Genomic DNA, 274,475 nt, shown 5'->3' with positions numbered 1-274,475 from the left:
GGGATCTGGAAAGTGAAGAGATTGTAGTAATTCTCAGAAGATGAAGCTTCATTCTGTAGAATTTATTGCTCTTCTCCATGATGGGTCCAGGTCCTCTTTATCTCGTAAGACAGCCAGTTTGGTACAATGAGTAGCATGACAGGCTAGGACTGGGGAGTCATGTTCAAATCCCCATTCAGCCATAAAGCTCATTATATGGCCTTGATTCAGGCACCGGCTGTCAGTTTAACCTACCTCAAAGGGTTGTTGTGAGGATACAATGGGCAGGAGGTCCGGTCTAGAGGGTAGAGCCTCCGTTTGCCTGAAGATAACATCCGCAGGTCGCCAGTTCGAGGCCACCGGCATTGTGCGACCTTGAAGCAGCTGGCAAGCTGAGCAGAGTTATTCCATCTGCTCTGAGCGTGGCAGGATGGAGGCCAGAATGTGCGGCCAGATCAGAAAGAAACATCTGAATGTTGTGGTTTCTTGAAAGATAAAACCTTATTTCAAATTGTAAAAATCCCTACGGGGATTTAAATTGCCTGCCTATGTAAACTGCCTTGAATAAAGTCTGAGGAGAAATCTGAGGACCAAGAAAGGCGGTATAGAAATACCTGTATGATGATGATGATGATGATGATGATGAATAATTTACATTGGCCTCAGCTTGTTGGCAGAGGGATGGAATTATAAATGCAATAAAGTAGGCCTTGGGAAAGTCTAATTATTAGAAGGAATAAAATCTATGCTCTGCAGGTCAGAACATATCAGGACCTTTCTGTTGTTGTTGTGTAATAAATATACAGTTGACTGTTTGGTGCAAACACTCAAATATTTTCCTGGTGGATTATAAATGTTGACCATTTCATCTGGTCCATTGTCACATTGGTGGGTAAAAATCTATGCATTCTGAAGGTAGTGACAGTGGTATTTTTGATGACAGGGGTGGCCAAATCATGGACATATAATGTGTGGCTCTCAGTAATATGTTGACTAATCTCCTTTTTGCATCACAATTAATATAAAAGGTAAATAATTTTTCAAGTTTTATAATTATTTACCAGTTAGAGGACTCAGAGTCCCCTGGATTAAAATGTTAATTTAATGTTCATGGTGAGTAAATAGATTTAGGAACTTAAATGTTTCTTAAATATTGCAGCTCTCAAACACCTGGTATGTGGCTGTTACATTAAGCAAGTTTGGCCACCCCTGTTTTGTGACCAATTTCTAAGTCAATACAAAACATCCAATCCAGTATGTAACATGCCACAATGCATTCAGCCCATTATCATCTGGGATAGATTCATGTTTGTAACTGAGGCCAACAAGTCAGCTTTGGAAAAATAGGGTGGTATGGAAGTAGAGAGGTAGTGTTTTGGGGCTGGGAGGAGGTGGTTCAGGCTCAGAAGGGGGTGGAAATTTGTCTAAATCCCACCCCAGGGCTGAATGTCCTACACAGGGCTGCTCAGATTTTCCCCAGTGATATAGCTGGTGCAGATTAAGAACATAACAACAGCCCCACTGGATCAGGTGATATGCCCATCTAGTCCAGCTTCCTGTATCTCACAGCAGCCCACCAAATGCCCCAGGGAGCACACCAGACAACAAGAGACCTGCATCCTGGTGCCCTCCCTTGCATCTGGCATTCTGACATAGCCCATTTCTAAAATCAGCAGGTTGCACATACACATCATGGCTTGTAACCCTTAATGGATTTTTCCTCCAGAAACTTGTCCAATCCCCTTTTAAAGGCATCCAGGCCAGATGGCAAGGAGTTCCACAGACCAACCACAAGCTGAGTAAATAAATATTTTCTTTTGTCTGTCCTAACTCTCCCAACACTCAATTTTGGTGGATGTCCCCTGGTTCTGGTGTTATGTGAGAGGGTAAAGAGCATCTCTCTATCCACTTTATCCTTCCCCTGCATAATTTTGTATGTCTCAATAATGTCCCCCCTCAGGCGTCTCTTTTCTAGGCTGAGGCCCAAACGCCATAGCCTTTCCTCATAAGGAAGGTGCCCCAGCCCAGATTCAAATGGTTGCATTGCACAGGCTAGAGCATTACATGGGGTAAGGGAGAAAATATTCCCTTACCCCAAATAGACCTCCAGCCTCCCCCTAACTCAGGGGTGCCCAATATGTCGATCGCGAGCTGCCAGTCGATCTCGAGGCAAAATGAGTCAATCACAGGCTTCTCTCCTGTCCACGCATCCCTAGGAGTGAGCCCCTGGCAGGCTTGTGAGCCCAGGGAGCGAGTCCAGGGAGCCTAGGGAGTGAGCCTAGGGAGTGAGCACCTGGCAGGATCCTCCCTGGGAGAGGAGCCGCTGGCAGGCTTCTCTCCCGTCCACGCATCCCTGGGAGTGAGCCCCATTGACTCTACTGGGGCTGACTTACTTTCCCCTGTTTTTGCACTGGTATGTATGGAGATCTGCCCCCCCCCCCACTTCCATCTGTTGGTTCTGTGTGCAAGGGGTTTTGCACTGGTCTTGCTGTGATGTCTATACAGAGATCTTCTCTCCCCCACACCTTTCCCCTGCTTTTGCACTGGTATGTATGGAGATCTGCCCCCCCCCCAACTTCCATCTGTTGGTTCTATGTGCAAAGGGTTTTGCACTGGTCTTGCTGTGATGTCTATATAGAGATCTTCCCTCCCCCACACCTTTCCCCTGTTTTTGCACTGGTCTGTATAGAGATCTGCTCCCCCCCCCCCACTTGTATTGGAATCGAGTAAGATCTGGTGAGGAGGTAGATGTGGTGTCAGCAGTGGCCCCTTTAAGGGTAAGGCCTGGGCATCCAGCAGAGTGTGCTGCACAGCTGCAGCCACTTGAAGGCAATAGGGCCCTCAGGGATATAAGAGCACCTGAGGCAGGTGGGCTCCACTTATTTATGTGAGTCAGCCTTTTCCTACATGAAGATAATTAAGTCCAAGTCCACCATGACTGATGAACATTTGGAAGTGTGCTTGAGGCTGGCTGTCAGCAGCTACTGTCCGGACTATGCATCCTTGGCTGATTCACTTCAGTGCAAGTCATCAAAGTAAACTCAAGTAATTACAAAAAATGTTTATAGTTAATTGTGTTGTGCAATATTGGCTCATGCGGTTATGCAAGGTACACCAACATACATTGTACACATAAATGTTATATGTTATGATGGTGCAAACATTGTAAAAAAACTCTGGTAGATCTCCAGGCCTTGCTGGGTTTCAAAGTAGCTCTTGAGCCAAAAAAGTGTGAGCACCCCTGCCCTAACTGGTTCTGGATACAATGTAGGCCACCCGACCCTGCTATGCCAGTGCAGGCTAGGATTAAGCTGTCAGAGAGTGCCTTTTTAATGGTGATGTTTCATATGGGGAATGTCATCCCTCAGGATGCTCATCTGGCACCAACTTTGATGTCTTTCCAGCACAAGGTGAAGTCTTTTTGGATTTGTCTAGGCATGTAAGTTTCTTATATAACTTTTTAAAATTGTTACTTTATAATTATGATCTTTTTTTGATTGCTATTTTTGCCTTTCTGTGCTTTTGTTTGGTTTTTTCACTTTACTGTATTGCTTTATTATTTTATTTGTACCCAGCCCTGGAAGGTTATGCCAAAGGGCATCTAATAAGTGCAGTAAATCAGTGCACTCACTTTTTAGAATGAGAATCTGTCAGGACCCACCAGAAATGATGTCATGACCAGAAATAATACATCAAGCAGAAGGATTTTTAATAATCCTAGGCTGCAATCCTAACCAGGAATAAGTCCCATTTACTATCAATATTAAAAGAATATACATAGTCGCTTGTTACAAGTACAGGTCTGTAACATGTCCTCAAATGCAGTCACATATCATGTGACTAATCAAGTCTAATATATTAAAAATAAAATATCAAAATGACTAGGGACCCACCTGAAATTGGCTCACGATCCACCTAGTGGGTCATGACCCACAGTTTGAGAAACACAGCAGTAAACAGACTTCAGAAACAAATGCAGCATGTGAGAGGAGTAATCATGGAAAAACAGTGGCCTCACCCTGCTATTTCTCTGTTGAAAATTACTCTTCCTAAAGCTGTTTATTTCCTAGAAAAAGCAGCTTTCATGGTTTTGTTACAAATACACTTATGCATGACCCAACATGATCTCTGGTACTCATACTGTATTTCTACCTAGTTTACACAATTCACTACTGCAGTGGTTCTCACACATTTAGCACAGGGACCCACTTTTTATCTGTCAGAATCTGTCAGGACCCACCCGAAGTGATGTCATGACCAGAAGTGACATCATCAAGCAGGAAAATTTTTAACAATCCTAGGCTGCAATCCTTCTCACACTTACCCAGGAGTAAGTCCCATTTACTGTCATTGTTAAAATAATATATATAGTAGCTTGTTAAAAGTACAAGACTGTAACATTTCCCCAAATGCACTCACATACCATGGTAGCATCAAGTCTAACATATTAAAAATAAAATATTGAAATGACTGGGGACCCACTTGAAATTGGCTGGCAACCCACCTAGTGGGTCCCAACTCACACTGCACAGTGAGAAACACTGCACTATTGTATACAAAAAAATGTTATCTGTGAACTTTATGTAATTAGCTGGACACCAGGGGGCACTAGTAGATCACTGTCAATATTTATACCAGCCTTCCTTGCTAGTTCAGCTGTATGTATATAATTACACCCACTCTAATACTGGAGAGTATTAGATCCCATTTAGCCCAAATATACAGATATTAAGGCCCGGTTCTAAATAACTTAAGGACAATTTCTTTATATATACATATCTTTATATCGTGGCCAAAGTGCAGTTCACAATATACACTGGGTCCCTATTTATGCTCATCCAAATTCTGGACAGTCATGTTGGTACTTTTGTATAGGCGTAGTCGATCTCTTCTGGTGTTTTTGTGCAGGCACGAAAGAATTGAGCCAGCAAGAGCCTGGCTGTTCCAACTTGCATCCATTCTGACTTTCAAACAAACCTTCTGAATGGAACCAGGATGTAACTTGGGAAGTAAGCGAAAATATAGTTTTTATTATTATAATTATAAAAATATAATAATTGGGGTGTAAATATATTATAATTATTATAATATAACTCCTCACAAAAGTAATACTTATAAATCAACAAACACAACTTGTAGCAAAGACAGTCAAGCAAGTAGCATCAAGAGCAGTCACCTGTGCTCTGGGCACAGGCACTTTTTGTAGCAAATTGGGCACTGGATCTTACTGTGGCAGTGCCTGTGGGCATCTCATTATAAATAATGTTTGGGCACATCACAGGGTACAAGCCCTATATGTATGCCTGGCTGGCCAAGGACAGAAGATGAACTGAGATAAAGGAGAATATTGAGCCCAATGGGGAATCTACTTCTATAGATCTCTACACTCTGGAGGGAATAGATAATACCGCTGAACCAGGAAGTCAGCTCCGTCCAGAAGCCACACCACCACTGCATTTTGTTGAACTTTCCCTCCTAGTTTTCATTTTAAAGAACTGCTTCCTCCTGTGTGTTTTCCCTTTCACAGATATATCACCTCCCTCTTTTTTATGGAAAAATATGGCAACTTGACAATCCGTTGACAACATATATTTATCCCTACAGCAAGGTCACTTCAATTGTCAGGATACAAAATTACACTGCCAGCTTAAATCGAGTTGGCTTGTGATGATTTAGCAATATTTATCTCTGACCCTGCATGTGTGTATCTGTATGGGGACTAGGGGTCAATAAAAAAAAAATTTACAACTCACTTGTATATAGTTCTGAGGGATCAAGAATGATTTGAAAACCTGTGTGAGACTGGAAAGAGTCTCATATTTCAACAAAGTCATGGACTTCTTAGATTTAATTGGTCAAGCCAATATCACCCTACCTCACCTCCTGCATCTGCAACAGGTTGAGGTGGGCAAGTTCATTGGAATCATAGGTGTGAGTTTAAAAAGGTAAAATGGGACGGGGGGGGGGGAGAAGCGTATGTTCTCAAGCCAGCAATTCAGGTAATAGACAACTGAATATTTTCTATACATATAAGCCAGTGTTTCTCATACTGTGGGTCAGGACCCACTAGGTGGGTTGTGAGCCAATTTCAGGTGGGTCTCCATTCATTTCAATATTTTATTTTTAATTAGACTTGATGCTACCATGGTATGTGACTGCATTTGGGGAAATGTTACAGACCTGTACTTTTAACAAGCTATTATGTATATTCTTTTAACAATGGTCGTTAAATGGGACTTAAGCCTGGGTTGGATTGCAGCCTAGGACTGTTAAAAATTTTCCTGCTTGATTTTGTCACTTCCAGTCATGACATCAATTCCTGTGGGTCCTGACAGATTCTCATTCTAAAAAGTGGGTCCTGGTGATAAATGTGTGAGAACCACTGATATAAGCACTTTGTAGTTAAGCTATGTGCAATGTTTGTGCAGATCATCACATGACTATATATAAGGCTGCTTCTCAGCTTGCACACACAATGCACATGGGAGGCCATGGGAATGTGGAAGCATTATCCATGCATTATTATTAAATATAGCACAAACCTATGTGCATGAGCCCAATCAGGCAGCAAAGGTTTATCAGGTGGATATGTGTGCCCATTCAAAAGGTGCCATTTGCAATGGATGATACTAGTCTGCATAGAAAATAGTAGGGATGCCATCCTTCGTTGATTATACGGCTAGGAACATCCATTTAAAACTTTAAAACAGCATTGCTGATTAATCAGGCAATGCAGTTCTTTAAACAAAATGTTAATTATTTGTAAGATGAATTCTTAAAAAATTGCAGATGGCAGGCACCACCTTAGAGGGTTGGCATTTCTTTTTCACACAGGAAGGAATGTTTTTTCTAAGATTGTGCATAAGGATTAATGCATATGCTATTGTAATGAATGCCCTGTTCCCCATTTTTTGCCTTTCCCCCTTATTTCCAGAATCTTCTAATCCCCCCCCTCCCCTAAGCTTCTGTTCCAGCTCAGTAGCCTAAAAAGCTGTTGGGACTTGTTCCGCAATGGTCTTTTTCCTTTTTTGGAACACCATTATTCACAGCTCACATTCTGTTGTGAATTCAGGGTCCTTCTCCCTATCTTCAGCAATGTTCCCTGGAAGGGATACATGCTGCTGTACAGGCCCCTTCTGCTGCTTCCCAGTGTCGCCATGACTGTCATGATGCCATCTCTGGACTCTTGGCAATGACATCACAAGTCATAGCTGAATTTCCAGGTTGCCATGCTCCAAGCTGCATGGAGTTAGTGGCAACAGTGGTCTGGAGTAAGCAAGCCTCCAACTAATTATCATGTGCCTACCATCTGGGCAGCCAAATCTGTCTATGAGGTGGACTAGAGAGATGAGGTGGGATCCACTCCTTCAATCAGATAATTGTATGACATTGTCAAATGCCAGACTGCCATAAGATCTAGTATTCTAGTTTCCTTGAGTATACATTCAGTAAATAATAAAAATAAAGATATTGTGTCACAAAAGATATGCCCACTTATTCTCCAATAAGTGTAGAGATGAGATTCCTGGGGAAAATGTAAGTAGCTAGTAATATGGATATATTTCCAGCTAGGATACCTTCAGGGACCTAGTTATGTTTGCTTTTTACTCCAGCCTAGTCTGCAAACTTTACTGGTTTAGGGCGCAATCCTAACCCCTTATGTCAGTGCTTTCCAGCACTGGCATAGCGGTGCCAATGGTACGTGTGCTGCATCCCGTAGTTGGGTGGCACTCACAGAGGCCTCCTGAAAGTAAGGGAATGTTTGTTCCCTTACCTCAGATCTGCGCTGCCCTTATGTCAGTGCTGGAAAGGGGTTAGGATTGCTCCCTCAGAGCCCGATCCTGTGGTCTGCACCATGGCTCCATGGCACGGACCACAGTCGCAAACACGCCATAAGGCACGTTTGCAGGGCTTACCGCCAGGCTCCAACCGGAGCCAGCCCAGCTCTCCCGGACCACCGGGCTGCAGAACGGGAGATGGGGACATGGCCAGGGGCATGGGGGAGGCGTTACAGGGAGGGGGAGGCGTGGCCAGGGGCGTGGGGGAGGCATGTCAGGGGAGGGGGAGAGGTGGGTTCCCGGAGCTGAGCTCTGCAGGATCCAAGGCGCTCGGGCAGGGCTGCTCGCCCTACACAAATGCCTTTACTTTAGTGGTGACCAAAAGGTCACTGCTAAAGTAAGTAGCCTCATTGCGGGGCTGCTTCCCTTACTCGGGGGAAGGGGACCCTCCCGCGATAGCGCGGGAGGCGCAGGATCCAGCGGGAGCCCTCCGTGGAGCCGCCGGGTCCCAGAGCTCCGGGCAGCTCAGGATTGGACTGTTAGTCTTGCAATGCATTGCATGACAGGGGGGTTGTGTGCTTTGCTCTCAGCTCCATCTGCTAGGCATTACTGGGAATTGTATCAATTTGATCAAGCTTTACATTGTATCCGTCCAGCTGAGTTCAGGCATTTTCCATCCAACTACTTTTACTATTCCTACCCCTCTGGTTTTCACAAATTAAATTTGGTTAAATTCCTTTTCTTCTGGATTTTAAATCAACCAGTTGTTTTTTTACTCTTGCCTGCCTAGTCTACATTCACATGTAATGCAATGGTTAACATGTCTGATTGCTCTCAGACTCTATTGTCTCTTGATTTAAATATGAACACCTGCAGTTCTGTGCTGCCCTAGGAGGTGGTTTTTCCCAGGCTGCTGCCCCCACCTGGTATCTGTAGCCTGTGATAGTGGCAGTGGATACAAACTAATTGTTTTCTCTCTTTTCAGCTACTAGCCCAGTAAAAGGAGAAAGGGGAGAGCAGGAAGTGGTGTGTGACTGCTAACTATTAGCCACTACTCTCATTGGTCAGACTGCCTTCTCCCTGTATGAACCCTGACAACCATCTAATAACAACTACAGTATGTTCTTTTCTTCAAAAGCATTGTGTTAACAATATGCAATAACATATGGAGATTTGATGAATTAAACATATTTGATTGACAAAGATGTTTTTAATTGGTCAAGAGCCATAATTGCACTATGCATATTTTGACGGAGCCTTCCAAGCTAGCTCTGTTGGCATCTTATACATTTATAAAGTTCAGAATCCAGTCATGCAGCATCTTATGGTTTGGTGACTATATTCTATAGCCCAAATCTACATCACAGTGACTGCCCTGTTCTTTGCACACACCCTGAGACCTTCAGAATTCCTCCTCCCCACAGTTGCCCTTACCTCCCCACAGATGTTTATGAAGGCTGTTGTGTCTTCCTGTACAACATCAAACATGCAGCACACAGTCAGAAGCAAACACTGGCAAAATGCTGTATATGTAGGGCTTTTGGTATACATGCCTGGGATTCTTAAAATCCTGGCCTATGTTTCAAATACCCTTGATTGGCTTATTATAAAACATTACTAAAGCTCTGTTGGTGTCAGCTTGACCCCACTGAAAGCCTTGAATAGGTAGCTTGATCCAAACACATCCATGCTCCTCATCATTATGCACAAGCCATTTTCCCCATTACAATTAAAGATACAGGTAAAATTATTCCTCCAAATAAACATCAGTAGAGATTTAGTGCTCCTCCCTTATCTATTTCAACTGCTTCTTCCAAAACACAGATTAAAGGCTTGTAATCTGCAATTTGATTGTGTGCAAGTCAAGACAATGACAAATGGTGAGTTGCATAACAAGATGCATCATAGTGGGGAAGAGGCACTTAAAGAACATGGTGCTTGCATCTCAGCTCATGTAGGGATGGAGCCAAGATTGCCATCCCTTCAGCCCCAACCAAATTCAAAATTTGGTTACAAATTAATTGCTGACTCGGGGTCCAATCCTATCCTACTTTCCAGCACTGATGTAGCTACAATGCAGTGCTGAACACTGCCTTAGCTTGAGAAGGCCTCCATGACTGTCCCCCATCACAGGATGCAGTACACACCCCATTGCAATGGCTGCATCAGTGCTGGAAAGTTGGATAGGATTGGGCCCTAGGTTCCAATGCTTACCCAGACAATCCAGTTGTGTATCATTAGGAGATGACAAAAAAAAAAAAAAAAAAATAGAACTATGGTTCAGAAAGCAGCAGGGGGAGCCTATGTCACATAAGGTATCCTTGCAACACTGGTAGGAAGGTAAGGAGGATGCAACTCTTTAGCTACTCAGAAGTTAGGGGATCCCAAGTTCCTACTCCTCTTAAAGTTTGAAAATATAACAAATACTAGAAGAGCAAGCAGAAACCTGCTCAAGTTAATTGATCTTCAACTCTTAGGTATTTCATGGTACTTCATGATTCTAGGGCTGGCCCACATTTGTCCCCTAAGGAGACTGGAGAATGACGCCTGATTGTAAACACCACTTGCAGCAGCATTCCATGAAGTGGACATAACTGTATTATTTATTCAGAGCCCTCTATATAACAGTACCTTGCAGAGTAACAGGCACATCCTGCTGAATTTACAATTTAAAATTTGGCATAAGAGCAACAAGCAGGTGGAAGATTAGGACAAGAGTAGCAGTAAAAGTGTGTTGATAATTTCCAGAGTGGATGAAGGTTAGGAGGACTGCCAAAAAAAAGTGTTTTGTTTTTGGAAGGATTTAAAGCAGCGTTTTTCAAACTGTGAGTTGGGACTCACTAGGTGGGTCATGAACCAATTTCAGGTGGGTCCCCATTTATTTCAATGTGTATTTTATTTTTAATATAGGCTAATGGGTTTTGGTAAGGGATGCGGTGGCTCAGTGGGTTAAACCGCTGAGTTGACAAGCTGTTGACCACAAGATTGGTAGTTCGAATTTGCGCACCTGGGTATGTTCCTGTTGCTTGTCCCAGCTCCTGCCAACCTAGCAGTTCGAAAGTATGTAAAAATGCAAGTAGATAAATAGGTACCACCTTGGTGGGAAGGTAATGGCGTTCCATGCATTTAGTCATGCTGGCCACATGATCATGGAAACTATGTCTATGTCTATGGACAATGCTGGCTCTTTGGCTTAGAAATGGAGATGAGCACCACCCATAGAGTTGGAAATGACTAGGCTTAATGCCAGGGGGGACCTTTACCTTACCTTTAATGGGTTTTGAGCTGTCTGTGACAGAAGAGAGATCTTGCGGTGCTGGTGGACCGATCGATAAAAGTGTTGACCCAATATGTGGTGGCGATAAAGAAGGCTAATTCCATGCTTGGGTTAATTAGAAAAGGTATTGAGAATAAAATGGCTAATATTATAATACCATTGTACAAATTGATGGTGAGGCCACACCTAGAGTATTACATCCAGTACTGGTCACCACATCTCAGAAAGGATATAGTGGAAATGGAAAAGGTACAGAAGAGAGTGACCAAAATGATTACTGGGATAGGGCACCTCCCTTATTTATTTATTTTATTTATACAGGTATTTATATACCGCCTTTCTTTGGTTGTCAGATTTCTCCTCAGACTTTAATCCAAGGCGGTTTACATAGGCAGGCTGTTCTAAACCCCCATAGGGATTTTTACAATTGAATAGTTCTAGTCTTTCGTAGAACTCCTTGTTCCAGCTGGATTCCTTCCCGGTCTGGTCTCTCTCTGGCCCTTCGCCTCCCACACTCCACTTGACGGCAACTCCTCTCTGCCACCGAGGGTCAGCTCATCAGTATATCAGCGTGTCATCAGTTCTCGGGTACTTCCGGTTGTTTTGAACTGGCAGCCTCAAATCTTCAGGCATACAAGGTGGCAGCTCTACCAACTGAGCCAGACCTGCTGCCAGACCTCCTTTCCTTATGAGGAAAAGCTATGGCAAAGGCACCTGAGACAATCACTAAAACTGAGAGTTGGGAGAGTTAGAACAGACAAAAGAAAATATTTCTTTACTCATTGTGTAATTAGTCTGCGGGACCCGTTGCCACAGGATGTGGTGATGGCATCTGGCCTGGATGACTTTAAAAGGGAATTGGACAAATTTCTGGAGGAAAAGTTCATTACAGATTACAAACTGTGATGGCTATAGGTTGAGTTTCATTATTCAAAAGGGTTTCATTCCCAGAACTCACTTGGATGGCAAAAATCACAGTAAAGCAAATCCATTTAAAAAACAATGTCCCTTTGCTAGGTGAATTTAAAAACAGTCTTGCTGATATTTGTGATGTAAGACAGAGTCATTAGACAGAAAATCCATCAAACAGTCTCTCTCCAGGAGTTTAGAAAGACCTCACTCTGAGTCAGACCCCTCCCTTCACACAGAGCAAAGTCATGTGTGCAGGAGGAAGGAAGGGGTCACTTGCCTTGGAGTGAAGCTGTTCTAAGTGCCTGGAGAGAGAATGATTGATGGATTTTCAGCCAGCTGCCCTCTCTCACATTAACGAGGCTATTGTTAAATGACTTTTTTCCTTTAATTGAAAGGGCCCTTCTCATGGAGATAAAACTGCAGGTAAAAAAATCTGTGGATAATTAGGTTATGTCTGTATGTGCAACCTCCTGATTGTAGAAGTAGGTTACCTCAGATGCAAGGGCGGGCACCAGGATGCGGGTCTCTTGTTGACTTGTGTGCTTGCTCCCTGAGGCATCTGGTGGGCCACTGTGAGATACAGGAAACTGGACTAGATGGGCCTTTGGCCTGATCCAGCGGGGCTCTTCTTATGTTCTTAATATACTGTATTAGACTTGATGCTACCATGGTATGTGACTGCATTTGAGGAAATATGAAAGAACATTCCTTTTAACAGGCTACTATACATACATTGCTGGTCCATCCTCATTGGCAATCTTTCCAATGTGGCCCACTTTTTTTGGTCTAGTAAAATTTTTAAATTTATACTTCTTGAACACTTTTACTTACTTAATTTGATTTTGTGATATGGGGCTGTTAAATTTTCTTGCTTGATGACGTGACTTCCGGCCACATCACTTCCAGTTGTTCCTGACAGAACTGTCATTCTAAAAAGTGGGTCCTGGTGCTAAAAACTTTGAGAACCACTGATTTAAAGAGAAGCCACAGTTCTAGAAGAGAATTCCAGGCCCAATGGACAACACAAGTGGAATTACTTAAAAAAAACCTTTAGCCATTTGAAAGTGGTGGAACTAGAAGATCACAAGTAGGATATATCAGGAAGAGAACTGAGAGGGGGCAAGGCTGTAGAAAGTTCTGAAAGCGATGAGTTTGTGCTGGATCCAAGAGAAAGCAGGAAGTTATGTAGAAATTTAAAGGTCTGAGATAGTATGGCCTGAACTTTTCTCTAAGAACATGAGCTGAGATGACATGTCAGGTTTAGGAGGTGACCATGGAGAAAGTCTGCATTGCCCCCATGCATAGATATATTATGGATAAAGAAAGGGGTACCAAGGGATAGACCAGGTAATTCTGAATCATGCCCTTCCAGGGAAGGGACATTGGGCTTATTTTATGTCATTAGGGTCCCAAGATGCAGATGGTAAAAGTGGAACTTCTAGATCAGGGGTGTCCAAACTCCAGCTTGGGGGCCATTTGCAGTCCTCAGGGACTCCTAATCTGGCCCACAGGGAGCACCCAGTCTCCAAACAGCCTCTGGAGACCTGCTAGAGCCCATGCTGGCCCAACATGATTGTTCTCAGCAAGAGGGTGACTGTTCGACCTCTTGCATTAGCTGCAGGACAAGGGCTCACTCCACTGCTTACTATTTCACATCAGCGAAGCAGCAGCAGCAGCGAAGGAAAGGCCAGCCTTGAGCTATTGTGAGACCTTCATTCATTCATATGTTCCACCTTTAATATATGTAAATTTATTCAAGTTTTAAATGTAAATTTCCCCCAGCCCTTGACACACTGTCATAGAGATGATGTGGCCCTCCTCCCAGAAAGTTTGGACACTCCTGCTTTAGATAAACATGAACAGGATTGTAGTTATTTATTGGAGATACTTTCATCCTGCCTTTTAATTTTTATACATTTGTTTTAAACTATTACAACCCACTCCAAGAGTTTAGGATAAATTAGCTACACCTTTAAAGGAAGCATAACTTTCACAGTACAAGCAAATGGCTGGAGAACATCATACAAAAGAAGGCATTTGATTTTTTAAATTGTATAATGAGGTGTGACTATGGGGGGCATCATGACAAGTTCCTGCACTTCAAAATTCACTGCTTCACCATAGGGAGCAAAAAAACCCCAGAAATCTGGCCAATAGGATTCATGATGACACCAGCAATAAAGTATAAAGAAAATTCTTGGGCATATAGCCTCTGAGATGGTGATAAAGCATCCAAGCAATGTCAGATGGGCAGTTGGAGATGTACAGTTGGATAGGAGAAAGTTCTGGGATAGAAATAAAGAGATAATTGGCATATAACTAATACATATAAGACCATAGGATACATCACCACTCAGGTCTGAACTGTAGCGGGAATAGCAGAATCTATACAGATCTCTGAATGACTCTAATGTGGGGGGGGGGGAGTGAGGAACACCCTCCTATAGAACATAATGATGAGCAAAAGAGGAATTGCACAAAATAAGAATGTATAATTTGAATGTTACTTAAGTATTTGAATGCCTGAGAATTCAAGCAGCCTGTCATGGGATGCGAGTTACCTTGCAGCAAAATTTGGATTTTCTGCTAGTCCCTCAGAAATGAAATGGTATATTAAAATTGCTGACGACAAAGGACAACGGTCTGGGATTGAGAAATTAAGACTAAAATGACATACAGCAAGACCACTACATGAATGGCTGGAGCAGGACAAGCCTTGAACATTTACAGATCGCTTTAGTATCACTGGGGGAAAAATTCAAACCCCCACTTTTAGTCCATATGTCTGTAATATTCAATTTATTTTCACCAAAATCTATATGAGGTATTTACCTGCAAAATACATTTTAGATTTACCACCCCAAACTGCAAATATTTTTTATATGAGGATGTCTTTCTTGGTCCCAGGACGTTTTCCATCTCCAAGGCAAAAAGCCTTCTAAGGGTAATCCAGTACAGCTGTGGAAAATGCTTTTCAAGAAGTGTCCACAAGGAGCTGCTATGCTTTAGTACCTCCTACCCCAAGGCTCTGCCCCTGCTTTCATTTCATAACTTAATGGCACATTACAGATTCCAGCCCACTACTTAAAATGGATATTAATGCATCTAATAGTGGCATATAAAGCCATACTTCCATTTTGAAAACATGGACTTTGTACATAATAGGTAAAATCATATAGAAAAAAATTGGGAAGTCATCTGCAAAAGGAAGTGTGCTCTGGAGCAGAGGAGAAAAAGATCTCATTGTTGGGCTGCTCTGAGAGGCAGAGAGTAGTTAAATGCTTAAAGCAGGAGTCAAATACAAAAATCAAGATGTTTAGTAAATTTTATTCCTAACTCAGTACTCCTCCAAGGTGACAGAATAGAACTAGCTCAGATGTAATGATCTGCAACCACATGATAGGTTTCAAACAATTCATGTGCACTCAACACGTGTTATCTGTACAGTTTGTTCAAAACTTTCTTGTGGACAAGCTTTATGTCCACACAAAGCCTCATTTGAGCCCAGCCTCATTGCACTGGCCTGTATAACATATTTTGATACAACAGTGGTAGAAACTAAGGTTTCTTCATCCTGCTTCATGGAAGACAGATTACTTACAAGGATAGTGTGAAAGAATGCTGGCCAAAAATAATAAACATTCTTTGGGGGGATTGTTTTTAATTCCAAAAAGGGGAATTTTTGGCAAGACAATGAGGTGATATTTAAAATCATGTTTAATACGTACATCATTACTTTTTTCCTGTTACAGAATGTCTATACAACCATGATCAAACACTTTAAAGCCAAGAAAATAAATTTGACCTTTTAAAGTGAACCTGTGGGAACATCAAGGGCCAGAGATCATCCTCAAGGTTAGATGCCAGGATTTGTGATCACTTAAGATATAAAAATCAACTGTGAACAGATTTAGGTTGCTTCAAAGAATTCATTTCCAGAAGTAATGTTTACAGGATCTGGATCATGAATTGTCCATTCTATTCTTAACTGGTTCCACTAGTATTTTAAATATTACCAGATAATAAGAGGTCAGTGAGATAAGAATACTGAGTGGAGCAGACCCATTATGCCAAGATGAGATATAAAATGTTACCTGTCTTTCATGATTAGTTTTACATGCCTACATGGGCAGTGTTGCAATAGCAGTTTGCAAAAAGAATGTTTAAGTTAGTACACATTGTTACTGTTTAACTTAACACACATTTTGGGATATCACATGTATTGTATATCTGAAATGAGGAACTCCTATATTATGTAAACACAAGCCACCCTGCTTACATAAAATGCTAGTTATGGCACAGCTTGGCATTGTCTCCATAAGAACAGCCCCACTGGATCAGGCCATAGGCCCATCTAGTCCAGCTTCCTGTATCTCACAGCGGCCCACCAAATGCCCCAGGGAGCACACCAGATAACAAGAGACCTGCATCCTGGTGCCCTCCCTTGCATCTGGCATTCTGACATAACCCATTTCTAAAATCAGGAGGTTGCGCATACACATCATGGCTTGTACCCCGTAATGGATTTTTCCTCCAGAAACTTGTTCAATCCCTTTTTAAAGGTGTCCAGGCCAGATGCCGGCACCACATCCTGTGGCAAGGAGTTCCACAGACCAACCACACGCTGTGTAAAGAAATATTTTCTCTTGTCTGTTCTAACTCTCCCAACACTCAATTTTAGTGGATGTCCCCTGGTTCTGGTGTTATGTGAGAGTGTAAAGAGCATCTCTCTATCCACTCTGTCCATCCCCTGCATAATTTTGTATGTCTCAATCCTGTCCCCCCTCAGGTGCCTCTTTTCTAGGCTGAAGAGGCCCAAACGCCGTAGCCTTTCCTCATAAGGAAGGTGCCCCAGCCCCGTAATCATCTTAGTCGCTCGCTTTTGCACCTTTTCCATTTCCACTATGTCTTTTTTGAGATGCGGCGACCAGAACGGGACACAATACTCCAGGTGTGGCCTTACCATAGATTTGTACAACGGCATTATAATATTAGCCGCTTTGTTCTCAATACCTTTCCTAATGATCCCAAGCATAGAATTGGCCTTCTTCACTGCCGCCGCACATTGGGTCGACACTTTCATCGACCTGTCCACCACCACCCCAAGATCTCTCTCCTGATCTGTCACAGACAGCTCAGAACCCATCAGCTTATATCTAAAGTTTTGATTTTTTGCCCCAATGTGCATGACCTTACACTTACTGACATTGAAGCGCACCTGCCATTTTGTTGCCCATTCTGCCAGTCTGGAGAGATCCTTCTGGAGCTCCTCACAATCACTTCTGGTCTTCACCACTCGGAAAAGTTTGGTGTCGTCTGCAAACTTTGCAACCTCACTGCTCACCCCTGTTGTTACATTCCTAGTGAAGTCATCTCCATTCTTGCTTGTGTAAATGTCCCATATAAGTAATAACTCATGAAGTTCACTCATTTGTAATCAGATAACACAACTGTTTAGACATCATTGCACTGGGGTAGCTATTTTCAACCAGTGTGCTGCAAATGGTCTGCAGGTGTGCCACAAGAACTTGCGGGAATGGCAATGTATTAGTAGGGCAATTGGGGGATGTGAGCCTCCAACAAGCACCATGGTGTGCCTTGTCAATTGCCAAAAAAATGAATGGTGTACCTTGACAATTTCAGTGTCTTGTCCGGTTCATAAATGCAGATCATAGGCCTGTGGTAATTTTACATTACTGAACGTTATTAGTACTACGGGTAAGCTTTCATCCACTTGGCATCTAATGTATGCTATAAAGGGCAAATGATTTCATGAACAAAGACAGACTGAAATAACCAGTCAGACTTCAAATCAATTAACAACTTTACTAAATGAAAAAAACCTACATTTAATATGTGTTTAAAACAAAATGGAATTAGAAAAGAGACTTATATCCATTTTAGAGAACTTTGCCAGAAATTACTTGCATGATACGTGCCAGTTCATAAATGCAAGTTACCAGAATCCTCAATTTAACATTTGCAAAGACAATATTAAAGAGTTTTACATTTATTGTTGCACATTTAGAATGGTAAAAATCAGAAGCTTCCCTCCAAAAGAATCTTATAAATTTGACAACATTCAATAAAAGTATATGTTTAGCCAATCAAATCTGTGCCTTTCCATTTTCAGCTTCCTAAAACTTTGCACATTTCTTTACACTTTGCCATTAATATGAACTCTCTGAGAAAGAAAACAGGAAAAGAAATACTGCATCAACTCTTGATCATGTACAGAAATTATTGCTACTATAGTACACTACAAAGCAGAAGTCTATACAATAGTATATGAACTTTGATCATGAAAATCCAAAGGATATAATCTTTAATGACATAAGCCTTACAATCATGTAGAACATTCACATGGCAATATTAGACAGTCCAACCACCACTAGCCATAGTTAACCTACTGCTCAACATCCATTTAAATACACCCTCCTGGAGGGTGAGGCAGGGTGTAGGGGGGAGGGGGGCTAGCTTTTCAAGGCTTGTCAAGAAGGATCTTCATGTTCGGTGAGCTATGCAGGATGCATTTTAATGCAAGTATGGCATTACCAGGAAGCTAAGCATGCCAAAAGGTGTTTCATGCTAATAAAATCTAATGCACGGTACCACATAATCAAGTTACCAACTAAATAAGTAATACCATTCTTACCCTATTTTAGTTAAATGAAGTGCCACTGTGAGTGTAATGCTAATTTAAAATGGTGCAGTGCACAAAGTCATTCTGTGGCAGTCTAAGACAAAAAGCAAGACGTTTCTCATCTCATTAGGAATATTGAGTTCTGGGCTGCCTGGATAGGGAGCTTTATTGAAGTCACTAAGTTGGACCTGGTTTTTCTTTAGTCACTATACTCCTATTAGAGGGGCACATGTTTAGTTAGCAAGATTACTGGGAAGAGAACAGCAGCAGCTGCCTGAAAAATATCCCTTCCACAATTTATTTTCAGCCAGGGAACATGACTAGATACTTTGCCATCATTCTAACTACAAAATAATAGAAATCAAAGCAATCAAGCAACAGTAAGACCACATTACACAAATGAAACATCATGCTCTCCTCTGGTTTCACTATTACATCAAGCTTAAAATTGGGATGTTGGTCAACTTTAAAACTGATGTGAATACTCAACCAAAATAATTTGTTTAAATCTGATTTTACTCTATGTTGGTTATTAGAACTTGGAGTATACTTGTTACAATACAGTGTTGCACATCTGTCAACTAGAAAATATTAAAGATCCTTTACCCGTCTCTTTAAGTTAAAGATGCGACATCATAAAGGGTATCAAATGGCTGGATGGTTTTACAGTGCACACTTATTATATACTGTATATATGGAGTTTTGTCCTTTATAGATCTGATGGTTTTTCTACTGTGTTCCTTTCTTCACCTCTTCTTCGGTGGATTAGCTGTGCGAGGTGGAGTGACTGGACGGCCAGAATTCAGTCCACCATACTGGTACTTTGCTTTCTTCTCAGAAGGTTTCAGAATCTTGAGAAACGAGAAGAATTCTTCTGTAAGAAATCTGCAAAACCATCTAAACTACTCCATTAAGTTGTGAACCACTGTGAGGATTCAATGTTTTGCCCTAGCATTATATAAACAATTTCTCAGAAGCTGCTACAATAGTCATATTTAACAGTTTTGTGCCCTATTTACATGCTATCCTATTCAACAAGTTGCAGAACTACAAATGAGATTATTTCTAATTTCCAGCAGTTTGCAATGACACATTGAAAAAGAAGATTATGTGGCACACTAGCAACTCATTCTGCTAATCTAATCTATAGCAGGGGGTCATCACTCAGTGGAAGACTACATGCTTTATATGTAGAAGCTCTTAGGTCTAGAATATATTTCTGCCCAAGAACCCTGGAGCCATTGCCATTGACAGCTGATGGTACTGGTCTAGACCCAAGCTTTGAGTCTGCATAAGGTAGTTTCACTTAGAGATCATGCTTGTTCATCGCAAAAGCAAACTAAGAGCTGCCATCAGAATGGTCACATTGAGTTATTTTTTATCAGTTCAGAGCAAATCTTACACGTTATTGATAACAATTCTCAAAACAGAGATGCTAGAGTTCTACTTTTCTTGGATCCTTGTCCTTAAGGCAAACCTTAGCTCCCAAACAGCTCTGTCCCGAAGGACAAGGATTAAAATTAACATTTACCCAGAATGCTAGGCTTGAAGGAGAGTTGCACAAAGGTGCATTTCATAGTTCTTACATGCCTTTTTCCTACTCTGTCAATGCAACACAATGCTAGCAGTGACACTATCCTCTAGATCAGGGGTCTCCAAACTTTTTGGCCAGCGGGCCGCATCAAATATCTGGCGTGGTGTGGAGGGCTGGGAAAAAATTTAAATATAAAATTTAAATAAATAAATTAGAGATGGAACTTAGATGAGTGAATAAATGAATGAATGGGCTCATTCATTCCACCTCTCTGGCCTTCAGAACACCCTCCAGACACAATCAGAGCACAGTTCTGGTCATGTTCAGTTGAGTGGGCCAGAGGCCTTCAGGGGACAAGAGGCTGGCCGCAGGCCAGAAAGAGGCTTGTTGCAGGCCACATCTGGCCCCTGGGCCAGGGTTTGGAGACCCCTGCTCTAGATAAAAAAAAATCAGAAGAAAACTGTAATACAAGTCCATCATACCTGAAAAGAGCACATCAAAGTTTCATCCACACTCATCATGCCACCAGCATTGTCAAACTCTCCACAGTAATTAGGAGCAGAAAATAAGGTTACCAGCTGTCGTTTAGCAAAGAATTCATAACCATCTTCAACCACCTGTGGGAAGGAAATACATATAGCTAAGATTACAGAAACATTTTAAACTATTTTAATCTTAGCCAAACATTTTTGTTCCATAACCTGAATAATTTTGGAAAGTAACTGAATGTCCTACAGCAGTGGTTCTCAAACTTTTAGCACAGGGACCCACTTTTTAGAATGAGAATCTATAAGGACCCATTGGAATCAATATAAGTGGAAGTGACAACAAGCAGGAAAATTTTTAAAAATCCTAGGCTGCAATCATACCCAGGGGTAAGTTCCATTTACTACCATTGTTAAAAGCATATAAATAGTAGCCTGTTGAAAGTACAGATGTGAAATTTCCCCAAATGCAGTCACAAACCACAGTAACATTCAAGTCTATTAAAAATAAAATATTGAAATAAATGGGGACCCACCTGAAATTGGTTCGTAACCCATCCAGTGGGTCCTAACCCACAGTTTGAGAAACACTGTCCTACAGCAATAAAATTCTGCTGTGAACCTTAGTGAACCTTAGTGGGTTCACTTTACGATCAAATCACCTGACAATGGACTCTGTAGTAAAACAAGGTTCACTCTTATTCACTTTATGAATAACATAAATGCCAACAGGACCTTATGGGTGACAGATAAGCCAACGAGCAGTATTAATGCAAGTGTCTGATAGCATCTCAGCCAACGACAGTGTTTTTAACATTATAGTTGTGTGGAAGGAGATAGTTGATGAAAATGCAAATGCAAGCCTTTGTGATAGCATCTAAGCCAGTAGCAGCATTTATAACATTGTGGATGTCTATATTGAGGGAAGGGTACAGCCTTGTAATTTGTGTTTTATAATTATAACACTGTGTAAATCGATAATCATGGTTTCTGAAGAGTGGCGTAGGCATCTTTAGAAAGAAATAGTTTAGTTCTGTGACAAATGACAACTTCCGTGGAATTAATTACCAAGAACTGGGTTACTGGGTTCACATTACCACATTAACACAATACAATGGTGTCTCCCGAATAAATCATCATAACATGGGAGTACACTGTATATAAAAAATGAGTACTACACTACTTAAGTTCTCCTAACTTCTTTGTAAACTTGCACAATAATTGTAGATATGCATTCAACACTTGATTATGGAACCAGCAGTAACAGAAGAGGTGGATAGTTTAGCTATTTGCAATCCGATTGCTCTAGTTCATTTGTCTCCATCTTCTACTAGTTTGTGTATGCAAAAGGCGTATCACTGGAAGTTAGGATCAAAAATTAAGCAGCAAGGGAATAATACCTGATGAGCTCGACAAATCAAATCCAAATCATGACGGTTTAAGAATTTGCTGACCACATCAGCTCCAAAAGTGAAGGAGACTCCACGGTCATTTTCACCCCACCCTTGCACATCCTTATCTGGATCAGACCACAGCAAGTCACACAGCAAGCCTTCAAAAGAGAAAAGACAACCTTAATAATGGAACTCTTAATGTGTATTTTTACTACAATATATTAATATAGCATAATTAAAGTTCTGGTAAGCCTGTCTTCTACACTAGATACATATGCATAAAGTTTAAGATCTTTAGCGCATTCCTATTTGTCCTGGAGACAACAGCAATGCTTCCTTGATTTTATTAAGACTGCAGTCCCTGTTAATTTCCAACATCTCTTATCTATTTGAATAACCAGTTTGACCACACAGCATGTTTTCCTACAGCCATTTGCTCTTATTTATCACTAACAGGAAAAATCAGATATAGCTGAAAATGCATACAAATGCTGTGAATTTCCACCGATTAAAGAATAATGCGTCCTAGTCAGAGTATCTCACGTAGATGAATCTGACATTAGCTGAATTAATTGTAAAAAAAACTTTACAACAGAGATTATGTATCCAGGAGTAGAAATACATCTGCAGCAAAAGGCAAGTTTTTTCATGACATTTATACAAAGTTTGAAATTCTGCTCAACTTTTCATTGCCTAGTGTAGCAATTCTGTCCAAGTTTCAAATCAGAAAGGATATCAACAGAGGGTGATTCTGACTTTAAATAACTACAAGTCATTATTTCTAGCCTCAGTTCCATGGTATAAGGCTTGAATGTGTATAATATTGTATACCATTATTCATGGTATAATAGCATGAATGTGCTTTGAACACTCCAGAACAGTGGTTCTCAAACTTTTTGGAGGCCCTAGAGGCTGCTAGGTGATTGGGCAGCAGTGCCCCCACCAGCAAGTAACAGCTTGTTTAACCTTTAATGCACATAGCCTAATCTGCTCTGTCAGTTTCGTGAACTACCAAAAATTGGGCCACAGCCCACAGGTGGGTCCTGGACCCACAGAGAACCACTGCTCTCTAGATCACTATATAAATTACTGTATCTTATTTCTTGGCTTATCAATGTAATCTAAGAATGCTCATGCAAGCTACATTTCCCACCCCATCCCTGCTATATGGCAGATCCTTAAGCACCCTGGAAAAATGTCAAGGAATCTCAGGAAAGGTGTACAATGCAAAACCACAGGTGTGCCGCTGTGGAAGGGGAAAAATGGTCAAAAATCAGTCCGAAGCCACACTGTATTCCACACAAATTCCACATGACATTTAGCCGTTTTTTCCTTCCATAGCAGTCTCCTGTCCCATGAGTTCCCTAACCTCAGGAGATCTGAATGCTAAAAAAAGGGGAAAGGGAGTAGGGAAGTTGGTGTGCATAAATTCTGCTTTGAATATAATCTAATATTTTCTTACAGTCCATTCTTGTTTCAAGAATGTTCTAAAAATAATTTAGAAGTATGCTGTACATCTAAGTTACTGGTTGTCGAGCTGGTTCCTTAGGGGAAAAAATCTTAACGCTACAGTCTAGTAATACCTTTTTAGAATCTACAAGAATGACAGATTGTGCGTAGCAAGCATTATGTTCTTTAGAACTTCAGAGAAGAAGCTGGAAACATACACATGCTTAACCACAACTACCTTACAAGCACAAGCCCAAAATAATAAGCTACACTGCTTACCTAGATTAATGCCCCTCCCAAATACTACTTTGCTTGCATCTGCAAAGTGATTTAACATGCAATATTCAGAAACAGAAAAGCTTACATACCTTAAAATTACTCAGAGCCTGGGGGCAAAGTCACTTTGAAATTTTGTGAAATCCCAATTACAAGACAGTTACACACCAGCTGGTACAATCATGGATCTTGGTTACTAAGCAGCATAAAGACCTTTAGGACTACCCAAAAAGTCACAGAATGTGAAGATTAATAATGCCTTAAGAATTTGAATGCACTGGGTAGATAGCAATTACAGAGATGGGTTCTATACTCTTAATGCTATGCACCACAAGACTATTTCAGTTTATAAAAAACAAAAATTTGTATAGGTTTCACCTGTGTCAGGAACATCTGTGGGTCTCATAATTCTTCGAATCTGTTCCATTGACTGTAGATCAGGCGACAGGCCTAACAACAAGAGAGACACTTGTTTTCTTTGTTTGCAGAAAACAGTAAACAGAATAGTCAACTGAACAGTTCAGAGAGTAAATAATAATGAAACAGATTAGATAGTTTTAATTTCCATTTTCTTTGCAATACAGTAAGATTAATCAGGTATATTTTTGTAATTATAATCTACCATGCCCAACGGCTATCACAACTGTACAAAAGTCCACTTTCATGCATTTCAGAAAGTTTAAGATGTCCTATTTCCTATCGCTTGTTAGCATTAAACACTTCTCTAGTCACCATGGGTGACCTGAAACTGAGGTTCTGGTGAGTGACACTGGAGTTATTGAACTCATAATTTTTTTTCTGTCTCTTATGGGCAGTGACAACTTCAGCAGTGCCTGAAGCACTGATAATGTTCCTAGTGATCAGCTCCTCTACTAGCCACCTTTTTTTTGCTCTAGAATGCACCAGGAAAAGCCACTGTTGTCCACAGAGGTATATAAATAAGTTAAGAAAAAGCCCTGTCAGAAATATTATTGGCACTTCAAGAGCTACTGAAGCTGTCACTGCCGATGAGGGGGAAAAAGAAACACACAGCCATAACACCATCCTTGAAAAAGGGAAGACAATTTTTTTTATTACTTTGGCAACAAAGATGCTATCAATTCCTTGGAGGCAAAGAAGTCTTCAACAAATGGACATAGAACTTAGCCTGATGACAAAACCTTGTTGATAGAAGACATGCCACAGACAGAAGTTATTTAGCCACAGACTGCATGGAAACATCCATGTGTTGTTAAAAACACAAGAGCAATAGTTTTGACCCACTAATGAAGCAGTTTAACATAAAGGTTTCAAAGGTTTAGTACTGTTTCATAAAAATCCAAGACTTTAAACTGTTAATTGCCAACATAAAAAGCTCTGGAAGCAATAAGCCTGCCTATCAATTTTTGATTTTGGGAACATCTTCTGGTCAAATAAATGCTGTTCCAGGGGCTTTCCATCTAAATCAGGGTGTCCAAAGTTTTTAGCAGGAGGGCCACATCATCTCTCTGTGTCGGGGGCCAGAGAAAAAAAGAATTAATTTACATTTAAAATTTGAATAAATTTACATTGGTTTACATAAAGGAATATATTAAAGATGAACTTATATGAATGAATGAAGGTCTTGCAATAGCTCAAGGCCTATAAAAGGCCTTGCACAAAGTAAGGCTGGCCTTTCCTTTGCTGCCGCTACTGCATCACAGATGTGAAACAACAAGCAGTGGAGGGAGCCCTCATCCCACAGCTCATCCAAAAGGTCAAACAGTCGCCCTCACGCTGAGAGTAGTTGCGTTGGGCCAGTGTGGGCTCCAACAAATCTCCGGAAGGCCAGAGAATCATTGGAGAATGGGGACTCCCTGAGGGCCGCATTGAGTGGCCTCAAGGGCCACTAGTGGCCCCAGGGCCGGGGTTTGGGCACCCCTGATCTACATTCACATAGTAGTGCACATAGCAATACAGGTGATCCACAAATGAACTGGGAAGCAACTAAAGAAACATTCTGATTTGACTTCTCAGAGCAAATACTTGTGTAGTACAGGTTGAGTCTCATTATTCCTGAGGGTTCCATTCCCAGAACTCAAATGAATGGTAAAAATTGCATTAAAGCAAATCCATTTAAAAAAACATAAGTCCCTTTGCTAGGCGATTGAAAAACATCCTTGCTGACCTTTGTGATGCAAAATAGTCATAAAGATGACAATCCATCAATCAGTTTCTCTCCAGGCGCTTAGAAAGGTTTCACTTTGAGCCAGCAACCCCACCAAAGCAAAGTGATTATTTTTCTTTCATGTGTTCAGGGGAAAGGGAGGGGAAACAAGCCTTGGAGTGAAGCTGAAGCTGCCTGGAGAGAGAATGATTGATAGATTGTCAATCAGCTGCCCTCTCTAGCATTAACAAGGCTATTGGTGAATGACTGTTTTCCTTTAATTTAAAGGGCCCTTCTCAGTGCCTTGAGATAGAAAGATCTGTGGATTTTTCCACGGGTAAAAATTCTGTGAATAATTAGGTTATAACGTGAATCACTTGCATGACTGTCTCTACAACAGTAAGAGAAGCAGTATTTTAAACTGATTTTAAAGGGATGCATTTTCTCCTTTCTCCAGGGATCAGTACATTCCTTCTCATTTGCAGTGGCCATTCGTGTTGAGTCAAATCGTGTATAACAAGGTTGGACCTGTATTTCATTACAGATGATTATTAGGATAAATGTGCATACTAGTAGCCTTGAGAATTTCTTCTGAAGCTAGTTCCTGAAATAATTGTAGCAATTTATTCCAAGATATTACTCAGGACTGTCAAAGTACAGTCCTTGCAATGGTTCCTTGGGAAAGTCTGTAGCACTTCAGCAGTACAAATGCTATCCAGCACAATCAACTAGACCAGGGGTGTCCAAACTTTTTGGCAGGAGGGTCACATTATCTCTCTGACACTGTCGAGGGCCAGAGGAAAAAAAGGATAAATTTACATTTCAGATTTGAATAAATTTACATATATGACTACATTACATATATGAATACAATATATGAATGGATTTTACTGAACATTAATAATACACATGAGATCCAGAAAAGGGGGAGGCTTTTAAAATAACTCCTGACCACACACCTCTTGCCCAGGAAAAGTACAATACAAACATACCAGCATGGACTCTCTCCCCTTCCATGGAGGAGCATGATTTTATTCTCTCTCTCCCCTCCAGTGCAAAAGCAGCATGTTTCTTCCCATTAAAACATGGCAGTGATCCTTCCCCCCCTCTGCCAGGCTGCCCACCCCACAAAGTGAAAGCAACCCACCCTAGTGATCTTCCCCCATCTGCCAGGCTCCCCCCCATTCCCATTCAAATGGACCTGCAAGGAGGCCAGAGAGGCAAGACGCGGAGGCGAGGAGGCTGTAGTGGTGGTTGAGGAGGAGGCAGCCATGCTGGAGAGCTCACCCCCATCTTCTCGGGACGTGAGGCAGCAACGGGCGCTCTCCAAGGCTTTCCTCAGCTGCTGTGAGCACGAGCTTCAAGCTCCACATGCAGGCAGTAAGGAAAAGCCGCCCTTGCACTTGTGCAAGACCTTTAAGAAACCCGAACGAACGCAACATTTGCAAGTGTCACGTTAGTTCAAGGCTATAAAAGGGCTTGTGCAGGGGCAAGGCTGGTCTTTTCTCTGCTGCCTGTGGAACTTCACAGAAGTGAAGCTCAAGGCAGTGGAGAGAGAGCTGTGCTGGGAGCTTGTGCGTCAGGCCAGCGCGGGCACGGGCAAGTCTCCAGTGGGCCCAGTGCCCACTGGAGGGGGGGTGCTCTCTGGGGGCTGGATTGGGGGTCCCAGCGGGCCACAAATGGCCCGCAGGTCGGAGTTTGGGCAACCCTGAACTAGACCAAGGATGCAATCCTACCCTGCTCAGGAACAGGCAAGCTAAGAGGATTGCACTGTATCCAGCGCAGGATAGGGGCCCAAGGCGGCCCAGCCAGAGGCAAGGGGAAACTTTTCCCCTTACGTCCAGGTAAGTCGCCTTTGGTCCTAAAGGTCTCCTCAGACTTGCGCCACCATCAAGCCACTGCGAACACCCTGGGAACGAGGGTTGGGATCCAGCATAACTGTTAGATCCCAGCCCCGCCTTCTGCTCCCCGACCACCCCTGGGGCCACCCACCGCCGGCCCCCCCCACCAGGAACACTTCTCTCCTGCCTCCTCCCTGCCCACTCCAGAGGCTTGCATTGGCCCAGGTGAGCCAACACAAGCCTCACTGAGGAAGCTGACACAGAAGCTTGTGTTAGCATCTGCAGGCCTGCGCACCTCTGAGCGCCGGCCCAGCTTCCTCCCTAGGTGGTGCAGATGTGCCTTACGGCAAGTTTGTGACCCTCCTGGGCCAGCGCAAGGGACTTGTGCCGGCCCATGGGCGTCTCTGGACTGTGCTCCAAGGCTACAATCCCATTCACAACTATCTGAGATAAGTCCCACTAACTATGAAGGGATTTACTTCTGAGAAGACATGCATAGGACTGGGCTCTAAGTTATTCTCAAAACATTTTCCATCTTCATCAGCACACTCAAGACAAATCTATTCCACAACTACACAAAATAGTACTAATGCAGAATATAGGAACTGTTCAAATAAGGTTTATGTGCAGAGTGAGAGAGACCTAGCTTCAAATCCTCCTTCAGCCTTCAGTTAGCATCATGACTACCTGTATCTCAGTCTAATCTAGGTGAGGGTAAGATTCTGAGGAGGATCTATCCCACTCTGAACTTCTTAGAGGAAGAAACCATTTGATTTTTCTCTGTAAACCACTTTGTGAACTTTTTTGTTGAAAGGCAGTACAACAACAACAACAAAATGGTGCATCACTGCTTAAACACTTATGCAGGCCTCCAGAGAACCATGTGGGAAAGACCCTGAAGACAAAAGGCTTTAAATACACACCAACCAAACATTCCTTATACCACTTTGAAACGTTCCTTGGAAATCAACAGCATTTCAAATTTCAGAAGCGGTTTCCAATGCAGCATGAGGTAGTCACAGTTCAAAGCCGTATAGAGTCCTTCTGCATATTCTGCAAGTTTGGACTGTGCACAGACTTGCAATCAAGTTAGTAAAGCACAAGCATATAAGATATATTTACAGTAACATGAAGTATCTAAAAATAGCCAATGAACCTCAGTACCCACTGTGTCATGATTCTGACAGAACATGCAATGGAACAATACATTTAGAAACAAAAATGGACTCTACTACAAGGGCACAAGGTTTGAATAACAGTTTAAGTGCCCATATCCGAGTGAGTTCTTCAAGCTGAAATATACAGACTTTACTTTGCAATAACCTGTACTTGGGTTTGGCAGAAGAAATATTGTTCTGTATTTTATTTAGTACTGTATCAGCAAAAAGCCAACATGAAGGCCAGCAATAGGACATTTTCTTCTATAAATAATACCACTTTGGACATGATGAAATTCACAACTGATGAAATTCATGAGTTAACTTTATGCTACATAGGCAACTACTGCAAGTTCTAACTCAAGCACAACAAGATATTAGCAAGCTATCATAAACATAAATTTGTACAGGTTGGGCATCCCTTATCCAAAGTGCTTGGGACCAGAAGTATTTTGGATATCAAATTTGTTTGTATTTTGGAATACCTGCGTATACATAATGAGAGACCTTGGGGATGGGGCCAAGTCTAAACACAAACTTCATTTATGTTTCATATACCCCTTATGCACATAGTATGAAGGTAATTTTATGCAATTTGTAAAATAAATTTGTGCATGAAACACAATTTGTGATTTTACTTCTTTAGGCAAAAATCAAGGTGGTGCTTAAAAAAGTTCTGTATTTCAGGATGTTCCATATTTTGGAATTCTGAATAAAGGATGCCCCATCCGTACTTGGTAATGCACAAAGGCAAAATTCCACACAACAGAAAGCTGAAGATAAAGTGTTACAGTGGTATAGATCCAAAATCTCTTATCTTACAACGGGACATATCTTGTGAGTATTTTAAAGATCAAAGACAAGACAAATCAGGTTCTCTCATTCAGAAAGTTTAAGTGACACAACAAAACCAAATTTTGAGCCATTTCCAAACCCGACTTATACTAAGCAGAGAGTATAAGTGATATGAAGTGAGTTAAAGAAAGGGTAGGGTAATGTGAAATGCAAGCAGAAAAAGTCAACAGAAATACTGGAAAGCAAGATAATCAACATTTGGTGAATGACATTGCCATACGTGCAGCCATGTGAATAGTTGCAAACTACAAACTATCAACTCTAGCCTGCAGGACAAACAAGGTGATGAACACATTGTAGCCAACTTAACAGAGATAGATAAGGTGGCTTTTTTTTTTTTTACTATGTTGTGTGGTTTTGCAGTGTTTTTACTGGATATTCCAGGGAAATTTTTTTTAAACTATGCAAAAAATGCACAACATAGTTTACAAAAATAAAACCACCTACCTTATTTCTATAGTAAGGCTCAATGTTGCGCTTATCTGAACTTTGTGCCTTCAACAGCGTAATGTACTATAAGGCACTACCATGGCTACATGTTGATAATCCATGAATTTTAAGGACCCTGAAAACAGTTTGGGGGAATCTGAGAGGGGGAGAGAGGTCAAGATTCATCATTTTGATGCATTCCATGTTTCCAATTCCTATGCCGAGATATTCATTTTGTAAATTTAACTGAAATATCTATTCCACAATTAAGACATTTGCCCAACAGTGTTGGCACCATATGGTCACATGAAAGAAGAGAGTAATAAGGTTGTCCTTATTAACTGCATTAATATACAAATGCTCACTGTAATAGATATTGTAGAGACAGAGTGCAAAATAGATTGACTTATAAAGGGTGAAGTAGCAGACAGATCAATTACATAGTGAACTTGAAAAAAGTGCAATTCAACTTAGTCCTGGAGGCAACCTAAACAATGACTGCAGAAAAACTTACTCTAGAATTAGTGGTTTCTTCAAGGTTCATACTCTATTCTTGCTCCAGTTCACTGGATTTCAAGCTAATACTGAGGCGATTCTATGCTCTATGTTCATTCCAAGTTGTAAAACAAAACTCTACAGAAGGCTGGTTCAGTCAAAACAGTTCCAAAGAAACCTAATCTTAATCATCAGCCTTTTAACTCAGGACTAACTAACAGTAGAACCTCTCAAGTAATGTTAGTGAAAAAACATTCTCTCACTGAAAGTATTTCTGGAAGTATATCAGAACTGTATGAAGCAAGCAAAATAGGTACAGTGTCTGCACGTCAGCATTGCATATCCTAGGTAGAGACCACTGAGGTACGCAGATGCCTAGTTTTCCATAGGACATAATACATGGCCAAACGTTTCCACTACATTATTTTCCAGCCTCTATAAAGCCTCTTCTACAAAAAGGTGATAACTTAGAACTTTTGGTACTTCTGCAGATTCACTTATCTGCTGAACAGGTCCACGGGGCCCACCTCGTGTCTCCTCCAGAGGTGAGGGGAGCTCCATTCCTCTCACCTCCAGAGGGACCTCTGAGCCCAGCACAGGTCACAGATGTCCATTGCCTCAGACAGAGCCCAGCAGTTAAAAAACGCAACTTCTGATTTCACGGAGAATCCAGTGGTGACATTTTTATAAGGCATTATGCTTAGCCGGGCCACCTAATACCTTAAAAGGCATTAAAAACATCACTTCCGGTTTTACAGACAATCCGGATGTTGAGTTTTAACTGCCAGGTTCCGTCTGAGGCAATGGACATCTGTGGCCTCTGCTAGGTTCATCTTAGGCCTCCAGCTCTCCTAGGCCTCCAGCTCTGCTAGGTTCATCTTAGGCCTCCAGCTCTCTTCACCTCTGGAGGGTGGGGAGACACATTCACATTTCACATAACTGTAGGGGATTCCACAATGGAACTCCCACAGTACTGTGGAACGCCTGTACTACATATTGCATAGCAAGCTCTTTTTGCATTCCCCAAGTATTTCTAGAGTGTATTCCTGCCCCACAGATTTTAGCAGATGCCTAGGAGAGCTGGGGAGCAGTCCAGGAGAAAAGGAATATTTGACAAAATTTGGCAATCTAAGATAACTAGATGCTGTAGTATCTAGAGATGTCTTTGGGCAGCTTAGATTCCAACTCTACAGGAAGTGCTGTCACTTTGGAACTCCTAGCATTCTCCAGGTGAGTCACAGGTTGCTCTCCTATCATGAACCTTTTATCACCCTCTTATCAAAGAAGGGCTACCAAGGCCATGAGAAAAGCTGGCCCAAAGAACTAAGACCACCAAATGGTTAAAGAATCAGTATTAAAAGTACTGCTCATTGGAGAAAAAAAAACAAAAACCAAGATTATAAATATAGGGTGGCCTCACAGAGACATACCACTTTTTCAGGTAATGGAATCTCACCTGGCACAGTGTAGCTACTGGAAAAGCCCATCATTTCATCAAAAGTCCAAGTTCAACGAACTAGTCTCTTCAAATCTATAATCCTACAGTGTTTTTCAGGACTAGGAAAATGATGTAAGCTCCTTTATATCCCATTGAGCTTTATGGCTCATGCCTGAAGAAGCTGAGCTGCTTCAAGGATTGCTTGGATAGCAATGATATGTGGTTTATAAAGGATTTCAAATGTGAGGTTAGCTGAGGATAGAAAATTCCTTAGGTAAAATTTTTGCCAGACTTAGTAAGTGGTAAAGACTTAAGACTTTTACCAGACTTAAAAGCACCTTTGTGAAAGAAGAGTTTGCTTACCTCCATGACAGCAGAAAATCTTCTCATCTACAATGGCTGCAATAGGCAGACAATTAAAGCAGTCTGTAAACGTCTTCCAAAGCTTGATATTAAATCGTCGTTTACCTGAGAATTGGAAGAGCAGCATATAAGGAATACATGTTCATCCCAAAATTATACACTGTAGCTTCACTATTCAAAAAGGGTGCTAGCAGGTCCTAGCTTAGATAATCTAAATTCAGCAGTATTTAAGTGAAAAGTAGGTTTATAAGGAGTTTCATAAATTTAAGTGTCTCAAACTATTCTGTCAAATGTTTCTACCAAGTTCCAAGAACATATAATTGTTAAATACAAAAACATTTATAAAAGGTTTTGCTTACATTCATCATAGAATCCATAGATGCGATTAATACTAGCACACTCATGGTTTCCTCTCAAGAGAAAAAAATTCTCTGGATATTTGATTTTATATGCAAGTAATAAACAGATTGTTTCCAAGGACTGTTTGCCTCTGTCCACATAATCCCCCAGAAATAGATAATTGGCTTCAGGTGGAAATCCTCCATACTCAAACAATCGAAGTAGATCTGTGTACTGGCCGTGAATATCACCTAAAGAAAAAATGAGATTGCAGATATTATTAGAAAACAAGAACACCATACTCATTCTAAAAATGTTAGTAAAAAGGTTACATTATCAATTTCAGGTGCTTTGGCAATGAAGTATTAGCTTCTAGGAAAAGACAGCATCCCTGCTGAAGTCTTAAAGTGCTGCAAAGAGATCATCGTCACTGAGCTGCATGAAATCCTCTGTCTCTGCTGGAGAGAAGGTGGGGTACCTCAAGACATGAGGGATGCAAACATCATCACGCTGTACAAGAACAAAGGTGACAGGGGTGACTGCAACAACTACCGTGGCATCTCTCTCCTTAGCGTTGTAGGAAAGTTGTTTGCCCGAGTTGCACTAAAGAGGCTCCAGGTACTTGCAGAGAGCGTCTATCCAGAATCGCAGTGCGGATTCCGAGCCAACGGGTCCACCACTGATATGGTATTCTCCCTTAGATAACTGCAGGAGAAATGCAGGGAACAATGACAGCCACTCTTTATAACCTTCATAGATCTCACGAAGGCTTTCGACCTGGTCAGCAGGGACGGCCTCTTCAAGATTCTCCCCAAGATCGGATGTCCACCCAGGCTCCTCAGCATCATCAGATCCTTCCACAAGGACATGAAGGGCACTGTTGTCTTCGATGGCTCCACATCAGACCCCTTTGACATCCGAAGTGGCGTGAAGCAGGGCTGTGTTCTTGCACCAACCTTGTTTGGGATTTTCTTCGCTGTCATGCTGAAGCAAGCCTTTGGAACTGCAACAGAAGGCATCTATCTCCGGACCAGATCAGATGGAAAGCTCTTCAACCTCTCCAGACTGAGAGCAAAGTCCAAAGTCCAGCTGAAATGTCTGCGTGACTTCCTCTTTGCCGACAATGCAGCTGTCACTGCCCACTCTGCCAAAGATCTCCAGCAGCTCATGGATCGTTTTAGCAAGGCCTGCCAAGATTTTGGACTGACGATCAGCTTAAAGAAAACACAGGTCATGGTTCAGGATGTGGACTCACCTCCCAGCATTACAATCTCTGCACATGAACTGGAGGTTGTCCATGACTTTGTGTACCTTGGCTCAACAATCTCCGACACTCTTTCTTTCGATACCGAGCTAAACAAACGCGTCGGTAAAGCAGCTACCACGTTTTCCAGACTCACAAAGAGAGTCTGGTCCAACAAGAAGCTGACAGAACATACCAAGATCCAGGTCTACAGAGCTTGCGTCCTGAGTACACTTCTGTACTGCAGCGAATCATGGACTCTCTGCTCACAACAGGAGAGGAAACTGAACGCTTTCCACATGCGCTGCCTCCAACGCATTCTCGGCATCACCTGGCAGGACAAAGTTCCTAACAACACAGTCCTGGAACGTGCTGGAATCCCTAGCATGTATGCACTGCTGAAACAGAGACGCCTGTGTTGGCTTGGTCATGTCGTAAGAATGGATGATGGCCGGATCCCAAAGGATCTCCTCTATGGAGAACTCGTGCAAGGAAAGCGCCCTACAGGGAGACCACAGCTGCGATACAAGGACATCTGCAAGAGGGATCTGAAGGCCTTAGGAATGGACCTCAACAAGTGGGAAACCCTGGCCTCTGAGCGGCCTGCTTGGAGGCAGGCTGTGCAGCATGGCCTTTCCCAGTTTGAAGAGACACTTGGCCAACAGTCTGAGGCAAAGAGGCAAAGAAGGAAGGCCCATAGCCAGGGAGACAGACCAGGGACAGACTGCACTTGCTCCTGGTGTGGAAGGGATTGTCACTCCCGGATTGGCCTTTTCAGCCACACTAGACGCTGTTCCAGAACCACCATTCAGAGCGCGATACCATAGTCTTTCGAGACTGAAGGTTGCCAATATAGATTAGCTTCTAAGGCTGAGCAGGTTCACTTTTCATCTTGGGTGAAAAAAATTCCCAGTTTTAGGCAAAGCCTTCCCAACTCGCTACTTATGATTTTCTTCAATGTTGTTTATAGCCACTGATCTCCCTACCTCCTTGCTGTTTATTTCGCCCTCCCACATTTAATTCCTCCAAGTGATTCTAGCCATCAGGGATTACTATCGCATGCAATGATTTCACAATGCTATTTATTTGATCCTAACGGACATATAAGCCTATTCAGAGTGAGGACAAAACTTTCCAAACTGGTCATCATAACCAAATATTTCTGCAATGATCCCTGAAAAGTTGACAGAAGGGATGCCCTTGCTTCAGCACTGATGATCTTTTTAATGAAACCCTTACTCCTTAACATTGCTAAGCTCAAGTATCTTTACATTTAAATTTTAAAATACTGAACAGAAACATGTAGAATTCTCTTTTTTAAAAACTAAAAAATTCAGTTAGGAGTTAAGAAATAGTTTTCAGATTCCAGGTATGATAAAGCTTACCAAAGTGACACTTACTTTGGTCCAAAACTGCAGAATGCCAACTGCTTCCAGAAGTGCTGTAGTTAATAGCTACATTCTCACAGCTAGCATGAAATGCCACTTGCAATCATTGGTAAAAATCACTTAGCTTTATCTATGGCAACAGAGTACCGTTACCAACTGTGGAAAGAGTTAGAAACTATTGCAGGTGCTGGAGATTTCCGGCCATCTATTCAACCAAGGCAAATCAAAATTTATGCAGGAAGCCGTTTGTTCCAACTGTTCCTGTGGTGTATTAAGGACAGTAACAGAACCTACTCCAAGGCATTTAGAGTCACTCACAGAAAATAAAGCTATGACAAACTGTGTAACGTTTTTAGTGATGCCAGTCTTGCTTTCACTACTGAGAACTTAGAGGATTTTGTCACTCCTGGACTGAAAACTGCTTTTTACTGGAGAGATCAGCTAAATAAGTGTATGTTCTCCCAGTTCACTGTTTCACTTCTATTCACACCTAGAGAGGAAACTTGCAAACAAATACAATCTTCTCCACTGCACTCCACAAAATATTGTCCAAACAGACCTCCGAGAGCAGAGAATAAATGTCTTCCTCAAGCTCACTGCTTTCCAGACCCCCACACAGAGCAAGACTTGGAAGCTTGGTAATTTTCTTGCTCTTGCTAGCAAGATAATCCTATGCTCCACATGCCGCTTGCATGTAAAAATGCAGAAAGTATTTCTTACAGTTTGTGACAGAATAATTCAAGGATCATTTCCTTCCATAAGATCCTGCCCAACCTTTAGTTTAGGGGTTTAGGGGTCTCTAAACTTTTCGGCCAAAGGGCCGCATCAAATATCTGGCTCAGTGTTGAGGGCCAGAAAAAAAAATTAAATATAAAATTATAATAAATACATTAGAGATAGAACTTAGATGAATGAATAAATGAAAGGGCTCAAAAGTCCAGAACTTCTCCAAGCATGAACACAGACCATGAACACACACAAGCATGAACTTCTCCAAGCATGAACACACCAAAAAAATAAAGCACACACTTAAATAGACCCCCATTCCCCCACCCCACAAACACAACGCTGGTTGTGTTTGGTCAACTGGGCCACAGGCTTTCAGGGGATCAGAGGCTGGCCGCAGGCTAGATATAGGCTCGCTGTGGGCCGCATCTGGCCCCTGGGCCGGGGTTTGGAGACCCCTACTTTAAAAGAAACCAGGGAAGCTCTCTTGCATGGGCCACCTTCACCCAATTCTCATTTGGCAGGCTTGTCTGCTGCCTCTTAGGTTGTAAAACTCCTTTTTACAACCTGTTAGGTTGTAAAACTCCAGTGAACCCATCTGACACCCTTATCATTTTTCCACTATCAGGAACTTTATTTTGAGGGAAGCATCTAATCTCCATTAATTAGTTCTCTTTATGGAACTGTTTTTATTCACTGTCTCACATTTTTCTAATTGATTTTAAGCTGTTTGTCTGTTCATAAATTTTATTGTAATTATTTCAGTGGGTAAGCCTTGGGTGCTTACATGAATTAAAAGGCAGGATAAGCGCTATCCCATAAATAAATATTTGAGGGCTGGGGCAAACTAAGTTTGTACCTAGCTTTCTCAGATCCAAAGTAAAATCATACATCTTTATTATTCTTTATTTATTTATACAGGTATTTATATACCGCCTTTCTTTGGTCGTCAGATTTCTCCTCAGACTTTAATCCAAGGCAGTTTACATAGGCAGGCTGTTCTAAACCCCCATAGGGATTTTTACAATTGAATAGTTCTAGTCTTTCATGGAACTCCTCCTTCCAGCTGGATTCCTTCCCGGTCTGGCCTCTCTCTGGCCCTTCGCCTCCCATGCTCCACTTGACGACAACTCTTCTCTGCCACCGAGGGTCAGCTCATCAGTATATCAGCGTTTCGTCAGTTCTCGGGTACTTCCGGTTGTTTCAAACTGGCAGCCTCAGATCTTCAGGCATACAAGGTGGCAGCTCTACCAACTGAGCCAGACCTCCTGCCCTATTCTTTGTATGGGATACGGGATTCTTTGTATGTCTACTACAGACAAAACTGTGCAATGAAGTGTCCAGGTTTCATTTGGCATCACACCAAGTTCCGATTGGAGCACCAGTACCATTATCAGTACCGCACTCTAAATCATGACAAGTGTGAGGGAACTGTATTATTTTTCTGGTGTCTTGCAAATCTGGGTATAGAACTGTTAAGCAGTACTAAACTCTCGCAGACAAAATGGTTAGTATTTTGTGCACAAAACAGTACTTGCTTGAATGCCAGCTTTAATATTAAGCAAAGGAGGGCAGTGAAAATCCTGATGCCCTTAAGAGTACTAGTGTTGTCTTCCTAAAATTGTTTAAAAATTGAGGGCCTCCACCTATAACAAGTAATTATTTTAGTCCAAGTAACAGATGTGCAGTACCCATAAGGTGGACTGGGAATACCCCAAAAATGGGATTTTTTTTTAAAGCACCAAACTCAACTTCTGTTGAAACTTGTAAATTTAAAGCTAAAGAAAGCCTAGATGTACTTATTTAAATTTCTCCTATATGTACTGTGTTGTCTTCTACTCCCTCCCCCTAGCCACTGAAAGAGCTGAAGCTCAGTTAGGAGTAACAGAACTCCCTATGCAAATTTTGGAGGCTAGGAAGGATACAGACAGTGATTACAGTGGCATGCTGCTGTACCTCCAAAGCTGCCTAGCAAGCAACTCTAAGACTTCAGATCAAAAGCATGAAGTGATCCATTTTGGATCTTACCAAACATGCATGCACAAGCAGTTTTAATGTAACTGCAGAAAACACAAACTGCAGAAAATGTAAAGCATTTTAGCACTTAAATTTGAAATTGCTTTAATGGAATGAATTTTAAACTTGAGATTAATTTATAATACATACTAGATGCAATCAACTTTCTTTGGGCAATACGCTCTGAATTTACATAACACTATTGGCAAGAATGTCTGGAATATAAACCAGTCAATGTAGTAAAGGAGTACAAAATTACAGCAGCTTAATAGTTTTCTGGGATGAGTAAACAGGACATATTTTTAAATTAAGAGATTAAGCTGGGTAAATTTGTTACATAAGTTATAAGGTCTTCTTCACTGGTAGATACTGTTGGGACAATAGTTACATACCACAGATCTTCAGTGGTGCCTCTAGTTCCAGGAGAATGGGCTGGCTAAGAAAGATTTCTCGTGATTTTATGCACAAGCCCCGAACTTCTGCTTCTGTCATCTGTACGATCTTCCCAGGGCGACATCCTCGTACTGAAAGATAATTAGCACTTATAAATTCTATGAAAAAATGTTATGGAAAATACAAGGTAACTATGTTTCGTATAGTAGTCTTAAAGGTAAAGGTCCGTCCCCTGCCGTCCCCCCAGGGTTAAGCCTAGTTGTGTCTGACTCTAGGGACGGTTCTCCATTTCTAAGCAGAAGAGCCACCATTTGTCCATAGACAGTTTCCATGGTCATGTGGCAGAAGATGAGACAAGCAAAGGGAGCTCATCCCCATTGCATGGATTCGAGTTGCCAACCATGCAGTCAAGAGACTCGTCAGCTCAGTGGTTTAACCTGCCATGCCACTGCGTCCCACGTAGTCTTACTTAAGCATTTATAAAGCATCTAATAAAATGTAAGTATAAGGTTAGATATAAATTAATTACCCAAACACAATTTTTGTTATGCGTTTATGCAATAAATTGAACAAAAAAAAATGCAGGCATGCCCCCGTATTTGCTGGGGTTCCGTTTTGGAACCCCCTGCAGATAGATGAATCCGTAGATACAGGGAATGTCCCCCACACACACTGGAGGGTCTTCTGAACTCAGCAGAGGCCACATGTTTTCACCCATGGCCTCTGCCAGGCTCCCAATGATGGAAAATAGCAGAAACACACTACTTCCAGTTTCTCTGTGAAAACTGGAAGTGACTTTTTAATGACTTATAAGCCCTCTGGGGCTTCTCCAGGCTTCCCTATGCCTTATAAGGTATTAAAAATGTCACTTCTAGTTTTCAGAGAAACCAGAAGTAGTTTTCGTTTTCTGCCATTCTGAGCTCGGCAGAGGCCACGGGTGGAAGTGCGTGTTATCTGCTGGGATCAGAAGACCCTCGGGGGGGGGGTGTCTTTTGAGCCTCACAGATAACACAGCTCCCCTCACTTCTGGAGGGTGAGGGTGAAGTACGGGGGGATCCTCCTGCATCTGTGGGTAAGTGAATCCACAGATATGGGATCTGCAGATATGGGGCCCCCTGTGCCACTAGTATCACCAAGGTGAATAGGCAAACAAGTTCTGGGTCTGGCTTCCTCCCTCCTTTATTTCTTATATTCATTCTGTTGCTACCTATACAATATTTCTCCAACTATAATCTCTGCTCCCTAGGCAAGAGCTCTAGTTCATACCCCAGTCAGTTCTCATCTTGACTACTGCAACCTCCTCACTGGTCTTTCGCTGTCTCACTCAGGACCCCATCTCTGTCCAGCATATAAAAAAAGAAACTGGTCTATGATTGGAAATGTATATTTGGCCCTTAATATCATGATTTGCTGAGTCTAATACCGCTCTGTAAAAACTGAAGGCAGATTTCAGTTTCCTTCCAGAGCACCGAGTGCATTTTGATAGAGGAATATCTATCTTTCCTCTAATAAACAAGTGATACAGATTTCTGCATTGTTTCTTCTAGATAATGCTGACATTGGACAGTTTGAACAGAAAACTGTTTTGAAGCACTGATAAAAACTTCGTTTATAATAGTTTTGATGGTCTCCACTTCTAGTTTCCCCCCCCTCCCGTTTTTACAACTGGCAAAAACTGCATTTAGGTATCTTTGGCTTCAGCAACTTGCAACTCCATTCCAATACAGATGTGCCCCTTATCGGTGGATTCAATATCCATGGTTCACAAATCCATCCCCCATCACAAATTTCTTAGCTTTGTCTCACTTCAGTCTTCCAGTGTCTGTCTCACTGTGTACAAACATTTGACAGGAAGCACTTACAGCAGTGGTTCCCAAACTTTTTTGATTGGCGGCTCCCTTGACCTACTAGGCCATTGACCACAGCTCCCCATTAGGATGACATTCAAAACATTGGGTTGTTTGCGAGGATTTAGCAGCTCCCCTGGCTGGTTTCCACAGCTCCCCAAGGAGCCACAGTTCGGTTTGGGAATCACTGGCTTATAGGAAGGGTTAGAAGACTGAAACTAACACAACCCTGTGTCATGCTTGTATTTAAGGGTTGTGTTAGAGATGTGAAGGCCCGGAAAAAAAATCAGAAAAATTTGGGAAAAAACAGATTTTTTCTGTTTTTTTCCTGAAGGCCTCTTTGTTTTTCCCCCCAAAAAATTGGGAAAAGAAAAAAAAATTGATGATGGAATGTTTTATTTTAACATGATGAACAAAATATTTTAAGACAAGCTGTTCAAATATTTTCCAAATCATTTCTAAAAAATATGTATGTTATCAGATTATTCTAATTTCTGTTTACTGAGGACAGGCAAGTCCTAGGTTAAAAACTGAACTCTCCAATGCAAGAACAAGATGCATTTCTTCCTTTAGGAGGTGCTGCTATTGTCACAAGAAAAGAAAAAGGTTTCAGTTTTGTTTTTGTATGTGGGTGGGTATGTTTGGTTCTGTTCTGTCTTCAACAACAGTATTTATATACTGCTTTTCAACAAAAGTTCACAAAGCAGTTTACAGAAAAAATCAAATAACTAATGGCTCTTCACTAGGCCTCAAAGCACTGAAAATACAGAGCAACAAAGAGAACCTGAAAGTATATACTTAATTTAAAAAGGTAAGAATTTACATTTATCTGATTCCAGAAAACTGAATCATTTAGCTACATTAGTTTATCTTTATAACCTTTGTATAAATAATTTAATTACTACTAATCTGGTTCTTTAGTTCCCCCACCTACAACCATAGATTAGTGTCTTCTTGCAAACTAGCCATTAAATTATTTGTCTTTCCAACTCCCCTCAGGAAAATGGTGAGACAAACTTCTTGCCTATGGAGGCATTTTTCACATTTTTCACAAGTTCTTCTGAGAAGAAAAATGTGATTTGCAAATATGCATTTCCAAATGCCACCAGGATGACAAAACACATTCTTGTTACAAATGTCCTGTAGATAGTAAAAAATCCTTCATGGATCTAAGTGAAGAGGACCACAATGATGAAAATGCACATAGTTTTTCTCATAGTTCATAGTTCAAGAAGTCTTCTTTCTACTCCATCTGTAACATCGGCAGCAACACAAAGTGTTGTCCCATCAGCAGCATCTTCAAGCAAACAGATACTGAAGACAGCTGCATCCAAAATTTATTCAATAACTTCATTTGTAGACAAGATGATACCTGAAGACCAGGAGAAAATTGATCAAGCTCTTGCAAGAGCAAAACATTCTTCTGGAACACCATTTTCAATTACTGAAAATACACACTGGCAGGAAACTTTGAAATTACTAAGACCATCATACTATTTGCCCAGCAGACATTCTTTGAGCAAGCCTATTTTGGAGTTGGAATATAAACGTGTAATGGAATCTGTGCAGGGGAAAATTAATGAAGCACTGTGTCTTGCACTACTTACAGATGGATGGGCAAACGTGAGAGAAGGAATTATAAATTTTGTTATAACACCCCAACCAGTTTTTTTTACAAAAGCATTGAAACAGGAGAGAACAGACATACTGCAGAGTATATCAGCTGTAAAATATGTGAAGACCTACAGACAATTGAGAGTGGTAAAGTATTTGCTTTGCCAGCAATATGACAGCAGCATGGGAGATCATATTGGCTAAGTATCCACATATTACTGCAATAGGATGTGCATCTCATGGGCTCAACTTGCTTCTTAATGATATTATGAAACTGGACACCCTTCAAATGATCTATAGATGAGCAAAAGAAGTTATAAAACATGTAAAAGATATGCATATTGTAGCTGCAGTTTTCAAGAAGAAGCAAGTAGAAAAAATGAAAAGAATAAAATAGTGACACTGAAGCTCTGTAGTAAAACTTGATGGGCTGGAGTGGTGATCTCCTTTGAAAGTTTGCTTAAAAACAAAGAAGCTCTTCAAGAAACAGTAATAGTTGAACATCTTAAAGTACCCAGGAGTGTAAGAAACACTGTTCTTGATCAGCTGTCTTCTGGGTTCAACTGCAAAATTCCCTGAAGATTCTAAAGCCAATTGCTGCATCTGAATCAGATAGTGCACTTTGTCAGAAGTTCCTTATCTAATGACCAAGATAAAAACAACTGTTTTTGAAAACCTCAGTATATCTCCACTTACACCTATAGAAGAAAGTAAAGTGAAATATTTTATTTTAAAAAGGGAAGAATTTTGTTGCCATCCAATTCATGCTGCTGCAAATCTGCTGGATCCAAGATTCAAAGGTATATGATAGCACTGTTACTGCATTTGACTGGATTACAAAACAAGCATCACATTTAGGACTTGATGTTGAGAAGGGACTTTCAACATATGAACATCTTCAGGGATTTGGTCCAGGAATGCAATCTGGGATTCTGTCAAACATATTGCTCCTGCAACATGGTGGCAAGGTCTTTGCACAACACAGCCTCTGACTCCTCTTGCTTCTCACCTTCTTCAGATTCCTCCATCTTGTGCAGCATGAAAGAATCTGGTCTATGCTTGGAAACACACTAAATCAAGAAATAAACGGACATGTGAAAGGGTAGAGAAGCTTGTTTCAATCCAGGCAAACCTTCAGTTTTTAGAAGTCCATAATAACTGTGATAATGACAGACTAGCTGCAGAAGCAGAGACTGAAACTGATACTGATAATTACAACTCAGAAAATGATTCTGATTAAATTTCATGTCCATTCAATTGAAACTTAGTCCCTTCTATACACATCCTCTATATCTTCAATTCTTTTTATGAGAATGGGTTTTTCAATTTTTATTTAATACCGTGGCAAGGAAATATGAATAATTGTTACTTCTGGATTTTTAAAAATTGTTTTGTGGAGGTTTTTTGTCTGTTCCACATAAACTAGTAAACAGTTCAGGAGATTGTTGCTCCATTTGTTACAATTACAAATAATTATTATTTTAAAAGTAAATTCTGTTTGTAATAATTGTTTGGATAAACTATATTTTTAATATGCTAGTTGTGATAATTTTATGTCAAGTCAAATTGTCCGTAGTCATATTTTATGTTCCTAAAGTAACAGAATGACTTTCAATCTGAAAAAGAAAAAAAGTGCTAATGTAGCACTGTTTTTAATTTTTCCAAAAATTTCCATTTTTATTCAAAAAACCCAGAAAAAAACTGGGGTTTTTTCCTAGCTTCAAAATTTCCAAAAATCATTTTGAATATTCCACTTCAGGAAGCTGTTCTGTAATCAGAGGCTCAATAAACCTCACATTTCTGTCGCCTGCTTAGGACTATGGAAATGGAACACATACGCAAGTACTCTCTGAAAGGCTGAAAATATGAGTTTCTACAGAAGCGGTGTCCTACTGATACTTTTAGAGATCTTAGCTGTATTGCTAAAACCCATTTGTTTGCTGGGATACAGTTCCACAATACTACAGCCAAGTGCTTGCCTTAAGACATAAAATTACACTTTTAAGTGACTTCTGGATTTAACATCACAGCATGTTAAACGTGGGCTATTAAGATCCGCTACATTACAAAAATCCTTTATCAGTGGCTCATTGATTTAATATAATTCCTAGCTACTGTGAACTATTTGCTTACCTTATTACATAATTATAATCATATTCTCCAGATGTTAATTATCAAAAGTTAAACATATAACCAAAGTTAGAACATTGCAGATGCTTTAAATACACAACAAGGCTGAGATAACAGCCTATGTTGAATTTTTACTAATGTCAACAACTTTTAAAAGTCACCAGTGCAATTACTTTTCCATGATATGGGAATTTTATCCCCCATTTAGCTACAAACAACCCAAACTTGCTCTTTAAAGGTATGCTTCCTAAATCAGTATTTTGGAGAATGGATGAAGAAAACCAGGCACTGTGATTGAAGAAAAACTGTATAATAGCATGACAATAACTAGCAGGAAAGCAAGCTCAGCAAATTCATAACTAGCTATAAAGTACATGTCCTTAAGGCTTGACAGTTCCATGACTCAGGAATTTCTAAAATTCTGGCACACAACATGCTCCTTCCAAAAAGCAAGTCAGTCCCTTAAGACTTTGTTAGGTATTTCCCATGGAAAGGCAAATAGAGAATGCAAAATTAGATCCCCAAACCACCACCACCCCACAATGTAAAATATTTTCCATAGCCAACAATGGCTATGCTTCATACAACATGTCCTATTACATACATCCATTAGGCCCTGATGCAACTGCTTGGACACCAGACCACAGGTTTTGGTGTTGTGAAGGCACGTTTGAAAAAAGGCAGGAAGGGCAGTTTGGTTTTGAATTTACTTCCCTAAGGGCTATCTAAAAGGGGAGAAGTTAAGCAGTTCTGAAGACTACATAAGAGCCAATACTTAGCCAATCTGTTCAGAAACTGGAGTCAGCAGAGAGCTAAATCATTGAGCTGTATCACTGCTTGACTGCAGTACTGAACAAACTGAGAGAAATAATGCTACCAAAGTTGAACTTGTAGGTAAGCTCCATTTCTTTTGAGAAACTGCATTATTCCATTCATTCCTGCCTAAAGTTCTAGCACTGCCAGGTTACTAGAGAATGTGCTATACTGAGGGACTTCCCAGAAGGGAAGAGCCCCTATTTCCTCAATGCCTCAAAGAGAGTCTCTGGTAAGCTAGAAACTGGTGGCAGCAGCAGAACAATCAGACAGGTCAGCATCCCAGTCAAGAACTTTGAGTCCACCTCCATGGGGTTGGGCTACTACACCTTTTCTGACACTGTGCAACAGTCGGTGCTTTCTAGGCAGATATCTCAGCTAGACAAATCCTGTCCTTAAGGCCACCTGCAGTGTGAAGGTAGCACATGTTACTAGGATATTTCTGTTATATTGGAATTGTTCCTCAACCAAAAAGCCTGGGTCTCAAAAGATCTGCAACTTAACAGGCTAGTAATTTTGAATATCAAAACCAAAACTGAACCCTATACTGAACAGAGGGTGACTGAACCTTGCCACCAGGGAGAAAGTCTTGTTTCACAAATAAGTCTCTGACAATAGATTCCACAATTTATGGGATGAATTCCTTGACTGCTAACTGTAAGTGAACTGCCAGTTAACAGATCAGTGAAAGTGTGGGGTGGTGGCGGGGTACTTCTCCTCCCTCTTATCTTTTAATAGGTCAAAGGCAAGTTGTTGGCTATTTAGTTCTTTTTATCTGAGAATTTGAAATCTACGAATTGCTTATCCAGGAGAGGCAGAACTGTGACCTAAGTCTTGTTATCTGCACCTCTGTTATTGTTATCCACCATGCAGAGATCTTCCAGAAGAGCAGGGATCTTTGGAATGGCACCTGTGACCAGTGTGGATCCCTTTAAAATGGCCAGATCATTTTAAAGGGTCTCCACTGGTTGTAGGTGCCATTCTGAAGGTCCCTCCAGCCTCTGGAAGGTCTCTGCAGCATTCAGAGATATTTTAGCACTTCCTGTTGCACTCTGCTGGATTATTCTGATAGCAGAGAAGGTAACCCTTCCTAGGGTACCCATTGATCCCATAGGGTCCATGGTTTGTTATCTGCAAATTCACTATCTGTTAATTTCCAGGAATCTAACCCTAACAGACAATGAGAAGTGACTGTATATGCTATAATCTCCAGTATTAGGGATCAGTTGGAGAGGAGCTACGGTTCCTACAGCTAAGAGTAGCAGGAAAAGATGTGAATGATTGTACTCAAGTTTTTCAATGTATTAACAGAACATTTTGAAAATGAATATATCCTGAAAGATATAAGGCAGGGGGAGGAAAGCTAATGTCCAATGGCGTGACGTCAAAAAAGCTCAAAAATTCTTATTATGATCAATCAGACGAAATGTTTTTTAAAGTCATTTTTAAAACCAACATTGTTATACAGCCAATTGACACAGCTGCTAATCTCTTAGATCCAAAGTAGCAACATTAGTGATTGTACTATTACAACAGCTGAATGAATTACTGAACAAGCAACATTTAGGACTTGACAATGAAAGTCCATCCAAGGACCACAGAATACAGAATACCAATTCACCAAACCTGGGAGCCTGCCAAGCATATTACTCTCAATAAGGTGGCAAGGCTTTTGTACAATACAATCAGATCCATCTGTTTTTCACCTGATACAGTTAGTTCCTGCTAACTGGGCAGAGGCACTTTTTCAAGTGGTATGCCTCTTATATTTAAGAGGAGAGAGAGAGTAACTATCCCTTTTCACCCCAGTACAATGTCTAATTCTAATGGCTGTTTGCTGGCATTCTACTGCCTTCTTTCTATATTGTGAGCCCTTTTGGGACAGGGAACCACTTCGCTCAGTGGTTCCAAAACCTTTTAACACCAGGATCCACTTTTTAAAAACCCTCTTATCAGAACCCACCTAGCTTTACAAGACTTAAAAATTTTTTTGCTTTACCAGCTGCTCAATCCCCTGTTTTTAATCCTTTTTACTATGTGGGGGTCCACCTTATGGTTGAGCTCCATGTTCTTCAGACTGGGACCATGCTGGTGGCCTTGCGTTCCCCTTCACCCACCCTTTGATAAGAGCTGAGGCATGTTCACTTACACACAAAAAATGTGCATGTGTGGTTCAGTTTCACTTTCCATAGGGCTCAATAAATTTTCCTCCTCAGTTATCGGTTTCATGAACCACCAACAATCAGGTCACTGGTGGGTGGCAACTCAGTTTGGGAAACACTGGTTTAGCTCTTTGATTTTCTCTGCAAACCCTGATTTTTTTTTTTTTTGGTTGAGAAATGGTTTATACTCTAATGCAGAAGGTAGAAAATTGTTTGAAATACATGCACAAATTAAAAACAAATGTAGATGTGCACCCCTTAGCGACCTACTGGTTTACGCTGGGATCGCATAAACAATGACAACATGTAGTCACATGGTCATCGGGAGCACACACCCCAACCTTCCGAACGTGAGGGGAGGCAAGATGCGATATCCCTCAGTCTGAGCCTCGCAGAGACAGAGCTCAGATGTGCGCTGCCTCTGGGAGGCTCAGACAGAACCATCTGGAGGGGAGCTGAATATCCCCTTCCCTGTGGAGGATTCAGATTGCGTCGAGCGCTGCTTGCTGTGAAGGGGTGCAGGGGCTTGGCTGGACTTACCAGAGCCTCTTGCAGCCTCCCAGCCTCTGCAGGGCCTCCCAAAGCGCACTGTCTTTGAAAATACTGATCGCGACCCACTTCTCGTTTCGTGATCACAAACTGTGGGTTGCAATTGATATTTTCAAAGTCTGTGCGCTTCAGAGGGATCTGTAGAGGCTGCCAACAGGCTCCCTGCACCCTGGGAGGCTGCAAGAGGCTCTGGTAAGTCCAACCAAGCACCAGAGCCCTTCACAGTGACGCGATCCTGGCAATAGTGTTGCTGCCTCCCCCTCCCCCGCAAGGATTTACTGCAGGGCTCAAACTCCCTTGGAGTTTGAGAACCGCTGACATAAGTGATTGATACATGAACCAATTACTGCCAACCTTGGCAAACATCACCAGTACCAGGGTATCAAATACTTGATTGAAACTTTACTCAAACAACTACTTCATTGGACAAACCATGGAAAAAATGGTTAATAACTGAACTGGAACACAATATACAAAACTAATGCTGGATTAACATGTAAAGGAAATGCTAACAATTACTGAAATGCTATATGAACAAAGTTGAAGAAATCCTGCAGTACTTAAAGGTTTTTATTAAAGACAGTCCAAGGATAAAGGCACAAGACTGCATGAAGGGCTAAGACACCCTGCAAGGTAAGCAAATTGTACAAGATGAAGAGCTTCCCAAAGCAGTAGCAGAATTGTAGTAGCATTGAGAGGAAGAGTACTTTAAGAACTTGTCCAACAGAGGTGTGTCTCCTATGTTTTTCAAGTTGAAACTGACAAAGAGATGTTTCAGAGTCAAAAAGCCATAAGAACAAAATAATGTTTTGAGAAGAGAGCTGCACCCATTTATAAAATTATAGCTATGTTAATTTTACTGAACGAAAATCAAAATAATCACTCCCCTAGTATCCAATTCTTCATTTTATAAACTGCATGAGTAAAAACTTTAAATATTCAGGGATAGAACAATTAGGTAAGCTTACTCTAAGTTAGTGATTTAAGGACCAGGACCCACTTTGTAGAATGAGAATGTCAGAACCCACCAGAAGCTATGTCATGTCCAGAAGTGATATCATCGAGCAGGAAAATTTTAACAATTCTAGATTGCAATCCTACCCACACTTACCCAGGAGTAAGTTCCATTTGCTATCATTGTTAAAAGCATAGACACAGTAGCCTGTTAGAAGTACAGATCTGTAACATTGCCCCAAATGCAGTCACATACCATGGTAGGATAAAGTCTGATATATTAAAAATAAAATATTGAAATGAATGGGGACACACCTGCAACTGGCTCACAACCCACCTAGTGGTTACCAACTCAGTTTGAGAAACACTGTTTTAAGTAGTTTAGATGCAGTTCTTCCCATAACAAAGTGTCCAGAAGAAAGCTTATGAAGCAAGCAAAAATCACTGTTACTTCAGAAATGAACTGATTTGTGGAAGTTCAGTTTCTCTGATACAATACAGGATACTGCTTTGTTTAGCCTGAAGAGGCACTGACTCAAAATAAACTGAATCCAGATAATTCACAATCTCCCACAGTAATTTATTCCACTGCCAAGCCACCTTTATTATCAAGAATTTCTTTCTGATGCCCAACCAGATTTCTTGTTTTGCCATTTGTACCCATTTGATCTAGTTCTACTCTCAGAAATCACTGAGAATAAATTTGTCCCTTCTTTTGTATAAGAGCTCTTCAGGCATTTCAAAAACACTATCATATCCCCTCTCAGTCTTATAAGCTAAAGGTTATAAGCTACATACATATCAAGTTCCCTCAGCTCCATCACGCTTTTGTGAACCCACTCGTTTGGCTGCATCTTTCCTAAAGTGAGGTGCCCTGAATTGGGCACAGTGCGAGGCCTGATCAATATGGTGTGAAAAGGAACCATTACTTCTCATGACTTGAAAGTTTCAGTTCTAATGCAGGCTAAAACTGTGTTTGCACTAAATCACACTGCTGACTCATGTGCATCTTGTGGTCCACTGCAACTCTAAAATTGCTCTCACATGTTGTGTTGCCAAAGCCAGGTATTTCCCTCCGATATCTTGATCTTTGGCTACTTTTGCCTAAGTGCAGGATCTTGCATTTGTCCCTATTGAATTTCATCTTGTTTGTTTCAGCACAGTATTCCATTCTGTCAAGGTTTTACAGAATGCTTCTACTGTATTTGCCAATGCTCCCAGCTTCGTGTCATCCACAAATTTGTATTGTATTGCTGCATCCAAGCTATTGATGAAGATGTTAAAGAGAACCTAGCCCAAGAAAGAGCTGTGGGGAATGCCACTCAAAACCATCCTCTAGGTCAGCGCTTCTCAAACTTCCTGGGAGTTTTACTCCTGGGGTTAGTCTTTGCAGGAAGGGAAAGATGGGTGTGGAAGGAGCATGGAGGGGGGGTTGCTTTTAATTACAGGTGGCTGCAGGAGGTGCAGGGAGCCTCGCACAGCTCGAACACTGAAAAAACAGGGTGCAAAGCACTTCCTCATCGAAGCGCTTTGCGCCCGCTTTTTTCAATGTTCTAAGCATCAGGGAGCCCTGCAGAAGGCTGTGCAGGGCTCCCCACACTTCCTGCAACTTCCTGCAGCCACCTGTAAGTAAAAGCACTCCTTCCACCCCCATTAGTAACACAACTGCCCTTGCCCCTCCCCCACTCCTTAAAGGGACAGGGGACCCTTTACATCTAGGGTTCCCAACCTATGGTTTGCAGCGCCCTCCCAGGTGGTCCTCGACCTCTCTGGTGAAAAAAAGAAAAAAATGCCCTTCCAGCAAGAAAAAAAGCCTCTACAGTGCCAGCAGCCAATCAGAGCAGCTCAGAGCCAATCAGAGCATAGCCTTTCTCCATCTCCTGTCTCCCCCCTCCAACTCCCTTCCCTCCTTGTCTGTGAGTTCCCAGACAAGCGAAAAAGTGAAGCGCAGGAACCTTGTAAGGTGCACACGTTTCTGCAGCCTCCTGGCTCAGCTGCATGCAGAGGAGAGGTGCCCTGCCCTGACTCCAGCCTGCTGCCTCCATTCCTTGACCCTGTGCCTTGAGGTAAGCCCTCGCAGCCTGGTTTTTCAGGAGTCAAAACAGGACTGCAGCCAGCCTGGGAAGTCTCTTGGGTGGGACCGACGCCAGGGGAGGAGGAGGTAGGGGGGCCTGAGGAGGAGAGGAATGGGAGTAATAAGGAGGAGGAAGAACAGGCTCCCAAAGACATCACTGGCTGGCTGGCTGGAGGGGGGTTTCCCTGGGAGTGGGTTACGCTGGATGTGATTTCCCTGGGAGTCCGGACTGCAGCTGGCCAGGGAACACAGAGGAAGGGAGTTGGGGGCAGTGTGGCAACAGGAGAGGGGAGAAACAGTATGCTCAAACCCCAGCCCTGGTACCCCCTCCCCAGTTGGCAGGATTGGGCCCCCTGGATGTGCTCTTCTAATGCCCATGGGTGGAGCAAGTGATCCAGGCAACCAGGTTTTGGCACCCCTTTTGGAGAGGGAAACAGGTAGCACCTTTGCTGTCTTACTGCAAGCTGCCTACCTGGGGAGAAGCAATCCCAGAAGTTGCAGAACAGGCACCACTGTAGCCAAGTACAGCAGGTGCCACCCCTGACTCTTCCTCCTCAGAGAGCAGCAGCTTTGTCCATGGGGAGCCCTCCCCCACCCCACACTTGGTCAGTTCCCTATCTCCTCAGATTGCAATCCTATGCATGCTTACCCTGGAGTAAGCACCATTGACTATAATGGAACTTACTTCTGAGTAGACATGCCTAGACTGGGGTTGTTAGTCACACTATGGCTGTAATGAACTTCTCCAGAAATTTCTCCAATCCCCTTTTAAAGGCATCTAGTCTAGACACCATCATCACATCCTGGGGCAAGGAGTTCCACAGACTAATGGCAGAGTAGGCAGCTGTTGTTTTGTGGCTGCAGCCTACCTACAGACTTGCTCACACTCTCTTGGCTCCAACCAAAGTAGTCCACAACTAAAGCATGACAGCAATTAGAACAGGAAGTGAAGAGAGGCTTCTTTCCCCCTAAAGACCTTGCAGTGCACACCAAAAGGACTTTTCTTCCTGAGACATGAAGCAGTCATTCCGAGATGTCTCTCTGAGCTGGTGCTTCTCCTTCAGGACCCACCTGCCTAAATTGTGTTGAACACTTTCTTAAGGACTCTGGACTCACAAGTGGAGGGAAGCAGGGCCAGGGCTGTGTAACAAAAGGAACTGTGGAGGGATGTATGTGCTTTTTGTTGGTTCATTTAAATACCTTGCATGACTCGTCTATAATCCCACTGTCCTTTCCTCTCCCTTTTTGAGGTTTTTTCCACACTTAAAAGAGGCAAGGGCTGTGCGTAATGTGGTCTGGTGTGGGGGAAAGGAGACTGGATTACATTGGGTGGGTGTGAAAACCTCTGAGTTGGGGGGGGGATTATTATGTGTTCCATGTATTCCATGAAAACCCAAGACTTTCACAGCTAGTGAAGCAAATGCAAGCACAACCATCACATTATTAAATAATCTTCTTATGTATTACAAATTTAATTGTATTTTTTGTGTGCAAGGGTGGGGGGTTGCATGTGGTCTCCACTGTCTCAAAATTTTGCCTTAATGGTCCCTGAGCTCCTAAAGGTTGGGAACCACTGCTTTACATGAACTAGTGGGTTTCAACCCACCAGTCTAAAAACCACTGCTCTGGGTTGAAGCAATTTAAACAATTGACAAGCACCTTTTGTGTATGGTTATCTACCATACAAGTTGCAGCCCTCTTGTTTTTGTATTGATGCCCTTCCCCCTCTGCTAAAGCCCAAGTCACAAACAGGACAAGAATACATTTTGTGAATACTACCTATCCAAAGATATAACCAGAAGGTGAATTCATTGGCATATTCAGATGAAGGATTAAATGAAAGCAATACAGTGCAGATGAATATAAACTACATCCTCCCTCTGCCTCAAATTAGCCAGGAATAAATGTGTACAGGTATTGGTGATGGGGTGAAAGAAGTCTTTCCAAGAAGCACTGCCAGGTAAATGAAACTGCCAGGGTAATAAATCAAATTAAAGCACACTCTTCTCCCTCCCTACCTTCCAGCAACTGTAGATGAGAGACCTACAGTGAACAGACATGAAAGTGCCCAAAGGAACAGAAAGAAAGTTTTTATGCACATACTTCTCAAAACAGCGATTTATAGTAACACCTGAACCTCAAAAAGATATGCAAGAGCACTACTACAGAGTAACTGTGATAGTTGTCCAAGACAGCCACCTATGTTTTGAGGTAAAAGGTTATAAGCTACATGCAACTACTTAATGTTCAAATGTCTGTAGCTATTTGAACAGTAAACTTTCATATTGTCACTGTGTATTTTAACTTATATTTAGAAAACAAAACTTCTTAAAAGATTAGGCATTTTTAAAATGGTGTAAAATTAAAATGGCAATCTAACTAATAATTCTAAAATGTACTAATTTTATGAATCAATGCATGTCAAGAAACAGCGAGTTTTCCATGGAAGAAGCAGCAGCAGAAAACATTACTGGTAACCACATGTGTGAACTCCTATAATGCAACATGCATCAACAGCTATTCAATAATTGAGGGCATAGACAGTATACCATATCAAGTGCAATGTAACTGGAAAATAAGTGATCCCTTTAAAAAAAAATCTTAAAATACCCTTTAAAATACCTTAGGCCTGTGTGTCAAACATAAAGGCCCACAGGTCAGATATAGCCAATGGAAGCTCCTTATCTAGCCCACATAATACTTGGGCTCTACCAGTACCACCAACAGCTGCCCTCAGTAGCTGAGCTGTGCTGAGAGGCCTGAAAGGGTAGCCAGTTTGATAACTGGGCTCCCGCATATCTTGAAAATATGATCAAGATTTGTTATTTTCTCTTCTATCATTTACAGCCAATGAGTTCCTATGCAATAAAAAGGGCTTACTGACATCACTTCCTGCTTTTAAGACATCACTTCTGGACCTCAGCAGGCATTCATTACACTACTAAAACAGGTTTTACACTCCTGCCTTGAGCAGTCCTATTCACACTCAGCATTACAGGTGGGGCCTGCATATCTATGGATTACTCATCTGTGAATCTGGCTCAGCGCGGTTCACCCCCGGACTAACATGGAGCCAGACTTGGCCCTACCTGAGCACTCTAGGGACTCTCCTGGCCCTTAGAATGCCTTATTTGACATAAAAATGACACTTTTTTTTGCCCAAAAGGTCATTCTGAAGCCCACAGAAGCAGCGGATGCACGCTGCCTCTGCAGGCTTCAGAAAGCCCTCAAGAGGTGATAGGAACACAGCTTTGGTCACCTGCAGAGGGCTCGGGTGGGGCGATCACAGATTTAATTATCTGTAAAATTTGGCATCCAAGAATGGATCCCCCACAGCCCCACTTGTATTTTATGTAAAGAAACTTAAAACCAGCGCAACCATTTCCTGGGTAAGATAAAAGATTGCAGCTTTATACTATGGAAAACCTTGGGATGTGGAATAGCCCAACTGCTTGAAAAAACAACTCCCTGCTCTGAATTCTAGCTAACGATGCATAAAAACCAATGTCTCTTTTTTAATGAAATACAATCTCAATTTCACTAAGGGTGCAATCCTAAGTGCTGGAATCCACTTTCCAGCACCAACATAAGGACAATGAAGCTCTGAGGTAAGGGAACAAACATTCCCTTACTTTGAGGAGGCCTCCATGAGTGCCACCCCACTGCAGGATGCAGCACATGCCTCATTGGCACAGTCATGCCAGATCTGGAAAGTTGGTTAGGATTTGGGCCTAAGTCAATTGAAGCGTTATACCTACATCACTTACCATATTTATTATGGGTTCCTATTTAACCCAGGGACTAACAAGTCAAAGAGACTAGACCTAGATAGAATAGTGATCCTCACACATTTAGCACCAGCACCCACTTTTTAGAATGAGAATCTGTCAGGACCCACCAGAAGTGATGTCATGACCAGGGGTGACATCATCAAGCAGGAAAAACTTAATAATCCTAGGCTGCAATCCTACCCAGAATTAAGTCCCATTTACTATCATTGTTAAAAGTACAGGTCTGTAACATTTCCCCAAACACAGTCACATACCATGGTAGCATCAAGTCTAATATATTAAAAATAAAATATTGAAATGAATGGAGACCTACCTGAAATTGGGTCGTGGTCCACCTAGTGGGTTCTGACCCACAATTTGAGAAACACTGAGTTAGAAGACGCTATCCTGTATTTGTTGTTCAACTGTGTCCCAACGGACCACAGCACACCAGACCCTCTTGTCTACCACTAACTTCTGGAGTTTATCCTGCATAATACCACGATAATCTATGGAGCCTCTAGTCTATCCAATTACCTGAGCTCTAGATTTGTCTGGCTATCAAACTATGAGTATTTCCAGTGACTAAACAGGAGAATGGTGATACTTTCAATCCCTTATCCTATGCACAATCACTTAGCAACCATTTACTTTATTTCCTTCTTCATACTGAGGCCTTTTATATCGTTTACATAAAATTAAGCAGAAAGTAATCAAGTTCTCTTTTCCTCCCAACTGATCTAAAAGGCAGAGGGAATGAGATGGTAACAATCCTTTTCTAGTGCCAACTGGTTTAAGTGTGTGCAGGAGTGCAACTCCAGCCTTTAAAGGAATTTTGTTTAATATCCCTGTGCTTGTACAAAGCCAGCCAAACACAAGTGTCCCTGGTATTTGAGCAAATATAAATCTATAGTTCATTAGGATTGCCCGATCAAATACTTTAAGTCAGTGGTTCTCAAACATTTTACACTGGGACCCAATTTTTAAGACAATCACCAGAAGAGATGTCATGGCCAGAAGTAACATCATCAAGCAGGAAAATTTTTAATACCCCCTATGACAAAATCAGATCTAAGTAAACAAATTTTTAAAAGTTTAAAAATTAAATTAAAGAACCCTCCTAACCCTAAAGCAGTGGCTGATCTCTTTAAAACAAATTCACCAAACATTCCAAAGGCTGAAATCCTATCCATACTTACCTGGCAGTAACCCCCAGTGATTATCATTGCTTGAAGCATATACTTTGTAAATGTACAGATGTGCCCCCTTATCCGCAGGGGCTCCATACTGGAACACCCCACGGATAGCTGAAACTGTGGATATAGGCAAATGCTTCTCCCTGTGATCCCAGGGAGCCCAACCCACCCAGAGGCATGGGGAGCTCTGTTCCCCTCGCCTCTTGAGGGGCATCTGAGCTCAGCAGAAGCTGAGGACATCTGCCCCCAGCCCCTGCAGAGCTCAAACCGAGCTCTGTAAGTAAAAAATACTACTTCCAGTTTCACAGAGAAACCGGAAGTGACATTTTTAATGCCTTATAATGCGGAACTCCCCTTGCATTCAGAGGGCGTGCATGCCTGGGGGGGCCAGACCCAATCCACAGATAAGTGAATCCGCGGATGTGGGGTCCCGCTGTACAGATTTGTAATATTTTCCCAAATGCAGTCACACTGGTAGCATCAAGTTTAATATATTGAAAATAAAATACACCTCAAAATGAATTGGGACTCACCCAAAATTGGTTCATAGCCCACCTAGCGGGTCCCAACCCAGTTTGAGAAACACTGCTTTTAGTATGCCCCAACGTTTTATAAAAGCTGTGTTCAGGAAATATGCATTTCAAGATAGGAAACCTGATTTAAACTGGCCTTCAAGCCATCCAACCCGATTAAGTTTTGTTAATTTGTTCCAACCTGCCAGAGTTTTGTTCTATGGTTCCGGGTCTTCTTCTTACATATATGCGCATCCCTAGGCCACACTTCACTCCCACTTAGCACACTGCTTTTTAAAAAAAAATTGTTGTGATAAATGGTTGGATATAGCCAGTTTACTATATTAAGCCACACTTAACCTTATAATACTTCTAAGTTACCACATTTTGGCAAATTCAGAATGGAAAAATATCTGCAATTGTGAAATGAAAAATACTGAATCTCTGCCTGTCCCCATAACTTGAGCTCAGCACACAGAAGTCCTACTCGAACGTAGGGACTGCTGTGAGTTGTTGAAGGAGCAGGGGTGGCCCCAACAATACCACAGCAATCACAGTGCAGCTGAGACCCAGGGACATCCCCATGTATCTGGGGGTGTTGTGCAGCCTCCTGGAGGCTTGCAGTCACCTCCACAACCTTCCATGCGACTGCAATGAGCTCTGTTCTGCTCTTGGAGTTCACTTCCGGTTTGCGCGATCACAAACCACAGGAGGTTGCATAATACCCCCAGGTGTGTGGGGATGTCCCTGAGTCCTCACAGCACTGCAATTGCTGCAGCGCAGTTTGGAACCCATTCCAGGGCCACTCCCTTTAAGGGGAAATGGCCCAGTTTTTGTTTCCAATGGTGGGTCATGGCCCACACTTTGGGAACCACTGACCTAAAGCAATGGTTCCCAAACTGTGGGTCAGGACACCTGGTTGCAACTTGGTTTTTGGTTTGTCGCAAAACTGACAAGCTGATAGCTGACAATGTGTTGAGCCCTATACAAACTGAAACAAGCAGCATGTGCGTATTTACTCATCAGTAGGCAAATGTACCTGTGTCCACTTCAAAGGGTAGACTGAGGGGAACATAACGTCACTAGAATGGTTCCAATTCGATGAATGCAGGGCCCAACAAACTCCTGAGAAGTTTCCCCTCCAAGATAAGGAAAATGTATTACGCCCTATGGAAAGCGGAACTGAGCCACATGTGTGCATTTACTTATGCGCAGGCAAACTTGCCTTGGCGTTTATCAAAGGCCAGGCTAAAGCGAACACAAGGCCACCAGAATGGACACAATCCAAACAGAGGCCTGTAAAGTGAAACTTTTTTAGTCTTGTAAAACTAGATGAGATCCAATAGTACGTCATTTTAAAAGGTGAGTCCTAGTGCTAAAATGTTGGGTAACTGCTGACCTAAAGATAGGGTGGGGGGGCATGGTGGCTCAGAAAGCTGCATTGTAGAGCAGGGGAAGAATCCCTTGTGCAGTATAAAGTTGTTTACAACCAAATACTTTCTATGTACCACAAAGTATACAAAGAAATTTCTGTATGGTTACAAAAATAAAGACAACTAAGGACTGCAGAATCTGAAATATTACACAGCACCACAATTAATTCCTCCAGACAGCATATTAACAGAATAATTACATTCTTGTTTTTAGTACAGTGAACCTTCAATGTATTGGATCTTAATTTTAGAGATTTCAGAAACGGACTTTTCTGTTTTATTAAAATTGCATCACGCCAATAGAACTCCTTGTAATCTTTAAGACTTTTATATAGGCTGAAATCCAGCATTTTTGTTTTTGCCTTTATATTTCTGCCAATCACATTCTTCAAACATAAAATGCAGGTATTTCTGTACCTTTTTATTAAGAACAAACATTACAGTTCTGCTTGCAGAGAACACAGTCTATGAAGTGCATTCTGGTAAGGAGATACTGGACCAATACAATATAACATTTTAAAGCTTTCACAAAGCTTATTATTGCAGGATAGCAAATAAAAGTTGTTTAAGAGCAGAGTTTGGTTTGATCAAGAGCAATGCATATTTTTAGTCACTTCAGGCAACAACAAATTGTTGTCAACAATAACGCTTGAGTAAGAGAAGTCAATGGCTTCAATAGCAGGTAAAGTTACAAAACATGAAAGGAAGTCTAATTCACCTCAAGAAATAATCACATGGATGACTAGGCTAGCATCTAAACAAGTATACAGTAGCTGTTTCAATTCAAAATGGTTACTTCCCAAAAAAACTCACACACAGAAGATGTGGTGTAGAGCGGGTACTGAAGAGCCAATGTTACCCAGTGCTCAACATTACATTATTTTATTGTAAAACAACAGACTGAGTGATCCAGAACTGTAGTCATGCAACTGAAATTATAAGCATAGGTTTTCATTACTAAACTAAAAGTCATTCTTCTGGACTTTTTACTGGAAAGCTGGAAGACAATCATAAGAACAGTCCTGCTGGATCAGATTAAAGTCCATCGGATCCCTCCTGGGAAATGCAGGATATCCATCCGATCCCTCCTGGGAAAGAGGAGGCAACTGCTATTAATCCCCAAACAACTGCTACTGAGTAGCATAGGGCTTCTGAACCCTATAGGGCTATGCTATAGTAGCATAGGGCTTCTGAGGATCCATATAGTTATGGCTAACAGCCAGGAACAGAACTAGCCTCTGTGAATGTGTCTAATTCCCTTTTAAGAGTAATTTAAGCCAGTGGCCATTACCACATCTTTTGTGAGTAAGTTCTATAAATTAATTATGTGTTATGTAAAAATGCTTTGTCCTGAATACCAGTCAATTTACTGGGTAACCCTAGTTCTAGCTTTATGAAAGAACCTCCACTTTACCAACAACATTCAAAAGGCCACAAATCCTTCTAATGAGTCTACTAGTTTTTTCTTTTTTCCTAATCTAAAAAGCAACAAACATTTAAGCTTTTCATCATAGGGAAGGTGCTCCAATTCCTAATCTTATGTGTCACTCTTTTCTACATTTTTTCTGTTGTTCAAAATCCTTTTGGAGAGGGGGTGCTCCAGAACAGTGCACTCATAACACAGGCTTTGCAAAAACTGAAAAGCCAACTTCCTGCTGAAAAACAGAGAACATTCTTACTTGAAGTCCACCTAACTGCTTTCTTAAACAGCAACATGAATTCAGCTGCTGTCATCTGCCTTGATTATATAAAGAGAATCCTTAAAGCTAAAAAACTTTCAGTATGCAAGTTGCTCCCCAATATATAGTTTATCAGCAGGAAATTTATTTATTTATTAGATTTGTTAGTTGCCTTTCTCCCTGAAGGACACCCAAGGCAGCTAACAATCAAGTTAAAATACAAGGCAACAGATAAACATTAAAAATACAAAACACTTAAAAACAATTAAAACAAGAAATGTGAAAAGTAAACAATATAGATCAAGGAAAGTAATCTGTTTTGAGAAGAAATAATTACTAATGAAAACAAACTTGGAATAGCAGTATCTGTTACAGACAATATGTCTTTGCTTCAGTAATCTCCAGTTATGAGTTGACAACTCACAAATAAACTCAAATGTTGCAGTTTCAGTACAGCCACACCTCAATTCTTTTGAAGTGTAAGAGTGAAAAATATGTTGGAATCAATCCAGAAAAATTGAAGTGTTACAAATTGTGGCCTGCCTGCTGCTAAATTCACAAGGGTAAATCTTAGTGTTGAGCAGATGTTTCACTCAACAGACAGAGAGGTACTGGCTTGCCTGTTAGCAACCCACTAAATAGCTGTGATGGGTTTCTGACCAGAGCCTCTTATAATGCCAATAAATACAACATGGCTGATGCCAAGGAAGGTCAGTCTCAGAATATAGAGATTCTGCCTCCACACAGCAGGCTATTACACTTCCATTGGAGTCAATCCATATGTGGAAATCTCTGCATATGCAGATCACTAGCAGTGCATCAGAGACAAGCATAAGTGACCAGAAATAAGTGCCATTAGTTTCAACTACATTCTCAAATGCACAATTCAGGAAGTTCTGAAGTTTTAATATATTACTGCCTTCCATGCAGGACAAGTGGCCTACAACGATTCTATTAATGCACTCTAATAGTTCCAAACTAGATTAACATCCTACATCAATGCTGAATTTTCTGGGTCCTCAACTCTGCTATACTAGCAATGTAAGCACTTAACATAGCCCAACCTACCTTTACTAAAATATATATAAACATATTGTACTATACAAATGCCTTTATTAGTCATTGGTCGCAATAGAATTGTGCTTAATAAACTGTTTTTGTATAGACAAAAAATCACTACAGCTGGAAACCTATGCACTTTCTAGGGAGTAAGCCCCACTGAACACAATGGAACTTACTTCTGAGTAGGAATACTTAGCACTGACTTGTTAAAGTATTTTACCAATCGAAAAAACAACTAAGTCTTATAAAGAGACTTTTTGGAAGCAACAGAAATCATTAATAAGTACAATTCTGAGGCAGGGAAGGGGGAATGGGTAAGACACAGAAGGATAGAGGGTTTGTAAGTAAATGGCAAGTGGAAAAGATATCTGGATTTCTTTAATACAGTATGTTTCAGTGGAGGCAAAAAACCAAAAAATTAGTTGGAAAAGCCATCATTGTGTAAATGCAGTAAAGCACCAAATATGAGTTAACTGACTAAGTGATCACACTATGGTTAACCACCAAGTAAAAAGGTAGGATAAAAGACAAAAAGTCCAATAAACCAATAAATTCCAAATGTTACCAATCATAAGCCAAACATTATACTGTAGAGTCCAGGGCCCCCTTCAGAAAGGGGTGTGGGGGGGAGGGACTACAGATTTTGATGGGAGGGCCATGCGTGCCTGTGTGTGGAGAGATGGGGAAAAAGGAATCTCCTAATTCTACATACGTTTTTCTACCTCACTAATCCTTGTAGTAGAGAGTAAGAAGTGGTGGTGAAGAGCAAAGAAGGCTACAGGAAATCTAGTGGGAGGAGGGTTCTTTCTGCATATATTGAAACATTACACGCATACACGTTTCCTTAAGCAAGGGGGAGAGGAAGAGCCACAACTTAGCCAAAAAGTACCCCCAAGATTTCCATCGCATCTTTCACAACATCAGGGAAAAGGAAAACACACACTCACAAGTAACGCATAGGCGAGTTTCCTTCCGAGGACATTACACAGTCATGTGGGTCCTGCTGAAAAGGGGTGGGTGGGTGTGAAAAGGGGTGAGTCCCCTGATGCCATAAGGACTCGCACACTAAAACCCACACCCAGACACCCGAAGTCACAGCAGATTTGGAGCCCAATCCTCTGCATGTCTACTCTGAAGTAAATCCCATTATGCTCAATGGGGCTTACTTCCAGGTAAGTGTGGATAGGATTGCAGCCTGAGAGCCCCATCCTCTGCATGTCTACTCAGAAGTAAATCCCATAATGCTCAATGGGGTTTACTTCCAGGTAAGTGTGGATAAGATTGCAGCCTAAGAGCCCCATACTCTGCATACTCATTTACTCAGAAGTAAATCCCATTCCGGCCAACGGGGCTTATTCCCAGGTAAGTGTGGCAGGACTGCAGCCCTGTTCAGGCGCTGGCAAGGACGCGGCGCCCGTGCCCTTCTCCCCCTCGCAGTACTCCAGTTCCCTTCGCTGGAGCCACAGGCACCGCCTCGCCTCCAGGGCCGGCAGCGGGAGCACGACGCCTCCCGCCCCGCTTCAGAGAAGCCCCGAGCTCTCAGGCACACGCTCCCCCCCGCCCAGCCCAGCCCGCGCGCGGCCACGGACTGACCCTCCAGCAGCCGAGTGATGAGACTGTCCACATTCAGCTCCCCGTCCGCCATTTTGTGTCGGTCCCGGGTGGGGACGGAGACGGCGCTTCACCGAGGGCGAGGCGGCGGCGGCGCTCCGAAGCGACAGCTCCCCCCGTGAGGATCCTCCCGCCGGCGGCTGCGGCTCGCCCGGCCCCCGCAAGCGCCCGGCCCAGTCGAGGAGCCTTTCTGTCCTCCCGCCCTCCCTTTCCGGCTCCGCCGAGTGAGAGGGAAGACCCGAAGCCTTCTCCCGCCGCCGCCGCCTCAGGCCTCGCCGCGCATGCGCCGTGCGAGTCTTTCCACAACTCTTCCTCCCGCCGCTGCTGCTCTACTTTCGACGCCCGCGCGGGAGGCTCGGGGATGGGCGCGCGCTCAGAAGCGGCTTCCCCACTGCGCATGTGCGCGGCGCTCCAGCCTCAAACGCTCGCGCGCGGCGCGCACGCGCTTCGATCGCTTTGCTTCCCCTCCCCCTCCCCCTCCAGCCGTTGCGTATACTGGAAACGTAGACGAGGCCCAGGGCCTGAGCTCAGACCTCAGCAGGCGCTTTCAGGGGGGCTCCTCTAGGCAGAGAACGGCTGTTCCAGGCTCCCTTTCCCCTCGCATGAGAGGCAGGGCCTGAGGCTGCAACCCTGTCCTCGCTGACCTGGGAATAAGCCCCATTGACTATAATGGGACCTACTTCTGAGTAGACACGCATAGTATTGGGCTTTAGGGCTACAATCCTATCCACACTTTCCTGGGAGTAAGCCCCATTGACTATAATAAGACTTACTTCTGAGTAGACATGCACAGGCTTGGGCTCAGATGCCCAGAGACAGATGCCCCCTTGTTTAATCATACATGGACCTTCACCCACAGTATGGCTGCCTCCTGAGAGGAATTTGAAGCTGCAACTCTCTCCACGCTTTCCTGGGAGTAAGCCCCATTGTACACAATAGGACATACTTCTGAGTAGACATGCTTAGGATTGTGCCCTTATTCGCCTGACCAGTTGTCAGAAAGGGGAAAGAGGCAGGGGAGTGAATGTATGTGCTGAGTTTAAACTACCTTCATGCTCATGAGATAAAAAGGATAGCACCAATCAGCAGGAATGCACTTTGAATAGTCTTAGAGCACAATCCTAGTCTTGTCTACTCAGAAGTCAGTCTGAAGCTTACTTCCAGAAAAGTGTGCATAGGATTGCAGCCTAAGGGCCCAATCCTATCCAACTTTCCAGCCCCAGTGCAGCTGCAATGCAGCCCCTAGCAGAGGGAACAAATGTTCCCTTACCTTGTGGAGGCCTCCACAACTACCCTCCCCGCCCCCCACAGGATGCAACGCAAACCCCATTGGCAGGGCTACACCAGGGCTGGAAAGTTGAATAGCATTTGGCCCTAAGGCCACAAACCTATTCCTACTTTCCTGGGAGTAAGCCCCACTGACTATAATAGGACTTACTCAGGGTGACCAGACATCCTTTTTTTCCAGGACACGTCCTCTTTTTTAGCCTCAAGTCCTGGAAAAGAACTTAAATGTCATCATTTTAAAAATGCCTTATGGGACCCATGGGGTCACAGGAAGCAACAGCAGGGCACCTCAGCACTGGCAGCCTGGCCCACATGGCCTCAGTAGGGTTGTGGGGGAAGGGTGTTGCATCACCTGGATCTTTCTCCCCATCAGCTGGGACTCTTACAGCCCCAGGGCTCATCCTATCCAATTTTCCAGTACCCATGCAACCAGGCCAGTCAGGCATGTGCTGCACCCTGTGGTGAGGAGGCTATCACAGAGGGCTCCTCAAGATAAGGGAACATTTGTTCCCTTACTCCCAGCTGCATTGCAACTGCACCAGTGCTGGAAAGTTGGATAAGATTGGGCCCCCAGTCAGCTTTGACTCATAGACTAGCCAGTATCTGTCCCAGCCAGTTCTCCCTCCATCCCTTTATGCCCCCTTAGCCTCCACCCTGCCTCCCTGGGAGGGTTATAACATTGGACACCTAAGCCCTCCCTCTTCTCTGCCTTTCTCTCCTACTTTGTCTGCCAACTGGGTTGCAGGGGCTGCTGTTGGCACTATCACCCCTGGAGTGGGCTGAGCTTGTGGGCAGTGCTCCCCCTGCAGACTGGCAGGCAAGGAGGCAATAGTGAGCCCCAAATCTTCAGGTAGTCTGCTGGAAGCCTGCCCAACTGGTCAGGGCCTTGCTTGGCTCCCCATGGCTCTGGCACCTGGCTTGGGACTGGGCTGGATCTGCTGCTGTGCAACCTAGCTGGCTGTAAAGTGGCCTCCCCCAAGCCACTGTAAAGGCTGCCTGAGTCAGCCCAGGCCTGCACACCTGCTGCTCTACCCCCTCCAAAGCTCAGAGGGGTAGGGTCACAGTCAGCACCCAGCTGCAGCCTATGTCTGGCAGGCTGTGCTGACTCAGCTGTGACTCACCAGAGCTTGCTCCCAGGAGTCCATAGGCTGGTCCCCTTTGACCTAGCTGCTGCTCTCCCAGCAGCTGTGAGAGTCTGCCTGTGGCAGCACCATGGCTCCATTTCCCCTGCAGGCTACAAGGGCTAAGGCAGGCTCTTTACCCCTTGTTGCTGCTGCTATCCTGCCTGGGGGCTGGCTCCCAGGTGGCCCCATGCTCAGGTAAATCAGGGGAGCCCTGACACCATACTTTAATGTCTTCAAATAAATGAACAATCTACAGTACTTAATTATTAGAGCAGTGGTTTCACAAATTTAGTACTGGGACCCACTTTTAAGATTGCAAATCTTAAAATCACCAGAATCACCAGAAATGATATCATGACCAGAAGTGACATCATCAAGCAGGATAATTTTTTTAGGCTGCAATCCTATCCACATTTACTAAGGAGTAAGTCCCATTGACTATCATTGTCAAAAGAATATACATGATAGCTTGTTAAAAGTAAAGGTCTGTAACATTTCTCCAAATGCAATCACATACCATGGTATTATCAAGTCTAATATATTAAAAATAAAATATTGTAATGACTGGGACCTAACTGAAATTAGTTCGTGAGCCACCTAGTGGGTCCTGACCCACAGTTTGAGAAACGTTTTGCTAGAGCATATAAGCTCAGAACCTCTGGGTTCTGAGAAAAGATTTACTATGTATTGTATGTGATTAGTGACATCGAATAGCTAATTTTTTCCAGCATAATCCTTTGAATGTTTACTGAGAAGCAACTCCCACTATGTTTAATAGAGTGAACTCTCAGGGAAATGTGCATAGAAGTGCAGACTTAAGATGTCTTAAAATGATCCTACTTTTATACCTGCTGGCAAGATTGAATTGATCATAAATGCAGTAGCTCAGTACTTTTATGCTAACGATCTAATACTCTTTTGCAGACTGGACACTTGGGTAAAAAAGTGAAAGGGACAAGGGCATGACTGGGGAGGAGCAGAGCTTGGGAGGATTCCTAGCTTCACTCAGAGTATTTTCCCACCCACTGTGATGGTGTAGCATAGCATAAACTCTCCCACTGAAATGAATACATAATTCTAGTTACCTTCCTTCCTCCTTTCAGGAATTCCAAGTCATTTGCTGCATCTAGAGCCAGAGGTAAACTACAACCCTTTACCGCAGTGTTTCTCAAACTGTGCGTTTGGACCCACTACATGGGTTACAAGCCAATTTCAGGTGGGTTGCATAGCACCTAGCTTAACCACTGCTGAAAATACAGGATACAGAGCTGCTGGGCAGAGCAGGCTCCCTGTGGGAGAGAGGCATAGTGCCCTGAATAGTTGGGAAGATGTGACACTGGAAATCGGGGAGGGCTGTGTGGATGGAGAAGGATCCAAGTCTACTTTCTACTTTGACTTCTGAGCTGGAATATTTGAATTCTGAGCTATGCAGATTAACAGCACAAACACACTGTTTAATAGGGCCTTTGGTTGGTCGCATTTTAAGTTTGAAGCCTAAATTGATGATATCACTTCTGGCCATGACATCACTTCCAGGTTAATGACATTTCTGGTGGGTCCCAACAGAATGTCATTCTAAAAAAAGGGTCCAGGGGCTAAATAATTTGAGAACCATGCTGTACAGTAAATTGAGAAGGAACCCAAACCTCAAAGGTATTGGCTTAACAATTTTCCCGTATCGCAGCAGTATTTCCCACACTGGAGACATAGAATAAGTAGGCAGAGTGCATAAAGGGTGCCCACAGTTGTCTACAACTTCCTGCTTCAGTTAAGCTCCCACAATATATGAGTAAAAGCAGTAGAGCAATCTTTATTGCTGAATACCAAATATTCCACTCCACTCATTGCCACTACTGGACAAACATTCCTAACTCATTGTTCCTTGCAGGATCAAAGGCTGGGCACATGGAGAAAAATAGAGACTCCAACTGGCTACATGGAATGGGTTGCTGGGAGACCACAATTGCCCTGTCATGAGTCTGCTGACTTGCTCCTATATCTGTGTGATTAGAGAGGTCTATGGAATGGACTTTGCATTTAAATTCAAAAAGAAAGCCAGAATGTAAGCTTTGCCTTGCAGTGGCTACTCCAGGATCTCCCCATGGTGAGACTCAAGCAGATGTCCTCTGTTTTCCATCACAAAGTTTTTTTCTATGGATCTACCAGGCAGTTTTTTATGTGAGCTTTTATGTGTTGTAGTTTCCACTCTTCCCTGTTAATTTGACCCTTTCCCTTATAAACAAAGCTCATTCTAATAGTAAGGGTGCCAATACGACTAGTAGTGTATTCCATATTCTTGATGCATGTATAGGGGAATTGCTGGCACAGTGGGGCATACCCTCATCCTGAACAGTGCATGAGATCCATGCACACAACTTACCCATTGGGCCAAGGCATGAATGGAATGGCATTCTTTCCTTCTTTGTCTAGTCCTGACTTTCTTGAAAAAGGGTGACTTTTTGTAGCTGTGTTTGTTCTACTAGGAGTGAGAACACCTCTCTACAAGAAACTTTGGAATTAATGGCTATACATCAGTTGTTGCCCTCCTGTCTGCTGTGCCATGGTAGTCTGCATTGGGGAGAATGCTGGGTCTCTTTCTGGCTGCCTGCTTGTGCGTTGTGTACAGATGCATACATATGTAGTTGGATGATGGCATGAAGTTATTCATTCCATACTATATGATGATTGGTGCCTTGTCTGTATGGATAATTGGGGGTGAGTCATCAGTGAGCAATCTTGTAATTAATGGCAAGATTACCAGGGCTGTTGTGGGCATCTCTTGGTTTCTAATGGTATTGTGGTGTTACTTCTGCTGCTGGTTAAGAATTAGAATTTCAGTTAGTTTTGTAGTTAACAGGACTGTATGATCATCCTGGCAGTGTGCTGCTTTTCTATACTTCTCAGTAAAGGGGATGATAATTTACTGTCTTAATGTGATACATTGGTTTCTTATTACCCTGTAATATTTTCAAAGCACAATGAGATCTACATGCTTTCTACTTAGTGAGCCATATCAGTGGTTTCACTAGGTGAATGCAAGGGGTACAGACTGCATCGGGTATACTAGCAGGGGGAGGTGACACCAAAATGACTGTTCAACCAAGTTGTTGAGTCTCTGGTATGTCACATCTGGGGGAAATCTGGACTCACCAAGGGATCAGTAAGCTCTTCCACAAAATCCATCTATAGGTACAGGTTGATTACCCTTTATCCCATCACCCTGTCACCCCTGCAAGGCCCCTTGAGCCTGCCCTCGACTCCGTGCCATCGTCTATGCTGTTGTTCTCAAGGGTCACATCATTAGTGGCAACCTCACTGAAAAGTGTCCTAGCATGTCTTGCACTATGCTAATTGGGGTGCTAACCAGCCAAGGAAGTCAGCTGGTATAGCACAAGACATAAGGGGCACAACCCAGCATGATAGCCAGCTGTTGTGCAACCCCTGATGATTATTCGGCAGAGCTGAGTGGCCAGCTTGGGGGGGGGGGCTTTGTGAGAAGATGGGCTAGAAGTGACACACCAGCAAGACCAGAAAGGGCAGGACTGACCACTGCGCACACTGTGTGAACACCAAACCTAAGGATACCAGGTCACAGATTGAGTCTTATTTTGTATGCTTCCTGAAGCACTTGGTGGGTCACTGTGAGATATAGGAAGCCGGACTAGATGGCCTGATCCAGTGGAACTTTTCTTATGTTCTTTTGAAGAGAGATAAGTGGTGGACTAGAACAGTAGTCGTCAACCTTTTTCATGCCATGAACCCACCAAAAAACAAATAAAGTATGAGAGTGGCCTTAGGAGCTGTGGGGCAAGATAGCAAGAAGAGGCTGTGCAGGATTATATCAAAAACTCAGTTATGATAAGGCAGTACCATTGTTAGATTGGTTCCAAATCCTCTCCTGCACAGGCTTTGAAAGGTTGCTGCAACCCCCCCCCCCAAAATGAGGCTTTGTGACCACACTGGAGTCACAGCCCACAGGTTGAAGAACACTAGGCTAGAACATCAAAGATGCTCTAACCAACCACTCTCTCCTCCTCCACATTTCTTCTTTTGCTCTGCCTCCCCCCCCCCCCGCTTCCTTTTCCAATCCAAGGAGAGGGAGGCGTTGAGACTGGCACATCACCTGATAAAGAACAGCAGCATTTAACCCAAGATTGAGGTACTATTTGGAGGATCGATCCCAGATGGTGGTGCTGGGGGATGCCTGTTTGACACCCTGGCCCTTGAGGTGCGGGGTGCCACAGGGCTCAATTCTGTCCCCCATGCTATTTAACATCTACATGAAACTGCTGGGAGAGGTCATCCAGGGGTTTGGAGTGGGGTGCCATCAATATGCCAATGACACCCAGCTCTCTCTCCTTTCCTCCAGACTCCAGGGTGGCGGTTGAGGGCCTGGAGCGTTGTCTGGAGGCAGTGAGGATCTGGATGGGGGCTAACAAGCTGAAATTAAATCCGGATAAGACAGAGGCTCTCCTGTTTCGGAAATCCTCGATGCAGGTGCTGGACTATCGGCTTGTGCTAAATGGGGTTGCACTCCCCCTGAAGGAGCAGGTCTGCAGCTTGGGGGTCCACCTGGACTCGCAGCTGCTCCTGGATTCCCAGGTGGCGGCTGTGGCTAGGGAGGCCTTCACTCAGCTTCGACTGGTGCGCCAGCTGTGGCCGTACTTGGATCGTGCAGACCTGGCCACGGTGATCCATGCCTCGGTGACATTGAGGTTAGATTACTGTAACACGCTCTATTTGGGGCTGCCCTTGAAGACGGTTTGGAAACTGCAACTAGTGCAGCATGCGGCGGCCCATGTGGTTACTGGAGGTAGGTGGTTCGACTCTGTCAGTCCGCTTCTCCAGCGGCTGCATTGGCTGCCCATTCGTTTCCAGGCCCAATTCAAGGTGCTGGTTTTGACCTGTAAAGCCCTATACTGCTCTGGGCCAGGGTATCTTAGAGATCGCCTACTCCTGTACAATCCGGCTCGTCCTCTTAGATAATCAGAGAAGGCCTTTTTGCAAGTGCGCCGCCTAGGGTGGTACGTGGGGTCGCGGCAAGAAATAGGGCCTTCCCAGTAGTGGCACCAACACTATGGAACTCCCTTCCCCTTGACTTAAGAATGGCTCCCTCTCTTGAGACCTTTCGGCAAGGCCTGAAGACCTTTCTGTTTAAACAAGCTTTCTGAGTTCTCGGCCTTTTTAACATCTTCTTAACATCTTTTAATATTTTTTACAGGCCTGATTCTGTAGCACTGCAGTGCTACTTGGGAAGCAGCTCAAGATGCTGCTTTGGTGTGGCAGAGAAGCCATGGCACGAATTAGACAACAGAGACAGGTTTCAAAGGTATAGAACGGCTGGAAGCAGGAGAAGGAATGAAATCAAGGGAGAAGTGTGGTCTCTCCCGGCTCCTGACCCAGCTTTTTATTAAGTCTCAAAACACATGATATAAGGCTACATAATAGGGAAAATTACAAGAGGATGCTGAGATTCATACTGTTGTTTTTATGATATGTGTTAATATGTTTTTATTTGTTTTAAATTATGTTTTTAATGTGTTTTAACCTGTTGTAAGCCGCCTTGAGTCCCTTCGGGGAGAAAGGCAGGGTAAAAATGTTGGCATCCTTCAGTCTTGGAAGACTATGGTGTCACGCTCTGAATGGTGGTTCTCGAACAGAGTGTCCTCTCCAGTGCGCGAAGCCTGGATATAGTAGGTATGGAGGATAGGCTGTTACCCATGCAGCAAATCCCCCCTCTCCACGTCACTGAAATGGTCCAATGGAAAGGCAGAGACCAATATGGTTGGTTCCAGCGGCGTCGCAGGAGTTGCCAGAACGTGACTGTGTTCAGCCATGAACTGTCTCAGGGACTCCGGCTCCAGATTTTGCCTCGAGGTTGACTCCTGAAGCCTTTTCCATAACTGGATGTAGCCACAAGGCAGTGGAGGTTTGGGATCAGAGTTTTCCTTCTCTCAGATGAGCTGCCTTCCCAGGCTGACGAGTCCCATCTACCCGGTGGCTGGGTAAAAATAAAGTTGTTATTATTATTACTCTTAGACTGGTCTTGCTTATTTCAAATACCATTGCTTATTATTTCAAATACCATTGGAAAAAGTGTCACTTTTTCTTTTTTCAAATTTTGGGGTGTCTTACTGCCCAGCTGCTCTCTCTTAAATACTCATGGGTACAATAGCTATTAATGTCACTGGGAGGGAAAAAAACTTCCCAGCGGGCATTCACAAAAATAATGAAAAGCTCTTAAGTAAAATGTGCACACGTACATAGATCATAGACTGCTCCATTTGACAATAAGCTATTTAAAATTCTGACTAGAGTTTTTTAGTCTGATCCAATTTCAGTTCTGCCAATTCATATCCAAAAATATCCTGAATAAGGTACACCTGTTGTTTAGTTATTCCCCCAATGAGGAAGGCGATATGCTTCTGAAGCCAAAGCAGCTCAGAGTTTGTCTTGGTTAGTTACAATGCAATCCTCAATTTTTTATTTCTGGGTGAGAATAGCATTCCTTCTAAAGCCTAGTGAGGCCAGTCAATCAATCCAATTTATTGCTTAAAACAATAGGTCATCATAATACATCAGAATAAAAAACAATAACAAATATAACCAGTAATAACATTTTTCTTCCTTAAGATTTCTGGAGTTTTGCAGGAATCTTCTTTGCAGCTATAGCAAACTTTGCTACTTGGTAGGTGATGGTAATATCTGTACCCACAAGCAAATTACATAGCTGAACTAGCAAGGGTCTATCATACAATAATGTAAGAGTACCAGCAAGAAATTGATTTCTAGGATGTTCATATAAAGAGCAACTAAATAGTGAAACGTATCATCAACTTCCCCTAATCCACATAAACAAACTCTTTGATGGAAGGGGGTATTACTGTATCTTCCCTCTAACCAGGCCGATGGCATACATTGAAAGTGGAGGGCCATAAATGCTTTTCATAACAGAGCAGCAGTTAAATTTATAAAATAATTTTCCACACCAAAAGCTGTTTTATAAACATGAAACCAAAGGGCAGATGACATTTGGGAAATACATAAATCTATCCTCTTAGAGCAAGGGTGTCCAAACTTTGTGGCAGGAGGGCCACATCATCTCTCTGACGCTGTGTCGGGGGGCCTGGAAAAGAAAGAACTAATGTACATTTCAAATTTGAATAAATTTGCATAAATGAATATATTAGAGATGGAACTTATATGAATGAATGAAGGTCTTGCAATAGCTCGAGGCCTATATAAGCCCTTTCCTTTGCTACCCCTGCAGAATTACAGCAAGTGGTGGAGGGAGCCCTCATCCCACAGCTCATGTGAGAGGTCAAGCAGTTGGCCATCTTGCTGAGAGCAGTTGCATCAGATCAGCGCAGGCCCCCGCAAGAGGCTCATTGGAGACTGGGGCCTCGCTGAGGGCCGGATTGGGAATTCTTGAGGGCTGCAAGTGGCCTCAGGGCTGGGGTTTGGGCACCCCTGTCTTAGAGTAAAGGATAATCTTTTCTTTAAAAGCCTAGTGAGATTGTAATGCAATTATCAGTTTGGTAGTATAAGTGTTGTGCAAGCAGATGACATAATTATGCAGCCTTTTTAAACCACTTTGCCATGGCACACTAGTGCCACAAATGGTCTGCAAGTGTGCCGTGGGAGTTTAAGGGAAGAGTCATTTATTAGTAGGGCTGCTGGGGGATGTGAGCTCCCCCCCCCCCAACAGCATGGTATGCCTTGTCAATTGTCAAAAAACCGATGGTGTGCCTTGACAATTTGAGTACCTTGTCAGTGTGCCATAGGTGAAAAAGGTTGAAAATCACTGTAAAAAAAGAAAGAAAAGGGACCAAGTAGATAGTAACAAGCAAGCACTAGAGGGATGTTATTTTGTGAGCTCCTTTTTTCCTGTCTGCAACTCTTGTTTGCTTTTTTACTACTGAAGGAGCGTAAGAACCCAACTAGTTATGCTGGTGTAAGCTTTGGCATAGAAGAAAGCCTTTTTAGCAGAACTATGGAATTGGAATGCCCATATCTGACATGGAATTCAAACCTGCTGTTTCTTAACGAAAAATTCCCCCAAGTCTCTCTTTTCCACACATTTTTTCCAACTGTGAGAAGTAGGAATTTTTGTGTTCATTTTACTGTGTAAACAGAAAAACATTCCAATCCATGGAAAACAGATGCCTTGTGATTTTGTGGGCATTTAACAAATGCGTTTAGTCTCAGTAGTATTACAAAAACCCACATACACTGAATTTTAGAGTGAAATTTAGCATTTGAAATACTGTACTAACAATTCCCTCCATTCCAGTGATGTTAAAGGAAATACTGTAGTAAAAATTTTAGTCATGTGTATTTCAAAATATTTTACACATTAAAAAGTAACCTTTGTGTGAAGTTAACTATAGCTGAAACCCTGGAGTTAATTCCTCCATTTCCAGGCTCATCTTTCAGGATAAAAAACAGCACTTTATAAATACAAAAGATTTTTTTAAAGCCTCACGTAAACTCCCATCATTAAATGCTGTTGTTTCAAGGTGGCCAAGGAAGAACCTAAATTATTCCAATTCACTCTTGTTCTAGATAGCCATGCTTTCTAGTAAAGTTGGCATCACCTAGCAATAAAGAATTCACAGATAGCAAGCACATGTACTCTGGATAGTGTGTTGCCCTTGGGAAACAAACAACCCTTCTAAATAAAAGATTTAGAGGCAAACTGCTAGTGGTCATTTGCAGAATTCAGATTACTGAGGTAGGAATCACAATACAGTAGTTATTTGATTTACATAGTGAAACTCTTTGTCTGGAGCTGAAATGGTGAGCAAACCATTTACCACATAGATACTTCAATGACTGAAGCTGGCCCATGGGCTAACAGTTAGTCCACTCTTTTTGTTGAAAAGTGCTATTTAATAATAATAATAATGAGACCCAAATCCAATACAGGCAAGCTGGAAAGATTTAGGCAGGCATTAAAGAATGTGAATATCTGATGAGTCATGTTATTCATAGTGTAATTGCTCCACAGGCCAAACTCATTTAAGATTTCATGGTAGTTCAGAGCCACAATTAGTTAATTAAAAGTTACAATCAAAAGCGGCAAGTTATTTTAATGCATATTTCACTCAACAACAGATGCTAAAACAGCTTGCCTGTTGCTCAGGGATATAAAATGCTTAACATCAGCAATGTTAGGAAAGGAGTGTAAGAATCCCAAACATTGATGCTCTTCAAGGGTTCCGCTGAACTCCTAATAAACATAGAGTTATGAATTTTTTAACTTCTGTGGAAACTTTTAAATGATACCAAGTTTATATAGCATCCTCATGTTCAAAATTAGTTTGAGTGGAATTTGTTAATGACCCCAAGACTGGTTTTCTTTCAAGGGTACTTGAGCAAGAATGAAACAAGTCAGTGTCTAAGGCAGAAAAGGCAAATACTATCCTCTCCACCATAAAGGAAAAAAATACATCAAGTAATTGACAGTTTGTTGCTTTTTAATGGCATCCAAAACCTGCTGCTTGTGACAGCTACTCCACTCTGCCAGGTAGGAGTAGCCTTGCTTTTTCAGCCCAAGCCCCAATCCAGATACACCAAATACAGATACACCATTTTCTATCACTTTTTTTGGTGTATGCTTCCACCAGTTAACTGTTTTAATGCTTCTACATAAATTCCAATGGATCATTTAAGCCACTGTATTGGATTCAAGTTGAGCTGCTGACAAAGTGACTCTCAAAAGATCAATTCTAGTTACACCAGGAAGTCAGAGCTTGCGACAGTGCTCCTTCCTAATAACAGGAAAGCCATAACTGAATTATGCATGCAGTGATTTGGTCAATCAGTAGAGCTTGTCTTATTTGCCTATAAAATATTATTTATCAGAGTTTGTCTTATTTGCCTATAAATTATTATTATTATTTCTTACGAGACAGTTGCTGGTTCTTTCCCTGGACTTGGCGTTAATTACTAGTTGGGCCCCACCCAGGGGCCTAGGATTTTGTAATATATTTGCAAATTAATGTGTGTTGAACCAAGCAGGGTAGTTTTTTGAATCTGGCCAATAGCAATTTTGTCACTGTTCAGATGCTTTAAATATGATTCAAGTGTTTTTGGGACTGCACCTAATGTGCCAATCACCACTGGGATGACTACTGCTGGTTTTCGCCAAAATCTTTGGATTTCAATTTTTAGATCCTAATATTTACTGATTTTTCCATATTCTTTTTCATCAATCCTACTATCGGCAGGTATTGCTATGTCAATGATGGTCGTTTCATTTTTTCTATTACTGTAATGTCTAGTGTGTTGTGTGCGAAAACCTTATTAGTTTGTATTTGAAAATCCCATAAGATCTTCACATTCTCATTTTCTATCACTTTTTCTGGTTTATGCTCCCACCAATTATTAACTGTTTCAATGTTGCAGTTTCTACATAAATTCCAATGGATCATTTGAGCCACTGTATCATGTCTAAATTTATAATCAAGCTGTGCGACCTTCTTGCAGAAACAATGTATATGATCAATTGTTTCCTTGTCTTCTTTGCGCAATCTGCATTTTGCATCATTTGATTTTTCAATTCTGGCCTTTATTGCATTTGTTTGAATAGCCTGCTTTCTTTCTTTAAAGTTCCAGATGTTAACCATAGCCAGGTTTTTTTCATTATTTATTTTGTCTTTGATCTTTTCCACATATTGGTCATTCAGTGGTTTATTATGCCAGCTTTCAGTTCTTATTTTTATAACATTTTTCTTGTACTCTTGTTCTGTTTGCTTAGTTTTAGTAAGTTCCTAGTAAGTTCCTTCAACAACTGCTTGTTCCTGACTCTTTTACATAATTAGTCAATGCATGTTTCTCTTATTTCAGTCAATGCATGTTTCTCTCCACTGTTTTGCAAAATCTCCACTGTTTTGCAAAATCTCTGCTACCAGATTTTTTGAGGCAAGTACAGTCTGTCCATATCACTCTGTGGGTGTAAGTTTTTATGTTTTTGGATCCAAGGTATCCAAATTGGCTTGAGTCCAATTATTCCAGCAGTATGTCATAACTGGTATGGCCCAGCTGTCAATGGCCTTACCTGTGTTCCCACCATTTAACTTAGATTTCAAAATATTTTTTCTTCAGAATCTTTGTATACTACTTTTCAACAAAATAAAGTTCACAAAGTGATTTAGATAGCAAAATAAGTGAACTCGCTCTCTGTCCAAAGGGTCTTGCACTATTAAAAAAAAAAAAAAAGCCGTAAGAGAGACATCAGGAAACAGCCACTGGAAAAGATGGTGTGCATTGCTTTCTCCTTTCTGCTTGGTAACTATAAGAGAACCACCAGTTAAAAGATGTCTCTACTCAGTCAGCTCAAGAGCATCAGGAATTACATAATTATTTAGGTTGTGATCCTAAATAATTAGGATCCTAAGCACATTGCAGTGGGAATCAATGGGTCATGTGACATGTCTAGAATAAGTACTCAAGTTTCAAAAGAACAAAATGCACGTGTATCCATATAATATATTTTGGCTGGAAAACAACTGGGGACATCAATTAGTATGCTGGTGACAGTGCCTCAAGCATTGAAATGGGAAGATCAGAGTGTTTTTATCCTTTTATAGTCCAAATTAAACAGTTCATTAAGATTCAACAATTGAAACACAGAAAAAGAGGGGTAAAGGGTGATAAAGCAGATGAATCATTATAATGAATAGTGTGACACTTTTTCTAATTTACATGAAAGATAGTATGCTTGGTTTTTTAATTCTGATAACAGTGTTATGCTTCCACAAACTTTAAAATTTAAGGTATATTTTGGGGAAAAAATCAAACAATTTTTAAAACCAAATACGAAAGCAATAAATTAATCAAACAACTTCACTCCTGCAAAGATGTAAGTGAGTGCTAACATACTCTGGTAATCACTTTGGTATTCTTTTAACCCAGAGGACTGGATTATGCATTACTATAATTTATTTTATATAATTTATTTTATAGTAATTTATTTTATAGTAACGGAGGATCCGGGGTGGGAGGGGGGGAAGGCAGCTCAGAAGGAAAACTCTGATCCCAAACTTCCACTGCCTTGTGGCTATATCCAGTTGTGGAAAAGGCTTCAGGAGCCAACCTTGAGGCAAAATCCGGAGCCGGAGTCCCTGAGGCAGTTTGTGGCTGAACACAGTCACGTTCTGGCAACTCCTGCGACGCCGCTGGAACCAACCATATTGGCTTCTGCCTTTCCATTGGACCATTCCAGCGACGTGGAGAGGGGGGATTTGCTGCATGGGTAACAGCCTATCCTCCATACCTTCTTTACCCAGGCTTCGCGCACTGGAGAGGACACTCCAACTTTGCCATACTGCGTTGGCACAACACGGGAAGCAGCAGTTTACCGGTTATAAGTCTTCGCTCGACTGGCGTAGAGCGTGACGCCAGGGGCTGCTTCCGATGGTGGGAAAGATCATTGCATCTCATTGGGCAGCTACCGCCCGCCTTAAGCTGGGCAGTCCCCAGTCAGTAAGGTGCTGCCTCGCCACGGTCCGTTAACCTCACGGGGTGCGTGGGGTTTAGGGTGAAAACCGACAAGCGGATTGACAACTCTGCACCATGCAACAGAAAACAGAAAACTCATAAGAACATAAGAACATAAGAACAGCCCCACTGGATCAGGCCATAGGCCCATCTAGTCCAGCTTCCTGTATCTCACAGCGGCCCACCAAATGCCCCAGGGAGCACGCCAGATAACAAGAGACCTCGTCCTGGTGCTCTCCCCTACATCTGGCATTCTGACTTAACCCATTCCTAAAATCAGGAGGTTGCGCATACACATCATGGCTTGTACCCCATAATGGATTTTTCCTCCAGAAACTCGTCCAATCCCCTTTTAAAGGCGTCTAGGCTAGACGCCAGCACCACATCCTGTGGCAAGGAGTTCCACAGACTGACCACGCGCTGAGTAAAGAAATATTTTCTTTTGTCTGTCCTAACCCGCCCAACACTCAATTTTAGTGGATGTCCCCTGGTTCTGGTATTATGTGAGAGTATAAAGAGCATCTCCCTATCCACTCTGTCCATCCCCTGCATAATTTTGTATGTCTCAATCATGTCCCCCCTCAAGCGTCTCTTTTCTAGGCTGAAGAGGCCCAAACGCCGTAGCCTTTCCTCATAAGGAAGGTGCCCCAGCCCCGTAATCAGCTTAGTCGCTCTCTTTTGCACCTTTTCCATTTCCACTATGTCTTTTTTGAGATGCGGCGACCAGAACTGGACACAATACTCCAGGTGTGGCCTTACCATCGATTTGTACAACGGCATTATAATACTAGCCGTTTTGTTCTCAATACCCTTCCTAATGATCCCAAGCATAGAATTGGCCTTCTTCACTGCCGCCGCACATTGGGTCGACACTTTCATCGACCTGTCCACCACCACCCCAAGATCTCTCTCCTGATCTGTCACAGACAGCTCAGAACCCATCAGCCTATATCTAAAGTTTTGATTTTTTGCCCCAATGTGCATGACTTTACACTTACTGACATTGAAGCGCATCTGCCATTTTGCTGCCCATTCTGCCAGTCTGGAGAGATCCTTCTGGAGCTCCTCACAATCACTTCTGGTCTTTACCACTCGGAAAAGTTTGGTGTCGTCTGCAAACTTAGCCACTTCACTGCTCAACCCTGTCTCCAGGTCATTTATGAAGAGGTTGAAAAGCACCGGTCCCAGGACAGATCCTTGGGGCACACCGCTTTTCACCTCTCTCCATTGTGAAAATTGCCCATTGACACCCACTCTCTGCTTCCTGGCCTCCAACCAGTTCTCAATCCACGAGAGGACCTGTCCTCTAATTCCCTGACTGTGGAGTTTTTTCAGTAGCCTTTGGTGAGGGACCATGTCAAACGCCTTCTGAAAGTCCAGATATATAATGTCCACGGGTTCTCCCGCATCCACATGCCTGTTGACCTTTTCAAAGAATTCTATAAGGTTCGTGAGGCAAGACTTACCCTTACAGAAGCCATGCTGACTCTCCCTCAGCAAGGCCTGTTCGTCTATGTGTTTTGAGATCCTATCTTTGATGAGGCATTCCACCATCTTACCCGGTATGGATGTTAGGCTGACCGGCCTATAGTTTCCCGGGTCTCCCCTCTTTCCCTTTTTAAAAATAGGCGTGACATTTGCTATCCTCCAATCTTCTGGTACCGTGGCTGTTTTGAGGGACAAGTCGCATACCTTAGTCAAGAGATCTGCAACTTCATTCTTCAATTCCTTAATAACCCTTGGGTGTATGCCATCAGGGCCCGGTGACTTATTGATCTTTAATTTATCAATGAGGTCTGAAACATCTTCTCTTTTAACCTCTATCTGACTTAACTCCTCGGTTAGGAGGGGCCGTTCGGGCAGCGGTATCTGCCCGAGGTCTTCTGCCGTGAAGACAGATGCAAAGAACTCATTTAATTTCTCTGCCATCTCTAAGTCTCCTTTTATCTCCCCTTTCCCTCCCTCACCATCCAGAGGGCCAACCGCTTCTCTGGCGGGTTTCCTGCTTCTAACATATTTGAAGAAGCTTTTATTATTCCCCTTAATGTTGCTGGCCATGCGTTCCTCATAGTCTCGCTTGGCCTCCCCTATCACCTTCTTACATTTCTTTTGCCACAGTTTATGTTCCTTTTTATTCTCTTCATTAGGGCAAGACTTCCATTTACGGAAGGAAGCTTCCTTGCCCTTCACAGCCTCTCTAACTTGGCTGGTTAGCCATGCGGGCACTCTCCTGGATTTAGTGGAACCCTTCTTTCTTTGCGGTATACACCTCTGCTGGGCCTCTATTACTGTTGTTTTAAGCAGCCTCCATGCACTCTGGAGAGACTGGACTCTTTTTACCCTCCCTTTCAACCTCCTTCTAACCAGCCTCCTCATTTGAGGGAAGTCCGCCCGTCGGAAGTCAAGGGTTTTTGTTAGAGATTTGCTTGGTATTCTTCCCCCAACGTGCACGTCAAAACGGATCGCAGCATGATCACTGTTCCCCAATGGCTCAGTAACGTTTACATCTCTAACCAGGTCCTGCGTACCGCACAAAATTAAATCCAGAGTCACCTGTCCTCTGGTGGGCTCCTTGACTAGCTGATCTAAGCCACAGTCTTTCAGCACGTCAAGAAATCCGGTTTCCTTATCGTGACCAGAACACAAATTGACCCAGTCAATATGAGGATAATTGAAGTCCCCCATGATTACAACCCTGTCCTTCCTTGTCACCTCCCTGATCTGTTTCCTCATTTCAAGGTCCCCATCAGATTTCTGGTCTGGAGGACGATAGCACGCCCCCAGTATTACATTGCTGCACAAGCCTGGTAATTTAACCCACAGAGATTCTACGGTGGAGTCGGACCCACCTTCAATCTCTACTTTGCTGGATTCTATCCCTTCCTTAACATAAAGGGCCACCCCACCTCCAACACGCCCCTGCCTGTCCCTCCTGTAGAGTTTATAGCCCGGGATTGCGGTATCCCACTGATTCTCCGCATTCCACCAGGTTTCCGTTATGCCCACTATGTCAATATTTTCCCTTGTCACCAGACATTCCAGTTCTCCCACCTTTGCTCGTAGACTTCGGGCATTCGCATAAAAGCATTTATACACGGAATGCCCCAGGATGGGCTGCTTATTCGCTCCTTTGTCCCCGCATCCTCTCATTGTGCCAAACCGTCTATCACATCCCATCACCCTACCTTTCCCAATTTCTTCTCCTACCCTGCCTTTGTCTTGTTGTTCTCTAACCTCCCCATCCTCATCCCATAGGGATGAGGAGTCCCGAACCGGATGCCCCTCGGCTCCTGTCGGCCTTCCCCCAGGGATCAGTTTAAAAGCTGCTCTGCCACCTTTTTAATGTTATGCGCCAGCAGTCTGGTTCCATTCTGGTTCAAATGGAGCCCGTCCCTCTTGTACAGGCCCCGCTTGTCCCAAAACGTTCCCCAGTGCCTAACGAATCTAAACCCCTCCTCCCTACACCACCGTCTCATCCACGCATTGAGACCCCTGATCTCCGCCTGCCTAGCTGGCCCTGCGCGTGGAACAGGTAGCACTTCAGAGAACGCTACCTTTGAGGTCCTGGCTTTCAGCTTCCTGCCTAAAAGCCTAAATTTGGCCTCCAGGACCTCCCAGCTACACTTGCCCACGTCGTTGGTGCCGACATGCACCACAGCCGCTACCTCTACCCCAGCACTGTCTACCAGCCTGTCTAGACGAGAAGTGATGTCCGCAACCTTCGCACCAGGCAGGCAAGTCACCATGCGGTCCTCACATCCGTCGCAAACCCCCCTCTCTATGTTTCTAATAATCGAATCCCCCACTACAAGAAGCCCCCGACCCCCCTCCCGCCTGCCCTAAAACTGGGCACCTGGAACATAAGGACAATGACACCTGGCTTCTCTGATGACCTGCAAGAAATAGACGACGCACGCAAAACAGCTGTCATCGACATGGAGCTGAGCAGACTGCAGATAGACATCGTCGCCCTTCAAGAGACGAGGCTTCCAGATTCTGGATCTGTCAAGGAGAGAAATTTCTCATTTTTCTGGCAGGGAAAACCACCAAACGAAACCAGGGAACATGGTGTTGGCTTTGCAGTCAGAAATTCCCTGCTGAAGTCACTCATCCCACCTACTGTGGGAAGTGAAAGAATTTTGTCCTGCTGATGACCAACTTTGATGACCAAAGTCGGTCACAAAGTCTGCTGATGGGACAAAGTGAAAGGACTTTGTCATCTCCAGCAGAAGCCAAAGACAAATTCTATGATGACCTGGCCACCACTATCAAGAAGATCCCCGTAAAAGAGCCATTGTTCATCCTCGGCGATTTCAATGCTAGAGTTGGTGCTGATAACAGTTCGTGGCCCACTTGCTTAGGTCAGTTCGGCATTGGGAAGATGAACGAGAATGGCCAACGCCTGCTAGAGTTTTGCTGTCATCATGGTCTCTGTGTCAGCAATACGTTCTTCAACACGAAGCCCCAACATAGAGTCTCTTGGAGACACCCAAGATCAAAGCACTGGCACCAGCTCGACCTGATTCTCACCAGACGCTCCATCCTTCCCAGCACCAAGATCACACGCAGCTATCAGAGTGCTGCCTGTGACACTGACCAGTCCCTGGTGTGCAGCAGAGTGAAACTGCAAACAAAGCGACTGTATCACATGAAAAAGGAAGGAAGACCTCGCATTGATACCAGCAAGACCCGGGATCAGAGAAAAGTGGAGGAATTTGCACGAGCGCTTGAGGAATCTCTTCCAGGCCTGGTCGATGCAAACGCATCCAACAGATGGGAACATTTCAAGAATGCCGTTTACAACACCGCCTTGTCCATATTTGGCAAGAAGACCAACAAGACGGCAGACTGGTTTGAAGCCCACTCTGAGGAGTTGACACCAGTCATTGAGGAAAAGAGGAGAGCTCAAGCAGCACACAAGGCCTGTCCCAGTGAGCGCAACCTGCAGGTCCTCCGAGCTGCTCACAGCAAAGTCCAGCAGACTGCCAGGAGATGTGCTAACAACTACTGGCTTCAGCTCTGCTCCCATATACAGGTAGCAGCTGACACAGGCAACATCAAGGGGATGTATGACAGTATCAAGCAGGCCCTAGGTCCAACACAGAAGAAACTTGCCCCTCTGAAGTCTGCCACAGGCGAGGTCATCCAGGATCGGGCGCAGCAGATGGAACGCTGGGTGCAGCAACAACAACAACAACAACAATATTTATATACCGCTTTTCAACAAAAAGTTCACAAAGCGGTTTACAGAGAAAATCAAATATCTAATGGCTCCCTGTCCCAAAAGCACTACTCTGAGCTATATTCCAGAGAAAATGTAGTCACCGAAGAAGCGCTGAACAACATTGAGTGCCTGCCTTTGCTGGAGGAGCTTGACAGTGAACCAACCCTAGAAGAACTTCACGTGGCCCTGGACTCCCTTGCCTTTGGCAAGGCACCTGGAAAAGACAGCATCCCTGCTGAAGTCCTAAAGTGCTGCAAAGAGATCATCGCTACTGAGCTGCATGAAATCCTCTGTCTCTGCTGGAGAGAAGGTGAAGTACCTCAAGACATGAGGGATGCAAACATCATCACGCTGTACAAGAACAAAGGTGACAGGGGTGACTGCAACAACTACCGTGGCATCTCTCTCCTTAGCGTTGTAGGAAAGTTGTTTGCCCGAGTTGCACTAAAGAGGCTCCAGGTACTTGCAGAGAGCGTTTATCCAGAATCACAGTGCGGATTCCGAGCCAGCAGGTCCACCACTGATATGGTATTCTCCCTTAGACAACTGCAGGAGAAATGCAGGGAACAACGACAGCCACTCTTTATAGCCTTCATAGATCTCACGAAGGCTTTCGACCTGGTCAGCAGGAACAGCCTCTTCAAGATTCTCCCCAAGATTGGATGTCCACCCAGGCTCCTCAGCATCATCAGATCCTTCCACAAGGACATGAAGGGCACTGTTGTCTTCGATGGCTCCACATCAGACCCCTTTGACATCTGAAGCGGCATGAAGCAGGGCTATGTTCTTGCACCAACCTTGTTTGGGATTTTCTTCGCTGTCCTGCTGAAGCAGGCCTTTGGAACTGCAACAGAAGGCATCTATCTCCGGACCAGATCAGATGGAAAGCTCTTCAACCTCTCCAGACTGAGAGCAAAGTCCAAAGTCCAGCTGAAATGTCTTCATGACTTCCTCTTTGCCGACGATGCAGCTGTCACTACCCACTCTGCCAAAGATCTCCAGCAGCTCATGGATCGTTTTAGCAAGGCCTGCCAAGATTTTGGACTGACGATCAGCCTAAAGAAAACACAGGTCATGGTTCAGGATGTGGACTCACCTCCCTGCATTACAATCTCTGCGCATGAACTGGAGGTTGTCCATGACTTTGTGTACCTTGGCTCAACGATCTCTGACACTCTTTCTCTCGATACTGAGCTAAACAAACGCATCGGTAAAGCAGCTACCACATTTTCCTGACTCACAAAGAGAGTCTGGTCCAACAAGAAGCTGACAGAACATACCAAGATCCAGGTCTACAGAGCTTGCGTCCTGAGTACACTTCTGTACTGCAGCGAGTCATGGACTCTCCGCTCACAACAGGAGAGGAAACTGAACGCTTTCCACATGCGCTGCCTCTGGTGCATTCTCGGCATCACCTGGCAGGACAATGTTCCTAACAACACAGTCCTGGAACGTGCTGGAATCCCTAGCATGTATGCACTGCTGAAACAGAGACGCCTTTGTTGGCTCGGTCATGTTGTGAGAATGGATGATGGCCGGATCCCAAAGGATCTCCTCTATGGAGAACTCGTGCAAGGAAAGCGCCCTACAGGTAGACCACAGCTGTGATACAAGGACATCTGCAAGAGGGGTCTGAAGGCCTTAGGGATGGACCTCAACAAGTGGGAAACCCTGGTCTCTGAGCGGTCCGCTTGGAGGCAGGCTGTGCAGCATGGCCTTTCCCAGTTTGAAGAGACACTTGGCCAGCAGTCTGAGGCAAAGAGGCAAAGAAGGAAGGCCCATAGCCAGGGAGACAGACCAGGGACAGATTGCACTTGCTCCCGGTGTGGAAGGGATTGTCACTCCCGGATTGGCCTTTTCAGCCACACTAGACGCTGTGACAGAACCACCTTTCAGAGCGCGATACCATAGTCTTTCGAGACTGAAGGTTGCCAATACAAAAAAAAATTTATTTTAATTCTACATGGAAGAGGCCATTATGGTAGTGTTTTCCAAACTGTGAGTCACAAGCCAATTTTTGGTGGGTCACAAAAATTTTTGAAATATTTAAAAAATAAATTTTGCACAGGACTCCTGCCCAGTTCTTCTTGCAGAAGAAAAATTGTTGACTGGAATGCTAACCTGTGGTATGAGGTAATCTTTATACCCTCCAAATTAAAATGTTACATTTTTCAATTTTCTCTAATAATTGGTGTGCCATAGATCATATGTGAAATGGTTTCAGCCTTTTGTCTGACCTGGAAGTTTGTAACTGCATACAGTAGCATTGCTAGTGGGGCGGGGGCCACACTGGGTGATACACATAGGGGTGGTGACATGCACTAGTGATCAAAATTGCAGTTCATAGGAATAATACCATCATTATATACCATTCAATGTGTAATTTGCAGTAGAATGCAATGACAAAAAAACCCAGAGTGAAATCTCCATTCTGTCAGAAGTTATGGTCAAAAAAACCTGAATACAAAACTACATTTCCTTAATTCAAAACGGACCAATGAGACTGATAGTTCGAAGAACCAATGAGATGTTATTATGACACAGCATGGAACCAAAATAGCTAATTAGCCATTTGTAGGAATAATACCATCATGTTATGAACCATTTGATGTGTAATTTACAGCAGAATCCAATGAAAAAACCATGTTGAAATATCAAAAGGTATAGCCTAGATATGCCCTTTTGATATCCGAAGCGGAGTGAAGCAGGGCTGTGTTCTTGCACCAACCTTGTTTGGAATTTTCTTCGCTGTCCTGCTGAAGCAGGCCTTTGGAACTGCAACAGAAGGCATCTATCTCCGGACCAGATCAGACGGAAAGCTCTTCAACCTCTCCAGACTGAGAGCAAAATCCAAAGTCCAGCTGAAATGTCTGCGCGACTTCCTCTTTGCCGACGATGCAGCTGTCACTACCCACTCTGCCAAAGATCTCCAGCAGCTCATGGATCGTTTTAGCAAGGCCTGCCAAGATTTTGGACTGACAATCAGCCTGAAGAAAACACAGGTCATGGTTCAGGATGTGGACTCACCTCCCTGCATTACAATCTCTGAGCATGAACTGGAGGTTGTCCATGACTTTGTGTACCTTGGCTCAACGATCTCCGACACACATTCTCTCGATACCGAGCTAAACAAGCGCATCGGTAAAGCAGCTACCACGTTTTCCAGACTCACAAAGAGAGTCTGGTCCAACAAGAAGCTGACGGAACATACCAAGATCCAGGTCTACAGAGCTTGCGTCCTGAGTACACTTCTGTACTGCAGCGAGTCATGGACTCTTCGCTCACAACAGGAGAGGAAACTGAGCGCTTTCCACATGCGCTGCCTCCGACGCATCCTCGGCATCACCTGGCAGGACAAAGTTCCAAACAACACAGTCCTGGAACGTGCTGGAATCCCTAGCATGTATTCACTGCTGAAACAGAGACGCCTGCGTTGGCTTGGTCATGTCGTGAGAATGGATGATGGCCGGATCCCAAAGGATCTCCTCTATGGAGAACTCGTGCAAGGAAAGCGCCCTACAGGTAGACCACAGCTGCGATACAAGGACATCTGCAAGAGGGATCTGAAGGCCTTAGGGATGGACCTCAACAAGTGGGAAACCCTGGCCTCTGAGCGGCCCGCTTGGAGGCAGGCTGTGCAGCATGGCCTTTCCCAGTTTGAAGAGACACTTTGCCAACAGTCTGAGGCTAAGAGGCAAAGAAGGAAGGCCCATAGCCAGGGAGACAGACCAGGGACAGACTGCACTTGCTCCCGGTGTGGAAGGGATTGTCACTCCCGGATTGGCCTTTTTCAGCCACACTAGACGCTGTGACAGAACCACCTTTCAGAGCGCGATACCATAGTCTTTCGAGACTGAAGGTTGCCAATACAATAGCCTAGAATATCTGTTCTATCAAAAGGTATAGCCAAATCACCATACCCACCCCCTGGGTCATTACCCCGCCCACTGCATGGGAGGAGGTCCATCACAGGGGTGACCTGCTGGCCTCCTGCACCGGGTGATGCAAACCCTAGTGAAGGCACTGACTGCATACCTTGCTCTCTGGTTCAGTCTTCTGGGTACCCTGGAATGACTGTAAAGTTTGGGGGCAACAGTCCTTGAATTCCATTTCTAGGGAGAGTCCAGCAAATGTCTACACAGACATACTATACGTAAGGTCTCTAGCAGCCTCAGGAGCACCGGACCCTGCTTATTATTAATAGTTTTATTATTAAAAATAAATAAAAATATTTCTTTCTACATCTTTTTTATGTCTAGTGGGTCGTGATAGAGTGTTTTAAAAGTGGGTCCTGATGCTAAAAAGTTTGGGAAGCACTGCATTACAACATTCAAACTTGCAAAGTTCAAGGTCCCTTGATTGAAAAACCAGAATGCTTCTGAAAATAGGTAACTAGAGATAATGAGCTACACCTGGTAGAATACAGATTGTTCCCACATCCACTGTTTGTGAAGCCAGTCTACCCACTGGCAAACACAAGGCAGATATGTTTAGAATTATGGCAGCTCTTTGGAATAAAAGTGCCAGATTCCTAGGGGACCTTGTATCTGAAATTGCTGAAGTAAACAGTTACAAAATGTCAGATATGCCTCCGAACCATCTGTATTCCACCAGGTGTGGCCCAACATCTGCCTCTATAGTCCATTGTTGTTTGGCATTGAGAAATATACTATTTCTTTTAATGCCAGTTGTGTTCCTAAAAGGACCTGCTTCCATTAGGCTGCATTGCTCTCTCTCCCTCCCTTTGCAAAATGTGTAGCCTCCATGATTCTGAATAATTCAAAGGTGTTTCACAATAGCCAGGATTTAGGGTTCCATCCCTGCATCAATATAAATATCCATGCGTAGGGTAAAGGACTGAAATAGTAGATGTAAGATTGTGACATATTTTCTGGTTATTCTCCCTTACCCCACTCAAAATAAGTATAGGTAGAATGGTCATATATACTACAACAGAGGATAAGCCCCTTGTATTCTATTTGTAGAGAAAAACAGAGCTGGAGAATCAGACCTACTCTCATCTTACACTGATTAATATAACAAAACCTGTACTAATATGTTTAGAAAATAATACTAATACTAGTGTAAACAACCACCAGAATCGCCTTGTTAGCCCTGGGATGATAGGCCAGCAGGGGTGAAGAGCAGCTACCTGCAGAGAACCTCTTCAGATGCTTGCCCCACAAGCAGCCATGCTTCAATCTTAGACTGGCCTGTTTGGAAGGTTTGTGAGAAAATAAAGTGATATAATAGCAGTTTCCTCTTCTGGTACAGACAAAACCAAGACTGTATTTAAACACCAGCCTCCCCTTCCCCAGCCTTCATTCACTTATTCACATTTAATCCTTCTTCTTAGCCAAAGCTGTTAAAATGACTCACAATAAAACTTAATAAGCGGTATACAGAACAATATACAATAACATCTACAATGCAGCCATAAAAACAGTTATTGTAGAACAGTAACCTAAATCTTAAAAGCAGTAAAAAGTAAGAGCACAAAATCATATGACTTGATTCCAGTGATCAAGAGATAGCACTCTTTCTAACTATAGATCAGTTCTGGAACAGCAAACCACTCAGGAAGAGCTGGAGAGTTAAAATGGAAATTGGGAAATTAATAAAACTGGGAGCAATTATCATAAGTGTTCTTGTCCCTGTTTACGACTGAATCACACATTTGGAGCCTGCTGTCCCCCTCCCATGCAGTAGTGGGGATTGATATAGGGAATAACAATATTGCTATTTCTCTTGGTGTGATCGTGCATCATTGGAGTATGAATGCAAATGAAGCAATCAGGTAGGCACAGTAAATTGTGTGGTGTTTTCCTGCTGAACATTGGCCTCCCTCCTGGCTGAAGATTGGATGTCAGAGTCTGACTATTTAGTTCTGCCCACAGGGTTGGTATAATCAGGAACTTAACTGAGGGAGTTTGACCACCCTGCTTGCACAAGGTGTTTTGAGATCTGATTGAGGTCTCTTGATTTTATCAGAGTTATGTCATTGCATCAGATTCCTTTGATTCTGTTCACAATTCCGTAACACAATCCCTTTGTGTTAACTCTTGAAAGTTAGCTAGGAGGGTGTGCCCTGGGTGTAGCTATAAGACCCCCAATATCACTGGGTACAGGATACTCAGAGCCTCACCAAATATCATTTCTCTTTATTGGTTTGAAGTTCTTCAAATGTCTAGGTGCAAAGGAATCATAGAACACTGGAGATGGAAGGGATTTTAAAAGTCATCTAGTCCTGCTCAGCACAGGCCTGACAGATGGCCTCTGCCTGAAAACCCCCAATAAGGGAGAGCCCACAATTGCACAAGGCATGCCTCAATGGGGGATTCACCCCCTCCCCCAGATGGGACCCTTCTGCTGGGAGAAAGGGAGATGCCACACAGGGAGATCCAAAGGCACCCAGCTATAGCAGGGAGCTAGTGTCAGACCCTAGTTCCTCTTAGGGGAGCTACTGGGGAATCTACTGGTGGATCGGTAGCCAGCTGGGAAGAAGCCTATTGACCTCTGTGCAGCCCTTCTACAAGTAAGGTTCCTTGACTGAGGCAGGGCAAATGAGTTTGAGCATGTGTGTCTGCGCATCTTAGTCAGGCACCACTTATGTTTCATAATGATCTATACAGCCTGGTTGAATTGACATTTGTCTCTTACCAACTTGTCTCCAACACTTGACCTTGTATTAGGTTTTATATTTTGTTCTCCCATCCCCTTTATATGTATTTTAATGACCTCCTGATGAGATTTTCCAACCACATTCTTCCCCATCTTCATGAGGTGCAACCCATCTTTTGCCAGAAGTCCTTCATAGTATAGGCTGTGGCCCAAGAAGCCAAAGTTATCCTGGCAACACTGTCTCTGTAGCAAGCTATTCACTGCCATGATTCTGTTTTTTCTTGCTATGCTTTGACCTTTGACAGGAAGGATAAATGGAAGCACCACTTGTGACCCCAAATTCTTCCCTTCCCAGTGCCTCATAGTGTGCCAAGATCATTCTAAGGCTACTTTGGACAGCATTATTTGTTCCTATATGGAACAGCAGGAAGAGATTTGATGAGTATTGGCAATCTCTCCATCGCATCTCAGATATGCACACCAGGAACACAAAATACTTCCTAAATTGACTCATCTGGCCTGCACATTGCTACCTCAAGCCCTAAATAGGAAGTCCCCTATGACCACTACATGTAGTCTCTCCTTGAACTGGAGTGAGGTTTCCCCCCATCTGTGGGTAACAGAGAGTTCTCCCTGGTCTATGGGTGGCAATTCTTGTCTGAACTGGCATATCTTGTCCTCCACAGTGAGAGCTTAGTACTGGTTGCTCAGTGCCTCCTGGTTCTCTTGTTCCTTAGTGGTATGTGCTTCCATGTGTCCACACCTTCCATTGGAATTTCCTCTTCCTCGTTTGTCTCCACTTCTGTCTCCCTTTCTCAAGCATTCCTTCCATCTTGTCCAGGAACTCACTTACCCTAATAAGTCTCAGTGTAAGGAGGTGTGCTTCAAGTGTATCACCATCTCCTCCAGCAGAAATATTAGTTTGCATTTGAAATAGCTATAGTTGAATCCTCTGCTGCAAAGAAAACAAACATGGCACACACCTTGCAGGTCATTACCATGGTTCTCTTATCTTCTCTGTTGGCTGGAGCTACAGAAACACCAGCAGCCATCTCTGGACTCCTCCACTAATTTCCCACGTCAGACTTCCTTTTTTCCAGTTCATTTGCCCTATGTGCAAATTCTATTTATAAGGTCACAACTGTGGATATGAACTGGCCCAGAGGGAAGTACAGCAAATGCCTCTCACCTGAGAAATCTTCTCTCCTAAACTGATGGCAAATAATCAAGGACTCAGGACTCAATAATTAGTAAATAATCGAGCAGTAAGCTCCACCCTCTCTGCACCATGTGACCATTGCAAGGATGCAGATTAAAAAGGGAAGAAGAAAAACAAGGGAGAAGGGGGGGGAGAAGCCAGAAATAGCCCAATTTCACCCCACCAGTCCCACAAGCAAACAGCCAATGGGTCCCAAACAGTCCATTAGCCCATCCAGTCTGTCCCCCACAAACAAGTAACAGCCCCATATGCTCCCACAAATGAGCAGCAGACAGTCATCCACAGAAGAAATTAGCCTCTCACTCACCTCTTCTCTTATCAAGTCCCATGTCAAACTCCTTTGTTTTCTGTTAGCACTAATAGAAGCACCTCTGGACGTGCAGAATTACACAGGTTTAGCACAATTAAAACAACCCATGTATTTTTTATGCTAAACACAGATCTAAATCACAGAAATAAAACAGATATAAAACACAGATATAAATCAGCAATACAATACTTCTCTTTCAGAAGAGAAACCAAATAAGACAAAGAATTCTAATTTTGTCTTTGCAATGCTGATAGGCTGCTGGGGCTCTCCTAGAATTTTAAAATATTAGAGAGATAATGGTATACTGTCTCTTTAAGATTTGAGGCATATTTGTTGTTGACCTTAATAAGAATGGTTGAGACCTGTTAAAAGTAGCAGCCAGAGGGCAAATTGGGCACTCTTCTTATAATATCTAATAAATACTAATGAATTGTTTGAAATCAGAAGTATTGATTCCTATCAAAAGGAAAGAGCACAATTACTTGGCCAAAAACAGTATACTCCCATCTTGATATACAGTACTACAGTATTTATTACAGACAGCAGTTCCCTTGGTAAGCAACTTCCGACGGCCCAAAAATTATTTTTCGAAAGGTCATTTTTAGAAGTGGAATTGTGCTTTAGGTGTCTTCGCCAACCAGGCCTTGGGGATCAATGTCACTTGCAAATTTGGGTCAGTCAATAGGGAAGTTAGTTTTGAAGTTAGTCCTTCAAAATGTCTTCTTAATTACTTATGACAAATGGGGCAGGAAAATTAACAGTTGTCTCAAGAAAGGAATGTTATTTTCCAATCTCCAATCATATCAGTCTGATCTGATGTGTTGTGTTGTGTTTGAAGAGACAATAGATTTAAAAGTTCCCTGAAGCCACTGGTGTTTCCCAGATGATGATTCATCAACCTGCTTTCCTAGAAATTTGGTACTCATCCTAATTTCTGGATATCACGTACCAAAATGTATTTAAACTTGGGGCGTCTCTATCACAAGCATAGTCTCATATACATTCCCCCTTGGTGGGATCTCACCAGCTACTACTTAAGCATGTGAAAACATCACAAAAGCCTGTACCTGTCTTGATGTGGTAACAGCAGTAGCAGTGGGTGAAATGAGATAAGAAATAAAGGCAAAAGGAAAGGTCATCATCCAAATTGATCATGCCACCAATTAGTGGCCCCTTAAGAGAAGGATGGAGCAGTGAGTTTTTGTGTGGAGAGTTTCTAATTTACTTGTTCTGGTGATGTGAACCAAACCTGAAATCTCTGGTGTTGTAATCTCTCTCAATCTGCATCGATCATATGAATACAGTTTTCTTTCTATGTCCTGTATAGATGATTCTGGTGAGTTGAGCAGGCACATATTCATTTGTTACAATATTTCCGTTCTACCCTTGTTTGTGTCCTTAAGGGAAAGTGTGTCTCTTGAGTCCTATTCAGTCATTTGTCTCCTGGGATCCATAAACTCTATGTTGGAATGATGGAGACACAAGAGCCTTAGAGCCCAATCCTATCCAATTTTTCAGCACTTGTGCAGCCGCAATACAGCCCCAAGGTAAGGGAACAAATGTTCCCATACCTTGAGGATGCCTTTGTGACTGCCTCCCCACCACAGGATGCAGGGCATGCTCCATTGGCACTGCTGCACTGGCACTGGAAAATTGGATAGGATTGGGCCCTTAGTCAGCTGTTCATCTCCATGGCAAGACAAACATGAGAGCCTTTCTAGAGTGCATCAGTAATGTGTACACTTGGCTCTGCTCCTGCCTTTCCTTTGACACTGCAGTGACCGCAGTTGCTGATCAATTTCTCCTTTTGAGGACCATCCTGGAACTTTTAACTTACCTCATGTTTAGTTTTTGTTGCTACAGACAAATGATGATCAGTTGGCAGGGAGCTCAGCACATCTGTCCTTGACACACTGTAGCAAATCGTTGATGCGTTTATCTCTATGCAGAAATGAACTGAACAGGTGTCTTGTTTCTCCATCATTCCAACAGAGTTGGACTGTTCATGGACTGGGGGGTGGTTGGATTACAAAGCAGTGGCGAACGTAGAGGGGCCAATGGGGGCAAATGCCCAAAGCACTGCGCCTGTCAGGCGGTGCTGCCAGCCTTGCCCCCCTGCTGCCCATTTATGTTTTTTTTAAAAGAGAAAGAAACCAGCAGCTCTGCCAGCTTCTTTCACTTAAAAAAAAATCTCTCCTCTTGATGGAGAGGAAGTGTGGAATTGCGGCCAGAGTAACTGTGAGTTGCTTGCACAAGGGGCTGCTTACCTTACCTGGTAAGTACCTCCAAGTAGCTGCAGGTAGCTGCCCTGTTGCGTGCAGAATGCCACGCCAGCCGTTTTGGTGCCGTGGCAGTTCCAGTGTAACAGGCAGGTCAGGATTGGACCGCCCATTTGTTGTATGGATGTATTTAATAGATACACTATAAGGAAATATAGGACAATGTTAGATTATAATGATTTTGTAAATACTGGAAATCTAAATGTGCATATACAGTATTTTTGAATTGCCTTCGAGTCTATTTTAATGTTGATTTTTCAAGTATGGAACCTTGAAGAAGCAAAAAGACATAAAGGAAACATGAAGAAGCAAAAAGACCTTGAAGAAGTAAGAAGTGGCAGTACTGAAGGATGACATGGAGCCAGGGGAAGCGCAGATCAATTACAGTGTTGCCTAATTTTGTGATGGGCACTTGCCCTTTCGTTTACAAACGGGCAACTAATAGTGTGGCCTTCTGAAAAATGTGGAGGAGTTGCCCAAGACTAATGAGATCAATAGATTAGATTATGTTTATTTCCCAGAGAGAGAGAGAGAGAGAGAGAGAGAGAGAGAGAGAGAGAGAGAGAGAGAGGAGTTTTCAGGCTTATCAGTGTCAATCAACCTACTGATTTGTGTGGAGTATTCGTCTTCTCTGGCTTTGCTTGGCCAGTAAGAAATCTAAATTTTGTGTTTTGAAATCTGCCTGTTAACTTCATGGACTTATTTTCTGCTGCAGTGCTAGGGAGCCAACGAAACCTAGCAACAGTAATGTAAATTGGTAATAGCTACAGCCCCCTAGATTACCAAAATCTCTTAAGACTTAAATTATTCACTATTAGCAGAACTTGCATAATTATAGGTTATGGTATCACTTAGGAGCTCCAGTATTCATCTTCTCTAGTGCCACGTTTATCTCATCAACTGTATTAGTAGCTTCAGTCTGCTAAATTAGAGGATAGCTCCTCCAATTAGCCTAAATTTAACATTTCAGGGAATGTCTTTAGCAGGAACTCCTGTGGGTCTACAAGCTGGCAGCAAATTTCAATTGCGCATTTGAAGCTGTGCACAGAAAGTGTGAAATCTGTTTATTAAAACAATAATAAATATAACTGAGGATGAAACAGAAAGGCACTACTGTTGTGAGGTGGGAGTATTACAGGGGTGAGATATTAATAATTATGCAAGTAAACCTACTGCATTAAAATTTTAAAATTATTTTAATTCAATATTAAAATTATTTTAATTTAAAGTACATTGCACAAGGTATGTGTTGCTAGTTTGTCATCTCTTCCAACTGTACCATTTATCAAGAAAAGTCCCTGTTTTCTGGCACCTGTTCCTAGTGAATTACCATCCCTACTTTTTTGGACATATTTTGAAGATATTTTGATTTTAAAATCAAATCCCATTGTGTGGTGGTGTGGAGAAGTAGGACTGTTGGAAGTCTTCCTTTTCCTGTTGCCTTTCTTCTCTAACATTTTTGTTACTGGCAAGAAACATAAAGGATCAGCTGCGCTGTGTGGTTTCCATCTCCTCAGCATGGACTCTCAAGCCTGTAACAACTCTCATGTCTCATCGCCTTGCTCATTTTCTCTGATCAGCTAGCCAGGTCACAAATCATGGTCCCTCTCATGTGGCTGTTGCTGATTTGTGCATTCTTCCCTGTCCATGTGCCTTGCTTGGGGGAAAAAAAAAAGTTTAATCTTCTTACACAGGTGCGAATGTTGTGTATACTGTTTCCAACTGTGTTTGTGCAAGCATTAGTCCCATAGCAGGACCTGAGGTCTTCTCCTGAGATCCCTATGATGTATGGGCAGCCAACCAACCCAGGATGATTTTCAACCTTTTTCATCTTGGCACGCTTACAAGGCACTAAAACTGTCAAGGCACACCATCAAGTTTTTGACAATGGATGATGTCATGGCATTCATGACGGAATTGTGTGTTGATTGATGCTTTCCATGTATGGCTAATGTGGGGGTGCTACTGGTGTACACTGTGGATGACAGACAGAACTGGTGCCAGTGTTGCTGTGGAAGGATTAGTTATCCTACATTATCTTTTCTTTCTACAGCTATTATTTTGCTTCCCGCTTTGCTGTTGAGAGTTAATAGGATCATGACTGTGACGCTGGCATTGTTGGCTGCCTACAATAGTGGAAACATAAAATTGATCCAAAGGGGCATAATGCACCCAAATTCCAGCACTTATGCAACTCAGTTTTAGTGAGATAAACTTAAGGTAAACCTTAAAGTAAGGTTTTAAAGTAAAACAGTGGTCTTCAAGCTTTTCTGTGCCATAACCGAAACAAACAAACAAACAAACAAATAAATGAATAAAGGGACTGGAGACCTCACTATCAATCCCATACCCCTGCAGTTTTCAAACTCTCAGGGAGTTTGAGGACCGCAATAAGTCCTTGCAGGGGAGGGGAGGGAGGCAGTGACGCGATCCCCAGGATTGCATCACTAAGTGGGGCTGCAGGGACTGGGAGGTACTCACCAGTCCCTGCAGCAGCCTGTTGGGAGTGCGGGGAGCCCTGCGTGAGCATCTGCAGGGCTCCCCAGCCTTCTAAAAGTGAAAGTGGAGCGATCGCGCTCCACTTCCGGTTTTGCTTTCACTTTTGGAATGTCGGTTTTTGCTCGGACGTGTGAACGGTTTTTGCTCGAACATTGGACTTGGTTTTTGCTTAAAAGCATAATTCAGAATTTTGCCCTTGCTCTACTTATCCCTGTGTTCCAGTGAGAGGAGAGTTAGGGAGGGGTACTAGCTCAAGAGTTGTTTGGTGCAGCCTACCTTCCCTCACAGGAGGTCTCAATGCGTCCCGGGGCTGTTTCTGAAGGTGGCAGGGATTGACTTGAGGGAGGATTGTTTCTCACATGGGCAGTTCTACGTGGCCTGCTCCAGAGTGAGCTCACCCAGCAGCCTGGTGATGCTAGCACCTGATGGGAGAACCACCAATATGGTCTACAAAGAGGTCCTTAAGTAGAGAACCAAAGGTCGTAGGTATTTTTCACTACAATCTTCTCTTTTTTATTTTTTCATTAAATGTATCTTGAATTTCACTTCATAATTTTTCTATATCAACACGCTTTGCTTTATTCAAACTTTTTCTTAATTTGTTTTCCTTTACTTTTGCGAATACCTTTGCGAAGCACAGGAACTATGCTATTATCACAAAATACAAAAATAACAATTTATTAAACAAAAAAATTTGATTGAACCATGACTTTCAATAATTACAGGGTGTTGCCTGACGTGGGGTAGTTGTGCTAAATTGCAGTTGTTTATTGCAATCAAAGGAAAGATTATCTGAGTCAAAATGGATTTAAAGTAATTAAATATTGTAGTGAAGCATTGGTTTCACACTAGTTAAGAATACTTACATACTGCATTTCAACAAAAAAGTTCACAAAGCAGTTTACAGAGAAAATCATATAACTAAATGGTTCTGTCCCTCCGAAAAGCTCACATTCTAAAAAGGTGCAGAAAAATACCATCAAAGAGCCATTAGAAAAGACACTATGATGGGGTGAAGAGGGACAGTTACTCTATCCATGTTGAATAAAGCAGACCACCGCTTGAAAAAAGTGTCTCTTTGCCGTTTGCACCTAACCTATTTATGTAGGTAGCATGTAGTCTTCTGATATTGATCACCATTCACAGATATGTGATATGCATCCTAAGGTATTATTCTGATATTAGCCATCAGCTCCATGTTGCAGTGGAAGAGATTGTTCATTTCATTTGAGTTAAACTCATTTGTGATGTGTCACTGGGGATAGAGTTAAGAACTGCAGTTAAGCAAAAGATACATATAGCAGAAATGGGAAGGGCCAGCATGACTTGACTCAAGTCGAGTCTAGAGTCTCCACCCCCTGTGACTTGACTCGAAAAGGAGTCATAATGGGGGGGGGCACTTTTCGACTTACCATTTCGGACCTCTAAAGGACTCGAGTCAAGTCATCCCCTTTAAAAAGCCCTCTGTGGAAAAAATCAGGGCTGTTGGTGAGGTGTGCATGTGTATTGGAGTTCTACTCCCCTGCTGTACCTGCTAATTTGTAAATAGGGTGGGAGGGACTGTGTGAGAGCAGGGACAGAAGCGGCAAGAGGGAGGAGGGTCACACGCAACAGCTACAAGGCTTAGCAGGATGAACCGATTCTCGGCAGCTCTCCTCAGAAGTACTCCCACTGCAGCAGGTCATTCAGTGGGGCTTCCCCCTCCCCACCAGCCATGCAGTGGAAAGTGTCATCACTATGATCTGTCTCCCCCCCTTCCCTGCCTCCTCCTCCTCCCTGGGCTTCTGCAGCTAATTGTAAGGCAAGGACCCCTTAGGCTCCTCCTCCTGTCCTATCTCAGTCAAAGAAAATACCAAACCTCCCATCCTGTGCCCAATGATTATAGGTTCCTTCCTTTCTATTACAGATGGAGAAAAGAGCAGTCTCCCACCTCCCTTCTCCTCCCTGGGCTTGTGCAGCCAACTGTAAGGCAAGAACTCCCTTGGGTTCCTCCTCCTGCCCTCTCTCCTGCCCTCTCTCAACCAAAAAAAACACCAAACCTCCCACCCTGTTTCTTCCTTCCTATCAGAGATAAGCAAAAGAGCTTTCTCCCATTGGCCCCCTCCTACTCAGAGGCATTAACTCTTCCTTGTCTCATGACTGGAACTTCCCTGCTGCTCGCCTGGTCTGAATGATGGCCCCACAACGATTTTCATGCAGCAAAAACAGTAAGCAAGCACATCCAGACACAGGCAGACTCATCTCCACACATGCAGACTCGACTCATTATTAGCAAAAATCTTGCTGCACCATGGACTAAATTGTTTGGGCACAATCCAGTTGAAGTGAAGCACTTTAAGTCCCATTGATTCTAATGAGAAATATTCAAACCTGGGCTTCATTTTCTAATTTAACTCAATGGGATTTACAGTGTGATCCTAAGCATGTTTATTCATTGATAAACTCTAGTGATTTCACCAGGACCCAAATGCTTAATTTGGATTGGTTTGTATTCTTTGTGCAGCTTTTATTACCTTTTTTCTACTATAGTATGTTATTAAGAGTGCACTAAAATCCACTAAAAATCAAAAAAGCTTCATCACTTTATTTTAAAAAAGAGACACACACCATCCTCTTGCTAGAATTATAGTTTTATAAATCACCCAATTAAGAGTGATACAATAGTTTTATAAATCTTCCAGATAAGAGTGCTATAATAATCCAGTTAAGATTGTCCTGTGAATCTTATAGAAAAGCCTTAGGTATTATCCAAACGGATGGATTTTGTTATGTTATTTAGAATGGCATCACATCACACAGAGATGGGGGGAGGCAAGCAATAAATAGAAAGGGCTATTTGGAAAGCTAACAATGAAACACAAATTATTCCATGTTCAGTTATGACTTTCCTAAGGCAGAGCTTTATACAAAGCCTGAATTTTATGAAAACAAAGAGAAGCAAGGGATTAAACTACTAATACCTTCTTTGTTCCTATTCACAAAATTGAACAAATTACAGATGTCAAAGAACCAAAACACCTCTGACGTAATCCACATTTTCTGGTGTGTGCCAGAGTTTTAATGCTGTGTATGGCCACCCTGGGGTTTTTGGCAGGCTGACTTGCAGTGTTCTTTGCGTGGGGCTGTATGGGCGCAATGTATAGGGTTGCAGCATGTGTCATAGCTGCTCTGGCTGCTCAGCTGTGGGCATGGTAGCCATTGGCTGTAGCAACAATACATTGCTGCTGGTATTCTCAGTCATGTATTCTGGTGTCAGCTGGATCTTTTGTGAATCTTCTCACTTTCAGGCTGCATTGCATCCCAAGGGGCTTGTTCCTGTGCAGGTGTGCCTCAGTTCTAGGTCCATGAGGCCTCCTTGGGTTGGTGTGGGTTGGCTGCTTTGCGAGGCTGCACCTGTGTGCTTGTTTCCATGGGGGTGGGGCTGGTGCCTGAGCTTGACAGGCAGCTTGTGATCCTGTTGGTTGATCTGGGGGGTACATCTGTGAAGTGTCTTTGGGTCACCAGTGTGACCCCTCCACATGCACAACTCAGCCACAGCAGTGTCTGTGTGGTGTTGCTTGGTTGCTAGTTGTCCACCGTTCATTGTTGACTTTGTTGTTGATGGGGCACCAGCATTTTTGCTGGGCTGGCTGCGTTGGGGGAATGTAGCACTGTCTTCCCTCCTCTCATTTTTTTCTGGCTTTGCTTACGATATGACCAATGTTGCACTAGCACCTGTGCAACATTGGCTCAGTATCCAAATAGGATTGGTCCTTTAGTAAAAGAATCCTGCAATGTTTGTTTATAAACATTTCATGTCACTTAAAAACATGAATGTGAAATTGGACGATTTTGCAAAAACCCACCTAAAACTTTTCTAGACCACTACTTGAAACCAAAAGCACATATTCTACATAATAATGCCCTCTCCATACCCTCACCCCTGCTGTGGGAGGGAGTATGTAGTAGCACCTTGTTTCTTCTCATCTCTACACCTGCCAGCTCTGCTGACACCTCTTCAAGCTTATGAAGTATCTGTACCCAGTGGTGTACCTGGCGGGGTGTCCAGGGGATCACGTAATCCTAGGTGGCAGATGGGTAGGGATGAATGCCCCTCCCTACCTTCAGCATCTAAATAACAAGCAGAAATTAAGTAATTGCAGCTTTTCTAATATGAAGAAAAAGCATTACCTATTGAAATTCTTCTCATCATAGAATTGTTAAAGCTGCAGGACTCCTGCCAGGAATTAAGGTGTTAGCATGACCGTAATATCACTCTCTGAAAATAAGCATCAGTATAGCTCCTTTAACACAACTAGCGAGGCAACTATCTACCTAATTTAGCCTGCTGCCTTTCAGAAAAAAAATGTCATAAATAGTGTTATTTGTTTTCTTGCCTGCAAGGCTATGATGGGGCAGAGCCACTACTCGGCATCAGTCTGTATCGCTGTTGCACAGCCTGTCTTGTTTTGCTGCACATTTTTTTGTGGGCTTCAACTGTAGCATAAATTATTGTATAAATAAAGTTACTACACTCACAAATATATACTGTTGTAACTAGACATGTAGAACCAGGAGAAGGCATAGGGATAATTTTGTGATGTCTAAACACTAGCGGTTATAGTGTTGGATTAGTAATGTGGAGGAGACCTGGGCTCAAGTCCTTACTCAACATGAAACTCACTGGATCACCCTAGGCCAATTACCATCTCTCAGTCTAGCCTAATAGAAAACCAGGGGAAGAATTTTGTGTGCTGCCCTGAGCTGCTAGGAGAGAGGGCAGGATAGAAATGCAATAAATAAATACTGTAATATTGTATTATAGGCAAGCCCCTGTACCCACAGTGGATCTGTTCCAGCCCCCGTCGCCCCGCTGATACAGAAACCATGGATGTGGGGGAACCCTGTCTCCATAGCTCCCACACACTTATTAGTGTAGTTTAGATCTTTATCAGGAAAAAATGTTCTTTCTTATGCAGGTCACTGGAAGCATTCTAGCTTATAACAACATGCAAGCAGGCGGCCAGCAGCCTGAATGCTTGAAAAGACTTGATCAATGCTAACAGGAAGCAGTTAACTTTCTGCTTCCTGTTAATGCCAGACCAGTCTTTTCAAGCATTCAGGCTGCTGACACCCTGCCTGCACATCGCTATAAACTTGAATGCTTATAGCAAAGTGTATACCAAAGAACATTTTTGCTTTTTTGATAAGAATAAGATAAGAATTATCTAATAATTGATAAGAATTTAAACAATGTTAATGGGCATGCAGGGAGTGGGCGGGGGGAGGGCTCCATGGATACAAAGATAATTGAACACGCAGGTACCAGATCTGCAGATATGGGGGCCCTCCTGTACTTGAAATTTTACCTCAGTTGAACTTTAAAACAAAACAACAGTAGCCCTTATCAAGTTAGGCCAACTGTTCATCTGATAAAATATCTAACAATATCCCATGCTGAATATTATGATGGTAGTAATATAATGGCATAGGGCACTAATGGAGTACATCAGCCTCCATCAATCATTTCCAGCAGTCTAATATTTGTGCACTCATCCAGCAAAAGAAAGCACACCCAACCCTTGTAGAATACTGTATAGTCATTTTATAGTGCTTTGTCTCATGATTCTTGCCTTGGTTCTCTTTGGAATTTAACTACATGTTTGACCATTAACACATCATTGGCAATTAGTTGTCAAAATGAGTGGCGTGCTGTGTAATTAAAAAAAAAAAAAGAAATACTTCTGTTAATTTACATTTTGTTTGTGTTTAATTGCATTTGAAGCCCTCTAATTTTACTCTTAGGTAAAACTGGAAAAATTACTCTCTTCGTTCTTTTTTGTCATTTCATAATTTGGGATTGTATGCCCGAAGGAAGGGCCTGTCTCACACATCTACAGTGCATAGTTATTTGACGTACCATAATAATAATCATTAGAATAGAAAACTTATGGTGTATGGTAGATTTAATAATGCTTAATATTATTATTCTGTCATGCACGTTTGGTTCTATCACATCTAAAGTCCTAATATTTTTTGAAGCTATTTTATATATGAAAGGCACATTTTCTATATACATTATTTTTAATAATGCATATCTTTTGATCTCTGTGTAGACGTGCCTGTTTTTCTACATGTAGCCAGTTGTTGTACTTTTTACTTTTTCACAGATCCAAACATAATTAATCATAATATGATGTCCAACAAATTTAATTTACTTCCCACCTCCACCCCCACCCCCCATTAATTGGAAAAGTTCTAATATAGTGGAGTGGAAATTTCTGTACATGTTTGACATTGTTTGTAACCTAATAGAAGATATGTTGGTTTAAAGAAATGGTAAGCCCCCGCTTCCCATCAACCTCATCAAGATACCATGAATACCATTACAGTATGGCTGAAGAAGGACATTTTCCAAATCTCTCCTATAAAGGAATAATACTGCATTGTTCTGGAAAAGTAATATTTTGTTCTTTTGTTCGTCAGTATACACACAACTAGGATAACAACCACCTTATTGATGAATGAAGCAAGCGCATCGAGCTTTCTCGAGCCTAGTTTTGACATGCAGTTAATCACAGCAGTATTTTTCCTTTTCATTCTGCAAAGCAGTAGAAATTACTGTAATTTTTTTTTGGCAACCTTCAGTCTCGAAAGACTATGGTATCGCGCTCTGAAAAGTGGTTCTGGAACAGCGTCTAGTGTGGCTGAAAAGGCCGATTCGGGAGTGACAGTCCCTTCCACACCGGGAGCAAGTGCAGTCTGTCCCTGGTCTGTCTCCCTGGCTATGGGCCTTCCTTCTTTGCCTCTTTGCCTCAGACTGTTGGCCAAGTGTCTCTTCAAAGTGGGAAAGGCCATGCTGCACAGCCTGCCTCCAAGCGGGCCGCTCAGAGGCCAGGGTTTCCCACTTGTTGAGGTCCACTCCTAAGGCCTTCAGATCCCTCTTGCAGATGTACTGTAATTAATTAATTGCAATTAAGAGTAAAGATACATAGGTAATTTCATAAAGGAAAGATTGGATAGAGTGGGGATCATTTAACTCATTCAAGGTATGATGACAAAGACAGAAAATGGATTTTTTTTCGGAGAATGGAGTCTACAGAGGGCAGGATCCTCCAAATGCTAACACTAACATCACAATCCTATACATATTTACTCAGAGGTAAGTCCCACTATGTTAAGTGAAGCTTACGGCCCAATCCTACCTAGCTGTTCTGCCAGCATAATTTTATTGCAGTTACAAACATGACTATGCCAGCACGTGCAGTAAGGCAGTGCAGGAGTTAGAATGGGGCAGGGGAGGGTGGGGGGTGGAAGGAACAGGGGGAGATGGGGTGGGGAGGAGGGTGGACTGGGCCTGGGAGTGACAGCAGTATCCACTGAATCCTTAACCCTCTTCCTGAACCTGATCCACCTGCATGGATCAACTTGGACAGTAGCTATAGAGCTGGTGCAGGTCTGAGGAGACCTACCAGGGCCCCAAGGGCTTATCCCAGGGCAAGGGAACAAAACTCCCTCACAGGATACAGCAGTAGCTATGGTGGTAGTGCTGCATAGCCGTGTGGGGAGTTAGTTAGGATTGGACTGTCCATCCTAGTAGGTGTGTTTAGGATTGCACCCTAAGGTACATAAGAACATAAGAACATAAGAACAGCCCCACTGGATCAGGCCATAGGCCCATCTAGTCCAGCTTCCTGTATCTCACAGCGGCCCACCAAATGCCCCAGGGAGCACACCAGATAACAAGAGACCTCATCCTGGTGCTCTCCCCTACATCTGGCATTCTGAATTAACCCATTCCTAAAATCAGGAGGTTGCGCATACACATCATGGCTTGTACCCCATAATGGATTTTTCCTCCAGAAACTCGTCCAATCCCCTTTTAAAGGCGTCTAGGCTAGACGCCAGCACCACATCCTGTGGCAAGGAGTTCCACAGACCGACCACACGCTGAGTAAAGAAATATTTTCTTTTGTCTGTCCTAACCCGCCCAACACTCAATTTTAGTGGATGTCCCCTGGTTCTGGTATTATGTGAGAGTGTAAAGAGCATCTCCCTATCCACTCTGTCCATCCCCTGCATAATTTTGTATGTCTCAATCATGTCCCCCCTCAAGCGTCTCTTTTCTAGGCTGAAGAGGCCCAAACGCCGTAGCCTTTCCTCATAAGGAAGGTGCCCCAGCCCCGTAATCATCTTAGTTGCTCGCTTTTGCACCTTTTCCATTTCCACTATGTCTTTTTTGAGATGCGGCGACCAGAACTGGACACAATACTCCAGGTGTGGCCTTACCATAGATTTGTACAACGGCATTATAATACTAACCGTTTTGTTCTCAATACCCTTCCTAATGATCCCAAGCATAGAATTGGCCTTCTTCACTGCTGCCGCACATTGGGTCGACACTTTCATCGACCTGTCCACCACCACCCCAAGATCTCTCTCCTGATCTGTCACAGACAGCTCAGAACCCATCAGCCTATATCTAAAGTTTTGATTTTTTGCCCCAATGTGCATGACTTTACACTTACCAACATTGAAGCGCATCTGCCATTTTGCTGCCCATTCTGCCAGTCTGGAGAGATCCTTCTGGAGCTCCTCACAATCACTTCTGGTCTTTACCACTCGGAAAAGTTTGGTGTCATCTGCAAACTTAGCCACTTCACTGCTCAACCCTGTCTCCAGGTCATTTATGAAGAGGTTGAAAAGCACCGGTCCCAGGACAGATCCTTGGGGCACACCGCTTTTCACCTCTCTCCATTGTGAAAATTGCCCATTGACACCCACTCTCTGCTTCCTGGCCTCCAACCAGTTCTCAATCCACGAGAGGACCTGTCCTCTAATTCCCTGACTGTGGAGTTTTTTCAGTAGCCTTTGGTGAGGGACCGTGTCAAACGCCTTCTGAAAGTCCAGATATATAATGTCCACGGGTTCTCCCGCATCCACATGCCTGTTGACCTTTTCAAAGAATTCTATAAGGTTTGTGAGGCAAGACTTACCCTTACAGAAGCCATGCTGACTCTCCCTCAGCAAGGCCTGTTCGTCTATGTGTTTTGAGATCCTATCTTTGATGAGGCATTCCACCATCTTACCCGGTATAGATGTTAGGCTGACCGGCCTATAGTTTCCCGGGTCCCCCCTCTTTCCCTTTTTAAAAATAGGCGTGACATTTGCTATCCTCCAATCTTCTGGTACCGTGGCTGTTTTGAGGGACAAGTTGCATACCTTAGTCAAGAGATCAGCAACTTCATTCTTCAATTCCTTAATAACCCTTGGGTGTATGCCATCAGGGCCCGGTGACTTATTGATCTTTAATTTATCAATGAGGTCTGAAACATCTTCTCTTTTAACCTCTATCTGACTTAACTCCTCGGTTAGGAGGGGCCGTTCGGGCAGCGGTATCTGCCCGAGGTCTTCTGCCGTGAAGACAGATGCAAAGAACTCATTTAATTTCTCTGCCATCTCTAAGTCTCCTTTTATCTCCCCTTTCCCTCCCTCACCATCCAGAGGGCCAACCGCTTCTCTGGCGGGTTTCCTGCTTCTAACATATTTGAAGAAGCTTTTATTATTCCCCTTAATGTTGCTGGCCATGCGTTCCTCATAGTCTCGCTTGGCCTCCCCTATCACCTTCTTACATTTCTTTTGCCACAGTTTGTGTTCCTTTTTATTCTCTTCATTAGGGCAAGACTTCCATTTACGGAAGGAAGCTTCCTTGCCCTTCACAGCCTCTCTAACTTGGCTGGTTAGCCATGCGGGCACTCTCCTGGATTTAGTGGAACCCTTCTTTCTTTGCGGTATACACCTCTGCTGGGCCTCTATTACTGTTGTGTTAAGCAGCCTCCATGCACTCTGGAGAGATTGGACTCTTTTTACCCTCCCTTTCAACCTCCTCCTAACCAGCCTCCTCATTTGAGGGAAGTCCGCCCGTCGGAAGTCAAGGGTTTTTGTTAGAGATTTGCCCGGTATTCTTCCCCCAACGTGCACGTCAAAATGGATCGCAGCATGATCACTGTTCCCCAATGGCTCAGTAACGTTTACATCTCTAACCAGGTCCTGCATACCGCACAAAATTAAATCCAGAGTCACCTGTCCTCTGGTGGGCTCCATGACTAGCTGATCTAAGCCACAGTCATTTAGCACGTCAAGAAATCCGGTTTCCTTATCGTGACCAGAACACAAATTGACCCAGTCAATATGAGGATAATTGAAGTCCCCCATGATTACAACCCTGTCCTTCCTTGTCACCTCCCTGATCTGTTTCCTCATTTCAAGGTCCCCATCAGATTTCTGGTCTGGAGGACGATAGCACACCCCCAGTATTACATCGCTGCTCAAGCCTGGTAATTTAACCCACAGAGATTCTACGGTGGAGTCGGACCCACCTTCAATCTCTACTTTGCTGGATTCTATCCCTTCCTTAACATAAAGGGCCACCCCACCTCCAACACGCCCCTGCCTGTCCCTCCTGTAGAGTTTATAGCCCGGGATTGCGGTATCCCACTGATTCTCCGCATTCCACCAGGTTTCCGTTATGCCCACTATGTCAATGTTTTCCCTTGTCACCAGACATTCCAGTTCTCCCACCTTTGCTCGTAGACTTCGGGCATTCGCATAAAAGCATTTATACACGGAATGCCCCAGGATGGGCTGCTTATTCGCTCCTTTGTCCCCGCATCCTCTCATTGTGCCAAACCGTCTATCACATCCCATCTCCCTACCTTTCCCAATTTCTTCTCCTACCCTGCCTTTGTCTTGTTGTTCTCTAACCTCCCCATCCTCATCCCATAGGGATGAGGAGTCCCGAACCGGATGCCCCTTGGCTCCTGTCGGCCTTCCCCCAGGGATCAGTTTAAAAGCTGCTCTGCCACCTTTTTAATGTTATGCGCCAGCAGTCTGGTTCCATTCTGGTTCAAATGGAGCCCGTCCCTCTTGTACAGGCCCCGCTTGTCCCAAAACGTTCCCCAGTGCCTAACGAATCTAAACCCCTCCTCCCTACACCACCGTCTCATCCACGCATTGAGACCCCTGATCTCCGCCTGCCTAGCTGGCCCTGCGCGTGGAACAGGTAGCACTTCAGAGAACGCTACCTTTGAGGTCCTGGCTTGAGGTATTGAACTTCAAGGGTACTGGCCAGGCAGCGACTCTTCAGAACCTCCTTCCCAGTCCTTAGTCAGTAGTAACAACCCCGTCACACGCATTTTGTCTGAAACAGTGGTTTATGGGCAGCTTTGAGACCTGTTGCTTTAGGGTGCAATCCTAACCCCTTATGACAGTACTTTCCAGCACTGGCATAGCGATGCCAATGGGACGTGTGCTGCATCCTGTAGATGGGTGTCACTCACAGAGGCCTCCTCAAAGTAAGGGAATGTTTGTTCCCTTTCCTCAAGCTGCATTGCCCTTATGTCAGTGCTGGAAAGCACTGACATAAGGGGTTAGGATTGCGCCTTTAGTTTCCCTTTAAAAATTAAAAACTGGACTGTGCTGTTTGGGCAGATGATGAGGCATGGTTCACCTACTGTGCTGGGGAGACATATAGTCCTGTTCTTCCCACTCCACCTGCCTTTCAGTGGTGGCGGTAGTTATCAGAAAGGCTGCAGAGGCCAAGGAAACAGAGTGTGCAGGAAAGGCCTTGTGGCATAGGCCAAATCTTGGGGTATGTTTGTGTGTGTTGGGGGGAAGAGGGAATTCTTTGTTTGTGGCAGCCCAGTTTTCCTGATGCATCCCATCAAATGGAAAGATACTTCACCAGTATTGAATAAACACAGTTTGCCCAGTCTAAAGAGGTGATGGCTGCAGATTGACGTGAAAGAGAGTGTAACTGCACACAAATACCAGTCCTGCAACACTGTAGGCCAGTGGTTCCCAAACTGTGACTTGTGGCTCCCTAGGAAGCTAGCTAGGGAAGCCGCAGAATCCCTGCAAAAAACCTGCTGCCCTATGCAATGTACAGGTGTGCCCCAGTATCTCCATAGATACCTGAATCCATGCATACTGGGGATACCCCCTGCCCTTTGGAAGCTCTTTGAGCTCTGCAGAGGCTGTGCGCATCTATCTGCAGCCTCTGTGGGGCTCAGAATAGCCTTTTAGGCCAAAAAGTCACTTTTGGTTTTGCAAAAAAACCCAGAATTGATGTTTTTATGCCTTTAAAAGGCGTTGGAAGGGCCAGTGAAGACCCAGGGCTTTCACGGCCCTCGTAATGCCTTTTAAAGGGATAAAACGTCACTTCTGGTTTTACGGGAAAAAACAAACATGACTTTTTTTTTTGCCTAATCGGCCATTCTGAGCCCCACAGAGAACACAGGCGGACACGTACAGCCTACGTGTGGCTCAGAAGAGCCTCCGGAGTATGTGGGGGGGGGGGAGAAGGGGGACTCTCCTGCATCCATGGTTAAGTGAAACCGTGAATACAGGATCCGGATACAGCCCCCCATATAGCATTGTAGCCCTAATGGGAGCCATGGCCAATGGCCCAATAGGTCAAGGGAGATGCCAGTCAAAAACGTTTGAGAGCCAAGGCCGTACACATTATTGCTTGTACGAGGATCACACTCATCTGCAACAACTGGTGTAGAGTTAGATTGGTAACTAATGTGGTGATGCAGTGACTAAACTGTTGGATTTGGACATAGGAGAGCAAAGTGTAAAACTAAATCCTTGTTCAACACTGTATTTACCTGCTATTTATCCTGTGTTTTAATATGCAAAATCATTTTATAACTGAGGCTGCAAAACTGTGAGTTGTCCAAGCTCTCACACTGAATCCATGCTACTGGTAGGCTTTGAAGGCAAGGTTTCTAGATTAAACTTCCTATCTAACAGGCCATGCTGATTCCCAAGACTACTTTACTGCATAACTTTGGGTAACCCACTACCTTTCAACCAAACCTACTTCATAAGCTTGTTGGATAAGGATTTATTATTGTAAGCAATACTGAATCTTTGGGATAACTAGAATAGGAAAGTAATCCAAAATAAACACTTTTGAGGCAGTGCAGGTTGAATGTAGATTAGACCTGTGGGTTTGTATTATTGCGGATATTGCTACAGCATATGAATCGCTGCAGTAACAAATTGAGAGCTGTTCTGAGTGGCCGTGTGTACCTCTTTTATTCCCTGATGAGGAATCTGTTCTAAATTTGTATTTCTATTAGTGGTTCATTTTAACAACACAAGATTGGGTACGTTTTCATCTGTGCAGACACACATGGCATGCATAAAAATGCTCAGATTATTGAATTTTGTTCTTAGCTTGAAGTTGTCTGCTTTTATTTTGCAGGTTTCTTTTTTTGCCATAAATGCTGTTCTCCAAGAACCTCAATCTGCTGAACATTAACAGCAAGAAATCTGCACAATCACTCTATTTTGCTGCTGTGCATCCTAATTCTCTTATGCTGTAGCACAGTGATTTTCAGTCTTTTTCATCTCATGGCACACTGACAAAGTACTAAAATAGTAAAGGCACACCATCAGTTTTTTTTTACAATTGACACCATGCTTTTGGTGAGGGGCTCCCATCTCCCAGTGGCCCTTCTAATAAATGACCCTCTGCTAAACTCCTGCGGCACACCTGCAGATCATTCATGGCACACCAGTGTGCCATGGTTGCTGTTGAAAATGGCTACTGTAGCACCCTGTGCTCTTGGGACTTCAGTTTTCCAAGAAATATATGATGTTGAAGTAACTTTTCTCTCTCTCTCTCTCTCTCTCTCTCTCTCTCTCTCTCTGTGTGTGTGTGTGTGTGTGTGTGAGAGAGAGAGAGAGAGAGAGAGAGAGAGCTTGATTTCTTTAAGTTGTGGCCAGGACTGAAGTGACCTGAAACTACACTGCCCCACACTGACACTGTAGCTGCTGCCTCAATCATGGTCCTGGGGGGAGGACTCCTTACCATGGTTCTTCTGTGGTTTCAAGAAGCCTAAAACCATGGGACTTCTGATTGTATTTAAAGGAATGGCGCATACTGTGCCTGTAAATTAAGTTGGAAATCCCTTCCAGCTTTAAGGAAACTGTATGGGGAGCAAGTTAAGAAGGGAAAGCAGCAGTTGTTATGCTGCAGATGTCTAATCTTTTCTGATCTTGGAAGCTAAGCAAGGTCAGGCCTGGTTAATACTTGGATGGGAGACTTGTCTGGGAATACTGGGTGCTGTAGGCTTATACCATAGTCTCTCAAGATTGAAGGTTGCCAGCCATTTTTTTAAGGAGGGGATGACTCACTTCTCACCTGGGTGAGCAGGAAGCAGATCATTGCAGCTTGTGCCAGTGGTGGGTTCAAGGCAGGCAGACTTGAGGTCAAGCACACCTCAAATCCACTGCCCCCTTGAACGTCTCACAATCTGCCGCTGATGCAATCCGCTTTACCTTTCCTCAATGCTGTGGCTTCACAAGCAACCCTGTCTGCAAATATGCAGTCCTCTGCTATATCTTAATCATGGTCATTTTTTGAACAGTGTTCTAGAGAATTCCAGGCCTCCTCAGAAGTTTAAGTGGGGCTCTTCAGTGTGAAGGTGGGTAGTGACCAAAGACATGGTCTTCTTGGTAGTTGTAGTGGTCCAGTTGTGGAATGTTCTCAAGGATATTCAACTGATGCACATAGCTCTTAGTTGCCAAATGGAGACTAATTCTCACTACCTTAGGGAAGTTAGTAGTTTTATACTGTTTTTATTGACTTGTTGCTGGTTTGCAGTTGATGGGAGCTTTTTTGGTCTTGCCTAACTGCTGTTTTAAGTCTTTTTCATTGTTTGTAAAAGCAACAAAGGGTCTTATAGCACCCTCAATACCAATCCATTAATTTTAGCATAAAATAAGTGCAGTCTACTTCATCAGTTGTTTCTGATAAAATGGACAGAGCCCATTTCAGCCTATTGCTGAAATAAATTGCTTGATCTTAAAGGCATTGCAACACTGTTGCTGCCACAGTCTAATGTGGCTACATGTCTGGAATGTATTGACTGTATTTATTTTTAAATGAAGTTGAGTTGTGTCTGTTTTAGTGGCTGTCTGCTGGTATTCTTTTTCCATCTTTTTAGATTGTGAGCCCTTTTGGGACAGGGAGCCATTTAGTTATTTGATTATTCTCTGTAAACCGCTTTGTGAACATTTAGTTGAAAAGCGGTATATAAATACTGTTATTATTATTATTATTATTCTCAAAATGCAGGGTAGCAATATTATAACAGTGATGCCCTACAGATATCCTAAGTGAACTAATAATGCTTTCCAGAATATTCTTCAGGATTCTATTCAGAACACATGACCTTCTTAGTAGTCCTGTTAATGGGGAAAGGATCCCTCAGGTGGAAACTTTGAAAGTCATCATCCAGTGAAAAATCTTAGAGAAAACTGATGAACCCTGTGTCTTTGGCTGTACAGAGTATATTGCAAATGGTCAAGGCATGCTAACTGAATTTTCAAAGACTGGAGGATGAACGCTTTCCACATGCGCTGCCTCCGACGCATCCTCGGTATCACCTGGCAAGACAAAGTTCCAAACAACACAGTCCTGGAATGGGCTGGAATCCCCAGCGTGTATACACTGCTGAAACAGAGAGGCCTGCATTGGCTTGGTCATGTCGTGAGAATGGGCGACGGTCGGATCCCAAAGGATCTTCTCTATGGAGAACTTGTGCAGGGAAAGCGCCCTACGGGTAGACCACAGCTGCGCTACAAAGATATCTGCAAGAGGGATCTGAAAGCCTTAGGAATGAACCTCAACAGATGGGAAACCCTGGCCTCTGAGCGTTCTGCTTGGAGGCAGGCTGTGCGGCATGGCCTTTCCCAGTTTGAAGAGACACTTTGCCAACAGACTGAGGCAAAGAAAGAAGGCCCATAGCCAGGGAGACAGACCAGGGACACACTATACTTGCTCCCAGTGTGGAATAATAATAATAATAATAATAATAATAATAATAATAATAATAATAATAATAATAAAAATAAAAATAAAAATAAAAATAAAAATAAAAATAAAAATAAAAATAGGTATTTATATACCACCTTTCTTGGTCTTTATTCAATACTTTATTCAAGGCAGTTTACATAGGCAGGCTTTTATTTAAATCCCTTATTAAATAGGGATTTTTACAATTTGAAAGAAGGTTCTTTCTTTCAAGAACCACTACATTCAAGGTGTTTCGTTCTGATCTGGCTTCACATTCTGGCCTCCATCCTCCCACGCTCAGAGCAGATGGAATGGCTCAGCTTCAGCTTGTCAGCTGCTTCAAGGTCGCACGGTGCCGGTGGCCTTGAACTGGCGACCTTGTGGATGTTATCTTCAGGCAGACGGAGGCTCTACCCTCTAGACCAGACCTCCTGCCCTGGAAGGGCATTGTCACTCCCGAATCGGCCTTTTCAGCCATACTAAACGCTGTGCCAGAACCACCATCCAGAGCACGATACCATAGTCTTTCGAGACTGAAGGTTGCCAACAACAGGAGGACGAAGGGTCAACTGTATAGGTATTCAGGATATATTATACTTGGTGCAAATGTCAGTAAAGAGGAAGAAAAATACGGTGTCGAATCTTAATTTCATCAGTACCAAAGAAAGCTGCTTTAGAAGATGTGCATGCCAGAATAAGGAAATAAGAGTTGTGTATCTAGGTCCCAGCAAAAGAAATGTATTTTATTTCATCAGATTATGTCCCTATTTAACTCCAAATTATTAGGGAAAAGCTCAGCTGTTAGGCAGATACATCTCTGCCTTAATGGAAAGTAACCCCTCCCCCCAGGCTTCTGCAAGAATATTGTAACTTTTGTGGGTGCTCACTGTACACAATTTGCCTTCATCATAAAATTACTGGCTATCTGAAGTTATCTCAATTCACTAAAAGACTGGTGTAGTAGTAACCTGGGTCTGTTCCCCATTTCCAAGCAGGCCTCTTTCCTAGCCTTGTTAGTTACTTCTCTTGTTCTCAGCAAATGTTCCAGGCAACATTTTCTGAAATGGTCTTGAGGGTTGCATTTCTCCTTTTCTGGAATGTTTATCTTGGGCAATGGGGTGAGGGAAGGAAGGGGACCGATTCTCATAGATGCCAAGTATTCTTCACTCCACTGAATGAGACAAATGCATTTATTAAACTCTGAGGCAAAATGCCAAACAAAAAGAGACTGGGAAAGATGCTAAGGCAAAGCAGCTCTGCAGTGAAGCAGAAAGAAATAACAAGCTGGAAGATCAATGGAGGCCATATTCAGAACCATGTTTGGGAGGCATCTTAACTTGATATTTGTTGCTCCTTTTCATGTAATGCTGACATGAGTATTCAGTGGTCATCATTATCATTTGTTACTCATTGGCTGTATATCTCAGGTTCCATTTCACATTGCATTATAAATGTGATGCTGTCAACAGACCGAATGCTGTTATTGAGATTGAAGGCCTTCTTTGCTCACTGTCCAGGAACTCTTTTTCTCTGTACGTGCATGTGCACGTGTGTGTGTGTGTGTGTGTGTGTGTGTGTATTCATGCCACTGCCAACTTCATGCATCTGATGAAGTATACTTTAAACCATTTGTGTATACACTACCATATGCCTTGAAATACTTCTGGAAATTTCAGCTTGTACAAAATGGCACTGTGTGATTGTTAGCCGGGTTTGGCTGACTTGGAATGTATATCTCCAGCATTGTTTGATCTGTGTTGGTTGCCTGTTCATTTCCAAAATTGGTTCAAGGTGCTGGTTCTTTCAAAGCCATAAATATCTGGGGACCTTAAAGGCCACCTCCTTCTGAATGTGTTCCCTAATGGGCTGTGTTCAGCGTCTAAGTCCTGCTTTGGATGTCCATACTGATTGCAGTTCAGTGGGTGCCTGGTAGAAGCAGGGCCTTTTCATCAGTAGCCCCAAACTTGGGGAATGCTTTTCCTAGTGAGACCTACATGGCCTCAACTCTGGCTACCTTTGGATGTCAGAATGTGCTTTTCCTGGATGTATTTATTGCATAAGTGTGATGATCATTGTAATTATTCTGTTGGTGAGCTACTTGGGATTAGTGAGATGATAATGATAATTAATGTGTTACTGTTTGAGGTGCCAAAAGATTCTACTGTTATTTCCTTACAGTGAAGATGTTGAAATGTGGAACTGTCTATGTAGGATGTCTCACTGCTCAAGTTACAGCAACTGCAGAATTTATGAGAGAGCAAAGAACTATAAATTGCAATTGAAGAGATTAATTACTGTGAGTCTAATTTTACTTGTGTGAATATACTTCTGCCGGATGACTGACTACCTTTGGTGTTGGTGTCAATGGGGTTCTCATCACCAGGGTTTAGTTACTATTCCATGGAGTTGTATGAGATTGCACATGTAGATATTACTGTATTATTATTTGTTATATCGCGGGTTCAACATCAAATAAACACCAACCAGATGGAGTCCATAAAATCCATTTATTGCATTAGTAAAAAGGCAAAGATACATAGACAACAGCCTCACTTAAATACCCCAATACTCCACCCCCAATTTCCCTATAATCATTCCCACCTGTCCTAGACTACTGAGTACTGGGATCATTCTAAATTCCTTCAGCTGTTCTATGAACCCTCCCTTTGACAGTTAACCCTTTCATACACAATTTATATAGAAAAGTAGGTTGCCAGCTACTGCCAAATGTGTGTGCCTGTGCACACAGAAATTAACAGAAGCTTTTCCTGACATGAAGAAAAAAAATTGATGGGGCTAACATCTAATGCTTAACTTCTGCTTGCTGAGTTGCTGATAAAAGGCACTGGGGCAGGATCAGTCAAAACGCTGGCAGCCATACAGGAAAGAATAGGAAGGTGATATATGGAGTATGCTGGAAAGACTAGGAGAAATAGAATTGAAAACAGAGGATTGTGAAAGCTGGAAAATCATTCTTCTTGTAGTTGCTTTATTTTTATTATAACCTGATCATAAGCTCAACTTTACAAACAAAAAATGGCAGCATGAACTACGTTTTGGTTTTAATTTGACTGGATAAGACCTAAACCTAGGTTTTCCTCAGAGATGCTGCAAACTAACAATAAAAACAAAATACAGTCTACTCTTACAGATAATTGAGCATCTTCTGGACACAGATGTTTCTACGGTGAGTTTATGTGCACAACTGGTACAATGTTATGTAGTACATAGAAGCTTTAGAATTATCTAATCCATTAAGCAGCTTTCCAGTGGCCCACATTTAGAGGCCCATCATCCATGAATTTTAGACATGCATTTTAGAAGCAGCTTTAAGAAGCTTGGTTTTACTGCCCCTGTGCATATCCTAGTGTGTTGTTGTTTTGTCTTTTGTGTTCATAAATGCAGATTTAAAATTGAACTTTCACGTGCATTGAAGTTGAGTTTAGGAAATTACAGGTACAATGACACAACTGCCAAGCCATGTAAAAAAACCAACTAAGTGGCAACACTACAGCTTTCTGATATTTTTTGTAATTTAGTGCATCATTTTATCTCAATGATTATATATTCATAGTCTGCTGAAATATCAGTCTGTTATATCACTTTGATCTTAGTTGGAATTAGAAATCTCCCCTCTTCTGGCCTCCTGCAGTGGATGCACACACTCAAGCAGAATCCCTTTGGCTAATGGGCCAAGAAACACCTTCTCTGTCACCCTACACACCTCTAACACTGATTCCTCCCCCCCCCCCCAATTTATGGGCAGTGATATAATCCCAATAAAAAGAACAAGGATGCACAGGAATTTCCTAATGCAGTCCATACAGTACTATCAGGTCATGTGGGAATCTCAAAAAAAGAATGACACTATCACTGAGACCTCTTATTAGGCAAGAGGGAGGGCATGGCATCGGGAGGAAATATGTTTACTGGGCTATTGCACCTTGCAAAGAGGATGATTTTCCAAAGTTCTGGAACTTGATCAAGGAAGTGCATATTGCTGAACACTCTCCACTTTCCCAGAGTAGTGAAAATTTTCAAGGGTGGCACTATGGAGCTACCAGGTGTAGTTTCCTTTATATGAGACAATATTGGAGACATTGTAATATTTGTTTTATTTAGAAATTTACAGACTGAACATATGTAGAGACAAATAGACCCAGAGAAGAATATTGGCAGCCTGCCCCTCTCCCTTCTGCACTCCCAGTTTCAGCTAAGTTCAGCTAGAAATTCCCATCACCCTCTCTTCCAAAACTGCTAACTCTTGTTTCTCTCCCACACTCACCTGCTTTCTTTCCTCAGCTCCTTCTCCAATCTCTGATGGATATCTCATTAAAAAATATGGAGAGATTCTTCACTGACCTTCTTCTGTTTATCACCTCTGGTTGATAAACATCAGTTGACCATTCTGAATTATTAATGAACAATCTGCCTAATAAAGGATTGGTCAGCCAGTTGCCATAACCATATTTATCTTTTTCATTGTTGAGCAAAGCGAACCATTCATTTTAATCCTGCAAAAAAAAAAAAAAAATACTGTTTCACAAAAATATTGCTTTACTTGGAGATCAGCACCTGAGGGAGATCTGCCTAATGAAGATTTCCCCTTTGTAAGGAATTCAATTTAATTCTGCTTCATGAAGTAGAAAAGTTTTTATTCAACTCTGTCCCCAAAGCTATGAAAATCTAAAATGCAAGAGCTAATTTTAATATCAGGAATAGATAAATCTTTTTCACACAAGATTTACATTTACATTTATTAGTATTATCTTGATCTCAATGCATTTAGTTGAAATTTCAGTGGAACTTCTTTCTATGTAAGTGTGCCTTCAGTCTGTTGGCAACCTCTGTAAAGTACCATCTTCCCAGTACATCATGTTTGCTGATTACTTCTAGAGATTTACCTTATGCCTGTAATATACAGTGACATCCTTTCAGGAAATAAGTATCATTACTTAAATGACCTGGTGCTTATTCTTTATTGTTCTAATAAAATCAGTCACCCAAGATCGTGACAGATTTTATCTTCTTGGGCTCCAAGATCACTGCAGACGGAGATTGCAGCCATGAAATTAAAAGACGCTTGCTTCTTAGGAGGAATGCTATGGTATCCTAGACAACTTAATTAAAAGCCAAGATATCACCTTGTCGACAAAGGTCTGTATAGTCAAAGCTATGGTTTTCCCAGTAGTAATGTATGGCTGGGAGAGCTGGACCATAAGGAGGGCTGAGCGCCGAAGAATAGATGCTTTTGAATTATGATGCTGGAGAAGACTTTTGAGAGTCCCGTGGACTGTCAGGTGATAAAATCAGTCAGTCCTACAAGAAATCAACCCTGACTGTTCATTGGAAGGACAGATACTGAAGCTGAAGCTTAAATACTTTGGTCATCTCATGAAAAGGCTCTTTAGAAAAGACCTTGATGCTGGGAAAATGCTGGGCAGGAAGTTTGGTCTGGGCAGGAGGTCTGGTCTAGAGGGTAGAGCCTCCATTAGCCTGAAGATAACATCAGAAGGTCACCAGTTCGAGGACACCGGCAGCTCCCTGAACGGCTGAGAATGGCGAGACCTTGAAGCAGCTGACAAGCTCAGCTGAGTGATTCCACCTGCTCTTGGTGTGAGCAAGAAGCATCTTGGCTGCCCTCCATGTGAGAGATGGAGCTGCTTGTCAGCCTGTGTGGGAGAACTGGAGGCCAGAAGTGAGACCAAACCAGGAAGATCCATTCTGAAATGTTGTTGGTTCTTGAAAGAGAGAACCTTTATGTTTGTAAAAATCCTCTTGAGGGATTTAGAAATGCCTGCCTATGTAAACCGCCTTGAATAAAGTCAGAGGAGTAATCCGATGACCAGAAAGGTGGTATATAAATACCGAGTTATTATTGTTATTATAAAAGTTGAAGGCAAAAAGGAGAAGAAGACGGCAGAGGATGAGATGGTTAGATAGCGTCACAGAGGCAATGAACATGAATTTGGACAAACAGCGAAAGTTAGTGGTAGACCTGGCATGCTTGGTCCATGAGGTCAAGAAGAGTCGGACACGAATTTACGACTGAACAACAACAAAGATCCAGCTCCTAAAAAGCTCCACATTGTAACTTAAAATTCCTAAGGACAAGATTTTTCTCATAAGTTCTAAATGGGGCAGGAGTGAATGATCAAACAAAGGTTAGCTGCAAAACACATATAACTTTGAAATTGCCATTAACTTTGAAAAATCAGTTTCTCACTGGAACCATACAGATCAGCAATGAGGCAGGGCCTAGGAGAGGGGGGTAAAGGGGGTAATTTGTACCTGGCTGAGGGTCAGGAAGGGGACCCAGGAGCCAAAGGAGGGGCCCAGAAATTTCCTGGGATCTTACGCTCTCCAATCTCACTACCCACACAGGATGCTGGGGGCAATACTGTTGGCACATGGTCACAACTATTGCCTTACACACCAGGCCCAGGATTGCATACATTCCTTAACAATGTCACATCTGGGAGGAAACTGACCTGCTACAGTAGCTCTTTGGTTTGTGAACCTGAAATACGAAGACTATTCCAGCTGGTGCCACTTTCCCCCTGCCTGTTTTGCCCCCATTGCCACCCCCCCCATTCTGTTTCACCCCTCCCTCTTTGGAAAGAGGCCCAAAAGAAATTCTGTGCCCCCTGATAAAATTCATCTCCGAGGCCCTGACTGGAGGTGATTGATGCATGTATCTGTTAAGCTGTATGCAGATGTGTACAGATTTACTGCTTAAATGGAATAGGCCTGTACTGTAGCAGAAAAACAATCATGTATCCCTTGGCTATACTGTATTAATGATGTCCTGTTTTAAGTTGTTACCCATAAGACAGAATAAAAAGTGATCCAGTAGTACCTTGCAAACACCAGGCTTCCCTGTCTAAAAACCTAGAGTGTTTTCAAACAGCTACATCCTTGGCATAACTGTCCCATTTTACAACTATATTATATGCTTGCTGGGAAACCATACAGTAAAGCAGCTTCCAAGGGTTTCCTGCATGCCCAGTTGGTTACTGTAATGGAAGCATGGAAACTTTTCCCATGAAAAGGGAACCCATTTCCCAGGAAAATGGGAAAAGGCCCTGTTTCACTGGGCCCACCCAGTGAGAAAACCAGTTGGACCAGTTTTGTAAATGCATGATTCCCCTGTGAACCAGCGAAGGCCAGCACTTCTGATTTAGTTATGAATTGTGGATAAAGATACGGGTGAACCTCAAAAACAACATTGTCTGGTTGTAGTGTCACGGCCATGGCTCACCCAGATTTATTCCTAGTCAGGCAGGGTGATCAAAGTCTGCTAATAAATAATGCTTGAATGTTTGGGGTGCACAAAATCTATTCATGTTTTGCCACACATATATTTGGATTTCACCACATTCCCACAGTTCCCTAAATAAGTTTGTCATGAAGCGGTACATGCCACAATTTTGTTTTGCAATGTGGTAACAATAAATGAAAGGCCTGAGTGCCAATGGTCAGCTTCTGCTGCCATTAATTTCATATGCCTTTCTATGCCTATTGATTTCAGCTGTGCTATTTATGAAGTGAGTTATTAGTCTATGTGAGAAATGGTAGCACAATGTAGCTCCAAGGCATATGAAAGAGCAGCAAATGCAATGAAAAAAAACATACAGGTTGGCTAACAGACCTGTTTGGTTTTTTGGTCTGACGGCGCAATGGAGATTGATGGTCATACCACATGCCCCTGTCTCCAGTGAAAAGAGGACCTCTGCATTGTAGCACTAGCTGATTCATGGATTAAAAACACTGGAGGCCCCTATCCCCTGCGGTTAACCAGGATACTTTGGGACCTTGGCTGTATGAATTATGCACATTCAATAGTTGGCTGCACAAGTGTACCACATAACTTGTTTTTTTCCTTCTCACCCTTGGATTTGAGGTTAAAGTTCAGTGAATTTCTTCACTGTTGCTACATGTCCAGGGCCAAAGGTTGTGTATCTCAGGGCCCAATCCTATCTAACTTTCCAGAGCCAGTGCAACCACAATGCAGGCCCAAGGGAAGGGAACAAACATTCCTTTACCTTGAGGAGGCCTCCATGACTGTTCCCCCACTACAGGATGCAGCACACACCCTGTTGGCACAGCTGCATCAGTACTGGAAAGTTGGATAGGATTGAGCCCTCAGACCCCCTGTCAGGGACCAGATCAGGGAAGGGACCCACTCAGTCCATCCCAAAAGCTGGAGTTTGGGATTTTAGGAAGTGTCCCATCAGTGATCTTGACCCTGGCGTTTCCTTTGGATGAAGATTTGCACACTCCCCATATGACTTTCAGGTGTCAAACACTGAATCACTGGTGCAACTGGAAACACCCTCAAGGACTGCAAGCTGATCTTATGGGGGTGGGGAAGGAAGTATTGCAATGGCAACAAAGAGTAGTGAAGCAGCTGCTCATTTTGCTGTTGTCCAAATTAGGTAATGCCTATAGAGCTATTTGAAAGTTTAAAGCATGTCACAACACTAAATATTGTTGGTTATTAACAGGTGCCACTTACTACTTTGTAAGTCAGAGCTGAAACAAAGAGAGCTTTCTTTAATTGCTTGACAAATATTTGGATTCACACTTGTCTCTGTTGAGAGAGCTTCTTGATTTGTTTCAACTGAAGTGTTTTCTGGAGGGCTTTGGCATGGCATTCAATGAGCTGACATCATAATAGCAACCAATATAATTGCCACCTTTGTTCCTGATAGAGGCTCTGTGCCTTGAACGTTTTGCCTGACAGGCAGAAGTTCAGCAAGGTTAACCATTTCCCAGTATGAAGATCCAGCTTCTGGTGAGCTGTTCTTCTTGGATTTCTGCCTCTTGGGTAACCTTACAAGGCACAAGAACCTGTGTGAGACTTTCTGCCCTCCTCTTTTTTGTTAAAAAAAATCTGCAAAAAATAAATAATTCTTTATCCTAACCCCTTATGTCAGTGCTTTCCAGCACTGACATAAGGGCAATGCAGCTTTGAGGTCAGGGAACAAACATTCCCTTACTTTGAGGAGGCCTCCATGAGTGACACCCAACTGCAGGATGCTGCGCATGCCCCATTGGCACCGCTATGCTAGAAAGCACTGACATAAGGGGTTAGGATTGCGCTCTAAACCTCTACATATTTTCTAATACTTTTATATGCATTTGGCTGTATCTGCTGACACTATATCACCTACCTAGAACACTTTAAAAATTATTATAATCTATGATTTTATAATTTTTTATAATTTTTAATTATAGTTTATAAAAATAAAACATGTGTGGAATAAAAACATGTAACACCACTGTCTGCATTTCTAACTTTGGAAAACACTGAAATCTGTGAAAAAATAAAACCGTTTTTACCCACCTCTAAAATTGCTTGTAGATTTTCTAGGAATGTTCTGTCTTTTGACATGAACTTTAAGCTTTTTATAGGGAAGTTTTGTTTGGGCCTCTCATGCTTCCAGCTCCTAGTCCATCTAGCAGCTTCACACCTGGTTTGCCCTTCTGAACTGTTTGACTTGTTTCACTGGGAAAAGCCAGTGTTTCTCAAACTGTGGGTCGGGACCCACTAGGTGGGTTGCAAGCCAATTTTAGGTGGGTCCCCATTCATTTCAATATTTTATTTTTAATATATTAGACTGGTATGTGACTGCACTTGAGGAAATGTTACAGATCTGTACTTTTAACAGGCTACTATGTATATGCTTTTAACAATGATAGTTCCTCCTGGGTAAGTATGGGCAGGATTCCAGCCTAGGATTCTTAAAAATTTTCCTGTTTGAAGATGTCACTTCTGATAGGTCCTGACAGATTTTCATTCTAAAAAGTGGGTCCTGATGCTAAACGTTTGAGAGCCACTGGCTTAAGCTATTATGAGCCAGTGAGAATAAACTGTTTACGCTTGTGTTGTTTTTGCCAATGGCTATCTGTTTGTTTTGAGGGCACTAGTAGCAGATCTTTTGGTCTCATGCTGATCCTGCCTGTGCCTCGGTCCTCATTAGAAAGCCTTTTGCATGGGGAACAGAACAATCAGGAATCTCATTCCCCTCACTAGATTCCATCAATTTCTGGTACCTGGTGCCACCCAGGAAACCATATTTGTTTTGGAAATTTAAAGTTGGCAAGCCAATTTGAGACCTTCCTTTGCCACAGCTCAGCAGTAAGGAATAAACTGTCCTGTAGTTCAGGGGTGCTCAAACTTTCAATTTTAGGGATGCTGGACTTTTAACAAGTGTATAGAAGAGAGAATTTCAGCAGGTGCAACTTTTCATCCCACAGATGACAAGCTGCACCTGCTGAAATTATCTCTCCTACACAATTTTAAAGGTCCAGGATCCCTAAAGTTGAAAGTTTGAGCACCCCTGCTGTAGTTTAACAATCAGGAATCATGTTAAACTGCAGACAGTTTCTCTCTTACCGCTAAACTATGGCAAAGGAAGGTCTCAAATTAACTTGCAAACTTTAAATTTTCAAAACAAATACGGGTTCCTGGGTGGCACCAGGTACCAGAGCTTGATGGAATCTAGAGTGGGAAGAGCTAACCACAATTTGGTTGTGCCTGCAGGTATAATGGGCTGAGCCTGTGTTTAGAGCATAATGTGGGGTGAAAAAGTTACACACAGAAGTGGGTGTATTGGCAACCCAGTATGTTTCCACATTGCTCTGCCTCTTCCCACTCTAATTTCCGTAGGTTCAACAGAGCCTCTGGAACAAGGCTATGAAGGAAGTGCACGCATACATTTATTTATTAAAAATGTATCTCCCTTTCCCACAAACTGGCACAAAGCAGCTTACCGCAGTAGAAGAAAACAATATGTCACGCAAATTAAAACAAGAAAATCAATAATTATTTGGCAGTGTTTCATGTAGCAGTATTTTAAATGGTGTGCTGAAGCCGAGTTGCACCTGGCTGCTAAGATTTCGTGCACAGTTAAGTGAAAATACTGGTGAGTTGTACTCAGAACATTCCAGCTTTAATTACAAAAGTCTGTTAGCCGAACCCTGGCTTTTGCAAACAAAAACTCAGCAGCCCCTCAAACTGCTGGTCACTTGGTAATCCTGGTGTCAAGAATGATCATCTTGTTGTGGATTTGTTTGTTACATTTTCATCCCACTCTTCCTCCATGGGCTGCCAGGCAGTATACCTGATGCTCTCCTGTCATGTTTTTTTCCTCATAAAAAACTCTGTGAGATAGGTTAGTAATAGCAACTGAGCCCAGGAACACCAACTGAGCTCTGTGACCACATGAGCATTTGAACCTGGTTCTCCCCCATCCTAGCCCAACATTCTAACCACTATGCCACACTGGTTTTCTCCACAAATCTCACATTGGGCTTAAAATGGCTGTGATGCTGCAAGTGCTATGTTCACATGTGCTTTCGAGTGCCTTGTGGTTCTTAACAAGCTGCTATGACATTTGACATTTATTGTCTTCTGCTACTATTATTAACAGTATTTATATACCGCTTTTCAACTAAAAGTTCACAAAGCGGTTTACAGAGAAAAATCCAATAACTAAATGGCTCCCTGTCCCAAGGGCTCACAATCTAAAAAAATGCAAATGAATACCAGCAGACAGCCACTAGAACAGACAGTGCTGGGGTGAGGTGGGCCAGTTACTCTCCCCCTGCTAAAAAAGGAGCACCCACTTGAAAAAGTGCCTCTTACCCAATTAGCAGGGGTAAATTACTAGTAATTAATTATTAAGCATTTCTGTACCACTGTCTCTCTAGTGTAAAGACAATAAGTAAGGTAATCTTGGTTGTTTATCTTTGTAACACAGTGCTGCTCCTCCCAGCACAATAGCTGGACTACTGGAGCATGACATTTCTCTGTAACAATACGCTGGCCATACTGTTGCAGCTCTGGACTGGGGGGTTAGATATCATATGTCAACATCCACTATGTTTATGCTATTTTCCACCATGAGAGATGATCTTAACATATTTAGTAGTCCATGGTGACTTGAAATCAGAACTTCACCTACATGCAAACCCAGTAGCAGTGACACTTTCTCCATTAACCTTCATGTTTGCAAAAAAAAAAAAGCTTTAAAATAGTATAGCAATGATGTCATTTGATTGAAAGGAAGAAAAAAGACACATAACAGAGGATATGATTTCTGAAAAATATACAAAATAAACACATTTCCTCCAAGTATAATGTAATATCAGCTCTATTCATCAGTGGCATAACTGGAAGGTGTGCCTCCCCAGGGCACATCTTCTAGGGCACACCTTCCAGGGCTGCGCCCTGACCTGGGCTGCCCCCTGTGCCCCCACCAAATGCAATTGGAGCTGTCCTCCAGATGTGTCTTGAGGGTGTTCTGAGGCCCAGGCCTTTACTTAACTGTGAATAAAGTTTTGTGTAGAGATGAGGGTTGCCATTTCTTTTTTTGACCCTGCCCCTGTGCTTATAATAGCAGATGGACACAGAGCAAGCGAGTGATGCTTTCCTGGAATGGAAAAAAGTGGTAGAAAAATTCACCTGCTTAATTTTGGTGTGTTGGGCTGGTATTAAAATCACAGGAACAGGACTCAAAGATAGCAGCCCTCCAAAACTCAGATGGTGGGAGGAATTTGTTGGTATTACATGATAATACACTGGGGGCTGGGGATAAGAATAGGCCAGTGGTACTCAAACCTTTCTGGCCAGTGGCTCCTTTGACCCCCGTGGCTGTTGGCCATGACTCCCCATCATGTTCCTGAGGGCTGGAAGTGACATCATTAAACAGGAAGTGGCCAGAAATATTAACTATATTAAATATAATATAATATTATATTTATTATAATATAATATTAAATATATATAAACTATATTAATATTAATTATATTAATCATATCATTAATTAAATATAGATCTTAAAAATATATTATTAATACACAGCAATATACATGCTTTATAAATGATCAGCTGCTGATCACTGTTGGAGACAGGATGCTGGAGTAGGTAGATTTTGTCTGGTCCAGGAGGACTCATTTTTTAAAACTTTGTAAGCATAACAGTAGAATTGTTTTATCAAAGGAACTTTGTGAACAACCAGTCTGACCAACATTACACTCACACACCCCTGTGGACCCCAATCCCACTAGTCATTTCTCCCATTCTCCTTGGATAGGATTGAACCCTTTATTAATTTAACGAAATTAAATTTTTCCAGCAGCTGGTGGGGAAAACCAAAATAGACCATGAAAATATATCACAGCTGATAAGGGTTTGCTTAGGAAGCTGATTTGTCTCCTATACTAGGAGATGCACAGCTCAAGCCTATGCATGTCTACTCAGAAGTAAGTCCCATTAGAGTCAATGGGGCTTACTCCCAGGAAAGTGTGGATAGGATTGGGCTGGCAATCACTTCATCAATGGCTGATAAGTATTCCCTTCAAATAGCAAGATTCATCACTTTAAAAATACAGCCTTTCCTCTTCAGTCAAACAACAAGATTAATAAATCACTTTAAAAACATTACCCTTTTTCTGCTCCTGGCCAAGTAGTGTGTGCATCTCTCTCCCCTCCCCCTTTGCCAACTGCATGGAAACAACTTTAAGGGGAGGGGGAGGAAAGTGGGAAGGTTAGGAGATCGAAAGGGGGGAGTGGAAGAGGGAGGGGGTTGAAAAGAGAGATTTCCTTTGATGAGAATCGATCCCAGGCTGGGAAGTAGGAACCAACCAGACAAGGATCAGCTAGGGTTAAGGACTGCAAGCTGAGCATGCTCAGAAGAGGGCGGGGCAGCAGCAGCCACTCTTGCAGCTGAGCAACTCCCCTTTCTTCTGCTTTAAAAAAAAGCGAAGAGGATGGGTAGAAGATGGGCTCATATTCTGCCCAGGGGTGTGACTATCACTGTGAGAGGACATCCCGCACCTCCCCTTTGAGTTCCTGAAGCTGTGCTTCACACTTTGAATAACACTGGAATAGGCCCTCAGTTTGACTGTACTCCTTGTAAGAGGAGACTAAACAGCCACTGGGTAGATGGGTTAGCCTGGGAAGGCAGCTTATCTGAGAGAAGGAAAACTCTGATCCCAAACCTCCACTGCCTTGTGGCTACATCCAGTTATGGAAAAGGCTTCAGGAGTCAACCTCGAGGCAAAATCCAGAGCTGGAGTCCCTGAGGCAGTTCATGGCTGAACACAGTCATGTTCTGGCAACTCCTGCAACGCTGCTGGAACCAACCGTATTGGCCTCTGCCTTTCCATTGGACCATTTCAGCGATGTGGAGAGGGGCGATTTGCTGCATGGGTAACAGTCTATCTACCATATCTACCCAGGCTTCGTGCACTGGAGAGGACACTATGTTCCAGAACCACCATTCAGAGTGCGATACCATAGTCTTCTGAGACTGAAGGATGCCAACACGCACACATAATAATACTGATTTAAGATTAACTCCCAGAAAGGCTCTTGCAGTAAAAAGCTCAGTTCACATAACTGGGAACAGGGTAGGAAGTTGGTGCACCCTTAGCTGGGGCAAAGTATGTTGTGCTAATTAGAGACATATTGATTTAAATATAAACAGCAGTTTTTTCTTCTATGGACTGAGCCCAACTAATTCCTACCTTTTATGCCAATAAAGGTTAAATGAGTGAATGTATAATTCCTACCTTTGCTATGTTAAAGACATACATACTTGACAGAGAATCTAATGCAGACTGAGTGGTTGATCTTGCCTTTCCCCAGCTGTTTTTACAATCTAAAAAGAAAGAAGTTTAAAGCACTACATCCCCTTTTATTTGATTTAAGACTCATTTGTCACTTATAAAAAAAAAAGTATGCACAATCAATTATTTGAAGATTGTTAAATTGTTTTGTAGATTTAGGGAGATGAGATATTGACATCACAGCTGGCAGCCAATCAGTGCTGCTGTTATGGCCAGCCAGCTTTTTACAACCCTGTTGACCCAGTTTTCCCTGAGCCTGCCCTCCTTGGGCAGGAGGTCTGGTCTAGAGGGTAGAGCCTCCACTGAAGATTAACATCCACAAGGTCACCAGTTCGAGGCCACCGGCACCCTGCGACCTTGAAGCAGCTGGCAAGCTGCAGCTGAGCTGTTCCATCTGCTCGGAGCATGGGAGGATGGAGGCCAGAATGTTAAACCAGATCGGAGTGTAACACCTTGAATGTAGTGGTTCTTGAAAGAAAGAAAGAACCTTCTTTCAATTTGTAAAAATCCCTGCGTGGATTTAATAAGCCTGCCTATGTAAACCGCCTTGAATAAAGTCTTGAATAAAGACCAAGAAAGGCGGTATATAAATACTGTATATTATTATTATATATATTATTATTGTTCCTAAAGAAGCATAGAGAAGTTAAGAGACTCTTCTGTTAATAGACAAGTGCATGTAATGGACCCTTAGATGTGCTCAGTAGAAAAAATGCAATTGTTTTATTGTCCACCTGTCTCCACTGCTGACTCCTAACCTACAAGGAAATATTATAGCATTAATATTATCTTCCGCTAAGGAAATTGGTCTTATGCTATAATTTCTTCAGTTATTTATCTTCTTTCCTCTTTGTCTCCTTGTGTCTTTTTTTTGCTTTGTTTCTGTTTTAGATTACAAGGCTTGGCAGCCTGCTTGATAGTGTGCACTATACTTTTTCCAGTGCTTAGTCCTTGAGATAGGGCAGGCTTCAAATCTAAATGAATAGCAATTTATATGCAAATTAATAGCAGTTCTCTCATCAGAGCGCGATACCATAGTCTTTCGAGACTGAAGGTTGCCAATACAAGTCTCTCATCTTGTGCAGTATTTCTAGTGCAAATATATGCAGTCATGAACAAATTTGCCATGCTGTATGGTTGTGGAATTGAAAGAAATTATAATGTCCATCATGTTAAAGCACATTGGTTGAACCAAGAGATTCTGTTCCCATATTTGAGTTTGGCTTCTAAAATGTAATGGGATGGAACAGAACAGCCATGAGATAACAGTGAGAATCATCCTCAACAAAATGTACCTCTGCAGCAAACTGTCATTTCACACAACAAATGACATAAACTTATAATTACAGTACTACAACTCGAATGAGTCAGGTTTTTAAAGTGTATGGTGCAATGCCAGGCACAGCTGGACTCCATTATATACAGACTCTAGCCTGCCTGTTTCAGAAGCAAATATATAGCAAGTCCTCACTTAAAGGTGCTTCATTCAACATTGTTTCATTTTAAAGTTGGTCAGCTGTTGTCAGTCTTCTGACCTCCACATCCTCTGAATATATTGGAATGTATAAGCAGAAATTTGCATGGCTGAGATCTCTCTTTGATCTCACTATGGAATCTGAAAGCTAGCTTGTATTTCCACTACCACCACCCCCTCCCCCAAACAACCTTAAAGTTGTAGGCTCTTAAAATACAAAGATAGTAACCGGTTAAAACTTTGAAAAACCGGTTAAAACTTTGAAAATAAAAGAAAAGATTTCTTTAATAAAAGAGTTGAAGCTTCTTGTGGCCAGAGCATGCTGTGCCTCATCTCAGTCTCTGACAATACGCCTGTATCCAGCAATTGTCTGCTAATATTCCAGAGTGACTGAATGAAAAAGAAACACACATTTACAACTTTGTAATAATATGTTTATAAATTGGAATTAAGTTTACAAATTTCCTGTTTTAAACTTTTATTTTTTGCATAATTTTCACCACCCACGGAACATATATTTCCTGGTTGCAGAATCTGGAATTAAGTGCAGACCTTTTAATCCATGGAATCAAGATTACTGTGTAATACATAGAGCAGTATCATATATCTGATATCTGATATGATATATGATATATATATTTGATATATATTATATTATCATATTTTTTGGTGAGATTTTTAATTATTGTAAATTGTTTTAATGATTGTTTTTAATGTTGTATTTTAAATTGTTTGTAAGCCGCCTTGTGTGCCCTTTGGGCAAAAAGGCGGGGTATAAATTAATAATAATAATAATAATAATAATAATAATAATAATAATAATAATAATATATACTTAGCCCATATTCCCCTACCACATATATAAATCAGCTCTCTTCATGTGGAAAGATAACTTCCCAGGATATGGAGATCATCTGTTTATTCCAAGACTTTTCAGTTGAGAATAAAGACAGGAATACAGTTGCATATACAGGTTATCCCTTGTTATCCACTGGCGTTCTGTTCCAGGACCTCTAGTGGATTAAAAAAAAATGTGGATAAGAAACAGTGGAAAAATAGATTTAAAGACCCACTTCCAGGTTTCTTGCCCCTCCATTGCTCTTAATAAGGTCGTGCCTCGACATCTGCAGGGGTTTGATTCTGGGACTCCCTGCTGATACCATAAAACATAAGAACATAAGAACAGCCCCACGGGATCAGGCCATAGGCCCATCTAGTCCAGCTTCCTGTATCTCACAGCGGCCCACCAAATGCCCCAGGGAGCACACCAGATAACAAGAGACCTCATCCTGGTGCCCTCCCTTGCATCTGGCATTCTGACATAACCCATTTCTAAAATCAGGAGGTTGCACATACACATCATGGCTTGTACCCCATAATGGATTTTTCCTCCAGAAACATGTCCAATCCCCTTTTAAAGGTGTCTAGGCTAGACGCCAGCACCACATCCTGTGGCAAGGAGTTCCACAGACCGACCACATGCTGAGTAAAGAAATATTTTCTTTTGTCTGTCTTAACCCGCCCAACACTCAATTTTAGTGGATGTCCCCTGGTTCTGGTGTTATGTGAGAGTGTAAAGAGCATCTCCTTATCCACTCTGTCCATCCCCTGTCCATGTTAAATAAAACATGTTAAATAAAAGCAGTTTAAAAAAATTAAAAAGTGCCTCCCTGTAATTGTAGTTTAAAAACAGCTTTTCTTACTGTTGTAGAGAAGCAGTCAGCAATTAGAAATGCAAAGGACCTCCTGCCTTTGCCTGGCTCAGCTGAAGAATGGAATGATCGCTTGCATTACTATCTCTCTACAACAGTAAGAAAAGCAGTTTTTTAAAACTCTGATTTTAAAGGGATGAATTTTTCTCTTCTCCAGGGATCAGTACATTCCTTCTCATTTGTAGTGGCCATTCATGTTGAGTCAAATCAGTGTATAAAAAATTCCTGTATAACCAGGTTGGACCTGTCAGGCCCTGTCCTGTAAAAACTACTAGACTTTTATCTGCTCTCCATTTCAGTCCTCACTTTAGAAACAAATTGGTTCTGACAAAGTTGGGAACCACTGAACAAACCCCAAGGACTTCCTAGCTGGTTTTCTTCCCTATGCAACAACCTTGAGCAAGGACAGGACATTTTGTTCTTCCTGTTAGTGTTGGAAATAGAAAGTTAACAAGCTGGATTTAAGCTGCCATGGTTGAGCACCTGATTCCTAATTTTTTCTGTGTCCGCTCTTGAAGGAACATTTCCATAATACTCCCCTGTATAGATACATCAATCTGATGAACAATTTAATGTTTACTGTCTATTTTGAGCCACCAGATCTCTCCAAAATGCTACAGGCACTGAAGGTTTAAGATTCTGGGGGCTGTATATTCCTCCTAATCACTATGTCGCATGTCAACTTTGGTAGTGCTGTGAGAAAGGTAATGCTGGCAAACCTTAAGCCTGTTGCTGGCAGATATGGTCAGGATGCTGGATAATCAAGGTCACTCTGCAAATTGCTCAGACTGGATGTGCCTTAATACAGAAGTTTTCATCTAGTGCAGGGGTGGCCAACCCGCAGCACAGCGCATGCCATGTACAGAATGTTCCACCTTTTTTTGTCACTTTCTGGAACTGCTTGGGTGGTTTCGCTGACCCATGTGATCTATAGAGCCTCTGCTTGGCTATCTTCACCCATGCTGGGCCTTGTTGCTCCCTTTCTGGGTTTTGAACCAGGAAAAGCATTGTGCACTTGCGGCCATGGAGCCCTCCACAATCCAGCACAGCCATGACAGGTGACTTTGTGCATGCCACTTAGGAAGTGTCCACATGCCACTAGTGGCACATGTGCCATGGGTTAACCACCCCTGATCTAGTGAATCATGAGCCAACCTGACATGGACCATGGTGGTACAACTGCTGCTATTTTCTTTTGAGGCTTGGGCCTGCACAATTTGAGCAGTAGCCAGGACTAGAGGGTCTAGATGAGGTAAACCTTAATGGAGACTTTAACTTTGGAGGAGTTGCTTTAGTCAAAGTGGATCCATCTAATCTTCAGTGGACCCTCTTCCACTCATCCATCTGGCACTCCATGCCTCACCTTGCTTCCCCCCTTATTTCCTTTCAAAATTGACTGCATGCTGTTGCCATGTCACTCTCTCCCTTTAAACTTATTTGGAGAGAAAGAAGGGGCAGAATGACACAATAGCACTGAGCTATTGATTGGTTGTAAGGGAAAGGAAGACAAACAAAGGCAGCTCACTTGCTCATCTCTCTTGCCTGCAGAGCCTTTGTGGGTGGGTTCCATGTTGCAGTTTGGGATTGGAGGTGGCACAGCCCAGTTCTTGGCTAGTGAGGAATGTGTCACCACTGAACCAGCATAGGCTTATTTGCAGTGATAGATGGAAGGCGCCTGTAGGGAAGGCAGACACGATTGAGACATACAAAATTATGCAGGGAATGGATAGCGTGGGTAGAGGGATGCTCTTTTCCCTCTCACACAACACCAGAACCAGGGGACATCAACTAAAATTGAGTGTCGGGAGAGTTAGAACAGACAAAAGAAAATATTTCTTTACCCAGCATGTAATTAGTCTGTGGAACTCCTTGCCGCAGGATGTGGTGATGGCGTCTGGCTTAGATGCCTTTAAAAGGAGATTGGGCAGGTTTTTAGATGGCAGTTTTTTTGTCTACCCCAGACTGGTGAGGGAGGGAAAGTGTGTTCAGTACATTTCATGCTTTAAAAATTGGTCACTTGTGTTTAGTAAAGTGGCCCAAGTGAACCCATTTTCCTCTGCTCACAGGTGTACACATCTGGTCCCTTTTGTGTATATGCAACGTTGGGTGTCTTCGTTGAGGGGTGTGAGTGTAAACAGAATGCCAGATGCAGGGCAGTGGCAGCAAGATACAAGTATCTTGTGGTCTTGTGTGCTCCCTGAGGCATCTAGTGGGCGGGTGAGATACAGGAAGCTGGACTAGATGGGCCCTTGGCCTGATCCAGCAGGACTTTTCTTATGTTCTTATGAATGAAAGTGTTTTCTTGTGCTTGTTTGTTCACACAGACTCCACTGCATGTATGTTCGATTGCATATGGGATACCGGCAATGAAGTTTCCTTCAGTAAGCCATAAACAAAAGATGAAAGATACAGAGAAATGCATTTGCATTCCTGAGAAACTATGAAAATCAGAAGCTGTGGCTTATCTCCCCATCATTCAGCTAACTGATAAATGCATAGTATCAAAAGTGATCAGTAATTTTCATACATCTGTTTCTCTGAATTTGCATTGCCATGGGTGATGTGTGCTTTGTCTGTTCCCAAATTATTTTCTTCAGAGTTGTGCTGCAACAACTTCTGCTATTCTGGGGGTGGATGAGCAAGATTTGTCAGTCACTGTCTCTGGATCTTATAGTCTATTAAAAATGTGTCCATTCCCACTACATTGAAGCAGTACAATTGAGAAAAATTCCAGTTGCAAATTAGAGCTTGATTAATGTGAATTCCAACAGCAACAACTCTCTCTCTCTCTCTCTCTCTCTCTCTCACACACACACACACACACACACACACACACACACACAGAGCTGTAGTTTTTCAGAACTGCATGAGAAAGTAACCCTTCTCCCTTCAAATTATGTAGCAAATGGGTTCATCTCTTAGGATCCAGACTCTGAAAGAGTTCCTGTGCCCTTAACAATTGTGCAGAATTGACACATGTATCTTTTTCCCTGGCAGCATTGCAGTACCAGGAGAAGCTGCAAGTGGCACAAAATTCTCCTTCTGTACTACTCTTAAGGGTACTAGAACAAGGTGTTCTGAGGGCCGGGGAGGCTGCGCGTGGCTTCCCTGGCTATCAGAACACCTTTTGGGGGCCAAAAATCACCACTTCCTTTGAAGGGCAGAGGAGACCTTGCACAGCCTCCCCAATCCTCAGAACGCCTGGAGGGGGATGGCAGGCACCTCCAGGTGGCTTGGGGGGCTGGCACTTCCAGGTGGGGGGCAGATCAACTGTGTCTTTAAAAAATCTGCTTTGGCTCAGCACCATTGACCCTTTTGTAAGCTGATCCTGCAGGCAAGCACAAAACCAAAAGTACCATAACTTCGGTTTTTCAAATATGGAAAACCAGCATAAGGTAAAAGAAGGAAGAAATTCCCTTCTTGGGACAAATGACTGTAAAGCGACACTTTCCAGTATCTGACTTAAATGCATCCCTATCCATAATTGGTAATAGCTGGGCTCCTTTTGTTGGGGGGGGGGGGACTCAGCTAGCAGAAAGCTTACAGAATGTAAGAGAAAACATATGTGAACTACAGACCTTGTTAAATGAGCCATGAGCAGCCCTTTACATTTCTGAGTGTGGTAGCATTTTGTACAGCATTTAGTATTTACATAAGCTCTGCTTCCTAGGCAAGCACTTTTCACATGGACACTCAATAGAAGAATGAGTGCCTAGCAGTCAATAAATCAATGGCTGGTAACCATGGCGGTGCTTGCTCATATGGCAATGGGGCAGCAGCCCTTAACACAGAGTCCTACCATGTGGTCAGAAGGGTTGCCAGCTTCTGAAGTGGCCCTTGTCGCCTGGTCTTTAATAGCCATTTGATTTACAGCACTTAGCAAGGAGGGCATTTTAAAGGAGGAGGGCATCTGATTCATCACCTCCCCTTTTCAGACAAGTTGACCTCGCTGTTGAGAAGGTGTGAGTTGATGATTAAAGTTTGTATTTATATTTGATTTAGTATTGGGCGCATGATCAATTTAAATCTCATCAAACTTTGAGAAACATGCACCTCTCTGTGCTTCCATGTGTTCAGGCTCAAGGTAAAGCATGACAATAAATTTATACCAAGAACTCTGTAGATAACTATTTTATTTTCCTTAGATATTAAAAAAGATGTGTTATGTAGAAAGAGAATCTCACAACACAGCACACCAGATACAGGAATTTTGAGTTGAGTTGCACAGCATATTCAAGGAGCATTGTTAAAGCACAAGGGCAGGAGGTCTGGTCTAGAAGGTAGAGCCTCCATTTGCCTGAAGATTAACATCCACAAGGTCGCCAGTTCGAGGCCACCGGCACTGTGCAACCTTGAAGCAGCTGACAAGCTGCAGCTGAGCTGTTCCATCTGCTCGGAGCGTGGGAGGATGGAGGCCAGAATGTTAAACCAGATCGGAGTGTAACACCTTGAATGTAGTGGTTCTTGAAAGAAAGAACCTTCTTTCAATTTGTAAAAATCCCTGCATGGATTTAATAAGCCTGCCTATGTAAACCGCCTTGAATAAAGTCTTGAATAAAGACCAAGAAAGGCGGTATATAAATACTGTATATTATTATTATTATTATTATTATTATTGTCTCAATCCAACCACAGTGGTTGGAAAGCTGCCCAAGTCAGGGGATGGGTGAGGTATTCCCACAAGAGCAAGAATGAGCAATGAGAGGGGGGTCTGATTACAATATATTCAATAGGGCTTAAGGTCTAAATTTATTCCTTTTTTCACTAAAAGTAGACAAAATTAGAGATATTTCTCAGAAAATTTTCAAAACAAATTTCTTTGCTTTCAGGACCAAATATTTGGTTTTATTATTGACCTCTTTGATCCCCATGTATTCATGAAAATTCAAGAATATCTTAAATAGCTTCCTGACTCCAAAACAGTATTTAATCCTATTCAATCCCAGTGAGATGCAGGGGAACAAACAAGTTTGTTTTGCTTGTAAGGCATTTAAGATTTGTTTTTCTTGCAGAGGGAAAACCTTAAGATGAACAAAATGAATCAAAGCCAACGGGAACAATTAAAAGTCATAGTTAAAACAAGCTAATATTTTTATAGTCAAAGCAATTTTTCCTCAATAATCCATTACAAAATGCTATCACATGATAGATGATAGATGAATTAGTATCCCAATTGTTTGATTTAGTATTGAAATTTTTTTAAGGTATTGCATAATCTCTGGACAGCTTGTGCACTTCAGCCCACACATTTTAGTAAATGTATTGTAAATGCCCCTGTCTTCCCTATGAATGTGGAGATATGAAATGCCACCATGCCTGTTACTTGCACTTTTGCCCCAGGCTTCTTTTACACTATCTTCATTCTGGGGGCATAGAGCTTAGTTTCTCTCAGTTGCAGTTAATCTCTGGGTTGAACCAACCATATAGATAGTCAAGGTGACTGCCTGGGGCACTACAGTTTCATGGGTGCCCCCTTCCGTGCAAATTTCTCAGCAGACAAGGCTTTTTTTCAACAAATCTAGTAGCCCTTCTGTTTCTCTTGTCAGCCTTGTGCATCTACAATGATATAGTCTAGATCACAGTTAACATGAAGTAGTTGCCGTTTCAGAGCATGTAAAGGGCACGTGCTTCAAATTTTAATTCATCCAGGACCTATAGAAAACCTTGACCCACCCCTGATTAAACTTAATCTTTCCCTTTTTCTTCTCATTGGATCACTCACAAAGTATCTGGCCCCAGTCAGCTCAGCTGCCTTTTAAACTTGATCCAATTAGAAGAAATTGACAGGGAGGAATTAACATTTTTAAGCTTTGCAGAGAAGCTGAGCTAGTAATTAGTTTCCATTCTTCTTGTTTTACTTTAGTAGTGAAAGATATGGAGGCTGACAGTTCCAGAGAATGAATGAATTTCCTTTACTGCAGAACAGGTGAAGCCCTGTGTGATCTCTTGCAGTCCATATTGGTAGGTTTTGTGCTCATTAAATCCTATGCGCAAAGCAGGGTATTCCGGGCTGTCTGGAAAATATGGAACCTGGAAATTGTGCTGAAGATTGCCCACAGTGTCCTAGGCACTTCAAATGAAATTGCAGGGGAGGAGCCCCAAAGGTTTACAAAAAGAGGATGGTATAAATGGGGCATAGCTATACTAAAATGTATCATGTTATAAATGATAAAATGTATCATAAAATGTAAAATGTAGCCGCCTTGGGTCCCTGCGGGGAGAAAGGCGGGATGATAATAATAATATCAGTTATACCTTGCTAACTATTGTGACTTTCCTCAAATAATCCTGGGAATTGTAGTTTGATAAGGAGTTTGAGACTTTGTTGTTAAGAGAACCCTAGCACCCCTCCCAGAACTATAGTTCCCTGGGGAAAGGGAATAACTTTTAAGCTGATTCACCTATGACAACAGAAGCACAACCTTGAGGAAAATTGAACTGTGTACATGTTTTTAATGGGGAATGGTCTCACATCACAGGTCCAGTGAGCAGTAGCAGTTGTACTATGAGAAGGGAAGAAGGTAACTGTTGAACCCACTGCTAATCCTTCTTTCTTTGCACCGTCAGCCGCAACAAGGCATGAATGCTGACGTAGTTCTTTGTAGCAGTCATCTTCAACCTCTGTTAGAGAAGCAGCAGCCACAGATGATACAGGACTGCACAGTGGTTCAGGGACACAATCTGTTGAGAAAGCAGTAAGGAAAACCCTCCATTGTGCACCAGGCTTTCTGACTGGAGCAGCTGTCAGACTCAACTGTGTTTACATCAGTTGCAGTTCGCTTGTAATTACTATCATTTTTATTATTGATTTGCCTGTCTTTTCTCTCTGATGTGTTTCAGAACGTGTGCGGTGAGGCAATCTCCAGGCACTGTGAAGAATTAAATTCATCTTTCAGTTGCTCCATTGCGTCCTGATCTCAGAGCTTGCCCACTGCCTTCAGCTCAAAATTGCATTTTGTTTTTTTACCCAAGGGCACATTTGTGGCACATGGCCAAGGAGAGTTCTTGGTACACTTCATTTTCAGAGGAAAATGGAAAAACAAACAATGTGATGAAAGATTGAATCTGAAAGAGAACCATCCCACAAAGAATCATTCCTGGTTATTTCCATAGAATCTTTTAAACCCATAGAATAAAAATAGACATTAATTCATAGCTTTTCCAACCCCCAAGGATATAATCTAGGTTTGTAAAAAAAAAATCTTATTAGGGCAAACTCAGATTTTAAAAAGTGTTTCAGTGATTTGCCGAAAGTCAGTCAATGACATACTGGTCTGATAGTCAAGGGGAAGTCCGTTTGCCAGATTGGCAACCTGGAGCATATTTTTGCTTTTAGATTGGCTTGTGCAGGTGCTGAGAGGAGGGATTTGGTTGCTGCTGCTGCTGGATGGGGAGAAGCAGGAGGAGGTTGGGCCAGTACCATATCAATGGCAGCGACTAATTGGCTGTCAGTAATCTGCATTGTCATAAGAGCCTTGCTGGATCAAGGGGGCCACTCACTCAGCACCTTGATTCTAAATGTGGCCAACCAGATGTGTCCACAAGCAGGGTATGAAAACAACAACCTTGATGGTTTGCCCCTTAACATCTGATGTTCAAAGGCATCTCCTTTTTCTCCAGCCTAGGTCAACAGTGGAACTATCCACTGGGGTTGGCAGACTGAGGTTTTTGTTATAATGAACAGCTGTAACTTTTTTTTCTTTTGTGGCTCCTTCCTTCCAGGTCATTGAAGGCTCACAGCCCAGTTCTATCCAGGCTTGGGTTGCTGACCAGAGTGCATTGTGACAGTGGAAAGCACTTCCACTGTTGCAAAATGGCTGCCAACAGCACATGGAGTGCTCCATTGGCAGCCATTTTGCATATTTTGTAAGGCAGCAGTAGGGGTGGGAAGGGGGGATGGGAAGGGGTGGATTCTATGGCAATGGTGTGCACCAGAACCTATCCCCTATTTTCTAAGCAGTCTTGTCCCTTTCTTCTCCTTGGACATGTTCCAGTTACAGAGCTGGTGCAAGCCCGAGACCTTTTGCAGAACAGGAGGGTTATGGAGGGGTAAAGGGAAATAATTCCTCTTTCCCCTCTGAAGCCTCCTGATCCATCCCTCACTGGATACAGTGCACAACTTCTCGGCATGGCTGCATTGATGGGGAAGGATTGGGATGTCAGTGTACCTGCTGTGGGAGTGGTTTCATTACTGATTCCTCCTGGCTGGACCCTGCACATGGAACAGTTGGACAGTGAATTCTATGCACACACCCATTTCCCACTGGTGCCTGACACTGGGGTAGGTGGTGCCCACAGGATCCTCGTGATTCCATTCCTCAACTGGGGCAGCATGAGATCAGCCTCGGGAAGCCACATGGCAACCATGCCACTCCAGTAATGTACTAATCAGAGTGTGCTGAATGAATGTTTGAAAGGAGTCAGGGCTGTTGTCCTTTTAACCAGCAACTTGATCTGCTAATTTCTGCATCAAGCTGCTGCTCAGGGCATGAGTTTTGCTGGACAGCCAGTAGCCCTTACTATGTGAAAGAAATAAAACATAATTAATCCTTCAGTTTTCTTTCCCCCAGAAAGATGCCTAAGTAAGGGTAGAGGGCTGAACAATCTCTGTACGTTGATTAAAGTGCTGGTTCATAGAAGCTGATGTCAGCACAGGCTGCTAGGATGGCAGGAGGCTTCACGTTTATCCTCTCCTTCTTTGTGCTCCATCTGGACCTGTTCCAGGAGGGAGGGAGTATGACGAGGGCAGGGAGAGAGAGAGAGAAGGAGGACAGAAGCAAATCCATTTTCAGTGGCTTTTGGACACCTCTGGCCTTATGCAAGCAAACAGTTCAGAGTGACCTAACTTTCAATTACCCAGTCAATTTTAAAAAGGCAGCCTCCTTTTGCAGTGAAGCTAAACTGTAATTAGAATCTAATAACAAACGGAAACATGGTACAGCTCCAGAAATGACTGCATGGACTCAAGGACTCAGGCATATAAAAGAAACTTGGGGATTTAATAATTTACACAAGTAGCAACAGGTCCAGCAATCATACACGATCGATGAACCACAGCAGATTCCACCCCCTCCCCCAATCAGTATTTTTGGTTTCTGTAAAGCATATGGCTGCAGGGCTCCTGGCTAAATCTCCTTTCTCCAGTGGCCAAAGGATACCCCAGGTCAGCTTCTTTTCCCCAATGTGGCAAGCAGTTCACGTTTCTGGCACCCTCGATACAGGATTACCTCCTGATGGCACGGCTAAGTAGGTCAAGTCAAGCAGCTTGTCAGCATAGCTCAGGATGCCAGGAACTCCCTAATGAGATATGGAATGGCAGGATTTTTGACCTTATGTGGTAATGTGTCTCAATATTCTTTGGTGTTTGTTGAATGGCTTAGGTATAGGGCTGGCCCAACTATGAGGCCAACTGAGGCAGTCACCTCAGGAAGCAATCTCTGCAGCTCAGAGTCTCTTCCAGGCTTTCTCTTTTTCTTTGACCCCTGTCCCCATTCCAATCCAGGGAGTGGAAGATCAGAGGCTGGTGTATCACCAGGTAAGAGAAGCGTAGCAATTGGCACACTCAGGCACCTGGAGGTCTTAGTGTTTTTTATCAGGCTTTACACAATACTGGTTAGGAATATCTGCTCCATGATGCATTTTCACAGTAGATTAAATACTATATGATGTTTGAGATCATAAAAATAATATATCATATTTGATGAGTCCACATGCATCAGTTTCATGGTGCGTGAATATGACAGGGAGTGCTGATTGGCTGCTGCTTTTTGGCACATATAAGCCTGTAAAATAGAAGTAAAACAGGCATGTGGATGTGGGAGAACCCGTGGACATTATATATCTGGACTTTCAGAAGGCGTTTGACACAGTCCCTCACCAAAGGCTACTGAAAAAACTCCACAGTCAGGGAATTAGAGGACAGGTCCTCTCATGGATTGAGAACTGGTTGGAGGCCAGGAAGCAGAGAGTGGGTGTCAATGGGCAATTTTCACAATGGAGAGAGGTGAAAAGTGGTGTGCCCCAAGGATCTGTCCTGGGACCGGTGCTTTTCAAACTCTTCATAAATGACCTGGAGACAGGGTTGAGCAGTGAAGTGGCTAAGTTTGCAGACGACACCAAACTTTTCCGAGTGGTAAAGACCAGAAGTGATTGTGAGGAGCTCCAGAAGAATCTCTCCAGACTGGCAGAATGGGCAGCAAAATGGCAGATGCGCTTAATGTCAGTAAGTGTAGTCATGCAAATTGGGGCAAAAAATCAAAACTTTAGATATAGGCTGATGGGTTCTGAGCTGTCTGTGACAGATCAGGAGAGAGATCTTGGGGTGGTGGTGGACAGGTCGATGAAAGTGTCGACCCAATGTGCGGCGGCAGTGAAGAAGGCCAATTCTATGCTTGGGATCATTAGGAAGGGTATTGAGAACAAAACGGCTAGTATTATAATGCCATTGTACAAATCTATGGTAAGGCCATACCTGGAGTATTGTGTCCAGTTCTGGTCGCCGCATCTCAAAAAAGACATAGTGGAAATGGAAAAGGTGCAAAAGAGAGCGACTAAGATGATTATGGGGCTGGGGCATCTTCCTTATGAGGAAAGGCTACGGCGTTTGGGCCTCTTCAGCCTAGAAAAGAGACGCTTGAGGGGGGACATGATTGAGACATACAAAATTATGCAGGGGATGGACAGAGTGGATAGGGAGATGCTCTTTACACTCTCACATAACACCAGAACCAGGGGACATCCACTAAAATTGAGTGTTGGGAGGATTAGGACAGACAAAAGAAAATATTTATTTACTCAGCGTGTGGTTGGTCGGTGGAACTCCTTGCCACAGGATGTGGTGCTGGCGTCTAGCCTAGATGCCTTTAAAAGGGGATTGGACAAGTTTCTGGAGGAAAAATCCATTATGGGGTACAAGCCATGATGTGTATGCACAACCTCCTGATTTTAGAAATGGGTTATGTCAGAATGCCAGATGCAAGGGAGGGCACCAGGATGAGGTTTCTTGTTATCTGGTGTGCTCCCTGGGGCATTTGGTGGGCCGCTGTGAGATACAGGAAGCTGGACTAGATGGGCCTATGGCCTGATCCAGTGGGGCTGTTCTTATGTTCTTAAGTGTTAAGCTTTTTCAACTGTATCATCATATATGGTGCATACACATGACTCAGAGGTGTTTGACTAAGGGCACAATCCCTTACTTTGAGGAGGCCTCAGTGAGTGCCACCCAACTGTAGGATGTAGCATACGTCCCATTGGCACAGCTATGCCAGTGCTGGAAAGTTGGTTAGGATTTGGGCCTAAATCTCCTGAATCCTGCTGTTTTTCTGCACAATGCAAGCATTGTGAGACTGCTGACTGCAGCCTTGCTGCCTTGGCACAAGAAATGGTGCTGGTAAAGTCACTCCTGGGGTGTGTGTGTTGCACTCCAATGGGAGTGCTACAGGTGGCTGTTAAGTTTCTCTCCTCCTTCTCTCTCACCCTCCTTGGTGATCTTCGTAATGGACCTGGATGCCAACGAGATCACAAAGACTGATACTAAATCCTTGGCAGCTCTGCCCTTGATCCTCAATAAAATGCAGGCTTGTTTGTGGCAGAACTGCCGATACTTGCGTGAATCAGTGGCAGCCAGTGGGAGTGAGAGTTATAGTCATGATGATTAAAGCAAGTCAAGCCCAGAGGTTGTGCCGTTATTGATTTCTGGCCTATGTCCACACAACTAGTTTCTTCAGTTCAAAGCAGTTACCAGATCCAAGTGGAAGCAGAGAGAATGGAATACTCTTTAGAAATAAGTATGAAGTCTACCGTTGAATGGCAGGGGTGCCACTTTAAATTCCAGGGGGTGCAAAGGGATTTGGAGGAGGGCCAGAGTCTCAGGAAGATTTCAGGGCTCGCCTTTGATGTAGTCAGGATGAAAGTGCACAAAAACCAAGTAATTTAAGAGCATTGCTTTAGGTAACTTTTTTATACCCCGTAAGTACTATGGGAATATGATTAACAAAATCAGGCACTGACCATTTCTAAAAGAAGAGTTCATATTACAATAATCACTCAGGGTCAAATAGCGCATTAAACCCATGTTTACATTTCTGTCTTTAAATAGTCATGAGGGAGGGGAGCCTAAGTTGTATCAAGACCTTGGTAAGAGGAGGTTCTGAGTTAAATTGGCTTGGGTGTGGGTGTGGGTGTGGATGTGTTCATCCTTTGGGTTAAACATAAATGCAAAAAGCAGGATATATAAGCACACCTTCAAAGCTGTGTAATTTGAACCCCAATGTACAGAACCAGTGAGTTGACCAGAAATATAACTTCTAAATAAATAATGACTTATATCATGCATCTGAGTGTTCAAAGTGCTTTATATATATTCTCTTTTTGTAGTCATGCAACAACCCAGCAAGGCAAATATATTATGCTCATATTGCAGATGGAGAGGGAGAGGCTGAGTGGGAGTGACTTGCCTAGTAGGTTCATAGCAGGGATGAGATTCAAATCAAGGACGTCCTGATTTGTAGTTCAGAGTGCAATCCTAGGACTGTGCCATAAAGCACATTTGCGATGACTTGTAAGTTGGCTGGGCCTGCACATGTCCGTGTGCTGGCCTGCGGAGACCAGATTCAGCCTCTGCACCTATCCGGAGAGGTAGGTTTGTGCTAGCCTTCGGACGGCATGGGGGTTTGGGAATGGCAGGGGGAGGATGGAACTAGGGTGTTCTGGGGTGGGGGTAGGGCAGGCAGCAGGCGGGTCAGGTCTGGGAGGTGGGAGGTGCCAGGATTCCGCACTTAGGCTGGATCCCAACCTTCTCCTGGCCAGCTCGACCTAGCACTAGGCTGCTCGAAGCTGCACCACCTCTTTAGAGTAGCTCCATTCAGGCCACTGCCCTGGGTTGCACTGCAGCCAGCCTCAATCCTGCTCTGGATGCAGTGCAGGCCAGGTGTCCTGCCTGTTCCTGCACAGGTTAGGATTGGGTTGCCTGTCTCTTAGCTATTGTGCTAGTTCAGCAATTAATAGTCCCATGATATCAGAGATCAGGGTCGGGCAGCAGTCTTCTTCATGCCCTCTTAAATTGATACTCTTGCTGAGTAGTTTATACATAAACCATCTGCCTCACGGCTTGTCTGGAACTTATCTCACATAGCCTGGAGATCATCTGAACAACCAAACTATATGGGCAGAGCCAAACACATGAGAAAAGTCTATATTGGAGGTGGGCAAACACTGGCCTGGGGGCCATTTGTGGCCCTCGGGGTCCCCCAACCTGGCCCACAGGGAGCCTCTAGTTTCCAATGGGCCTCTGGCCCATCGGAGACCGATGGAGTCCACATTGGCCATGACTGCTGGTTGTGACCGCCAGATGCAAGCTGCAGGCCAAGTCAGGTTCTCTTGTGTATTATAAACAAGCTTAGTAAATTCATTCATTCGTATAAGTTCTATCTCTAAACTATTCATTTATGTCAATTTGAAAATTTATTCAAATTTGAAATGTAAATTAATTTTTTTTTCCAGGCCCCCGACACATGCCAGAGAGATGATGTGGCCCTCCTGCTAAAATGTTTGCCCACCTCTGGCCTATATGATTACCCCTGTGCACACAGTTCAGTCATTTAGATTTTCTTCCAGTCGTATGGGATTCATTTAGACAAACAGCACCTCTATGGCTTGGAGGACTGTTAAAGAACACCTCAATCACAGTTTGAACTTCTGGTATGAACCTGAAAGCTGTCATTGACTATTAACACTCTCGATATGAGCAACTGCAGTCCACGGGCAGGTTGTGCCTGAGGTGTGGAAACTTCATTGCCCCTTGCAGCAGTCAAGGTTAAAGGATCCTAAATCTCTTTGTCACTCAGCACAAGCTGCATCAATGGGTTGCATTTGCCCCTCAGTGGGCTGGCATCACTTGAATGCAAAGTAAAAGCCAAGTACATCTCATATTAGCAGTTAGAGCGGCAACCATTTCAGTGTAATACCAGAAGTTCCCATTTGAACTGGGACTGTAGCCCTTTGGCTATTCAGTGCAGAAAGTGCTAGTTCTCTAGGAAGTGGAGAAGAACTCTAATATCATAATGTCATTGAGAGCCCATTCCTATGCATGTCTATTCAGAAGTAAGTCCCATTCCCGTCAGTGGGGCTTACTGCATAAGAACAGCCTCACTGGATCAGGCCAAGTGCCCATCTAGTTCAGCTTCCTGTAGCTCACAGTGGCCCATCAAGTGCCTCAGGGAGCACACAAAACAACAAGAGACCTGCATCCTGGTGCCATCCTTTGCATCTGACATGCTGCCAGGTAAATGCGGATAGGATTGTAGTCTTAATGGGGTAAAAGTAGGGCATACACTTGTACATCAACGGTCTTTGAGTGAGGCATGCCCTCACAAATAATTCCTTTCCTGCAGCAGAACTTCATGCCATTTTCTTTTGCATAGGGGAGCACAGTCTCAGTAAGACAGTATTGAGTCCACAACAGGTAGAAAGGTTCATTGTGAACCTTAACCTGCCACTGAGTCATACTACAGTCTTTGGCATGGTCCCTTGCTTGGCATGCAAGCCATGTTACCCCATGGGTGCAATAAAGAATAAGAATTAATTCTGTGGGAGATTGAGAAATGTAATGGAAATGTCAACAACATTTGCAAAGTGTTGTTGAGCTCCTCTAACAAAGGCTGGATAGAAGGGCAAAGTGTTATTATATTGTTAATTGTTGAATGTAAACAAGAGGCAGCCTAAGGAATGTGGCTCAGCTACACAGCCTAATTGCCAGGCTGACTCATTTCATTATTTTGTAAGAATGATTACTGCCAGTGACACAGAGGGATGGCTTTGAACTCTTGGGGAAAGCAGCTGCCTTGCCATAGCAGGAAGAGCAGCAGTAATTCAGCTTGTGGCATGGGAAGACTGACCATTAACTAGATCTTACAAGAGCCTTGAAGGACCACTGGAGGACAGCCTTCTGGTGCTACCTGACTGGAAAGCTGATTTTGTTCCCTGAGGAAAGTGGTATTAGCAACCCTTATGATCCACAGATGCTGAAATGCTATGTGCACTTGCCTAGGAGTAAGACATACTGAAGTCAGTGGGCTGTGCATCTCAGTAACCATGCATAGGATTGCACTGTACATTGCCTGGTCTGCTGGCCCACACTGAACCAGAAAATGAATATAGTAAGCGAGCTGTTTTTAAGGCATGCCATTTGAGGGCAGCTTGGAAATTAAAGGCCTGTGCTTTTGTGCTAAGTCTACCAGTGAGAAAGAATTTAATAAGCCTACCAGAATGACACTCTCTTGATCACTTGTCAGGACTGGAGGTTCAAAGCCAGAAAATTTGGTCTTTGTTGTTAGTGCTCATGCATATACTATCCTAGTTTGCACATGTACATGGAAGGCATCACATGAGTTGGCTGACTGCATTTGTAGCTTAGTGTGGATATCTATGCTGTGATTGAAAACCAGGTGCGCAGGCATCTGGAGGTGACTGGTGCCCTTTGGTAAGACGTGTATGAGGGCCAAAGTACATATTAGATCTGTTGTTAGCATTGAAGGCTTTTAACTTTTCTTTTAAAAACAGTGTCAAGAACTGCCCCTCTGTGGATTGGGACCACAAGGAAGGCATTTTAATCCTGCTGTTGCCACGGTCCCAATGTAGATCAGCTTCCTCCCTTCTATGAAAAAAACCTTGGCAAATGGCAGCCAGAGAGTGAGGGAAGGTGGAAGACCCTGGTCTGGACCAGGACCATAGCAGGTTGGGGAGAGGGCTGAAGTTCCCTCCCCACCTAGTCCCTATTGTAGGAGGACCAATCCTGTTGCTGTTTTTAAGATTTAAAAAACCCATCAGCACAAATGAGGCTTATCATAACATTTACTTTGGCCCAAAAATATCCCAGCTAGCCTCAAAACTGAATTCTAATCGCTTTCCTTCATTGGAGGAAATATATTTTACCTTATCACAGGCTGCTTCTTGGCCAGCACAGGATTTAGATAGAATTCCACAAGCAGGATTGGATCAAGGCACAAGATACCAGATTTCACAGTCTGCAGACAAGGCTCTGCATTCCATTCACCAAGGAGGCGCATACTTTCAGCGGCTTTTCTGAAGTCCTTTGCTTATAAAGTATTCCCTTGGAGGGAATGAACTCTGCACATGCTTATAGTCAACTAGCAGCCCTAAAAGACACAAAGGAACTGTTTCTGAAAAGGAGTCACTAAATGTTTTTGCTTTTAATGGAGGCCTTTTTAAAAAGACTGTAAACCTAGTTCCTTTTGAGAGTGCCATTGATTTGCTTATTTTGTTACTTCAGGTGAACTTTAGGTTCACCAGTTCAAGTGATGCATGAAGGGGGACACAGCAGAGCCATCATAGGTATGTTGAATGCTCATATGCAGGAAAAGCCATTGGTTACTGTTGTTCTGCAACTGCCTGTCACATAGCCATGGTGTATTCTAGCCTTGCTCCTGCCTAGAGGCTGCTACTCTTTGAAGTTCCTAGCAGGAGCTTCCTAAGTCAGTTCTCTGTATTAGGAAGAGGGAGGCTGCAATCCTATGCATGCTGAACTGAGAGTAAGCTTCTGTGAACACAGTGGAGTTTCTTCTGAGTATCCAGAATTGTGCTGCATAAATGGATTTTGAGAGATCATTTGGAAAAAGACATTTTCCCTCCTGTTCTTGTAAATGATTTGGATGAGTCCACTTGCATAATTAGAGCCCTTTTTCCATACAGAAAGGTAGAACAGACAATCTTAAGAACTGTGTTTTTAAACTGGGAGCAGGCTTTACCACACTGAATAGCAGTTCTTATCTTTGCTTTCAGCTTGTCAGACCAGCTATGCCACAAGACACTCCTAAACACACACACCCTCCAAATCCAAGCCCAAAGATTACATTGATTTGTTATGTTTGTATTCTGTCCTTTCTCCAAAGAGCTGATCACATTTAGGCCTGTAGGATAGAGTGTGCTGGAGATATTGAGTTGCCAAAGACTACAAAGTGAGCTCTGCACACCCAAACCCAACACTCAGCACTCTAGCTTCCTGTATACGTGGCAATGCTCTGCTCCATAAGGAAGATGGTCCTTAGACAAATACTAGTATCAGAAGTATCATGATGCATTTGCATCCACAGCTTATATGTTCCTTTTGCTGGATTCTGATGTGCTTACACAGTTTACAGCACACGTTCCCCTTCTCATTTACCCTTCCCTAGGTTCCACATCCAGTGTCTGTTTCCTTCTGTTTCACTGTCTGTCTGGTTAATGTTGCTTCAGGGTCAGTGAGGTTTATTCAACTCCTAGCACTGCCCTCCTACATAATTGTTAATATACAGCTTGGAAGAAATCAACCAATCCAGGTTTAGCAGCTTTGTAATGACAAGTCAAATATTAAAGCCACAACTTGGGCATGTGCTGATGTTTTCTGATTGCTTTAACATGTGCTGAACTCCGCACATATCCACTGTAAGCATTCTCAACATGCTGAATGGGCACATGAATTGCTTATCCTTCTAAATGAGTGCAAACTCTCATCTTCCCGGAAGAAAGTTCTCCTCAAAGTTCCCTGTGAGAATCTTAACCTCAGAGATACTATCTATGTTTATACAAATAAGCGGACAGAAGTTGGCTTTTTGAAGAGTGTTTATTTAGCTCAGCCTCCAGCCAGATTGGCAACCCTGAACAGAATGTTTAATTCCTTATTCTTAACACTGCAGTGATTGTGTTTATTAAGGTCTCCCCCTTAATTCCAGGGACTGAAGTTACCTTTCCTCCTTTGTCATGTCTAACTGCTGCTGAGGAAAAGGTCAGCATTCATAAAGGGGGTTTTCAGGTTTAGAAAACAGATAGGGGTGCCCTCAACTAGGCCAGAAACATGAATATTGGCTCAGTCCAAAACATGCTATCATGGGGGTTCCATATAGCTGGGGCACAACCACACAATCCATTTTGCAACAAATTAGATGTGATAACTAGGCAACCACTTGTATCCCAATGTTAGTATAGTGTTGATCTTCAGGCACACTGATAGATTTGTTACTACTTATTTAGACCAGGATTAAGAAAACCTAACTTTGTAAATGAATCTTACCTGGGGGTGCAATGCGCTTGATCATTTAATCACTATATGGAATCATTTTGAGTCTAGGCATTTCTATTACATTAACAAATAAAGTTACAATCAGGGACTCCTGATACATTTGGAATATCCTTGAATTTGCCACATAGGGCCCCTTTATATTGCATATTTGAACCAAGGACCTGTTATCAGTTATCAGGATGCCTGGGCTGATGTCTCTTGTTCCACATTCAGATGGAAAAATTTGGTTTAAAAATAGTCTGTAGAAAGCTGCAGCTAAGCTCCCAAACCGCTCTCCTCATGTCACTGGAGGACCTTGCTGTGTTTAGGACTGCTTGGTACAGCTGCACATTTAAAATGCTGTTGATTTCTCTTCAGTACGCATGTCTCCTGCCCATGGGTGTTTGCGCACTTTTTGAATCTTCCAAATCCAAACAATCAGGGATCCCGCCAAGATTCCAACTGCTGCTGCCACAATCACTACCCAGTAAGGCACCACATCTCTACTGCTCTCTGCCCCCATTCCTGAACTCTGTCCTTCATTGTTTCTTGCTGTGAAAAAATAGGGATGTTCCTGGAGAAGAAAGAGAATGTTTATCTAAAACTTACAGCTAGAAGTATTTAACTTGTATACCAGCCACTCACTCTTAATGATGTGGAAGTCCCATCTACCCTCTATTACAGAAACAATAAAATGTTTTCCATATGGTAAAATAGAAAGTTTCACTGGCAGCAACTTTCATAAAACTTGATGAAATAAAATCGTTTTTTTTTCCAAGCAGAAAAAGAGTTTGGTGACTAAATCCACGTTAAGATACCTGGATTTTCCTACCAAACCTACTTTTATTGATTATTATTTTATTTATAACAGGATAGCTTAGCGGTAGGGCATATGTTCTGCTTTCAGAACATACCAACCTCATCTCTGGTTGCTCCTTTAGCAGGTGAGGAGGTAGGCTTCAGCAGGGCCATAAAGTACTACCCTGCTCCCAGGGCAGTGATATCACATCATGTGACATTTTGGGGGGGAAAAAAGGCTACAAAGAGCCAGTTGGGTTGATAGCTGACAACAATGTTCCTAATTTAATGGGCAGTTAGTCACAATCTGTAAGAACAGGTGAGCACTAAGTTCTAGTACCTGAGGAAAACTATAGCTTCTGAGGAAGCTCATCAAAGCTGTGGGTGAAATGTAAGCCATTCAGTTTTAGTTTTCTAGTTTCTTTAGACTCCAGTTTTAATCATTGCTTTTAGTATTTTATTTTAGTTGTAGCCTTAATCCTAATTTAGTTCTAAACACTGATTTTAGTTCTTAGATTCTTAGCTTTAGTTTTTATGGTTTAGTTTTAGATTAAATTTTAGCCTTTGGTTTTAGGCTAGTTTTGGTTTTAGGGTTAGTTTTTAGTTCTTCAGTTTTAGGTTGAGTTTTAGCTTTTAGTTCTCAGCCTTCAGTTTTTAACTTAGGTTAAAAAAAGCCATTAGCTTCTTTTCCTCCTCCATTGCATCACTCCTCTTCTTAAAACATATTCCTGCAATGGTTTTCCTTCCTCCTACATCCTGCCTAGGATCTATCATTTTTAGCTCAGTCAGTGGTGTCACTAGGGGGGTACAGGGGGTGCAGACTGCACTGGGTGACATGCAAAGGGGGTGACATGCAAAGGGGGGTGATATTACTACTGACCAAAATAGTTGAAATTGTGTTTTCTAGGAATAATACCATCTGTACCAATTTATGTGTAATTTACAGCTGAATGTTCATTTATATCATCACATCCATCACCCAGGTCATTGCTCTGCCCACTGCATAGGAGGAGGTCCATCAGGGGGTTTACATGCTGGCCTCTTGCACCAGGTGACACAAACCCTAGTGATGCCACTGAACTCAGTTAAATATTCATGTAGTTGCATTTGTTTTCCCACATGCTTGGAACTCTCATTTCCTCCTGTCCAGATGCAAAAGAGAGACATGCTGCTGGGGAAAAAAGGGATAGGTGCTGAGATGAGGTGAACTGAGCCCCATGGAGTTCATGTGTGTCATTTGGAATGTACTGATCACCTACATGCAACTAACAGTAGAGCAACAGACAAGGAGTGGGGCTGTATGCCAAGAAACTAAAGCGAGTGGGATGGGGAGTCAACTTTCACATATTGTTTTGAATAACTAGCTGGATCTCTGGTTGAAGGTCTCCTTTAAAATCAAAATCTCTTTCCTGGTGTAAAATCCTGACTGCACTGAACTTAGGAGCAGAATTCCATAGATAACAGTGACACTGCTAAATTTCTGCAGGCCTTTTTTACTTACTGAGGTTGGGCACTTGAGTTTTGATCTGTTATATGTGAAGTTATGGTAGGTCTGCTTGTGTCCAACTGGCTCCAGCTGAAAGAAAAAGGGAAAAAGAGCTGACGACTGAAACTTAATTCTGTAACTTCCATATAACTTGATATGTTATAATACACTATCAGATTGCTTTTAGAAAATACATAGCACTACACTGCAGCACTTTAGAATGATACCTACTGTATTATTATAGTACTCTGCATACTACTGTGTGCCCTTTTACAGGCACAGAAGAAATTAAGTAACCTTTCAAAGTTCACAAAAGCAGTCTGAAAAAGCAAGAACTGGCATTCACATTTTACAAGGTGGCACTTCCATAAAAACTACCTATTACAGCATTTATGGAACTTGTGTAAAGTGGCAAATGAACAGAGCAGAGTATGTTGGAGAGACAGACTACATGTACATTAACACAGTCCACCTTTACTTGGAAGTAAATCCCACTCATTTCAATGGGATCTATTTCCAAGTAAGCGTGCATGGGACTGCAGTGTTAGTCCTAAGTTTCCAGAGCTACCCAGAAAAACAGGAAAGAGCTGGCTGCTGTCCAGAAGGTGATTCAGCATCATGCTTCTTTGGAGCACAAGCTATGCAGAATGGGCTGTCCCTCCTCCAGAACAGGGTTGCAGTGTAAATGAGGAATGAGATTAACTTTGCCAGCTGGCTATGTTGCCAGTTTTATTAGCCCTTATTAGGATGCAATTCTAGCTGCCTGAGTGGAACCCCTGACAGAGAAGCAGCAGTCAGGCATGTGGGGAATGTATGTACCAAGAACTGTCATCAGAGTGCCTCCACCCCACTCACAATGTAGGTTTATGTTATTTTTTCTCTCCTATACATTTGGAGGCTATTTGCTTAATTGGTTCAGCGTCTTGGGAAAGAACAATTCTGGCACACTTCCATCAGGGTATGATGACCTAGATTTCAGCTTGGGTGGGGCTGTGGTACCATGAGAAGTTTTATTCTTTCTACCCCATGTGCAGTGGGGTGGCCATATTCTAGCAGGAGAAAAAGAGGACAGCACCAGTTTCATGTCAAAATGTCCAAAGACGGTAACTTCAGAAAGTGTTGAAGAAAATGGGTGGGTTTTTTTGTTTGATTATTTTTTTCAGCATCTTGTGAGGTTCACCTCTTTGATGCTTCCCTTGGAGCCCTTTCTTGCAATTTCTTCAGGTCTCCAAATGTGCCCTGGCCTGACCAAACAAGCAGCCTCAGGCTGCAGGCAATAGACTGCAAAAGTCATCCTTGCATGCAGTATGAATGCAAATAGTGGGTTGTTTTTTTTTTATTTAAACACAGCCCAGTTTCAAATGTTTCTAATCTTTCATCCATGTCTTGCTTTTGAGAAAGCAATAGTGCTGTTGACTCCATTTTACAGATAAAGAGCTGAAGCAGAAAATACTTGAGACTTGTCTTCCTCACTTTCATCGTATCCTGCATTCCCATTTTATAGATGATGGCAGATGAAGGCTGAAGAGCAGTCACTTGCCCAAGGCAATGCAATTAGAACTTACCCGAGGAGGAACCTGAACCCAGGTTTCTGCTGAACACTTGGTTTCTGTCATGATCTGCTGCTTTATTGTTGGATCATACCAGTTCTTATCTTTCTTTGGACCACTAAGAAACAAGGTAGGCCAGCATTCAGCCTGCATATTTGGCTCAGAGGAGCTCTGCACAGACAGACTCTTCCCAAGGGGGACGACGCGGTACACTGACAGAACAGCTTAAAAATCCTGGGAAGGCCAGAAAAGTGGCTGGCTAGAGCAGCTGAGAATGCACAGCTTTGGCATCCTCCCTCTGCAGGGCTCTGGCAAGAATTCCCTTGAGAGAGTCTATCATTGCCTGGCCCAGAAAAACCTCAGGAGAGAAGGCAGAAGAAGAAAAACTCCCTCTGCTCTCCTTCCTTTACTCCAGCAGTGAAGGTACCCTCACAGTCCAGGGAAGGACTGTTTAAATTCCTCCAGTAAATCAGGAAAGATAACAACACAACTGTGAACTCTGAAACATACAGGGATCAGCACAGTTTTTCTGACCCAGGCACAGAACCATATAACGTGCAGCTCTGCCGACTACAAAACAGCTCTAGGCCCAGGGACTGTGGATACGGTATTTTTGTTTTTGGATTTAATAAAAAGAAACCCTTTCTGGCAACAAGACTCCGAAAGCAAACAACACAGCTTCCAATTATACACTTGTTTACAGTGACATCAGCACTGGTTTCTTTTATGAAAAGATACACTGCCTTTCAGGTGTTAATGAAGGTAGTTTGCAAAGGTAAAAATAAAACTTTACAAAATCAAAAATAAGACTGACCATGATTACATTAGAAAGTATGCAAAAATCTTTGCCAACCACAGTTATCTGGGAGACAATTTAGGGTTAGTCATCCCCCCCCTCCATGTGGCAGAGAAACAGCCACTGTTGCAAAAGTACCCCAAGTACAGCAGTGGAAGTCAGTGGAACTGCAGTGGGAGGGTAGGAAGTTCTCTTTTAAGGGTAGGATGGCCTTAAAAGAGAAGGGGGCATCCCTGAAGCAGGAAAGGGAGGTTATGCTTCCTTATGTTGGGTGTGTCCCTGGGCTGAGAACTGTGTTCCTTGTTTGTCACTAGGGAACAGAATCCCTCAAAGAAGGAAGCAAGACAAAGTTGGGCTGAAGATGCAGTTGCTGCCACCTGTTAAGGAGCTGAGGAGGGTATAGGCTGTTGCTGCCATCTACTGTGGAGGCCATCATCTGCTGCACTCATCTGTATGGAGGAATTTCTGTTTGGCAGTGCTCTGAAATAATATTGCCCAGTTGAATACTGGCTGCTTCAGTGCTGCCTTGATGGCTGGACTCTCTTGGATCCCTTGCCAGAAGGATTGCCTTTCATGATAACATCACTGAGTATATCTGTGATGTATAAGTGGCAGCATGTGTTAAATGCTATAGGACCCAACCCCTACGGCTGCTGTATGCATAACAAGTTCCTTACGGGCTTTATGTGAGCCAAATTTCTGACCTCAAACCTTATTTTGCATAGCAGGGCTCAGCCCTGGACCTGTGAAATAACATAATTATAATAAGCAAGCAGTTCTGAGCATGTGCAGAGTGATTTCCATTATCACTAAGTAACCATACCCAGTCCCCACATACAAAGTTACAGTGCAGTACTTCTAATCAAAATGTCTATCGGGTAAACTGCAGCTCCGATAACCATTCTTACCATATTATTCCAGAGTGCCATGGCCATCTCCGCATAGCCTTTCTCAGAGAAATGAAAGCAATCCACAGCAAAGTAACTCAGGTCTGGTTTCCCATCCTGTGATTTAACATAAAATGTAATTATTTATCCTTAAAAGATCTTTTATTCCTTATTAGCAAGGCTCTGGTATTTCTCATCCATTTTTCTCTGGTCCCAAGCCAGTCAATCCTGTCTCCCAAGAGCAACTGCATGATTATCCTGTATGAAATCAGCTCCTACAGCAACCCTTGGTTAGGTTAAGCTGTTTTGCTTACTGTGTAAACATCCACTTAGTCAAAGATCACCAGAGATGATGTTGCAGCCTTTTTAAAACTTTAAATGCTTGTTAGAATGAGAAGACAGTGTAAGCTACAGTCTTTTCCGACCGTTATTTATGACAAATTTACTTTTCATAAAAGCAGCAATAAGAAATATCAATGGAATTTCTTGTCTCCAGGTCCTTTCAATGCATTGACGTCCCATTCTAGCAACCTAATGAGGACACAGTGACTTTGATTCACAACGATTCACAAGCCCACAGAGGCTTCATTCATTTCAGGTGATGATTTCTTAGCTGCATGGCCTCTATCTGTAGTAGTTCTGCATGGGCACTGTGGTTTACAGAGTTCCAGCAGGAAAGCAGGGAGTCTTTCACTAAGAATCTGAATCACTATGAATCATAGTAAAACTTTGTTGGGGAGAAAAGTCAGAGAGGTTCAAGGGTGAATTCAAACACATACGTTCATTGTTTGTTGATTAAAGAACAAAGGGAAGGAAGGCACCACTGAAGACAATGAAAATACTTCAAAAGTTGATGGGCCAATTTATAAAGCCCAGTGCATTTCAAGTAACACCCTCAGGAACAGCTGAACCAGTTTCTTCAGTGGAACCACTTAAACAGGTAATAATTTGAGGCAGGGTCTTTTTGGTGGTGATGCCATATCTTTGCCACTCTCTCTCATGGGAGATATACCAGGTTCCCTGTGTTGTTCCTAAAGGCTTCTTGTTTTGTCAAGGCATTTGGAGAACAAGTGATATTTTGCTCTATGAAGCCTGAATATGCTTCTATGTATTTTTAAATGCTTACATTTTATTTTACAAATTTACATCCTGCTTTATCTCCCTCATGGGCATTCAAAGCGGCAACGTTTTTATAATCATAAGCAACCTTAGGCTTATTTTATGGGGAATGGCATGGTAGACATTTTTTCAAATAAAAACTGAAAACAAGAAACAATCAGCCTTGCATATTAATAAACAGTATTGTATAAAGTAATCTTTGATCCCTACCTAATAAAACTGGTTCTTTTAACTGAAAAGCATCTGTAAACATTTAAGCATAATGAGATAAATTAAGCATTAAATAAATATTTTATTTAAAAACAGAGATATATGACCAAAAAAGATGCATGTTCTGGAGCACATTTGAGTAGGAGTGGGGCTAAACCTGCCCCCGTTTCTCAGAGCAGGTTTTCCTCTGCTCTAACCATGTTACCGATTGTAATCCATTTCCTCGAACAAAATGGGAGCCACTAACAACTGAATCCATTTGTATCTACCTAACTCTTTTCCTTCACCTATATCAGGAGTGTCAAACTCGTTTCATACTGAAGGCCGAATGGCATTCATGATGCCTGCTAAGGGCCGGAAGTGATGTCATTAGGCAGGAAGTGATGTTATTAAACAGGTCAAAACCAAAAATAAGCACTTTTTCTCACTTAGGAACTCATTAGCTGCAAATGACAGAAGAGAAAATACACAAATCTTGATCATATTTCAAGATATTGGAGAGCCCTATTTTCAAGTGGGCTGCCCTTTCAGCAGTAACACCTCAGCACTGTTCAGCAGCTGAGAGCCTGAGGGCTGGATAAAAAGTTTCTGTGGGCCACATCCGGCCTCCGGGCCTTATGTTTGACACCCTGACCTACATAATCCTGCACTCCTATTTTTATTTCTGCTACAGTGTGCAAGGAAACGGTAGTCTGGAAACTGACTATTCTATCTGTTTTGCAGTATCCCTTGCACACTAGACAGCACGCATTATGTTAATGTTGAAATAATCCTCACCCTGGACATTTTACTAACTAAAATTTTTGCACACTACTTTGAAGAATGTAGTCAACGAACAGTGACTTACACTGTCCAGCGGCATGAAGGTATTCCGGAAAAATGGCTGCACAACAATGGCAAAATCTTTCCGATCGGCATAACGGCCACTGTTGATCATCATTGTGCTTCTATCCTGTTTGGGATTGGGAAGTGTTTATTTTATTTATTTATAGTGTTTTTATCCTGCCTTTCTCCCACACCAAGGGAACTCAAGGCAGCTAACAATATGAAATAAAAACAATACAATATATATTAGAAATAATTAAAACAAACTCCCAGGATTAGAACAATTAAAATATAAATCATATAAAAATATAAATAATGAAAAGCACCAACTCCCAGTATCATTTAAAAGCCTTCATGAATAAGAAGGTCTTGAAGCCCCGCTGAAAGGTCTCCAGAGACGGAGCTGTTCTTAATTCCAGGAGAAGGGAATACAGACAAAGTCAACTTCAATGTTTAGAAATGAAAAGCAAACCAAGGGTGTGCCAGCAAAGGCCCCCGTCTCTACTTTTCTCTCCTGTTAGCAAGTACTAATTCATACCAGATGGACCCTAGTGACATGGGCAAGGGAGAAGGAGAAGTAAAAATGGCAAGTCCTGCTCAACCACATTCATAGGTATCATGGGAGGACTACCTTAGTTTAAGACCTTTATGTGTAATAAAAATAATACCTGTGTTACCAACTTTCATTTGGCCAATGCAAGGATAAAGGAGATGTTGCCTCACTAGAGCCATGCAGCTCGTACAGCAAAGTGACACATTTCACTTATTGTGATTTCCCAAATATAATGTAAATACATACATGATGAAGAGCAAATAATGATAACAAGAGCACAAAAATGGGTCAAAATACCTCAACTGAAATGTGAAATGTAACAGTTGATTTTTGTGACAGATGAGGCAATGTAACCAACATCAGCCAAAACCAGAAATTAAGTACTTTCATTATGATGACCAGCACAAATTAAAACATATTGACATCTATGCAAGAGATGCAGAGGTCTAGGAATCAATAAGGAGGGAAGTTTTATGTTACCTGCTTCTTATTCCAACACCACCACCACCCTTCAATAGGCCTCAAGGATATCTATTTTCTCAGGCATTTTCTAACTGCTTAGATTTTAAAGACTGGGTTCAAGTATAATGCAAGAACCAAGCTGAAGAATGGGTTGTGTTACGTCTGAATCTTAGTCTGCTCACAAATCACAGTTGGTTTGGGAACAATAAACCAGAGCCAGAAACCATGGTTTGAAGCAGTTTGCAAATGACATTTAATGCTAACTGCTGTTTTCAACTTTTCCAGATCATTGACAAGTTACTGTTAGAGTCATTACTTTTCCTCAGATGCTGCTGTGCCAAGGAAAAAGAGCTGAACTTATAAGTTTAGTCCTGAGCAATGGGAAACAAAAGATGGGGGAGCACTAAACCATGCTTTGCCTGTTGAAGTTCAAATTATGGTGTGGATTTGAACACAAGTCATTGTTTTATTTTCTGTCTGATTCAAGCCTATGTCTCTCTTCCTCCACTGTCTTTCCTCAACCCTTCTTCCTTCTCTTTTCTCATGTGCCTGTAGACTATGCCAGAAGTTGGCATTTTGACACAGTTCATTTTAGGTCATATATTGTACAGCACCTTATTTTGTGGCTCTTACGAAAAAAAAGGATCAGTAGTGCTTCAAGGGTGGAGTAGATATTGGTTCGCTCTGGGTTCCAGCAATAAAGGGGTGCCCACATCACGTGTTTATCTCTCTGGGTGCTGGCTGGAGAATTCCTTCCTGTTGGGAGCTCTGGAGCTCAAAGGTGAGTCCAGGCTACCCATCAAATATTGGGTAGACCTGGCCTTACCCAGGGTATCTCAGATTGGAGGCCAAGTCTATCCTTCACTTTGAATGACTAGTAGCTCTGGCCTCTACTATGAGATTTGGATGCAGAAGCCAGGTCTAACTGTGGCTTTCAGAAGGCTGAGGGTGGAACAATGGGAGCAGTGTCAAATACACTAGGTATGCCACTAACAAGGATGATGGTGGTCACCTGAAAATCTCTGTTAATCCTTTTCATTTCTTGAAGTTCAGGAGAGTTTTCTTGTGGATTCAGAAAGCAGGGGCAAAGGTTCCTGAAAGATAGCAATGATTCAATATCTGTCCAAGATAGAAGGTACTGCTCTGGTAACATAGGTTTCAAATACATCATTATGCAGTACTTTACTTTTATTCTAAGCTGTGCCCCAATATCAGTGTTGCTGCTTGGGCACCAATGGTGGAATCACCATTGGATTGGTGGAGTTCCACCATTGGGTGGAATTACCCATAGCTCCATCCATGCCTTGGGTGTGGTGGTAGTCTTGTTTTCTTTTTAAAGTAGTATTGTATTGGCAACCTTCAGTCTCGAAAGACATAGTCTTTTTAAAGTAGATCTGTGCTTTTTTCATTGTCTAATACTGGGTGCAGAGAAATGTGTTTGGGCCTAAGGCCCCATAGACTTTTCAGCATCTATCTTCCATATAACTGCATTAGACTGGGACTTTATTAGGCGCCTACCGCTGTGGTTGTGTGGACAGGAGTCTCACTCAGGCATGTTCTAGGTCCATTGCTGTCCAACAGGATTTTTGTCAGGCTTGCTGGTCTAAAAATATAATTCTGATTTTGGATATGTGAAGTCCTAAGTTCAAAGTTCAGGTAAACCCTGCCAAAGTGGGTGAACTGGCTGAACCTTACATTTTTTATTTCTATATAATTTTACCTATGTCTAACCCCTGAAAGTGACAACATGGAGAAGGCCCCTGCACTTTAATGTAGTGGAAGGAGATAAGCTTATGACAATCCAGTTTTACATATAGGTGATATCCCAGTCAGACTCCGGGTTTCTGTGTTTCTCAGATCTGTTATTATGCAGAGACCCTGCATCACTCAGTCTTCGGATATAACATTCTAGTCTTATTAATATTGGAACAGAAAACAGGGAGCCCAGAGCTACTCTAGCTTAAATGGCTGAAACTGTAATGTAAATCAGTGAAGGCTGCTCCCATGAGTAGAAGAAAAACTGAACCCAATACCCTTGTTATAATTAACGCATCTGCTGCCTAACTGCTTCCAGGTTCAATAACATCTGATGTGGCACAGGTTTTTAAGCCCTTTGCAGTTGCTTTATGAATAATGAAGATCTACACTAGATCTAAAAATAGCATTCAATAAAGATCATTATGCGATCCACTCACATCCCAGAAAGAACACATCCGGATGCTTCCCTTTCTATCCGACGCAGTTCAATGAGTTCCATTATCTCCACCACATTGATAAAGGCCCGAGGGAGCTGTCAGGATTATAACCAGGTATATTCATGCACAGACCACAAGTCAGTTGAATAACAATACAGAGAGGTTATGCACAGATCTACACTGAGAGTACTGGTCTTCATGCAATAGGCAGGGAAATGTGGAGAGAGTAGTGCAACAAACCAGTGTATTTTCCTGGTGCTATATATATTCATATATATATATATATATATATATATATATATATATATATATATATATATATATATATATATATATATATATATTCATACATAACTGTATATATATTCATACATAACACTACACATAGCCCCAAACTACAGGCTGATGCTATGAGTTGGCTAGGATGCATATCTAGCTAGATGTAATGGTCTGTGATTGTTAATAGTCAGTGAATAAATACTTATCACACGCCCCAACCACGAAGTTTAACCACAGATTTTCATAACCAGGCCAATAGCCACAAACAGAGCTATCCAGCCACCTCACTACATTTAATATTTGACCTCTATAAGTGTGTTGGTATTCATTGTCGTAGCCATTCATAACTGAAGCACCTATTGCCCAGGGAAGTGAGAGGGAGCAACTACTGTACTTCGGCTACTTCTACCACCACTCAATCCCTTGCCTTCTCCACATTTGAAATGCAGATTACACGAAGTGGTGCCAGGTTGTCCACACTTTGCTGAGAACCATCCAAACCATACTGGGTCACTGATTGATATATACTCGGGAAGAAGAGGAAGAATCAGTGCCTGGTGCAAAGGCAGGAAATTAAGGTCCTTTTCTCTGTTTCAGCTATTGGCATAACTTTGGAGAAATTGACTAATCAGCCTCCCTCCCTCCTGCTAGATCAATTCCACACACTAAGGCAGTGATTTTCAACCTTTTTCATCTCACGGCACACTGACAAGGCACTAAAACTGTCAAGGCACACCATCAGTTTTTTGACAACTGACAAGGTACACCACACTGACACACCACACCCCCCACCCAGTGGCCCTATTAACAAATGATCCTCCCCCAAACTTCCGTGGCACACCTGCAGACCATCCATGGCACACCAGTGTGCCATGGCACAGTGGTTGAAAATGGCTTCACTAAGGGTAGAGCTCTCCCTCAGAAATTGACCTGTTATCCCAGATACCAATCAATAGAAGGGATTGTGTTGATCAAAGCTGTATTTGTCTGTTTGCTTGCTTGCTTCTCTGGAGTTGTGCACTTCTGTGCATGTTAGCTGTGAAAGGTCTGAAGCTGCAGAGACTGCACCCTTTTTCCTTGCAACCACTTTGCTATAGACTGGCCACTCCTCCCCTTTCCTTAACAGAAATATTCACAAGGCAGCATAAAGGAGAAACTAATGAGGAAGGACTCCTTTGTAGAGCCACGAATAGTAGACGGAGCAGCCATCCATAGTTTAGGACAGAAGCCTTTTTCCCCTGCTGCAGATATCTTTACAGTACTAGCTTAATATTGTCCAAGATTAAGAAAACCCTGTAGTGCTGTTGCTTTTCCCATATTAGAAGAACCTTACCACTTGCCTGGTCATTAGCTGTCAAGGTCAATGAATTACTTTTCCAGTGTGACTGCACCAATGCCAGCTATCTGAAAGCAGGACTTGAATGAAACATGATCGTGGAAACTCCATGAGGGGCGACAAATATATAAGTGTGGTTGCCAAGAACTCAGCCTTCTAGAGTGTCTTAAAAATGTTACCTCTTTGTAAAGGATATCAAGCGTGTCCTGGATGTGTTTAACATATTTTTCCACTGAATAGAGCTCCTGCAAAAAAAAGAGGCATAGTGTTAGCCATTTTTAGCACTACATGAAAGGCTGGAGGTGACAACACTAAACCCTCCATCCCCAAATCCATTGAATAGTCTTTGACTTGCAGGAGATCTATGTTCCTTATACTATCAAACCTTGATATTTGGAGAAGAAATTGCATTTGACTGACTTTGCTAGCACACATGATGTCTGCATGCAATCTTACACATTCAGCTGTATTTAAAAATAGACACAGATGGCCTAATACCTGAAAATTAGCAGATGTACTTGGATCGAAGCGGATTTGGAACCTTTACTAGAGAAGACTCAGTAAAGAAGCTTTACTAGAGAAGACTTTTCTTTACTAGATAAGACTTTACTAGACTTTACTAGAGAAGACTTGGGCAAGGATGTAGCAGAAATTTGCCACTGTTTTTCATGTTAAAGAGCTGGATGAATGTGATTGCAGGAGTGGCACAATATGATTACCTGGACTCTAAGAGAAAACATGTTTAGAAGGGTCACAAGGTTATCCAGGCCTAATACGGGAGGGGGGGGAGTGCTACTGATCCCGGAAGTATAAATAGGTAAACTGCCACCATCTCAATTTGGAATGAGTGTCTGGTTTTTTCAAGCCTTTTCAGAAAACCTTTCCTTAAAGTTCTCTGATAGCTCGAAAAAACCAAGCCCATTCAGGAGGTCTATATTGGTTCAGGATATCCCAGGTTGCTGCAACAAACCTATTATGTCATATTAGTTGCATGAGAGACACAGCTAATTGAATAGTTTAATGTAATATATTCATCTTTGATTAAATGCCAATACTTTTGCCTTGGTTCATGCCACTGCATGGTCACTACCCCTGTGGTCACTGCAAGTATTGTTGCCATACAGGCAGATATATTTTGTCAACCCTAAACAATCCTGGATTCTGATTACATTCTTGGATTTCACAACCTGAAATTCTGATAATGTCATTTACGTTATGAGATGACCTTGTGGTTTCTTGCATGTGGGCAAAAACAAAATCAGATTAATCAAGACAAGGACTAGAGAACATCCTAGGCTGCAATCTTATGCACACCTTCCTGAGAGTAAGCCCCACTGAAGAAAATCGGACCTACTTCTGAGTAGATAATCATAGGATTGTGCCCTTAGCCACTAAGTAGACACCAGTGCAGAGGCCCCTTTAGTCAAACATTTGTTAGGACATAAACATATTACTGAGGATTTCTCCTTATGGACTCTAACTAGTCAAGGCCCACAGGGACAAGATTTCACTTACTGATGTAAGCCCTAGTGGATTTTGAGGGTATGCTTCATAGCAATTCAGATGCTAGATATTGAAGAAGGATTTAGACTTACAATCTTCAGCATAACAACAAAATTCCTTTCAATTAACCCAGAAGTAGGGCCTTTGGTTAATCTTTCCCTTCATGTAGAGCATCCTCCAGGCACAGTCTGAGAGAAAATTTTAACAGGAAGGTACCTCATTCGCTTTTGGGTGTAAGATAATTCATTTGCAAGTATTGCTATATGTTTTACTTGCTGGACACTGAGTTTTATAATATCAGATTTGTTTAAACCATTAACTTTTGTGAGTACTTTTATTTGCAAATTAAGCATGGCCTTTCCCAGTTTGAAGAGACACGGCCAACAGTCTGAGGCAAAGAGGCAAAGAAGGAAGGCCCATAGCCAGGGAGACAGACCAGGGACAGACTGCACTTGCTCCCGGTGTGGAAGGGATTGTCACTCCCGGATTGGCCTTTTCAGCCACACTAGACGCTGTTCCAGAACCACCATTCAGAACGCGATACCATAGTCTTTCGAGACTGAAGGTTGCCAACAACACAAAATACTTACTTCATACATGTTCTATGTAAGTTTTTTACTTTAATTTTTTTTAATGTTGATTAGGTTTGGTTCTTTATGAGCATTTTATAGAACTCTTATTTTGTGTATGATAGATATGGCTTCTAACGAGCCATAAAACTTGAACTGATTAGGACCTTCCAGTAAATGACTCCTGCACCTTCAGAGTTTTGCTCTGGTTTGTTTTTTTAGAGTACTACTGCCCCTTTATTTTCTACCCAGTCTTTTCTACCATTGGTTTTCCCCATCTTTCCTAAACTTACCTTGCTGCATGGGGGAGTGGTATGGAAGGCTGGGGAGAGGGCCCATCTTTAAAGTTCCTACTATGTTCCAGCAATAAAATGGATACTTCAAGCACACCTGGAAGCTTTCATGGAATGGAATGGAATGGAATGGAATGGTGAGATCAGTGGTTTTACTTCTACTAATTCCAGATTTAAGGGACTGAACTGTAGTTGAATAACAGCTCAAGAATACTCATTTCAAATTGACTAAATACAACATCAAAATAAACTTTACTGTTTCTAAACGAAAACAGCTGTAATTCCTACATTTAGGTATATACCTTGTTTAAGCAATATTGACACAGGTCATTGCCTCCAATGAAAATGGTGATCAATTTCCAGTCTTCTTTGTAGTTGATGTCCTAGTGAAATACAAAGAAATGGACCACAATATTATAGCAATTCAGAGATGCTTGAAGGAGGCAAGAGAGTAATGAGTAATATAGCCAAGTGGGCTTCAGTCAGGGTTATAGTAATTTCTGCTCTCTGGAGCACAGGCATTGTTTATACTTTGAACTGTTATAGGTCCGGGAAAGGGGGGAGGAGTGATCAGTTACAGTCTTCTGGTAGATCTCTGCATTGCAACAGATCAGCAAGAGTTTTTAATTGTGCAGTAATTTAATGCTATTAAGAAAAACAGAAAGTTTTCTGCTATGGCTGGTCTTGTGCAAATCGTTCATCTGTCAGCATTGGTGTTCTTCGGGTTTAAATATGATATTGATGACCTTTGGACAGATCCTTGTGCAACTCTGTTGGTCAGTTTGAAAATTTTGTGTTAGAAACTGCACAGAAAGTAGATCCCCAAGCCTGGATTCTGCCTGCTCCTGTTATAGGCAGCACCTGGGCTTGTAGCATGTCAGGCAGAAGAACCTGCATACTCAAGTCATCTCCACAGAAAAAAATCTCTTTGAGAGGAAACTCATAAGCCCGTGTCTCCCACGTCACACATAACAACTGCAATTACACGCTGGCCTAAAATGCTATCCTGCTTTTGCCGTCTTGGTGACAGCTTTTTCAAGGGCATGAATGCAATAAAGTATTATTAATATTTTTATTCTGTTGGTAACAAACAAGTTCACGAAGCAGTTTAAGTAGCAAAAATAAGTAAATAAGTGGTTTCCTGACCCCAAAAAGGCTCAGAAACAGAATTAATACCCTGCCAAGAGGCATTTTTCAAGTGGTGATCCTCATATTTAGCTGGGGGAGGATAACTATTCCTATTCCCATCAGCACAGAGTCTTTTCTAGTGGCTGCTTCATGGTGTTCTTCTGCATCTGTTTAGACCAGGGGTGTCCAAAGTTTGTGGCAGGAGGGTCACATCATCTCTCTGATACTGTGTCGGGGGCCGAGGGGGAAAAAAGAATTAATTTACATTTAAAATTTGAATAAATTTACATAAGTTTACATAAATGACTATATTAAAGATGAACTTATATGAATGAATGAAGGTCTTGCAATAGCTCAAGGCCTATAAAAGGCCTTGCACAAAGCAAGGCTGGCTTTTCCTTTGCTGCTGCTACTGCAACACAGACGTGAAACAACAAGCAGTGGAGGGAGCCCTCATCCCACAGCTAACGAGAGAGGTCAAACAGTCACCCTCATGCTGAGAGCAGTTGCGTCGGGCCAGTGTGGGCTCCATCAAATCTCTGGAGGGCCAGAGGTTCATTGGAGATTGGGGGCTCCCTGAGGGCCACATTAAGAGGCTTCGAGGGCAGCAAGTGGCCCCAGGGCCGGGGTTTGGGTACCCCTGGTTTAGACTGTGAGCCTTTTTGGGACAGAGAGTCATTTGTTTATTTACGGCCAAATCCTATGGGAACCTAATGCCACTAGAACAAAAGGCAGCTGCTTGCCCCAGTAAATGTGAACCGGAGTGGGAGGGAGGTGGGAGAGGGCCAAATGGGGTGTTGGTGAGGGTGGGGTAGAGGGCAGATCAGGACCAGGAAGGAGGTGGCATCTGTGGCAGTGGTGCATGCTGATTCCCTAACCCTCTTCCTGACCTTGATCCCCTGACCCGGGTCCACACAGACTTGCTCCAGCTATAAAGAAGGCACAGGTTTGAGTAGACCTGATGGCCTGACATGGGCTTACCCTGTGGCAAGGGAAGAAAATGTTCCCTTACCCTGAGAAGGCCTCCAGATGCCGCAATTTCCCCATGGGATATAGCGGGTGCCACACTGCTGCTGCTGCTCCATCACCACATGGGGAGTTGCATTGAATTGGGCTGTTATTTTGCTGTATGCACTCTGTTGAAAAGCAGTTTAACTTCATCATCAGTAATAATAATGATAATAACAATGATATACTGGAACATCTGTAAAAGTACAAGCTACATGAAGCCAAAAACTGGTGGGACCACAAAACTGAAAAAGTCATTGAAAATGAAGATGCCAAAATATTATGGAATTTCCACCTACAGACAGAAACATCTATCACACAATACACCAGACCTAACTGTAGTCTAGAACAGGGGTGTCCAAAGTGTTTGGCAGGAGGACCACATCATCTCTCTGACACTGTGTTGAGGGCCAGGTAAAAAAAATAATTAATTTACATTTAAAATTTGAATAAATTTACATAAGTTTACATAAATGAATATATTAAAGATGAACTTATATGAATGAATGAAGGTCTTGCAATAGCTCAAGGCCTATAAAAGGCCTGGCACAAAGCAAGACCAACCTTTCCTTCACTGCCACTGCTGCATCACAGATGTGAAACAGCAAGCAGTGGAGGGAGCCCTCATCCCACAGCTCATGCGAGAGGTCAAGCAGTCACCCTCACGCTGAGAGCAGTTGCGTCTGGCCAGTGCGGACTCCAACAAATCTCCGGAGGGCCAGAGGCTCATTGGAGACTGGGGGCTCTCCAAGGGCCGCATTGGGAGTCCTCGAGGGCCACAAGTGGCCCCAGGGCCGGGGTTTGGGCATCCCTGGTCTAGAAGAAAGAGAATCAAGTCAAAACCATCGATATAGTAGTACCAGGTGACAGCAGAATAGAAGAAAAAGAACTGGAAAACAACAACAAAATACAAAGATCTACAAATAGAAACTGAAAGACTGTGGCAGAAGACCAAAGTGCTTCCAGTTGTGATTGGTGCCCTCAGTGATATTCCAAAACACCTTGAAGAGCACCTGAACAGCATGGAGGCTACACAAATTACAATCCAACAACTACAAAAGCTTTACTGGGAACAGCTTTACTGGGAACAGCTTACATCTTGCGATGATATTTATAATAGCAAAACAGGATAAAAGTCAGGCATCCCACGTCCTTGGGAAGGACTCGATGTCTAGGTACAACAAACCATTTAATAACAGCTACCTGACTGCATGAAAATAGTAATAATAATAATAATAATAATAATAATAATAATAATAATAATAATAATAATAATAATAATAATAATAATAAATTTTTTCCAGCTAACAACCACGAGATAAAGTACTCAGCAGGGGTGAATAGGGATAGTTGCTCTCCTTCTGCTAATCACAAGAGGAATACCACTTTTAAAGGTGCCTCTTTGCTCAGTAAATATAAATGAAGTAACCTTGAATCATACAAGAAATGGTGTATTTTGGAATGTCTGCACTGAAAATAAATGAGGTGAGATCCAAATTCTTCAGCCTGTGAATCAGTCTGACTCCTGGAGGCAGTGCATACAGAATGAGACATAACAAAAGCCGGGGTTTATTTTTCTTTGGCAATGCAAAGGGCTCTCATTTGAAGACAGAAACTGACAGCTGCACTGTAGCAGGTCCTGTTACATGGTAGGCTTCAGTTCCAAATGGATTTTGAAGGTGAGGTTAAAAAGCAAGAAGCATCACTCCCTTTGAACTTGTACAGAAGTAAAGCAGAGGAGGCAGACAGAATTCCTGGAACATGCCCTAGTCCATAAACAACTGGAGAATTCCTACCAGATGTATATTTCCAAGAATGTTGAAAAGAAAGTGGATGCCCAGGCGGGTGGACATTTGGATAAGAGAAGTTGTCCTAAGATAGGTGACTTAGCTGTGCTTAGCTGAGTCTAGCAGCTGCTAAACCTACGTCATTGCCAGCCAACAATAGGGGCTGCAACTCAGTGGAAAACATTCTGTAACTTGCAGTACAAAGAAAGGAATGGATGGTGGCTATTTTTAGAATCCTGAGTTTACATAACAAGCTGTGGGTGAATCTGTCCTAAAGAAACCAAAGGCCTGGGAATCACTCAGGGGGCTGGATTCTTGTCTCATTAACAGGATTTGTTTGCCTGGCCCTTGACTTCAGTTCAGGTTTACTTCAAAGGGGTGCCTGGGGTGTCTGACATCATTCCTCTCCGTTTCATAAGGTCAGGATAACAGGCTCCTAAACCCAAGAGCTATTCTGACTTTTGCTCAAATGTCAGTGTTTCCACTCAGCTGCTCTCTGAGAGACGAAAATGGATTATCCTTTTCTGCTTCTCCTCACTCTATCAAAGATGACTAATACAAAAAGAGGTGCAAAAGAGAGTGACTAAGATGATTACTGAGCTGGGGCACCTTCCTTATGAGGAAAGGCTACAGCGTTTGGGCCTCTTCAACCTAGAAAAGAGGCGCATGAGGGGGGGCATGATTGAGACATACAAAATTATGCAGGGGATGGACAGAGTGGATAGGGAGATGCTCTTTACACTCTCACAAAACACCAGAACCAGGGGACATCCACTAAAATTGAGTGTTGGGAGAGTTAGAACAGACAAAAGAAAATATTTCTTTACTCAGCGCATGGTTGGTCTGTGGAACTCCTTGCCACAGGATGTGGTGATGGCGTCTGGCCTGGAAGCGTTTAAAAGGGGATTGGACAAGTTTCTGGAGGAAAAATCCATTATGCACATGGTGCATATGTGCAACCTCCTGATTTCAGAAATGGGCTATGTCAGATGCAAGGGAGGGTACCAGGATGCAGGTCTCTTGTTATCTGGTGTGCTCCCTGGGGCATTTGGTGGGCCTCTGTGAGATACAGGAAGCTGGATTAGATGGGCCTATGGCCAGATCCAGTGGGGCTGTTCTTATGTAAAAAAGGGACAGCAAGGTCGGCTCTCGGAACCTGTTACAAGATCCTTGGCTTTGGAAAGTTGTACAGTGATCTGTCAAGTGCTTGATGGTCCCACTCTCAAACTCTCGATTCTCTATTGTGCAGTAAGTTCCAGTGCAATCAATACACCCCTCCTACATCTTCCTCTTCGTCTGAACTCAGTCACCCAAGGCAATCAAAAGGGCTTGCAAGTCTTCTGCAATATGCTCAGGCGGATCTCTAGGGAAAACAAATTCCACAAATGTGGGGTAGCCACTGAGAACATCTATGTTTACATGTGCTTCATGTCCTTTCTTGGTGCCTCGACATCATTGTCTGTCGGTTTGAGAAACTGTGAAAGTGCAATAAGGGCAGAGTCTATTTCTTAGGTATGCCCGACTGATAGCCATTAAGGGCCTTACAAATGTCAGCCAATTATCTTGAATTGCACCAGGTGGACAATGGAGAGCAAATAGAAAAGCTGAAGCACTGGCATAATTCTGCTCTCAGTGGCTCAGGGATGGACCCATCTCATGCTGCCTGTGCTGCTGAATGCTTATTAAGGGCAGATTTGTGTATGCAGCAATGACATATTCTAGTCCCAAAGACCAAGGATAAGAGGTACATTTCTTCCTCATAGGTTCCAGCACCACACGGGATGTCTTGAAGGGATGGTGACCTTTTGTGTGCTTCTTTTTTTCTATATATAGATGGGACCTAGGTATCCACTGATTTGGTATCCACTGATTTGACTCACCACTGATATTGAGGTCCACCTTTAAATGTCTTATAACAAGGGGAAAAAGCCAAAATTCGTTTTCCTCACTTCGCCCTGTTAAAATTATAATTATTTATTCCATTAGATTCCATTATGCACCCCATCTAGTGGCTGAATATAGTGTCTATACCAATGCATTCTGGGGCGACAAAAGAGGAGTGAGAAACCTGGAAGTGGGTCTTTAAAGCTATTTTCCCACTGACTTGGTATCCACAGATTTTTTTTTTATCCACAAGGGGGTTCCAGAACAGAACCCTCTGTGGACAACAAGGCACAACCTGTACATTCCTTTCAGATGGGATTGTAATCTGTATTGCCAAGATGGGGTGTAATCCAAAACCTGTGCAGACAAGGAGAAAAGTGGTTATAACTCCCTCATAGCCCAATCCTGAGCTTCCCAGCATGCGGGGCTGTAGCAGTGCTGAAAATGGCTACCGCTGCATCCAGCATTCCCCAGACAGCTTCCGCCACCTGCTGGGGAGAAAGGGACTTTCATCCCCTTCCCCTGGGTAGAGCAAGTAGCCCCACTATGGGGTTACTCAATTCTACAATGACTCAAGGGTCGGTGTAGAAGTTAGATCCTCCATGTTGGACAGATGGCCTGACATGGAGGCTCAGGACCTCCCCCCCGCCCCGCTCCATCCCCTGGCATGCCTCCTCCCTGCCCTCCCTCCACCTCCCCCCACCCCAGAATGCCTCCTCCCCACCTCCCCCCATGCCCCCCATGCCCCCACCTACTTCTCTGCTGCCTGGCGGTCTGCATGACCACCAAGCGGCGGTGCTCCGGTACTCCGGTGCGCTAGCCCAATGCCAGCCAGTGCTGGGCTAACACTGGCACTCTACTGGTGCTAGGGCCTGCAAACGTGCCTTACGGCACTTTTGCGACAGTGCGCACCAGCAGTGAACCAGCGTGTGTTGAATAGGATTGGGCCCTCAGTGTCTAGACTTCCAGCTAAATTCACTGGTTCCTCTCTTCCCCAACTGCAACATGTCTTGAAGTGGGTAGATAGTACTATACAAGATGACATCAACCAGAAAGGTACAGGAAGCCATGGCCATGCAAAATCTGGAGAATTGGCCAAGACACAGGGAGCCTGTTCAAGGAGAATACAGTACAGTACTCTTGAGAGGTTTGGTATGCAAGCAGCAGTGAGAGAGCTATTTAAGAGACCAATATCTCAAAACAGTGCAGACTGAAAGCAACAAACAATGAAAAGTGACCTGTGGAGCTGCTTCTGCTGAGGCCTTGTTTCCATAATTGGGGAACTCACTTTTATTGGCCCAAATGAACAGCCTCCCCTCTATTTACATAAACCAAGGTTGTAACATCTTTACAAGAGAACATGAGAACATCCTTACAAGGGGGCATATATCCAGATTCCAGCTGTGGCAAAAGGCCTGTAGCAGGCAAGGAGCAAGACCCTTGGCAGACCATGAAATCACTTTACTCTCTTACAGTGGGAGGATCCCCACTGTTTAATCACTCTTAACCATTGCCCTGCACCCCTGAAGAAACAAGAGAGCACGTAAGAGATGTGCAGCCCCCCTACTCCCAGTGGATCAGTTAAGAAAACTGCTTGTTGGATGCCCATGGCTAATCTCAGGCTTCCCCCTACATAAACTATATAAACCAGTGTTTCTCAAACTGTGGATTGGGACCCACTAGGTGGGTCATGGGCCAATTTCAGGTGGGTCTCCATTCTTTTCAATATTTTATTTTTAATAGATTAGACTTGATGCCTCCATAGGATGTGACTGCATTTGGGGAAATGTTACAGACCTCTATTTTGAACAGGCTGCTATGTATATTCTTTTAACAATGATAGTCAATGGGACTTACTCCTGGGTATGTGTGGGTAGGATTGCAGCCTAGGATGGTTAAAAATGTTCCTGCTTGATGATGTTGCTTCCGGTCATGGCCACTTCTGGTGGGTCCTGAGAGATTCTCATTCTAAAAAGTGGGTCCCGGTGCTAAATGTGTGAGAACCACTGATATAAAATATTTAAAAACAAACCAATAACCCAATCCTATAAGGTACCCTGCTGGCAGAAGGAGCATTCCACCAGTGCTAATTGCCTTAAGGTAGTAATGCAACACACTCCAACAGTGCACAAGATGCATGGTGCTGCAGCGCTGGTGGGAAGACCAGAGCTTTCCCCCACATGCTAGTGGATCCCTATCTAACGAAAAGATGACTGTTCAGTTGGCAACCACCTCCTCTGGAGGCCACTGCTTCAATTAACACACAACTGGATTAGATTTAGCCATAGAGTTGGTGAAGGAACTAAAATCAAAGGCCCGTCTTTTATGTCACGAACAACTATGTTTACTCCCAGTCATTATGCTCCCAGGATGCAGCTTTTGTACAGGTTCAAATCTGCTAAGCAAGTAAGGTGCAGCCATCCATGGAATTTTCCAAAGAAAAGACAAGACTTCCCTCCCTCCCACCAGCTAGATATGGAGTGGGCATGACTGCACTCAGGGACCAAAATGGTGGCCTCCCTAAGGCCTGTGGGATCTGAGGCCTCTTCCACCACCTCAATTCAAATGTCTAGAGACTGGCTTGGGTCATTCTCTCCTGGCGTGCGTCCAGTGTCATGTACATGTGTAAGCAAGGTGTCAGCACAAAATACTAAGAAAAAGTGTGAGGTTTTCCAAACCTCCTAGAGGTCTAGAAAGGAGTTCTTCCTTGGGTTAGTCTGTTTTTGTAGCATGTAACATGACTCGTTTGCTTGAGGCATTCACTGGTATTTGCTCTGCATCACTTTTTTCCGTAGTGTATCTGCCTCTGCTTCTGGCACCACTAACGTTTGAGCTGTACAGCCCCTTGGTCAGGGTGGGGACAGTTCATTGGAAAGGGAAAGTTTTTGGTTTAAAATTACTCCACAATTTTAAAATTATATGATTCACAATAGATTTGCATTGACAAAAGGACCCATATTAGTTGGTAATGCAAGCACTTTGTCATCTTTAGGTAGGGAGCTAATTAATCTTGCTCTCCCCCCCCCCCCACCCATATCACTCCCTTGCACAAACACATATAATGCAATACCAACAGAAGATTACCATTTTGTTATAATCACTGAGGATCTTAACCACAACTCTTACTCAGCAGTGCCATGGATGTCTACTTCACACAGAGGGTTCTATGGACTGCTGATTTCTCATTTGTCTTTTGCAATACATAACTTACCAAACTGCTTTTCATCAGGTCTACCAATTCATATGCTTGGGCTGGGAGACTCCTGTGGAGACAGGAAAGGAGATTGTGCAGACATGTATCCTGAAATGGTAAGCCCAATGAAACCGACAAGGGAAGGATTGTCAGAGAATAGAACTAGGATCTGAATATCCCGATGATGCAGATAGTGTTTTCTGATTATTCCCCAGTAGTCAATTTGTGAAAACATTTCTCAAACGAAATTGATTTCCCCCAGTGTTTCTTATTGCTGTTTTTTGTGACTTTGTTGTGTTTTATGAATTCTGATTTCTTTTGAGTGCAATTATTGTAAGAAGGTAGAATACAAATTACTGCAATACAAAACAAACAAACCCTTCTCATGTAACCAAAAACTTATGGGAGCAATATAACTGGAGAGTCTGTTCACTCATGCAAATTGCAGTTCGTCTTCTATGAACTGAAAAACTGCTACTTTTCTTTTACCCAAAGGTGAGTAGTGAAGTGCACAAGTTCATGGCTCTAACACCACACTTTTAGTTATCTTGGCACCCACGGTTGCAGGGTAAAGGCAGGGCAAAAAAATATTAAATAGATAAATATTTGTGCTGGTTAGTCACAGCATATCATTGGTATGGATAATGAGTCCTTGTATGATTCTGGCTAAAAATTCAGGGCATCCCTGAATCTATTTTCCTACAGTTAAATGTATTTTATCTATAGTATCTTTATCCTGCTATTCCTCCAAGTTGCTTAGAGTGGGATACAAAGTTCTTCTACCCATTAGTCTCACAACAATCCTGTTTTTGGCTGACAGGGAGCAACTGCCACATCATCCAATGAATTTCATGGCAGAGTGGCAATTTGTAACTGGGTCTCACTGTTCCTAGTTCAACACTCTAACTACTATACCATACTATCCATTTCAAAAGGACTACTAGCATCAGAAAACAGTGGTAATCCTAATAATACCACCATATTCTTCTAGGCAATGCTATCATTTTAATGCAGAATCCAGATCAGGTGTTTATAATTTAAAGTCAGTGGTTTTTCTGTTTTCTCTTAATTTTATAGAAGAGGTCACCCCTAGGGCCAATCTGAATTACATATGGAAAAGCCTTCTTCATAAGACAGAGCAAGCATGAAAAGCAGTGGCTGCACAGGTGGCTGGTGGAAGTTCCAGAACACTACCAGCCTGTCTGCCAAGCAGCCAGTGGCCCTGCCAAAGAGAAGGGAAGTTCAGATCAATTATTTTTGTTGAAGGATTGGCTCTGACAGCGCATATTTGAAGCGAAAGCACTAAATTCTCAAGGCTGCACTTGGAAGCTCTGTGCTATTTCACAGCCATGTCACCTAACCTCTAACTCCCGCTGCAGTCAATTTAGTGCTTGGCGAAAAGTGATCGATGGAGGCCCACAGCCACGAGGGCTGCCAAATTCATTCAGACAGGTAGAATGCTGGAAAAGGGCTTTCTAGTAAGAGTTTGTCCTTCGACTTTTAGGCCATGCTTATATCTCAGAAGGAGGTGAGGTGAAACATGGAGGAACTGAACTAGAAAATTATCTATGAAAACCTGAGGCGAAAATGTATTTCACGGGGCATGAGTCGTTTCTTAAATTGTGTGCCACTGGAATTAATGAGCTAGGGGTACATGAGGTCTGCTCAAAATGAATTGCACTTCCATGACCAGCAGCAAACAGCCTTGTCCATTATCGGTGCACATTAGGAAAGATCCCAGGTGCTATCCTGCCACTGTATTGTTTTGCTTGATGGTCAGCCATTTCTTCTGCCAAGCAGAAGAAGAAGAATGCCTAGATAATGTTCCTCAGCGGCCAGCTGAAATTTCTTAATGGGGCTACAGACATCTCCCTGGAATATCTGGAATATTGAAAGCTACCAGAACTAGAGGTGATACCACCACCCCCAATTAAGAGGAGGGGCTGATGATGTGGCGGGGGTGGGTGGGCAGTAGCTATTCCAGATCTTATCACAACAGATGGAGATTCTAAGGAGGAAATCTGAGGACTCATCAGGGGCAGTTGGAATATAACTGAGGGGAGGGCAGAGATCGGTAAATGGGAGCAGTCACAAAGTTGGTAGTAGGAAGATTTGGGGGGGACGGATGGACAGGACCCACAAGGCCACAGCATGGAACTTCTCTCCCCAGACTCCAAGAGCTTTCAGAAGATCACCCAGGATATTCTACAGTCCGATTAAATATTTTCCAAGTGTGCAGCATAAGGAAGACAACATTGGTGCTGTGTACAGGGCACCCTGGTCAGAAAAGGCTCTGGAAAAGTCATTAATCCAACAAATGTGGAGTGTAATAATCTGTGCTAACAAGGGCCTTCAGTCTGGGAGCGCAGTTTACGTTCAACATGACTGTTCCCCGACCCTTCGTTCCATGTCCAAATGAAAGGTCACTGCTTACTGTGCTGTGGCTCCTTCCACTGCTCTGTTGAATCCGGCAGTCTCCTTCTGGGTGCCAGTGGAGGAACCAACGAGGTTTGAATTAAACTTTTTCAGAATATCTGCCAAAGAAGGAGAAACTCATGATAAGTTTTCGCAGGATGAATAAGAGCGCCTGTTAACTCTCACAGATCATTTTGTAGTTAAAGCACGAGGGTCTGGAATTCTGTTGCCAGGACACTAATGGCTGACACACACTTTATAAATGTGCCCAACATTGCAGCTGGGCAAGAGGGGGAAGAAATACTGCAGAAAAGAACAGAATCGTCCCCAAATCATCTCTATTACCCTCAGCAGAGCTATTGTGACAAGTCTAAAATGTCAATGCAGAAGGACTGGCTCACATTTTTTTGCTCTGAGAAGTTCTTCTCATCATTTAACTGATCTGAGTGAATTCTCATTAGGGCAAAGCCAAAATGTCACCCTGCCTATTTCACCTCCCCAGATGGTGAAACCGAAGGTGCATTTGATGATTTGGAGGGTAAAATGGGAACCTGCCTTCAGGACATTAAATGATGACGAGCTAATCAGAATACTTTTTCTAATTTTAATTTCAGTAACATATATATTGCACTATAATGCTTCACATGAGAAAATCAGAACCAGAATACCAGCATTTGCTTCGATTAGAATCCTGCTTTCATCTACACTGGAAAAACGGATAAATCCTGAAGTGCAAGCAAAGGGTGTTTTCACAGCAGAGTCCTTTAGTCCTGCTGAAGTATTGCTTTTCTGCAATTAGCTGCAACTGAAATTGAAATAGAGGTTCCATACAGCATTTATTATATGCTTCTATATTGTTGACTTACAATTAAGTTCCATTCAGCAAAGGACTTTGACAACCTGGAATACACCTAGACCTCTATGCACATACACATTAGGATCCAGGGTGTACATTAAGTTGAAACTTAAGTTGCACCTACACAAAACCACCACTAAAAGGACATATTGTGCCTGTGCGAACACGCCAATGCAGTGATCTGTAACTCAGGTAGCCAGTATAAGGGTATACTGCCTGCAGGTTCAGCCTGTTTTTTTGGTTGGAACTGCACAGAGGAAGTGTTTCATTTAAAGGCACAAGTGCTCTGCAAAAGCCTCAATAGAGCTTTGCTTATCCACATCGGACAGACTGGAGCTGCAATTGCGTTTTATTACCAAAATATTGCCATAAATTAGTTCTGAAAAACATGGAAGGAAAACCCAGAAAGCACTGGAAGGCAGAGGTCAGTCACAGGGGTGGGTGGGGAGCAGGAGATGGGGCTGGGAACCGACTGTTATGCTTAATCCCAAGCCTTTTCCCCGAGCAGTGTGGAGCCAGTGGTGTCACTAGGATTTGCGTCACCTGGTGCAGGAAGCCTGCGCGTCACCCTGTGCAGTGGGCAGGGCAACGCCCCAGGTGGTGGGCGTGGTGATGTACCATTGCCCCGCCTCCACTGGTTTTTTGGCTGTACCTTTCGTTAGAACACAGATATTTCAATGTGGTTTGTTTCATTGCATTCTGCATGAAATTACGCATTGCTTGATATATAACATGATGGTCTTGTTCCTCCAAACTCTGATTTTAGTGATTTTGAAAACTTGTAGAGTCTCACACACAAACTTGTAGAGTTGACACATACATGTCAACTTACTGACACGCTTACTGACACAACTTACTGACACACACGTGTCAACTTACTGACAACTTATTGCAGCAGTTCTCAAACTTTTAGCACTGGGACCCACTTTTTAGAATGACCATCTGTCCAGGACCCATTGGAAGTGATGTCATGGCCAGAAATGACATCATCAAGCAAATTAAAATAAATAATTATAAATAATTAAATTAAAATAAAAGAAATAATTAAATAAGGGGCAGCCAGTCCTGTTCCACCAAGTGAATCTACTCTGAAGTAAGTCCCATAGTGGTCAATGGGGCTTACTCTCAGGAAAGTGTGGGTAGAATTGCAGCCTGTGAGCTCAAGCCTATGCATGTCTACTCAGAAGTAAGTCCCATAGTGGTCAATGGAGCTTACTCTGTAGTCTGCCTGCAATAACAACCCCCCAAAAGAATCAGTGAGCTTTTCAGCCCTCCCAGTGCCCAGTTTAAAGTTCTTCTATTTCAGGCACATCAAGATAAAGACCCTTCTGGCTTTGCATGTGCAAAATAGAAAACTTTTCCCTTACCAGCTCAAGCCTCTTTTTTGTCCTTTTTAGTGGGGGGGGGGGGGGAGGCTGCCTTCTGGAGCATCTCCAACTCCATTGGATCGGGACCCTTCTGGGGTCCTCACATTCCCCTTTGCCTGGCCTGACCAGCAGCCAAGGTACATCTGCCTACTCAGGAGGAAATGCAACGTGAGGTTGCTTTGCTTTCCATAGGGCTCAATAGACTGCAGCTGGGAGGGAGGGAGGGATGGACCTCCTTCTCCCTTTTGTGTTTTTGGGGACTGCATTCATTGGATCAGGACCATTCTGACCTCCTTGGAGTCCTCTCAGCTGCCCTTTCCGATGGACTACTTGCGAGTAAACGCGGCCACATGGCTTCGTTTGGGCTCAGGCTCGCAGCTGGGTGGGATGGGACCTTCTCGGGTGTTCTTTGGTGGCTGCATTCATTGGATCGGGACCATTGTGGTGTCATTGGATTCCTCTCAGCCTGCCTTTTCTTAAGGACTATGGCCAGTACGCCTATTCACGAGTAAACGCGCGATACGGCTCACTTTCACTTTCCATAGGGCTCAATGCATTTTTTCTTTCTGGTTTTTTGGCCATAATTTTTGAACAAAAGGAGCGATTTCAATTCTGGTTTTTGCACTGCACTCTGCTGGCCATTCTGCACCCAACGGTGTATGGTGTGACATGGTAGCTCCTAACCCCGCAAAGTTAGCATGCACTCCCCAGGGCATATCACCCCCCTGGTGCGTCACCCAGTGTTGCTCGCACCCCCTACAAACGCCAGTTTGTGGAGCGGCTTGAAACCACTCTATTCTCCTTGGACTTGTGCCACCTCCTGAGGAAGAGACCCATTGGGACCACGGTGGCTTACCCGGGGTAAGGGGAAGAGTTTCCCCTTACCTCCAGCTGAGCCACTTCTAGCCCCAGTCTTGTGCTGGATACAGCACAGCCTTCCTGGCCTCTCTGTTCTAGCGCAAGATAGAATTGCGCTGCACAACATTTACACAGTTGAGGCACACACATCAGGACTTTTGCCACCTCAAGCAGATGCCTAGTTGCCTCTCGAATTAGGTATTTCTTAACATTTGCTCCAAGGCAGAAAAAGGCAAATATTAACTTTCTTTCTTCATACACAGATGTTTCTCTGGATACTTACTAGGTAATGTGGTATGGGTCTCCAAGCTTCCATCACTTCCAGCACTAAGGAAAAGAGAAAACAAAATCAGTCAATGGAATTGCACTTTATCAAGGACACTCCACCTGCCCCAGACACACAAAATTATGCTATCTTATTAGCAGATGGAGATAGATAAACAAAAGAAGAAAAGAAGAGCCTTCCTAAATAACTGAAGCTGACAGGAATTAATTGAAAATACTGAAAATTTTCAGATGAAATCAAAATAGCAGATAGAATACAGGCCCTTACAACACTACCCCCTTTAGGAACTCAGAAACGCTATCCTCCACAATGAGGCATGTAGCACATACTCTCATCTGACCTTCTGAAGCTGACCTTGCTGATACGCTGGTGAACAGTTATTCAGTGAGGTCAGACTCCACTGATGTCTGCCAGTGCATATCTAAAGCTCTCAGACTTTAGGTGAGTCAATACCTGTCATTCAGGCCACACTTGTGCAAGAAATTGCCATGTACCCTCCACACTAATTTTCCAATGCATTCCTCTGCATTACATGGGCAGGCAGGTATTCAGCCATCCCAGGAATCCTTTCTACACATTCCCAACTTCCCTCTCCCACTCACTTCCCTCTCCAAGTTTGGTCTGAGATCTGAATACCTGTTAAACCATTTCCAGTTCAGATAGTGGCTAGAAAAAAAATCCTTTCCACATAGTGGGGGAAAAAATGGTGTGGTCTGGTCACATGAATCTACTGTAAAGTAGGGTAACAGACACGAAAAAGCAAGACAATTTCTGACGCACTTTGACTAGCCCTCAGGTTTGCTCGTTTATGTGTATTTGTGACACATATGGCAAAACAACATCAAAGATCATATTTGCTCTAGACTTTTCTAATACATAATGGCCCCCATCTTATTGCAATACGTTGGGGGGAAAACTACCACAAATGTCTGAACTAAAGAGATCCAGTGCAGCTTATGAGACACATCAAAGACAAACAATGTTACATTATTACACATCAGAATTATGCAAGCTGGCTGTTACTGCTTCATAATCTCCATCCTACGCTGCCACTCCCAGTGGAGGTCTGATGGCTCGGGTGTAATCTTCCACCTTGATCAATTCAGAAATTATTTGCTGAGATGCAACTTGTGATAGACTTGTAGCACTGCAATTCCCAGCAAAGGTTGCTTGATGGCAATGCATTGCTGAAAAGGGACTAATAAGGTCTTTGAACTTGGAAAATAAGTTGCATGTTTGGGCATGAGGATGTGTTCAGAAAGACAACCTTCCTGCATGGGTGCAGCTTTCATTTTCATCTCTGTAATGGCAACCTAAACAAGGTGACTCATGGCCCAATCCTATTCAACTTTCCAGCTCTGGTGCAGCTGCAATACAGCCTGTAGGCAAGGGAACAAATGTTCCCTTACCTTGTGGAAGCCTCCATAACTACCCCCCCCAACATAGGATGGAGCACAAATGCCTTAGGGCCCAATACTATCCAAATTGGATAGGGCCCAATTCTATCCAATTTTCCAGCACCGATGCAGCCATAAGGTAAGGGCACAAACACTCCCTTATTTTGAGATTTCCATGCAGCCTCCCCCCACCGCACATGCCCCATTGGCACAGCTGCATCGGTACTGGAAAGTTGGATGGGATTGGGCCCTTAAAATTCTTTGCTTCTGTAAAACTAGGCAGAAATTTTAGCAAAAGTTCTACCTCCAGGAAAGTCCTCTCCAAGCTGTTCCTAGATCACTCAAACCAGTTGCTTGGGCTCCTATAGCAGTCTGTAAAGGAGAACAAATCATAACAATGACAAATGATAAAGTGGAAGGAAAATTGGGGGGGGGGCTGTCCCCATTGCCAAGGCAATCTGACCAAGACTTTCTTAAACCAGTTGCCTTGACAACAGGAATGTTCCTTTTTTCTCCCAAACCCATCCCCCAGCAAGCAGTTTTATACCCTTTCACAAATGGCTGACAAAAATTTCCAAGGGGGAGTTGTTTTGCAGGGGCAAGAACATTAACAAAACGTGTTTCCTGTTGCTTCGCTTCAGCCCTACTAGATAGGCCTTCTGAAATTAAAACTGTTAGAGGATGGTTTGTTGGAGAGTGCTTGTTTATGTAAGAAGGAAGTGAGAACAGCAGCATTTTTAGAGCTGGAAAAGACCCCTGTGCGCATATACACACTCCATAAATCCTCTGCTCTGCACAGCCTTTACGTAAAGTGTTCCTGACAGATGTTAGTTTAGCCTTTTCTTCCAAATATCCAAGGAAACGTACAAACTGCCTAGACATTCACCTACTGTCTTGCAGCTTGGAAATTCTCTCATGTTTGAATGTGACTAATGGTTTTATTTCTTAACCATGTTTAAGCTAACATAATTAGTAAATCAATTTTATTCCCAACTAATACTATATTTTTTTGCTACTAATAATGTCCATGGTTTGAAGTAAGGTGGTCTGGCTATCACTGCTTTGGTTTAAGTAGCATGAACGTAAACCAACTGACATAATGCATTTGCCTTTGGATGTCTGCACTGTATCTGCTCCTGGATCTGAATTGTACCTACATTTCCTTGGTAACTGGTATCTTCCTAGATTTCTTTAAAAAAAGAATGTCTGTGGAAGGTTACACAATTATGCATTGCCTCCCTGGTGGGAAAAGTGTGGCACATTTGTGCTGCATGCAAACAATTGGAAATGCAAAGCAAAATGCACAAAAGAGGTAGCAAATGGGCTGACAACATTTTGAGTGGTGGGGCATGGACAAAGGTTGCAGGAAGAAAGTAAAAGAAAGCCAAAGGAAGGGCTGCTTTGGCCATCTCATTACAATCATGGTAGCTGTTTTGGGAATTTATAGTAGCAGAGGTTTGGAAGGGAGCCAAGAGATTAGTAGTCCAGACTTCAGTTGAGGACAGTATGTCCTCAAGTATCTGTCACCGACTATCAGCCAGCCTTCTTTTGAAGCTCACAAAGAAAGAGATGTCATGATCTGACTAGGTATCTTATTCCACTGTGCGACATAATAAGGGATATCTGTACATGCATATATTTGTATCTTTTTTAAGCAGCAAAAGACATACACATCCCTCTTCAAAAAAAAGATCATTTGAATATGCTGTACAGGACTGACTCCAACTGTACACATCTGCAACTATTCCCAGATCTGATATGGCAAATGCTCAGATCAGCACTGAACTCCTATCCACCTGGAACTGATTTGCTTTCAATAAAGATAACAAGCTCTTAGGGGTGCAGTTTTCCTCCTCCATCTGGTTCTAGTCTCTGGTTGGTCCAGGAGCTGTTCCATCCAGTGAATAAAGAGAATGCTGAGATCTCAAAGCCAAACAGCTTCAGCAGCTCCTGGGTTCTAACACTTTCCCACTGTTCCCTAATTTATTTTTTTAAAGTCCTACACATTTCTGTACGTAGCTATTCATGAGACTATGGATCTGATCTTATAAGATGCATCGTCACTTTCTGAACAGAGCTTTATCTAGTGGTTTTTAAGATGATGCTTTGTTCAAGGTTTTACTAGTGGCTAAATTCACACTTGAAAATCTTCATAGGCATCTTGCAGAGAATCAATACAAGACATGCAGCTTCCCAGATCATTCAGATGATACATTTCACTGAACCAACTGTGATGGCTGTGAATTCTCCTTTGCTGAGCTACAGGCATTAACTTTCATTTGGATGTCAACTGATACTGGAGCATTCTTTGGAGAACAGAATTTCCCAATCTAGTGCATGCGGTGAACTTACCGTCAAAGAATCACCCAACGCTGCTACCACTTGGATGTCAGCTGGCCGCAGCTCATGTACTAGACCATGGGGAAAAGGACATGGAGGAAGGCTATCATTGGCATGACATGCAGAATGGGCTAAACTTTGAAAATATATAGTTGGAGCCAAGAATAGAAAACCTGAACACATGTAGAGCCTCAATCCTATGCACCAGCAAGCAAGTTCTATGAAACACAGTGTTGCTCATTTTCAAGTAAACATGCTAAGATTGGGCTTTTTCTATGAAAAAGAAAATGTGAATAGGCAGATCAATGATGATGAACATTAAAAATACTTGCTATGCAATAAACATTCCTCATGAGACATATTTGGCAATCCCTTTATTATCTTTTTTGCTATACTCAGTGTAAATCCCACTTTGGGGGCAATCCTTCATACTGCTGAAATTCCATTTAAGTCTATGGGATTTAAACCACCTGTGTTTTGTACTGTACTAGCAGCAGCCCTGAAGGCACTTTTGCTTTGATAACAGGCTCATATCAGAGCTCTCAGAGTCCCAGTTTTAATTTTAAAAGACGTTTTATAGCCCTTGTGGATGCAGAAAAATATTTGAAAATGCAATGGCCAAAAAAGCTAAAAGATTAGAAATCAAGAACAAACTAAAATGAAGACCGCATTAATTTTATCAAGGGCCTTTTCCCTGTAATTTTGCAGAAGTATAGCTTTGTAACTTTTTTTAAGAACAAAAATGAAAATCAGCATGGTTGGAATGCCTTAAATTGGGAGTGTGTGTCTACCACTATCCATGCAGAGGTTCCCCTACCAGAGCTAGTTCAGATTCTTTGGCCTCTATAACACTCATGGGTCTATCCCAAGTAGTTTCTGGTCCCATACATTCAGGAGGACTCACCTGGATTTGGGAGGCCGGATTGGATGACTGTGACTTGGGGATGGGGAAACTCCTTAAAGGTTAGTCCTGTGAGACATTTTGGCCTTTTGCCTATAGGGTCCCACTGTATTCTGTCTTGTTTCCCATGCTACTTAACATCTACATGAAACTATGAGGGGGAACTATAAGGACAAATGATTAATACACAAATGACACACAGTTCCCTCTCTCCTTTTCATTATTAGCTAGGGAGGCTATGTTAAAGTTCTGGACCAAGGTCTGAAGTCAGTAATAGAGTGGATGGGGCAACCAAAGTTTAATCCAAATAAGAATGAGGTGCTCCTGGAATTGGAATGGCAGTTCAACCATTCTTGGATGAGGTAGTACTTTCTTCAAAAGTTCACAGTTTGAACAAGGCCTTGAACCTGGATGTCTGGGCAGCAGCTGTGGTGTTGCCCAATTTAACTTTGTGCCCCACTTGTGTCCATTCCTGGGGAATGCAAACCTGCCCATGGGAACACATGTCATAGTTTATAACATGCCTGGATTACTACAATGTGGCCCTCATGGACCTGCCTTTGAAAAATTTCAGCTGGTCCAGAGTGCTGCAACCAGACTATTGATTGGTACCAGTTGCTGGAAATATTTCACACCCTTGTTACAACAGTTTCACTAGATTCTAATGTGTTCCCAGGTCCAATTCAAAGTACTGGTTATGACCACTAAAGGCCTTATGTAGCTTGGGATCAGAACATCTAAATGACCGCTTTATCCTACATGAGACTGCCCACATATTAAAAGATTCCTACACATCCCACCAACATCTGAGTTTCTTTTAGCTGGAATGTGACAGAGGCCAAGCCTAGGCTTTGGAATTCCCTACCAAGAGGAGTTCACCTTGCCCCCTCTTTTTTGCCCTGTCCTGTCACTGAGTGAAGGCCTTTTTTAAAAAACAGACACCTTGTCTGTTGATGTTTTGGTCTCCCTGGCACTGACTAAACACTTTTAGTTTCCTATAATAATATTTTATCAGTTGTCTCTGCCTTTGGTATCAATGACGATATTGCTTTAGGGCTTAGGTTTTTTCTTAATGCACTGATCTGTGTTGAACATCTTATTGAGAAGTGGGAGAAAAATACCTTTAATAAATTAAAAAATCTAGTTATGCTACTTTTTCTTTTTACTTGTCTTGTTTCTCACCTGATGTTGGGACTCCTTGGGATACAGTCTGTCCCGGGCATGACAGGTCACTACCCCAGTTCTTAAAGACAAATGTAATCAGCATATAATTAAAATATGTTAATATGTCACATACACTGGCATGAACTAAACAAATAAGAAATCCAGTACTGACAAGTGGTCAGTGCCAGAACTGTAATTTCTTTTATATTGAGTCTATATATATTTGTGGGTATTTGGAAGCCTTTCCTGGATATACGCGTACATATAGCATGTGAAATTTACAATAGTATAGATTGCTTAAATATAATATATCCCTCCTTTTTTTCTTTTTTCAAACAGATATATCTTAGTTTCTCTTTGTAACAGTCTTGAAAACAGATACTGTATATCTTAATTTCAGTTTGCAATTGTTTATGTTCTTAAATGTATTTTTTTCTTTCACAAAAATTTTTAAGAAATTTTGAGTCTGTAGTTTTGATAACTATAGTATAGTTTTCAAAACTATACCATAGTTAGTATAGTTTTGTATAGTATAGATATATACTATAGTTTTGTATAGTATAGATAAGTATAGTATAGTTGAGTATAGTTTTGATAACTATACTAGAGAGAAGGGAGTCAATTGGACACTATATCACAGATCAAGTCAAGATCTGGACACTATATCACAGATCAAGTCAAGTCAGTATCTGGTACCAGTCATGTCTGGAATAAATCCTGAAATTAATAGTGCACACATCTGTGTGTGTCCATCCATCCATCCATCCATCCATCCATCCATCCATCCATCCATCCATCCATCCATCCATCCAGAATCACTTTCTTTGACAAGAGAGATGAGACTTTAAAAATCATTCAAACAATGTCACCTTATTTGTGACCTGTTGTAACCTAAACTATACTGCTTATGACCATGAGTATACATGTGCTGGAGAGGACTGACTGAAGAACATATAAGTATGAAAGTATGAAAGGGCTAATGGTTCCATGCCACAAAAATATATCCCTCGTCTTTTCAATCAAAAGATGGGTCCAACATTCTGGAAAATAAAAACGGGCATTCCAAACCCACTGCCCAAATGGTTTGAGCATCCAGTATTCTGCATTCACACGCAACTGTAGGACCTACAGGGTCCAAGATGGCCTATGCAACAAACAGATAGAAGTGCTGGTGTGCAATTCTCTCAGGCTACACTAAATATTCTTTTATGGGGATGGCATCTCAACTTTGGCTTGAACGGAAGCACAACTGTATTTCTGTGCGCTTGCACACATATGAAGTCGATCCAACCCAAAACCATAAACGGTCCATCATGTTCTGTTGGCTGCTGGTCTCTGATGTGAAATGTGATTACATTCTGTAGATGGAAGCAATTTCAGACAGTACAAAGGAATCACCTGGTTTGGCTTCCCATGTGTGCCATTGCTATTCTTGTAAGTTCCCAGGAAGGGGTGGTGCTAATAGAGAAAGAAAACGTACATCAAATATCAAATGTGGCAGAAAATATTTGAGCATCTTGTGAAGTGATACAATTGGTTGCGTAGCTTTCTGGGGAGGGATGATTGCTCCCCAGGACATAGAGAACTGATGTGTAGATGAGCCAAGTATTGCAGAATGAGATGGAGGGCCTCTGACATAGGAAGCGTACCTGGATTCTCTGTGGGGCAGGCTGCCCAATTCTGAGCTGCCCAGTGTGCTAGGCTGCTGTGGCATCTTGAGCCCATGTGACAGCTGCCAGCAGTTCCACGGGGGAAGGGGCTATTCATGTGCAAGCAAAGTACTTTTGAGTACTTGATGCTGCACTGGCTATTTAGCCAGTGCAGAGTATCAAAGTTCAGTGTCAGGCTGAGAGGTTCAACACAGGACTCTGGATCTGGTGGAGCTCAGCTCTGCCAGTCCTGCCCCTTCCCGCTTCGCCCACATTCCCCCTGACCTGGAACACCTCCCCTTGCCTTCCCCCCATGGCCCCATTTGCCTTTCCACAGCCTGGCGCTCCCATCGAGTACCGGGCAGTGGTTGTCTGTCTTTCTCCCGGCACTAGTTTAGCACAGGCTTGCACTGAGCCAGTGACCACATTTGCGACACTGTGTGTTGGCACTGAGCCAGCACGCAAAGGTCAGGATTGGGCCCTTAGTCCTCCAAAAAGGGGGTTAGGGGAAAAATTGTTGAGACCGCATAAGATATAAGGAGTCATAAACATTATAAATATGAGCTGTACATATTTTCTAAGCAACTGCTGCAAGAATCTTAACAGGAATTTGCATAAATCTGACACTTCAGTGACATACCCCAACAATTCATTCCCACAGAATTCTCTTGTTGGAAGATGGTGTAATATTTACCAAAGTTGGGCAGCTCAGGCTAACATTTTCCATGAAGTTGAAAGATATTGTCTTCTCTCCTACAGGCTGAAGCTGAAAAACAACAAACAATAGATTATATAATTTTTTTTTACCCTTCTCATTCATACTAATTATTAACAGACAGTATGGTGTATTATTCATCTAGTGATTTGAACCCCAAGGTACCTTGCAAACATGCTGCTTTTCTGTATACAAAAGGACTCAACTTCACTGTATTTGAAATAGAACTAAATTTTGAATGAGTGAAGCAGTTGGGCTAGAACTGCTAGTTGATGCTGCACTGGCTGAAATGGTGAAATTGTATCTAGAAATCTCTCTCTCACACACACACACACGCACGCACACACACACACACGCACACACACACACACGCACACACACACACACAAAATCTCTTGTGCATTCCATCAAGTTGCTACTAAAAATGTAAGGGAAAATGAGGTCTTTGACATGTGTAATGCACACATTGCCCAAAAAAGAGAGTGTGGGTGCACATGTGAACAACATTTATGCCTCAGAGATTGATGTCCTACCATATTGTTCCAGAGGGCCCTGGAGAACTCAGAATGTGATTTTTGACTCAGATGAAAACAGTCTGGTGCAAAGAAGGAGATATCTGGACGTCCATCCTGAAAAGGAAGAAAGTATTTGTGAAAACAATGTCTTAAGAACCCTCAAGATATAACTCATTTTTCATAGAGCAGCCATTTTAACCTGAAGTGACTTTTCCTAACATCCTGTACAAATCCCATAGATTTGCTGGCTTTTGGTAATTTAAAAACACTCATTGATTGTAAATGAGGAAAGATTTTGAGTCACACAGCATAAAATCTCCTTACACTCATTTGACAAAAATGAATGTTCTACCAGATTCAGCCCAGTGCCAGACGCACACCACCTAGAGCAAAGCAAGAGCTCGGGGGAGGGGGGGTGAGGTTATTTGGGGTGGGGGTGGTGTTCCAAGGGAAGGCAGGGGGAGGGTGAGGAGGAGCCAGGGCTGGAGTGGTAGATCCAGAACTCTGTGTTGGGCTTTCTAGCCCAACGTGGAGTTTCTCAATTCTGCACCAGCAAAATAACTGGCGCAGATTTAAGAAGCCCCATTGTGGGGCATGGGGTTTTCCTTGGTGAAGGGGACAAAAGTCCCCTCCCCCAAGGAGACCTCTAGCTGTGGGCACTGGGAAGCTTAGATTGGGCTGACACCTCTCAGTGAGTTAACAGTGTCGCAGTGTTTCTCAAATTATCTGCTATCATGGACTGATATATGAGAAACATAACACATGAACTCTCACTTTGTCTTTCTCTGCCATGACTGCATCCCAACCCACCTCCTATAGAGAGCGGATCAATCTCATAAAGGCTTGGAAAGGACAGGTTTGCCCCCAAATCACCAGAGACAATATAATCCTGCAGGTGAATCCTCAGTAGGAATTAGTTCCAGTCCAGTTCCATGTGCTCCAAATTCTTCAAGCTGCCTCTGCCCTTCCCTAAGCTCCCTCTTTCTCTATGCACAGCAGTAGAATTGCTAAAGAGGTGTCCTCCATTTTACTCTAGCACCTGGGACAGCTCTGAAGGGGCGGGGCCGCTTGCAAGCTGTGGTGAGCCGCCATACAAAATGTAGCGCTTTGCACCCCATCTATCTATGCTACTGATTCACAGGGATTCCCTTCTTCTTGTTGACCACCCCCTGTTGCTCCTGGGTATTAAGGCTGTAGCAGTTTGGATCAAGCTTGTGATCTAGAGGCTGAGGCTTGATCGGACTTGCATCATAATAGTTTTACATGCAGAGACTGAAGATCACAAGAACATCCAAACTTACTTAGAATATGAGCAATGTTCAACACCCACATTAAACTCAGAACACACCTGTAAGAGAGGTAATCTGATGGAACGGAGGAAAGGCTGTAGTACTACTGTGAAGTCTTCCTTGGTGTCGTATCTGCCAGTCTCTACTAATTTTTGCATGCTATTCTGTGCAAGAAAAATAAGAGACCATTCTTCATTCCCTCAGTCAACTTTAGAGCCAGACAAAAGCACATGTGCTTCTTATATTAACTGCCAGCCATTAAAGTATGCATTTTAACCCTTTATCCAAAGTACCCAGTGATTCTTTCTTTGAAACTTCACAGCTCCTCATTTTGCCCAAGTAGCCAGACTCTAAAATCAGATTAGGCTTATTGTTTCTGATGGATGATATAGGCAATTGTTGGGAAATTTCTATTATCAGCAATGATCAAGGCTGTAGTCAAAGACTCTTCCCAAATTCTGCATGGAAGAGACACAAATATTATGCTCAGTTTATGCAGATGATGGAAGAATCTAGATGCAGACATACAGAGAAACACAGAAAGCTACCTCCTATTGAATCAAAGTATTGGTCCATCCATCTCAGTATTATCTACATTGATAAGCAGCAACTTCCCAGAGTTTCAGAACTTACAGTTCTAAAACCATAAAACCAAACAAAAGTTTTAGAACACTGGTTTCCAACCTGTGGTCCAGCAATTTATTTGAGATTAATAATTTGGGGACCACAGGTGGTCCGAGAGACCCTGAGAAGCGGTCTGTGAGGTCTCAGGAAAGAAATATTTTGATCACTTTCAGCATTTTGCTGAACAAGCAGTCCCTCATGGACCACCAGAGAGGGTGGAGAACAGACTGCCTGTAGCTGCAGCTGGCAGCAACAGCAGCAAACCACAAATCTTCTCTATAAATAGTAAATCTCTAACAAATCTTTTCTAATTACAGGCAGCCTGCATTATCCACGGGTTCAGTACCTGTGGATTTCTTCATCCATGGGTCTCCGAACCTGTTGGCCGACCTGGAGCCTAAAGAGGCAGGGGAACTGTGCTCCTCTCACCTCTGGAGGCTCTTCTGAAACCCGCATCTGCCCACAGCCTTCATTCTGAAGTCTGCAGAGGCCGCAGGTGGATGCATGTGGCCTCTTCGGGCTTCAGAAAAGCCTCTGAAGGTGAGAAGAGAAGAGCTCTGGTCGGATTTGGGGGCAGGGGGCGGGCGGAAACTGGGTTTTGAATACTTGCAGTTTTCCTTATCCACGGGGGCTCTGGGAATGGAACCCCAGTGGATAATGAGGGCTGCATGTATTACAAAATTAAATGTATTTTTTGTGTGCAGGGGTGGGGTGGGGGTTGTATGTGGTCCATGACAATTCCAATTTTTGCCTCAGTGGTCTGCGGTGTCCTAAAGGTTGGGAACCACTGTTTTAGGACCTTCCCCAGTACTGCCTGTAGATGTCAGTGACTGAACTTGAGATTTTGCAAAATTAGGTATAAGACTGGGCCCAAAATGTTGTTAGAGTCTTTTGAGGAACATATACAATTTTTCTTTATACTTCACAGTAATTTTAACCAATGTTCAAAGGATGGCCATGAGCAATATAAGGTGTTATTTAGATATTACTACATATTGCAACAACATTCAGGAAAGTATATGGATATAGTTTAGGGGAAACGCACAAAATGGCAGTATTGATCCTCGTAGAATATACCTGGTACTCTCTGACAGCTTCTTGCATCATTTGCTCGGATGAGCTGCCTTCCATGGAGAGTACACAGCTACAGTGGCCTCTGAAGATGAAATTAAGGGGGGAGAAGCACATACAGAACTGGTGAGAAACAGGTGAAACTTTGAGGTACTTCCCGTAATGTTCCCGTAACTACGAACACAGCTTAATACCTACTTGGAGACTGTCAGTTCCTATAAACTTAGTGATGAAAGTGAATGGAATGTTCTACTGCAATTGCATCATGATCCATTTCTATCCATTTATTTTTGCCACTGCTTGGTATATTTACTAACTAAGAGTTGCAATAAAATGAATGCCACCTTAAACAACATTCTAATGGCTTTACTTTTGCTTTTCTGTCAATATTATGTAATGAAGATTGAGATGTGGAAAGCATTCCTACTCAGCTGGATCAAGTGAAGGGCTTATATACCATTTAAGTCATCTTTTCAATAGTGTCTTCATTGTAGGGAATCCAAGGAGGAGCACTCATGCACAATGTTATTGTTTTACTTTAGCTATCCCAGAGCCCAGTCCTATCCAACTTTCCAGCACTGATGCAGTCGCAATGCAGCCCCAGATAAGGAAAGAAATGTTCCCTTACTTTGACTGCCCTCACCACAGTATGCGGCACACACCCCACTGGCACAGTTGCATCATCACCAGAAAGTTGGATAGGATTGGGCCCCCAGCAACCAAAGGCAGTTAAACATGACCTATTTCCCTTATATCTGTGGTTTCAATTCATAGGAAATCTGCTAATTTAGGTATGTTGGAGAAATTGCAACCTTAGCATGATTTAATGAGGTTACCACATATGGACTTTTCTGACAGTTCCTGCTAGCTCATAATTAGTGTGTTTCAAAATGTCTAACACAAAATATTTTGGAAGATGTTCTTGTGGTTTTTGCTATCATGGGCTTTTGCCTCATTGGTCATCTTTGAGTGTTTTCTTTTGTGCTTTCAGCTATTTGACTTGAGGTCCGCTCTTTGTGCTGGAGTAGAGCTGATGTCATGGCTGCCAACCCTCAGCAATGCTAGGACTCAAGACTCTGAAGGAGAATAAGCCAGTCAGATCTGGGTCACTAGTACCAGTTACAGAGGTTGGAACCCAGGCTTCAACACTGATCCCAAATGGGGAGGCCAGGACTTTTCAACCCCTCAAGACCCTCAAGGACCTCTAGAGATAACCCCTTCTGAGCCATATGTACTGGAAGGGCCAAGCCCTGCCATGTAAGAAGCCTTTTGCTCTCCAGTGCCTGTTCAGTCACTCAGCAAGTGCATCAGGCAGGAAGTAATGGAGAAGCTCCAGAGTGCTCAGCTCCCTGAGGTCTGCCTCTTTTGGAATCTTCACTTTCCACACAAGTGGGAGGATCCTGGGAGGTATTACAAGGACCAGGAGTAATACAAGGGTTCAAGTAAAGCTGATATTTCACTGGAGCAATAAGTTAGCTTGCTGTGATTTCTCTTAGGTCCTGTATCCATGTGTTCCTCAGATCCTGAATCTGGGTCTTTCTTTATTCTGCCTCTCTGAAAGAATCCTTTGATTTCTAGTACTCTTGCTCATTGAGGGATGAAGTGGATTAATTTTCTTGCTGCCTGGATTTCGCCCTTGACTCTAGATGTTGATTGGACTTCTCACTTCCTTGGCTCAGCCATGGCATTTGCCTTCCCCGAAAGACAGAACAATCATCATCATTTAGGTAACAGCCTGAATCCCATCATTCACTATTTATTTCTAAAGAACTTTCAATGAGCAGGTCCCTGGAACCCAAAACATCCTTCATATACTTGAAAGGTTGGATGAAAGATTGGGCTGACGTTGCCTTACTCTACTAGGTGTGCAGGACATGGTAGTCTGCTGTCCAAAAACAGCTGCCTCAAGGGAAGAAGGTCCATTACCTCAACCAGGTTAACAAAAGCATTAGGCACCTGATGGGGAAAATGTTGTCAGTAGAATTCAGGCAAGAGTACATTAACAGTCCAATCCTATTCCCAATAGGCAAGCATGATGTAGGGCCATTGGTGCAGTTGCAGGACACCAATTAGGAACTAGGCTATCTTGGAGATGTAAGAAATAAAAGGTTTACTTATCCTCCCAGCCACTGCATGGTCTCTGATGGAATTCCTCAGATCTAAGCCAACTCTTGCTGGCATAGTTCTGAGGAGACTGCCAGAGGGTGAATCAGGGGCAGGGGTTCCAGGTATGGAGGATGCCAGAGACGCCAAGATCCACCCATCCCACCCCCCCAATTCCCACCAGCAGAACCCCACTGGTAGCTGATCTGTGCTGTGCTGCTGGAAGCAAGCAGCCTTCTGGCCTTTGCACTGGTGGTAGCGCTGCACGGACTGGTGGAGAGGCTACTGCCTCAGCCCTGATTAGAGGGTGATAAAGACTTTTCCTAAGGCAAAACAGGAAAAAATTCTAGGACCAAGATCTTTGAATTGCCAGTTGCTATGGTCAGCTTAAGCTTGTGGCAGAAGGGGGACTTAAAAAAAGAAAAAGTTCATGGGGCAAGGTAGATTTTTGTCACATCATGCATAATATCTGATTTGACTTTGTGACACCTGTGTCATCACAGTCCACACAGTGATTGTAACAGAAGTATATGAGCTGCCTTTGTCGAAGAACTGCATTTTCCCGGCAGCAAAAAATATAGTTTTAGCACAGAAAAATGCAACACCCTCATAGATGTGACTGAATGTTTGCATCAGTGTAAATTGTGTGAAAGGTGCACAATGTGGTTCCACTATCAAAGGATAGCTCGGAAACATCCTAAAATATGGGGCTTTGAATAATTATGCAGCAAGACCCTGAGAGGAAAGAAAGATGCTCTCCAAGGAACCATCACTTACCTCTGCATGGAGAATATCAAGTGCTTCTCGAACATAGTTGGAAAAATTGGCAGCGGAATATTGATTCTAATACAAACAGAAGATTGAAAAAGGTTACTGATCTTAGCAAACTGATCAGAGCCTATAGACCACGGGCAGCCCAATCCTGAGCTGCCCAGAGCATGGGACTGCCGTGGCGCCAAAAATGGCTGCCGCAGAATCCAACATAAACCAGACAGCTGCTGCCAGCTACTTGGGAGAAGGGGACGTTTGTTCCTTTCCCCTCGGTAAAGAAAGTAGCCCTGCAATGAGGCTACTCAATACTGCAGCAACGCTTGGGCAGGTGCAGAATCAAAAAGCCCTGTGTCGGGCCATGTAGCCTGCCCTCCACCCACTCCACTCCCTTCCCCGCTACACCTTCTCCCTGCCCACCCTCCACCTGCCTCCACTCCTCTGCTCCCCTGTAATGCCTCCTCCCTGCCTCCCCCTACACCCACATCTACCTATCCGCCACCCATCAGTTCGGGTGATGGCTGAGTGGTGGAACACCAGCTATCCCCTGGCATTAGGCCAGCGCCTGCTGGCGCTGGGCCAGCTCTGGTGCTCTGCTGGCACTAAGTCCCATAAATGTGCCTTACAGCATGTTTATGACAGTGCACGCTAGCGGTGAGCTGGCGTGCACTGCATAGGATTGGGCCCTCAGCCCTTTCCCCTGTTCCTTGACGTGTGTTAGTCTTTTCCACTGCAAAACCTTATCCTATTATGATCAGGGCTGCTACACATATTATGGTTTATATAATGACACAGATTCTGAGATCCACTCTTGTCTCCAAAAGAAAACATAACATGCAACATGCATTGTAGATCAGAAGAGGACACAGGTACTGGTGAGCTGCCTTTGCATTTACCTTTTGAGATGTACAACAGAAGTAGAATACTTGGTGTTGTGAATCTGACCATCTTGATTATCCCTAGATCTAGCTAGGGATCGACCTAGATAGATTCAGGGATAGGTCTAAAACCTATCTCTACAGTTTTGCATAATCTGGCTGGTGACCTAATGATCCTTGAGAGTTGAAAATTTCTCAAGTTGTTTGTATGCTATAGCTATCTGCTACTGAGGAGGCCCTACCTACTTTAGGTTGGTATTTCTTAATTGAGCCTAAGACACAGAAAGAGTGGGGTCTTTTTTCACTGGGGTTGGCTAAACAAGCATGTACCCATTGCATTCTTGGAATATGATGCAGGGTTAGTGGCTGTGCTACCTGTTCTAATAATCTGTAATATCAATATGTGCTTATTTTCAATGTGCTCTGTTTGTATCTTTGTAAGCAAGCAAATGCACTACATGTCTCCAAAGTTCTCATGATAAGGAAACTGATCCTATAAAGAGGTCACTCCTGAACTTGTACTCCTCACTTTCTGAAACAATCAATACCAGTCTCCCAGGAGTTGCTTAGATACTTGAATCTATATCTTCAAAGTTCAAGCATTGTGAAGTCTTCTCAACCTGACCTTTTCTGGTCCAGTGTTTCTGTCGCTCAGTTTGGTGTGGGGATGGGGATCACTGAACTGCTGAAAGCTATCCAGTAATTTTTCCTTAATGACTGTGGGACTTTTGTAATTCAACTGGCTGAAAATTACTATGGCTTGGATACAAAGGTGTGCTTAGGCATGCCCAGTGAGATATTTATCTTTTTCCCTTGATATGACACAAGGAAGATGTCAGAGGTTTCGGGGACATGAATCCAGACCCCAAGGTCTGAATCTAACCCTAAGATGTGAGAAATTTCTCACTGCCTCTCTCACACTTCATGCATTTTTGGAAACTACCATCAAAACATTGTCAGCAAATGTGGAAGGGGCAGTTGATCGCTCATCAGCTTGCACCTAAGGCATTGTTTTTACACAGGAGTGACACTTCAAGACAGCACAACTACCTTTGCTCAGTTACTAATAGTCTTATATAAGAATGGGCAGAATCTCCAGCCAACTCAGTAGGCTCTTCAATCTTGGACTGCTGTCTTTTGCAATCACACAAGAGAATCTTTAATAGTTCCCTGGAAACTATCCCTGGAAACCCTGGAAATAGTTCCCTTGATCTTGAGTTTCATTCTGTACCACATTGCTTTTAGACATTCCCATAAGTTATAACTCACAACATCTTTACAATAGTTGCACAGATCATAAGTTCCAATGAAGACAGTTATGATCTTCCAGTCAGAGTCAAATTTGATTCTCTAAATAAAGAAAAGAAGACATGTAATTTCTGGTATATTTACACAGGTATATAATAGATGGTTGCCTAACTCAGGAGTAGGCAGACTTCAGAGTTGCATGATTTGCATTGTTCTTCACTTGAACCCCAAGATCCAACAACTATTTTGCCAGTTGCAAAATAGTGGCTCAGGGGACAGACTAGCACAAAAACTGGAGCGTGATCACTCCACTTTCACTTCTAATGAACTGGGGAGCCCTGCAGACCCTCACGCAGGGCTCCCCGTACCCCAGGAAGGCTGCTGCAGGGACTGATGCGTGTATCACCAGTCCCTGCAGCCCTGTAAGCTGCCTCCTCACTGCCTCCTCGCTGCCCCTGCCCCTTAAGGGGAAAGAGGCCAGGGCCTTCAGGCTGGGGAAATACACCAGTTTGAAAACCACTGGGATAGACATACTCTCGGAATTAAGAAACAGGGTGCTCTTACATGATTATTCCAGGAGTTTGTTTCGGCACCAAAACTGAGTTCATAAACCTTTCACACACAACTTCACTCCTGGTTTCCTCCTAAGCTTTCTTCTTTCTAGTAGTCCATTTTTGTGGGTGGGGGAGCCTTTTTGTTCCTGCTGGAACAAAACAACTGGGCAGTAGAAACCCTGGTGAACCTACCGCAAATTACCCAGAAATCTAACAGTAGCTCCCATTCTAATTTCTCACCATCCTTATAGCTCACAAATGGCCCCTGTTGTATCCTGTAGGGCCAAACCAGCTACTAAAGCCTCCTCAGGAACATTTGTTCCCTTACCCTGTGTTGAGGTCTGCTAGTAGCAATGAGTGTCCTTGGATCTGCGCCTGCTATTTAGCAGGCACAGAACGGAGGAGGCCTGTGTCAAGTGGAGCGGTTCGGGGAGGGGCATAGGATTTGGTGACAGACTTCTGTCCTTCTCCTGGGTCCAATTCTCCCTCCCTCACCACCTTCACCTCTCCCCACCCTGAAAAGCCTCCCTGTCACCTGGTAGAAAATTTACCAGCCAACACTCACGTGGCGCATCCCCCCTGGAACTGGGGCCTAGCACCAACTAGCACTGAACTCTCGGCCGGCACTGCATGTCAGCTGCAGTAGGAAAGTGCCTTATGGCACTTTTGCGACACCCAGCACCAGCAGTGCAAGCCTACCGCCAGCACTGGGGAGCTTAGGGTTGGGCCCTTAGTCTAGCTATATCTGTAGAGGTGTTTGAAAATAGTGTTATTTACCTCAATCAGAAGTATGCCTACTGTGTTCAGCAAGACTTAAGCTGTAATCCTATTTTACCAGAAACAAACACCTCTATAAATCTGTGACCGCCCTGAAGCACACTGACAAGTAAGCAAATTCCTTAAATGTTGCCAACTTACTGAGTCATTTTTCATTAATTTCACAAGCTGCTTTACTTGTTCTGGTAGATCCCTAGGGAAAAAAAGGACAAACTTTGAATTAAGATCACATGACCACATGCTTGAGATTTGAGTAAATTATAGATTCATCTTAAAAACACATCTGTGAAGGAAAAAAATGACATTTAAGCAATGGCAATCTGTGGTCTCAAACTAGGTACACTGCTGGCCCAGTCTAACATAGGCTGCAGTCCTAACCACACTTTCCTGAGATTAAGCCCAACTGAACAAAATAGGACTTACTTCTGAGTAGACCTGGTTAGGATTGTGCCCTTAGTAAATCATTGTGCCCTGGCAATGATGGAAGTTAAATCTAAATTTCTTTAGACTCAGAGGTGTACTTTAACTATGAAACTATCTCAGCTACATTGTCTTTGCTTATCGCTGGATCAGGAAAATAGGAAAGACAATTTAAGGTAGTGATTTGTCAGTGAAAGTGGGCTATGACTCATTTCTAAAAGCAAGGGAGCCTGAAACCATCAAACATGATCAGGCCCTGAGGACACATGCACTGTGAATATTGGGGGGGGGGGGGGGGAGAGAGAGAGAGAGAGAGAGAAAGAGAAAAAGAAAAACACTGTCCTTTCCAAGGTAAAGTGCAGTCAGTATCTCTCTCCTGTTTTGTGCATATGTATTTCTGAAAGATGCAGAAGAGGTAAGAGAGAGGACAGCTTCTGTTCTGATGCCTTAGCAGAAACGCAACAAAGAAAAAAAGCCCAAAGCCCACATCTGCATCTCTCTTTCAAAAGGCTTATTAAATCCAGAAAACCAGCAATGGCACCACCAAGCCTTCTTCTTTGAGATAGCTTTCTTTTGGATTGAGACTAACATTACTGAGGGAAGCAGCCAGATTGAAGTGTTTTAATACCAGTGAGAAACAGAAATTCATGGCATTTCAGAAAGTTCCAGTGTGTGGAATGAACTGTAATTTTGATCTTTGACTAGGCGCTAGGTACATTTCACTACTTCCCCAACAGAAAGGATGGCATAAAATTCTGAATGCTCACTTTCAATTCTTCTTGATTCACATCATTAGAACAATGACTTCATATCAGTAGAGATTAATAACTAAACTACTTCTTTCCTTCCCAGGGCTGTTCTATGGAACTCCAGCAACCTTATCAAATTGACTTTTATCTCAAACAGATAAGGCTGTAAATAAACTGTGGTTGAAATGACTTCTAATAAACCTGACTTTGAGAGTTCAGGGACATCACCATAGTATCTGTGTAGATAATGACAACAAATGGCAAGAAAAGAAGGTGGACACCCACTTTATGTGGATCATCCTCATGTGGACAAGAACTAAACATTAGGAAAGGTAAGAGACATCTAAGAAAGCAACTTTTGTGAGCTTTATACAGAGTAACTATAAGGCAGAAGTACTATTCACACATTATATTGTGCATAGGTACAGGTACCTTTACACACACATATTTTTGTGTGAATGATAGTACATGCATTCATAGTAAAAGTCAACATAGGGACTGAACCCTTTGTGTGCTTCTGTAAATGCACTGAATGTAATACATGAATGATGATGTGCATGTACCAATCAACAATCATGTGTATGTCGGTCACAGATTGCACATGCATCGAGCATAAATACAGAATGGCTAAAAATATTAGCCCTCTTTATTCACACATGCATTCCTGTACACGAAGGGAGTGGGTGATTTGGGGCTGGATGAACATGCTGGCAAGCCCTGCCCCTGCTAGTGAGCTATTGAAGACTCCCCCCCTTCCATGACTTGCATTTCTCTGCAGTGACAAATGCTGATCAAGGGGAGAGTTCAATTCTCACCCCTGGAACATTCCAGGATAGCAATCATGGGGAAGATTACGCAGCATTTGTTGCTGCTGGAGGAAGAAGGGGGGGAACCCTTGCTCTGCCCAACTCCACCTCTCCTTCTCTGCATTCACTGAAGAAAGCAGCCAAGTAGGTCAGGAAATGAAGAGGTTCCTCCACCCCTGAATCCTGTTGAAAATTGGACCCATGCTTTCACCTATGAGCAGAGCAAGGAGGCCAAGTCCAGAGCAGCCAAAGCTGAAGTTAAGGAAAAGGGAAGGAGGAGCTTTCTTGGTTCACTTGGCCCTTCTCTTTCCTTAGCTGCCCAGGGGAGGGGGGCTGGGCAGGTGGGCCTGCGCTAGCATGCTCTTGAGATTTTTTTAAATTTTATTTGGGGAATGTGGAGAAGAAAGGTAGCAATTTGGGACTGGCCCAAGCACCAGCCAAGCCTGGGAAAACTCCTTTTTGGCCCACGCAACAACTGGTAAATTATGAAACTAGTAAGTCCTGTTGAGGTGAAGTGTGTGTATATATGGAGAGGAAAACATACTTAGCCTTGGCTCCTTGGACGGCCTGATTGAAGAACGCATTTGGCTCACTTGGGCCACCTGAGCCAGTTGAGTAACCTGTGAGCTTAGCGTTGAATTCACGAAAGATGTCTGAAAGAAAAAGAAAACCATGTGAGAAACCAAAAGATGTTGTTGATGTGCTGATGCGTCCTCCATGCATCTTGTTGCATCTGTTAATAGCAGTGGTAACACCACTGCACATGTCTCACAGAGGTCAGGTGTTGGTCAGATGTTGTTCAAGAGGCCAAGCAGCTCACAAGGAAACATACTGAGCCAAACTATGGTCTGGCACATGCCCTGTGCAAGCACCGTCGCCTGTCAAGGGGTGCAATATTAACCATTACCATGTCATATTCTGTCCAGTTTCTTGAATTAAGAAAGTAATTCCCAATTCATCCACAAAAGCTAGATTTCCTTCTGTGGAGCACGTGGCCACTGAGAAGCAGAGCTTGGAATGAGTAATAGACAGAACATAAAGAGTAGAAAGAGGTTGGAAAATGTTGCCATTAACTTACAGCCCAATCCTGAGCTTCCTAGTGCCCAGGGCTACAGCAGTGCTGAAATGGCTACCACTGCATCCCATGGGGCTGGGAAGCAGTGCTGGGGCTACTCAGGGTAAGGGAGCTTATGTTCCCTTACCCCATGCAGTGACCAGGCAGCCCTGATGGGTCTCTTCGGATCTGTGCCTGACATTGAGCAGGTGCAAATTCGAGGAAATCCATGTTGGGTCTCCTGGGCTAAGAGGAGTGATAGGATATAGCAGCAGGGCCTGCTGCCATCTCTGCCCCCTTTCTGCCCCCACCCTCCCCCACCCCAGAACCTACCTCCCTGCCCCACTTACTATTCTGCCACCCGGCACTCTCACAGAGCACTGGGCAGCATCCAGTCAACCTCCAATTGGTGCTGGCCCAGCGTGGGCTCGCACTGAGCCAGCTCAGGCACTGTTGCAGTGCTGACTGTTGCAGGTATGCCTCACAGCATGTTTGCGACAGTGCGTGCCAGTGGTGGGCTGGCATGAACCCTTCAGGATCGGGCTCTTAGGCTCCTGCTGCACCACAAGCCAATATACTGAAAGCACATGGGTGGGAAAGGAAGTGAGAAGTGGGGGAACCAGAGAAGATCTTTGCTCAGTGGTGAAGAATACTGCTGGATGCTGAGAGCAGTGCACAGGAAGTCAGTACTAAACAAGATTTATTAAGTTCATGGCCGCCTCCTTTTACAGACGGATTCTTGGGGTCCCTAATTATATTAAACTTTCTACCTTGTCTTTTGAGTTGGGTGTATACCGCTTTTCAACTAAAAGTCTGTTTCTCTAGACTTGCTTCTCAACAGTGATTTTAATCAGGCGTTATCTCTTATTTATGAAAGACTTGGTGAGTCTGAATTTTTATGGTTATCATCTGATCTGAATCAGGTTTGTTCCCCTATGTATTATGGTATTTTTCCTTCCTTTGCCAGTCGGTATTCTTATTTTTATTCTCTTACCGATCCCCTCGAGAGGAGGGCTTTTATGTTAGCCCGGCTGAATATCTTCCCTTCTGCAGTGTTGAGTGGTCGCTACTCGCGGATAGCCTTTGATCAATGGTGTTGTAACCGTTGCGGCATTGAGCCTGATTCAGTTATTCATTATCTCTGCGTCTGTCCCGCGTTTCGTAAGCTTCGCCGCTCTATTCCAGACCCTGTTTTTCCAAGCTACTCTGGCCCCTCCCATTTTCTAGCAGCATTTCTTCTACACGATTTTTCGCAAGAAACGACATCGCTTGTTGCCAAGTTTCTTGCAAAAGTTTTTATCTTTAATAGTTTAAGGTAGCCCTGATTGGTATGTTGAGTGTGCACTTTATTTGTGGTCTGTTTCTTGTGTCTTGTCAGTGGGCTTATTGAGACCGTGTATTTATTTATTTATTTATTACGTATGCCAATAAAGGTTTTTGGAATTCGGATATTAAGTTCACACCCTGCCTTATCATTCATACCTCCAGGAAACCTGACAATACTGTCTATACCACAACTATCTTACAGTAGGCTACTGAAAAGTGGATAGATAGGTTTAACCCAAAAGCTTCATAGCACATAAATATAGAAGATGATGGACTCTTCATTCATAATTATCTGGCAGAAACTGCACAATAGAACTTCTGTGGACTTATAAATATGCAACAGCATGTGCTAACTAATGCCAGCCCCTCTTGATGCCACCCTTTATGCAAATACACAGATGGAGAAATTGTTCATAACACAATTCCAAGGCTGCAAGAAATTTTTTTGTTGTTGCTTACTTGACAAAGTTGTTACATTCGTTAATGAAGCATCTCCTCCAATGCTGCGACAGGAAAAAAAAAGAAACAAACCTCAATTGCCTCTTTGCTGTGCTTAACCAATAAGAGAACAGGTGACATACAGCCCAACCCTATACAGGTCTAACTCAGAAGTAAGCCCCATTACGATCAATGGGACTTACTCTCAGGGAAGTGTGCATAGGATTGCAGCCATAAACATCAAAGACAGACCTCCTGCTTTTGCAAAGAAAATACTGTACTGTATATGATGAATGTAGGATACTTGGAATGTAGAGGTGTTGGATAGTGCTTATGTATGTGAGTAAATGCCTACATAAACTGAGTGAGCAGAGACATTCAGTGACAGGTAAAGGTTACACTGAGGAAAAGGATCTTCTCTTTGGTAGCACCTTTGTTACAAAATTCTCTCCCATTGGGATTCAGATCCTCCCCTTCCCAGTTGACCTTCCAATGAAGGCTGAAGACGTTCCTTTTCTGCCTGGTCTTCCCTTGTTACAGCACAATCCTAGGCATGTCTACTCAAAAGTAAATCCCACTATTTCAATGGATCTCACTTCCTGGTAAGTGTGTCTAATATTGCAACTTAAATTTGTTGCTTTAGGGTTTTGTGATTGTACTTTAATTTTTTTTATTGTACCTTTTCTTATCATTTTTATGGTAACTGCACCTTATATTTCATTCCTATTTTGGTATTTTACTGGGTTTTTTCTCTATGTTGTACACCATCCTGAGTGCTTTGTTTATTCAGAGAGAAAGACAGGCTTTAAATAATGGGCAACCCCATCCTAACTTGCGCTGTAGCAGGCAGGCCAGCGGGCCTGCGCTGCATCCTGCGCAAGATTGGGGACCCAAAACGCCTCCCTCCCGCCTCTTCCTCACCCTCCCCACACCCCCCAGACCCCTGCATTGGCTGAGCTCAGCCAATGCAAACTTAACCCGCTGGGCTGAATCCAGCGTGGGGAGGCTGACACAACTCCTTGCGCCAGCCTCCCCGACTCCCAGGTTGACGTTTACGACACCCCACCTCAGGACTGTGCCCTTAAATATATAAATAAATCTTCAACACTCTGTAGAATAATCCTATCGTTTGATAATCCTGAGTAAAACTGAGATTAATGCTTCATGTTGTTTCTGCTGGGGTGGCAGTATTTGTGTACACACACAGATCTGTGTACACACAGATGTGTGTGTGTAATTCTTTAAGATGCCAAATGGTTTATATATATAAAATACTCAAAATCAGAGATGAATTTGTATGAAACAAGAGGAGCATATTTTGACATTTCTCTAAGAGCAGAACCAGATTACAGATTTTAGTTTAAACTGGTTTAAGTGTAAATACTCCCCCCTTTCTTTTGGGAATGATGGCTTTGAAGGGAGAGAAACACATATCTAGAACAAAGAATTTTCAGGACGTGACCAATGACATTGTCAAGAGTCTTTGGAGAATGCCATGACAAACTGGATAAAAACATGCCGTTTGAGTATAGACAGAACCCTGGTCTATACGATCATGTGATGGAAGTGCAACACCCATGAGCAGGCCTTCCCATTGAGAAGAAATTGTGAAGTTTGCTAAATCCTCTGCTGGCTTTTATTGGATTGGGACAAATATCTCGTTGCATGGGCATAGGTGAAAACCAGCTCTTATATGCAGCTCAAAGGCACGAGGTCAGCCACCTACCTCCAAGCCAGTCCCCGATATTGCGTCATCATATTCCATATGTCGTTTGGATTTGAACCAATGCCATTACCAGCCTGCCTCAGAAAGAAGAGAAACACACAAGAAGCTATTCGTGTATTTTCTTTGAAACGACCCTTTTAAGGCTTTGGGTTCTGGCACACAGGCACCTGACCTTTCAGTAGGAGGATTATATTATAAGAACAGCTCCCTTCCATGACATTTTGAAAACTTTAAAATAGTTACGATGTACACTATGTTCCATCAACAAGGTTTATGAGCGCAGGAAGAAGCGTAGCCTTGATAATGGGATCAAATTGACCCAGAGAAATGGGAGAAAATAACAAAACTTTTATTTCAGTCTTTTACAGATCCACACTGCTGGTATTATTCAACCTAATGGAAGTGAAGATGCACTTGCCTGAGGTATTTCAACTCCCCACCCCCCTTTTTTAAAAAAATTGCAGTGTACACTCTGTTGTTATTGGAGTTATTTTTACCCACTGAATGAAAAACAGAAACTGACCAGCACTTGTGTGTGTGCAAAAATATCAATATTATGATACTTTTCTCTTAGCTACTCTTCTGTCTTGCTAAGGAGAAATATTTACTAAATTATTGATTATTCTTTCTTAGCAGCTGAAATCACGATCAAGGCAACCCTGCAAGGTTTGTTCCTTGCACAACTTCTTCTGGGGGCTATTCAACCCCCACACTGGACCAGTAGAATACTTTTTTGAGTGATGGGTTTAAAAAATGTTATTGCCATGACTCTACACAGCCTGAGAGATACACTGGAAATTCTACTGAGAAGTGTCAGATAATTAAGCCAAAGAATCCTTAGAGCCCATTCCTGGGCTCAATGCGCCGGCTTACCACTGGCGCGCACTGTCACAAATATGCTGTAAGGCACGTTTGCGAGGCCTAATGCCGGGCAAGTGTCCATGCTAGCCCAGCGTGGCCGGCGCTGGGCTAGCACCGAGTGGGCACCTGGCCTCCACCGCTTGACGGTTGCATGGACTGCTGAGCCACGGAGAGGAAAGCAGGGGCAGGGGAAGGTGGGGAGGAGGTGTCCTGGAGAAGGAGGCGGCAGGCAGAGGATGGGGAGGAGGCGTAATGGGGAGGCGGGAAGAGGGTGGGTGGGAGGCATGTCGGGGAAGGGAGTGGGAAGGGAGGGAGGCAGGACCTGTGTGTTCGTGTGGGGCTCGGGCCTGACATTTTTACTTCTCACCCATTGTGGGTAACGCTTTTACCCATCGTGGGGCTACTCCCCTTACGAAAGCCCCCTTCTCCCGAGGTGCTGCCCGTGGCTGCTGTTGGCGCACAAGATGCGGCGGTAGCAGTTTTCGGTGCTGCCGCAGCCGCACACCATGGGAGCTCAGGATTGGGCTGTTAGACTACACTACACCATCATGTATTTGCTCTGAACAAGGAAATATTATTATTATTTATTCCATTTAGTTTTAGTTTGTGTTTATGATCAAAGCAGCATACTGCATTAAAAAAGTACCTGAAAACAATGAAATTGCTCATACAAATAGAACAATCAATATCACTAAGAATAGCATAAAATAATTTTAAGTCAACAAGATCAAGCAGACAAGGGAGCTTGTCAGATCTATCCAGAGAAATATCCTACTAAGGGCCCAATCCTATCCAACTTTTCAGCACTGATGCAACAGCGGTGCAGCCCCAAAGGAAGGGAATGTACCCTGTGCCTTTCTCTTGGACTAGCACGTAAATCCAATAACCTCTATTTCATCAAACAAAATGTGATTCAGCTCTTTGAGGAGGGGAAAAAAAAAAAAAAGAACAATCCATCTTACAGTAAAGGAGTCCCCCAAGGCAGCTATTACTTGCATGTCAGCTGGTTTCAAGATATGCACTGTAAGGCAAAAAAGATGTAGTGAAACTAATAATAGGGAAGAGGATTATGCTTCTTCCTTTGCTATGGGATGCAAATTAAAACACAGCGAATTTCTATGTCCAAGTAATGAGAGATAAGCTTGCTTCAAATCACCTCCCTGAATTTAGCAATTTCCTACAGAATTAAACAAGGGGTATATGGGTGAGATGCTGATACAAACAATGAATGAAGTTAAATGTCTAAACTCCAGAATCTTGATTGCTAGAACTCAGATCTAAAGGGCAGGATCAAGTCATTTTCATTTTGCAGCAATACTGATGTTTTGGACAGTTTAGGTAGCTGACTTAGCATATTTGTCATCTATACTATTATATTTTATATTTTGTTTAAACTATATTATGTTTTATATTTTAATTAAACTTTACTATAATAAAAGAAAGAAAGAGAGAAGAAATCACACAATAAAGTGAAAAGAAAAACAAACATTAAAAAAATATAAAGATATAGAAAACCTCTAGTACTGTAGCATGAGCAAAGTCGAATATTCAAATTACTTACATCTTAATCTTAATAATCTAAATTCACACCCATATATACGTTATATCTCCAACAGCCCTTTAAAATCTAATCTTCAAATCCGTAACTCATTAATTCGTTATTCTCTCTATACTATTATATTTTACAACTTTAAAAGCATTTATCATTTCTAGGTACTATACATGAATTTAGACATGACACAGACCCTGCCACACAGGCTTGCAAAGGCAAAAGGGACAAGGAATGAGGCAGAAAACATATATAGAGGTATAACCTAATTACCTAATTACCATATATAGAGGTATAACCTAATTACCTAATTACCATACAGTCCAACACACATTTTGCTTCCTTAAACGTTACACCAATTCTTGGGTATATTTGGGGTGCTGATTCCAAAAATGGCATCCATTTTGCCCTATCACGTCTAGTTTTGGAGACACGGCACAGCCTCTTTAGTGAATGGTTCAAGCAGCTTCCTCATAGCCTACACCATGGCTTCCTCATGAGGAAGCTGCTTGAATCATTCGCTAATGAGGCTATACTATATAATTCATATCAAACCATCATAAAGTTTGGGAAAAACTTTTCTGACCCTCAATTTTGTAGGCCTGTGTTATCCACAGATTTTTTCACCGGAAGTTTTATCTCAACACAATGAGAAGGGCCCTTTAAATTAAAGGAAAAAAGTCATTTAACAATAGCCTTGTTAATGTGAGAGAGAGCAGCCAGCTGACAATCCATTAAACATTCTCTCTCCAACCACTCAGAACAGCTTCACTCCAAGGAAAGTGACCCCTCCCTTCCTCCTGAGCACATGAAAGAAAGATAATCACTTTGCTCTGAGTGAAGGGAGGGGTCACTGGCTCAGAGTGAAGCCTTTCTAAACTGGAGAGAGACTGATTGATAGATTGTCTGCTTAATGCCTCTGTCTTACATCACAAAGGTCAGCAAGGCTGTTTTAAAATTGCCTAGCATTTGCTTTAATGCAATTTTTGCCATCCACGTGAATTCTGGGAACAGAACCCTTGACAATACTGAGATGCAACCTGTATTTTCAAATACTAGCACTAGAAATGGATAAGAACATAGGATCCTACTGAATCAGACCCAAGGTTCATCTAGCCCAGCATCCTGCTTCTCAGAGTGCCATAGAAAGCATAGTTTTCTTCCATCTTTGCTCCTCTGCAATTGGTATTCAGAGGTATACTGGCATTGAACTGGTGGTAGCGCACTGTAATCAAGACTAGCAGTCATCGATAGACCTGTCCTCCAAGCATTTGGGCAAGCCCCTTTTAAGGCCATCTAAGCAAGTGGCTGTCTGCACATTAGTCTGTGGTGATGTATTCCACAGACTAATTATGTATTGTGTGAAGAAGTGAACAATCCTGCCCTTGACTTGGGCCAGCGCAAGTCCCTTGCGCCGGCCCAGGAGGGTCACAAACATGCCATAAGGCACGTTTGCGCCTCCTCAGTTCCCCACTGCCTCTCCACAAATTCAGTTAGGCTATGATCTGGAGTGGGGGTGGTGGTTTACAAGTAGCATTTCAGAGCAAGAACAGCTAATTATTTTCAGCAACCTGGTACCTGAAAGGATGGTTCCTTTTAAGCAGCTGAGCAAGCATTGCATCATCATACTTTGCAAACTAATTCCAGGAAGCAGCTGTTCTAACATCGTTGCAGAAAAAAGAACAAAGAAGCCTATGGCACCTTGAAAGCTAATTTATTGTAGCAAAAGCTTTTGTATGTAAGAGCCCACTTCATCAGATGTGTGAATACATGAAGGAGCCTCTCACCTACAAAAGTCCTCCAAAAATAAATTAACCAGTAAGGTGCTTGTGTAAACCAAACACTTCTTAAACTGAGGGCCAAACCAAATGTTACACTTAAATGACTAATTTGTCATTTTGCTTCTCCTTGTAAATACTGTTTTGCTTCTCCTTGTAAATGCTAGCTGGATTGGGGATGCAACATGAAGCAGGATGAGTGGGTTAACTCTTTCCCCCTGCACAACAATCCAACAGAAAGTTATTTCCCTAAGGGTGCAATCCTATCCTGAGCTGGAACATGGGATAGGGGCCCAACGTGGGATAGGGGCCCAAAGTGACTCAGCCATAGGTAAGGGGAAACTTTTCTCCTTACCTCTGGGTAAGGCGCCCTTGCCCCTATGAGTATCCTCGGACTTGCGCCACCTCCTAAGGTGGCGCAAGTCCAAGGAGAATGGAGTGACTTGAAGCCTCTGTGCACCGGCGTGGCTTACCCCCTTATGGCACATTTGCAACCCTCCTGAGCCAGCACAAAGGACTTGTGCCGGCCCAAGTACAGCTCTGGATTGTGATGCACAGCTGCCACTACAGCTTAACACTTTCCTCCCAGGGTATATAGCAGCCGTCCTGGTGGGTGGGAGGGGCGGGGAGATTTTAATCAGGACCACAGTTCTGGAAGAAAGGGTTAAAGCTTTGTCCTGCCTGCCATGTTTCCGATCCTGATTCCCCCACCTGTAGCTGCTATTTACAGGGAAAAAACTCCCAGAAGGGCAAACTTATGTTTAATGTCGTTTATCCCTGAAAACTGCATTAAACTATCTCACTCCATCTAGTCTAGTGCTTTCTGCCTTGATGAGCAGTTCACAAGGGTCTGAAGTTACCATTTACTTAAAACAAACAAGTTGCATAAATGCCACAAACAGAACCTGAAATTCTGTACAGAAGTATCTGGTCTAGTCCTGAGACCCAATTCAAACTTTTTTTTAAACTGAACAGAGATTATTTCCATATAGTCAAATGCAGCCTCATTTAAAGTGCAATGTGTCTGGGTTGTGAGCAACTCAAATTCCCCATCCCTACCAGCATAATGTAAAGCTTATGTCACAACAAGCTGAGAGAAGCTGATGAGCACAGTATCTCCTGCTGGGGTGGAATATTTGCATTGATCCTGAACCATGGCCCTTCCCTTTGCTGATTTTGATGTCAAGCAGCTCAGATTACCTGAAGTAGGAGAGGTGATGGATGGAACTCTATCCTCACACAGCATCTGGCTTCCATAAGTTAAGGGGGCCTTGCTGAAGTAAGTGTAGTTGCTGTTTCTGTGTGTCATTAAATACGGCTGCTCCTAAGGCACAGGGATATATAGGAGTCAAAACAAAGAGATGGTGCCAAGTTGCCATCAGAGGCAACCCTGTCTTGCAGATAACAAACAGAATCATCAATATATTTATCTGTTGACTAAAGGTACCAAACTAGGTGATCTAAAAGTTAAAAGAAGCTATGGAGTGGGGGGATTGGCTCAGGGTTATAGTTTTAGTGGAGATCGTTATTCCCCTCTGTTTTCTTAATCTAAATTGCCCCTCAAAGATTTGCCCCATGATGGAAAACATACAGGTATCCCTACTGTCTAGTATCTCTCTGCTTTCCTCCACAGGGGAAACTGCAGCTTTAGGAAAGAGGGACTGAAATTCTCCAGTGCTATAACCCTAATCTTACTCAGTCATACCATGGCCATTTTTAATTTTAAAACACCAAAAACAAAAGACATCCGATCACAGATCTCCCTCTAGTAACCCTAAAACTGCAGTCTCTTGGCCAAGGTGACTTCTGGTGGCACCACGGAATGTGAGAACCCCAATGCTTCTCCCAATGATTCACTAAGTCAGTCTCTGCTTAGAGGTGAAGGAAGCCACAAGAGAGCTTTCTGTGCTCCAGAAAGCCCCTATGCAGGCAATGTAGATGTGGCTTGGTTATGCCTTACTTTGGGGTATGTCATCATATTTCCTCTAACCTCACTACCCAAGTTTAAGCCTCTTCCATATTCCCTTTTCTGTTGGGAGTTAAGTACTGACAATGCAGGCGATGTCAAAGCTCACCCTGAGGGAGCGAGAGATAATACCACTCCCTTGTGAACTCTGCATCAACAAGCCACCTTTCCCTCTCCAATTCCCAAGAGATGGCACAGATAAACTCCCTAGTGGGGAGTAGAAGTCTCTCTCTCTCTCCTCCCCCAGTGCAATCCTTTATCAAACCACCTTTACAGCCAGCAGTAACTTGGGTTTCTTGACTTCATTGAAAAAGAGAAAAATCTTTGCAAGCCCTAGGCTGAGTGGTACAGCATGCTCAACCCGAGTCAGTTTTCAGCAGCATTTGGCTGCCTTTAAGGACTGCTATATGTGCCCCCTAAAAACTTGCCAGGTTCCAGAGGGACATTCCTTTTTCACCTTGCATAATGTCAGCCAATCATAGGCCCCACAGTAAAATCAGGCTGGTGGCAACATCAGTTTGTCTCTGCAACAGGCACAGGGAGGATGGAACTGAACTAATTTGTGCCTGACAAACCTTGATGGGCATCCACTAGTTAATAACTGTAACAGTGTGTTATACAGTCCTGGAACGTGCTGGAATCCCTAGCACGTATGCACTGCTGAAACAGACGCCTGCGTTGGCTCGGTCATGTCGTGAGAATGGATGATGGCCGGATCCCAAAGGATCTCCTCTATGGAGAACTCGTGCAAGGAAAGCGCCCTACAGGTAGACCACAGCTGCGATACAAGGACATCTGCAAGAGGGATCTGAAGGCCTTAGGAGTGGACCTCAACAAGTGGGAAACCCTGGCCTCTGAGCGGCCCGCTTGGAGGCAGGCTGTGCAGCATGGCCTATCCCAGTTTGAAGAGACACTTGGCCAACAGACTGAGGCAAAGAGGCAAAGAAGGAAGGCCCATAGCCAGGGAGACAGACCAGGGACAGACTGCACTTGCTCCCAGTGTGGAAGGGATTGTCACTCCCAAATTGGCCTTTTCAGCCACACTAGATGCTGTTCCAGAACCACCATTCAGAGCGCAATACCATAGTCTTTCGAGACTGAAGGTTGCCAACAGCGTTATATATTCCTAAAAAAGATTAGCTTTACCTGAGTTGGACATTTGCAAGTTATCTCATCTTCAAGTGCCTGTGCTTTTGTCTTATTGCCAAGAGGTTCCAGCTGCACCAAAAGGAGAATGAAATGGGGGAGGGGGAGAGAAAGAGGAAGGACAGAGAGAACAAATAGGAAAACAAAAAACATTATAAGCTGCATAAATTTCTGGGAAAGGGAGAAGCCATCGCACATTTGTGGATTAACTGTTATAGGTTGCAACAGAAACATAATCTGATCCTGCTAAATCATTTGCTTGTAATATAAAAACTATGGCAGGACATGGTACAATATACAATAATTTGGCCAAGTCTACACACTAAGCTTTGTCTGCACTCTGAACAAACTTGGGTCTGACTGAGGATGTGCTGACTCATCTGTGGCCTTACTGTGAATTTACATCTGGGTGTGCCCACTCCCCATTTGAGAATCCTGTGTCCACATGTGTTTGGATGATACCCTAGGGCACCTCAGTTCCCTTCACCAATGCAGTACTGGGGTTTTCAGCTTTGACTTTTGTTTAGCTTTGATTCTTATCATGCTAAGTATTAGAAGTGAATTGGTATAATTGTGTAAACTGCAGTTAAGAAAGAGGAAATAAATCCCCAGTGCTCTCCCTAAGCTGCATGGCTGCACAGCTCGGTGTGTAGTAAGGACATGTGGCATCATTCCCTAGAGTCCGGAGATGTAGCCACACAGCTACAGACGGGCTCTGCACAGTGGCACAAAAAGTAAAGGGGCACACTGCCACCAACCTGATTTCTAGAACCAGAGAATAGGATAAAAGTGGTAGTAGTGTTAATGTCAGATTTGCAAAATTTCTGTCTATGTGTGGCCAAGATCAGAAGCACATATTCTGTAGCTCAGCAATCCTGTGGCCAGTGTGGCAGCATATTTGCCCCACCCCCATTGCCAGTACCTAATCCATTTCAATATGCCATTCACCTGACCTGTTCTGGAAAAACTACAGACAGCAGAGAAGATAAGGAGGTGGAGGTAGAGTTAATCTTCTGCATCCATTGCCACCACCTCCTTATCTCCTCTGCCCAGTGCTTCAAAATTGCTTAGGCAGGGAGGACTTTGGGACTCCCAAGAGTCTCCATGCCCAGCCTTGAAGAAGCAGTAAGCAGAGGTAAGGAGGCTACAATTCTCTTTCTGGAAGTGGTAAGAAACAGGATTGCAGAGGCAGATTTTAGAATACTGGCCTCTACCACACCATATCAATACAAATATGTTGCCTCAGAGGAAAATGCATCACTATTTCACATTGGTCCATTGGCAAACTACAGTAGTAGTAGTAGTAGTAGTAGTAGTAGTAGTAGTAGTAGTAGTTTGTTTGTTAACAAACAAAGTAGTTTGTTTGTTAGTAGTAGTAGTTAGTAGTAGTACAGGCACAAAAGCTTAACATTACCTTGGAAAGAATCTTTTATTAGGGTCATTCTGTGTTTCTATACTTTTAAATTACTGCAAATGTTCCTCTATAAACCTACACAATTTCTTCAGTCTATTTTCAACAGTGCTTTAATGATACATGCTTTTTCTACAGTTTGTTGTCCAAAGGATGGAAATAGATACTGCTTCAATCCAATTGGGTGGTTTCGGCTTGCACCAAGAGTTCATTAAGCTGTTTCCCTCCCTGCTGAGCTCCAAGTTACCATTTAAACATACAACCACCCTTCTGCCACTAAAATGCAATTTGAACCATCACAGGAAAAGTGATCCAATGAACCCTAATCTACAAATGGGCCTGGAGCATTACTGAACTGAAGCTCATTGGCTGGACTTCTTGAATTACTATATTGGTGCTAATCATATGCTTTTAAAAAATTTTAAGAAGTCAAAGGATTGCACTGAGAAATGTTTAAAATAGTAACACTTAACATTGGTTTAGCACTTTCTGGATGCGCAAAAGAATTTCGTGTGTAAGAATTGCATCATAATACAACAAACTGGCAAGGTATGTGAGTATTATTATCCCCAAATGGGAAGCTGAGGCTGAAAGGAACTGGCTAGCTGAAGGCCACCTGGTGAGTTCATGGCAAAGGCGAGATTTGAAGGGAAAGTTCACACTTCAGTTGCTTCACCTCTGTGCTACACCAGCTCTCTATGTCTTTAGCATCCTCTTACCATGTTGTTCCACAGAGCCCGAGCAGCCTGGGAATGAGCCTTCTGCTGAAAGTGAAAGCAGTCTGGGGCAAAAAATGATGAATCAGGCAACCCGTTCTGAGAGAAGAAACAGGAGGTTTAAACAGTATCTGTTTGGAACTAAACTTGTGTGAACATACTGCAATACTTCTTCCCAATGAAATCCTTATGTACGTCAGTCAGAGGTCCCAACTGGATGTCAATTTGGGAAACCAGTGGTCAGATTTCCTAACCTTAAAATGTAGAAATGCAGCTACTAAAGGGCCCAAATAATTTCTGCCATATTGGGATAGCTGTCTTTTTTTTAACCCTTTGCCTCTTCACTCTTTTCTCAGTTGAAGTTGGTCCTCAGAGCTGCCCTATTTGCATCCGAGAGGAAATGTAGAAGTATTCACTTAGTACCTGTAAGTTCTAGCCTATGGAGGGCTATTTCAGATAGGAAAAAGGCAGCAGGAAAGAGATTGAATCTTCTCCCCCCCCCCAAGTATTATAATCACCTTAATACCATCCTCCCCATACAGCTGCTTTTTACTATTTTTAAAAAAGGAGCTCTGACCATAGTTCTCCCAACATTACACCTGATTTAATTACCACCTGACTCTGGGTGGAGTCAAAACACAAAGAAAGACAGAATGCCACTTACTGACTTAGACCCAGATTAACAGCCCATGTGGAAATCCCCATGCGGAGATGCAGCAGTGCTGATGAACCTTCCACTGCATTTTGTGGGGAATTTTAGGCTGCCAGAGATCTCCTTGGGCTTAGGGAACATTTAGCCCCCAGCCTCAAAGTAAGCCTCAGCAGCTGCTTTGGGGCAACTTGAACCTATGACAGTTCAATTGCTGGTGCAGGTCCACACTGTCCTATGCAGGCAGATCAGGCCTGGGATCAGGTATGTGCTGTCACCACTGATCCCAGCTCCCTCCTGGGCCTGATCCACCCTCCTCCCTGTCCCCATCACTGCCCCATTCCACCCTCATCTCCCCTTCCCCTTCCTCCTCCTGCCTCCCTCCAACCCCCTGCATGGGCTTATCTGTTCCCATGGGTATCTGGGCCCACCAGCATGCGGAAAGCCACTGTGACCTCCCCACTGGTGGGTCCACTGTGGATGTTGGCAGAGGCTGCTTCATGACAGACACAACACTAATTACACTGGTGGGAGTGGGGGATAGGATTGGGCCATAAATATCTCTTCTACATTTCTCTAAATAGAAATTCATTAAACCCTGGCAGTCATAAACTGGGAGGAAATGAAAGGGAAAGAGATTCTCTACTGTTGATTTCTGTTATTTCCCAGCAGAATGCAGGACAAAATTATTCTTATGGACTGTTTTAATTCATAAACTCAGAATACTGCAAACTGTGAGCAGGAAATATCTAGAGAATATAATCCAAGATTATGTGATGACAGTATTCACTATTACTATGATTTGTAGCTATCTGAAAATATATGCACAGACATTTGTCTTCTAGCTAAGACGAACTCTAGAGTTTGGAAACAAGGACATGAACCCGAGCAGTTAAAGCAAACGTATGGAAAATAGGTCTTAACTTGAGTGAAAATTCAGCACATTTGAAAATATGCAATGCTGCATTTTACCTGAGTTTCAGGCATGCTCACATCTTCCAAAAAGGGTTGCACAACCACTGTGAAATCTTCCCTTGTGTCATACCTTCCACTGTTGACTAAGCGATGAGTTTCTTCCTAACAAAATAAAAACCAGAGTCATTGATTTTGTGTAAGTCTTTCCCTTGGTTCACTCAGGACTCTGCCAAAAAGCCTCAAAGTGATGCATATGCAGGGCCAGACTATGCCTGGTAGTAGATGCCCCAGAACAATTCTACTTTGGGGGGTTCAAAATGTTTCATATACATCAGTGTTCCTTACAACAGCCCCTTACAAATAAGGCATTATTCAACCAGGCTTGCAAACAGCCATTTGCCTGAAGCAAGGAGCCAACTCCTCAGGATGACTAGGCAGGGAAGTGTTCATAAATTGGAAGTTAGTAACTCATTTCTTTTCGTCTGTCCTTGAGGCAGACGTGATTAACACAGTTAATGGTTAGAACAACTGTTTCTAATGAATGAATGAATGAATGAATGAATGAATGAGGATTACTAGAGGTTACCTAATTAGTTCATGGCCAAAATGAAATCAAAGCCAAGGATACTGAGGGCCAAGTTTCATTGTTCAGATATCCTGGGGTTTTTTTTAAATTTAAAAACACACTGAAATACAGCTGCAGGAGGTTGCAAGTTTTGTGTGGTGGTGGTGGTGGTGGTCGTTAAGCAGAGGGAAGGATAGTTTCTAAACCATTTTCCCTGCATGGTTTTTCAGATCAAAACTGCCATTTCCCCCACAGATTCCTGATAAATACAGGTTTCTATAGGTGGTTAAATGGGACTACACCAACTCTCACATACTACTGAGTTCTATGTGCCCAGAATTCTCAATAAAGAGGTATTTTATTCTTAATTGTATCTTTTGAGATGACAGCAGCTTTTCAGGCTGCTCTAACCCTGTTTCCCTCCATGACTGCTGCCTTGCACCCATGGGGCCTTTGTTCTGTCCCACTGAACCATATTTCAAATCCCAAAGACAGTGTCCTTCCTGAATCCTTCCTCCACCCTAATTTGCCTCTAACCAGGTCACCTAATTATGGAGCACATGACTGCACCTCTGTCTTTTCAAGTATATTTGTCCTTCCTACACATTTTCAGCAGAAAGCGAAAAGAAGAAAAGTGTAGAGGAAGGGGAGATAGTGCTGTGCTCCAATTCTCAGGGCACAACAATCCTGCTCCTTCCTCCACTCAGACTCTTTAAATGAGAGAGGAAATGCAGGGTGCACTAGACATGACCCCAGCTTTCAGAGTGAAGTGAGCAGTGAGCGTAGGTGACACTTCTTCAGCAGCCCAACCTTTATATAAAAAACTAAATTCTATAGGTTGAGCCGCATGTAAATTGAGTACTTGTATTTGCAGGAAAAGTAGGAAGGGTTATGGTTAAGTTCCTTCTTTGAGCAAGCAAACTAACACAACTTCACCTCCCCCCCCCCTCAAAAAAGCAAAAGATTCCTGCTGAAATATATCAAGAGGAACAGACAGGGGTGACCTAAAGGGTCAGCCAAGTTGAGCACTGATCAAGGATCCATCCCCAGTATGGCCCAACTGCCCAACTGCCCAGACTTGTTGTATCTTTTGTGCCACTGGCAGAGGAAGTACCCAAGCTGCCATCAAGGAATAGGCAGGAGGAGTCCACTGCAAGACTTTACCCTAGAACCCCCAGCAATGTCCTTTCAATCCTGGCTTCACAAGTCTCAGCAGGCCTGGCTTTTACATATTTGCTTACCAATGTGAATCATTAAGAAGAAACCTGAATCCTTATAGAATTTTGCCACTCATCCACTTTTTGTAGCCAATGAATAGCCAGCTTCCAGCCATTGGTTCAAGAAACCATTATGTATGGATTCTTAACACTGCAGAGAAGTATTTGAATCCAATGTGGGTAAGGGTGGAGAGGAAATGTGAATCTGACACTTTAAAATTATTTAAATTGCCTATCCAAATATGCTTCTGCATGATGTGCCTCATCCTGTTTCTACTTGTGTTTAAACATTCAGGTATAAATTTATTCAGAAAATACTACCACATAATATGACACATGGATAAATAATTTAGAACTCAGAACTTTCACTTAGCATAACTTTGTGAAGGTCACCTGGCAGTCTTGCCTTCTCTGTCCTTTAAGTATTTCTATAGAGCTCCATAGATTAGATACTTATTATATCTTGAATGCATTTTAAGTTGAGATGGTGGAATATAAATGCCTCAAGTAAACAAATGCAATAAATAAATTTAGACTATTTTTACTTTCCTTACCTGATATCTTCTGTTAAAGGATTCCAGCATCTCAAGTTCAGTGGAGTTATCATCAGGGTTCAAAACACAAGGGCAAAGGCCCCTAGACAAGGCAAAAAAATTAAAAAGGCATACATTCTTTAAATTGATTGGACATCCTTCTCTCTTCTATTAAGCATAAGAAAAGTTGGGGAGATCTGAAGCAGTAGTATTTAAACTACACCACGGGTCTATAGGAGTAAATGGACTTGCTTTTCCTAGCTGTAACTACCATTGCAGGATGACTTGAATGTATTATCTCATAGCAAATTACATTGCTGTCGGGGGATATACTAATACAAATTATTGTCAGCAGGACAGCTTGCAGTCTATGAGAAGGAATAGAGTACTACTCTGGATGGCAGAAAAGGTAACTGATGTCCTTTCCAAGGCAGCCTCATAACAAAGAAAGAGTTAATGCACTAACCTTCCATCTCCCTTTGCACATCAGGGCACATCAAGCCTACTGTCTCCCCAATTACTGAGAATGATGGAGAAAGATGCCTGTCTCTCTCCAGAATTGGAAAGTTGTGTTGGAATCCTCTTGACATGAATGTGCCCCAAACTAACAGCCACATTGGAAGTCCTGCTCTATGCACTAAAGGTGCAGAGGACAAGCATGAAGGCCAGGGCCTTTTCCATTGCAGTGCCTGGACTCTGCAAAGCCCTCCTGGTTTCATTATTACTAGCTTTTAGATGGGCGGTGAAGATAATTTTAACTCAGTTGGCCTTTGATTCCTCTTTGTGAATTGGCTGCAGTGTGCTGAATGGTAGCATGCTTTTTATTGTTCCATTTTAAACTTTTGTAAGCCACTCTGGTTATCTTTTAGAAATGTAGATGGAAGAGCATGTTAAACTGCTTAGAAATAAATTCTGGCATTAGGAGGGAGGTTGCTTCTTTTCTCAGAAACTGAATATACCCAGATTCCACATAAAATTATAAACAATGGTATTGGGCTTTTTCTATATATGTGGTACTCTCAAGGGGTCCTATTATCCCTTTTTTTCCAATCTGAATTATGGAAAAAGTTAAGCCAAGAAATAAATGGAGTCACACTGAGCATGACCAGAGTCATTCACCACCAAGTAGCCATAACTCACTCTTACACATTTGGGATTGGGAGACAAGGCTTCTAAGTCAGAAAGCCTGGCTTTTAGGAAACCTGATAATCTATAGCCCATTGTCAGACACAGTGTGGGCTGAGGTATGAAAGGGGTGCATGATAATGTCTGCTGTCCATGGTCCCAATCACCATACTTTCATTGGTTTAGTGTGCATGTTTCATGTAAAGACTCTGCACATGTTGCTGATGAATGTGTGCAGGTTGGGAACAGGGGCAATACTCATAATTCTGCTCCTACAGGATTTTCAGCCAATACAGTTTCCAGTTGGGTAAAAAGTGCTTGTTTTGTTAAATCTGAAGATGGGCATCCATTCAAGTTTGCTGCTATTTTCTCAATATACAGTGGACAACCCAAGCTTCTTCCTGAGTGTAGCGGGGACTACCTTATGATGAATGCAAAACATTTCTTCTGTTCCAAAAGACTGCAGTTTCACTGGTATACTAATCATGCTCTGTTTCCCTTGCGATTTCTCCTTTAAACAAATCAAATAACTAGCCAATGGTTGGGATGAAAAATTAAAAATTAGAGATGAGTTTCTCTGATCCCTTAAAAAAAATGATTATCTCAATATATTTACAACCTTTTCCCAAATGCCCTGATTCATATTGTGCAACATTTAGGGCTGCCATTCTCAATGGGACCCATATGCCCCCCTGGGGAGCCCTGGCACATCTGAATGGGGCCACAGACTGAAATCTTTGAGAAGGGGAATTTTATGTTTATCTGTTTGTGTTGTATCCTTGTTTGGTGAAGTGGCCTAGAACCTGAGAAGGACTTCTTAGGGGCTGTAGCCACAAAAAGATTGAGAATGGCTGATTTAGAGGATAGAGAGGCAGGAAGAGTAATCAAGTTGACTTCAAGCCAAAGTATATAGTGATTTATGGTGGTTTTGCATGTGTGTTGACATTACTGCCATATCAATTTACCAGGTCATAAAATTTAACATGCATCTCAGGCACCCTGCACCCCAGAATTATTTTCAGCTTTAACTAATTTCTCTACACACAGGTTGTTTTTCATTAAGAACTAAAATCCAAGATGAGCTCCAAACAAGTACTGTTTCCTTTCTTCTACAGCTGGGAACCAAGAGCATCAAATCTCTTCTCCTGGAATTTGTTCCAAAACATGGTTTAGTGTTACCTGAACAGTCAAGGACACTTGGGCTCACATGCTCCTTCCTTCCCTTCCTGATGTTCAGGCAACCCCTGCCTCCTCTTCCTGGTTTAATGCAAAACATAGTTTGCCATTTCATTTGAACTAGCAGATGATGGTTTGTGCTTACCCTTAAAAGCTGGAATTAGACACTGGGAGCAAACTATAGTTTCTGATACCAGTTATCAAAGGAAGCATGAAACATAATTTCACAGTCAAGACAAAACAGCAAGCTTTGCCTCCAACAAGGTGAAGAGACATGGAAATCTTCAGGGATATGGAAATTTCATTCCAGAGATTCCTTGACTGCTCAGGCACACATTGAAGACTCCAGCATTGTATGTGTAGGCCTCAAATGGGCCATAGGCAGGGGGATACATTTTTAAGAATGTTCAGGACCCTGCTTTATTATTCCGTGTAGGCTCTATATTAGATCCTTTTGTGAACCAGGCCTCTGATTCTTTTTAAAAAGCAAATGTTATTCTCATGAGATAAATTATGTGCTAACAAACAGTGGAATATCCAGTAGCATTTCATCTTACCATTCCAGACATTTTTAAAGGACTTGCTCAGACTAATGACTGAGCTTTCTGTTTTGGATGCCATTTTGTGAGGCAACCATAAAAGACAAAAAGAATCAAAAACTTCTAACATTTCTAACATTTGTCTGACATAATTCTAAAGTGCATGTGCCACAGCTGATGTGTAGGTGTGTGCTCCAAACTTGTATGAGCACATTTACTGAGAACACCTGTGTACATGAGCACAATGTAGCTATCTGGATTACTAAAAGCAACTCCCTAACTTTCTGTTGGACTATGAAGATACCTTGCAGTTTTTCCTGAGCTGCTACAAGAGCTGAAATGTAAATTAATTTCAAACCTCATGATCAGTCTTGGGCAGGAAACTCTGTTGTCCAGGTATAATTTCCTCAGAGACGTTATGTGAAGGATTGTTGCCAGGTTCACAAATATTCGAGGGACCTGCAGGAGGTAAATGTTAAACAAAATGGGCAGTGCCAGCTTCACAACTTAGCTGCTGTAAATATAACACATACACTGTCCACTGATTCAATCTGTACCATGCACAATACTGTGCAGAGTGTCTGATTTCATTCTCAGGGATTCTTAAATTGCAGCCCATTGTTACTCTCTGCTCTCTGTGGAAAGTAAAGGTTGTAATTTCACTGTTGCTCAAGTCTCTTGCTAGGTCCATATTCTTTCATTCCCTAAGTGAGACTGAAAAGCTCTTGCTTGAGTAGTTCTTAAACTCGTAAGTGTTACTGAATTCACAGGGAGGAAGATTATCAATGCTGAATCCTTATTCATAGTAGAAGGGAATATTCTATGCATTGCATAGATTTGATGTTCCTGCAGGGAGAAGTTTCCTATCTAAGAATAAGAAAGGCTGCTTTTCAAAGTGGTTTGAGATCATTACGCATTATCACAAAGGAGATGGGCACCCAGATGCACAAAATTGGGCACTCACCATAGGAAAAACCCTGCACCAAATTCAGACTTGCTATGTACAAACCTCCTCCACAACACAATGTTGTTCTATTTGGAAGGGCAATGAGGATCACTGTTTGGGCAAACTTTTGAAGTGACTTTGCTGGAATGTACCTTTGTTCTGCTGTATTTTTGTCATATAGTTTTGGCTGTCTACTTCTCATTTATCTTAAACAACCCCCCCCCCCACTCTTACGTCTTCCTATAGCCCAAGCGGCAAAGTTTTCTTCAATACCTCTTTATGCAGTATGTCCAGTGCTGTCTGGATATTGCTGGCAAAACTTTCTGGAGAAAAACGTACCTGTGGGAAGGAAAGCAGTGAGCCTTGTGCACAATGACCACCTTATAGTCTGTTTCAGTTATTTCCTAGTTCAGTGTTTCTGAAACTGTGGCTCGGGACCTACTAGGTGGGTTGTGAGTCAATTTCAGGTGGGTCCCCATTCATTTCAATATTTATTTTTAATATATTAGACTTGATGCTACCATGACATGTGACTGCATTGGGGAAATGTTACAGATCTGAACTTTTAACAGGCTACTCTGTATATGCTTTTAACAATGATAGTAAATGGGACTTATTCCTGGGTAAGTGTGGGTAGGATTGCAGCCCAGAATTGTTAAAAATTTTTTCCTGCTTGATGATGTCACTTCCAGTCATGATATCACTTCTGGTGGATCCTGACAGCTACTCACTCTAAAAAGTGGGTCCCAGTACTAAAAGTTTGAGAACCACTGTCCTAGTTAATTTCACAATTCATGCCTATTTGAAAGGGAACAACTGGAATAGATACAAATGTGCATAACTGATATAACAAACATGCCTTTTGCATTCAGGGAAGAGAATATAAAGCATCTTGGGAGAAGTAACCCTGAGATTTGCTGTGGCAATAATGGGACTGGTTGTTCCAACTATGAATGCAGCAGCACATCTTCATAACATGATGTCACACTGCAGACATTTAGAATCACAGTGCCAAACCGGCATATAGAGTTGACTCCAAAACAGGGTCTTAGTAAGGAATTTAGGGTTCAATTCTATACACACTTTCCTGGGAGTAAGCCCCATTGTTCACAAGTAGTCACGCTTAGGATTGGGCTGTTAGACCTTTAGGGTGCAAGCCTAACCCCTTATGTCAGTGCTGGAAAGCACTGACATAAGGGCAATGCAGCTCTGAGGTCAGGGAACAAACATTCCCTTACTTTGAGGAGGCCTCTGTGAGTGACACCCAATTGCAGGATGCAGCACATGACTCACTGGCACTGCTATACCAGTGCTGGAAAGCACTGACATAAGGGGTTAGGATTGCATCCTTAGTCTACTCAGTCTTGAAGGTGGATAAAGGTACATTAAAAACCTAACTAAAGACTGAGTAAAGTTTTATGTACACTCTATAGGCATACAGAGTTCCAAGTGCTGACCTTCCCATTTATTTAATTGCCTTTGGGCAGCTTTGTAGAACATGTTCATTGAGTTGGCTCATGCACCAAAATGAATGAGGAAGCCCTTGAACATGCAAGGGCTGGGGATTCATGCTCATACAGATCTAAACAAAGAAATAATTACTATTACGAACAGCATCATATTCAAGTTACCCATATGTTACACAATTACAAGCCTCCAACTACCAAAAATCAAAAGCCCCAAAATAAAACTATAATGATACTTTTGAAAAATGTGCCACCTTCAGTGAGAACATCAAGAGAAAGAGTTTCACAACTGTTGAGCTGCCAAAGATAGCATCTTTCTTTGTGCACTTGATATGCTATCCCGGTGCATATATGGTACTTTTAACAGAGTGTGCATGGCTGATCTGAACATTTGTAATGGCACATAAGAGAAGTGGTAAGATATTCAGATCTGTTGAAGCCAAACTGTCATGGCATGTATCCAGTGCCTGGTCAGCTTTTGATCAGCTGTCTAACTTTTTCATCAGCTATCTGTTGATTAGCTACCTAATTTTGATCAGCTATCTAACTTTTTGACTTTATCAACAGAAAGTTATCTTTACAGTGAAGTAGCAACCATAAACCAATGGGAGTTCTCAAGAATACAATTTTACATTATCTCAGCTTCAGGGTAAATGACCTCTAGGTCTAGCATGGAGACTGAGACACGAGTGCATGCTGCTCATTACTGTACCCATCTGACATTGACTCACTATATATCACCTTTGCACACTCTGAAATATGTAGCAATGGATGCAATCCTTAAATCAGTGGCTTCATTGGACCAGTTCCAGAGAAAGTGATTTGATAGACACAACCAGAGACATTTCTAGTTTACCATCTCACAGAAATTTCAGAAATCTCCAGTGTAACCCTTGCCAGAAAGACAGAGATGGTAAGTACAGGCAATGGCACTATTGGTTTCTATGAATATGGACATTCTAGGACAGAGTTTCTGATTAGGTGGTTGTGTGCCACTAATTGTGTATGGATCAGCTTTTTCAGGTACAGATTGGATAACAGCCAGGAAAACAAATATTTTTAAATGACAAGTCAGGCATGGTTTTGAAATATTTAGAAACTTACAGGATCCTCACAATGTTTGCACAAGTCATTTCCTCCTATGAAAAGTGTTATGAGCTTCCAGTCTTCCTGGAAATTTATTTTCTGCATTCATGGGAATAAAGAAGAGAAATAATGAAAAAAAGAAGAAAAAAAATTATTGAGCCTCTAGAGCAAGGATGCCCAAACCCCGGCCCGGGGGCCACTTGTGGCCCTTGATGACTCCCAATCTGGCCTGCGATTAGCCCCCAGTTTCCAATGAGAATCTGGCCCTCCGGAGACTTACTGGAGCCCATGCTGGCCCAGTGCAACTGTTCTCAGTGTAAGGGCGACAGTTTGACCTCTCGCATGAACTGTGAATGAGGGATCCCTCCACTGCTTGCTGTTTCATGACTGTGATGCTGCAGCAGCAGTGAAGGAAAGGCCGGTCTTGCTTTGCGTAAGGACTTTTATAAGCCTTCAGCTATTGCAAGACCTTCATTCATTCATATAAGTTCCATCTCTAATATATTCATTTATGTAAATATATGTAAATTTATTCAAATTTCAAATGTAAATTAATTCTTTTTTATTCCCGGCCCCCAACACAGTGTCAGAGAGATGATGTGGCCCTCCTGCCAAAAAGTCTGGACACCCCTGCTCTAGAGGATTAATTAAATTGCTCTTTCAAGGGCATGGTTGGCTTTTTTCTTTGGGATTCGGCCAGAACCAAGGCAACCAGGGCAGCAATCCCAAGTGAGGCCTTAATGTGTGACATGATTATGTCAAACAACAATCACAGGTGAATCTGCAGGGCTGATCTCAAAAACAATTGGTACAAAGCACTAGTGCAACTATAGTGTCAGCACCGTATTTAGTGACAGCCACATAACTTACCATCAGATGGCACATAACTAACCATTGTAATTTCTGTCTTAAGAATCATGCCAAATGCACATCATCATCACAAGAACGGGTATGCATGCTTATCTATATTAAAAAGTTACAGCTCAATAATAGGAGATCTGTTTTGCAAATATAAGGTCTTAAATTCAAGCCCTGACGCTTCCTGTTGCACAAAGACAGGTTGCAAGGCCTCTGAGTCACTGGAAAGCTTCTCATGGCCAGAATGACCATACTGGGAGCATAGGCAGTCCACCAAATTACTTTGTAGCGTACCTAAGTGACACGAACATGCATTTTGAGGCAGGAGGATTAAGATACATGTTTAATTACAACCTTTGAAGTGGCCCCAATTATCTTCCAGGCTAGATACAAGAACACAGGGTTCTGTTTGTGCATTAACTTCTTTGTAACGTACATGAATGTTTTGCATAACTGCACCTAGCAGCTATAAAGCTAGCATGGAATGATGCTGTGTTCCTCTTGATTGGCCTAAGGCATTGCCCAGTTGAGTTACTAACACATAGGGCATGTCTTCACAACAGATTTAGTAATCATTTTTCTCTGGGAATTGCCATTCTTTGAAGGGAACTAAGAACCTTGAACAGAATGCTCAGATTTCTTACCAAACTATCGTTTGCAAGATTCTTTGAGGAAAGCCATATTAGTTAAACTGGTATGAAACCAATACAACTCTGTAGCATTTTGCTACATCTACATATCCTGCATTTTGCTAAATAGTTAGGTGTTGAAGCATACATTACAGCCACAGTTCTTATAGTCCAATCCTACTGGGCCTTTGTATCCCCAGAACATGTGTTTCAGATGTTAGAAGCTGCATGATGTTCCTTAAGAGGTGAGTGGCCACTAAAGGCACAATCCTAACCCTGCGCCATAAAAAGCACGTTTGCACCTCCTTGGGAGCAAGCTGCGCCAGTGCACGGAGGTGTGCTGTAGCACAGAGGCTACATCCAGGCTTCATGGCGGCTTGTGCAAGGTAGGGGTCTGGGGAGGGCAGGGAGGAGACGGGAGGACGGGAGGAAGGTGTTCTAGGACAGGGGAAGGGCGGGTGGAGGGTGGTTCTGGAAGCAGGTAGGTGGGGAGCAGGAGGCAGGGTTAGGACCCGGCTGTTATGCTGGATCCCAAGCTCATTCCCTGAGCAGTGCACAGCGGCTGAGGTGGCACAAGTCTGAGGAGACTTATTGGGGCTGTGGTGGCTTACCTGGGGTTAAGGGGAAGAGTTTCCCCTTGCCTCCAGCCGAGCTACTTCTGGCCCCAATCTTGTGCTGGATACAGGCCTCCTGGTCTGCCTGTTCCAGCGCGAGATATTATTGTGCTGCACATCAGTGGGGGTGGGGGTGGGAGGAACAGAGTGGAGACCAGCGCAGGGCAGATTGATGCTGGGAAGGGAGTAGTATCAGTGGCAGTAGTTCTGCCAATGTCCTTTCCTCCTTCCCTGGCCTCAATCCATCTTCCCAGGTCCACTCGGACTGTGCCAAATAGTTGGCACAGGTTCAAGTAGACACAGCAAGGCAGCAAAAGCCTACCCCAGGGACAAATGTTCCCTTATCTTGAGGAGGACTTTATGGCTCAAAACTCTCCTGCAGGATGCAGCACGTGCCACATTGGTGCCAGGGGAGTTAGACAGGATCGAGCTGTCAGTCTTGCAGTTGATCAATTTACTGCTGCCCTTCCAGATCTTGTTTCCTGATGTGTCCTGCTGGGTTATCAGAAGTTATATGTTAGTTTGCCAAAGCTGACCAACTGAGGTCTTTTAGATGAATCCCCAGACAGATTCAGGAATTTAGATCTTCCCCAACTGCACCTCTTTGCTGCCCCCTTGGTACACAGTGTTGTCGCTGTTGCTGCCAATTTTGAACCACCAGTAGTGTTAACGAAATGCAGGTGCATTTGTTGTACTTTTACAAAGTCATACTCAGAAAACATGCGGTGGTGATGCTTCAATGGAGGACCAGTGGACACAAAGGGTAGCAAACCTCTACCCTAAAAAATCTGAATCTCATTTTTCCATCTCTTGTACATTTTCCCATCTCTATTTGGTGCTGCAGCCTACTTTTAAAAACCCTCACGTCAGCAGAAACTTACAGAATCTGTCTTCATCAAGTCTATTAGTCTTCGGGCCTGAGTTGGGACATTCCTAAACATATGGAAGGAAAACTGATTAAAATTTTTCAAAGGAACATGCCAATGTGTTGTATCATTTCAAAGAATGCAGGAGCAGAGAAATTAATTCAAATGACACAGCGCTCAATCCACAGATGACTGTACAGGAAAAAAAGAAGCTGAATAGTGCTCTAATGTGAATGCATATTTAAATCTGCCTTGATATTCAAATAGCTAGTCTGAGAAGACAGTGTGCTTTGTTGCAATATGCATCACATCAATATGCATCACTGTGCCTGTTTCAATATTACACCTTGTGTTGGTGGAAATGTATTTGCATATATGTTCTGGCAATGTGTGTGTTGTTAATCTGTCTGCACACAGCATGATCCTGTGCATTTTTCCAAATGAGGAACACAGGGGTGTTTTGCTTTTCGGTGTATAGTAGATCCCACAGTGAGTTGCTGCAGGATTCCAGAGGGAACACAGCACAAGAAGTGCATGCAAACAATTTCCCTGCAATATACAGAAGTACTAGATTGGGTCAGGGAAGAAAGAAAACCCAGAAAATAGATGTATCTCACCCAACCTTCAGTTCCCATTGGGCTGAACACATGGTTAAATCATGTCAGCTGTAGACACGAAATATTATCATATTATCATAATCCAGTAGGATGGGGACAGATAATAATGGTTATCTAGACTCCTTGGGTGGTAAGAATTCTCTTAAAGCATCCCTGACATATTCTCATGCTGTCTCTTTCAAGAGTTCCGAGAGAAGAGCTTCTATGGCATTGGTTTGCTTAAACATTTTTTCCATTTCAGTTTCAGTTTTCTACCCCTGAAAACCTCTTTGAATCTACTCTGTGATAACCCAACCCCATTGATTCTTGTTCCTCCCTAGTGAAGAGCCATTCATAATAACTGTATGAATTCTTGAAAATTGCTACCATTTCCACTTTAATTGCCTCCATGCTAAATCCTAGTTCTTTTCTCATATATTCTATGTCTTAATATTCTTTATTATATCTATTCTGTGGCCGTCTTCTGAACTTTCTCTTGTTTCTTGGCATCCTTCTTAAAACTCAGTGACCCAAAATAGGCAGAATACACCAGCTGGGGCCTGAGTGTCAGATAAAGCAGATTACAGCCTGTTTCTTGCCTATAATATTCATGCTATCAAAGGAGTACTTCTGTGGTTTACAGCACAGTTACAGCTACAAGGGTGATTGAGATCACCACAGGCATGGCAGCTGTACCTTGTATTGACCTTTATCTGATATAGCTGTTGCTATTTGGATGATAACACCCACAGAAGTTGGTATGTGTCTTACTTCGAGGAGAACTTTTCCGGCACTTGTAGACAAATAGAGAATGTGGCCAAGTATAGTGCAATAGTGCCCACCCCTGACCTCTGGCCCTGACTGCCGCCATGTTGCTACTGTGGAGGAACAGCAGAAGCCACATCTGCTTTTCTTGTGGCAGTGAGGATTGGGTCTCCCTGGAAGGACTGGGGCTCCTTCAGAGGTCTCTTCTCAGTGCTGTGCCAGTGGTGGCAGCACCTAATAGAAGGGCTTCTTGGGAGGGCCCTTAAACCCTGGAGATCACCAAAGTGACAGGGAGAGAAAACAGTGGGCTGACATTTTGGATGATTATTTGCAGAGTGCAAAGTTTTGTCCTGATGGATTGCAGTGAGTTAGGCCAAGGGAAGAGGACGATGCAGCTTCAATAGAAGAGCCAGAAAGAATTGTTTTATAAATTAATATTAATCTACCTTTGGAGAGGAAAAAAGCCTTGATGCATGTTATTGTGTACCAGTGACCAGATAACTGCAAGGACTCTGCCAACAGAGATAATGACTTTCAAAAAGCTACAATGATGATAACTGCCAGGGGGAGCACCTGCACTCTGTTATTGTCTGTTATCACCCTGGTAAAAATTACTGTTATTATGTGGAAACGACATATATAGTACAAATGGTAAATGACACATGAGAGATCACTCTCTTTCTAAACACAAAAGTCCCCTTATCTTCCATGGATGAAAGTGCTAGAGCTAAGTACCATTTAAAAAGAAGGAAACTAAACCCATAGCAAAACTGCACAGGGCTACATGCATTTAAAAAAGACTGACAATCTTAGTGTCACTTCAGATGTTGCTACCCTGAGCCAAGAGAACCATGCTGAAAATGTGTCTCTGCAGAGATGCTCCAAATGAAAGCAGCAATATTCAAAAGCTTCTTACCTACATGTTCATTCTTTGTGCAACATCCTCCCCCACCCCCCAATGCTGCTGGCCTGCACCAAGTATCCACACCAGCCATTTTCAACCACTGTGCCATGGCACTGCTGTGCCATGAACGGTCCCCAGGTGTTCTTCGGCAATTTGGGAAAGGGACATTTATTAGGGAAAGTGGGAATTTGGGAAAGCGGCCCTAGAGGATATGAGACCCTAGCTGGCAGCACAGCATGCCTTATCGAATTGTCAAAAAACTGATGGTGTGCCTTGACCATTTTAGGGCCTTGCCAGGGTGCCATGAAATGAAAAAGGTTGAAAATCACTGGGCTCCACAGTGCTTGAAATGAGGTGGTGTTAGGTGGGAGACCAGGGGAACTAAAAGCATCCCACTTCTTTACAACAGAGAAAACTGACAGGAAGTCAAACCAGTAACAATTAGGGTTCAGTTGTGGTTCAGGTCCCCCAATACAGTATATTTTAACTCTCCAATACATTCATAGAGAGTGGAGTAATTCCATTCAGATGCTAATTTGAAAAGGTGATTCAGTAACCAATTCCTGACACTTTGAACTGATTTAGATCCACTTCATGCAAAATAACATCAAACTCTTTAGCCTGCTGTGTAACTCTGCAAAGTGAATACAAAGATCACAGTTAAAAAAATTTTTTTTAAATAGTCTCTTCACTGTTCATGTACAAAATATATACAACAGGGTTATAAAAAAAGGAAACACACTTTAAGCCTACAATTGGAAATGGAGAGCATGATTTTTGAATCATTTATTTTAAAGCAGCTACTGCTTTTGCTGTTTCGTGGTTCAGTTCTGCTTTGGTTTCATGGCAAACTATAATTTTATTTGGCTTGAGCTCTCATTCACTGAAAAAAAGCTTCAGAGAAGCTTTGAGAGAAGTGTTCTCTGAAGTCTAAAGCTTCAGAGAAGCTTAAGAGAAGTGTTTGGTTTTTTTTAATTGACTCCTTTGTAACTGAGCCTGACCTAATTTGAAACAAAACTATCCCTACTCCTTTTTGTCTCCATCTTCAAGTATTGATGAGGTAAAAAGCTTTTTCAATGTAGCATAGTTCCCTGGAAGTGACATCATTAAGCAGATGACGGGCCAAAAATAAGCACTTTATCCTCACATACAAACTCATGAACTGCAAATGATAGAAGAGAAAATGGGCAAATCATGTTCGTTACTTCAAGTTATGAGAGAGCCCAATTATTACGCTGGGAGAGCCAAATTATAAAAGGGCCTAATGAATTGCTTCTGGGGGCCACATTTGGCCTGTAGGCCTTATGTTTCACATCTAGCTGGCCTGAGTAAGAGTCAGTAAGTGGAGACAATGTTGCTAGCTCTTTAGCCTTTGCTCAGCTCAAAATATAGACTATGGCAACCTTCAGTCTCGAAAGACTATGGTATCGCGCTCTGAAAGGTGGTTCTGGAACAGCGTCTAGTGTGGTTGAAAAGGCCAATTCGGGAGTGACAATCCCTTCCACACCGGGAGCAAGTGCAGAAAGCCAAGAGGATTTGATGCTTCAGGATAAGGGGATTGCATCCTTTTCAAACTCTCATTTGTGATAGCACCACTAAAGAGAAGGCCAAAAGCTGTAACATAGCTGCAAAAGCCCTTTTTACATATACTGTACATACATAGAGAAGGCCTTCCAACATCTATTCTTACTCAGCACGTGCTCCTGCCACAGCTTGGTTCAGGTAGGCATTGGCTTTGTCCTGTGATCCTTTGCCAGTAGAAAAGCCCAAGAGACGTGGATTGAATTCACGAAGAATATCTTAAAAAAAAAAAGATATAGCATGAAATGTAGCTTCATTCATTGGGTCATACATCAACTCAGCATGCTGCAGATGCAAAAGAGGTAAACTCAGGATAAAGAATTGTTAGGAATACAATGGCAAATATTATAATGTCATTATGTAAATCTATATCATGGTCATAATTAGAATAGTGGATAGAGTTCTGGTTGCTCCATCTCAAAAAAGGTACAGCTTTAAAAAGTACACAATGGGGCAAATACAGTTATGCAGTGCTTTTTTTGTGGAAAAAAAGGTGCAGTAACTCACAACTTGTTAATCTTTCATTTATTTATTTATTTATTTATTTATAAACCATTTTTTAATTGGAGAAATAAAATATTTTTTATGTGCTTCCCCCCTAAAGATGAACTTACTTCTGAGTAGACATGCATAGGATTGGGCTGTCAATCTCCACATCCCCTTCCCTCTAGCTATTTTTTCTACACATGGGGAAAAATACTGTACAGGTGCACTTGTAGCGTGTAGTATGTAGTGTGGCACTACTTCGAGCAGAGGAAACAGTGAATGGATTCCGAAAAATGGCTTACATGAGTTCTATGTAGTAAAATTACTCTAAGTAACTGTGGGAGTAAGAACAAAAAAGGAATTCTTACATGAGAGGGGTCCTTAGGTGCACACAGAAACAGCTACTTTTGCAAACAAGTGATTAATATGGTTTAATTCAGGTATCAGAATACTCTGTGTCTTGGGGAAGGCGCTTAGCATGCAATTGTATGTTCTCTGCTGCCCTGAGCAGCCGCTTTGCATTGCTGGAGAGGAGCTGCAAACACTGGCTGGTGGAGGGCATGCTTGTGGGGGAAGGACGAGGAAGATCTCTGGCAAGGCTGGGCAGCATGTTGTACACACGTAGAATCCCTTTTCACCTGCCCTTAGCATGTGAAAATGGGTGCAGATATATATCTCTGCCAGGATTAAGAGCCCAATCCTAGGTATGTCTACTCTGAAGTAAGTCTCGTTCTAGTCAATGGAGCTTACTCCCAGGAAAGTGCCTAGGATTGCAGCCTAAGAGCCCAATCCTATGCATGTCTACTCAAAAGTCCACTTTAGTGAATGGGGCTTACTGTGGATAGGATGGCAGCCTTAGAGTCCAATCCTGTGCCTGTCTACTCTGCCTCTGTTTTGCTTCCCCCTCCTGGAATGCCTCTGAAGGGGAGGGGCCCCTGCAAAAAGGTGCCGGAACTCCGCCCCCCACCACGTTCCATTAGAAAAAAAGCCCTGCAGTTATGAAGGGGTAGAGCAGGGGTGTCAAACATAAGGCCTGGGGGCCAGATGTGACCCGCAGAAGCTTTTTATCTGGCCCTCAGGCTCTCAACTTCTGAGCAGTGCTGAGGTGTTATTGCTGATAGGGCAGCCCACATGAAAATTGGGCTCTCCCATAACTTGAAATATGATCAAGGTTTGCATATTTTCTTTTCAGTCATTTGCAGCTAAGTGAGAAAAAGTGCTTATTTTTGGTTAGGACCTATTTAATGGCATCACTTCCTGCCTGATGACATCACTTCTGGCCCTCAGCAGACATCATGAAAGATATTCGGCCCACTGTATGAAATGAGTTTGACACCCCTGGGGCAGAGCATCTTCCCTATGCAGCTATCGATGTTTGGTGGAACATTCAGGGCAATCACTGGTGGGTGCACGATTTAGCAAATGATAACCAGTGTAGAGTGTGTGGATAGATTAGCATTTTTCTCTTTCCAGTTTTTCATAATGCAAGTGCTCTAGACCAGTGGTTCCCAAACTGTGGGTTGGGACTCACCGGTGGATCACAACCTGATTTTTGGTGGGTCACCAAAGGCTGACGGAAAGATCATACACTGCCCGGCAAGGAGCTGAGCTCCTGCAGTTTGCAAGCAGGTGTAAATATAGGGAGATAAATGTTTGTGGGTCTTTCTGGTTATTATTACTTATAAATAAATAAAATATTATTTCTTTCTAGATCTATTTTTTTTTAAGTTTGGTAAACCTAGGTGGGTCCCGACAGATTGTCATTTTAAAAAGTGGGTCCTGGTGCTAAAAAGTTTGAGAACCACTGATCCCCCAGTGAAATAAAGAGGCAACACTTCTTCACATAACACAGTTCATTTACAGAATGCAGTACAACTTTCTCAAATGGCTTTTTTAAAAAAAGGATGAAGCAAATTTGTGGAGGATAGGTCCATTAATGAATATTAGTCATGACAGCAAAATAGAACCTCCATATTTAGAGGTAAACTAGCTCTGAGTGCCAGATGTGGAGATAAACAATGGACCATGGCCATCTACCTAATGTTCTGTTTGAGCTTCCAGAGGCATCTGGTTAGCCTCTGCTAAAATCTGAATGGTGCATGCAGATGAGCAGCATATTTGGCAATAGAACTCAGCAGAAGGCAATTTGTGTGTGGCAAAGAGAGTATTTCTGCCATAATTCATTCCTTTCTCTAAGTTGTCATCCAACTAAATTAGTTTCAGAGCTCCATGAGTTGCACGCTGTCTGGTGTCCATTGGCTGTCCACCTGAGCTCTTGAACAGCTTTTTTTGCCCATAAAAACTTTTAAGAGCCTTAGGACTAACAAGACATTTGCTTAATTCCTTCCAGAAGCCAACAGAGCAGAATAATAATACTCTCCCCCCCCCCAAAAAAAAAAAAAAAAAAAGGCCAGCAAGAATATGGAAGCAAATAAGGTCCTGGGAAATTACAAAACACCCTGCTAAGTCATGCATAGCAAATTGCAGTATTGGTCGTTAGGTGGTTTTTTTCCCCTCTCCTCATCCCACTGATCCTGAATGTAGAATAGAAAGTGATTTTGCCTGCCAGCCTGCTAAACCTTTCCTCAAGTCTGCTTCATCAATTATGAGAGAGTTTCACAAACATGCCAATTGTAGGGAAACAAGCACTTACTCGCTAATGTTGTGACTGTGCTTATGTTTTCATTTCCACCAACACTGGGGGGGGGGGGGAGGAGAGAGAGAAGAAAACAAAGTTGGAGAACATGTGATTGGAATAAGTCACAGAGTGCCCCCTGCTGAAGCCTTCATTTCCCAGCAAACGGATGTTTCCAAAACACAAGTTAATCTATATCGATAACTCTCCCAGTATCCCCTTTCTAAGCACTGATTAGACCCACATTTGTTTATTTTCTTATTCTTATTTCCACATTCTTATTTTCATTCCTTTTCTTAGTGAACCTTCGCATGGAGTTTGTCATCTTTTCTACTGTCATGCATTGTGTCGATGTTTTCACTCATGTATCCATCACAACCCCATCACAACAATCTCTTTCCTGCTTCATCACCTACTGCTCAGACCCAGTTCAGTGTATTCATGAATATGTTTTGCTCCTATGTCCATCACTTTGGCACTTACGGACTTGAACTACATTTACCATTTCATCCAGTCATCCAGTTTGGAGAAGTTCTTTTGGAACTCTTCACAGTCTACTTTGGTTTCTACCACCCTGAATAATTTGGTGGTACAGGCGTGCCCCCTTAACTGTGGGCTTCTCCAGGCCTTATCTCTCCAGGGCTTCCCCGGGTCTCCCAATGCCTTATAATGTATTAAAAACGTCATTTCCAGTTTCTTCGGTTTCTTTGTGAAACCGAAGTTGCCCAGAGACGGACATCCTTGGGCTCTGCTGGGCTCAGAAGTCCTCCTGAGGGGGTGTGCATGGGAGCACAGTGTGGGGGCCTGGACTCAATCTGTGGATATGGGATCCGCAGGTACAGGGCCTCCCCTCCATATTTACAAATTTAGCCACTTCACTGTTTACTCCTAATTCCAGATAACTTATGAACAAGTTGAAAAAATACATTCTAAGGCAGATCCTTGTGAGATTCCACTTTTTACTTGTTATTACTGTGAAAAATGTATTCCTACTCTGTTTTCTGTTCTTTAATCACTTACTGATCCATGGAAAGCCCTGTTATTCCATGAGTGTACATTTACTTAAGCATAAACGTGATGAGTGTTGTCTTATTCTTGAATCAGAGAACTTTGCTGTTTTTTTACAAATCAAGGAATTTACATTCCTGTTGTAAAATAATAGAATTATGTATTTTGTTGTCACTCCTGTTACTAAATGTAGTAATACAATTATTGACAATGTTTACAGGTCCTTCTAAAGCAAAAAACAACACTATTGTCACTCCCCAAAATACAACTTCTTCAAGACCCATTCCTGCTGTGACTAACTCCACAACTACCACCACTCCCAGCGCAGTCCCTACCAATAAAACGACAAATGCTACCACTGCAAAACCAAAGGCACACTCCGCTGTGACAAAAGCGACCTCCAAGACTGTGCCTTCCCCTTCCGCCACAGCTATGTGTTGATCTGCTCATTTCCCAGTGGATATCAGCTACATCATCTGGGCTGCATCTACATTGTGGGCAATTTGAGATGTCAGTTCTAGGTGTTCTTAGTAAACAACCACAATGATGGACAGCTGCATTTTGTGAAGGTCTGAAAAATCACAACAGTGTGAGTTGTGATGGCGTTGTACGGTTTTAAAAAATTACATCTTCTTCCTAGTCCAAAACAGTCTTTAACTTAAAAGGAAAAAAGCGGCTGTGTGTTTGAAAAGGCAACTGATGGTGTGAGCAAAAGCCGGTGGAATGTAAAACAGCCGGTTTAAGGCAATGTTGCCAAAATCAGTCAGCCCTGCTGAAAGTTTCCACTAGCCACCTGAAAACCAACAAAGAATGAGACTGGTTTTCGCTTCTGTGGTGCTGATTCTACAAATCAAATTTAGTTTCAGCCCTGTCAAACATCCAAGACCATTCACTGAGCCCTCTATTATGAATGCTGTTAACAACTTAGGTTGAAGAAGAGCTGGTATGGCAGAGGCAATATTGTCTGTGGTGGGTGCAGGCATTCCACTGCTGTCTCTATATATGGGTTGGGGGGGGGGGTTGTACTGCTTCAAATGCCTGTCAAAGTTGTTTTACAGCAGGGGTGCTCACACTTTTTTGGCTTGAGAGCTACTTTGAAACCCAGCAAGGCCCGGAGATCTACCAGAGTTTTTTTTACAATGTTCGCACCATCATAACATATAACATTTATGTGTACAATGTATGTTGGTGTACCTTGAGCCCCACTGAGTATAACAGGACTTACTCCTGAGTAGACATGCCTAGGATTAGGCTGTGAGGCTGCAATCCTAGCCACACTTACCTGGGAGTAAGCCCCATTGAGTACAATGGGCCTTACTCCCGGCGTTTCCTCCCAGAGGCACCTGAAGGGGGGGATCGGCACTCCGCAATCTACTCATTTTGCCTCGCGATCTACCGGTAGATCGCGATCCACCTATTGAGGACCCCTGTTCTACAGGAAGCAGCATTGGGACAAAAAGAAAGGCATATGCAAGCCATGGAAGACTATTCCTACCACCTGTGACACCTTAAAAACTAGCATCTGTTTCCAGTCTTAGTTTCAAAGAGATTATCTTCCTGCATCCAACAGAGCACTAGTTTTCAAACTGTAGGACCCAGCAGTGGGTCGTGACCCAATTTTTGGTGGTTCATGAAACTGACAAGGCAGATTAGGCTATGCACATCAAGGATTAAAGAAACTACTACTTGGGACAAGGAGCACTGCTGCTCAATCACCATTATAGCCACACCTCTTGGCATTTATAAATCAGGCAGCAGCCTCTCTAAAAAGTTTGAGAACCACTGTGTTAGAGAAGCAAACTTCCACCTATATTAAGGGGTACTTTAAAAAAATTATTTCAAATCAGTTTGCCCTATAAATAATTATCTGGAATACTCCAGAGTAACCTGCCTTACCATGAATTTATACAATACTGTAGTAACAGATGGTTCCTAAGACAAGACTATTTATGTCTTGGATGCAAGACACATCCCATATTATTTTGGAACATCTTCACTGATTTAAATAGGAATATTAATAAGTGAACAAATTGTTGACTTAATATTTTGATTCATGAAACTCACCTCCAAGAAAGGCCTCGATACTGTGTCAAAACATCTAGTACATTAAGTGGTGAAGACCCTGCCCCATTTCCTGCCTGATAGCAAAGAGGACAAATAAATAATAAAATGTGTGGAAACAAGCTACCATACGATATCCCGTGGAAGCACTTACAACCCTTGTTCCCAAAAAGCTGGAAAGCACTTTAGTTCTATCTCAGAGAATCATTGGTGACAGGAGCATGGATTTGCTAGGCACCAGGAAAAAAAAGCTTAGCTTATTCAAAGGGTATGGGATCCACTTGAACCAAAAAAAGAAACAGAGTAGTAAAGATTCGTAAGAAAGGTTGGGGAACAGCTTTATCCCCTGGGAAAATGTTAACAGAAGCTGGGCAGCATAGAGATCAGGCCAAATCAACCCTAAAGGATGAGGGTGTAGATGATCTAAACAGGTGGTTTCCAAACTGGTGCGTCATGACCCACCAGGGGAACAGGAAGGAGGTCATTCCCTCTTAAGGGGAGTGACCAAGAAATGACTACTAAGACAGCGCTATAGCAATTGCGGTGCTGCCACTATCAAAGGGCTTTTACTTATGTAGGGGATAGAGCTGGCCTTCTCTGTGGGCCTCCCCGCTGCTTTAAACAGCTCTCTTCAGCTATTGTGACCCATTTCTGATTGCAAAACTGGAAGTGGGTTGCGATTGCTGGAGAGAGCTGTTTGCCAAGTGGAGAGGCCCGCAGAGGGGGTTGTGAGCTCCCCATACCCTCCAGATGGCCAGTGATAACCCCATGCAAGTAAAAAAGTTCCTTGATTGTGGTGGTGATGCATTCACAGTGGCGTCAGCACCCCCCTGCCCCCACAAAGTTTTACCTGGTTCCCAACTCCCCTGGAGGAGTTTGGGAACCACTGTTGTAGATTAGTCAAAAGGAAAAAGGGCAAATCTTTGAAAATGAATACATGGTAGGGAAGAACAGGTAGACAAAGACTGTAAAAGCTGAAGGGGAAAAGCGCACACCAACAACAATTGAAAGAGGTCACAGTATATAGGTGTTTATATGCAAATGTCTGAAGCCTCATAATCAAGATGGCAAAGTTGGAGTGCTTGGTTGCAAAGCAGCAGATAGATACAGTGGACATAACAGAAACCTAGTGGAATGGAGAAAACCAGTGGGATATGATTATTCTAAAATACAAACCCTATTGAAAGAACAGCGAGGAGCATATATTGGGAAGGTGTAGCTCTGTAAGGGCCCAATCCTATTCAACTTTCCAGAGCCAGTGCAACCACAGTGCAGGCCCAAGGTAAGGGAACAATCATTTCTTTACCTCGAGGAGGCCTCCATGACTATTTCGCCAACACAGGATGCAGCACACACCCTGTTGGCACAGCTGCATCACTGCTAGAAAGGTGGATAGGATTGGGTCCTAAATCATAGAATCCAACAAACTAGAAAACTTAGGGGAACAGAACTCCTCTATAGAACCACTGTGGGTAGTAATCCCGGGCCCAAATAATTTAGTACTGGGATCATGCTAAAGCTCTGCTGCATGGATATTCCACAGGTAAGAGTTTTCAGCAGCATCGCACACTAGGAGTGACACATCTAAATGGGCCTCTGCTTAATTGTTCCCTGCACAGAAACTTCCATTTAATCCCTGCATAGATTTGTCCCTGATTTGTTAAAAACTACCCTGGCCAGGTTCTTTGCTACACAGACAGGTTGGTCCTATTTCAATGCTAGAAAAACATCTGTAATTCACATAGATTTGAATTAATTAGCATTTGCAAATACATAGCAGCCAGAAAAAGTGGCAGTCCTAACTCAAAGGAGATTAATAGCTTGGCACAAAAAAAAAAAAAATATAGAACATTCTGTTGGCCATGAATACCTTTCGCTCCCTCCTTTCTCAGAATTCAGCCATGCCTTTATGCCACAATTTAATAGAGGTCTTTCCATGATCTGCACTTACCGTTAGTGAGTCCCCAAGGGCACCTATGACTTTAATGTCTGCGGGCCTCAAGTTATGGACTATAAAAAGAAGATGAGAAAATGATGAGAATTTTTTTTTTCATTCCTCAAAGATCTTCTGCATTAGGAATATATTTCTTTGGAAAAAGTTGTAAGAACTTGAGATGCAATTTAAAATTCAAGTTCAACCATATTACCCTAACTCTGTAGCCCCCAGTGTCAAATACAGGCTGCTGAGCAGAATTCCTTATTCTCTTGTGCCTATTCCTCTAAATAAATACTTTAAGGCAGCAATCCTATTCACACTTACCAGGGAGTAAGGGAGTATTGATTATAATGGGACTTACTTCTCAGTCGACATGCATATGATAGGCATGTTTGGCTCTGCAGCAAGAATATTTTGCCTCTTATCTTTGTAAAAACAACAAGCAAATCTAAACAATGGTAATTGACAGCCCTGTAGCATATGAGAATGACTCCTGATGGCCATAGTTGGTGTGTAGCATCTTACAGGTCAGTCTACACTGATGTGCTCTGATAGTGGACTGAGAGCTTTTTTAAACATACCTACTATGCCTAATAATATCTATTAATATATCTGGTTGGCAACCTTCAGTCTCGAAAGACTATGGTATCGCGCTCTGAATGGTGGTTCTGGAACAGCATCTAGTGTGGCTGAAATTCGGGAGTGACAATCCCTTCCACACTGGGAGCAAGTGCAGTCTGTCCCTGGTTTGCCTCCCTGGCTATGGGCCTTCCTTCTTTGCCTCTTTGCCTCAGTCTGTTGGCCAAGTGTCTCTTCAAACTGGGAAAGGCCATGCTGCACAGCCTACCTCCAAGCGGGCCGCTCAGGTATTACCCCCATTAATTAGCAAGAAAGGGAAAACATATGGGGGGGAACCATCAAACAAACTGGGCCCCTCCAAAGGTTTTGGACCTTGAAACAATGCCCAGTGCTCTCAAGCTGATATAAACATAGACAGGAAGAAGACTCTCACACTATGTGGTCACTGCTATGTGCCCAGTCCTTGACTGGGAACAGTAACAAGGCTCAGAAGCTGCACCCAATTAAGGGATAAGAATAGGATAAATAGTGCTCTTCAGAAGCTTCTACCAAGCAATGGAAATGCATATCTGCTTAATTTCATAATTGAATCGGAAAAGGTGCTGAAACATACCATATTAGAGAGGGACATACATTTCGCACACACTTAGGGCACAATGCTAACGAGGTCTACTCAGAAGTAAGTCCTATTTTGTTCAATGGGGCTTACTCTCAGGAAAGTGTGGTTAGGATTGCAGCCTCATTGCCTTACACTGGTATGTAGTGTACTTGCTCTGAGCGTGAACTATGAGCTGTGTCATTCCTGGTTCAAACTTCAGCTCAGCCAATAACTTCTAAGAGGTTCTTTGGTGGCCACTACTTCCTACGTCGACAATACTGGGATAATAATTCTGCTCTGTGTTACAGGGGTGCTGTGAGAATAGCTACAATATTGCATCTGAAGTCCTCCAAGCACATGGTTAGGCAGACACATTAACTATGATGATTCCTTTGATGCTATTTCTGAAGTGTTACGAAGAGAGCAAGTGTTGTGAAATCAGTCATGTTCCTGCTTTGATGCTATCAGTGATCAAGGGACTAGCATTATGTATGCTTGGAAATTCTGAAGACCTGACCTGTATCTAAACTGCGGGGGAGGGAAGAACAGAGCATTCAATATGAGGCCAATCATTCAAGCTATAACTTTAGACAAGGAAGCCTTATGATTACATTTTTTATATGAAATATTGCTTCAGTGCTCAGCATACTCATATTGACCTTGATACACTAGACAGCATTCTCTAATTACATTTTACAAACATTTTCTCCCCTCCTTGACCCTTCAAGAAAAGGAACTTTTTTCAATGTACTGTTTAATTATTAACAGCTTGATTCTATCCCCCATCAATCTATTACAGCTGATGGACACGCTGCCTGCTATGTGTGGGCTCAGACATAAGCCACCTGATCTCGAATGGGTCTCCTCAGACCTCCACTGAGGAGCTGATAGGTGAAGGAGTCTCCTCTGAGAAGACTCCTGGAGGCAGGTTCAGGTCAGGCGGGGGGGGGGGGGATAGGATCTTGGCATGTGTGGCTGTCACTGAGATCCTCCTCCTGCCTCAACCCAGCCCACTGCCCACCCAAGTCCATGCATGATCTTCTCCTGCCACCAGCCTTCCTGCTCCAGTGGAAGTTCCGCAGCCTGCTGCTGATAGCACAGGGCTTACTGACTCCTGTACCCTTGTTAGCAGACCACAGAACAATGGAGCATTTGGGGAACCAGGCAGTGCCAGTCCCAGTCACACTGGCAGATTGTGAGATCTGATAGCAGAAGGCCCAGATAACACTGTGCCGTAAATGTACGTTTACAAATTCTTGTTATCATGACTATCAAATTCTTGACTAGCAATTCATTGTGGAAGACAATATTCATTTAAAGATAAAATACTGGATGAAGGACACATGATAATTCAATTGCCAGAAGAATGTAGAGCACATTTTTTTTTCAGACTACTGTAGTAACAATTCAGAGGTCTATAGATTATATTAGTGTATGCTGTGTACATAAATATCTAATTTTAGATCATGAAAATACATTTCTATGTGCCTATAGTTGCTTTCTGAATATGATGAAGGTCCACAGGTCTCTATTTCTGCCTCCAGTAATGGTGGAGGGGTAGAGTATCCACTTGTGTTACCCTGCACATGCCCTCGTCTGATCTTGGAAGCTAAGCAGGACCAGGCCTGGTTAGTACTTGGATGGGAGACCCCCTGGGAATACCAGGTGCTGTAGGCTTATACCATAGTCTTTCGAGACTGAAGGTTGCCAACCAACCAACCAACCAAACCAGAGTATCTGGTAGAGAACTTGATTTTCATGTAAAAGGTCTAGTGTTCAATTCCAAATATCTCAAGTAGCATGACTAGGGAAGACTTTGGCCCGAAGTCTTGCGGATTATACTTCTCAAGATGTTTTATTCCTTCTAGAAATTCTCCCAGCTGTAAACAAAATTAACCACCTTAACCACATTTATTAATCATATTTGTACGCTATTCTTCGTCTAATAAGCTCAAAGTGGCTACACATGGTATTACCCTATTTTCTCCTCTCAATGACCCAGCAAGATAGGATGATGAAAGAAGGTGACATGAAAGACTACCCAGTGAACTTTAAGGGTAACAGGAAATTTAAATGCAGGTGTCTCCAGTTCAAGTCCCATCTATACTCTTCATCACACTGGCTGAAATCTGGGATTTGATTTAAAGAAATCTCTCTTTCACCCTGGTATGCAGTCTGATTAATGTTGTTAATAAGGAACAGAAAGTGAAAGACGTCCTCATCTTATGCATGAACATATCTTGGTCTTATCCTGTCCCAGCATATGGAATCCTGACAATCCCTTGCACTTGCATTCTGAAAAAAAATATAGAGTCAAAATCTGTACCTGAGACTGGTATTGTGTTTGAGGGGTCACGGCTAGAACATGGGATGTTAGTACCAAAGCTCCTTTGCTGAAAAAGTAAACAGAGCAGTGCATTACAAATAGCCTTCAGCATTCAAGTAATGACAATATGTATTTGTTCACCAGAGTGGATGAGTAGAATTTCTACTAGATAGGGCATGGGATACGCAACGAAAGTGGTGCGTATCCACTTTCATTCATAAAAGTGGATACGCAACGAAAGTGGTATCACTGCTTCTCTCCACCTAATGGCAATGGATAATAAATATTATGCAACCAGTACTTTCTGTACCTCAGACACTGCTTCAGCCTGAGACTCCGGAGGGAAAGATGAATAGTTACTGTTCTTGTATGTGAAGAAGTATGGATGCTCCTGCAGAGATGAGATAGTTAAACCAGTTGAACAAATCATCACTTGGCACTGCTGTCAGCAGGGCAGTTTTGGCAACTAAAGACAATCATTTTAGGTTGATTAGGATGGGCACAGCCATTTTTTCAGGGGTCATTCTACTCTCCAGGGCCAGGAGTACTGTATGTATAAGCTCTATGGAAGTATGGAAGTATGGAAGAATGGAACTTTATGGAAGTCTAAATGGAATGGAACTTTATGGAACTTTATGGAAGTCTCCATAAGCTTGTTGACCTGCACAGGCCCTATGATAAAGTCCAAGTCATTTGCCCAGTAAGGGGTTCACACTTATGAAGCACATAATGAATCTGATCATTTGCAGGGCATATAAGACTCAATATAAAATTGCTTTGTGGATGATCAGTTGGTCATGCCAAATCCAAACACTGATAAGTGATTTAAAAGAATCGTAACACAGGTTTAAAATTTTACAGCAAGCACTTTTTCCTCTCCTACTTTACCCAGTCCGAACATGTTCATATGAACAATCTCTGCTAGCCTGGGTACATGATGACATAGGCAAAAAGATATATTTACTGCATGGTCACTGATGTGAGGTACAATCCTGCCCCTGGAGTTAGGAGACCAGCATGTAGACCAGCTCCAGCAGGGTCTTATTATAACCCTCCTCTCCATTGTTCTTCAATACACCATGTGACTCACTAGGGCTATTCAATTTAAGTTGAGTCCCTTGCCTGACTTATGGATTCATCTTGTTGTTTGCTCTTTCCCAAGCTGCTCTGTGCAGCTCTATTCCCGCTTCAGCTGAGAATAGCTTGTGCATCAGGATTGTGGGGAACAACAACCTGCTAGATGCAGAGAATAAGACATAGGTAGGCCATGACTGCAATTTAATGGTCCCACTGCACTTAGAAGAGCAGCAACACATCACCCCTGCAGAGACACCAACAGATACTGGGGATCCCAGTTACAATAAGACCCCACTGTGCTACCCACTTTCCAGGGGTAACATCTGGTTTATGGTAACATCTAGTTGCTATAGGCACATTAAAAATAAATGCTTACGAATATTAATTCTAGATGCAAACAAGCAATGGTGAAATTTTTCTTTTTTCTGGAAGAAAAGGCCGTTCTATGAATCTGCTTTTACATTTCCCATGACTGAATGTTAGATGGAAGAAGTTACAATAAAACATACATTTGATTTCAGAATGGCTCTCTGCCACATTCGATACTTCATTAACTTCATCAAAAGTGATGTATTGCAGATGAGCAAAATGTTCTCAGTATCACTTATGAAAATGTACTTAGACTAATCTAGCTGAATGCCTTTATGGCCTTGTCTGCTTCTGTGAAACTAATCACAAAAAGGTCATACATGAAGATAAAGAATGATACTGAAAAGATTACCAGCTAGATTTACTCCTTGCAACACCAACTTTGTATCCTACTAACCTCCTATTGCACAGAAATCAGTTCACTGCTACACTCTTAAGTAATTCATTTCTAGTATACACATTAACGGCCAGCACAACAAACCGTCAAGTCATGTTCTTTGGCATATTGCCACTAATGTTATTTAGCTGTAATCATATTAAAATATACTGACCATGGTAATCCAACATACAGATTTGATTACTACGAATGACCAAATTATAATTAAGAAGTACAGTGGGCCCTTCGTATCTGTGGATCCCATATCCACAGATACGGAGGGTCTACATGGGAACTTCTGGAGGCTCCTCACAGTTACTTATCAGGACCCTCTGGAGGTCTTTCCTGGGTCAGTGACCCATTCTATTGGCCTCCATGGGCCTCAGCATGGCCTGCAGAAGCCTCCTGAAGCTACTTCCTGTTTCTGGTTTGCCCCTCCCCCAAACCGCAAGTAGCTTTCAGAGGCTTCTGTGAGCCATTCAGGGGCCGGAGGAGGTCAATAGAGTGGATTGTCAGCCTGGCACAACCCAGGAGAGGTCTCTGAAAGCCCCGGTTAAGTAATTGTGCAAATTTCAGGAGTAGACTCCAGCACCCACAGAATTCCTTATCTGCAGGGGAGTCTGGAACCAAGTCCCTATGAATGAGGACCCACTGTATATCATCTTGTAATAATGAGGAATGGACAGGAGAATTTGAAAGTAGGTTTCCATTTATCTAGAGAAAGATAGGACAAAGTTGAAATTGCATATTGGGAGGGAATAACAATCCTTCTACCTGAGATGGACACTGTGCCTTGGGAATCTTCGCAAAATGAAAGGGTTGCTTCTGCCCAACTGGATTCATCTAGAAGAGAAAACAGAAGAAGTGGGAGCCATTTGCCCCAGATCCTTTGAAAGCATGATTCTGCTGCATTGTCACCTATCAAGACTAGCCCTGCAATTCTACTTCAAAAGCTGTAACATCATATATCCAAGCCTAGTTGGCACAAACCACAGAGGAGGTAATAAGCTTGAACTAGCTGAGACTATAGTGCTCAGTAGTATATGAATGGAACACTGAAAACTCAGGATGAAGTTATGGACAAGGAATGTTTCATGAAACTGAACAGAAACCAATAAAAGTCATGCATACGCCAGCCATTACACTTGTGAAATTACTTCCAGATGGGAGCTTTGTGCACAACAGCATTGTTAAAAGTAAGATTAACCTGCAAATACCTAAATAATTAAAGAGAAAAACGTTCAGCCACATTTAAGACCATCTTTTTCCTTTTAAAATAAAACCATAACATAGCTTGCTTTCCTAGTTCCTTGCTAGAGTTTGCAGAACGGCAAATTGTTTCTCATGGACTTGTCCACAGGACTTGTCCATCTTTCACTGAGAGATGGTGCCGGGTACTGCTGAGGGCATACTGACTGTCTAGCTAGACAAAACCTGAGCCATATTAAGCGGGGCAATTTCAGCGATACAAAAAGTTTGCAGTCATGTATGCTAAGCATCCTACCAGTTCAAAACCCTATTGAGGTGAATGATATATAAACTGCTAAGGTGAACAGAAAAGTTGTCACTAAAGCATTTTCACACCAGGACCAGCTCAAGTTATATTACACATGAAAAGGGAGGATATTATTGTTTCCATTCACAATTTATAATAAACCACAATTTCCCATTTCATCTGAAGTCAAGAAATCATGATTTGTTCAACGCATAGTTAGCTAACAAGCCTAAATAACCAGGATTAGAGGCTGATGTCAACATGTGCTCATAACACCACACTATGGTTGGTTCCAGGAGCTCTTGACAAACTGGCCTCACTGGGCTGCCTTCTATTTGGGCTGGCCCCCAGAGAACTATTATGGACACATTGGTGCTCTGAGTTCACCATAATTGCATATGAGGAAAACAGATGCCAAGACCTCGAAGCTATGAATCACCATTGCAACACAGCAAAAAGACGACAGATGTTTTTCAAACACCTTAAAACACAGACACATACAAACACGCTTGAAAGGCATTTATTGCCGTAAGTCATCACGCTTGGTGCTTCTGACCTCTATCTCGTACATGTCCTCACTGAGATAAACTTGGGTTGTTTGGTATTATTAACTAGTGGTTTCTGCTGCGCTATCCTGATGAAAGTTTGCTTGTCAGAGATGCTGATGAGATAAACTCACCTTGGGGTTCTTAAATTCTGATAGTATGTTGCATGTCATCTGACCTTGCACGGATTGGAGGCCAATCATCAAATAGAGAATAGAGATAAGAGAATGCACTCAAGGGAAGCAACTTAATGCAAACATTAGATAATTCCTCCTGGAGACAAGAGAAAGTGGAGCAGCATAATTCTTTTTTCTTTTTGCTAGCATCCATTGTGGCAGATATCCTGAAAATTCTCCTACATACAACATAGGAAGGTGCCTTATATGGGAGTCAGACTGTTTTTCCATCTAGCTCAGTATTGTCAACAGAGAGTGACTGTGGCTCTCCAAGTTTTCAGATAGGCATTTTTTCTCCACCCTACTAAAAATTGAAACTGGCATCTTCTGCAGTAAGACATGTGCTACCTGGGGCTGGCTGAAGTTGGACTGGCAACTGTATGTTAGTGTACACGGAGAAAGCACAGTGTATGCACAAAGGCATAACCTCTGCCTCTGCAAAAATTTTCAAAGGGGATGAAAGGAGCAGAGGGAGGAGGACTTGAGAGAAATGATGGCAACATGGTTACCAGGTGGTAACTTCCCATGGTATGCATGTAACCCACTTGTACTGCTACTCAACTGTACCATTCTGCAAAGAGTAGCAAGGCAAATTTTACTATGCTTCTACCCTGATAAGAGGTCTGGGAAATAATGGTAAAATTCACAGCCTTGACAGGAGAACTGTTGACAACTGGGTTACCAAGTAGTAACATCTGAAATACCCCTTCCCTTTCAACATTAAGACAATTTTTAAAAAATATACTTATTTTGTTGTGCAAATGCTGTTTTTTCTCTGTCATAATTTTTCTTCTTTGGTTGTTGCTGCTGCTAACTTAAATATCTTACAATAATTTTTTTAAAACAATTGTTAGGCTGATTTGTTGAACGTTGCTATATAATATGCGCTTTAATATGTTTCCAAATTTTTGTAAGCTGCTTATGCAAAAGGTAGAATATAAATACATAAAATAAATAACTCAAATGCTGTGGTAAGTTGCCCCACTTGGAATGGGGTCATTTGAACTCATTCATTTTAATTTATTAGGCTCTTGTTTAACAAATATATCAGCAAAGGCATGTACTGCAGGGTGAGCCTCGGCTTACACTCCAGCCATGTGCTAGAAGTACAACCAAAAGGTGACTGCTGTGGTACTCAGTGGCAATGTCAGTGCCAAGCACCGGCTTCCTGGATGAGAAGTGCAGGGCTGGAGAGGTGGGGGGGGGCATCAGTTGCCATTCCTCTCATATGAGGGCTGGGCAGCAGGTTAAAAAAAGGTAAAGGTTCCCCCCCCCCCCGGTGCTAAGCCTAGTCGTGTCCAGCTCTGGGGCGGTGTTCATCTCTGTTTCTTAGCCAAAGAGCCAGCATTTGTCCATAGACAGTTTCCGTGGTCATATGGCCAGCATGACTATACGCCTAAGTGCATGAAATGCCGTTACCTTCCCACTGAGGTGGTACCTATTTACTTGCATTTTTTACATGCTTTCAAACTACTAGCTTTGCAGGAGCTGGGCAACCAGCAGCAACTGATAAAGGGAGCACAGGGAAAGCAGTGGAGTGGACAAAAGGGGAAGGAAGGGTGGGGGCAAGAACAGGCAGAAGGTAGTAAGAGAAGAGGAATGGAGATGTAGGAGAGACAGAAGAGACAGAGAAAGCAACGAAAGAGGCAAGGACAGAGGAGAGCAGGTGGGAGGTGAAGAAAGAGGCAAGGAGAAAGGTAGAGAAAGAGGTTGAAGTAAAGGAGTGGGAGACAGCATGAAGAGTGGAAGGAAAGAAGGTTCAGAAGGGAGACCACCAGCCCAGGAAACATTGAACACAATCACAGAGCAGTGGTGGGAAGGGAGTGGTCTCACAGGGACCTTTCTCTGGGCTACAGCTCCCCAGAGGGGTTTCCTGTTGTCCCCTCTAGAGCCACTGGCTGCATGCCCATCCTCTTCCTGCCCTCCAATTGGGTGGATCCTGTGCTATAGGTTCCTGCTCTGCTCTTACAGTGAGAAATCAGTTGGGATCTGCAATACCCACATCAACCCTATCCTGGGAGGCAGGGCATACAGGCTTCAAATAAGCACCAGCCCCAAGGACAGACAGGGAGTGTGGTATGATCAAGGGTGAGTAAACCTACCAGAACTGGAATGCTGCCCTCTTTTTTGTGGGAGTATCAACCCCTTTTTATTGTTAACTGTCAATAGATAAGAAGAGCAAAGAACCAGCTTTGAGTTCAGTCTGCTCAATTCTGCCCCAACCCAGCACCATGTGACACCATAACCTCTTTTAGGTGGAGCTACCCCCATGAGATGATGAGGGAGAGCCGCTCCCCGCAGTTGCATGCAAACTTGGAAAGGGGGAACACTCTGCTTTTAATTTTCTATTTTTTAATTGATTACTCCAAGTATTCTTGTTGCTGATTCATGGGTTGTGTTTGATGGTCAAAAGAGAGATTCAGCAACTTGCCCACCACTTCTGTGGAAATATCAGTCACACTCTAAATTTGACTCTACTTGTGTGCCTCTTGGTCCTCTTCCTGTTTAAAGAAAGTGAATGTAAACTAAGCAACGTGGAAGCACAACCACTGTCTATCTTATCAAGGCATCTAACTGGCAATAAAAGAATTGAAAAAAGAACTTTGACAGTTATCCATAGGTCTGATTATGGAAAAAAGAGAGAGAAATCAAGATAACTATGAATGCAGCCCTCTTCTTCCAAGGTTGCAACCCTGATTCAAGTTTTAACTCTTTGTCATACTGTGGAAGATGGGAAAGAGGAAAGCTCATATTCGCAAACAGGAGTTATCCCTGTCTTAACTGCTACAGTCGGTACTATCTGTATCATCAGGTAATGTCCCATTCACTGGATTTTTCTCTTTGCAAGATATGTGCTCATCTGCCATTTTTCAGTTTTTAAGTGACAGAGGGGCATTTCCAACGCAGCAGGACTCCTTCCCATATAGCCATGCTCCTGCCCCATTCATGGTTTTTGATTGGTTATTCTGTACCAGCACAGGACAGGGGCCGAAACAATGGGGAAAGTAAAGGGGAAGAAATTCTTCAGACCTTGTCTACAGACAGGCTCCATTACATCAATGGCCAGTGAGGTATCGCAGATTGAGCACTGGACTTGGACTCGGAGAGATCCAAGAACAAATCCTCATTCTCCTGTGATACTCTGGTTGAACTTGGGATAGTCATGGTCTCACAGGACCATCATGAGAAATTTAAAAAGTTATTACATAGGTTACCTTATATATTTCATATAAGCTTCTTGAAAGAAGGGTGAAACACAATTGTGATAGGCAAATACACATGCTGATCATTTTGAAAATATTGGTTTTTCCTGCCTTTCTAACACCCGAATCCAACCTAAATCCTGGCAATGCAGTGGTGCTATCAAGAGCTATGTAAGTGGCCATATTTTGGACCACAAGGAACATAGATGACATCCCAACATCATAATTTTATACAGATAATGGCTTGGTTGAAAGGAAAAACTGGAAGCTAATCTTTTTTCCCCATTTTTTTGCCCCATTGCCCCAATTCCCCAAAATACTGCTAAAAACCAATGCGCTTTCCAAGATGCCCGGGTTTGGAGGGGCTTGTGCATTCAACCAAGCTTCTTTAGTATACCTTACCATATTGTTCCAGATGTCTACTCCCAGAGGAGCAAATTCCTTTCCTTGGCTTTCCACAAGTGTCTTCTTTGCAGAGTTAACATTAGCCCACTTGACCTGCAAGAGTGAGAATTGTTAACAGAATACTGCAGAATGATATTAATTCAGTATTTATTTCAAAATTTCTAGGCTGCTTTTTGGTAAAGCTCCCAAAGAGGCATACAGTCACTTTTTAAAAACACAATAAAACCAATACGATAATTTTTTTTAAAAAGCAGTATTGCATCTTTTCCTGTGGCCATGCCTGGTATTTCTTTTATATCTTTTTAAGATTGTGAGCCCTTTGGGACAGGGAATCATTTATCTGTTTGTTTAGCTAGGGGCAGGGAAACCGCTTTATGGACTACTTTTTGTTGAAAAATGGTATATGAATATTATTACTTCTACTATTACAGGTTGAGCCTCATTATTCGCATGGGTTCTGTTCCAAGCACTCATGTGGATGGCAAAAAAATGCACTATAGCAAATCAATTTAAAAAACAAAGTTTCTTTGCTCCAGTGATTTAAAAACAGCCTTGCTGACCTTTGTGATGTAAGATAAGAGTCAGTAAGAAGACAATCCATCAATCATCCTCCAAGCTTAGAAAGATGCTTCACTCAGCCCCTCCCTTCACCAATGCAAAGTGATCACCTTTCGACCTCAGGGGGAAAGGACGGGTCACCTGGAGAGAGATTGATGAACTGATGGCTTGTCAGCCAGCTGCCCTCTCTCTCTCTCATTAAGGAGGCTATTGTTAAAGGACTGTTCAGTTTTTTAAACTGATTTTAAAGGGATGCATTTTTCCCCTTCTCCAGGGATCAGCACATTCCTTCTCATTTGCAGGGGACATTCGTGTTGAGTCAAATCCGTTTATAAAAAATCCGTGTATAAATAGGCTGGACCTGTTATTACTGATATCAATATAGTATATTATAGGATTATACTATTTTATAGTATAAAAGTACAAACCAGTAGTTAAATCAAGAAATCTGTTCTCACAGTTGAACTGCTGTGGCTGGTCCAGTGGTCATTAAACTCCAGCCCTGCCCAAAGGCCCAAACTGTTCATGCCTTCACAAATGATAATCAGCACTTTATATTGAACTCAGAATGCTGCTGAACCCAAGACATTACTGGGTGTCTTGGCCTCACCCCCATCTCATGAGGCCAAGTGAAGCAACCCACTGGTGTTGTCAGGGAGATGGTGTGGAGACTGCAGCCACTGAGCTTGCAGGTCCGTGAGTTGTTCAGCAGATGCTTGGCCTTTGGGCAGCCCTGCTCACCCACCCTAAAGGCAGTCTGGGATTAGATGGCCACCTGTTGAGGCAAAGGAAGAATGTTTGGCCACTGGAGAACTTTTTTTTGCCTACTCTGAACTAATGGAAGGGGTGAGGTGCTCTAGCCAAATCAGCCACAATTGGCATGTCCTGTGCAGGACAGAGGTTGGAACAGGGTATTGGGGTACATCCTGAGGAAGTGGTTTGGGCAACAAGGATTGAGAACTGATGAGAGGCTGTCTGGCTTGGGATGCTGGCTGGGAGTCCCTTGGTCAAGCAGTCAGACTTAAAGGCTGCTCAGCTTGGAGAAGGCAATGCAAACCAGATCTTTCTCAACCCTATACCAGAGTTGACACTGATAAGCTGGAATGGGCAAGGACTATCTACTGCTTGGAGTCAGAATGGGAATGCTCATGTGGGGGTTAGACAGTAGCTGGTTGTAACCTCCAAGGCAGGGAGCTCACACTTAATGGGGTACATGGAGAGAAAGTAAGGACCTGCTGCAAGAATTTTATGAATCAATAAGTTGAGGCCCATTATAATCCCACCCCACTTGTCTCATGTCTTTACTGGGGGTATGTAGGCAAGTAAACCAGGAGCTAATGTGAATTAAAAAGTAATGGAAACAATGCTCTGAGTAATAGCCCCCTCCCCCACACCAATGTTCTGCTGTAACATCAGTAAACCTTACTGGTGAATCAAAAGGTTCAGCTGACTACCTGATGTAATCTGTTCCCTAATTTTAGGATGGGAGTTTTCCGCCCTCAGACCATCAAGTGTAGTGACCCAAAAGAATCAAATAGTTGTGGTTCACTCACTGCTGAAGGAGGCATATTTACCTCTTGTAGTGAAGTCTGGAGAACCACAGTGAAATCACCCTTCAGGTTGTATTTCAGAGATGCCAGTAGTTTTTCCAAAGCATCCTACACACAAAAGTATAGCAACTGGTTAACTGGATGAATTATGTTTCATGATCACAGGAAACACTGTACAATGAACCAATTTGTCCACGGCTTATATGAATTTCAGATCCATCCGTACAGCTAATAAAGCAGAATAATCAATAATATGCAGAACACTGTGAAAACACAAAAGAAGCAATTCCACAATCAACATGCAACCGTGACAAACTGCCCTGCTACAGTGAGATTAACTGCATGCGGCCATTTTCTTAGAAAAAGGAGATGCCTAGTAAAGTACAGGTAACTGGATCTCACATTCACATATACCAGTTATTCTCCTTCCACCCTGAAAAAATGTCATATACAGAATTTGGAAACCTGGGGCTCTCAACTTTCAGTTTTAAGCATACAGTATACAGAAAGGAACTGCAACAGAAGGCATCTATCTCCGGACCAGATCAGATGGAAAACTCTTCAACCTCTCCAGACTGAGAGCAAAGTCCAAAGTCCAGCTGAAATGTCTGTGTGACTTCCTCTTTGCCGACGATGCAGCTGTCACTACCCACACTGCCAAAGATCTCCAGCAGCTCATGGATCATTTTAGCAAGGCCTGCCAAGATTTTGGACTGACGATCAGCCTTAAGAAAACACAGGTCATGGTTCAGGATGTAGACTCACCTCCCTGCATTACAATCTCTGCACATGAACTAGAGGTTGTCCATGACTTTGTGTACCTTGGCTCAACAATCTCCGACACTCTTTTCTCTTGATACCGAGCTAAACAAACACATCGGTAAAGCAGCTACCACGTTTTCCAGATTCACAAAGAGAGTCTGGTCCAATAAGAAGCTGACGGAACATACCAAGATCCAGGTCTACAGAGCTTGCGTCCTGAGTACACTTCTGTACTGCAGCGAGTCATGGACTCTTCGCTCACAACAGGAGAGGAAACTGAACGCTTTCCACATGCGCTGCCTCCAACGCATTCTCGGCATCACCTGGCAGGACAAAGTTCCAAACAACACAGTCCTGGAACGAGCTGGAATCCCTAGCATGTATGCACTGCTGAGACACCTGCGTTGGCCCGGTCATGTCATGAGAATGGATGATGGCCGGATCCCAAAGGATCTCCTCTATGGAGAACTCATGCAGGGAAAGCGCCCTACAGGTAGACCACAGCTGCGATACAAGGACATCTGCAAGAGGGATCTGAAGGCCTTAGGAGTGAACCTCAACAGGTGGGGAACCCTGGCCTCTGAGCAGCCCGCTTGGAGGCAGGCTGTGCAGCATGACCTTTCCCAGTTTGAAGAGACACTTGGCCAACAGACTGAGGCACAGAGGCAAAGAAGGAAGGCCCATAGCCAGGGAGACAGACCAGGGACAGACTGCACTTGCTCCCAGTGTGGAAGGGATTGTCACTCCCGAATTGGCCTTTTCAGTCACACTAGACCTGGGGTGGGCAACCTGCCATTCTGGAGCCGCAAGCGGCTCTTTCAGCCTTCTGCTGTGGCTCCTTGCGGGGCCAACCCGTCCCGGCGGGGAGGGACTCACTCCTCCCGTTATGTAGCCGCTGCTCACCAGCCCGAGTGTGCGTGCGTGCCTCCTGCAGCTGCACCCCACAGGAGAGGGCGAGAACAGCTGGAGGAGCAGCTCCTGCCCAAAGAGCCACCGCTACCAAGGGGGAGCTCCCTCCCCTGCCACCGTCTCCCACCCGAGCCGCAGCGCCAGCCGCCTGCCCCTGTAGGGGAGGGCACGTAAACAAACGGGGTTTGAGCACCCTAATGACCCCCCTTCCCACAAGCAGCCCTGACCCCACTGAGCCAAGGCAAAAGCAAGCAATTGAGTACAGCTGCTCTGTCCTCCTCCCAAGCTCAGAGCACAATCCTGTGCATGTCTCCTCAGAAGTAAGTCCCACTGTGCTTACTCCCAGGAAAGTGTGCACAGGATTACAGCCTTCAAGCTCCCCACTCAGCATTCCCCCCATCGCTTACTCACCCTCCCACTGCTCCATTTCCTTCACTTGGAAACTTGAAAGGGGTTTGGAGACCCCTGCACCAGATGGTATTCTGTATATGTTTGTATACTGTATGTATATGTAGCACCAAAGCATATTTCATGGTTGGGAAGTAATCACTGTTAGTATGCCTTTTATTTTATGCAGTTTTGAACTCTTAGCTTGTTTGTTCAGGAGCACCTTTGTGAACAGTGTTAAGTAGTCTTGTTAAGTAGTCTTGTTGTAGTCTAAGTGGTCTTGTTCAGAGGTAGTATTGTGTGGAAAGGCATTTACAGAAGTACAGAAGTAAATGACAGTAAAGAATGACACTATCCTTCACAAGCAGTTCACCTGTGCACAATCTAAAACTGTTCTTCTCCAACTGTGGGTCTGGACCTGATTTTTAGTGGGACCTATAAGAGTGGAGTGTATTATATAACTGTGACCTACAAGAGGGGAGTGTATTATATAACTGGGACCTATAAGAGGGGAGCACAAATTATATATACAGTGTTATCTTCATTTTAGATGTCAAAAGGGTTTTGTGGCTCCCGAGGTTTTCTTTTTTCCGGAAAACGGGTCCAAATGGCTCTTTGAGTGTTTAAGGTTGCCGACCCCTGCACTAGACGCTGTTCCAGAACCACCATTCAGAGCGCGATACCATAGTCTTTCGAGACTGAAGGTTGCCAACTACTACTATACAGTAGTATAGTACTATACTATACTACTGTATAGTATACTATACTACTATAGTATAGTATACTATATATAGTATAGTATAGTATACTATACTACTACTATACAGAAAGGAGCAGCCACAGTTCAGCGGCTGAGCACATGCTTTATAGATTCAGATTCAGGAACCTTTTATAGTCATAAAATAAAACATAAAAACATAGAACAATACACTTAAACCATACCTAAAACAGCCCCCATAAATCAAGTCAATACATCGCCCTTACTCACTTATACCTCACCTCCTCAAAGACATGCCTTATGAAGAAAGTCCTAGGTTCAATCCCTAGGTAGGACTGAAAAATCCTGTCTAAGAACCCAGGGAGCCATTTTCAATCAGCAAAGGCAGTGCCAGCCTTGATGGAACAAAGGCAAATAGGGACCTTTTTTATAAGGCAATCAGGGGCCACTATATGATAAGGGGCCACTATAAAAAGAAGTTTTTTTGGCAGAGACTAGGGTGTAGCAAAGCCATTATATGTTTGCCAAGAACTGCTCTTGAACATTGAAAGAGCTAGAACTGGATGAGAGGACTTTACAGCCCAACCCTATCCAACTTTTCAGCACTGATGCAGGTGTGCCAGTGGGATGCATGCTTCACATAGTGGCAGGGAGACAGTCACAGAGGCCTCCTCAAGATAAGGGAAGGTTTGTTCCCTTACCCAGGGGCTGCATCAGCACTGGAAAGTTGGTTAGGATGTCTTAATGTTTGATTGATCCAGTAGGCTTGGATCTAGGAGACCTGCGTTCCAGTCACACCATTCTGTAACACTAATCTTACTACTTATTTAATTGAGATGGGAGGGAGGCTAGAATCCTTGGAGATGGACATGCCCCTTAAAACAAACCAACATTGCTTTATTGTCATATCACATATCTGAAATAAAACTCCATTGCAGAGTTAGCAACCATTGCAGTAAGAACCACAGGAGCCCGAAAGGTTCAGAAAGCACTAACAACCCACGGTGTCCTCATCATACATAACGGTAGGAAATCTCAAACAGTTCAAAGTCAGGTAAGGAACTCAATAGCAATGAGCTCTCCACATCAAATGTGTATAATGGCAACTTACATGGCTGCTATGAGGATGAATGCAAATAAAGATGGTAAAGCACACTGCAAACCTGCTAAAAAAAGTTCTCAGGGTGTTGTGAGGAAAAAAATTACTTTTCATGATTTGTCATCAGCTCTTTGGAAAAAGAGTGGTATATTGCGATAAAGTGTGATAGAGAGATGAGAAAGATACTGTCTTTTTTCCAATTGATTTTGAAGTACACAAATGGAAATTTCTCCTTCAATAAATCCAATATGATGCTCACCTGATAGGACCAGTTCCATATGAGGTCTTCCAGTCTGGAACAGTCATTGAAACAAATGCATGGTTTGATGGGATTTTTTCTAGAAAATGCCAAAAGCAAGCAATAATGATAATATCATAAATTCTTCATTAACAGAAGGTACTACCCTGTAAAGCAGTGTTTCCCTAACTTCTTTTTTTTACTATGACCCTAAATACAGCTTCTATCTCAGTATGGTGACCCATGGAGTAGGTACATGTTAATAAAGAAAATTAATTCAGTTAATTATTGGATTTTTTATGTGGCTTCATTTTGCAGATGAGCTCAGTGAAACCATACTTCAAGAACACAGGTCTATGCAGTAATTTACATTTGCACATTTTTGCAATTCAATTAAAATTAAATGTTCAGAGGCCCTTTCCATTTTCCCTGTTATTTCCTGTCTTTGTCAGGCCCTTGCAGCCCCTTCATCCTTCATTTTCTTTCTCCTCCTTTCTTGGCCCACAGAAGTCCACTCTCCCAAATTCTCCTTTGCACCCCTTTTCCTTCCACTGCCCACATAGCTCCTTCCAAGCAAGCAATAACAGGTTACACTAATTTCTACAAGCACTTCTGCACCTTAATAGTGCTTCTGATCTTGGTGTGCTCTTCCTGCTTCCTGTTAAAATTCTAGCTGAGTCCTTCTAGTGCGCAGGCTGACTGTCTGAATGTCGCATTCCTCAGTTAATCAAGAAACTGTTCCTCTGTTAAGCAAAAAAAGTGTACTTCCACTACTAGTAAAGAAAAACAAAGGTAATGGGTGCGGGGGCCTAGGGGGACCACAGAGAATCCTGTACAAGTGAACCTGCTGATCCAGGTTCACTAGATATGGGAGGATGGCTGTATTTTAGTTAGTCCTAATAAGGCCAACTTTCCTTTGGCTTTGGATATTTTTTCCCTAATATAACAACACGGCCAACTTCTATTTTCACAGTCAAGGTTACTACAGATGTGTTATGTACTAGAAACATGTTTTATGTCCCTGTCATAGTATGTCACTGAGAAAAATGAATAGCAGATGCCTAACACATGCAAGAAGCTCTCAGAACATTTGGTGTACCTGATTAAATTCTGATCTTTGTGTGGAAGAGATAGAACTGTCAGCAGAGAAGAATCCACCAGGTTTACAAAGGATTTGGGAACCTGCAATGATAAAAGTATTCAATTATCAAAACGAGCAATTGCGATTATGTAACTTTGAAGTTTTTCTTGTTACATCACTGACATCCCAAACTATTTAAATCCAACGCCAATGATTATTATCTCACTATCATTCTTGGGTCACTGTGTGCTTGCAATAAACTCTGAGCTATACCAATTTCTGCATTCCTGAGATAACAGACATGCTGTTGCATACAAGTTCACTTAACTTGAGAACATAACAACTGCCTTGCTGGGTCAGGCCAAGATCCATCTAGTCTTGCACTCTTGATATGAAGCAGAGACTAATCACAAGTCCCTGTTTAACTAGCAGCTCTGTTCATTATTTTAAAAGAACTTTGGTCAGTAATTTACCACCTACAGTGGTAAATTGTCACTCTATAGCAGCGGTCACCAAACTTGTGACTTCTGTCCGGGCAGATGCGACCACCCAGAGTATCCCTGTCCCCAAATCTCAGTAGAAGTTATGCAGTGGCCTCCTGGAATGGTAAGTCATGGGGCAGAAGGGTTACTCCAAACACCGGATCTGGTCCCTGGCCCTACAGTGATGTTATTCATCAAGGATAACTAGGATGGTGTAAAAACTAAATAAGACTTTTGAGATTTGGTGTCCCAATTCTTTAATATTTAAGAAGTTTAGGATGAAATCCCAACTCATGCTGGAACAGGCAGGTTGATAGGCCTACGCTGTATCCAGAGCAAGGTAGGTGCAGACCTTACTCTGAGAAACACCCAGGCAGCCCTATGGGACTACTCAGATCTGCACCTGTGATTTCGCAGGTGCAAATCGAAGCAGCCCGTGTAATGCTGGTCAGGCTGGGGATGGGGGTTAGGATCCGGCCTGCACTGCTGCAGTTAGTCCCACCCCCCTCCCAGGCTGATCCACCCCCCAGGCTGCCTCTCTCCCCATCCAAAAAAGCCCCCTCCCCACCTCAGTTCCTCTCTCCTGCTGTCCTCTCCCACCCCCTGTGCCTGCCTGCCTGGGCCAACAAAAACCCACCCTGTCCCCAGCAAAAACTCACCTTGTCCCACCCTGTCCCAGCATGATTCCAGGGCAGTGAGGTCAGTGAACAGAGCTGGCCTACTCTCCTCCCAAGTAGCCACGAATGTGCTTTATGACATTCAAGAACTGGCACAAGGGACTTGTGCTGGCTCGGAAAGGGGGGTGGATTTCACTTTTGCTGCCTGCATTCTTACTGTCCCTGAGAAAAATGGCATTTGCAGTGGCAGCTGAACAGAAACCATGCTTAGCTGTACCATAAGGGCCCATTCATTCACTAATACGTGGGAAGATATACAGCAATCACTTGCATAACATAGGAGAGATGCTCCAGAAAGTCAATTTAAAGTTTAAATCATCATTAAAGTTGAGACAAGAAACCAGCCTGGTTAAAGTTGAGACAAGAAACCTTCCCCATTCTTCTCCAGATGCACTGCTCCCATTGGATAGAACATCTGCCAATTACATCAGGACAAAGGGAATTGAAGCAAATCACCACAAAAAAAGAGCAGCATGATGGGAGGTATTACTATGCATACATTTGAAATGCAACTGGAACATTCAGCACCTGTGTGTACAAGACCGCAAGATTGCATGCAAGATTCAAGGCCATTCTCCATACTGTAGGCAGATGAAAAGATGGATATTGAGGTCATGTCTTCCTATGGAGGTTGTGTTGCACTGAATAGTGATGCAACCATGGTAGTGAATTGGATAGTTGATTTCATAGCTTTGATAGCCCCTGTTTCATAGCTTTAATGGCCTGTTTCTTCAATGTTCTACACCCACACAACCTCTTTTCAACAATAGCATTGCAACTCTATATGTGAACAAATCAAATGTGAACAAAAACCTTCAATCCAAGTATTACAAAAGGTTTAATGCCAGCAAAGTCAGGTTCTTACTTCTTCATATAAAAAATCCATGACATCTCCAAGGTTTTTTATGCTTTCAAGGGGGGAAATCTCATGCTGAAAATGAAACAAAAATCGTTAGAGAATTGATGAGGAAGTCTTTTTTTATTTGAGATCAAATGATTCTGAATAACATCTGCCTCCTGTTTCTGTCCTTTCATACATGGATTAGAACTTCAGTCTCACCCCCAAATATGCACTTAAAAAGCACCTAGCAATTTCACGGCAGGGACTTCTTGATTCATAATCTATCTTTTCCTATCGTTTTGGGCCATAAGGTGGTTAGGGAATATCTAAAGGATTAACTAATCTGCACTGAATTTTTTTGAGACCATGCTCTACATTACAAATTTCTGACAGTAACACTCTTTTAGGAACACTCTATAAATTATGTTTCTAGCATGTAGCTGTATTATATATGCTAAGTACCTGTACTTACAAACAAGGAATGCAGAAAGAGTAATGGCTGGAGAGAGATAGTCTGCTTTTCCCCCCTGACTTTGGAGCAGTTGCTTTCTTGGTTTACCCAAGGCCTACCTGTCCATGAGCTCAACTGAAAGTTGCCTTAGGCAGCATATTGGGGGTGGGGTGGATGAGGTCTCCAACTTCTGTCCACCTGTTTGTCTCAACTGCACCCTCTCTTGTCTCTAAGTGAAGAGAAGAGGGCTAGAGTGTCAGAGGAGTGGCAAATCACCAGGTAAGGGAGACAGCATTTGGCATGCTGCTTCAAGCATCAGAAGGTCTTGAGCCAGCTTGGTCTGTACCTGATCTTTCACTGTAACTAACGTCCCTTTGTTGTTTTCCTCAGAAGCCAAAAGGGACTCTTCTATATCACATGTTTTAAGGATTGTGGTCCATTGACGTTTTAGAGATCAGGAAGGGGGGTATTATTATTGCCTTTTAAGTATTCACACACAGTTATTACTTCTGCAGACTTCAAACAAAGTAATTTGCAAAGAGTTGATTAAAGCCCTGAGGAAAGAAGGTTGCAGAGCTTACCACTTAGCAAGATTTCATTTTTTTTTAATTTTGTAATAATATAGATAATTTGGTGCAGTATGCACACCAAAGGCAAAAGAGAAAAAAACATCCTTTGTTCTTTGGAAATATTTTTTTTCTGGACCAAATATAAAAGACATGTATGGTATTGGCAGGGCAAAACATTAGACCAGAGGAGAAAGAAATTGCATACCTTTCATTCACTTACAAATGTGTTCAAATTATACATGTGTGAGAATGATTAATAGGGAGCAAAAAGTAGAACTGTTAAAAGACCAAAATGAAGGGCAAATGTTTTACTTGTTCAGTAGGACAAAGGAAAACAGAGACATTGGAAGTTAGCAGAAATATAATAATTTTTCAATATTTGAAATATAACATTTAATTGTATTAAATTAGTGACATTAATGGCGTAAGGTGAGGCAACATTAAAAATAAATTATAAAATGTGACAATCTAAGGGTGGATGCATATAACGAATTTAACATGGGCACTGTTGGGGGTGCAGCCCCTTAGAGTAAGTGACTGACAGCCCAATCCTATACTTACTGGCCGACATCCTAGTGCCTCCTCCGATGGCACTGACTGCTGTAAAGCAATCAACGCAGTCATAGAAGGCACTCGAGCAGTGCACTCAGTACACACTGCTGGGCACTCTGGCTGGAAAACCGTGCTTTCCTGCCTGTGTTGACAGCTCTCCCACCATCTGCTGGAGCAGGTAAGTCAGAGGGAGAGGTGGGGGAGCGCATAACAGGGTGGGAAGGAAGTGAACCTGGATGGAGTGGGGGCATTACGGGGCAGAGAGGCTGCGGAAGTGGGTGGATTTGGCAGTAATGGCACACACTGGGTCCTATCCCCCTTTCTTTTAGCCTCCTTTCCCCCCTTTCTCTCCTTGGATTTGTGCTAATGAAATAGGTAGCACAGGTTTGAGGAGACTCCTTGCAGAGGTGTAAGAGGATTTAAATCCCCATTCACTCTGAAACTTCCTGATCCTTCCCTCCCTCTCCCCCCCCCCCACTGGATACTGTGCTCCTATTTTTGGCACAGCTACACCAGCGAGAGAGGAGAGGAGAGGATTGGGCTCTGAGACAAGGCAACATTCTTTGATACATTTCAGGGCAGAGAAAAATTAGGTCTTAGTCCATCCATCCATCTATCGAGTTATTACCATGTCAGTACAACTCTCTCAGAGCAGAACCAGACATTACAAGACATGTATGGCTGATAGCCAACTCAGTAGCCCTGCATCTCTGTCTCCCATATCTTGCAAGTAAAAAGGTGACATATGACATCACTGTATGTATGGTACTTAGAATTTCCCTGCCCTAGTCCACCTCCCTTGCAGATTCTTACAGGTATGGGGTATTACAGGCAATAAATAAATAAAGGTCTCCTATGCCTCTACTTCCTAAATGTTATGGGGGACAAAGATGTGGGGCTTTTGTTTTAGGCTGAAGTCACATGTCTCTTGCAATATCTAGTTCCATTCCAAAAAAGCAAAGTAAGAAAATTTCAGCCCCACGCCCTGCAGTAAAGCTTGAATATTTTCATCTAATATCTACACTTAAACCACACACAGTATGTACTTTGGTCAGATCACCGGTCATTGTAACATGACCATAAAGCATATTTCTACAACCGCTGAAGGTTTCCACATGTCTCCTGCCCGTTAGAAATTTTGTCCAATTTCTATCCATTTAACCAGAGGAGTCCATATAGCAGCTAAATAAAGAATCAGCTCTCTACTACTGGGTTTGAAGAACTGACCACACAACATGCTTCAAGGTCTATTTAGCAGCTAATCCTAAGGCACACAGAAGGAAGCCAAAGGAAAAGGTTACAACGGCCTTGAAGACGGTGTACCTCTAATGGAGCAATAACAGATGCTTTGTATATTCCAAGCTTTGCAGTGCAATTAGGAAGCCAGAGAAAGTCCCGATGAATAAAGGAAACATCTTACAATGTGCTTCAAAGCTGAGGCAAATGATTACTGTCTCAGCATCTCTGCCAGACTTAATAATACTTGACATTTATTTAGTCCCCTGAGTGTTATCTCTGATACACATTTATTCATGAGGATGTTGAGGATTTATATCTGCCTTTTTTCAAGGTAGCATGCATGGAGCCCCACACAATCACCCATCTGGACCTAGATCTACTTAGCTTCAGCAAAGTGGCAGTATCAAGAGCCTTCATTGCTTGGAGCATGCATTGTCTCAGCAACCAAGACAGCCTACTGAGGTAAGCTAGCTTTTTCACCATATTGCAGACAGAGCCTGAGGCTGAAAAATAGCACCTGGTCTACACCTCTTTTGAGACCCATTTGTTTTTCTGAAACACATTTGAGATGAGATGTGGATCAAGGACTTCCTAGGCTATGGCTCATGCTCATAGCCACTCTGCTACTGTACCTGTGAATCTGACTGCATAAATTTTTTTATCCTAACCTTGCACATAATCAAATTTGATAAATAGGGGCTGAGCCAAGACCCATGGGCAATGAGTTCAATGACTTTTAATGATAGGAGGCAGAACCATAGAATGGGAGTGAGTCTCCTAAGTCAATAGATCTGTTTAGCCTCTACTAGAAGATCTCCAATAAGGGAAGCCTCCCCTCCCCTCCCCTCCAGGTAATTGGTTCCATTGAGGATCTGCTTTTACCATTAAGAAGTTTCTCTTGATGTTTAAATGAAGTCTATTTTCCTGTAACTATTGCATCAAATACTGCCCTCTAGGCCAGGGGTACTCAATAGGTGGATCGCGATCTACCGGTAGATCGCGAGGCAAAATGAGTAGATCGCGGAGTGCCGACCCCCCCCTTTCAGGTGCCTCTGGGAGGAAACGCCGGGAGTAAGGCCCATTGTACTCAATGGGGCTTACTCCCAGGTAAGTGTGGCTAGGATTGCAGCCTCACAGCCTAATCCTAGGCATGTCTACTCAGGAGTAAGTCCTGTTATACTCAGTGGGGCTCAAGGTACACCAACATACATTGTACACATAAATGTTATATGTTATGATGGCGCGAACATTGTAAAAAAAACTCTGGTAGATCTCTGGGCCTTGCTGGGTTTCAAAGTAGCTCTCAAGCCAAAAAAAGTGTGAGCACCCCTGCTCTAGGCAATTGAGATCCAACCAGTTTTATCTGACAGACTTTCAGGTGTTTGAAGGATTGTATCATGTCCCCATTCAGTATTCTGTTCTGAATCAGTATTCTCTGTTCCAGGCTAAACATTTCCAATCTCTTGAACCTTTCTCATATCACTTCTTTTCCAGACCCTGACCATCCTTGCTGCCCTTCTCTGAATCCATTCTAATTTGTCTAAATCCTTCAAATACAATACCCAGAACTGATCGTGGTACTCCAGATAAGATCCAGATGAGATCCAACCAGTACAGAATAAAGTGGAACCGTAAAGCTCTATGCATTAGCCTTTTTTACAGCTGCATTACACTAGTGACTCATGTTTAGTTTGCAACCCTGATAGGCCATTTGGCTACCCACTGTGTACATTTTGTTTTCCTTTGTATGGCTTCTGCTATGTTTTTATTATACAAAATAAGCTGATTTCTGTAATAAATTATGAGAAAAGTAGGAGGATAAATTAAAATAGAGGAAATGACCAGATTTCAAAAAGAACTCTTTAACATTCTAGGAATAAATGCAACCCATACATGATTTAAATCCCACAATAAATCCTCTAGTCAAGTCAAAACTCTGGCTCCCTACCTGGAAAGTGGAGGCCGGGAATGGACATGGGTGGAAAATTGTGATCAGCTTCCAGTCATTTTGGTAATCTAAGGACTGTGGGGAAAGAGTACAAAGAAAATGAGTGATCACACCCCAGATTAATGAGGAGATAAGACTCAAGCAATGTGTTCTTTTGCCTCCCTTCAACAACACTTAGACATTAGTCTTTCAGATTCACCAAACACTAATAATTGTCCCAAAAAGCTTTGGTTTGTGCCATTTTTCTTGTTAGGATAACTAATTGGCCTGAGAGTAGCTTAGTGACATCTCATTCTTTCTTGTAGGGGCTGGTGACAGTAAGATTAGCACCTTAGATAGTAAGCTTAAATTAACTGCATCAGCAGCATTAACACAGACTAGCCCAGAACTGTTGTGAGAGATGTAGATACTATATTCTTCATGGTGAGAGAGAGTGCACGTGCATACTGAAAGTAAATAAGCTTTCCAATTGTGTATTCCCTGTTATGCTCCTGGGTTGCAATTCGCAACTCAATATGACTTGTGCACTCTGGTCTGCATTAACTATTTTGCTAAGGGTGCTATAAGAACTCAAGATTCTTACAATCTGGGAGTGTAATTATCAGAAAACCAATTCATTGATTTGACTGATTGATTATTCTTTTGGTAAAAATTTTTAAAATGCACAAGTTTTTTATTCTGGCAAACTAGATGCAAACAACAGTGCTGAAATTTCACTTCGTGAATCCATGTTGAGGATCCAGAGGAGAGTTTCAGTTCACAAGTCAAACAACTTAGGGCACAATCCTAACCAGGTCTACTCAGAAGTAAGTCCTATTTTGTTCAATGGGGTTTACTCTCAGGAAAGTGTGGTTAGGACTGCAGCCTATATATTCCATAGACCTGTCCAAACACAAATCTTTGTGTCATGCGACTTCTTATTAGTCTGCAATGTTCTTCCACATACCTGGCTCTCTTGTAAACTCTTCACAACTTCTTTAGCTTGAGCTAAGAGGCCACTGCAACACAAAAAAGAAAGGCAAGTTGACAAGCAGACAGTTGTTTCTTTATGCGTACAAGTATAATGATAACAATCTACTGTAAACTTCCTAATTAAGCCCCTTCTCTTGATTGGGCTGCACTAAGGCACATTAACTAAGTTCCCTGTGCTGAAGAATGAGGATGTTCCGGAATCTCAATAGCCAAGGGGAAATGTGCGCAGGTGTCCATTCATGAACAGAGGTTCTAGTAGTACACAGGGACAAGACTTTTGTTCTCTGTGTAGACCTTCCCCATGACTAGCCAAAGTGATTTAAAAAGTAAGCAAAAACCATCAAATCTGAACAATTTGTAGGAATGCAACTGTGTTTTCTTCAGGCAAAATTTTGCTACCTTTCTAGCACACATTTCTTTTATTACAAGAATACATAGGCTAGAAAGACCATGTTCTGCACAGTTCCTCTGCAGAGCATGTTATTGGCCTATAATGAAGAGAAGACTGACAAACCACTGTCATTGTTATCTTTAAATCACTGATTTGTGTTTAATTAGTAAAAAATGCAGCTCAATCCTATGTATATTTACTCAGAAATCCCACTGAGTTCAGTGCAGCTCACTCTCCTGTAAATATGTGCATCAGATTGCAACTTCAGTCTGCTATGCCTTTCATCCACAAAACATTGACTTCTAAATAATAGCAAAACTTACATCGCTTCAGTTTTTGATACAGACCTGCTGCTTCCAAGAGATGGGAAAAGCTGCACAGAAGGATTAAACCTGCTAACAAGAGCTGAAAGACATACAGAGTTCAGTAAATTCATAATCCCTGAAAGACTCTCTTGTCCACTTGCTGGGCACTGAATCAAACGAGTAGTAATCAGGCTGTGTCTCGGTCTTAGGGATGAGACAGGCACCTTATTGTTACAAGTAACAAGCATTATGTTATTATTGTTATTATTTATAGAATACATCTATGGTGCTACACAACAAAAATTTATTTTATTTATTTGAAAAACAAACCCTTCTTGCTGGTGTAAAATCTAATAGGCAGCAGAACAGGGAAAGGTAAAGGACAAACTAGGAAGATTCCCATATGTAGAACAACCATGCTGTAAACTATGGGACCTCTCATTTATTTATTTACTTATCCAGATATTTGGATTGAACTTTCTCTCTCTTCCCTGTAGAAGGGATTAGTGAATCTCTGTGCAGGAGGAGGGGTACAGTTATTTTTTAAACACACAGCAAGTGATGGTAGAATATTCATGTCCCTATTTTGAATATTCATGTGCATTTTTATGGAAGATAAGAGACCTGCAGATTATGCAAAGTACCTTTTGCCTGGAATGATTGGAAGGAATGATTATAAATAGCTACATTTGTTAAGAGATTTGTGGGAAGAGAGCTGGATAAACATTCATGCACGCAATGAGGAACTGACAAAAGGAAGAATCAGAGATTACTGTATGTTTCACTGGTTTTCCTCCAAACAGGTATGATAGTGGAATAAGAGCCCAATCCTGGGCTCAGCACGCCAGCTTACTGCTGGCACAAACATACCATAAGGCACATTTGTGGGCCCTACCACTGGGCTGGATGAGCGCCTGGACGAAAGTCCCCTTCTCATGAGAAGCTGCCCGCAGTTGCCCAAAGTGCGCAGGATGTGGCGGCAGCCATTTTCAGCACTGCCACAGCCGCACACCCCAGGCAGCTCAGGACTGGGCTTTAACTCAACTCCTAAATAAACATACCTGTTAAGGTTTCCATGCTTGCTTGGATGAGATTCTTCTCTGTGCTATAAGCAGAAATATTAATCAATCATATGAAGCTGTCTGGTTGGATCAGAACAAATTTCCATCAGGTTAGCAGGGTAGGGAGTGATTAACCCTTTCTCTACCTGTTTTGCCTATTTTTTTCAGTTACATTAAAACTAAATGTAAATTTATAAGCCATTTCTTAATCTAGGCCCTGGGATAATCACAGACTAATCATTCATTTCAGGAGTTTGTGTAACCCAGAAGGGTAAGGAGGACTCACTCTGTTTTGTTGGAGTCTAGAAAAACGTCAACCTTAAAACTCTGCATTTTATTAATGCAAGTTCTGTATCCCTAGTTGTTCTGTATTCTTAAGCATTCTTGGCACTGTGTTAGTTTCCTTGCTATAGTTGGGTGGCTTCTGCCCTTCCCAGAGGCATAACTAGGGTAGAGCCTAAGGGGCACCTGCCCTGGGTGCTATGCCTCTGGGGAGAACCTGAAAGTAATGTCACTATGTCCCATGGTGTTGGGATGTCATACTCTGGGTGCCGGGATTTCTGCTTATGCCTCTGGTCCTTCCTACAAATTTTTCAATGTATATTTTTCCACAAATAAATATGAAGCCGGTGGGGAAGGCTGCTTAGAGAAATTTGGAGAAAGGAAAAATGTGTGGATTGGCAAGAGTTAACTAACAGTCACTTCCCCTGCTATTTTGGCAATCTCAATTGCCCACATCAGAAGCAGATTTTCCACATCTTATTAGGATGTTCAACCACAGTTGCCTCATTTGATGAAACATGTAATTTTTCCTTTGACTTTCATTATTTTCATCAGTTATTTCTGAGAAGCTGGAGAATATCACACAGTACAATAACTTGCAAAGTAATATCCAGCTTTTGTTTTTCTTTCCAGCCTTGTTAAATTGTAATGTCTTTGAGAATATTTTCATTAGCTACAGCTCTGGTTGGGATCCCAGAATCATAAAAGGATAGTACTGGCATGGTGATTAACTGTCATTTGACCCCAACTCATTTCACTATACAGAATTTGCAGTACTATACTGAAGAGCTGGTAAGAGCAAGTGCGTGTTTGCAACTGGATGAACATGCAACACAAAACTACAGCCAATTCCCGATGCCTGGTACATACTATCAGGTTTACATAAAACACATGATGAATGGATAGTTTGTTGCCCCTACCAGATATTTAGTCAGCCTCTTTCTCTTTAAAATAAAAAACAAAACAACAACAAAAGAAAAACCTTAAAGGGAATGTTATCCAGTGGCACTCAAACTTCTCATGAGTAAAACTCCTGAGATAAGTTTTTGCAGGGGCAGGGATAATGGCAGAGACACAATCCCCAGGATCACACCACTGCAGGGAAGGGGTTTTCTTTTAAACTTGCCTCACCTGCTGCCTCTGCAGGGTTTCCCACAGCTCTAGAAAGTGAAAGTAGCGATCATGACCCACTTCCGGTTTCACAATCGCAACCTGGAAGTGGGTTGCAATCATTTTTTTAACTTCCTGCAAGCACAGGTGAGGCAAGTTTAAAAGAAAACCCCTTCCCTGCAGCAGTGTGATCTTGGGGATTGTATCTCTGCCATTATCCCTACCCCTGCAAAAACTTATCTCAGGAGTTACCCGACCCGGCAGCAGGTGAGGCAAGTTTAAAAGAAGCCCCCCTTCCCTGCAATAATGCAATCCTGGGGATAGTGTCACTGCTTTCCCCCTGCCCCCACCCCTTAAAGGGAAAGGGGAAATGGTTCCCAGGCTGGTGGGTTGCGACCCACCAGTTTGAGGGCCATTATTATAATCTATTTGTCATACGACCAGTTTGCCAATTGGACCCATGGTGCCACATTTATTGCATGGGCTTTTAGAAAGCATCAGGGAGTCAACAACTGGCCCTTCCCTCTGCGGTGCTTCATTTGCAATGCTTCCTGTCTCCATCAGGTTTCTTTCACAGCTGGTAAAATGATTGGCAGCCCAATCCTAAGTATGTCTACTCAGAAGTAAGTTCTATTGTGTTCCTCCCAGAAAAGTGTGTAAAGGATCGCAGCTTGTAGCATCAGGCAAGGCTGAAGCACACCTAGCAGTAGGCAAAGAACGTGGTGAAAAGCAGCACCTTTGGAGCAGGCTTGCCAGCTCCACTCCATAGTCTTCAATCTGTAAAGAATAAAATGGGTTAGTACTAAAAACAAATACTCCTGATCTATTTGGTATCTGAAGAATATTTTATGAGACCCTAAATCTTTTGCATGGAATTACATTCCATTCAGCCTAACTCAGAGCCCAACCCTGTGGTCGGCGGCATGGCTCCATGCCGCTGGCCACAGTCGCAAATGTGCCATAAGGCCGGTGCTGGGCTAGCGCCAGGCGGTGGCCCAAGTTCCATGGCTTGGCGGTCTCCCGGTCTCCAGTCTTGGTGGTCTCCGGGCTGTGGAATGGGAGGCGGGGGAGTGGACAGGGGCGTGGGGGAGCGTACCGGGGAGGGGGGAGACCGGTGGGAGTGGGTGGAAGGCATGCCGAGGAGCGGGTGGGAGGTGTGCCAGGGGGCGGGCGGGAGGAGGAGCCGAGTTCCTCAGGATCCAGGATGCTTGTGGAGGGCTGTGCACCCTACACGAGTGCCTTTACTCTACTGCCGACCTTTTGGTCAGCAGTAAAATGAGTAGCCTCATTGCTGAGCTGCTTACCTTAATTGGGGGAAGGGGACAAACATCTCCTTCTCCCTAGGAGCCTCCCGTGGTAGTGCGGGAGGCGCAGGATTCGGCGGCAGCCCTTTTTGGTGCCTTTTTGGGCGCTCCAGGCAGCTCAGGATTGGGCTGTAACTAATTTTTAGTAATATGTTAAGGATTGGGTTGTTAATGAATCTCCCAGTCCCCAAGTCTTTGGCCTAAGAGGAATCAGGTTGTTTATATGTTTATTTATCAAAGGACTTAAACCCTGCTTTTGGTCATCCCCCCAAGAAAAATCACAACAAAGCATAAATATTAACAGATAAAACTGGACAAAGAAATCACACAGGGCCAAATTATATCCAACTTTCCATCTCTGGTGTAGCCATAGTGCAGCCTTGTGGTAACGGAACACATGTTCTCATACCTTGATAAGGTCCCAGTGACTGCCCCTCCACCACAGGATGCAGCACACACCCCACTGATACAACTGCACCAGCACTGGAAAATTGGATAGGATTGGGCCCACAATCATCAACAAATAAAAAACAACCAAAGCCACTAAATTAGAATAACACAGAGCAAAGGAAAAAAAAAATGTTGCAGGGGGATAATCAATACCTGACAAATTATTTGTTAATAGTTGTATACTGGTAATTTGTTTTTGTAATGTGATATATAAATTTTTAGGCTTTGTTCTGTTGTGATCTGCCTTGGGGGAATCAGCAAGGTATTAATCCATAATTAATGTGGGTGAGTCCCCCAGAACCACTGGTCTACACAATTCAAATCCCTGGCAGTTTTGCTCTTTGGTTGAGCAGCATTGTAGCTTTAACTGTGTAATCCTCCATTCATTCCCACTCATTGTTGTACTCACATTTCCCAAGCTTCCTATAGCAGCAATTGCCTTAATGTCTGACGGTCTCAGAGTATGAACTGAGGAGATAAGACATGGGCTGCCAGTTAGAAAAATTGCCTTTTTTCAAAAGTCCATTCGCATTAATCAAAGTAATGGTAATGTGGGAGAAGCTAAAATTAATATTTAGCATTTATATAAGTTTATTTTGAAAAGATTTTATTAAAACTCTAAAAACTGGGTAGATCCTTAGTATTACATTTTCTGTTCTCTTGCATTTCTCAATTCATTTAAACATATGTACTTCTAAAATTGCCCTTGGCTAACAGTGAAGATGAATTAAATGAGCCAGGTGGTTAAAAAAAAGTTAGATGCATTGAGGCAATAATTATGTAGCAATTCTGCACCCAAAACACATAACATTTCATTGAAGTTTGAAGAACTAATTCCTTCAAGATCCAAGGATGATTCTCTAAAACGTTTTGCAACAGCTTCCAGCGGTGTTAGACTGGTAGCAGCAAAAACAATAAAGATTAATGTAGCACCTTAAAGATGAGCCAATTTACTTCAGCATAAATTCTCATGGACTATAGTTGACCATCAGATGCGATGAAAGCTGATGCTGAAATAAATTGGTTGATCTTTAAGGCGCTATAAGACTGTTGATTTTATCACAGTGAATTCTCAAAGAATTGTTGAGGAAAAGGAATATAACATCCACTCTTCTTTTTACATGATCTGACAGAAGTACATTATGTAGTATGGTAGTTTATTTAAGATTAGAAGCTGTAAGTAACTCAGCTAGAATAGGAATGTTCTTCTTTTACTCTGAATTTGTATTTCACATACAAATACCTGAAGAGGAGATAGGGTGGGAGACATCTTGCAAGTTGCAGGAATATTGAAAACTCCTCAGAAGCTGAAACGACAAACATACATTTTAATAACAATGACAGAGCTTAAAGCCTAGGCAGAGGGACAGCAAGAATATGGGTGTCATAACTTTCTATTATGACACACTCAGCTGTCCTGTAGAGAAAAATCAAAATCCTGCCAGGTCAACTGAGTATTAGTCATGGGTTGGCTTGAAGTGACCAGCTAGACCTAGCCCAAAAGTAGATTGCCACCACCCCATTCCTGCCAGCCCTTCAGCCCTTGATAGTGTGTTGCATTCAAGCACAAGGAATTAACTTTGTACAGTGCCCTTAATTAGTACAGTAGACTACAGCGCCAGCATACACATCTATGTCTGTGTCCACTTCATTTTGTAGATTGGGAATATGTTAGGAACCCTGCCAGGGAAATGCATATACAGGTTATGTCTCCTTATACGTTTATTTTGGACTCATGGATTTGATCAACCACAGGTCCCAACTAGGATGCCAACCTTTACCTCCTGGACGTGACCAGAAGAGTCTTCCAGTTTGATGCCCCCAGAAAGTCCTAGAAACGCCCTTCCGGTTTTCAGAAAAAAAGAGATGTTCATTTCTAAGGCCTTCTGGGTGCCTTCAGGAGCCTTCTGATGCCTGGGGAGGCCCGTGTCCCATGGGAAAGGGGAAGGGCTTGATCAGGGATAGAGTTGGGGTGAAGTCAAAAGAGTTCACAGATAGCAGCAGCAGGCATGCTTAGAATAGCCATAAAGCAGATGCTGCTTGCAAAAACAAGGTACGTAACTAGAGTCAACACTCAAGACAGTATTTTTGTGAATAAAGCAAACATTACAAAGAACAAGAAGTCTCCACTTCTCTCCTCCAAGGGAAGCCCAGGTTTTGCTGCAGCTTTTGGAACTTCTCATCATTTGGAGAAGTAGGATGTAAACATGTGACAATATTGTGAATAAACCAGTGAAGTTACCCACTCTTGTGTGGGGCATTAATGCAAAAGTTGTGATTCAGTACACAAGTCAGTAGTATAGAGGAGCTGTCATCCCTGAATGTAGCATAAGGTTCCATGTGTGAACTATGAGCAAGAATTGAGGTAGTCATCTGTAGCCAGAACTGGGTTGAGGCCCCCAAATGCTAATGTAAGTTTAGGAGGATGCACAAGTTTAAAAGAAGTCTGAGCAAAACCAGGCTTTTCCTTCCTGCAGTGCCCAGAAACAGGTACTTGCCTCAGGTTCCGTTTTCTCCTCCATGCCATTCTTGATTGTCAGAATGTGAGCTGCAGTCCCTTTTAAGAAAAATTCAGTTTTAAAGAATTGCATTGCTTTTTTCTCCTTGTGGTTTATATACTCTTTGTAGATGCATGGTTGCTTTCTGACTGTAAATTTTCATATAGCTTTTAAATGTTATGCCGGATCCTAACCCCCTCCCCAGGGCGAGCGCAGCAGCTTCAAGCCGCTCCGCTCTCCTTGGACATGTGCCACCTCTGGAGGTGGCGCAGGTCCAAGGAGACCCATAGGGGCGTGCAGCCCTTACCGACGGGTAAGGGGAAGAGCTTCCCCTTGCTGCTCGCTGCAATCCCGCGTTGGATGCAGTGCAAGCCTCTTGGCTTGCCTGCTCCAGCGCGCGTTAGGATTGCGCCCTAAGGCTGCAATCCTATACATGATTATCTGTGGGTAAGTCTTTTTTTTCATTTTTATTTATTTATTTTTAATTAACACACACAAACATACAAACATATAACATACATTTAGGAGTGCTAAATACTATATACCATTACTCATTAATCATATTATATCTCCTAAACTACTACTCATCTACTTCTGCCTCTTATTAGTTTATCCATTTATTTATATAACATATACTAAATTTTCCCTAATGCCCTATACTACATTTTCTAAATTTTCACTTTCTATCAAACACAAACTTACTTCAATTACTCATTAACATTAAAACAAAATAATCTAATTACCAAAATATAACATATAAAACAATTCTTCCATCTATTTCTAACTCTTCTACTCATTTATATATTTCTTATATCAAATAGATTTTTCCTAATTCCCTACAATATATTTTCTAAATATTCACTTTTTATCATTTAACATAATAACCACCTATAAAACAATTCATCTACATGCTAACATTTCCAGCTATTTTTTCTAATTCATTCTAATTCATATATATCAATTTCGCATGTATTTGTTTTTTAAGTAAATTTAAAGCAGTTATTAACTAAATCTCCAATTTTCTTTAACCCTCAGGTTTCTTTTTCTTTCTTTCCATTTTTTCTCCTGTAATATCTTTAATAATTTATCTCCATAACAGAATCCAATAAGCCCACACTTTCTTATATAAGATATGTTCATGCTTCCAATTAACTGGGTTATGTTTTCTTCTTCTTGTTCCAACAAATTTTGTATTTTGTGCACCCATGTTACTCTGTCCATCTTCTCTATTTCAATCTCCATCAGCATCCTCTCTAGATCCTGTTGATTTTCCACTCTTCTAATTTCTATATCCACTCTTCTGATGATGATTTCATCCCTCTCCATCATCTTTTCCGCTTTCTCCTACTGTGTGTCTTCTACTTGTTTCTTCACATCTTCCAGTTGCTCCTTGCACACATCTGTCTGTTGAGAGAGAGTCTTTAAACTGGCCTGAATCTGCAAGGACCAACTCAACTGCTGTCTTCTCATTGTGAGCAATTTTTCCAAATTTTTAAGGATCATTTGAGTCCAAATATCTGGAACAGGCTCCATCTTGCAATTTCTCTCTAAGCCACAAGATGCCCACAGCGTATTATTCTCCTTACTTCCACCACATGTTTTTTCATTCAGGCATTCTTCGAATTTTTCTTACAGATAACAGTGTGTATAATGGAGAAAAACAAAATGAAAGATAAAGTCTCAAGAAGACAAAACTCTTTCAAGTCTATTGAAAATTATGTCCGCAAGTAACTCTGGATTTAGTCCACACACCAAATTATATTTATAGTTATAATCCACGACCGATTTATTCCACTACAAAGATAAAGAGCACTTTCAACATCCTTAAAAAGTTTCTCATTAACGCCTTCAGTGTATCCAGGGCTTTTAGCCAAATCAGTCAATCAAAGCCAGGGACAATATTAACACATACTTATCTTAAATTTCCAACTTAAACTTTACGCTTCATGCTTTTTCTTCCATATGGTATCTTATCACGGAGCCAGCAACATGATTGCAGACACTGCACCTCCCCCAGTACTGTCCCTGATGATTAAGTTTCCGAGAAGAAAGCCCCCCCCACCCAGTCGGGCTTTCAAAATCTCAGATACCTGCACCATGGAAAGATCTTATCTCTCCTGATAAAGATCTTCAGATCCCCTTCAAACCTGCTGGTTTTTGGGGAAAAACAGACTGTCTCTCAGGAGCCCCTGGAGACATGTCTGTTCATCCACTGTTGGCTCCTCCTCCTTCTGCCACCTGTGGGTAAGTCTAACTGAACTCAGGACTTAGTTCTGAGTAGATGTGCCTAGGATTGCTCTGTTAGACTTTGATGAGTTTAAAAAATTCAGCAGGAGGTGGGATTTGCATTGAAATTTGGTGTGCAGGTGCACATCTATTAAATGTTGGCTTTAGAGAGGATGATTTGACTTCTACAAAGTATTAGTTAGAACACTACAGTTCTTATTGGAAAACAAGCATTTCTATACCAAAGACTTTAGCTGCTTTAACAGTCATTCACGTTCCCCATGGAACTGTTGTGGTTTCTGTTCTGCTTCTGGGAGGCTAGAAATGTCTAAGTGAGAATTCTCAGCACATCATATCATCAGACTGCAACTTCCAAGATTCTTTTTGGAGACCAGGCCAGTTAAAAATGGCATGAACACTCTAAAAATTGATAGTACAGGTAGAGTCATATAGTAGTAGAATTATCACAAGTGCTTTCACTAGGATAAAGTGAATGCTAATCTCTTTAATGTAGACTAATATGGAGATGAGATTTATTGGTATGCTCCGTGTTACATTATTTGAGTATTTGCATATTTCCCAGTCAACAGCAGCTGCCAGTACAAAGTTCTGATAGAGGAAACCATCTATCAGCAATCTAATAACATTGTCACCACCACCACCATGTGAGAGATCGCTGAGTCACACCTCAGTGGCACAGCACATATTTTGCATACAGAAGATCATGGGTTCAATCTATCTTCAGGAAGGACAGAGAATGATTCCTATCCCAAACCCTGAAGAAATGACACCAGTCAATTTAACCAGTACTAAACTGGCTGGATCAATGGTAAGACTCAGTATAAGGCAGTTTCAGAGCTCAAGCATATTCTTTCTCCCTCCCCACTGGTGCACCCACACCAATAACAGGAGTGTTGTATCTATTAAGTAGGGGTGGATCGGGAGGCTTCAGAGGCAAAAGGCGATTTAAATACTCTTATATCTCTGTAAGCCTCCCACTCAGCAATAGGTCTCCCTAGACCTGCACTAGCAATTTTGCTAGAGGCCCAAGGGGAGACAAGGGAGGGGATGCTGCAGGAGGGGTATAGGACTTGATGTACAGCATCGCCGCCACATCAACCTCTGCCCCAATCTCCCTGCCCTGATATGCTCTCTCTCCCTGCCAGTGTTGCCCCTGCCCTATTACAGCCTCCCCCACCCCTCTTGCCTTTCCTGCTGACTTACCTGCTCTAGCAGGCATCGGGAGAGCTGACGATGCATGTGGGGAGGCTCTAGCCTTCCTGCCAGCATCCCCAGCAGTGTGCTATTGAGCATGCTGCCAGAGTGCCTTTTACTCCTGGTGCTGATTACTTTACAGCAGTCAACACCAGTGGAAGAGTCACTCCGACGAGGCTGGCTCAGTTAGGATTGGGCTGTAATACTCTCAAGAGCAATTCCATCTCTGATCACAGTGCTGCGGATTGCTCTGTATATGCTCTGCTCTACTGCTGTCTTTGTCATTCCCCTACCCTACTGCTTCAGGTGTATGTGTTGATAGGGATTAGGTAAGGGTATGGGAGGAAAGGATTAAATCCCCTCTCCCAGTGTATTACCACTTCTGCAGTCTTAAAATCAGAACTGTTCTGAATCATATCCACTTTGTTTGTCATGCATAGATCATATAGTATGATTCAGTTTCCTACTCCCACTGCTGCTGCTTTCCCCCCCTGGCTTTTCAGGTCAAACATTTGAGTTTCTAATAGACGACTATCCTTTAGGGCATCTCTGGACAATACACAGGGAATAAGGGCCTTACCTGTCACAAGGGACAGCCAAATATAGGAGAACAGCTTCTTCATGCCTTGTTCCATTACGAATGAACAGTCCTGGAAAGGTGTTAGTTTTGCTTTACAGTGACCCGTGTGTGGTCCAGAAATGGTTTCTTCTTCCTACTACTTTTTATACCTTAGCAAGCAGATAACTCAGCTGTCATAAATTTTATTGGTCTCTTCACCTTTGAAAAACACAGCCGTTAGAAGCGAAATGATAAAATATTAACATTTCAATGCCATTGATGAAAAGACAAGTGTTGCGTACGTTACACATCGTTACTTTGCGAGGGAAGAGGAAAAAAGTGAATAAATTGTCTTTTCAATGTAGAGAGTTCCCATTTTGACCCACTGGTAGCCTGAAAATCCCTTCTCTGGTCATCTGACAGAACTATGTGCAGCATCAACTTGAACTACCTTCCTCCTATATTTGCAAACCTACAAATTCCTTCCTACATTTGCAAACTTCTGCATGGTGATACCAGGCTATTTCATAATCTGCCATCTACAGACAGCACAATTCATACAGAATCTGTAAATATCCAAGATTTATTTTTTGTTTCTGTTTAGTTTGTGAACTTTGTCCTTCAACGACTTGCAAGGAATCTTGCAAAGCTTGTGGTATCTTAATGTTGCAGACAAACTGAACACTTGCAAGATACTTTCCTTTGCTTGGCTTGCTAGCTAAATACCAGCAAAATAGCTGGTGTAGGTCTGAGGAGACCCACTGATGGCCAGGCAGCCTACAGAGAGGTAAGTAAATATAATTTTTGATTTTTAATTACCTCTGTTGGACCATGTAGTCGTCCCCCATAACAGCAGGCAGTGGGAGGCCCGTGGGCAGCGCTGCATGCTATGGAGTGCCAAGGGATTGGACTGGGCCTTTGTGGACTTAGGCAAGCTACTCCCTTCTAGCCTCAGCTGCAATAGAGAGGACTTACATTTTGTAGGACAGCATCTAAATAAATCATTTTAAGCACTGTACATACTCAGAAAGCATTATATAATTGCTTAGTACTATTCTTATTACTGAGTTTGTTTTTAAAATGTTAACACTGTAAGGAGCCATTAAAGTTTACTACCAGTGGTGTATCTAGGGAAAACAGCACCCATGACAAGCACTGAAATTACGCCCCTGTCCAAACAGTGAAGGGGAGATCATGGGGTGGAAAGCCAACTCTGTCCATCCCACCAAGTAAATTTATTCAGCAGGCTACACAGAGAAGGGGAGATCATGGGGTGGGAAGGCAGCCCTGTTCCACCAAGTGAATGCATGTGCTCAGTAAAATTATGGGTTGTTTTTTTTAAAGATTTTCTTGAATGAAGTCAGCTTCTGACCATGATTTAGATAAGGATCTATACGTCAGCATCCTGGACAGTACT

General features: G+C 42.8%; 2 protein-coding genes across 2 annotated transcripts; both read right to left on the bottom strand.

Annotated features, from left to right (window-relative positions):
• Nucleotides 1-17,752: 17,752 nt before the first annotated feature.
• PPP1CB (protein phosphatase 1 catalytic subunit beta) lies at nucleotides 17,753-62,269 on the bottom strand. Its single transcript, XM_066618664.1, has 8 exons — nucleotides 61,924-62,269; nucleotides 38,535-38,666; nucleotides 32,790-33,020; nucleotides 32,431-32,535; nucleotides 24,106-24,177; nucleotides 22,009-22,160; nucleotides 20,606-20,740; nucleotides 17,753-19,440 (listed from the first exon to the last, which is right to left on the bottom strand). The coding sequence occupies exons 1-8, from the start codon at nucleotides 61,973-61,975 to the stop codon at nucleotides 19,336-19,338; spliced, it is 984 nt and encodes a 327-aa protein (XP_066474761.1). The 5' UTR covers nucleotides 61,976-62,269; the 3' UTR covers nucleotides 17,753-19,335.
• An 84,014-nt stretch (nucleotides 62,270-146,283) lies between these two features.
• PLB1 (phospholipase B1) lies at nucleotides 146,284-272,598 on the bottom strand. The gene is made up of 56 exons (XM_066623236.1): nucleotides 272,509-272,598; nucleotides 267,804-267,867; nucleotides 266,970-267,028; nucleotides 265,543-265,583; nucleotides 263,415-263,458; nucleotides 262,372-262,453; nucleotides 261,632-261,683; nucleotides 260,686-260,760; nucleotides 255,951-256,016; nucleotides 253,945-254,027; nucleotides 252,867-252,912; nucleotides 248,739-248,840; nucleotides 246,622-246,717; nucleotides 241,575-241,643; nucleotides 239,289-239,369; nucleotides 238,979-239,045; nucleotides 235,491-235,549; nucleotides 233,543-233,616; nucleotides 230,489-230,532; nucleotides 227,459-227,567; nucleotides 223,519-223,570; nucleotides 220,555-220,635; nucleotides 218,258-218,323; nucleotides 217,397-217,497; nucleotides 214,220-214,301; nucleotides 211,941-212,045; nucleotides 210,323-210,418; nucleotides 208,193-208,264; nucleotides 206,281-206,404; nucleotides 202,716-202,774; nucleotides 200,893-200,966; nucleotides 199,188-199,231; nucleotides 196,893-197,001; nucleotides 194,515-194,566; nucleotides 193,064-193,144; nucleotides 190,926-190,991; nucleotides 189,901-190,001; nucleotides 188,052-188,130; nucleotides 186,410-186,514; nucleotides 185,080-185,175; nucleotides 184,526-184,597; nucleotides 183,581-183,640; nucleotides 182,201-182,261; nucleotides 180,130-180,188; nucleotides 178,082-178,149; nucleotides 176,378-176,421; nucleotides 173,033-173,132; nucleotides 170,617-170,668; nucleotides 161,901-161,981; nucleotides 159,413-159,478; nucleotides 157,619-157,713; nucleotides 156,436-156,517; nucleotides 154,431-154,535; nucleotides 152,276-152,371; nucleotides 149,037-149,111; nucleotides 146,284-147,311 (listed from the first exon to the last, which is right to left on the bottom strand). Exons 1-56 carry the CDS (start codon nucleotides 272,596-272,598, stop codon nucleotides 147,090-147,092), a joined length of 4,386 nt encoding a protein of 1,461 aa, XP_066479333.1. The 3' UTR covers nucleotides 146,284-147,089.
• Between the last annotated feature and the right edge of the window lie 1,877 nt (nucleotides 272,599-274,475).

This window comes from Tiliqua scincoides, chromosome 1 (genome assembly GCF_035046505.1).
Source record: "Tiliqua scincoides isolate rTilSci1 chromosome 1, rTilSci1.hap2, whole genome shotgun sequence".
In the NCBI taxonomy this organism is placed as follows: Eukaryota; Metazoa; Chordata; class Lepidosauria; order Squamata; family Scincidae; genus Tiliqua; species Tiliqua scincoides.
This window is presented reverse-complemented; position numbering and strand designations above follow the sequence as displayed.

What these genes read in the sequence shown, in the direction of transcription:
- PPP1CB (XM_066618664.1), bottom strand. Translation starts at nt 61,975, where the DNA reads ATGGCGGACGGGGAGCTGAATGTGGACAGTCTCATCACTCGGCTGCTG. An exon ending in GATTTTCTGCTGTCATGGAG is followed by an intron (nt 24,178 to 32,430) that starts GTAAGCAAACTC and finishes TCTTGTTGTTAG; the next exon opens with GCCTGTCGCCTGATCTACAG. An exon ending in CTTTGATGTGCTCTTTTCAG is followed by an intron (nt 19,441 to 20,605) that starts GTATGATGGACT and finishes TCGTTTCTCAAG; the next exon opens with ATTCTGAAACCTTCTGAGAA.
- PLB1 (XM_066623236.1), bottom strand. Translation starts at nt 272,598, where the DNA reads ATGCTCAATAGCACACTGCTGGGGATGCTGGCAGGAAGGCTAGAGCCT. An exon ending in AAGCATGGAAACCTTAACAG is followed by an intron (nt 262,454 to 263,414) that starts GTATGTTTATTT and finishes TATGTCTTTCAG; the next exon opens with CTCTTGTTAGCAGGTTTAAT. An exon ending in CCTTTAACAGAAGATATCAG is followed by an intron (nt 212,046 to 214,219) that starts GTAAGGAAAGTA and finishes TTATTTTGTTAG; the next exon opens with GAAGAAACTCATCGCTTAGT.